The sequence below is a fragment of the Pleurodeles waltl genome, chromosome 12 (genome assembly GCF_031143425.1).
Source record: "Pleurodeles waltl isolate 20211129_DDA chromosome 12, aPleWal1.hap1.20221129, whole genome shotgun sequence".
In the NCBI taxonomy this organism is placed as follows: domain Eukaryota; kingdom Metazoa; phylum Chordata; class Amphibia; order Caudata; family Salamandridae; genus Pleurodeles; species Pleurodeles waltl.
The window spans coordinates 29,425,261-29,713,618 of record NC_090451.1 but is presented as its reverse complement, the minus strand read 5'-3'; positions in this window follow the sequence as shown (position 1 = coordinate 29,713,618).

The window sequence follows — 288,358 nt, the reverse complement described above, 5'->3', positions numbered from 1 at the left end:
AACATTGTATAAACAAAATAAATATTTTTGTAAACACTGGTCTTGAGGTCCTTCTTCAGTGTGTACCTCTTTTAATGACTCCGTGTGTTCAACAAATGCTTAGCACTACCCTCTGATAAGCCAAAGACTACCACAAAAAACAGTCTTTGGGATTATTACAATAACCACTGTAAACCAATAAGGGTCACCTGAACTATCTCCATAGTGTACTCCTACACTAGGTACACCACATAGCTAGCCTGCTCCCTACATTGGTGGTACAGCAGTGGAATAGAAGACTTTGTATTTGCTAATGCCATTCTGTTAATGGCGTTTCCACAAAGAAACTCGCAATTGACTTCAGTGCAAAAATAATTTTCTTATTCTTTCAATTTTTTCTCCAAATTTCAAAATTTGACCTGTTAGGGCCTTGTGTCAAGTCCCCCAGTCCAACGGTGATAGAGATTTTTAAAAATTTATTAGATAGTTAGGCCCTTAAATACTGTTCAGAATTGTTTTCGTAAATTTCTAAGAAGGGCTCAACTACTTTAAACATGTCCGGCTCAGGGGAGAGAGTCCAGGAACTCAGCCTGGCCCCTTACTAGCAACTTAGAGTGCAAAAGCTAAGGAACCTCTATAAGATCAGCAAGATCAAAACTGGCTCAAACCCTACAAAATCACAGTTTCAGGAGCTCCTTGTAGAGTTTGATGCCATCTACATAACAGAGGATCCTGACATAACCCCAGTTGGGGGGGAGAGAGTACAGTGACCATGAAAGTGGGGATAACTCTCCTCAACTCGATAGAGAGGGTGGTGAGGTATCCCTTCACATTTACCCAAGTCTGTACCTGGAGTGCCTCACCCAGCTGGGGGTAGGCCTGGCCACTATAAGCACAGAGAAGAGCTAGAGGATGAATGTGAGGAAGGGCCTCTTTTTGCATGGTTAGCCCCCCACGTTTGCCTGGAAAATGATGTGGTTTCAAACTGTAAATGCCGTGGGCCTCTGCTAAGCAGGTTCCCAGGGCCAGATCTCTTTCGCCAAAACTGTACTATGCATTGGCTTTTCAGACACCCTTGTAAGTCCCTAGTAAATGGTACCCCTGGTACGTACTGCATGGGTAAATGAGGGGGCCCCTTAGAGCTGCAGCACCTATTGTGCCACTCTGAGAAGCCCCACACCAGCCTCAGGCAGACTGCCATTGCAAGTGCATGACCAGGTGTATTTAAAAGTTGCAAACTTGACATGATATTCACCAAGAGTTCCCTGTCCACCAACACTGCATGCACTATAGGTAAGTCACGCCTCTGGCAGGCCTTACAGCCCTAAGGCAGGGTGCACTATAATGCATGTGAGGGCATATGTTTGCATGACCAAATATGCCCCTACGTCGTCACCACAAAACTTAAGGCATAGTAAGTGTACAGAGAAGCCATAGCAAATAGCATATACATGTGATGGACACTGGTATTCACTATGGCCTCTCTGAATACTGTGTTGTTCGGTATCAAACAACTCAGAATAATAAACCCACACTGATGCCAGTGTTGGATTTATTATAACCTACTCAGAGGGCACTTTAGAGGTACCCCATTCAAAAACCTAACAGCCTTGGCATGGTTGTGCCTGCTACCACCAGACACATCTGGATTCCTGGGGTTAGAGCCTCTGCTCTCAGGAGCCAGAACACTAAGGGGGTCATTCTGACCCTGGCGGCCGGTGGCCGCCAGGGCCACCGACCACGGGAGCACCGCCAACAGCCTGGCGGTGCCCCTTAGGGCATTCTGACCGCGGCGCTTTGGCCGCAGTCAGTGCAGGAAAACCGGCGGTCTCCCGCCGGTTTTCCGCTGCCCGTCAGAATCCTCCAAGGCGGCGCAGCATGCTGCGCCGCCTTGGGGATTCTGACACCCCCTACCGCCATCCTGTTCCTGGCGGTTCGCCTGCCAGGAACAGGATGGCGGTAGGGGGTGTTGCGGGGCCCCTGGGGGACCCTGCAGTGCCCATGCCAACGGCATGGGCACTGCAGGGGCCCCCGTAAGAGGGCCCCGCTTGTATTTCACTGTCTGCATAGCAGGCAGTGAAATACGCGACGGGTGCAGTAGCACCCGTCACACCTTCCCACTCCGCCGGCTCGATTACGAGCCGGCTTCATGGTGGGAAGGTCGTTTTCCCCTGGGCTGGTGGGCGGCCTTCTGAAGGCCGCCCGCCAGCCCAGGGGAAAACTCAAAATACCCGCCGCGGTCTTCCGACCGCGGTACGGTATTTTGGCGGCTCCCGCCGGGCGCGCGGTGACCGCGCCCGGCGGGAGTCAGAATGACCCCCTAAGCCTTTCCTAGGTGGAGGCGTTACACCTCTTCACCCAGGCAGGCACCAAGGACCAGTGGTCAGCTTCAAAGGCTTTACCACCTATGAAATCTGGCCTCTGACTCTGCTGCTAGTAGCAGATGGCTGTCCAACTGTGTTTTCCCCACTTCGAGCAGGAAACCAGCAGGAAAACTCAGCCAGAGTAGGAGAAGTGACCACCCTCAACCTGCACCACCCCTCAGGTGTGGCAGGTGAGGTATATTACATTATAAATGTAATATAGAGTACTGAATCTGTTGGGTAGCATGTTACTACAGGTGGAAAATTTGATCTAGAGATCGAGTTACAAGTGTAACAGGCAATGGGATCAGTAAGATTGGAAAAAAAGTATACTCTTTCTCTCATAGGGGATTTCCATGTATTGTCATAAGCTGTGAATATTCCCCGCCCGTCTGCGGGGACCCCAGAGCACTTTTTTCAAGATAACTTCTTAAGTGTCAATGTTCACCTTACTTCAGAAAGGCCTGCCAAGTCACTTAAGAATGTTCATATGCAGCCTAGGAGAAAGGATACAGGGGGTCATTCTTACCTTGGCGGGCGGCGGAGGCCGCCCGCCAAAGTAACCCCGTCAGAACACCGCACCGCAGTCGAAAGACCGCTGCGGTGATTCTGAGATTTGCCCTGGGCTGGCGGGCGGCCGCCAAAAGGCCGCCCGCCAGCACAGGGCAAATCAACCTTCCCACGAGGACGCCGGCTCAGAATTGAGCCGGCGTAGTGGGAAGGTGCGACGGGTGCAGTGGCACCCGTCACGTATTTCAGTGTCTGCATAGCAAACACTGAAATACTTTGCGGGGCCCTCTTACGGGGGCCCCTGCAGTGCCCATGCCATTGGCATGGGCACTGCAGGGGCCCCCAGGGGCCCCGCGGCACCCCCTACCGCCATCCTGTTCATGGCGGGTTTCCCGCCATGAACAGGATGGCGGTAGGGGGTGTCTGAATCCCCATGGCGGCGGAGCGCGCTCCGCCGCCATGGAGGATTCAATAGGGCAGCGGTAAACCGGCGGGAGACCGCCGGTTTACCCTTTCTGACCGCGGCTGAACCGCCGCGGTCAGAATGCCCTTGGGAGCACCGCCAGCCTGTTGGCGGTGCTCCCGTGGTCGGTGACCCTGGCGGTCACCGGCCGCCAGGGTCAGAATGACCCCCACAGTGTCCAAAATTATTTATCCAGTCTATCTTTATAAGGAATACATTTGAGATATCTGCATTTAAATGCTTGAATGAAAAGCAAATTTTGCAGAAAAATTCCTTCACAAACCTTTTATAATGTAAAACCCTGATGAAGAAGTGCAGGGCAATGTAGCCCATAGGCTGCCATAATAATGAAGAAAAAAGGTGATTAGCTCCACTTTATTCGTCTCCCATGCAGATGACGAGATGGCAAGAATGAAGGCTGAGGTGGACACTCTAAAGGCAGTGGGTCTTGAAAAACCCATAGAGCAAAGAAGGCCCTTCTGGCCTTTCCAACGTTGCTATACCACTCAGAGGGTTCAAACGCCTCAATGAGTCCCTGCAAGATCTTACCAACAATACCAACGCTCGTATCAACCTCAGCGTAAGACACAGAGAGGGCGTTCGACCCAGCAGTCCCATCAGGGTTCTCGACAACCTTCAGCTTCAAAACCCTGAAAATCCCCTTCTCCCAACTCCGTTACCCACTCCGGTGGGGGGAAGCATCACCAATTGCTTGGCAGAGTGGCAAAGAATTACAACAGACGCTTGGGTTTTAAACATTGTACAGAATGGATACTGTCTCAGGTTTTCTACTCCGCCCCCAAACATTCCGCCAAAATCTACCACTTCTCAACTCGGCCTTTTAAAGGCAGAGGTTTCCATCCTCCTAGAAAAGAAAGCAATGGAAACTGTTCCCCTCAACCAACGGGGGAAGGGCATTTACTCCAAATACTTTCTCATCCCAAAGAAGGACAAGAGGGAATTTAGACCCATTCTAGACCTCAAAATTGCCAACAAATGGGTCCGAAAGGAAAAGTTCAGGATGCTATCCTTACATCAGATATATCCTCAGATTCAGCAAGGGGCTTTTCTCAGTGAATCTACACGATGCGTATTTTCACATCCCCATTGCGAAGAAGCATCGGAAATTCCGGAGGTTTGTTGTGGGTCAAGATCACTTCCAATACACTGCCCTACCATTCGGTCTCAGATCAGCACCCAGAACCTTTTCCAAGTGCATGGCGGTGGTGGCAGCTCATCTCTGAAAAAATTGGATTTTCATATACCCATATCTGGACGACTGGTTAATCAAAGCATCCACTTATGCAGAAGCCAAACTGCATTTCCAGATGACCTGCGAACTCCTGTATTGGCTAGGCCTTCATGTCAACTTTCACAAGTCAATCGCAGTTCCTGTCCAGAAGTTACACTACTTAGGAGCTACCATAGACACACTGCAGGCAAAAGTGTGTCCTTCGGAGGAACGACGCTTATCCATTCTCCGGAAGTGTCGGGCTCTCCGATCAATGCGTCACCCAACAGTGCGAACAGTCTCCTCACTTCTCGACTCCTTGGCCTCCTGCATCTTTCCGACACCCAACGCTCGCCTCCACATGCGACTGCTTCAGGAATGCCTGGAGGACCAATGGAATCAACTGTCAGGGAACTGGGAAGACCAAATTCGCCTGTCCACCCATGCAATCAGATCTCTAACTTGTTGGTGCTCTCCAGCCAATCTCCTAAAGGGGATGCCATCAGTACACAGCCTTCAACGCAGACTATTGTGATAGATGCCTCTCTCCTCGGATGGGGAGCTCATATGGATCATCTGCAAATACAAGGTCGATGGTCTCCCAAGGAATCATTTTACCACATCAATCTTCTAGAGCTACGGGCGGTACACCTAGCTCTCAAGGCATTTCTCCCCTCAATCACCACTGACAACTTGCTGGTACAGACAGACAATACCACCACTATGTACTGTCTGAACAAGCAAGGGGGCACCAGATCCAGAGTCTTATCTCAAGAGTCCCAGACAATATGGCACTGGCTCCTAGCCAGGAAATTGAGCGTAGTGACAACCCACCTTCCAGGGGTTCAGAATATGCAAGCGGATGCCCTCAGCAGAGTTCTAGAAGAGAACCACGAGTGGGTGCTCAACGAAGATGTTACTCAAGACATTTTCCGTTTGTGGGGCACACCTTCTATCGACCTCTTCGCCACAGAAGAAAACAGGAAATGCCGTGCCTTTGCCGCCAGGTTTTACCACCCAGAATCGCTGGGGAATGCTCTGTGGATAGACTGGTCCAACAAATTTCTGTACGCCTTTCCACCAATTCCGCTGATCCCAGCAGTCCTCCTCAAACTCTTGATGATGTCAGCCACAATGATCCTCATTGCACCAGAGTGGCCGAGACAGTGGTGGTTCCCGGATCTCCTTCACCGATCACTCCGGCCACATCTCAGGCTACCCTGCAGACCGGACCTCCTGACGAAGTTCAGAGGACAAATGAGACATCCCAATCTCTCCTCCTTGAATTTGGCAGCATGGCTCCTGAGTTAGTCCAGTATGGACATCTAAACCTTCCACAGGATTGTATGGAAATCCTAAAGGAGGCGAAGCGTCCATCTACTCCTTTGGCATACTCCTTCAAGTGGAAAATATTCTGCATCTGGTGTTCCTCTAAGGGGATAGACCCTACATCTTGCAAGGAAGATGTCATTCTCCCATACTTGTTACACTTGGCACAATCTGGCCTGCTACTTTCTTCAATAAAAGTTAATTTGCCACCTTTGACTGCTTATAGGAAAACTCCTTCGCAAACCTCTTTCTTTAGGATTCCAGTTATCAAAGATTTCCTAGAGGGGTTAAAGAAGGTCTTTACTCCAGTTAGGCGCCCTTCTCCACCATGGGAACTTAATGTGGTCCTTTCACGTCTAATGCAACATCCATTCGAACCCATACACAAGGCATCTCTCCAACACTTACCTTGGAAGACGGCCTTTCTAGTGGCAATCACTTCAACACGAAGGGTTAGCGAGATCCAGGCCCTCTGTACCCACAAGCCTTACACAGTATTTCACTCCTCTAAAGTAGTCCTGCAAACACATCCTAAATTTTTGCCCAAGGTTATATCTGACTTTCACATCAACCAGTCGATTTCCTTACCTACTTTCTTTCCAAACCCTTCTACCCCAGCAGAGAGAGCTCTCCATTCTCTAGATGTTAAAAGGATGTTAAAATTTTATCTAGATAAGACAAATTTCCTTCGGAGAACTTCACAACTGTTCGTTAATTATGGTTTGGTCCGTACCGGTTTAGCCACCTCCAAACAATCAATATCGAAATGGATAGTCTCCTGTATTTTATTTTGCTATCAACTAGCTAAGAAAACTCTACAGGGTAAACCAAAAACGCATTCCACCAGAAGCAAGTCGGCAACGACTGCTTTATTGAGGAATGTTCCATTAGCAGACATTTGTAGGGCTGCGACTTGGAGATCTGTTCACACCTTTACCAAACATTATTGTCTTGACTCAGATGCTAGGGCAGATGCTCAAGTAGGACAGGCTTCTCTTAGGAACCTCTTTTCTATCTGCTCCTCTGCGTGTTATGGGATGGGCTTGCTATTCTATTCAACGCTTATGACTATACATGGAAATCCCCTATGAGAGAAAGTATTTCCATGATAGTCATAAGCAATCCTCCCACCTCCCCTGGGGAGCAGATAGATTGCTTAATTAGGTTAAGCATTATTATCAGCTAAAAACTGCCTGCAAAAAGAACTGAGGTAATTGCCTCTCTCTAGGCATGATGGGATACTGGAGGACTGGCTGTCCTTAAAGGCATAGGGGGTCATTCTGACCCTGGCGGTCAGTGTTAAAGCGGCGGCCAACCCGCCAACAGGCTGGCGGTCCAAAAAATGGAATTCTGACCCTGGCGGGAACCGCCAACACAGGCCGCCGCTTTAACACTCCGACCGCTACGGCGGCACAAACAAACAGCGCGGCGGTCACCGCCAACAGACAGGCGGCAGACAATGTACCGCCCACCCTATCACAACTCACCAATCCGCCACCTTTTCCGGGGCGGGAGCCCCGCCGATAAAAACACGGCGGAAACAGACATTTCCAATGGAAAACGCTCACCTCGACACACTCCACGCGGAATCGGGACAGCATGGAACCGGAACTCCACATCCTCCCAGCCATTGCCTTCCTGCTCTTCTTCCAGGATCACAAACGTCGCCGCAGACGACAACGGTAAGTACTGCACCTACGACACAGGGGAGGGGGAGGAGGAAAGGTTACGGGCACACACATACGCCACACACCCACCCCCACCCTCACCCCCACCAAAATACCTACACACCAATGCAGATTGAAAAGTCAGAGTGACACCCCCAAACCCCCAAAACAAAAATGCAAAGACAAAAGGCAATGATTGTAAAAATAGAACTATATTACATCAATAATTAAGTATAGCGAACTTACCAATATATAAAGAATGAATACACATCTAGAACTATGGGGGTCATTCTAACTCTGGCGGGCGGCGGAGGCCGCCCGCCAGAGATCCCCCGACAGAAGACCGCTGCGGTGATTCTGTGTTTCCCGCTGGGCTGGCGGGCGACCGCCAGAAGGCTGCCCGCCAGCCCAGCGGGAAACCCCTTCCCACGAGGAAGCCGGTTCCGAATGGAGCCGGCGGAGTGGGAAGGTGCGACGGGTGCAGTTGCACCCGTCGCGAATTTCAGTGTCTGCTAAGCAGACACTGAAATTCTTTGTGGGGCCCTCTTACGGGGGCCCCACAACACCCCATACCGCCATCCTGTTCCTGGCGGGCGAACCGCCAGGAACAGGATGGCGGTATGGGGTGTCGGAATCCGCATGGCGGCGCAGCAAGCTGCGCCGCCATGGAGGATTCCTGAGGGCAGCGGAAAACCGACGGGAGACCGCCGGTTTTCCTGTTCTGACCGCGGCCAAACCGCAGCGGTCAGAATGCCCTGCGGGGCACCGCCAGCCTGTTGGCGGTGCTCCCCCCGACCCCGGCGGTCCTTGACCACCGGGGTCGGAATGACCCCCTATATATATACAAGTAGCAAAAGTCCGGCACAGTTTTGCAAAGTCCAAATGTCCGTGGGCCAATGTGCACCAACACATGGGCAAAGCCCACACACGAGATCGAGTCCATTGGAGAGAACACTGCTGGGGCATCACAAAAATAAAAAACTGGCACCTCAGGGGGAAGGGAAGGGGGGGCACCTCAGCCACATGAGTCCACGACGCCAGATCCACGAAGGGCCTCCATGCCCACTGTGCCATCCTGGGGAGTGCAAAGCCACAGTCTCTCAAGTCTCTACAGTGGGTGGATTGCCCACTGTGCCATCCTGGGGGGTGCAAAGCCACAGTCCATCAGGTGGATTACAGCGGAGCGGTGCTTGACACGAGGGCCCAGCGGAGCGGGGCTTGACAGGAGGGCCCAGCGGAGCGGTGCTTGACAGGAGGGCCCAGCGGAGCGGTGCTTGAGATGAGGGCCCAGCGGAGCGGTGCTTGAGATGAGGGCCCAGCGGAGCGGTGCTTGAGATGAGGGCCCAGCGGAGCGGTGCTTGACAGGAGGGCCCAGCGGAGCGGTGCTTGAGATGAAGGCCCAGCGGAGCGGTGCTTGACAGGAGGGCCCAGCGGAGCGGTGCTTGACAGGAGGGCCCAGCGGAGCGGTGCTTGAGATGAGGGCCCAGCGGAGCGGTGCTTGAGATGAGGGCCCAGCGGAGCGGTGCTTGACAGGAGGGCCCAGCGGAGCGGTGCTTGACAGGAGGGCCCAGCGGAGCGGTGCTTAACAGGAGGGCCCTGTTCAGCGGTGCCTGTCTTGGCGGGGCCTTGTTCAGCGGTGCGTCTCACGGCGGGGCCCTGTTCAGCGGTGCTTCTCGCGGCGGGGCCCTGTTTAGCGGTGCTCCTCACGGCGGGGCCCTGTTCAGCGGTGCTCCTCACGGCGGGGCCCTGTTCAGCGGTGCTTCTCACGGCGGGGCCCTGTTCAGCTGTGCTTCTCACGGCGGGGCCCTGTTCAGCGGTGCTCCTCACGGCGGGGCCCTGTTTAGCGGTGCTCTTCACGGCGGGGCCCTGTTCAGCGGTGCCTGTCCTGTGTTTCGAGTGAACCACACCTGGCCAATACTTCCTGCTCAGTCAGCATCGGACCTTTCCGTTGCGGGGCCCTCCTGTGATGGAGTCCTGGGGCCCTGGGTCACCTCCGATACCCCCCGGAATGGGGCTGGTGGGGCCCTCATGGCCAGGTCGGCTGCTCCCTGCCTTTTGCGCTTTGCTGCCCTTGCCCTCCTTGGCAGACTCTCCGTGGCCCTTGGCTCCCTTACCCGATGTGGCAGGTGACGGTGCAAGGCTACCCTCCTTGGGGGCAGGCGTATCAGGCCTGTCGCGCCTGCCCTTCAGTTTTTTGCTCCTCTTCCCGGGGGGGGCCTGGCTGTGCCTTTGCTGCTGGCCGATGTCCCTGCACAAGGAAAGGGCAGACTCCAAAAACCAGCCACGACGTTCTTGGGAGTTGCTGGGCTGGTGGTGGCTGAGGTGTTTTTGGAACTATTACGAGATGGAGGGGGTGGGTCAGGTGAGGAAAAGAGGTCCAGTTTATAGAGGATTAGTTTTTTAGGAGCCATGGGAAGGGTAGCTGGAGTGGGTATGGGAGTGGAGGAAGAGGATGTGGTTGTAGGAGAGTCAAGTCTGGTGTCTTTGGGTGCAGGTGCTTGGGCTGGAGGCTGACGTGAGGTGGATGGCTGTTGGTTGGGTGCCTGCCTGCGTTTGTGTGGTTTGGAAGCGGGGGTGACAGACACACTGGGAGAGGACACAGGGGATGTGTACATGGCAGTGGGGGTGGTGACTGCACGTGTGCGGACTGGTGTGGAGGGTGTGCTGGTGATGGGTGTACTGGCTGATGGTGGTGTGCATGCAGGTGTGAGTGTAGACGTCACAGGGAGGGAGGAGGGAGACGAGGAGGTGGGGGACACAGAGGAGGTAGTGGCTGTTGGCATGTCTGCATCTGTATGTTGCTTGTGTGAATGCTTGTGTGTTCTGTGGTGCTTATGTCTGGATGAGCTTCCCTTGGGTGTTGAGGTGTGTGCAGGCTGGTCTGTAGGTGTGGATGGGATAGGCAGAGGAACAGGGGAGTAGGACTGGGTGGAGGGAGTTAGAAGAGGGAGGCTGGAGACAGGGACAATCGCTGCCGTCAGTGCTGAGGCCAGAGCGTTGAACGATCGCTGATGGGCAGCCTGACCCGAATGAAGGCCCTCCAGGTATGCATTGCTTTGATGCACCTCCCTCTCCACACCCTGGATGGCATTCAAAAGGGTAGACTGCCCAACAATGATGGTCCTCAGGAGGTCAATGACCTCCTCACTGAGGGCAGCAGGGGTGACTGGGGCAGGGCCTGAGGTGCCTGGGGCGAAGGAGATGGCCGCCTTCCTGGCCGTGCGGGCACGGGCCGAAGGCCGAGGGGCTGCTGGGAGGGCGGAGCTGGTGCGCTGTACCTGTAGTATCGGTGGGCACGGATGTTGCCGCCACCGCAAGGGAGCTTCCATCCGAGGACGTGTCGGTGTCACTGACGTCTGCACGGGTCCCCGTGGTGGAGCCCCCCTCGCCCTCCGTCTTACTGGTCATGTCGGAGTCAGTTGCATGGCCCTCCGGGGCCATGTGAGATGCAGCTCCCTCTTGCGCCGATGCCACTTCTCCTCCGCCTGATGATGCTAATGCACACATTCACCGAAAAACAAAGAAAATGGGGGGGGGGGATGGAGAAATAAAGACAAGTTGAGTGCATGCATTGGGGACACCGCTGGCGGAGAGGACAGACACAGAAGCCCCCTGCACTACGCTGCGCACTTGGGGTACACTACTCATTCCCTGGGACATGCCCTACAAGCCTATGGGCGACAACTGCCCACACAGAATACACAGGTCCATGAATAGCGTTACTAGGCACCCTACAGAGGTGGGGGGCGGGGGCACAGGACCATACCTCACGGAGGGGCCTAGCCTACAGAAATCGCCCTGGCCTAGGGATACCCACAGCCCTCCTCTCCCACCCAGGCACCTCCACTGCACGCAAATTTAGCTGAATGTGCTGGTACTCACCCCCTTGTGTCTGCTGTGATGTCCTCAAGCGCCCATCTAAATCGGGGTAGGCCACCGCCAGGATCCGGGACATCAGGGGGGGTCAAGGTACGACTGGCACCCCTCCTAGGTTGGGAGGCCATCCCCAGCAGAGCCTCGGCGGTCTTCCTGCTCCCGCGGCAGATGTCCTCCCACCTCTTGCGGCAGTGGGTGCCCCGTCTGTTGTGGACCCCCAGGGCCCGGACGTCCTTGGCGATGGCACGCCAAATATCGATCTTTTGATGGGCGTTGACCTATGTGACATGTACAGGGGGGGAAAAGAAACATCATCACTTTTCTGCATGCTCGATGTGAGTGGCCCCCCCTCCCCAAACTTGCCAGGTGGCACATACTCTCATCTGTCGTGCCATGCATTCGTAATTTGCTCCCCTCCCCTCCATCGTACATCCACCCCACTCATCACAGGCATTGCCCACTATGCATTGGCCCCCGTGTACTCACCTGTTGGTCTGGAGGACCGTAGAGTAGCGCATACTGGGGGAGGACCCCGTCCACGAGCTTCTCCAACTCTTCGGAACTGAAGGCGGGGGCCCTTTCCCCAGTCGCAGCAGCCATTGTCACTTCCAGACCGAGGTCACAGCAGCACTTGCAGTATAGGTCCTCTCCTGTGAATGCTCAGGTCTCGTGTGATTAAGCAGAGAGAAAATGGCGGTCACGCCCGCGGCGGTGCGTACCGCGGCGGTGTGTACCGCGACCGCCGGCGCACATCGTCATTGGCTCCTGAAACCCATAGGGTTCAATGTTAACCAATGCTGCTTTGCGCCGCGGTCTTCGACCGCCTACCGCCACGGCGTGCCATGCCAGCGCAATGACCTCACTTCACATTGTCACACTTCACAGGTCAGGCAGCCGCCATTTCAAGGGCCCACATGTCTTAATTCCCACTGCGTCACACATGGCTAGGCCTTGCATCGACACTCATACAAGCTATTCAATCCAGAGGGATTTGTGTACTGTGCAGGCTGTGGGAACTTACCTGTGGGTTGATTGACTCTGTGCTCCATGTTGTCCTTCCTAGGCACCCTCCGCTGGGACTTGCGAGGAGACGGAGGAATGTTCCTGTGTACAGACCGCTGGTGGACCTGTCGACAATGGAAGAACGACATGTCATACTCGCCTACAGACTCAACACTGCCACTATACAGGAACTGTGTGCCCAGCTGGAGCCAGACCTGATGTCACCCATCTGCCAACCCACAGGGATTCCGCCTCTAGTGCAGGTGCTGTCAGTACTCCATTTTTTGGCTAGTGGATCATTTCAAACTACAGTGGACATTTCATCTGGGATGTCTCAGCCTATGTTTTCAAAGGTATTGTCCAGAGTGTTGTCTGCCCTGATGAAATACATGCGGAGCTACATCATATTCCCTGAGGTGGGTGACTTGCCTACAGTGAAGGGTGATTTCTATGCCCTTGGACACATTCCCAATATCATTGGTGCCATTGATGGTACCCATGTGGCTTTGGTCCCCCCCAAAGACAATGAGCAGGTGTACAGGAACCGAAAAAGTTATCATTCGATGAATGTCCAGGTGGTCTGTTTGGCTGACCAGTACATCTCCCATTTAAATGCCAAGTTCCCAGGGTCAGTGCATGACGCGTACGTCATGCGAAATAGCAGCATCCCTTATGTGATGGAACAGCTACAGAGACAGCGTGTGTGGCTAATTGGTGACTCTGGTTACCCCAACCTGCCTTGGCTATTGACCCCAGTGAGGAATCCCAGGACAAGGGCAGAGGAACGGTACAATGAGGCCCATGGGCGTACTAGGAGGGTGATCGAGCGGACCTTCGGCCTCCTGAAGGCCAGGTTTAGGTGCCTGCATATGACAGGTGGATCCCTAATGTAGTCACCAAAGAAGGTGTGTCATATCATCGTGGCCTGCTGCATGCTTCACAACCTGGCTTTGCGACGCCAGGTGCCTTTCCTGCAGGAGGATGGTCCAGATGGTGGTGTTGTGGCCGCTGTGGAGCCTGCGGAGAGTGAAGAGGAGGAAGACGAAAAGGACGACATAGACAACAGGGACAGAGCGATACTGCAGTATTTCCAGTAACACACAGGTAAGAATCTACTCCTGCATTTTATTATATCTGTAACAGTACTGGCTCTCTACTGTCTGACCTTTCACCCCAATGTATGGTAACTTAGTTGTGATTTTGCCTTCCTATTTCAGTGATGTGGTCCCCACGGAGTGCCCTCTGGTTTATTTCCCCATGGACTACCGCTGTGTGACACTGGTATGTTGTCATCACAATGTATTTGGACATTTTTGGTTGGTTATATCGAATACATTTGGTTTAGAAAAATAAATAGCAGACTCCTGATGGTTTTTGTGCAATATTTGTGTTTATTGAAGTGCAAAAATTGGTGTATAGTTCAAAAAGGGTGATGGGTGATGGTGGAGGCATGTCCATGGCAGAGTCCAGACTCACGTTCGCACAGGTGCATTGTCAATATGCCTGTGGAAGGTGGAGCAGGGGCAGTTCAAGGTTGGACAGGGTGAACAAGTGGGACAGTGGGATGACATCCGGGGGGATCCGTGCATGGCGGGGGTCTTGACATCCTACTCTGTCTTCTTCCTCGATCTCAGGCCTTTCTTGCGGGGTGGTTCATGTTCTGCAGGGGGTGGGGTCCGGGTGGGCCGTTGCTGTTGTGTCGGGGCCTCCTGACCACTAGCGCCGGCGGAGGTGGTGGGCTGTTCTTCCTCCATGCTAGTGGCAGGGTCCCTTTGGGGGGCCACATGGTCCCGCAATGTGGTGACAATCTGGTTGAGTGCCACCACGATTGTACCCATTGCGGAACTGATGCTGCACAGTTCTTCCCGGAACCCCATGTACTGGCCCTCCTGCATGGCCTGGATCTCCTGGAACCTGGCCAGGACCGTCGCCATCGTCTCTTGGGAGTGGTGGTACGCTCCCATGATGGTGGTGAGGGCCTCTTGGACAGTGGGTTCCCTAGGCCTGTCCTCCCTCTGTCGCACAGCGGCCCTCCCAGTTCCCCTTTGTTCCTGGGCCTCTGTCCCCTGGACGGTGTGCCCACTACCACTGCCCCCAGGTCCTTGTTGTTGTTGGGGTGGTGGGTTGCCCTGGGTGCCCTGTAGTGGTAGACACACCGCTGCTTGACCTGTCCTGGAGACAGAGGCATGGGCCCGCTGTGTGGGTGCTGTGCTGGGGTTTCCAGAGGGGGGTAGGTCTGCTGTGGCCTGTGGCTGCCTGAGGGGAACCGACTGTCTAGAGGTCCCCGATGGGCCGGGCTGGTCATCAGGTTCTAGGTCGACAGAGCTGCTGTCATCACTGGGGGCCTGTTCTGGGGATGGGATGGACATTTCTGGACCCTCCGGGCCGGTGTCTTGGCGTTCAGGCCCTGCAGGGGTAAAAGAGTATGGTTATTGCTTCTGTGTGTGCCATGGTGTGCAAATTGTGGGTGCCCTTGTCCCCCAGTGCTGGCATTCCCTTGTGGGAGGAGTTGTGAGGGTGGTTTGGGGGGGGTATGGGTATGTGCAGTGGTCATGCTTAGGTGATGGGTGTCCATGGTTTGTGTTGGCATTCAGGGGTTGGTGTTGGTTTGGGTGGGTTGTGGTGGTGAGACATTAGCAGGGAGGATATGTGCTGGGGGGTTGGGGGTGAGGGTGGGGGTGGGGGTTGGCATGCTGGTGGTTGGAGGGGGGGAAGTAGTTGAGATTAGACTTACCAGAGTCCATTCCTCCGCCTACTCCAGCGAGGCCCTCAGGATGCAGGATGTTCAAGACCTCTTGCTCCCATGCTGTGAATTCGGGTGGAGTGGGTGGGGGTCCGCCGCCAGTCTTCTGCACAGCGATGTTGTGTCTTGACACCATCGCCCGCACCTTCCCCCGTAGGTCGTTCCAGCGCTTCCGGATGTCTTCCCGATTTCTGGGATGCTGTCCCACAGCGTTGACCCTGTCGACGATCCTTTGCCATAGCTCCGCCTTCCTGGCTATTGTGGTGTGCTGCACCTGTGTGCCGAAGAGCTGGGGCTCTACCCTGATTATTTCCTCCACCATGACCCTGAGTTCTTGGTCCGAGAACCTGGGGTGTCTTTGGGGTGCCATGGGGTGGTGTGAATGAGGTGTGGGGTGGTGTGGATGAGGTGTGGGGTGGTGGTGTGTGGTGTTTTGTGTGTAGATGTAGTGTGGGGGATGATGTTGGGTTCCTGTGTGTGTTGTGGTTTGCGTTCCCTGTGCTCTCTCTCTGTGTATTGCGCCTTGTCTCTGAATTTCGATTTGTGGGGGTTTGTGGGTAATGTGGGTGTGTGTTTTATATCGTATTGATTGTGTGGGAGTGGTGTTTGTATGTGTATCAGGTGTGTGTATTTTGAATTATCCAATGTGGCTGTGTTTTGTAAAGGTGTGTGTATTTTGAGCGCGGTGGTGTGTACCGCCAATGGGATACCGCGGTTGAAAGACCGACGCGTGGATTGATGGGTCGTAATGGCATGGGCGTATTTCTGTTGGCGTGACGGTGGAGGTTTGGTCATCTCCAGTTTATCGCTGACCGCTGATGTGGCGGCCTTCAGTGGAGGTCGGATTTTTGGCGGTTTGGCAGTTGTGGGTCAGAATGACCCTGGCGGGTTACCGCGGCCGCGGCGGTGTTATGGCGGTCTTCTGACCGGCGGTAACTGCCATTTACCGCCAGGGTCAGAATGACCCCCATAGTCTCCTTTTTCTTCATTACTAATGGCAGCCTATGGGCTACACTGCTCTGCGCTCCTTCATAGGGGTTTTCTGATATAAAAAAGGTTTGTGAAGGAATTTTTCTGAAAAATATATTCATTTGTTCAGGCTTTTAAATGCATTTACTTCAAGGGCAAACTGGATGAAGAAGTTTGAACACTGTAGCCTTTCCTTTAGGCTGCATAGGAACATTCTTAAGTGACTTGGCAGGCCTTTCTGAAGTAAGGCGAACAGGGACTCTTAAGAAGTTATATTGGAAAAGGTGCTCCGGGGTCCCCCAGGCGGGTGGGGAATATTCAACGCTTATGACTATCATGGAAATACCCCTACAAGAGAACTGGAGTTACAGGTAAGAAACTATACCTTATTGTATCTGTGTGTTCCATCTTGTGCAATGGGTGAGTGACCTCTACTCCTGTGCTTGCATTATTGGCTTGGTCCCTTTGTGATTGGTGATTTTGGGGCATGAGTGAGTCTCTGTACTGGACATGCTTTGGTGATGGGTGTCCATGTATTGGTGTTACATGCAGGGCTTAGTTTTGGGATGTATGGTTTGTGTTACTGGGGTATCTGTGGGTTGTTGGGGTGATGGGTGTGAGGGTAAGGGTGGGGGTATGTGATGGCATGCATGTGGGGTGTGGGGGATAGAGTAGTAAAGATATGTCTTACCAGAGTCCAGTCCTCCTGCTACTCCTGCGAGGCCCTCAGGGTGCATAATTGCCAAGACTTGCTCCTCCCATGTTGTTAGTTGTGGGGGAGGAGGTGGGGGTCCACCGCCAGTCCTCTGTACAGCATCTGGTGTCTGGATACCACGGAACGTACCTTTCTCGTAGGTCGTTCCACCTCTTCCTGATGTCATCCTGTGTTCTTGGATGCTGTCCCACTGCGTTAACCCTGTCGACAATTCTGCGCCATAGCTCCATCTTCCTTGCATTGGATGTCTGCTGCACCTGTGATCCGAATAGCTGTGGCTCTACCTGGATGATTTCCTTCACCATGACCCTGAGCTCCTCCTCAGAGAACCTGGGGTGTCTTTGAGGTGCCATGATGTGGTGTGGGTGATGTGTGAGGTGTTAGGGGATGTGTTGGTGTGTGTTGTTTGAGGTGCATGGATGTTGTGTAAGTGATGGTGTTGTGTGTCTGTGGATGCTGGTGTTGTTTTAGGTAGTCTTTCTCTCTGGCCTTCTTTCTAAATTTTGGTAGTAAGGGTTTGTGGGTGATGGAATAGAATACTGTGGTTGAAAGACCGCCGCGTTCATTCGTGGGTCGTGATACTCTGGGCGTATTCCTGTTGGCGTGACGGTGTCGGTTTTGGTATCGCCAGTTTATCACTGACCTTTGGTGTGGTGGACTTGTGTGGGTGTCTGTATTGTGGCGAATTCCGAGCTGTGGGTCGTAATACCTGTAGCGGAATTCCGCGGCCGCAGCGGTATGTTGGTGGTCTTCTGCACGACGGAAAGCGGGATTTACCGCCAGGGTTGTAATGAGGGCTTTGGTGTGTTTACTTACCTCCTATTGGAGGGTTGCCTATCTAGTGTTTTGGTAATGTGTTTACTGTAAGAAAGACCTTTTATTTTTATCTTTGTAACACTGAGTTATTTCTTGCATTTGTGTACGTGCTGTGTGACTACAGTGCTATTGCATGAGCTTTACATGTCTCCTAGATAAGCTTTGGCTCCTCATCCACAGCTACCTCTAGAGAGCCTGGCTTCTAGACACTGTCTACACTACACTAATAGGGGATACCTGGATCTGGTATAAGGTGTAAGTACCTTAGGTACCCACCACACACCAGGCCAGCTTCCTGTATTGGTGGTGCAGTGGTGGGATAGGCACTTGCCAGTGCCTTACCACTCTGTCACTTGGTACTTTCCACAGGAAAGACCACTTACTGACTAGGGGTATACACTGTACTTGGTGTCAGGGAACTAGTCTCTTAAGTTTAGGTAAGCTGGTGGTCTAGGCATAGCCCTTGCTCTAAACTTCTTTTTAGAGACTAGGGTTTATAGTAGTTAGGTACACCTACACCACTCTAACAACACCATGTCTTCAGAGCAGAACACATCTCAGGCCATGGACTCCGAATATGTGGGTGTAGGAGGCTGGCCTGGCTTGTGGTGGGTACCAAGGGGTACTTACACCCTGTACCAGGTCCAGTTATCCCTTATTAGTGGCATCTTAGGCTGATATAAGGTAGCTATAGCAGAGCAGCTTAGGCTGAACTAGGAGACATGCAAAGCTCCTACTATACCACTGGTGTCATATGCACAATATCATAAATAAACACAATACACAGATATACCAAAAATAAAGGTACTTTATTTTTATGACAATATGCCAAAAGTATCTCCGTGAGTACCCTCAGTATGAGGATGCCAAATATACACAAGATATATGTACACAATACCAAATATATGCAGTAATAGCAAAAGGAAGTAATGCAAGCAATGTAAAGTTGCAGTAGGTTGCAATAGGAGCACATAGTTATAGGGGCAACACAAACCATATACTCCAAAAGTGAAATGCGAACCACAAATGGACCCCAAACCTATGTGAGCTTGTAGAGGGTCGCTGGGACTGTAAGAAAACAGTGAGGGTTAGAAAAATAGCCCACCCCAAGACCCTGAAAAGTAGGTGTAAAGTGCACCTATATTCCCCAGAGAGCACAGAAGTCGTGATAGGGGAATTCTGCAAGGAAGACCAACACCAGCAATGCAACCAAAGTGGATTTCCGGACGAGAGTACCTGCGGAACAAGGGGACCAAGTCCAAGAGTCGCGACAAAGTCGAGAGTGGGCAGATGCCCAGGAAATGCCAGCTGAGGGTGCAAAGGAGCTGCCACCGGATGGTAGAAGCTGTGGATTCTGCAAGAACGAAGAGGGCCAGAAACTTCCCCTTTGGAGGACGGATGTCCCACGTCGTGAAGAAGCCCACAGAGGTGTTCCCACGCAGAAAGACCGCAAACAAGCCTTGCTAGCTGCAAGGGTCGCGGTTAGGGTCTTTGGATGCGGCTGTGGCCCAGGAGGGACCAGGATGTCGCCACCTGGATGAGGAGACAGAGGGGGCGCCCAGCAAGTCAGGGAGCCCTCACAGAAGCAGGCAGCATCCGCAGAAGTGCTAGAACAGGCACTACGAAGAGGAGTGAACCGGAGCTCACCCAAAGACACAAAAGGGAGTCCCACGACGCCGGAGGACAACCCAGGAGGTTGTGCACTGCAGGTTAGAGTGTCGGGGACCCAGGCTTGGCCGTGCACAAAGGAAATCCTGGAAGAGTGCACAGGAGCTGGAGCAGCTGCAAATCACGCGGTACCCAGCAATGCAGTCTAGCGTGGGGAGGCAAGGACTTACCTCCACCAAACTTGGACTGAAGAGTCACTGGACTGTGGGAGTCACTTGGACAGAGTTGCTGAGTTCCAGGGACCACGCTCGTCGTGCTGAGAGGGGACCCAGAGGACCGGTGATGCAGTCTTTTGTTGCCTGCGGTTGCAGGGGGAAGATTCCGTCGACCCACGTGAGATTTCTTCAGAGCTCCTAGTGCAGAGAGGAGGCAGGCTACCCCCACAGCATGCACCACCAGGAAAACAGGAGAGAAGGCGGCAGGATCAGCGATACACGGTTGCAGTTGTCATCTTTGCTACTTTGTTGCGGTTTTGCAGGCTTCCAGAGCAGTCAGCGGCCAATACTTTGGTAGAAAGTGAAGAGAGAGATGCAGAGGAACTCTGATGAGCTCTTGCATTCGTTATCTAAAGAATTCCCCAAAGCAGAGACCCTAAATAGCCAGAAAAGGAGGTTTGGCTACCTAGGAAGGAGGATAGGCTAGCAACACAGGTAAGAGCCTATCAGGAGGAGTCTCTGACGTCACCTGCTGGCACTGGCCACTCAGAGCAGTCCAGTGTGCCAGCAGCACCTCTGTTTCCAAGATGGCAGAGGTCTGAAGCACACTGGAGGAGCTCTGGGCACCTCCCCTGGGAGGTGCAGGTCAGGGGAGTGGTCACTCCCCTTTCCTTTGTCCAGTTTCGCGCCAGAGCAGGGCTGGGGGATCCCTGAACCGGTGTAGACTGGCTTATGCAGAGATGGGCACCATCTGTGCCCATCAAAGCATTTCCAGAGGCTGGGGGAGGCTACTCCTCCCCAGCCCTGACACCTTTTTCCAAAGGGAGAGGGTGTAACACCCTCTCTCTGAGGAAGTCCTTTGTTCTGCCTTCCTGGGCCAAGCCTGGCTGGACCCCAGGAGGGCAGAAACCTGTCTGAGGGGTTGGCAGCAGCAGCAGCTGCAGTGAAACCCCGGGAAAGGCAGTTTGGCAGTACCCGGGTCTGTGCTAGAGACTCTGGGGATCATGGAATTGTCTCCCCAATGCCAGAATGGCATTGGGCTGACAATTCCATGATCTTAGACATGTTACATGGCCATGTTCGGAGTTACCATTGTGACGCTATACATAGGTAGTGACCTATGTATAGTGCACGCGTGTAATGGTGTCCCCGCACTCACAAAGTCCGGGGAATTTGCCCTGAACGATGTGTGGGCACCTTGGCTAGTGCCAGGGTGCCCACACACTAAGTAACTTAGCACCCAACCTTTACCAGGTAAAGGTTAGACATATGGGTGACTTATAAGTTACTTAAGCGCAGTGGTAAATGGCTGTGAAATAACGTGGACTTTATTTCACTCAGGCTGCAGTGGCATGCCTGTGTAAGAATTGTCAGTGCTCCCTATGGGTGGCAAAAGAAATGCTGCAGCCCATAGGGATCTCCTGGAACCCCAATACCCTGGGTACCTCAGTACCATATACTAGGGAATTATAAGGGTGTTCCAGTATGCTAATGTGAATTGTTGAAATTGGTCACTAGCCTGTTAGTGACAATTTGGAAAGCAGATAGAGCATAACCACTGAGGTTCTGGTTAGCAGAGCCTCAGTGAGACAGTTAGTCATCACACAGGGAACACATACAGGGCACACTTATGAGCACTGGGGCCCTGGATGGAAGGGTCCCAGTGACACATACACTAAAACAACATATATACAGTGAAATATGGGGGTAACATGCCAGGCAAGATGGTACTTTCCTACAGTGGGCCTCACTTTCCAAGAATGGAGGGAGTTGTGTTCAGAAAAGAATTTGAAGACTGGTAGGAGCCCTAATAAGAGTCTGCTCCTAGGCCTCCTCCTCTAGGATGACTAGGACCATGCTGGTAGCCAGGAGGAGGGGGGTGAGGAAGCAGACTCCATCCCTCCAGTGTTAGAAAGAAAGGATCTTGACACTGAGGAGGGTCAGTGGGGTCCCTCAGAGGATCACATAGTCCCTAATAAACCCTCTAGCCTATATGGGAGCACTTCAGGTAGTGGGAAGAGAAGCTATTATAGTAGGGCCCCTTTGTGCCCAGAGGGTTAGTTGAAAGGGTCACTAGAAATAGGGACAGATCCTCCTCTGCTGACTCATGTCATCTCAATCTCTGAGGGGACACACTGCTCACCTCCAGGGGAAGATTCCCTAGATAGGGAACTCAAGACAGCTGAGACTGGACGAGGCTAAGTTGAGGCTGCAGCAGCAACAGCTAGCCCTAGAAAGGGAGACATTAGCAGTGGAGAGAGGGAGACAGGGTTTGGAGTTAGCATCTTATGGTGGCAGTAGCTTTAGTTTCAGGGAGCCTAGGGTCAGGGCGGACTCTTGATTTCAGAAACCTAAACAAGAGTTTACCCCCCTACAAGGTGGGGGGTGACATTTACAAGGGGTTCACTGCTATGGATAGGGCCTGTAAGGAACAAAGGGTCACTCCGAGACAGTGGGCTGATATCCTGTGGCTCTCCTTGTCTGTCAAGTGGAGAGATAGACTTCTCACTGTCAGGGAAGAAGATGCTGACAGCTATGCTGATCTAAAGTCTGCACTTTCTGATGGATACAACTACCTGTGGATTCCTCACCTTATGAATTCGATCCTTGCGCCAGCATCCGACAGAAAGTCTTCTTCCTAGCTGTCTACGTCGACGAGGACGTCATAATGGCACGGCTCCGCGTGACTCCGTCTGACGTCAGCGTGCCAATAAGAGGTCCCCGTCGGCGTACTAACGTCAGTTTTTCCTTTTTCCATGCATTCAACTCCAACGTTTTTTTCTTCCTGGCCCGTTGGTTACTGTAGCGATCTCTTGAAGTTACAATGTCGCCTCCGAAGAAGTCCGGGTTTAAGCCGTGTAGGGAATGCGGGGGTCGGATGTCAGTGACCATTCGGATTGTATTTGGTGTTTGAGCTCTGAGCATGATGTGGAAGGCTGTTCTTCATGCCAGAGCATGAATTCAGAAGCTCTGAAGGAACGAGAAGCGAAGCTTTTCTTGGCCATGGCAAAGAAGAAGGAACACAAGAAGGTTTCTTCCCATGCTTCTCCCAAAAAACATAAGAAGCGACGTCATCATGACTCGGCGCCGTCATGACTCTCGGCGCCGTTCGGAGCGGAGCCGATCGAGGAGTCGTTCGAGGTCGAGGTCTCGCTCGTCACGGCGCCAGAAGACGTGGGAGATGAGTCCTACGGTCACGCCTCAGCCGGAGAGTCCGGGGTTGTCACCGGTGCCTTCAGTCTATGAGGTCACTCAAGGTAGTCCTCGCTTCTCACCGGCACCGAGGGATCCTGACGTTCCCCAGACGTCTACACAGCAGTACCCGGCGTTCCCGACTCCAGGGACGGATCCGGCCGCATTTTTGAATGCGATGTATGCTGTTTTTCAATCAATGGCCCCTGCTGGTGCACCGGCGGGTCCCACGGGGCCATTGGCATTCAATTTGGGCTCGCCGGCGTCGTACAGGGCTGCTCCATTCATGCCCTTCTCCCCTTCAGAGCCTGGTGGTCCGGCGCCGGGGGTTTCCCCTGGCAGGAGTCCTTCGCCTGGGACCGTGGATCCGTCGGCTTCTTGTCCGACTCCTTCTCCGCGCCATCCGGCGTCATTGGTGGCCTCATCCAGACCGGCTCCATCTCCTTCTGCACATTCGGCGTTGAGGAGGTCATCTGCCGACTTCGGGCCGGCGTCGGCTCCGGCGCCGGTTGAATCCGGGAGCCTTCCGGAACCAATTCAAGGTCTGAGATCATCGGCGTTGATGGAGTCCTTGTCGACGCCGGCTCTGGAAATGCATTTAAGATCTTGAAGGAAGGCGTTGAGGCTTCTGGAGGAAGAGGAATACAGAAGGCTTGAGGAAGGTGAGATAGAGCCTTCTGATGATTTCCAGGGACTTGCCACTGCAAGTGGTTTGGATACTTCCCCAGAGTGGGACATTGCTTCTCCGGGGGAGTTTACTGAGGAGGCCTCCTCTTTCCATGCTGTGGTGAGGAAGGCGGCTGACTATCTGGATTTGCCTTTGTCCTCGGCAGAAGTCAAAACTAACCTGCTCACAGAGGTTCTTCATCCTTCTTCCTCCAGTGCTGACCCCTTGTTGCCTTTTAATGAGGCGTTGACTGAGCCTATTATGGACTGGTGACATCTCCTGCAGTGAACAGGGCAGTGGCGAGAAGGCATAGGAGTGCCCCAGGAGATCCAGTTTTTCTATCTCGTCACCCGACTCCGGAGAGTTTGGTGGTTCAGGCATCATGTTCTGCAAAATCTGCCCCCGGTACATTCCCTGGTGTTCCAACAGACAGAGAATCCAAGAGGATGGAGCAATCCTCGAAGAAAATGTTCTCCTCTTGCAGCATGGCCCTGAAAGCTACCATTTCCACTTGTGTGCTAGGCAGATACATTCATGTCCTAATGGACTCTGCGAAGGAGATGGCAAAAGATCTGCCACAGGAAGTGCGAAAATCTTTTGGGGCCCTTTTCTTGGATGCACAGATTACTCAGTCTGGCCTGGATACTACGGATTCTATAGCCAAGGCCATGGGAACATCGGTGGCTACGAGAAGGCATGCCTGGCTAAGGTCTTCGGGTTTCTCGTCGGATGTACAATCCACTTTAATGGACCTTCCATTTGATGGGGAAAAGCTGTTTGGGGACAAGGCAGACTCTGACCTTGAACGGTTTAAGGACTGTCGGGCTACAGCTAAGTCCCTGGGTTTGCAGACCCCTTCTGCTACATTGTACAGGCCTTTTCGGAGGTTTCGAGGGTTTGATAGAGGTTCTGCCTTTCGTAGGTCTCAATCTTATGCCCAACAACCTGCCAGCCCGCCCTATCGTGCCTTCAGAGGGCGAGGTAGGGGCAGGGCTAGAGGTCCAGCCCAGCAGCTCTCTTCTTCTTCATCCTCCTCTGGTGGACAGCAGCAGAAGCAGCCCTAGTTTTCCCCACTTTATCAGTCACACTTCTCCTGTAGGAGGAAGATTGAGGGGGTCATTCTGACCCTGGCGGTCATTGACCGCCAGGGTCAACGACCACGAGAGCACCGCCAACAGGCTGGCGGTGCTCTCAAGGGCATTCTGACCGCGGCGGTTTGGCCGCGGTCAGAAAGGGAAAACCGGCGGTCTCCCGCCGGTTTTCCGCTGCCCTAAGGAATCCTCCAGCTGCGCCGCCATGGGGATTCCGACACCCCATACCGCCATCCTGTTCCTGGCGGTTCGGCCGCCAGGAACAGGATGGCGGTATGGGGTGTCGTGGGGCCCCCGTAAGAGGGCCCCACAAAGAATTTCAGTGTCTGCTTAGCAGACACTGAAATTCGCGACGGGTGCAACTGCACCCGTCGCACCCTTCCCACTCCGCCGGCTCCATTCGGAGCCGGCTTCCTCATGGGAAGGGGTTTCCCGCTGGGCTGGCGGGCGGCCTTCTGGCGGTCGCCCGCCAGCCCAGCGGGAAAGCCAGAATGGCCTCCGCGGTGAAGCGGCCATATGGCGGTTCCCGCCAGGCGGGCGGCAACTGCCGCCCGCCGGCCTCAGAATGAGGCCCTGAGTCTTTTTCTGCAGCAATGGAGGTCAATTACAACAGACTCGTGGGTGCTAGGAATTGTGGAAAAGGGCTGTGCTCTCCCCTTTCAGGAGTTTCCTCCTCCCTTCCCTCCCCGTCCCTCCTTTTGTTCAGAAGAACATCTTCTGTTGTTGCAACAGGAGGTTGTAGTCATGTTGGCAAAGGTTGCTATAGAGTTGGTACCGTTGCAGGAAAGGGGTCAGGGGTGTTATTCAAGGTATTTCCTGATTCCCAAAGTGGACAGTCGTCTAAGACCGATCCTAGACTTGAGGATTTTGAATTTGTTCCTCAAACAGGAAAAATTCAAAATGCTGACCCTAGCGCAGGTGCTGTTGGCATTGAACGAAGGAGACTGGATGGTGTCTCTCAACTTGCAGGACGCGTACTTTCATGTTCCCATAGTCAAGTCGCACAGGTAGTATCTCCGTTTTGTGGTCGGATCGCAACATTACCAGTTTGTGGTCCTCCCGTTTGGTCTTACTTCAGCACCCCGGGTCTTCACAAAGGTGATGGCGGTTGTTGCAGCACATCTCAGAAAGAGGGGGGTAGCGGTTTTTCCCTACCTGGACGATTGGTTGATCAAAGCCAAGTCTCCAGAGATTGTGTTGTCTCATCTGCGAAAGACAACGCAGTTGTTGTTCGATCTGGGTTTTTCGGTGAACGTACCCAAATCTCACCTGGAGCCCTCTCAACGCCTCCTGTTCATAGGGGCAGTATTGGACACAGCAAAGTTTTGGGCCTACCCCCGCCTCAGCGGGTGCGGGACATTCAGGCACTGATTCCATTGTTTCAAAGAGGAGCGGCAGTTCCAGTCCTCAAAGTCTTACGCCTGCTAGGTCTGTTTGCTTCTTGCATTCTGTTGGTCACTCATGCTCGCTGGCATATGAGAGCTCTTTAGTGGTGTCTCCGCAGGCAGTGGTTACAGCACAAGGGGGATCTCAGGGATTCAATAAAGATCTCCAGGGACGCTGTAGCGGAACTGCATTGGTGGACAGTTGACGGCAACCTTTCCCAATGGAAACCGTTTTCACTACCACCTACGGTGGCCACAGTGATATCGGATGCTTCCACTCTAGGGTGGGGAGCTCATCTGGGGGACCTGGAGATCAAGGGTCGTTGGTCTCCAGCGGAACAGATGTTGCATATCAATCTGTTGGAATTGCGGGCTGTACGTTTGGCGCTCAAGGCCTTCCTCCCTTCCCTTCGCGGTCAGTCGGTTCAGATCCTGACGGACAACACTACCGCAATGTGGTATATAAACAAGCAGGGAGGAGTGGGGTCGTATCTTCTTTGCCGAGAAGCCCTACGACTCTGGTCCTGGGCTCAGGACCATCGGATATGCTTGATGGCAAATCATTTGGCCGGAGTGTTGCCGGAGTGTTGAATGTACGTGCGGACGTTCTCAGTTGTTACTTCTCATTAGATCACGAGTGGCGTCTCCATCCGGATTTAGTCCTCCACATCTTCGAGATGTGGGGTACTCCTCAGGTGGATTTATTTGCCACTCGGGAGAACGCGCATTGCCTGTTATTCGGCAGCCTCCAGTATCCGAAGCAAGGGGCGTTGGGGGACGCGTTTCAGATGTCCTGGAATGGCCAGTTGCTTTACGCGTTTCCCCCCATACCCTTGATTCCTCGGGTTTTGAGGAAGGTTCGTCAAGACCGGGCCCAAGTCATATTGATAGCACCGGACTGGCCGAGAAGGGTATGGTATACAGACCTACTTCAACTCTCTCAGTGCCCTCCGCTCCGTCTCCCGCTCAGGGCAGATCTCCTCTCTCAATCACAGGGGCAGGGTCTACACCCCCACCTCCAGAGCCTGCACCTTCATGCCTGGAGATTGAACGGGGCAACCTGAGTTCTTTTTCTCTCCCACCAGATGTAGTGGATGTTATACTATCGTCCAGGCGACACTCCACTAAGTCTATTTATGCCGGAAGGTGGGCAAAATTTGTGTTGAGGTGTGGAGAGAACTAAAAAGATCCTTTAAAGGCCCATCTTTCAGATGTACTTTTGTTTGTTCTCAGTTTGGCGAAGAAAGGCTGTGCTATAGCTACAGTTAAGGGTTACTTGGCAGCTCTGTCGGCGTTTCTTTGCCTTCCGGATCAGCCATCTTTATTCAAGTCTCCCATTGTACATAGGTTCCTTAAGGGTTTGGTGAATAGCTTTCCTCCTACTCCTTTTCACATGCCTCAGTGGGACTTAAATCTTGTTTTAAAATTTTTAATGGGTTCGCCTTTCGAGCCCATGCATTCTTGTCCATTGAGATATTTAGCCTTCAAGACTGTTTTCTTGATCGCGATTACTTCTGCTAGGAGGATTGGTGAGCTTCAGGCGCCCTCCGTTAAGCCTCCTTTCACTGTGTTTTTCCCTGATAAAGTGGTTCTAAAAACCAGGGCTGCTTTTCTGCCGAAAGTTGTCACCCCTTTTCATTTAGGGCAGAATATCACTGTTCCTGCTTTTTACCCTCCTACCCACCCGTCTAAAGAAGAAGAGAGACTCCATAGGTTGTATCCTAAGAGGGCCCTGAGTTTTTATCTTGAAAGAACTAGAGACTTTCGTTTTGATGAGCAACTGTTTGTTCGGTATGCTGGTCAACAAAGAGGCAGAGCTGTACAGAAAAGGACACTCTCCAGGTGGGTTATCTTGTGTATAAAGATCTGTTACTCTTTGGCAAAAAAGGTCCCTCCTGAAGGTATCAGGGCCCACTCTTCTAGGGCTAAATCTGCATCCTCGGCTTTGGCGAGGGGAGTTCCATTGATAGACATATGTAAAGCGGCAACTTGGGCGTCCCTCCATACTTTCGTGAAACATTACTGTTTAGACTCTGAGATGAGGAGGGACGGTCACTTTGCTCGCTCGGTATTGCAAGATTTCTTAGTGTAATCAGGTGGGCACCCACCTCCGAGTGCGGTACTGCTTGGGACTCTATTCATAAGGTGAGGAATCCACAGGTAGTTGTATCAATCAGAAGAACAAGTTACTTACCTTCGGTAACGCTTTTTCTGGTGGATACACTGACTACCTGTGGATTCCTCACGGTCCCTCCCGCCTCCCCGTTGCCTGCCTGGTTACACTCTTATCTTGCAGTATTTATATTTATATTTATATATATGAAAGCGCATATATATGTATATTTATATGTATATAGTGATATGTCTCTATTTATTTTATATATTTATGTATTCCAGCTCTCAATAAGAATGGATTATTTAAATGATCAAGGTTTTTGTGTGTGTATATCTTTCTATATTATTTATCAATTTTCACGGTCGGTTTACCCCTATTTTCTTTAAAGGCCCGAAAAAAAGTGAGGTGAAACTGACGTTAGTACGCCGACGGGGACCTCTTATTGGCACGCTGAGGTCAGACGGAGTCACGCAGAGCCATGCCATTATGACGTCCTCGTCGACGTAGACAGCTAGGAAGAAGACTTTCCGTCGGATGCTGGCGCTAGGATCTAATTCATAAGGTGAGGAATCCACAGGTAGTCAGTGTATCCACCAGAAAAAGCGTTACCGAAGGTAAGTAACTTGTTCTTTAGATGGATTTGGCCTCACCACTGAGCAATATAGAATTAAATGACACCAGTATTGGAACTTTCATAGCTTCACATGCTTGAATCATTCCGTCGTCGAGATGGGAGTCTCTGGTACCCCGAAAGACAATGGCCCTCAATACAACCCCAGCGGTTGGTGATAAAGCGGTGGTAATACAGCCAATAGGCAGGCGTTAATAAATATGATATTATGACCACGGCGGAAACCGCTCAGACAGACAGCCACTTTAACACACTGACCGCCAGGGCGAAATCAACAGGCACCACAGCAGTAACTGCCAACAGCCAGGCGGAAGACAATGTACCGCCCACAGTAATATGACACACCTATCCGCCACCTTTTCCGGGGCGGTACCAACAATATCTAAAGCCTGGCGGAAACACTGCACAGAAGGGAAACGACTCACCTCTGAAGGCTCAGGAAAGAACCACGCCTCCATGGAGCCTGAGCTGCATGTCTTCCCCATGCTCTTCTACCTTCTGCTCCATTACGAACACCAACGCCGGCGAAGACGACCACGGTGAGTACTGCTGCTTAGAACACAGGGGAGGAGGGGAGGAAAAAGAGAGTGACACACACATGCAACACGCAACAACCCCACCCCCAAATCCACACACACAACCAGATGCAGTAACATTACATATACACCACGTACCTCTCAGGAATAATGCAAGGACAACTACTATAGTGTAAAAAGGCTGTAATAAGATAAATATAGGTGAAATACGTGCATTCAAATAAAAAAGTATATACATATTTACAACGCAGGGGACACTGCCCAGTCCTCAATGTCCATGGGCCACAGGGTCACATCACAAAGTCCAAGGCCCAACCTCACTCCTGCAACAACACGGAGAGAACACTGCAGGGGCATCAGGTCGAAAATAGGCACCTCAGGGGATGGGGAATGGGGAGGCACCTCAGCCTGAAGATGGTACCAAGCCACTGGTCCTGGAGGGGGCAACATGCCCTGTGCTTGGTCCTGGGGAGTGCAAGGCCAGTCTCTCAAGTGGGTGATTTGCCCACTGCCTGGTCCTGGGGAGTGCAAGGTCACAATCTCTCAAGTGGGTGATTTGCCCATTGCTTGGTCCTGGGGAGTGCAAGGCCACAGTCTCTCAAGTGGGTAAATGGCCCACTGCTTGGTCCTGGGGAGTGCAAGGCCATTCTTGTAAGTGGGTGATTTGCCCACTGCTTGGTCCTGGGGAGTGCAAGGCCACAGTCTCTCAAGTGGATGGCTTCTTCCACTGGTTCTGGAGGGGGCATTGTGCCCAGTGAGCTTCATCCTGGGAAGGATGGGGTGAGTGGATGGCTTCTCTACTGGTTCTGGAGGGGGCATTTTGCTCAGTGAGCTTCATCCTGGGAAGGATAGGGTGAGTGGATGGCTTCTCTACTGGTTCTGGAGGGGGCATTGTGCCTAGTGAGCTTCATCCTGGGAAGGATGGTGTGAGTGGATGGCTTCTTCCACTGGTTCTGGAGGGGGCATTGTGCCCTGTGAGCTTCATCCTGGGAAGGATGGGGTGAGTGAATGGCTTCTTCCACTGGTTCTGGAGGAGTCATTGTGCCCAGTGAGCTTCATCCTGGGACACACTGTCCGTTGGCGGTGATGGCTGTTCAGTGGTGGCAGTGGCTGTGCTGGTGGCGGTGCTGGCAGTGGTGGGGAGAGGCCCCAGCCCTTCCCCTGCAGCCTCGGACGGGTGCCCACTGGGGCTGCCGCTGCTGGCAGTGGTGCTGGTGGCGAAGCAGGCAGTGGTGCGGGGAGGCTCCAGCCCTTCCTCTGCAGCCTCGGACGGCGGCCCACTGGGGCTGCTGCTGCTGGCACTGGTGCTCGTGGCGGTGCTGGTAGTGGTGGGGGAAGGCTCCAGCCCATTCCCTGCAGCCTCGGATGGCTGAACCACCATGGTTGGTGGTGGGGGCTCTGACTGAGTCCCAGCACCAGGCCTCTTGTCCTTTTTGCCTTCTGGCGCAGGCCCCTTGCCCTTCCTGCTAGCAGCTGGGGATGGCTCCTTGCTCCTTTTGGCAGCAGCTGGGGACTGCTCCTTGCCCTTCCTCTCAGCAGCCGGTGATTGCTCCCTGCCCTTCATTTTACCAGCTGGGGGTGCCTCCTTGCCCTTCCCTGCAGCAGCTGGGAGTGCCTCCTTGCCCTTCCTTTTTGCAACTGGGGGTGCCTCCTTGCCCTTCCTTGCAGCACTTGGTGCAGGCACCCTATCAGTGTGGCTGCCTGGTGCCCAGGATCCTCTCCCACCTGGTGTAGCTGTGGCCACTTCTGTGCCCCTGGCCTGGGTGGCTGAGGTGCTTGCCTGGGTTTTGACCATCCTGGCCTGACGTGAGGGACAGAGGGGGGCTAGGGAAGAGGTCAGTGTTGGGGAGGAAAAGCTTCTTAGTGACATTGGGGCGGGAAGAGGGAGATGGTTTGGGAGTGGAGGAATAGGGAGTGGTTGTAGGAGGTGTCAGTCTGCTGTGTTTGGCTGCAGGTGCATGGGATGGATGCCGTTGTGAGGTGGATGGCTGTTGGGTGTCTGAGTGCTTGCATTTGTATACTTTGGGAGGAGGGGGCACAGACGCAGTAGGAGAGGACACAGGACGTGTGCATGGAAGTGGGGGTGGTGACTGCCAGTGAGGGGCGTGTGCTGTTAGGTGTGCTTGTGATGGGGGTAGTGGATGAGGATGTAGTGCATGCAGGTGTGAGTGTAGACGCAACTGGGAGGGAGGTGGAGAACGAGGAGGAGGGGGCCACAGTGGAGGCAGTGGATGTTGGTATGTCTGCATCTGGGTGGTGTTTGTGTGAGTGCCTGTGTGTTGAAGTGTGGTGCTTGTGTTTGCCATGTCCACTCTTGTGTGTTTTCCTGGGTGCATACTCGTCTGACTGTGTGCTTGGGATAGGTTGGGGTTCAGAGGAATGGGATTGGGTAGAGGAAGTTGGAGGGGGGAGGCTGGAAACAGGGACAGTGGCTGCCATTAGAGAGGAGGCCGGAGCCTGGATTGATCTAGGTTGGGCCGCCATGCCAGTGTGAATGCCCTCCAGGAATGCATTTGTCTGTTGCATTTGAGCTGCATGGCATTCACAATGGTTGACTGCCCAACAGTGATGGATCGCAGGCGGTCAATAGCCTCCTCAGTCAGGGCAGCAGGGCTAACTGGGGCAGGGCCTGAGGTGCCTGGGGCGAAGGAGATGCCCACCCTCCTAGGTAAGTGGGCACGGGAAACTCGCTGAGGGGCTAGTAGGAGGGTGGTTATGGTACGGGGGTGGCGACTGTACCTGTAGCTCGGGTGGGCACAGAGATGTCCGCCACCACCAGGGAGCTTCCATTGGAGGAGGAATCCGTGTCCAAACTGTTCCCTCCTGTCTCCGCTGTGGTGCTCCCCTCGCCCTCCAACCCACTGGTGCCCTCACCGTCAGTGGTTTTGGCGTCCCGGGTCCTGTGGGATGCAGCTTCCTCCGTCGCCGGTACCTCTGCTCCTCCACCAGATGATGCTAATGCACAAAAGGACAGGGTGACAAAACAAAAACTGGGGGGGAAGAGACAAAGGATACACTTGGTCAATGGCGCCAACAACACCACCGTTGGCGTACACGACACACACACACAGGGAGCAGCACTACGCACTAGGCAATGCACTACCAGTCACAATGCTAGTCACCAGGCCATGGATAGGGACACCTAACACCAATTGCAGCATACCTGAGACCCACAGACCCCTGTCCGGTAGTGGATGCCTACTAGCTTGGTTGGAGGTATTTTACATCAGAACCCTGCCCAACATGGGACCTACTCTTCAATGTCAGGCCTGGCCTAGGGGCACCCACAGGCCCACATCCCCCACCGGATACCACCCCACCAGACGCAAGTTGTATATTGGGGCACTGTACTCACCCCCTTGTGGCTACTGTGATGCCCCCAAGTGCCCATTCAGCTCCAGATAGGCCACCGCCAGTATGCGGGCCATCAGGGCGGGTCAAGGTTTGACGGGCACCCCTTCCTCGTTGGGAGGCCATCCCCAGCTGGGCCTCCACCGTCTTCCATGCCCAACGTCTCAGGTCTTCCCACCATTTGCGACAGTGGGTGCTCCGCCTGCCGTAGACCCCCAGTGTCCGCACATCCTTGGCAATGGCATGCCATATATCCTTTTTCTGACCGCCGCTGACCTGCAGGGAAATTGACACAGGGAAAGGTATTAGTCAGACCGTCCTGCCTGTTACACTCATGGCCCACCATGCCCCCTCCCATCCCCATTAGCACAGACATGGACCACCATACATACTGCATGCTGCCCAGGGCCCATCCACCCTCTCTTACATGAGGCCTTCACACACAGCACTCCATGCATTCACACCCCATGCATTGTTCTCACGGTGTACTCACCTGTTGGTCTGGAGGCCCATACAGCATTCGGTACTGGGGTAGGACACCATCCACCAGTCTCTCCAACTCCTCCGAGTTGAAGGCAGGGGCCCTTTCCTCAGTGACACAAGCCATGGTCAGTTCCAGACACAGGTCACAGCAGCACATGCAGTGTAGGTCCTCTCCTGTTGAAGGTCAGGTTAGCAAGTGAGTGAACAGATAGAAAATGGCGGTGACATCCGCGGCGGCGCATACCGTCACCGCCGGCGTATATCACCATTGGCCATTGTACCCCGTAGGGCCCAATGTTAACCAATGAGAAGTTGCTCAGCGGTTTTCGACCGCCTCCCGCAACGACACACAACGTCAGCAGAATGACCTCATTTCCACCTGTCCCTCCAAACAGGACAGGAGGACGCCATTTCATGGGGTCGTGCAGGCCATGGCTCCTAACTGCATCACAGTACACATATGCACTATTTGGACATCTCCAACAAAACTACTGTTACAATCACAACATGCAGTGTAGTGTTTGGAAATAAGAAATACTGACCAGCTGCTCACCATTTTGCCCCATAGATTTCAACCGCTGTGGATGAACAGGAGATGGAAACATCTCCCCGTGTACAGACCCCTGGTGGACTTGGCAACAATGGAGGAGACATTATCCTCACCTATAGACTGGACAGGGCCACAATCAGAGCTGTGTGCCCAATTGGAGCCTGACCTAATATCTGCTATGCGTCACCCCACCGGGAACCCCCCTCTTGTGCAAGTGCTATCTGTGCTCCATTTCCTGGCAACTGGCTCCTTCCAAGTGACAGTGGACTTGGCAGCTGGAATGTCACAGCCAGTGTTCTCAATAGTGCTGATCAGAGTGTTGTCTGCCCTCATTAAACACATGCGCAACTACATTGTTTTTCCCCAGGTGGAGGATTTGGCCACAGTGAAAGCTGATTTCTATACAATGGGACATATCCCCAACATTATTGGGGCAATTGATGGTACACATATTGCTTTTGTCCCCCCCCCAATCCCCCCTCCCGGTGGAATGAACAGGTGTTCAGAAATCGATAGAGCTTTCACTCCATGAATGTGCAAATGGTGTGCCTGGTGGACTAGTACATCTCCCACGTCAATGCAAAATATCCTGGGTCTGTGTATGCTGCCTTTATCCTGAGAAATAGCAGCATCCCATATGTGATGGCTCAACTTCAGAAGCACAGTGTGTGGCTAATAGGTGAGCCCTGGTTCCCAACCAGTAGATGGTGTATGGGTATGGTATGGGCCCTAAGGGTTGGTGTGTTGCTAACAGATGTCCCTTGATATTTGCAAGTGACTGGTTACCCCAACCTCTCATGGCTACTGACCCGTGTGAGAAATCCCAGGACAAGGGCAGAGGAACGTTACAATGAGGCACATGGGCGAACAAGAAGAATTATAGAGAGGACATTTGGCCTCCTGAAGGCCAGGTTTCATTGCCTCCATCTAACAGGTGGATCCCTGTACTACTCACCCATAAAGGTCTGCCAGATCATCGTGGTATGCTTTATGTTGCAGAACCTTGCCTTACGTCGCCAGGTGCCTTGTCTGCAGGAGGATGAGGCTGGATATGGCCGTGTGGCAGCAGTGGACCCTGTGGACAGTGAAGATGAGGAGGCTGAGGATGAGGACAACCGAAGTGCAATAATCGACAATACTTCCAATGACACACAGGTACGACTGTGTAAATTCACATTTAAATGACAGTTTTGTCTTTGACATTGTCACTGGGAGGCTGATTTTCTCACTTCTGTGGCCACTAACTGTACCCTTTGGCATCTCTGTTTGCAGATATTTGTGCCCGCTATCGCTCCTGGTGTGTTGACTGCAGCCAACTAGAGGTCATTCCTATGTATACCTTACTGTACAGTTCATTTTCAATGTATAAACCTTTTTAAACGAATACATACTTTAATCATTTGACATACTCCATAATTGTATTTTTTCAAAGGGTGTTTATTCAAGTGCTAAGAAGTAGAGGGGGATGTGCAGTGGGCTGGGGTGATGATGGAGGAAAGTCCAGGTTAGAGTCCAGTCTATTTGTATCACAGGTGCATTGTCCAAGGGGGCATAGGAAGGGGAGCAACAGCAGTTTAAGGTGGACAGGGTGACAGAGTGGGACACAAGGGTGACAATCAGGAGAGTCTTATTTCCTGGCAGGGGGCTTGGCAGTAGTCTCTGTCCTCTGTCTGGATCTCAGGGAACATTTGCAGGGTGGTTCTCCTTCTGCAGGGGGAGGGGTGCTGGAGGCCTGTTGGTCCTGTGACGGGGCCTCCTGTCCACTTGTGGCAGCAGAGGTGGAGGGCTGTTCATTGGTTTGGCTAGTGGCAGAGGCCCGTGGGGTGCCACTGCCTCCCTCATAGTGTTGGCCATGTCTGCCAGCACCCCTGTAATGGAGCCGCATGTTCTACTGCAACTTGTCCAGTATCTGGCCCAGCGTATCCTGGGAATGTTGGTATGCTCCCAGGATCGCAGTGAGTGTCTCCTGGAGAGTTGGTTCCCTGGGCCTGTCCTCCCCCTGTCGCACAGCAGTCCTCCTAGCTTCCCTGTTGTCCTGTGCCTCTGTCCCCTGAACCGTGTGCCCACTGCCACTGACCCCAGGTCCCTGATCATCCTGTGTTAGTGGGGTGGCCTGGGCTCCCTGTAGTGGGGGACACATTGCTGACTGACGTGTCCTGGGGACAGAGGTATGGGCCCTCTGGGAGGGTGGTGCGGTGGTGTTTTCTGAGGGGGGAGACTGTGGTGGTGTGTGACTGTGGCTGGGTAACCAACTGTTGGAGGTCCCTGAAGGGCCAGGTTGGTCATCCAGATCCAGGCGAGCAGAGCTGCTGTCATCACTGTGGGCCTCTTCGGGGGGGGGGACTGGATGTTGCTGGCGCCTCTTCTCCGGTGACATTGGCTGGGGGACCTGTGGGGATGTAAATGCAGTGTTATTGTTTCTGCATATGACATCATGTACATGGGTGTGTTGGCCTCTATGGTTGTTGTTGCCCTAGCAGATTTGCCTTTGTGTGAGTTATTTGGTGGGCTAGGTGATTCTCTCCAGTGAGCATGCAGTGGTGATAGGTGTCCATGCAGGTCTGTGAGAGGTGTCAATGCATTGGTGTTGCATGTAGGGGTTGGTATTAGGATGAGTGGGTTGTGATGGTGGGGTATGTGGGAGGTGGTGGAGTGATGGGCGTGAGGGTAAGGGTGGGGTTTGTGATGGCATGCAGGTAGGGGGGTGATAGTAATAGGGATTTGACTTACCAGAGTCCAGTCCTCCTCCTACTCCTGCCAGGCCTCAGGATGCATGATTGCCAAGACTTGCTCCTCCCATGTTATTAGTTGTGGGGAAGGAGGTGGGGGTCCACCGCCAGTCCTCTGTACAGCTAGTTGGTGTCTTGCTGCTGTGGAATGCACCTTCCTCTTGTTCTGGGGTGCTGACATTGAATGTCTGCCATGGTGATTCGTGGGTCATAATGCTGTGGGCGTTGTTCTGTTGGTGTAACAGTGTGGGTTTGGGTACCACCAGTTTATCACTGACCTTTTTGCTGGCGGACTTGCGTGTGTGGCTGTATAGCGACGGATTGGTATGTGTGTGTCATAATATGGTTGGCGGTTATCTGCGGCGGCGGCGTTATGTTGGTGGCAGTTGGCATGGCTGTAACCGGGATTTACCGCCAATGTCATAATGAGGGCCAATGTCCCCAAAGACATAACAGCAATAACCTATAGCTCTATTCTTAAGTAATCTATCCAAATCCTTATGTAAAAAAGGACCAAACTGCAGCATTAACCAATCAGATACCTCCACCCTCTAGAAACCTCCTGAGAGAAGCTCCAGTACCTCAGATTTTCTACCGCACGTTGTGCTAGGGAGTCTCCACTGAGCTCTGCTCATTTTTTCCTGTTGAAGTAGATTTTGCCACTACATCTGGGTTTTTTCTTTATTATTGAGTGTTTCTTGTTCACACTCAAAATATCTGGAGCCTGACATTATCAGCATAATGTCTGACAGAAAGAGAAAAAGTCTCTTCAGAGCCTGCAGTACACGTGGAAAGAAAAGACTCAACTCTGAGGATCCACATAGGGTCTGTAGATATTGCCTCTATCCTGAACATTCTGCTGCTGAATGCAAGGTATGTTGTACTTTTTCCTCAAAAACTTTAACCCCTTCGCTGCCAGGCCTTTTCCCCCTCCTGTGCCAAGCCTTTTTTTGGCTATTTGGGGCAGTTCGCGCTGAGGCCCTCATAACATTTTGTTCACATAAGCTACCCACGCTGAATTTGGATCCTTTTTTTCCAACATCCTAGGGATTCTAGAGGTACCCAGACTTTGTGGGTTCCTGTAGGAGGCTGGACTGGATTGTAGTGGGTACCAAGGGGTACTTACACTTTGCACCAGGCCCAGGTATCCCTTATTAGTGTAGAGGGGTGTCTAGCAGCTTAGGCTGATAGAAAAGGTAGCTTAGCAGAGCAGCTTAGGCTGAACTAGGAGACGAGTGAAGCTCCTACAGTACCACTAGTGTCATATGCACAATATCATAAGAAAACACAATACACAGATATACTAAAAATAAAGGTACTTTATTTTTATGACAATATGCCAAAGTATCTCAGTGAGTACCCTCAGTATGAGGATAGCAAATATACACAAGATATATGTACACAATACCAAAATATGCAGTAATAGCAATAGAAAACAGTGCAAACAATGTATAGTCACAATAGAATGCAATGGGGGCACATAGGGATAGGGGCAACACAAACCAGAAGTGGAATGCAAACCACGAATGGACCCCAAACCTATGTGAGCTTGTAGAGGGTCGCCGGGACTGTAAGAAAACAGTGAGGGTTAGAAAAATAGCCCACCCCAAGACCCTGAAAAGTGGGTGCAAAGTGCACCTAAGTTCCCCAGAGAGCACAGAAGTCGTGATAGGGGAATTCTGCAAGGAAGACCAACACCAGCAATGCAACAACGATGGATTTCCTGACGAGGAACAAGGGGACCAAGTCCAAGAGTCACGATCAAGTCGGGAGTGGGCAGATGGCCAGGAAATGCCAGCTGTGGGTGCAAAGAAGCTGCCACCGGATGGTAGAAGCTGTGGATTCTGCAAGAACGACAAGGGCTAGAAACTTCCCCTTTGGAGGATGGATGTCCCACGTCGTGAAGAGTCGTGCAGAGGTGTTTCCGTGCAGAAAGACCGCAAACAAGCCTTGCTAGCTGCAAAGGTCGCGGTTAGGGTTTTTGGATGCTGCTGTGGCCCAGGAGGGACCAGGATGTCGCCAATTGCGTGAGGAGACAGAGGGGGCGTCCAGCAAGACAAAGAGCCCACTCAGAAGCAAGCAGCACCTGCAGAAGTGCCGGAACAGGCACTACGAAGTGGAGTGAACCGGAGCTCACCCGAAGTCACAAAGGAGGGTCCCACGACGCCGGAGGACAACTCAGGAGGTCGTGCACTGCAGGTTAGAGTACCTGGGGCCCAGGCTTGGCTGTGCACAAAGGAAATCCTGGAAGAGTGCACAGGAGCCGGAGCAGCTGCAAAACATGCGGTTCCCAGCAATGCAGTCTAGCGTGGCGAGGCAAGGACTTACCTCCACCAAACTTGGACTGAAGAGTCACTGGACTGTGGGAGTCACTTGGACAGAGTTGCTGAGTTCAAGGGACCTCGCTCGTCGTGCTGAGAGGAGACCCAGAGGACCGGTGATGCAGTTCTTTGGTGCCTGCAGTTGCAGGGGGAAGATTCCGTCGACCCACTGGAGATTTCTTTGGAGCTTTTAGTGCAGAGAGGAGGCAGACTACCCCCACAGCATGCACCACTAGGAAAACAGTCGAGAAGGCGGCAGGATCAGCGTTACAAGGTCGCAGTAGTCGTCTTTGTTACTTTGTTGCAGTTTTGCAGGCTTCCAGTGCAGTCAGCGGTCGATTCCTTGGCAGAAGGTGAAGAGAGAGATGCAGAGGAACTCTGATGAGCTCTTGCATTCGTTATCTAAAGAATTCCCCAAAGCAGAGACCCTAAATAGCCAGAAAAGGAGGTTTGGCTACCTAGGAGAGAGGATAGGCTAGCAACACCTGGAGGAGCCTATCAGAAGGAGTCTCTGACGTCACCTGCTGGCACTGGCCACTCAGAGCAGTCCAGTGTGCCAGCAGCACCTCTGTTTCCAAGATGGCAGAGGTCTGGAGCACACTGGAGGAGCTCTGGGCACCTCCCAGGGGAGGTGCAGGTCAGGGGAGTGGTCACTCCCCTTTCCTTTGTCCAGTTTCGCGCCAGAGCAGGGCTGGGGGATCCCTGAACCGGTGTAGACTGGCTTATGCAGAAATGGGCACCATCTGTGCCCATGAAAGCATTTCCAGAGGCTGGGGGAGGCTACTCCTCCCCAGCCCTAACACCTTTTTCCAAAGGGAGAGGGTGTAACACCCTCTCTCTGAGGAAGTCCTTTGGTCTGCCTTCCTGGGCCAAGCCTGGCTGGACCCCAGGAGGGCAGAAACCTGTCTGAGGGGTTGGCAGCAGCTGCAGTGAAACCCCGGGAAAGGCAGTTTGGCAGTACCCGGGTCTGTGCTAGAGACTCGGGGATCATGGAATTGTCTCCCCAATGCCAGCATGGCATTGGGGTGACAATTCCATGATCTTAGACATGTTACATGGCCATGTTCGGAGTTACCATTGTGACGCTATTCATATGTCGTGACATATGTATAGTGCACGCGTGTAATGGTGTCCCCGCACTCACAAAGTCCAGGGAATTTGCCCTGAACAATGTGGGAGCACCTTGGCTAGTGCCAGGGTGCCCACACACTAAGTAACTTAGCACCCAACCTTTACCAGGTAAAGGTTAGACATATAGGTGACTTATAAGTTACTTAAGTGCAGTGGTAAATGGCTGTGAAATAACGTGGACGTTATTTCACTCAGGCTGCAAGGGCAGGCCTGTGTAAGAATTGTCAGAGCTCCCTATGGGTGGCAAAAGAAATGCTGCAGCCCATAGGGATCTCCTGGAACCCCAAAACCCTGGGTACCTCAGTACCATATACTAGGGAATTATAAGGGTGTTCCAGTATGCCAATGTAAATTGGTGAAATTGGTCACTAGCCTGTTAGTGACAATTTGGAAAGAAATGAGAGAGCATAACCACTGAGGTTCTGGATAGCAGAGCCTCAGTGAGACAATTAGTCATAACACAGGTAACACATACAGGGCACACTTATGAGCACTGGGGCCCTGGCTGGAAGGGTCTCAGTGACACATACAACTAAAACAACATATATACAGTGAAATATGGGGGTAACATGCCAGGCAAGATGGTACTTAACTACAGTTCCCCAGAAGGAGGACAAGAAATTAGACAAAATATAGTGAAAATTTCGTTTTTTTAAAAAAACAATTGGAAAAAGGGGCTGCAGAAGAAGGCTTGTGTTTTTTTCCCTGAAAATTGCATCAACAAAGGGTTTGCAGTGCTAAAATCACCAGCTTCCCAGCTTTCAGGAACAGGCAGACTTGAATCAGAAAACCCAATTGTTCAACACAATTTTGGCATTTTACTGGGACATACCCCATTATTACGATTTTTTGTGCTTTCAGCCTCCTTCCAGTCAGTAACAGAAATGGGAGTGAAACCAATGCTCGATCCCAGAAACCGAAACATTTCTGAAAAGTAGACAAAATTCTGAATTCATAAAGGGGTAATTTGTGTAGATCCTGCAATGTCAGATTTTTTAAAGCAATATACCGTTACGTCTGCTGGACTCTTCTGGTTGCGGGGATATATAGGACTTGTAGGTTCATCAAGAACTCTAGGTACCCAGAGCCAATAAATGAGCTGCACCCTGCAGTGGGTTTTCATTCTATACCGGGTATACATCAATTCATTTGCTGAAATATAAAGAGTAAAAAATAGCTATCAAGAAAACCTTTGTATTTCCAAAATGGGCACAACATAAGGTGTTGAGGAGCAGTGGTTATTTGCACATCTCTGAATTCCGGGGTGCCCATACTAGCATGTGAATTACAGGGCATTTCTCAAATAGCCGTCTTTTTTACACACTCTCTTGTATTTGGAAGGAAAAAATGTAGAGAAAGACAAGGGGCAATAACACTTGTTTTGCTATTCTATGTTCCCCCAAGTCTCCCGATAAAAATGATACCTCACTTGTGTGGGTAGGCCTAGCGCCTGCGACAGGAAATGCCCCAAAACACAACGTGGACACATCCCATTTTGTGACAGAAAACAGAGGTGTTTTTTGCAAAGTGCCTACCTGTAGATTTTGGCCTCTAGCTCAGCCGGCACCTAGGGAAACCTACCAAACCTGTGCATTTTTTAAAACTAGAGACCTAGGGGAATCCAAGATGGGGTGACTTGTGGGGCTCTGACCAGGTTCTGTTACCCAGAATCCTTTGCAAACCTCAAAATTTGGGTAAGAAAACACATTTTCCTCACATTTCGGTGACAGAATGTTCTGGCATCTGAGAGGAGCCACAAATTTCCTTCCACCCAGCGTTCCCCTAAGTCTCCCGATAAAAATGATACCTCACTTGTGTGGGTAGGCCTAGCGCCCGCGACAGGAAATGCCCCAAAACACAACGTGGACACATCCCATTTTTTGACAGAAAACAGGTGTTTTTTGCAAAGTGCCTACCTGTAGATTTTGTCCTCCAGCTCAGCCGGCACCTAGGGAAACCTACCAAACCTGTGCATTTTTTAAAACTAGAGACCTAGGGGAATCCAAGATGGGGTGACTTGTGGGGCTCTGACCAGTTTCTGTTACCCAGAATCCTTTGCAAACCTCAAAATGTGGCTAAAAAAACACATTTTCCTCACATTTCGGTGACAGAAAGTTCTGGAATCTGAGAGGAGCCACACATTTCCTTCCACCAGCGTTCCCCCAAGTCTCCCGATAAAAATGATACCTCACTTGTGTTGGTAGGCCTAGCGCCCGTGACAGGAAATGCCCCAAAACACAACGTGGACACATCCCATTTTTTGACAGAAAACATAGGTGTTTTTTGCAAAGTGCCTACCTATAGATTTTGGCCTCTAGCTCAGCCGGCATCCAGGGAAACCTACCAAACCTGTGCCTTTTTGAAAGCTAGAGACCTAGGGGAATCCAAGATGGGGTGACTTGTGGGGCTCTGACCAGGTTCTGTTACCCAGAATCCTTTGCAAATCTCAAAATTTGGCTAAAAAAACACATTTTCCTCAAATTTCGGTGACAGAAAGTTCTGGAATCTGAGAGAAGCCACATATTTCCTTCCACCCAGCGTTCCCCCAAGTCTCCCAATAAAAATTATACCTCACTTGTGTGGGTGGGCCAGGTGCCTGCAACAAAATAAGGCCAAAAACTTGTAGAGATAGAGGGGATAGCACAGCGAGTTGATAAGGACATATTCTTCTTTTATACAGCTTTAGGCTGACTCTGCTTTGGGGACCCACACAAGTGAGGTGTCATTTTATTTGGGAGACTGAGGGGAACGTTGGGGAGTAGGAAGTTTGTGCTGGAGCGGTGATCGTACAAACGAAAGTCAGGAAAATATGCTTTTTTAAGCAAAATTTGAGGTTTGCAGAGGAGTCTGGGTAAGAAAATGTTGGGGGATCCACGCAAGCCACACCTCCCTGGACTCCTTGGGGTGTCTAGTTTTAAAAAATGTCTGGATTTGGTAGGTTTCCCTAGATGAAGGCCGCACCCAGGACCAAAAACATAGGTGCCCCCTACCCCCAAACACAGGTAGTTTTGTAATATATCATTTTGATGTGTCCACATACGTCTGTGATGTGGCAAACACTAAAATTGTGAAAAGAAACGCACTTAGGTTATGTGAAAAAGACCCCTCACCCACCAACCAAGTTGGTGGCATGCTTCATCATCGGGGTCCCACCCGAGGCACCTAGTGTGTCACAGGTGTGCTGCGACGCCTGATTACAGCGGAGCAGGTTTTGTTATTTTTACCACACATACTGGTTGGATTTGGCACGACGGTGAGTGATGGTTCAGTGGATCACATTTTATTAACAAGAGATTTCACAAAAATGAAATGCACTGTTAATAACTGAAAGGCCAAAAAACTGAACCAATGACTCACAGCTCATGAGCTGTAAAGCCACGGCAAGGCACCAACCGCTTTACAGTCCATTCACTCAACTTTCATACATGACACGCACAAGACCATTCACGCCGCCAGCCACGGGCCCAGCACATTACAACATTCGCATCGACAGACAGCGCCACTCAAGGGCCCATCACTTACATACACCCACATGCCCGATACAACAATCACACCAGCTGATGGGAGTGTGTGGACTGGTGTTTGGCTGGCAGTGTGTTGCAGTAGCCAACAGCAAGTCAATATGTACACTATGTACACCCTCAGCCAACCCCCACTCCACACACAGTGGCATCACTTTTTTTTTTTTTAAACAAAGAAACCCCTAACTAATTAGAAATAATTACAAAACTACAAACACAAAGCTCTAACTAAGTACATGACAGAAATGCTAACCATGAAACTGAACACATGAAAATACAAAACAGACATGAGTTTACTCTCATGGTTGTTCCCAGTAATTCTTCTGGGTGTGGTAATTCTTAAAACAACCACCCACGCACAGCCCAGGCTTTGAAGGACAATCTGGGCAGTACATTCGAGTCTCCCTCCGGATACCTCTTCGAAAACACACTCTACATTTCTTAGCTGGAAAGTCTTTTTTGGGTGTGGGAGCAAAGTGGCGATCTTTCAATCTAGCCACATCCTCCACCACTGCTTCTCTAGGAACTCTGGCCTGTTCCACCACAATAAGGCTCTCTATCACTGACTCCTGAAATTTCACAAATGTCATCTTTGACTCTGGAGACCTATCCTTAAACACAATAAAAGCATTAAAAGTTGCTAAGTGGAAGAGGTGAATTGCTAACTTCTTATACCAAACGTAAGACTTACGAATAGCAGTATAAGGTTCCAACCTCTGATCAACTCTATCTACACCTCCCATGTGCTTATTATAATCTAAAATGCACACAGGTTTGCGCACTTCAGCAACCTGGCCCCAAACAGTCACGGGAGAAGTACTCTCATCATGGATGGTACTTAGCATGTAGACATCCCTCCTGTCTGAAAACTTCAAAGCTAGCAGCTCATCATTCCGCAAGGCACTGCACTGTTCCCTCTCAAGTTTTTTACAGACAAGCTCCCTTGGATAGCCTTTCCGGTTACAACAAATTGTGCCACAAGCAACAGTGTCCACTCTAAACAATTCCTTGAACAACTGCACTCCAGTGTAAAAGTTATCTACATACAAATGGTGACCTTAGTTGAACAGTCGTCTACCAAGTTCCCACCCAATTTTCTCAGTAACTCCAAAAGTGGGAGGACAACCGGGGGGCCAATACTGGAATCCCTACCAGTGTAGACACGGAAATTATACACATATCCTGTACTACTTTCAGACAGCATATACAATTTAATTCCACACTGTGCCCTCTTGCTAGGAATGTACTGCCTAAAAACCAAACGACCCTTGAAGAGGACCAAAGGCTCGTCCACAGCTATTTCTTTGCCTGGAACATAGACCTCTGAAAACCCATCTACAAAATTATCAAGGACAGGCCTAATCTTAAAAAGACGGTCAGAATCAGTGTGGTCTCGTGGCAAGGCTAATGCATTGTCAATAAAATGCAGCATCCTAGAACTAATTGTTGCAGGAAATATAGCTGTTGCCATCAAGGGGACTAGTAGACCAATAAGAAGCCAGTGACGGCTTCCTTATCAACCCCATCAAAAGAGTCAAACCTAAAAACCTTTTCATCTCCTCCAGATTTGTGGGAATCCACTGGGCAGCTCTAGAGTGCGGCCTAAGTCTAGCAGCGTTGTCCCTCAAATACTGCTCTGCACGCAAATTAGTCTGCTCAACAATCTCTTCCAAAAACACATCATCCAGAAATAACTCAAAGAAATTGACAGGCAAAAAGTTATCAGTATTGACTCTACACCCCTGGAGACCATTAAAGGCAGGCAACTCTGGCTGCTCAATGTTTGGGGCAACCCAGAGTTCAGGTCTTCTAACGGGAAACCTTTCAGCCCCAGGTTGCTGCACTAATGGCACATCAGTGCCCTCCTCTGAGACATGCCCTTCATCTGCACTGAGTGTGGCTTCCTCATCAGAAGATTCCTCTCTGGCAGAAACTTCACTGCCAGAATCCCTCACTTCCTCCTCTGCCTCAGATGCAGAGTCCGTCTCATAATCATGATCAGACAATGACTCAAAAAGCATGCCAACCACCTGCTGAGCGGTCATCCTGCGGCTAGCCATGATCTTTCCTACGAAAATTAACTGGACAAATGCACCACCAACAACCAGCACTGTGTAAGATAAGTAATAAAGTGTAGCTTTATTAGTAAGAGTTATAAACTCAAAAACTATACCGCTCACTTGCCTGAAAAAGCTTGAATCACCAGCAACTACTCTGCACAGACACAGCAATCACCAATGATATCCCACTAAAAAGAAAGAAAGAAAAGCAAATTAGAAATAAGACAATACCAATATCATTGTGCACAAATCTAAGGACAATTTCACACAAACCTGCATTTAGTACACCACCTACAAACATGTCATTCATGCATGGCAACAATACTCCTTTGGAGTAAATTGTTTTTACTTAACTAAAACATGCATCTATGCAAACCGCAGGTCAACCACCGCCAAAACCGCAAGGAGCCACAGCAAAGAAAGCAAAAGCTTTGAACTAGAACAAAAAGGAGGAAACAAATTATCACAAATGCAAATACTTCGTCAGTTGACAAACATCCCACCATCAAGCATTTAGAAATTGGTGCCTAAGTGGATTCTGCCATAGGGGCAGATGGGCCTACTAAAAAATAGGCCTATCTGCCCCAAGGAGGGCAGAAAATACCTTTAGTAGTGTGTCCCCAGGGGGAGCGACCCTTGCCCAAGGGCCCACCCCCAAACAAAAAACAAACCACACACACACACACTATCCCTGGCGCCTACGTGGCTTCTGCCCCACTTGGGGGCAGATGGGCCTAAAAAAAATAGGCCCATCTGCCCCCAAGGGGGGAATAAATGTCCAACAGTTAAATGCCGCCCTTGGGAGGGCGCCCCTTGCCCAAGGGTACGCCCCCCACATAAATAAACATATTTTTAAAAATCCCTGGTGTTCTAGTGGTTTCTGCCCCCCCTTGGGGGCAGATCAGCCTAAAAATAATAGGCTGATCTGTCCCCAAGGGGGGCAGAAATGGCCTTGGTACACGTGCCCCCAGAGGGGGGCGAACCTTGCCCAAGGGGCCGCCCCCCCCCACACTAACACTCACACATGCACACACTATCCCTGGTGTCTAAGTGGCTTCTGCCCCCCTTGGGGGCAGATGGGCCTAAAACAAAATAGGCCCATCTGCCCACAAGGGGGGCAGAAATGGCCAACAGTTCAATGCCCCCCTTGGGGGGGGGGTTCCCCTTGCCCAAGGGGACGCCCCCCCACATAAATAAAGATATAAAAAAAAATCCTTGGCGTTCTAGTGGTTTCTGCCCCCCTTGGGGGCAGATGAGCCTAAAAATAATAGGCAAAATTGCAACAATAAACATGCCCCCAAAAGGGAGCGACCCTTGCCCAAGGGGCCGCTCCCCTACGCTAAAAATGTAAAATGCAAAACAAAAAAAATAAATCCCTGGCGTCTAGTGGCTTCTGCCCCCCCTTGGGGGCAGATCGGCCTAAAAATATTAGGCCGATCTGCCCCCAAGGGGGGCAGAAATGGGCATTCAAACATGCCCCCAAAAGAAAGCGACCCTTGCCCAAGGGGCCTCTCCCGACACACACATCACTCTAAAATAAATAAAAATAAATTCCTGGCGTCTAGTGGCTTAAGGGGGCAGATCAGCCTAAAAATATTAGGCCGATCTGCCCCCAAGGGGGGCAGAAATGGCCATTAAAACATGCCCCCAAATGGGAGCGACCCTTGCCCAAGGGGCTGCTTCCGACAGACACATCACTCTACAGTAAATAAAATAAAATAAAAAATCCCTGGCGTCTAGTGGCTTCTGCCCCCATCGGCCTAAAAATATTAGGAAATGGCCATTTAAACATGCCCCCCAAATGGGAGTGACCCTTGCCCAAGGGGCCGCTCCCCACACACAAACAGCACACTAAAACAAAAAAAAGGAAAATCCCTGGCATCTAGTGGGTATTCCTGCTGCCCGATCGCAATGTGATCGGGCAGCAGGAATGCTCAAAGAGACACCGGGGGAAAGGAAAAGCCTTTCCTTTCCCCCGGTGCCTCTTTGGCCCAAACCCCCCACCCGCCGGAGGAGAAACTCACCTGTTTCTCCTTTCGTCGCACTGGAAACAAATGGCTTCCAGTGCGACCGGCAGTGGGTAATGATGTCGGCGCGCGATCGCGCGCTGACGTCATTACGGGGGGTCAGGGGGGTTGGGGTTGAAGGGGAAGGTCTTCCCCTTCCATCCCCGCCTTGGGGGGGTGGGGGGGAACCCCACGGAGGGAGCGCTAGAGCTCCCTCCGGGCTCCGTGCCGAGGACGTAATGGGTACGTCGTCGGCACAGGAGCACTGTGTCGCGGGAGGTAACCATTACGTCCGCGGCACAGAAGGGGTTAAAGGATAGAGAGGAAAGACTGCTTATATTGCTCCAAAAGCTTAAAACAAGGAAGAACCCTGTCTCAGATTCTGACAGTGATGAATCTTCCTGGTCTTCTAAGAAGTCCCAAAAGAGACAAAGATTCCCTCACTCTGAAAAGAGTTCAGGACAACCCTCAAAAACTTTATAAAAGACCTCACAGGGTTGGTGAAGGCTGCAGTCTGTCAACATCACCTCATGCAAGGAAATCTTCCTCAAAGTCTGAACACCAGCCTTCAACTTTAAAGGAGGTGTCTAAACCTTCTTCAGAGCCTTCCACACCTCCACCGAAAGTTCTTACTACTTTCAGAAAACCTTCTTCAGCCCCGGATGAGAGACCGTCGACAACAACCTTACCGTCGACGAAGTCACCTGTCGATGACGAGAACATATACGGCGGCTGCATCAGCGACGAAAACGTCTACGGTTACCAGCCTATCGACTTTTGCTTTCTGCTCGTCGACGTCTACGTCAACGGTAACTAAATCCAGACCGTTGACGATGAAGATAAGGATGGGCTCCACACTTGAGAAGGTGGGCATTTTCAGCTACCTGGGCATAACATTCACTGACAACATGTCTTGGAAACCACACATAGGGAAACAAGCCCTAAAACTAAAACAAACAACAGGGGTACTACTAAAATAAATTCACCTCTCACACACAAAACCAATTCGCCCAGCATTACAGTTATACGAAGCCCAGGCCGTTTCCTCAGCGCTTTACGGAGCTGAACTATGGGGCTATACCAAAACCCAAGACTTAACCACCGCTGAAAACAACTTCCTAAGAAACCTTGTGTCCCTTCCGCTAAGCACCCCACTGTTCCCCCTTTTCAAGGATCTCGGTATCAAACGCATTGGACACAAAGCCCGCCTGCAACCTCTGCTGTACTGGCGGCGTCTCTGGACCACTCCGGAGCTCGACACCTTCACTGAAGCTCTACAGGTCATCCTAAAAGCTGACCATCTTCACAGAATCCCCTGGCTACGATGCATCAAGGGCTCACTGTACTCACTTGGGCTCGATGATCTCTGGAACTCACCAACCACGTCAGTCTTCCCCTCGAAAAGCGAACTAAAGAAACTATACTGGCAAATGGCAAATTACAAAGACACAAGGGCTGCACTCCACACTACACTATCTTGTGACTTTGTCAACCTAAAAGAGTCATGCAAGTACGAAGCTTTTTGGGACCTAATCACGGCCCCAAGGGAAAGGAAACTGTACTTCCAGCTCCGCATTGGAACACTCCCATTAAGACTTCTCACCAGTAGCTGGCCACACAATGAATCAACCGTATGCCCAGCTTGCAAAGCCCCTGTCGAGAATCTCCCGCACGTCCTTTTTGCCTGCCCCGCGTACACCGCCCCCCGTAGGAAATGGCTGGCCCCGGCATGCAGACTACTGGGAGTCCGCAGCTCTGCTCTAGCCCTCCGAATCCTCAGATCAGACACTAGGCCAACGCTAGTGATCGCCGTCGCCAAATTCCTCTGAGCTAGTTGGCTTGTTAGAGGGAAAACCCTTCTGGATAAAGACTCCAACTAAGACTGTCCCATTGTCCCGTGCAGCGCATTTTATTCCATTTTTATTCCACTTTTTTCCATTTTCTCTTATCTTTTACCCCCTTTTATCATTATATTTACTTGTAATTATCATTATGTGTATTTATTTGTATTTATTACTGCTTGCGCTTTTTTGGCTCCTGTAGCCACAATAAAGCTCCTTTGAATGAATGAATGAAGATAAGGATGTCATCGATCTCAACGATGATTCCGTTGACGACGCCACCATCGTCAATACCGTCAACGATGAAGACTCCGTTGATGACGGCATCGACACCGTCGACTGAGACCAGAGGCAGACCCTCGCAGATGGATACGACTTCGTCGACTACCTCGTCTACGGCACCGTCGTCCACACCGTCGACGAGGAGAAAAATTCAGACCTTGACTGGAAAAGGGGATATAACTCCGCATGCTACATCTCCAAGTAAGGTCACACCTTTACTTCTGGCCCATGTACTAGAGGAGGATTCTGATGATGATGGGCCATTTGGGGCAGCTCATAGTCCTTCCCAGTTCCATGTTAAGTATCAAGAAGACGAAAAGGATTATTACCAGCAGTACAATTCTCCTCAGTGAGACCAATAAGGTGTGCCAGAGGGTATGGTCTGTATCCCAAGTTCCATTATCTCTGATCTGCAGCTTATGTTGTCAGACTACAAGAAAAGGTTTCCGTCGGCACCACAGTCAGAGAAAATCCTAACGGAACCTCCACCGTTGGTACCTGCCACCCCAGTACCACAACCTATCTTGACGCCTAGATCAACGAGGAGTACCACGCAGAGAACCTTCATGCAAGTTACAGACTCCTTGGACAAAGAGTGAAAGGAAGGGGAGCTTCAGGACTCGCATTCTGATTGGGACAACTATATATTACTAACCCCATCATCTCCATCGCCTACTCCGGTGGACTCACCCCCAGGAGACATTGGGGGTTTCCATAATCTGCTTGAAAGAGCAACAAAGCGATTTGCGCTTCCCATGCCATCTAAGCAGATGGACCGCTTTCTATACGATTTCAGAAGCCCTTTCAAAAGAGTATATGCTCCATACCCATAGTAGGTTACATCTGGGAGGAAGGTCTAAAAGTAATGAAAAACCTAGCTACTGTGACAGCGGTCTTACCAAGGTTAGACAAAAAGTATAAGGCTCCAGAAGATGCTCCAAATTGTCTCATTGGGCACCCGAAGCCAGACTCTGTCATAACCCAGGCAGCGCAGAGGTGTTCAAAGAATCCATCAACGCCAATTTCAGCGCCCCCCAGACAAGGAAGGTAGAAGACTGGACAACTTTGGGAAGCGTTTTTCCTCTATGTCAGGGTTTATAGTGAGAGCAGCGACTCTGGTAATTTTGGGCAGATAAGACATGCAACTATGGGCTGATATTGCTCCGTACCTGGACCACCTTACGGAGGATTCAAAGGTGGAAGTGAAAAAAATCCTATTTGAGGGGGAGCGCACCTCGGCTGAGGTTATCAATGGATATTGCTACCACTGCTTTTTGACAGCTAGCAGGTGGGGCGGCGATCTGACGGCAAGGCTGGCTTTAGACAACTTCCTTTCGTCCGGAAGTACAAAATAAAGTATTGGATCTCCCGTTTGATGGGGAGGCTCTTTTCAGCAAACAAGTGGATGAAGCCTTGCAAGCGATAAAAACTGATACAGACACCGCCAGATCATTGGGTACACTACAATTCAAAAAGTTTCCTGTTCGAGCCTCCAGGAGTCGCGGGATCCCATCATATAGAGGGAGTTTTCAAAACTTTTGTTATCCCTCCTACGCGACTCAGCAGTTCGACCGCAATATTCACAGAGACTGCCACCCCAGGCATCCTATTCTAGGCCTCCTCCGAGGGGTAGAGCTCGTCAGAGCAAAGACGCAGTTCGACGCCAATGACAGCTTTCAGGCTCCGGCTACATCCCCACCACCAATTCACAGAATAGGGGGAAGAATATCCCACTTTTTTTAGAAATGGCAAGAAATAACGTCAGACCAGAGGGTATTAAAGATAATTCAATTTGGACACACTGGAGTTCATCCAAATCCCACCTTCACGCCTTCCACATACCTTCTTTCAAAAGCATTTAAAACAACTTCGGCTCGAGGTCATGACCATGCTAAAGAAGGGGGCTATAGAGAGAGTCCCTTCTTCAGAAAAGGGCAGAGGTTTTTACTCCCGTTTCTTTCTAGTACGCAAAAACTGCGAGGGATGGCGTCCCATTCTCGACCACAGGGACTTAAACAAGTACCTCAAACGTCAAACCTTTTGCATGGTCACATTGGAGGACATTCTCCTCCGCATGAATCGCTGAGACTTTTTGGCAACCCTGGATCTACAGGATGCATGCTTTCATATCCTGATTTCACCTGCTCACAGAAAATTTCTGCACTTCAGAGCAGCTGGCAGCCATTTCCAGTTCAGAGTTCTTCCATCTGCCCTGAAATCTGCCCCCAGAATCTTTACAAAGTGTCTGGCTCTGGTAGCAGCTTGGCTGAGAAGGAAAAAACATCAGATTTTTCCATGTTTAGACGATTGGTTAATAAAAGTGCAGTCGTATCAAGAGGCTCACGACTCAACAAAGGCTTGCATGGAATTATTCAACAAACTAGGTCTCACTCTGAATTGGAACAAGTCAAAGATCAATAATAATAGATACGATCAGGGACAGGGCCTTCCCTACAGTGGAGAGACAAACCAAGCTCATATCTCTAACAAACAGAGTTCAAAGAAGAAAGTCTCTTCCAGTACGCAGTTACAAATCCCTTCTGGGGATGATGTCATCTTGCATTCAGCTAGTTCCATTTTGTCGCCTGAGAATGCGCCCCTTGCAAGAGGAACTGGATCTCCAATTGATTCAAAAGGAGGGCTCGTTCAGTGATTCGATCACAGTGACTCCTCGTGTGATCGAAGTGCTCCACTGGTGGTCCGATCAATTGAACATTGCAGTAGGTCTTTTTTTTCTGCCACATTGAGCCCCGTTGGAGATTACCACGGACACCTCTCTGGAGGAATGGGGTGCGTACCTTCAAGATCTTCAGGTCAGCGGAAGGTGGAGCAACTCTTTTTGGAAATATCACATCAATTTCCTAGAGTTGAGAGCAGTTTTTCTGGCCCTGTATGCTTTCCTCCCCAGAATAAATAAATCTGCGGTTCTCATAAGAACGGACCATACGACAGCGATGCATTACCTGATCAAGCAGGGAGGAACAAAGGCCCTCATTACAACCCTGGCAGACGGTGGTAAAGCAGCGATAATACCGCCAACAGGCCGGCGGAAAAAAAATGGAATTACGACTATGGCGGAAACTGCCAACATAGACAGCCACTTTAACACTCCGACCGCCACGGCAGTAGAAACAAACACCGTGGCGGTAACCGCCAACAGACAGGCAGAGGACAAAGTACTGCCCACCATATAATAACAGGCCTATCCGCCACCTTTTCCGGGGCGCAACCAACACTATCAAAAGCACGGCGGAAACAGTACACAGAAGGGAAACCACTCACCTCTCGACACCCAACGAGGAACCAGGACGCCATGGAGCCCGAACTACAGGTCCTGCCCATGCTGGTCTTCCTACTGCTCTATTAGGAGCAGGACAGACGCCGTCGGCGACCACAGTGAGTTCTGCACCTACAACACAGGGGAGGGAGGGAGGGAAAAGAGAGTGGCACACACACGCAACGCGCAATACCCCCACCCCCACCCACAACATACACACGAATACATGCAGCAACATTACATATACACCCTCCCACCCCGTGGAAGAATGCAAGGACAAAATTAGATGATTGTAACAACTGTAATCATGAAAAATCTGATAGTGAAAGTTCAAAATTCAGTATATAAAAATATGTACACCAACTATACAAGTCCGGATAGTGTACCAATCTTTGTCCGTGGACCACTGGGCCCAAAATGCATGGGCGAAGCCCACACAAGATACCTGACTCGAAACGGAGAGAACACTGCTGGGGCATCAGATCGAAAATAAACAGGCACCTCAGGGGGAAGGAAAGGGGGGGGCACCTCAGCCAGATGAACGCACAACACCACTGCTGCACGAGGGGGCTCCATGCCCATTGCTGTATCCTGGGGAGTCCGAAGCCACAGTCTCTCAAGTCTTTACAGTGGGTGGTTTGCCCACTGCTTTATCCTGGGGAGTGCAAAGCCACAGTCTCTCAAGTCTTTCCAGCGGGTGATTTGCCCACTGCTTTATCCTGGGGAGAGCCAAGCCACAGTCTCTCAAGTCTTTCCAGCGGGTGGTTTGCCCACTGCTGTATCCTAGGGAGTGCAAAGCCACAGTTTCTCAAGTCTTTCTAGTGGGTGGTTTCCCCACTGCTTTATCCTGGGGAGTGCAAAGCCACAGTCTCTCAAGTGGATAACAGTCTCCACTGGTTCTGGAGGGGGCCTTGTGCCCAGAGTGCTTCATCCTGCCAAGGACTGAGGTAGTGGATGCCTTTCTCCACTGGTTCTGGAGGGGGCCTTGTGCCCAGAGTGCTTCATCCTGCCAAGGACTGAGGTAGTGGATGCCTTTCCCCACTGGTTCTGGAGGGGGCTTTGTGCCCAGAGTGCTTGATCCTGCCAAGGACTGAGGTAGTGGATGTGATTCTCCACTGGTTCTGGAGGGGGCCTTGTGCCCAGAGTGCTTCATCCTGCCAAGGACTGAGGTAGTGGATGCCTTTCTCCACTGGTTCTGGAGTGGGCATTGTGCCCAGAGTGCTTCATCCTGCCAAGGACTGAGTTAGTGGATGCCTTTCTCCACTGGTTCTGGAGGGGGCATTGTGCCCAGAGTGCTCCACATGCATTGTGGCTGGTCCCATTCCCTCACCTGGGTGTGTGTGCCTTGAGATTGCCTAGGAACAGGTAGCATGATACGCCATGGAGGCAGAGACATACCCCACACTGCTGCTGCTTCACCTTCCACCTGCAGGTGCAAACAGTGATGGAAGTCATGCCTCGTGGAAGCTGGGCAGGGTCCAGGAAGTCTCCTCCAGCCTCGGATGACTGACCACTGGGGATGGTAGCCATGTCAGCGGTGGTGCCACTGTCCGAGCACGTCGCGGGGCTGGTGGCGGTGCCTGCTGCGGTGTCTGTGGCGGCGGTGGTGCATGTGTTAGCACCTGTTGAGGGACACAGCAGGACGTCTCCTGCAGCCTCGGACAGCTGCCCACTGGGGAAGATGCTGGGGACTGTTGCTGAGGCTGCAGACGTGCCAGTGGCGGTGCTGGTGGCGGTGCAGGTGGCGGGGCAGGTTGCGGTGTTCGCCGCCGTACAGGTTGGTGTAGTCGTGGACAGAAGGGGTGACACTAGTCCCTCAGTCGGTGCCATTGTGCTCTGTCCTGACCTGCTCTTCTGCTTTTGTCCCTTCCCCACCTTTGATGGTGCCGCAGGTGTCTTGTCACTGTCCCCTTTTGTTTTGGCGAAGCCTTTGGTGGCTGGTAGGTGCGTCTTCTCCCTCCAGGATGTGGGCACCTTCTTCACCTTGGCAGGTGGCGGAATGTCCTTGCCCTCGCTATGTGGCACACTGGCAGCCCTGATGGGTGGCGCACTCGATGACCCTGCAGTTGCTGGCACCACTGTGCCTGGGGATTTGGTGGCTGAGGATCTTGCCTGGGACCTGGAAATCCTGGTCCTAGGGGAAGGATGTGGGGGGGAAGGTGAACAGAAGAGGTCATAGTTTGCCAGGAAAAGTTTTTTTAGACACACTGGGGTGGGACGATGGAGGGCATTTGGGAGTGGAGGAAGAGGTAGTGGTTGTAGGAGGTGTACGTTTGCTGAATTTGGGTGAATGTGCATGGGCCGGAGGCTGTTGTGAGGTGGATGGCTGCTGGGTGGGTGTGTGCCTACGTTTATGTACTTTGGGAGGAGGGCTCACAGATACACTGGGAGAGGACACTGGGGATATGTGCATGGTAGTGGGGGTGGTGATTGCACGTGAGCGGTGTGTGGTGATGGGCTTGCTGGTGATGGAGGTAGTGGCTGAGGATGTAGTGCATTCAGGTGTGAGTGGAGACGAGACAGGGAGGGAGGAGGAGGGCGTGGAGGAAGGGGACACAGTGGAGGCAGTGGATGTTGCTGTGTCTGCATGGGTATAGTGCTTGTGTGAGTGCTTGTGGGATGTGTGGTGCTTATGTTTGCCATGTCCACTCTTGTGTGTTGATGAGTGTGCATGCTGGTCTGATGGTGTGCTTGGGATAGGCTGAGGTACAGGGGATTGGCTCTGGGTGGAGGAATTTGGAGGGGGGAAGCTGGACATAGGGACAATGGCTGCCATCAGTGCTGAGGCCAGAGCCTGAAATGCTCTCTGTGGGGCCGCCTGCCCAGAATGAATGCCCTCCAGGTATGCATTTGTTTGTTGCAAATGCCTCTCAACACCCTGGATCTCAGGAGGTCAATAGCCTCCTCACTGAGGGCAGCAGGGCTGACTGGGACAGGAGCTGAGGTGCCTGGGGCGATGGAGATGCCCACCCTCTTGGGTGAGCAGGCACGGGACACACGCTGAGGGGCTGCTGGGAGGGCGGTGCTGGTAGGTGAGGTGGCAGCTGTACCTGTTGATGCGGTGGCACAGAGGTGCCCGCCACCGCAAAGGAGCTCCCATCAGAGGCGGAGTCGCTGTCACTGGTATATGCTCCTTTCCCAGTCGTGGAGCTCCCCATGCCCTCCGTCCCACTGGTGGCTTCAGACTCTGTTGCTTCACCCTCCAGGGCCAAGTGGGTTGCAGCTCACTCCTGCTCCGGTGCCACTGCTCCTCCGCCAGATGATGCTATTGCACACAAGAACAGGGAGACAAAACAAAAAGGAGGGGGAAAGACAGAAGAAAAACATGTTCAGTGCATGCAACACCACTACCGTTGGCGGACACAACACACAGGGAGCAGCCCTCTGCACTAAGTCATTCACTAACAGTTCCTAGCAAAATCACATGCCATTGGGGTACGAGGTCTAAGCCCAATTGCTGCACACCTGGAAGTCACAGGAGCCTGACTAGGTGTAGATGGCTATTACCACTAGTGGGGTTGGGGTGCCACAGAGCCTGCCCAACAAGGGGCCTTGCCTACCAAGTTCGCCCTGACCTAGGGGAACCCATAGCCCATCTTCCCCACCCAGACACCTCGTAATGCGCGCAGAGTCAGCTGAATGAGAGTATACTCACCTCCTTGTGGCTGCTGTGATGCCCTCAAGCACCCATCCAACTCCGGATAGGCCACCGCCCGGATCCAGTACATCAGGGGGGTCATGGTGCGACGGGCACCCCTTCCACGTTGGGAGGCCATCCCCAGCTGGGCCTCCGCAGTCTTCTTGCTCCAGCTGCGCAGGTCCTTTCATCTTTTACGGCAGTGGGTGCTCCGTCTATGGTAGACCCCCAGGGTTCTGACGTCCTTGGCGATGGCACGCCAATACCCTTCTTCTGGTGGGGGCTGACCTAGAGGAAAGGTACAGGAGGAAAGGAAATTACTCACCTGTCCGGACCGTCATACTCATTGCCCACCAGTTCCCACCCATGCCCTGACGCACATACACTCACCATCCTCACATGCAGGCCTCAGCCCCCCCCCCACATGTATCTTCCATCCACACCACTCAAAACAGGCATTGCCCACGCAGCATGCTCACAGGGTACTCACCTGTTTGTCTGGAGGACCGTACAGTTGCGTGTACTGGGGGAGGACCCCATTCACCAGTTTCCCCAACTCCTCCGAAGTGAAGGCAGGGGCCCTTTTCCCAGACACTGTAGCCATTGTCGCTTCCAGACACAAGTCACAGCAGCACTTGCAGTGTAGGTCCTCTCCTGTTGAAGGTCAGGTATCAAGTGAGGGAACAGTAAGAAAATGGCAGTCACCTCCGCGGCGGTGCATACCGTCACTACCGGCGTACATCGTCATTGGCTCCTGGGAACCATAGGGCCCAATGTTAACCTATGCTGAATACCTAATTTCCCCTTGTTTCACCTTACAGGTCAGGCAGCTGCCATTTCAGGAGGCCACATGGGATGGATAAAAACTGCGTCACACCTATCTAGGCCTGGAATGCAGACAGATACCGGCACATTGCGATTTACCAACGTTTCAGCAAATAACACAATGTGATACCTCAGTGTTGGATGACCCTCTGCTCGCTGTTCTCCTCCATAGGGCACGTCTGCTGGGGCAGGTGATGAGATGGCGGCATCCTCCGGTGTACAGACCCCTGGTGGACCTGTCGACAATGGAAGAGAGACACATCATAATCACATACAGACTTGATCGTGCAATAATCATGGAACTGTGTGCCCAGTTGGAGCCAGACCTGATTTCAGCTATCCGCCATCCCACAGGAATCCCCCCTCTAGTGCAGGTTCTGTCTGTACTCCATTTCCTGGCCAGTGGGTCTTTTCAAACAACAGTGGCCATGGCATCAGGGAAGTCCCAGCCAATGTTCTCTAACGTGTTGCCCAGAGTGTTATCTGCCCTGCTGAAACACATGTGCAGCTACATTGTTTTCCCTCAAGTGGAGGATTTGCCCACAGTGAAAGGTGACTTCTATGCCCTGGGACATATCCACAACATCATTGGTGCCATTGAAGGTACACATGTGGCATTTGTACCCCCCGCAGGAATGAACAGGTGTACAGAAATTGGAAAAGCTACCATTCGATTAATGTGCAGATGGCGTGTTTGGCAAACCAGTACATCTCCCATGTGAATGCCAAGTATCCTGGCTCAGTGAATGACGCTTACATTTTGAGGAATAGCAGCATCCCTTATGTGATGGGGCAACTCCTGAGGCACCAGGTGTGGCTAATAGGTGAGGCCATGGTCCCAACACAGTTGACATAGGTGTCTGGGTATGGGGTTGTCCCTAAGGGTTAGTGTGTGTCTAACAGTTGTCCCTCGACATTTGCAGGTGATTCTGGTTACCCCAACCTGTCATGGCTACTGACCCCAGTGAGGAATCCCAGGGCAAGGGCAGAGGAACGCTACAATGAGGTACATGGGCATACTTGGAGGATTATGGGACGCACCTTCGGCCTCCTGACGGCCAGATTCCGGTGCCTCCATCTGACAGGTGGCTCCCTATACTACTCACCGAAGAAGGTGTGCCAGATAATCGTGGCCTGCTGTATGCTGCACAACCTAGCTTTGTGACGCCAGGTGCCTTTTCTGCAGGAGGATGGGCCATATGGTGGTCTTGTGGCAGCTGTGGAGCCTGTGGACAGTGAAGAAGAGGAGGCAGAAGAAGATGTCGACAACCAAAACAACATCATCATGCAATGCTTCCAGTGAGACACAGGTAAGAAGATGTAACTGCTTCCCACATCTCATACTATTGTTGGAGGTAGCATAAGTCTGTCATTTTCACTCAGTGTATGGACCCTGACTTGTTACTTTGCCTTTCCATTTCACAGATCTGGGTCCCACTTTGTGCCCCTGCTATGTTTACTGCTGGCCGACAGCTGTGTTATATTGGTATCTGAACAAGTACATTGACATTGCTATATTTAGGAGGTTTTGCAATTACAAATTTGTGAAAGCACAGACAGACTCCAGATTGTTTTGTGATTGAAGTGTGTTTATTTCTGCGCACATAAGTGGACAGGTGTGTGAAATGGGCTGGGCTGATGGTGGAGGAATGTCCATGGTAGAGTCCAGTCTATTTGTTTCACAGGTGAATTGTCCAATGGGACATAGGAAGTGGAGCAATGGCAGTTTAAGGTGGACAGGGTGACAAAGTAGGACAGAAGGGTGACATTCAGGGGGGTCTTATTTCCTGGCGGGGTCTTGGCAATGTTTTCAGTCTTGTTCCTGGATCTCAGGGACCATTTGCGGGGTGGTTCTCCATCTGCAGGTGGTGGGGTGCTGATCCGCCATCCCACAGGGGTGCTGATGGCCTGTTGTTCCTGTGGTGGTGCCTCCTGTCCACTAGCAGCGGCGGAGGTGGATGGCTGTTCATCATCCAGGCTAGTGTCAGGGGCCCCTTGGTGTGCCGCTGTGTCCCTCCTGGTGTTGAGAAGGTCTGCCAATACCCCTGCAATGGTGACCAGGGTGGTGTTGATGGACTTCAAGTCCTCCCTGATCCCCAGGTAGTGTTCCTCCTGCAGCCGCTGGGTCTCCTGAAACTTGGCCAGTACTGTGCCCATAGTCTCCTGGGAATGGTGGTAAGCTCCCATGATGTTTGAGAGTGCCTCGTGGAGAGTGGGTTCCCTGGGCCTTTCCTCCCCCTGTCGCTCAGCAGTCCTCCCAGCTTCCCTGTTTGCCTGTGCCTCTGTCCCCTGAACCGTGTGCCCACTGCCACTGCCCCCAGGTCCCTGATCGTCCTGTGTTAGTGGGGTTGCCTGGGTTCCCTGTAGTGGTGGACACACTGCTGATTGACGTGTCCTGGGGACAGAGGGATGGGCCCGCTGGGTGGGTGCTGTGGCGGTGTTTCCTGAGGGGGGAGGTTCAGTGGTGGTTTGTGACTGTGTCAGGGGTACCGACTGTCCCGAGGTCCCTGATGGGCCGGGCTGGTCATCTTGATCCAGGTGTGCAGAGCTGCTGTCGTCACTGTGGGCCTCTTCTGTGGGGGGACTGGATATGTCTGGCACCTCCTGTCCGGTGACGTTGGGTAGGGGTCCTGTTGGGGTGTAAATGCATAGTTATTGTATCTGTGTGTGCCATATTGTGCAATGGGTGAGTGACCCTCTTCTCCTGTGCTTGCATTATTGCCCTTGTGTGATTGGTGATTTTGGGGCATGAGTGAGTCTCTCTACCGGACATGCTTTGGTGATGGGTGTCCATGCATTGGTGTTACATGCAGGGCTTGATTTCGGGATGTGTGGGTTGTATCAGTGGGCTATCTGTGGGTTGTTGGGGTGATGGGTGTGAGGGTGAGGGTGGGAGTATGTGCATGCAGGTGGGGGGATAAAGCAGTAAAGATTTGCCTTACCAGAGTCCAGTCCTCCTGCTACTCCTGCAAGGCCCTCAGGATGCATGATCGCCAAGACTTGCTCCTCCCATGTTGTTAGTTGTGGGGGAGGAGGTGGGGGTCCACCGCCAGTCCTCTGTACAGCAACCTGGTGTCTGGATACCACGGAATGTACCTTCCCCCGTAGGTCGTTCCACCTCTTTCTGGTGTCATCCCGTGTTCTTGGATGCTGTCCCACTGCGTTAACCCTGTCGACAATTCTGCGCTATAGCTCCATCTTCCTTGCAATGAATGTCTGCTGCACCTGTGATCCGAATAGCTGTGGCTCTACCCGGACGATTTCCTCCACCATGACCCTGAGCTCCTCCTCAGAGAACCTGGGGTGTCTTTGAGGTGCCATGATGTGGTGTGGGTCATGTGTGAGGTGGTGTCTGTTGTGATGTGTGAGGGATGTGTTGGTGTGTGTTTGAGGTGCGTGGATGTTGTATGAGTGATGGTGTTGTGTGTCTGTGGATGCTGGTGTTGTGTTAGGTAGTCTCTCTCTCTGGCCTTCTTTCTGAATTTTTGTTGTAACGGTTTGTGGGTGATGTGGGTGTGTGTTTTATATTGGATTGGGTGTGTGGGTGTGGTGTGTGTATGTGTATCAGGTGTGTATATTTTGAATTGTCCAATGTGGTTGTGTTTTGTAAATGTGTGTGTAGTTTGAGCGCAGCGGTGTGTACCACCAATGGAAGACCGCCGCTTTGATTTGTGGGTCCTGATAGTGTGGGAATATTCCTGTTGGCGTGACAGTGTAGGTTTTGGTATCGCCAGTTTATCACTGACCATTGGTGTGGGGGACTTGTGTGAGTGTCTGTATTGTGGTGGATTCCGAACTGTGAGTCGTAATACCTGTAGCGGAATTCCGCTGCCGCAACGGTATGTTGGAAATCTTCTGCACGGCGGAAAGCAGGATTTACCGCCAGGATTGTAATGAGGGCCAAAGTCTCTTCTCCTATCTCGAGAATCTCAAAATATTTGGAATTGGGCTATTCATAATGGGATCAGTTTATGAGCAGAACACCTACAAGGAAGGCAGAACGAGACAGCAGACACCCACAGTAGACTAACATCCTCCTGTCATAAATGGGAGCTCAACCTGGAGGTGCTCGACCAAGTCTTCAAGAGGTGGGGAAAGCCCAACCTAGATCTCTTCACAGCAAATGACACTTTTATGCAAGTTGGGATCACCATCCGGGCTCATGGGGAATACCTTTTCAATGGCATGGTACGGAATATTTGCCTACGCTTTTCCACCCATTCCCTGATTTCAAGAGTGCTCACAAAAATCGAGAGGGAATGTCGCAGACTGATAGCTCCGTATTGGCCTCCCCAACATTGGTTATCGGAGCTGCTCCTGTTCTCAGAGACAGACCGCATTCCACTGACAGTCTCAATGCAGCTCCTGACAAGTAACAAGGATCAAGTCTTGTATTCGGACCCCAAATCACTAAAGTAATCAGCTTGGCTCCTGAACACAATGAGTTTGCCCATTTAAGCATTCACCCCAAATGTAGGAAAATACTTTCAAAGGCGAGAGCGGATAGCACAAACAAATCATACTCTCTGAAATGGAAAAGGTTTTGTTTATGGTGTCAGAAAGAACAGATGAATCCACTATTGTCGCCGCCAGAGCAGATATTGCCCTATGTCCTCCATCTGGCATCAACGGGCTTAGCTCATGCATCCATCAGAGTGCACTTGGCGGCCATATCTTGCTGCAGACATACGCCAACATCGCCATCTTTACGGTCCTCCAGGTTGGTCAAACAGTTTCTAAAAGGACTCTTTAGAGTTTTTCCGCCAGTAAGACCTCCTCCACCCTCCTGGCAGCTCAACACAGTTCCATCTCAGCTTATGAGACATCCATTTGAACCCATTCACAACCCTGTTGACAATTCTGCGCTGTAGCTCCTTCTTCCTTGCAATGAATGTCTGCAGCACCTGTGATCCGAATAGCTGTGGCTCTACCCGGACGATTTCCTCCACCATGACCCTGAGCTCCTCCTCAGAGAACCTGGGGTGTCTTTGAGGTGCCATGATGTGGTGTGGGTGATGTGTGAGGTGGTGTCTGTTGTGATGTGTGAGGGATGTGTTGGTGTGTGTTTGAGGTGCGTGGATGTTGTATGAGTGATGGTGTTGTGTGTCTGTGGATGCTGGTGTTGTGTTAGGTAGTCTCTCTCTCTGGCCTTCTTTCTGAATTTTTGTTGAAAGGGTTTGTGGGTGATGTGGGTGTGTGTTTTATATTGGATTGGGTGTGTGGGTGTGGTGTGTGTATGTGTATCAGGTGTGTATATTTTGAATTGTCCAATGTGGTTGTGTTTTGTAAATGTGTGTGTAGTTTGAGCGCAGCGGTGTGTACCGCCAAAGGTAGACCGCCACGTTGATTTGTGGGTCGTGATAGTGTGGGAATATTCCTGTTGGCGTGACGGTGTAGGTTTTGGTATCGCTAGTTTATCACTGACCATTGGTGTGGCCGACTTGTGTGAGTGTCTGTATTGTGGTGGATTCCGAGCTGTGAGTCGTATTACCTGTAGCGGAATTCCGCTGCCGCAACGGTATGTTGGCGATCTTCTGCATGGCGGAAAGCAGGATTTACCACCAGGATTGTAATGAGGGCCAAAGTCTCTTCTCCTATCTCGAGAATCTCAAAATATTTGGAATTGGGCTATTCATAATGGGATCAGTTTATGAGCAGAACACCTACAAGGAAGGCAGAACGAGATAGCAGATACCCACAGCAGACTAACATCCTCCTGTCATGAATAGGAGCTGAACCTGGAGGTGCTCGACCAAGTCTTCAAGAGGTGGGGAAAGCCCAACCTAGATCTCTTCACAGCAAATGACGCTTTTATGCAAGTTGGGATCACCATCCGGGCTCGTGGGGAATACCTTTTCATTGGCATGGTACGGAATATTTGCCTACGCTTTTCCACCCATTCCCTGATTTCAAGAGTGCTCACAAAAATCAAGAGGGAATGTCGCAGACTGATAGCTCCGTATTGGCCTCCCCAACATTGGTTATCGGAGCTGCTCCTGTTCTCAGAGACAGACCGCATTCCACTGACAGTCTCAATGCAGCTCCTGACAAGTAACAAGGATCAAGTCTTGTATTCGGACCCCAATTCACTAAAGTAATCAGCTTGGTTCCTGAACACAATGAGTTTGCCCATTTAAGCATTCACCCCAAATGTAGGAAAATACTTTCAAAGGCGAGAGCGGATAGCACAAACAAATCATACTCTCTGAAATGGAAAAGGTTTTGTTTATGGTGTCAGAAAGAACAGATGAATCCACTATTGTCGCCGCCAGAGCAGATATTGCCCTATCTCCTCCATCTGGCATCAACGGGCTTAGCTCATGCATCCATCAGAGTGCACTTGGCGGCCATATCTTGCTTCAGACATATGCCCACATCGCCATCTTTATGGTCCTCCAGGTTAGTCAAACAGTTTCTAAAAGGACTCTTTAGAGTTTTTCCGCCAGTAAGACCTCCTACACCCTCCTGGCAGCTCAACACAGTTCCATCTCAGCTTATGAGACATCCATTTGAACCCATTCACAAAGCGGAATTGAAGTACTTATCATGGAAAGTAGCACTTGTGGTGGCCCATATTTCTACTAGTTGAATCAGCGAAATCCAGACTCTAACCGTTCAAGACCCTTTCCTTCAATTCAAGCATGATAGAATGATACTTCGCACAAACCCAAAATGTGTTCCAAAAGTTCCATCAGACTTTCATATTAAAGAGGCTTTGATCTTGAAGTCTTTCTTTCCCAATATGTCATCTCCAGCAGAAAGAGCTCTTCATTCGTTGGACATCAAAAGGAATATTACATTTTATTTGGAGAGAACCAAGCTTTTTTGCAAGACTATACAGTTATTTGTTGCTTTTAGCGCCCTGTGAAAGGGCCAGGCCCTTTCAAAACAGGGAATAGCAAGATGGATAGTAGCTGCTATAAAGTTTTATCACCAAGCAGCTGGTAAGCCTTTACACTCCTCAGTAAGGGCACATTCCACGAGATCTGTCTCAGCATCGATGGCACTGTTCACAGGTGTGCCCCTACAAGACATTTGCAGAGCGGCCACCTGGAGAAATAACCACACGTTTACAAGACACTACTGTCTGGATGCCATACCTCAAGAAGATGTAGCGGTAGGGCAGGCGGTCCTGCGGCGTCTATTCCAGTAATAGTGAGCTAACTTTACCTCCCTCCATCCTTCTTTTCTAGTACGCACATTGCATATTGTAATTGTTGCGCTTTGTATGTGGATATAGTTGTTTAAGGACATGAATGTTTCTGTTCATCCATAACTGCATTTTTACAGGTTAGAAAACTATTATGCCTTTTCAGTTAAGATAGCTATCTGTCAGTAATTCCAGCGATTTATTGTCAATGAAATGTGCTGTAAATACTGCTTTATAGTCTGATTCAAGCATGTGAATCTATGAAAGTTCCAATACTGGAGTAAGGAAATAAGTTACCTACCTGTAACTATTGTTCTCCAGTATTGGAATCTTTCATAGATTCACATGCAACCCACCCATCCCCCGGGGGAAGGTCACCATTTTTACTTTCTCGATCAACTTTTAGAGTTTGCACTAGTGCTTAGAAAATCTGAGGTACTGAAGCTTCTCTCAGGAGGGTTTTAGAGAGTGGAGTTATCTGATTGGTTAATGCTACAGTTTGGTCCTTTTTTACATAGGGACTTGGATAGATTACTTAAGAATAGAGCTGTAGGTTCTCCAGTATTGGGGTATCTTTCATAGATTCACATGCTTGAACCATTCCCCGTCCTCGAAGTGGGAGTCCCACGGTACATAGAAAGCAATAAATAGAGATTTTTTTTTTTTTTTTTTTTTATTGAAGTCAATAGGAAAAACACATTCAATTGTACAACTATCAGCCTCATTAGAAAAAACCCAAACTTCAGTCAATCAGGCGAGACCACCCCTTTAGAATCCTCAGCACAGAAGCTCAGTCTCTCAGATTTTCTACCGCACGTCGTGTGTAAGGGAGTCTCCCTGAGCTCTGCTCAGTTTTCTTTCTCTTCTAGAGATATTCTTCAATTTTCACTTTTGTTCTTACTGTAGTGTTTTTCCATCATGTCTACAGCAAGAAAAGGTTTGTTTAGACCTTGTGGGACCGGTGGAAAGTTAAGGCTTCACTGTGAGGACCCTCACAAGGAATGCATATACTGTCTCCATCCAGGGCATAAGGTCAAAGACTGTAAGATCTGCAGGACCTTTTCCAACAAGACTCTGAGAGACAGAGAAGCCAGGCTCTTACTTTGGCTTCAGAAAAGAAAGGCCAGAGAAGCTCTTTCTGAGGGGGAGGACAGCGACACATCAGTGGCCTCAAAGAAGAGGAAGAGGTCTGTGGAGAGCTTCTCCCCCAAGAGCAGTAAGTCAGCCAAGAAGCTGCATGCATTTAAAGACAGGCCGGAGGAACAAGCTTCAACATCCAGAGAAATGGGTGGTAAGGTTCGCTCAGAGCCATCTACACCTGCTTCCTCCTCAAAGAAGCTCAAAAGACCTTCGAGTTCCCTGCCACCGTCGACATCCAGGAGATCCACACCGGCGCGTCGACGGCAGGCCTTCCTTCATCGACGACAACAGTGACGGCCACGTTTATGGCTCCATTGTCGCCAATGATCGTTACCTCGTCTCCACTGTCATCTACGACTATAACGTCGGTGAGCTTGAAATATGGTCCATCGTTGGCTCACACCTTGAAGATTACAAAGAAACCGTCAACGGGTAAGAAGATGAAATCTCTACCGTCAGCGCACTCATCGACGGGTAAATTCAGAGGTTCTTCGTCGACGATCTCACCGACGGAAGCAGCGACGGCGACACACCCGTCGACGGCAACCCCGTTGGCGGCAGCCCCGTCGACGGAAACCTTGTTGACATTGGCACCGTCGACGGCAACTTCGTCGACGCTCACATCACCGATAACGGCTCAACTGACGACGACTCCGTCGACGCCTACACCGTCGACGAGAACACCATTGACGAACGCTCCGTCGACGGCTCAATACCCTGATCCGATACCCAAGCATTTTGGAGCATCTCCTTACCTGCCTCAGAGAATTCTACCAATAAAGAGAAAGTCTTCTCTCCTACTTCCATCACATACATCACCCAGTAAAGTCACACCAGTACCTCCGCAACATCTCTTTGCTGACGAGGAGGAAGAAGATGATGTATATTCTGATGATGGTTTCTTCCCGGTGGCACGTAGCCCCTCTGAACTACGGATTAAGTGTCAGGAGGAGGATGAAGAAGAAGATGACTAGCCTTATTCGGATCAGCAGAGACAGAGTCACCTGCAACCTCAAGAGCAGCAGGAGCAGACAGTTCAGATGCCTGTCTCGTTGATAGCTAACCTACAGCAGATGATGCAGGACTATTATTCTAGATTTCCTCCACCTGGCTCCTCTACCCCGGTGCAACCTCCGCATACACCAGTGTCCACCCCTGCTAGACCATCTAAATTTCCTGATCCTACCACAGCTTCTTCATCTGGACAGGATATTGCTCTACCTTCATCTGAGGACGAGGAGGAAGAAGGTGAAATTCAGGACACTGACTCAATCATTCCAGAAAGGGATCAATATCAAATTCAAACACCATCTCCTTCTACGCCTCCGCCAGTAGACTCTCCACCGCAGGATATTGGTGGTTTTCATAGTGTGATGGAAAGAGCTGCAAAAAGATTCCAACTGCCAATAACATCAAAGCAGTCAGACTGTTTTCTTTATGACTTCAAAGAGGATACTAGGAAGTCAGTAAGGGCTATACCCATTGTTGACTTCATTTGGGAGGAGAGCCTTAAGGTCATGCAAACTCCATCCTCCATACCCGCAGTCTTACCGAGACTTGAGAAAAAATATAAAGCACCGGACAATTCTCCAGCATGTCTGGTTAGTCACCCTAAACCAGACTCGGTCATATCGCAGGCAGCTCAGAGAAGGTCCAGAAATCCATCTGCATCTCTGACTGCCCCGCCAGACAAAGAAGGACGTCGGTTGGATTTGATTGGGAAAAAGTTCTCAACAATGGCAGCCACTACAGTTAGAGCAGCAAATTCCCTAGCAATCCTAGGAAGGTACGACCGCCAGATGTGGTCCGATATGTCGCAGTTTATAGACATGTTACCTGAAGATAGTAGAGCAGAAGCGCGCAAGATTCTACAGGAGGGTGAAAAGATCTCGGCTGAGATCATAGACTGCGCCATAGACGTCTCGTCTACAGGTTTCCGCCAGTTAGCCGGAGCGGCCGTACTCAGGCGTCAAGGGTGGCTGAAAGCTACTTCTTTTAGGCCAGAAGTACAATTAAAGATCCTGGACATGCCGTATGATGGCGAACTCTTGTTTGGCAAGCATGTGGATGATGCGTTGCAATCCATTAAAGCAGACACTGAGACAGCCAGATCTCTGGCAACATTGCAATACAAGAGACAGCCCTTTTGGGGAGCGAGAGGGAGAGGGACCCTTTCTTATAGAGGCGGCGCACATCAGTACCGTCAATACTCCTCTTACCAGGGACAGTTTCGTTCCACCTTTGGCCAGCAACAACCACATTCTTTTCGACAACAGTCATCCACGCATTTCAGACAACAAGCGAGAGGAAAGTCGACTTACAAAACCAAAGAGACGGCAAGAAAGCACTGACCTTCGTCGGATGCCTGCACCCAGCCCCTATATCAACACTCTAATGGGGGCAGAATTTCCAAGTTTCTCCACCAGTGGTCCAAAATTACTTCAGACAAATGGGTACTCGATATTGTCAACCAAGGACATACACTAGAATTCAACCAGCCTCCCCCTCATGTACCACCAAGAGGTCCCCCGCCAGCCCATCTCAACGAACTTCTGGCGCAGATTACTATCTTAATGAAGAAGGGAGCAATAGAGATCGTACCAAGGAGCCAGAGGGGAACAGGTTTTTACTCCTGCTTCTTCCTTATATGGAAAAAGACAGGAGACTGGAGACCTATTTTAGATCTTCGTTCTCTCAACAAATACCTCAAGAAGCAATCTTTTCGCATGATCTCCCTTCAAGACGTCCTACGCCTACTCAACCGAGGGGACTTTATGACATCCTTAGATCTCCAGGACGCATATTTCCACATCCCCATTCACCCCAGTCATCTGAAATTCTTACGATTCAGGGTTGCAGGCACTCACTACCAGTTCAGAGTGTTGCCCTTTGGCCTCAGGTCGGCCCCAAGAGTATTCACCAAAGTTTTAGCACCGGTTGCAGCCCACCTCAGGCAACTAGGAATACAGGTGTTCCCGTATTTAGACGACTGGCTAATAAAGGCACGAACAACGTCAAAAGCTGCCAGGGACACGAAGACATGTCTATCTCTTTTCGGAACACTAGGCTTGACAGTCAATTACCCCAAGTCTCATCTAGATCCTTCCCAGAACATCACCTTTCTAGGAGCCGTCTTGGACACAGTCCAAGCAAAAGCCTTTGCTTCACACGACAGACGAAAGAGACTTCGAGATTTAGCAGCACGTCTCAGCAAAAGAAGGTCCGCTTCTGTTCGGACTTACAAGTCTTTTCTGGGGATGCTTTCGTCTTGCATTCCATTGATAGAAAACTGTCATCTGCACATGAGAACACTTCAACAGCAGTTAGACAATCAATGGAAACAAATAGAAGGTTCTTTCGACAATGTAATTCGGATAACCCCATCAGCAAAACAAGCTCTCAAATGGTGGAAGGAATACACCCCTCATCTCAGAAGGTCTTTCATTCCTGAAGGACAAGCCAGTGCACATTATAACAACAGATGCATCCTTAGAGGGATGGGGCGCATATTTGCAGGATCTTTCAGTGAGAGGGAAATGGTCCACTCAGGAGTCGACTCTTCACATAAACGTATTGGAGTTAAGGGCAGTTTCCTTGGCACTCAAGTCCTTCCTCACAAACATCAGGGGTTCTTCAGTCTTGATAAGAACAGACAATACCAGTCATGCATTACCTCAACAAACAGGGGGGCACAAGATCGCAGGCATTATCTCTAGAAACGCAGAAGCTGTGGCATTGGGTGATTCAACATCGGATATCCATCAGAGCAGAACATCTCCCGGGGATCACCAACACCTGGGCAGATGCCTTAAGCAGGACTCGAACCAGCTGCCACGAGTGGGAACTCAATCAGTCAGTTCTCGACCGCCTCTTTCGTCGTTGGGGCAAACCCAGTCTGGATCTGTTTGCGACCAGAGACAACAAGAAATGCCAACACTTCGCAAGCTGGCGACCGCAGAAGGGATCAAAGGGGAATGCGTTTTTGATCAGATGGTCAGGGATTTATGCATACGCTTTTCCCCCACTTCCACTCATCCCGAGACTTCTGCAGAAAATGAAGAGGGAGCCATGCAGACTTCTATTAATTGTTCCCAAATGGCCATGCCAGTTTTGGTTCACAGAACTTCTATTACTCTCGGAGCATCCTCACATTCGACTGAGAACACTACCGGATTTGTTAACAACGAATCAGGGTCAGGTCCGTCATCCCAACCCGACGACTCTTCGTTTATCAGCCTGGCTCCTGAATTCTATGAATATTCCTCCAGATTGCAGGGAGGTACTTGCCTGTGCCAGGGCTCAGTCTACAAACAGGACATATAAGTTCAAGTGGAAGAGATTTTGCATATGGTGTTCAACTTCCAACGTTCATCCTCTAAAGTCCTCTCCTGAACAGATTCTGCCATATCTGTTGCATTTAGCTAAATCAGGCCTTTAGCATTCGTCTATTAGAGTGCACCTTGCTGCTATATCCCATTTCCGACGAACATCTCAGTCACCTTCTTTATGGTCATCCAGAATAATTAAACAATTTCTTAAGGGCTTGTTCAGGATGTTTCCGCCGATTCACCATCCTCCACCTCAGTGGCATTTGAATATTGTGCTCTCCCAGTTAATGAAGCATCCGTTTGAACCCATTCATAAGATAGACCTCAAATTCATTTCTTTTAAAACAGCCCTCCTTCTGGCCTTGACATCAGCGAAGAGGGTTAGCGATATCCAGGCCTTCACAATCTCACCACCTTTCCTCCAATTCAAATCAGAGGTGGTCATTTTGAGAACTAATCCAAAATGTATACCTAAGGTTTCATCTAAATGAGCCGGTGGTTCTGAGAACATTTTTTCCAAATCCGCAAACTGCAGCGGAGCGCGCATTACATTCTCTGGACATTAAAAGATGTTTAAAATTCTATATACAAAGGACTAGCAATTTCCGTAAATCTGAACAACTGTTTATTAGTTATGGACGGATCAATAAAGGCAAGGCCGTTACTAAGCAGACCATAGCGCGCTGGATCTCTTCTGCCATACAGCTATGCCACCAGTTAGCAGGGAAACCGTTATCATCCAGTGTCAGAGCGCACTCCACTAGAGCGGTATCCACTTCGGCAGCTCTATTTGCAGGAGTCCCTCTGAGCCAGATCTGCAGAGCGGCAACGTGGACACGTGCCCACACCTTTACCCAGCACTACTGCCTGGAAGCTACTGACCGAATGGATGCCGCGGTAGGACAAGCAGTGTTACGTAATTTATTGGCATAAGGTGAGCCAATAACCTTTTTACCCTCCATCCTCTACGTATTACCAGACTGATATTTTTCATGTAAATATATCTATGTGTAGATGTATATATTCAAGTATATAATCTTTTAGAAGGTTGATTTGCAAATGTTAATTACCTATATGAGTCCATATAGGATGAATTATGCGCAGGCATGCTTCTGGTGTTTCAGAACTCAACCATCTTTCTTACTGCTGACTACTCTAAGCATGTGAATCTATGAAAGATACCCCAATACTGGAGAAGAAAATAAGTTACTTACCTGTAACTGTGGTTCTCCAGTATTGGTATCTTTCATAGATTCACATGCAACCCACCCTCCTCCCCATAGGGGCTCACCTCTTTTACTTTCCTGTAATCACTAGTGCGGAGAAATCTTAGAGACTGAGCCTCTGTGCTGAGGATTGTAAAGGGGTGGTCTCGCCTGATTGGCTGAAGTTTGGGCTTTTTCTAATGAGGCTGATAGTTGTACAATTGAATGTGTTTTTCCTATTGACTTCAATGAAAAAAAAATAATAATAATAATAATTCTCTATTTATTGCTTTCTATGTACCGTGGGACTCCCACTTCGACGATGGGGAATGATTCAAGCAAGTGAATCTATGAAAGATACCAATACTGGAGAACCACAGTTACAGTTAAGTAACTTATTTTCTTATTGCTGTTATGTTTTTGGGGACATTGTCTTTTTTAAGGTACCGGGGACACCCATCTCGACGACGGGGAATGATTCAAGCATGTGAATCCATGAAAGATTCCAATACTGGAGAACTATAGTTACAGGTAAGTAACTTATTTCCTTCAGGGAGACCAGGAAAGAGTTGTCCCAGGATTGGGTTGATTTTGTGGACTGCTCTGTTAAAGCTTTGGTAGGCTGGTTGCATGGCAGCAAAGTCAGTGATTATGAGGGCTTGTATAGTCTGATTTTGAAAGAGTATATTTTGAACAACTGTGCGTCTGACTTGTTGCACCAATATTTGGTTCACTCAGATCTGACCTCTCCCCAAGAATTGGGAAAGAAGGCAAACAAATGGGTCAGAACTAGGGTGAGCAGAATAGCTCATACAGAAGGTGACAACAAGAAAAAGGAAGCAGGTAAGTGTTTTGCTTTACTGCTGACCGAGCCAAAATACACACACTGAGAGAAGTCAAAAAGATTCTCTGGTATGCACTTCTTAGTCTAAAGAAGACATTTATTATATCTCTTTGCAAGGCTCGTGAAGGAAGGTCAGTATAACCGAAAGTGCACTTTTAAAATGTGCAACAATAAAGTGAGAACATGTACAAGGAATCTTCAATCTATAAACAGCAAATATATACATGCAAAGAAACAAACACCTATATTGATATATATATATATATATATATATATATATATATATATATATGTATTCATACACAATGTAAAGCAAATAATTAATAAAAATGCATCACCGTGGGGCCTATCTGGTGCTGCGTCCTTCTCCTGCCAGCAAGTCATTGACCCTAGTGCGACTGCAACGAGAAAGAGAGAAATTTCCCCTTAAGGGAAATGTATCAGGTATTCGACATCTCAATCTTGATTGTGGTCTCTGAATCCCCCACTGTCGACCTGGGTCTCTTATACTGTATACCTTAAACAAGCGAGGAAGGAGATTTTCTAGAAAAACCCCTCCCGCTCCGCAAGAAGTATTAAAAAATGCTGGCTACTTTAGGTCAGGGTTGAAAGAAACAGGTTGGAACTGGCCAGTTTCCCAAGGTGTCTCTCCCAAGCCTAAGCCATTCCCTGCTGTACCATAAACATTCTAGTACATCCTTATCTTGCTGACTGACTGACTGACTTCTCCACATTATGCCCTAGCCCTTTGGTGAGAAAAGAACAAGCAGACACGTAGAATAGAAAACACGTGGCATAACATGATTTGTACGGAAAGATACTCACATTGGCTTCCAATTGAACAACGCATTATTTTTAAAGCTATGTGTTTTATTCACCGAGCCCTTCGAAACAAGGGTCCAGTCTTCCTCAGACGAATGGTCACTCCCTATACCCCCCGGAGAATACTCAGATCTTCTTCAGCTTTTTTAATTACCTCCTTTTGTGCTAAGAAAGTTAGATGGGGTGGTGGATCCTTCACTTGCAGAGCAGCTAAGATCTGGAACTCCCTCCCCTTGGAAGCTCGTCATTACATGTCAGAATCTTCTTTTTGTAGAAAATTGAAAAGTGTATTGTTCCCTGTTTAGGTCTGTTCCTCTTACCTAGTGATGTTCCTCAGCGTTGAGAGGCCTTCGGGTAGCCATGCGCTCTACAAATCCTCAAAACTAAACTAAACTTTTAAGGTGGCGGTGAAGCTAAGGCTAAGCTGAATACAAAATGGAGTCTGTAACTTGTGACTACTAATGTGAAGGTGGACAGCTAAGCCAAGTGCAAGGTGGTGCAACATGGAGCCGGTGGTCAAAACACAAATATCACTACATTCCACCCTTTGACCAGTGACTCGTGTAGCCTACAGGTTTAAAATCAACTTTTTTTTCGGTCTAAACATTGCAAGCAAATTAGGAATACATTTTACACAGCAACATAATTATATAATAAGAGCTAAAACCACAAAAAGTCCCCCCAACATTTTGCGTAATTGGTCAAAATCAGGTAACCACTGAAACAACCAGTCCCACCATCCCTGATCCATATCCTTTTTTACCCCTTTCACTAATGTATGTAGGGTATCAATGTGGCCTGGATAGATTTAGAGTGGTCAGAAAGGTTAAAACAACACATGCCTTCAAATTCATTACAACAATGATTATGTTTTAGCAAAAGATAGTCTATAGTAGCCCTGTTTTGTAATGTAGCTTTTCTAGTATCACACACATCTAATAAAAATTCAGATAAAGCAATAGAAGTATGGTTAATGTTTTTAACTATTGTACATGCAAACCTATTAATTACCCTAGCTAAACCAGGCAAGCCTACAATAGAAAGACTTAAGCTTAGATACTCTGATTGAGATAATAATTGAATATCTGAATCGCAATCTTTACTTGATTGCATAGTGTCTCTAGGACAACGAGTATGTATAGAGTTGGATGGAAACATCATGAGTCCCAGGCGTGTAAAAGTACACAGCCCTTTTATGTTAGCTGAAATACAGGTAAAAGTAAGGTTTTCACACGAGAACAGCCAGCCAACTGGCAACTTAACATGTTTAATGTGACTGGCAGCAGTCACTAGATGATGATAAGCCATGTGATTTGTCATGTTTTTACAATGTTGGCCTGCTCGGTAAAAGCACAAAACTCAGTGTTCCCACAGTATGTTTTGAGAAGTTGATGTTTTCTTTTCTAAACATAATTTAATGCATTTTCCAATGTCACGAGAATTGCAGGACATGTAGTAGCACACGTCACCAGTAGTAATTCTATATGTAATTATCTGAGTAAGATTGTTCCACTTCTCATCGGTTATTTCCTGACAGTCCCTGCAATACTCATGGCGCCCATGCAAAAGTCAGATCTGTTGAGCACGGTCTGCACCAAATGAATCCAAATATTGTCATTCAGATGCAGTAAAGGTGTTGCGCGACGTGGTCAATCAATCAAGTTGAAGTTGGGGGTGTTAGGTCTTTCCCGACCCCACACGCACACTCCTAAAAGGAGACCACACGGCACACTCACGGCAAAGACAAGCTGTAGTATGATCTGTAAAAGAAACAAGTATGATCATTCTCACAAATAACATCAGCTGGAAGATGTTCCCAGTTTTCCTTTCCTGGTTTCATGATCAGCAGGACATTATTGGGGCCTTTTGCTATAATTTCTGAAGGTTCTGTAGGGCCATTTGGGGATTCCACCCACACTTTAGCACCAGGGTTTTTGTCAGTTGAACCAAAACCTCCCTCCCCACATACAGTAAGAGGGGCTGGGGCAGTCTCCTTCCTCACCAATCCTCCATACACTGGAATTATGACAAGTTGGGCAATTCTGTCTCCAATTTGTATGAATAAATCAGCTTCTCCACTATTCAACAGAATAGCTTTGATTTCTCCTTGGTAGTCTGCATCAGTCACTCCCCCTAAAATCTGAATACCTTTGAGGGCCAACCCAGATCTGGCAGCAATCAATCCGAAATGCTCTGGGAGAATCTGTATTCCAACACCTGTTTCACACAGTGTTATGTTTCGTGGTTTCAGTCCGTGTGCTTGTAAAACTTGTAAAGCTTGTAAGTCAAGACCTGCAGATTCGGGTGTGGCTGCAGGCTCCAGGTTTTATTTCCCAGTACATGATGGTATTAGTGGCCACATGTGATTGTATTTGCAAAGCTGGAGTTAACATTCTCATCAGGGGTGTATGACAGGGCACAAGTAACGGAGGCTGACTTAACGCCGGACCTTGTTTACATCCAGCACGGCCTGACGGGAGCGAAGTGCTGGGAGGAGACACATCCAGACCCGGAAGGAGGTAAGCCAGCAAAGGGAGAGCGAGGAGGAGGATGTGCGTCCTGGAGGAATGGGACCAGACACATCGTGGTGCAGTCGGGCCGGAGAGGGCGAAAGGCAAGCAGGAGGAGGAAGTGACGGAAGGAGGATGCCACACAGCGCAGAGTGCGTTCGTCGAGAGGAGGCCGAGAGGAAGAGTTGCAGAGGAGGAAGCCAGCTACGTTCCTTGAGGAGCGTGGCTTATCCAGGTATGAGGACGGGCAGGTGAAGGTGGTATAATTATTGAAGGGAGGGAGAATGAGACCTGGGAGGGGGTGGGGAACGCACTGGGCACTAATGAACTAAAGAAAAGGAGAAGAGCACACAGGCACAAGGTGATGGAAGAAAGGTGATACACATGTGTGAAAAGAAAACAAAGAAAAGAAAGAATAATAAACAATTCACTGTATATTACTAACATAGAGAATATCAAGAAAATAAAGGAATTAACCAGTGCACAACTCACCCAAAGGGACAAAAAAGGATACAAGAGATCCTTTGGGGAAACGACAAGTATAAAGAAAGTGGTAAATAGCCCCGTACTTACCTACTAAAGGCCTCGTATTTTCTTTTCTCTCTCCCTCCCTTGGTCTGGATGACATTCCGGAGCCGTGGAACAGCAGTACTGGGAAGAAGAACCAAAGGAAGATACGTGAGGGACTTACTAGAAGAAAAGGAATACCCTAAGGACATATATAAAGACTGGAGAATGTCCTGACCTGTAGGGATAAGGAAAGATTGATAAACGTTATAGAGAAAGAAAGAAAGATGAATACCAAAAGACCCTTAACTAGTATCCTGACATTGCCTGTCACAGTGGTGTCAGAAGTAGGATACAATAATCATCTAAAACAGGAAAGTAATATGAAGGACAAAACCAATTTTAGCAGACATGATAGCTCAATTGGCGGAGGGCTAGAGGCACCTACAACTAGTATGGGGAGAACAGATAAAAGAGGCAAGAGAAGATCGGGAGGCTGTACAGACGGCATTAAAAAGCCAGGCAACGATTATAGCAAACAATCAGCTTGTACACAAAACTGCACTAGGAAAACTTACGGAGACAATCGCTACCACCAGAGTCCACCCTACTGTTCCTAGCACTGTATTACAAAAGTATCCAGAGGGAGAGGACCCAGATGCATTTTTTACAAATTGTGAGAGGGTGGCGAGTTCAGCTAACTGGCCACAGGAGCGCTGGGGCCAATATGTTGCCCCTCTGCTTACTGGTCCCTTACAGGCAGCTTATCAAGCGGTAAACCTGTGTGGGATAACCCCATACATTGACATTAGAAAGGTTATGTTAGAACGGGTAGGACTAGATCAGGAAAGCTATAGGGTACGGTTTCGATGCACTAAATGGATAAGCACTGAGAACCCCTGAACTCTCTGTTATCAGGTTCAACATGAAGCATGTAAATGGCTGACTCCTACATAAACCCCAAAGATGAGATGTTCCAAGCCATAGTGCTTGAACAGTACTTAGAAGCCCTACCGACAGCCACTTGTAATCGGACTAGACAACACCCCGACTTGGACAACTCATCGGCCATTGAATTAGCCTGTGCTTATCACAGGGCTCCAGAATCTAGGCAAGAACAGTCCCACCACTTCCTAAACCACCTCCTCAACCATCCCCTACAAAACACATGACAGGACCAAACATGGACAAAAGCTCTCCTTTCTGACTGCCACTGAAGGAACCCATGACCATACCCCAATGTTTTCACTGCCCAGAGTGGGGACATATTGCACGGTATTGCCCACAGAAACGGAACCAGGTAGAACCAATGGAAATAGGGATTGCCAAAGGAAAGGTTTTGTGGGTGGGTAATACCAATACACGGTATACCACGTACCTACTCGTAAACCAACAAGTAAGGCGGACTTTGGTAGGCTCAGGCTGTAGTCAAAGTGTAATAAATCAAAAATACGTACACCCAGAGCAGTGGTTGAAGGGAGAGTATGTTTTTATCACATGTGTACACGGTGATAGCAAAACCTATCCAGTGGCTGACATACAGGTGAGGTGGAGGGGAGAAGAAGAGCAAGTTGTTGTGGGGGTAATACCAAATCTAGTAGAAGAGCTCATCATAGGGACTGATTACGTGGCATTTCAGGATCTTCTAGACAGCCTAAAACTTAATAACAAAACGTAATAACAATGTAGAATCCTGGTGGACCGAAGCCCCCTTCTCTAAAGAAGAAATAGAACAGAATACATCTAGGAAACGATTGACCAAGGCCGAGAAGCGATCGGAGAAGAAAACATATTGAGTGGAGCATAGTGATAAAGAGGGAAGGATCACTAACCTAATGTAGAAAGTACTATCCATCGCTGGAGAATTCAGACAGTGGCAACGGAATGACCCCACCCTTAAACAGGCATGGCATACTGCCCTCACGAATACCAGTCATACGGTAGGTCCATATTTCCTCATCAGAAACAATTTGTTATACCAAGTTATCACCCAACAAGGAAGTGAGAAAACACAGTTGTTAGTCCCCAAGGACTTTCGAGCCCAGGATTCGAACTTAGCACATTGGGAGACTGGGGAAGGGCACCTAGGAAGGGAAAAGACTGAAGAATACATATAGAGATGGTTTTATTGGCCAGGGATATATGGGCACATTCGAAAAAATTGCCAATCATGTCCCAAATGCCTATTGTTAAACCCCTCAACAGAACCCAAGGTTCCTTTTCTCACGTTACCCATTATAGAGACCCCCTTCTCAAGAGTAGGAATGGATTTGGTGGGCCCTCTAATGGAATTGTCTAAAGGTCACAAATATATATCAGTCCTGGTTTATTACGTACCCGATATCCTGAAACTATAACTCTATCTACCATGACAACCAAAAGTGTGCCTGAAGCGATGATAGGATTTTTCTACGATGTCGGATTTCCAAAAGAAATTCTGACAGATCAGGGAACTTCTTTTATGTCGCGTTTAATGACTGAAATATGTCAGAGCTTGGGCGTCACGCAAATCCGGACGTCAGTTTATCATCCACAAACAGATCAGTTCGTAGAACGCTACAACAAAACGATTAAGAACTTATTACGGAAAGCCATAAATGACACCGTTAGGGACTGGGATAAAAAGTTGCCCTTGGTGTTGTATGCTATACGAACACATATACAATCGTCCACTGGATACAGTCCTTTTGAGCTACTGTTTGGAAGACAACCTAGAACCATTTTGCACATGACGGCCGAACAGTGGGAAGAAATGGAGGAAGAGACAAAAGTCATTCTTAACTACACTAGGGAATTGAAAGAGACTTTGCATTCAGTGTGGGAGGACGTACACTCTCAACTGGAAGAGGCCCAAAAGAGACAGAAGGCCCATTATGACTTGGGAACCAAGATACGTGACCTACCCATAGATAAAAAGGTATTAATACTACTACCCACGACCGAGATCAAATTACTAGCCAGATGGCAGGGACCCTATACAGTCATAGAGCAGGTGACCCCGGTGACACACCGGATCGAAATTCCTGCAGGAGCCAATAAGAGTCAGATTTGCCATAACAATTTGTTGAAACCATGGCATGAAAATGAGGACAATAATAGGAACAATGGCTTGAATCTATGTATTACTACAACCCAAAACCTAGATATTCTGGTATTCCCTACTCGTGTCAAACCAGATCAAGTAGTGGAACCTCATTATGGCAGTGAACTAACAACATCCCAACGAAAACATATAGAAGGGGTAATACAGACTCATCAGGAAGTATTTTCTAGACATCCTGGTAGAACACACCTCATAAAACACCACATACGCACCATTGATGGAAAGGTAGCCTGACAACGACCATACTGTATACCTGAAGCTAGAAAACAACTAGTAGAGAAAGAAGTCACAGAAATGTTAAAAGCAGGCGTTATTGAACCGTCTTCTGGTGTTCTCCGGTAGTGCTGGTTCCCAAACCCAATGTATCTATTCGTTTTTTGTATAGACTTTCAACAACTCAATTCCTTATCACATTTTGATACCTATCCTATGCCTCGCAGCGATGACCTAATTGAACGACTAGGGCAAGCCCGATACCTCACCACTTTGGATTTGCCAGTTTCCCAAGGTGTCTCTTCCAAGCCTAAGCCATTCCCTGCTGTACCATAAACATCATTCTATTACATCCTTATCTTGCTGACTGACTGACTGTTCCACGCTATGTCTTAGCCCTTTGGTGAGAAAAGAACAAGCAGACACGTAAAATAGAAAACACACTGCATAACATGTTTTGTACGGAAAGATACTCACACTTTTAACGTGGCGGTGAAGCTAAGGCTAAGCTGAATACAAAATGGAGTCTGTAACTTGTGACTGCTAATGTGACGGTGGACAGCTAAGCCAAGTGCAAAGTGGTGCGACACAGAGTCAGTGGTTGAAACACAAATATCACTACAGTAAGTCTCAGGACAAGGGTGGGGACAAAGATAAAAACAAGGAGTCTCATTAGGCCCGCAAAACTCTTCTGGGGGGTGGGTCTAAAACCTCTTCCTCCCATGTTAAAACGCCTTGGTGCTGTATGTGTAAAAACAAAGCCTGTAGGCCAGGAGATAGCCCGTGCCCTAAGAAAGGCACAAAGCCACCCACCACTACAACCCCCACCTCTACCACTAGTGCCCCTAATAACAGCACTAGGGGTGGGTCAGGTAGCAATAACCAATCCAATGGTGTAGCTGGGCTCACTTTAGGAAATGTAGTAGGGGCTGGTTTAGTCAGAGAGACAAGAGGCTGTTTTAGTCTCTGGTGGGGGCATTGATCTTGCCACCATTGCTGCCTGTTCCCTTAATATGGATAAGTGCAGGCAGCAGCCCTTGATAAATGGTGTTCAGGCAGAGGCCTACAGGGACACAGTGTCAGTGTCACCATGGTGACTGAAAAACTGGTGTCCCCTGAGCAACACCTATTTGGTCACCAGTACCACGTGACTGACACCCATAACAATACTGTGTGCTACCCCATGGTAGTGGTTGATTTCAGCTGGGGGAGGGGGTTACTGGTCCTAAAAAAGTTGTTGTGTCCACAGACCTATCTGGCGGGTTTCTATTAGGGAATGACTTGGAGACTTCAGCTTAGGCTGAAGTAGAATTGGAGGTCCATGCAGTAATGCTGGGCATCCCAGGGCATATTTTGCATTGACTAGGGCACAGGCCAAGAAGCAAAAAGATCAAGGAAACTTGGAGCCTGGAAAAATGGCCCAAGAACTTGCAAAGCCCAATGGTAGAAAGGGCAAAAAATGTAGCCCTCTATCCCACCCTCCAGTGAAGATTCTTCCTTTGAAGAGGAGGAATCTACTCCTGTTGCAGAATCTACACCTGAGGAGCCAGAAGCAGATAATGCTGAGTTCTTAAGTACCGGGGGGGGGCTGCCAGGGAGGAATTCAATATGGCACAGAAAACCTGTCCCACACTGGAGGCCTTGAGGCTGCAAGCTGTCCTTCAAGAAGCAGGGGATGTCATTGGCACCCACAAGATGTACTGGGAAGACAATCTCTTATATTCAGAGCGAAGGAAACCCAAAACTGGTGCCACCAGAATATTGGTAGTACCTCTGCAATATAGAAAAGTTTTGTTGACCCTGGCACATGACATTCCTCTGGCAGGTCACATGGGGCGAAGCAAAACTTGAGAGAGGCTTGTCCCTCACTTTCACTGGTCTCACATGTAGGAGATACTAAGGAGTTTTGTCACTCCTGTGTCGCCTGTCAAGCCTGTGGCAAGACAGGTGGCACCCCAAAGTCCCCCCTAATTCCACTTCCAGTGGTTGGGGTTCCCTTTGACAGGGATATTGTTGGCCCCCTACACCTGCCTACAGCCTCTGGGATCAGGTTCATACTGGTGGTAGAGCTATTCCTCTAAGGACCGCTACAGCTCCTGCAGTGGCAAAAGCCCTCCTGGGAGTTTTCTCTAGAGCAAGCTTTCCTAAATAGGTGGTATGCCTCCTACACATACCTTAAGGCAATGTGGAAGGAATGTGGTGTAACTTACAAGTTCACCACCCCTTGCCACCCCCAAACCAATGGTTTGGTAGAAAGGTTTAACAAGACTCTCAAGGGCATGATCATGGGACTCTCTGAAAAACTCAGAAGGAGATGGGATGTTTTATTGCATGCCTCTTTTTTGCCTACAGGGAAGTTACTCAGAAGGGAATGGGCTACAGCCCCTTTGAACTTTGGTTTGGACACCCTGTTAGGGTCCTCTTGCTCTTGAAAGGGAGGGCTGGGAGCAAGCTCTCACGCCCCCTAAATAGGACATAGTGGACTCAAATCAAATGGTAACTTTATTTTGGCTAAAAGTATAAAAGTAAACAATAGAACACATATCATAATTGAGCAAAATAAATAAGTTATAAGATCACATAGTTATTGAAAACAGTGCAAAACAGCCATTTTTCTTAAAATCTAAAAATCCTAAAATAATAAGTATACAATTATTAGGCCATTATGTCTTAACTCCAAACAGTTAAAACTTTTTGTGTTGAATAAATATAATCTAAGACCAATATGTTAAAACACACAATTATAATAATTCTCTGGTTCTTATAGCCCATGCACTTGGCAGGAATCTTGCAACTGGAAAAACTATTTTGTCATTTGTGTCAGTTATCAAAAAGCGTAATGCTGTATTCCATTCCCTAATCCCCACTGACCTACATAACGGAGCAATCCACTTCTTCCTAGGTACCAAATATCTAGGGCAAAAAAACATAAAATGCGCGAGTGACTCTATTGTCTTTTGACAATAATGACAGAATATAGAGTTACTATCCTCCGCTCTCCATCGTGCTGTAAATGTCTTGAGCGGGAGGATCCCTAATCTGAATTTGATGAAAAGTGTTTTAGTGTAGGGAGGATTTACATTGTCCATATAGGCCTCAAATTTGGGGCTACATTTATGGTCTAGGAACTGTAGGGTCCAACTGCCTTGCTTTTTAGACCAGGTTTGAACCAAAATATTCTCCCAGTAACACCTTTTTACACGCTCTTTTACTTCCTTGGTCAAATTATGAGGAGTACTCCACACCTCCTCCATCTTGAGGAGTTTACACATATCTCTGATGTGTCTAAACCAAGGGATCTTTAATGCACAATCACCTACGAGAAACTCATCTAATGCTACATGGAGGGTAGACAAGTACTCCGAAGTCCAAAGACGAACCCAATACATGAGTGGTCTTAGTGCAATTTCGTTATGGATCTCGTTTAAGGCTAGTTCAAATCTAAGGGGGGTGAGAGGGGTACTCATCGGTAGCCGCAAGAAATTCCGTATGAAACGGTTTTCTACCGTAGTCAAACACCTAGAGTTAGTGTATCCCCAGAGCTCAGCGCCATAGATTGAAGCTGTAACTGCCGCTGCTTTATAGACAGTAATGGCGGGTGATATCTCCCCTTCCAAGGTATGGGCAATTTTCCTCCCTATCGCTGTTGACCTCTGCCTGAGTACTGTCAGACTCTTCCCAATCTGCGCCGACCAGTGTTGGTCATCACTTAGCCTGATCCCCAGATAGTCAAATTGGCTGACTCTCTCCACTGGTTGGCCTGCTATGGTCATTCTCCCACTAAACGATTTATGTGGGTTAAAAGCCATGAACTTTGATTTTGTTGGATTTATTTCAAGACCTCTGGTAAAACAGAAGTTATAAAAAGCATCCAGTTCATGTTGTAAGCCCATGGGTGTTCTCGAGATTAATAAAGTGTCGTCAGCAAACATTAAAATGGGGACAGGGGATCCAGCTAGCCTTGGGGCATCATGCTTGCAGTGTAGCAGCTGGTCCGCCGCATTAATGTAAAGATTAAACAATGTTGGTGCCAAAATGCACCCCTGCCTAACCCCCCTATTGACAGGTATAGCTTCCGTTAGATTGCCACTTTGTGACCAACGTACTTGAGCGTAAGTCCTTTCATGTGGGTACCTAATCAATCTTAGTAATTCTCCGTCAAGTTGGTAGCTCTCCATGACATTCCATAATAGATCCCGAGGTAACATGTCAAAGGCAGCTTTTAAATCAATAAAGGCAACATATAGATGGCTCTTATTAAGTGACAAGCATTTCCAGCAGAGAAGGTTAAACCTGAATACCTGATCTATTGTACTCATTCCTTTTCTAAAACCTGCCTGGAAGTAGGAGAGAATATGAGAATCCTCTATCCAAGCATGTAGTCTGTTCAATACCTCCTTGCTAAATATCTTTTGACTAACATCCATTAGGCTAATAGGCCTATAGTTGGAAGATTGTTCCCTTGGCCCTCTCTTATAAATAGGGACTATGATTGCTCCTTGCCACGTGGTAGGAAGTCCTCCCCCCCTCAGTATCTCGTTACTGAGCGCATTTAGATACAGAGACCAAGTTGTCGGTCGGGGCAAATATAAATCACCTGGGATGCCGTCAAGACCAGGGGCCTTCCCTTTCCGTATTGATCGAAGAGCCAGAGTTGTTTCTTTTAGGGAGAAGAGAGCCAGGTCGAATTTGGGTGATATAACTCTCCCGTCCATAGAAGTATTGGCAAAAGGTTCATTAGGTTTTGAAGAAGGAATAGTGGTGCTACTAGTTTGAGGTTTTCTGTATACATTTTTAAAATACGTCACACAAGTTTCAGGCTGAATTACGGGAAAGTGCTCCACACCTTGAGAACTTTTTTGTCTGCCACTAATTTCCAGAATAATTTAAAATCTTTCTCATAAAGTGCATCAACCATCCTATTCCAATATTTAGTTACCCACTCTTTTTTTGCATTTTTAAGTACCACTTTGTATGCAGCCCTGAATTTTCTGATCTCTCGGCAGTTCCCTGCCTTAAGTGCTCCCAATAGCTGTATTTTAGCCAGGCTGCAGGAGTTAGAGAACCACCTCCATGTTCTAGTCCCAGTCTCTGTTCGCCTCCTTGCTATTTGAAAATGTGGTTTTAGCCGGGTGATCAAGATACTATGCAGATTAATCAAATCCACCAATATCGTATTTATATGCTTCAGTGGGGAGAGCGTTGTTACAACTATTCTATAAATTAATAGCTGGAAGTTTACGTCATTCTCCACCCAATCCCATTTCACATTTGTATAATCATTGGTCATAGTTAAGACACTACTTTGGGCCCATGTTGTCAATGATTTACAACTAAATAGAGTAGTAGAAAAGGTGGTACTCTGAGCTTGATGGTCACTATCATAATGAGGGAGAACAACCATGTCAATAAGAGATTTCCAGAGAGCGTCATCTGCTAAAACATAGTCCAGATGGCTAGAGTATAGACCTCTCTTATATGTAGGGGACGCCGGGGTGTCTGATCTGGTGTTTCCATTTACTATTCTTAATCCCTTTATTTTTATTAAATCTTCAAGTAGGTCTAATGTTCCTCCTTCTTTCTCAGATATAACTTGCACCGGCCCAGATCTATCCCATGGATCTCCTAACTGGATTCCTCTTTGCTGGTTGTCGTCTCTGCAATTCAATTGCATATTAAAATCTCCTGCGACAATTAAACCCCGCCCTCCGGGAAGGCAATTAAGGAAGTCTGTTAGCATACTCATCAGAACAGTCTGCGTCCTTTGGATACCCGGTCTGACATATATATTTACAATTATTATACTAACAGGGCCCCTAGTGGTACTAATTTCAACCTCAACAGCTAGTAGATCCCTTGCAGGGGTTGCTAGTTCCTTCACCTTAGGGAACAAATCATGTTTTAGCCAGATTATCGAACCCCCTGAGGCCCTGCCAGATGGTGATGGAAGCGCGGTCTTTTGGAAGGTCCAATAACCTTCTCTGTTAATTACAGATGAAGCTCATGTCTCCTGCAATAAAATAATATGGTGTTGATCCATAAAACTGCACCAGTCAGGGTTCGCTGTTTTCTGAAGCAGCCCTGCCACGTTCCAAGATAGAAACCTGATCGGTAGTTCAAAACCATCCCCCATATCGGACGGCTTTTCTCTAGTCTCATTTAGACAAGGCATTGCTCCCAGGTCCTTCTCCTTTAGTACATCACTGCAATATACTTTTGACTCCGCTCCCAGGGTGTATGGTATCTGATTACTTAACGTCAAGGGATCGCGACTGGGTATGCCGTCTCTCCCAGCCTTCACCGTGGGGGCTTCACGTCAGTCTATGGCTGAAGTTGGGCTGTTCATTTGATCCCTTCTATGGGTACATATATCCTGAGCCGCTGGGATGTTATTTCTTTCTTGAAAACCCAAATTTGTCAGTGATTGAGGGAGTTTATGGGCAAGTGACACTTGGGATGAGGCACCGGGTCTCACTCTTGCATCAAGTGCCAGAAGGCCCTTAACTAGGCTCTGGCTGGTCAGTTTTAACCCTATAAAATCTGTTGTCAATCCTACTCTTGTATATCTCTGTGCGGTGACTATGTCGTCCCTTATATTAGAGCTGCACTTCTTTGTCCCCCTTATCCAATGGATTACTTTATTTTTAAGAGAATCCCCTTGCTCTTGTTGACCATTACTTAGCTTGGGGACATTTATCATGTATATATCGTAATCACTATGTCTGATCTGACTTGAGGGGGCATTTCTCAAAGGGCATATAGACCTCTTATCTAAGGGTTCATTTTCGTGCACCTCACAGTTGGCCCCCTTATTCAAGATTTTATCGCATTTGTTAGAGGCGCCCACTACAGGAGGTACACTATTGCCCCCGTGAATGTTCCGCACTTCAGCCCTTTTATCCCTACACCTCCCTGTCATAGATGTTTCAGCTAATAAGGTTGGCTTCGCCAGGGAGTTAGAGTCAGATTTTAACGATGACTGCCTTATATCTCCAATTACTGCAGATATGCCATCCAACTTCTCATATATCATATGGCTAAAGGATGTAAGGTACTCCCTAAGACTCAGGATTTCAGCTCTTATCTGTACTAGCTGTAATTCAGCAGGCTGTTCCTTCTGGATAGCTGAGAATGGTATTATCTCCTCTGTTTCCCTTGGCATAATCTTCTCTGATTCAGGTGGCGCCAATAGGGCAAGAGGTGAAAAACAGTTATTACAATTTATAAGGGGGACACACCATCTTGCCGACTGGGCAGGCTTGGCATACGGCTCTCTATTAGATTATGTGAGTTTTCTAACCTATTAGATTCTAAGTTAGAACCCTGAGATATGGATATCTGTGACTCTCTACTCACAGGGGCAAAAAAGGATTTTATGTCATTCGTGGTAGCAGTAACATCTTTCCTACAGGGTTTTCAGGGTTTAGTAGCTAACAAACTCTCCACTTCCTCTATAAGATCGTCAATTTGAGTCAGTGTACAGTTCTCGGCAGCATGTTTGGGTACTTTCTTTGCCCCTCCCTGCTCGGTGGGATCGCTACTGGCTTTCCTCTTTCCCATTTGGTAGGTTGTTGGAATCCTCAGATTTGTTGTCACAAAAGGAAAAAAAAGGGAGAAGAAGGGTATAAGTACCATGACAGATATAATTCAAAGTCCAACCTGGTAACGAAATGCTGCTGATTTAGCTTTTACTTTGTTAAATACTAAAAAGTCAGGTCCCAACACTGGGTGGCGAAGAAGTTATAAAAAAAACACCAACACAGTACCTTCAGGCAGCCACACGCCTATGAGCTGCCTAATCCAGAGTCTTTAGAGGGATATCGGGGCGGGGGCCCTGCCCTGCCTCTTCCTGGCAATGACGGGCAAGGACGGGCCCTCCCTTGGCCCGGGCGTGTCCCGCGCGTAGCCCCTCCTCCTCCAACAAAGGCAGCAGCAGCGTCGCGCGCGTCCCGATATCATCTGCTAAAACATAGTCCAGATGGCTAGAGTATAGACCTCTCTTATATGTAGGGGACGCCGGGGTGTCTGATCTGGTGTTTCCATTTACTATTCTTAATCCCTTTATTTTTATTAAATCTTCAAGTAGGTCTAATGTTCCTCCTTCTTTCTCAGATATAACTTGCACCGGCCCAGATCTATCCCATGGATCTCCTAACTGGATTCCTCTTTGCTGGTTGTCGTCTCTGCAATTCAATTGCATATTAAAATCTCCTGCGACAATTAAACCCCGCCCTCCGGGAAGGCAATTAAGGAAGTCTGTTAGCATACTCATCAGAACAGTCTGCGTCCTTTGGATACCCGGTCTGACATATATATTTACAATTATTATACTAACAGGGCCCCTAGTGGTACTAATTTCAACCTCAACAGCTAGTAGATCCCTTGCAGGGGTTGCTAGTTCCTTCACCTTAGGGAACAAATCATGTTTTAGCCAGATTATCGAACCCCCTGAGGCCCTGCCAGATGGTGATGGAAGCGCGGTCTTTTGGAAGGTCCAATAACCTTCTCTGTTAATTACAGATGAAGCTCATGTCTCCTGCAATAAAATAATATGGTGTTGATCCATAAAACTGCACCAGTCAGGGTTCGCTGTTTTCTGAAGCAGCCCTGCCACGTTCCAAGATAGAAACCTGATCGGTAGTTCAAAACCATCCCCCATATCGGACGGCTTTTCTCTAGTCTCATTTAGACAAGGCATTGCTCCCAGGTCCTTCTCCTTTAGTACATCACTGCAATATACTTTTGACTCCGCTCCCAGGGTGTATGGTATCTGATTACTTAACGTCAAGGGATCGCGACTGGGTATGCCGTCTCTCCCAGCCTTCACCGTGGGGGCTTCACGTCAGTCTATGGCTGAAGTTGGGCTGTTCATTTGATCCCTTCTATGGGTACATATATCCTGAGCCGCTGGGATGTTATTTCTTTCTTGAAAACCCAAATTTGTCAGTGATTGAGGGAGTTTATGGGCAAGTGACACTTGGGATGAGGCACCGGGTCTCACTCTTGCATCAAGTGCCAGAAGGCCCTTAACTAGGCTCTGGCTGGTCAGTTTTAACCCTATAAAATCTGTTGTCAATCCTACTCTTGTATATCTCTGTGCGGTGACTATGTCGTCCCTTATATTAGAGCTGCACTTCTTTGTCCCCCTTATCCAATGGATTACTTTATTTTTAAGAGAATCCCCTTGCTCTTGTTGACCATTACTTAGCTTGGGGACATTTATCATGTATATATCGTAATCACTATGTCTGATCTGACTTGAGGGGGCATTTCTCAAAGGGCATATAGACCTCTTATCTAAGGGTTCATTTTCGTGCACCTCACAGTTGGCCCCCTTATTCAAGATTTTATCGCATTTGTTAGAGGCGCCCACTACAGGAGGTACACTATTGCCCCCGTGAATGTTCCGCACTTCAGCCCTTTTATCCCTACACCTCCCTGTCATAGATGTTTCAGCTAATAAGGTTGGCTTCGCCAGGGAGTTAGAGTCAGATTTTAACGATGACTGCCTTATATCTCCAATTACTGCAGATATGCCATCCAACTTCTCATATATCATATGGCTAAAGGATGTAAGGTACTCCCTAAGACTCAGGATTTCAGCTCTTATCTGTACTAGCTGTAATTCAGCAGGCTGTTCCTTCTGGATAGCTGAGAATGGTATTATCTCCTCTGTTTCCCTTGGCATAATCTTCTCTGATTCAGGTGGCGCCAATAGGGCAAGAGGTGAAAAACAGTTATTACAATTTATAAGGGGGACACACCATCTTGCCGACTGGGCAGGCTTGGCATACGGCTCTCTATTAGATTATGTGAGTTTTCTAACCTATTAGATTCTAAGTTAGAACCCTGAGATATGGATATCTGTGACTCTCTACTCACAGGGGCAAAAAAGGATTTTATGTCATTCGTGGTAGCAGTAACATCTTTCCTACAGGGTTTTCAGGGTTTAGTAGCTAACAAACTCTCCACTTCCTCTATAAGATCGTCAATTTGAGTCAGTGTACAGTTCTCGGCAGCATGTTTGGGTACTTTCTTTGCCCCTCCCTGCTCGGTGGGATCGCTACTGGCTTTCCTCTTTCCCATTTGGTAGGTTGTTGGAATCCTCAGATTTGTTGTCACAAAAGGAAAAAAAAGGGAGAAGAAGGGTATAAGTACCATGACAGATATAATTCAAAGTCCAACCTGGTAACGAAATGCTGCTGATTTAGCTTTTACTTTGTTAAATACTAAAAAGTCAGGTCCCAACACTGGGTGGCGAAGAAGTTATAAAAAAAACACCAACACAGTACCTTCAGGCAGCCACACGCCTATGAGCTGCCTAATCCAGAGTCTTTAGAGGGATATCGGGGCGGGGGCCCTGCCCTGCCTCTTCCTGGCAATGACGGGCAAGGACGGGCCCTCCCTTGGCCCGGGCGTGTCCCGCGCGTAGCCCCTCCTCCTCCAACAAAGGCAGCAGCAGCGTCGCGCGCGTCCCGGGAGCTCAGAACTGAATTTAAAGGGCTCCCGGTCCTGGGGCAGCCCCTCCTCCTCCAACAAAGGCAGCAGCAGCGTCGCGCGCGCCCCGCGAGCGGGAGCGCAGAACTGAATTTAAAGCGCTCCCAGCCCTGGGGCAGCCCCTCCTCCTCCAACAAAGGCAGCAGCAGCGTCGCGCGCGTCCCGCGAGCGGGAGCGCAGAACTGAATTTAAAGGGCTCCCAGCCCTGGGGCAGCCCCTCCTCCTCCAACAAAGGCAGCAGCAGCGTCACGCGCGTCATAGTGGACTCATATCAAGGATAGCAGAGTACATGAAAAAGGCCACTAAAAACCTTCAGACCAGGCAGGAACCGCAGAAGCAGTGGCATGATCGGAAGGCTGTTCCGACTGTTTACCACCCCGCGCAGAAGGTGTGGGTCCTGGAGCCTGTGGCTCCCAGGGCACTCCAAGACAAATGGAGTGGTAGCAAAACAATAGTGGAAAAGAAGCGTGAGGTCACCTGCTTGGTGGACCTAGGCACTCCAAGAAGCTCCATCAGGGTGCTTCACGTGCACCACCTGAAGCCCTACTATGACAGGGCTGACTTGACCCTGCTCATGGCTACTGATGAGAGACAGGAGGAAGAGAGTGACCCACTACCTGACCTATTCTCCAACAATGCAGCTGATGGCTGAGTTGATGGAGTAATCCTGGCAGACTGTCTTTCTGAATCTCAGAAGGAAGACTGCTGGAACCTCCTAAGGCAGTTCTCAGAACTGTTTTCCCTATCACCTGGTCAAACAACATGGTGTGAGCACACCATTGATATAGGGGACATTATGCCCATAAAAAGCAAACTCTATAGGCAATCTGACCATGTTAGAGACTGCATCAAAGCAGAGGTGCAAAAGATCCTAGACCTAGGAGTCATAGAGCACTCTGATAGCCCCTGGGCTAGCCCAGTGGTGCTGGTACCAAAACCTCACTCTCAAAATGGGAAAAGGGAAATCAGGTTCTATGTTGACTACAGAGGGCTGAAAACTGTCACAAAGACAGATGCTCATCCTATCCGTAGGGCAGATGAGCTCATTGGCTCATTAGCACACTGGCATCTGCCAAGTATCTTAGCACTTTTGACCTTACTGCTGGCTATTAGCAGATTAAGTTGTCAGAAGAGGCTAAACCCAAGACAGCATTTTTAACAATTGGAAGGCACTACCAATTCACAGTAATGCCCTTTGGTCTGAAGAATGCACCTGCCACTTTTCAGAGGTTAGTGAACATAGTCCTCCAAGGTCTGGAAGTCTTCAGTGCAGCATATCTTGATGATATAGCTGTCTTTACCTCCACCTGGTTTGACCACCTGATCCACATTTGGAAAGTTCAGGAGGCTCTGCAAAAAGCGAGCATTACTGTCAAGGCCTCTAAATGCCAGATAGGGCAGGGGAAGATTGTATATCTGGGCCACCTGGTAGGTGGAGGTTAGATTCAACCACTACAGGGGAAGATCCAAACTATTTTAGATTGGACTCCCCCTACTACACAAACCCAAGTGATAGCCTTCTTAGGCCTCACTGGGTATTACAGGAGGTTCATTAAGAACTATAGCTCCAGTGTAGCCCCTCTTAATGTCCTCTCCTGAAGGAGAATGCCCAAGAAAGTCTTATGGACAGCTAGCTGTCAGAAAGCTTTTGACGATCTCAAACAGGCCATGTGCTCTACACTTGTTTTGAAGAGCCCCGGCTACTCCAAGTAGTTCATGGTACAAACAGATGCTTCTGAGGTAGGGGTTGGGGCAGTTCTATCTCAACTTAACACTGAGGGCCAGGACCAACCTGTGGCTTTTCTAAGCAGAAGACTGACCCCAGGGAAAAAGGTTGGTCAGCCATAGAAAGGGAGGCCTTTGCTGTGGTCTGGGCCCTGAAGAAGTTGAGGCCATACCTGTTCTCACTTCATTGCTCAGACAGACCACAAGCCCCTTCTATGGTTGCAACAAATGAAAGGAGAAAATCCCAAACTGTTAAGGTGTAGTAAAGTACCCTCTTTCTTGGCATGGTTACCCCCTTTTTCTGCCTGATGTCAGTATACTTGACTGTGTTCAATGGGATCCTGCTAACCAGGACCCCAGTGATTATGCTGTCTCTCCCATAACTCTGTGTTTCATCCACAGTTAGCTCACTGTTGCCCCATTATAAGTCCCCAGTGTATAGTACCTAGGTACCCAGGGCATTGAGCTTCCAGGGGATCCCTATGGGCTGCAGCAGATAGTTTGCCACCCATAGGCAGCCCATGCAAAGGCTTCTACAGGACTGCCATTGCAGCCTGCGTGAAAAGGTGCAAGCACCCTTTCACTGCCATTTTCACTGCACCAGGTCACTTATAAGTCACCCCTATGGTAGGCCTTCTAGCCCAAACTGCAGGGTGCAAGTACCTTTGTGTATGGCCACCCCTGCACCAGCAGAGGTGCCCCCACGAACTCCAGTTCTATTTTCATGGACTTCGTGAGTGCGGGGACGCCATTTTATGCATGTACTAGACATAGGTCACTATCTATGTCCAGCTACATAATGGTAACTCTGAACCTAGGCATGTTTGGTATCAAACATGTCTGAATCATACCCCAATACTGTTGCAAGTATTGGAAGTATGATTCCATGCACTATGGGGGCTCCTTTGGGACCACCAGCATTGCTCCTGCCAGCCTTCGGGGGTTTTCCGGTCAGCCCAAGCTGCTGCCACCCCTCAGACAGGTTTCTGCCATACTGTAGCTTGAACAGCTCAAGCCCAGGAAGGCAAAACAAAGGATTTCCATTGGAGAGGGAGGTAACACCCTCTCCCTTTGGAAATAGATGTTACATGGCTTGGGAGGGGTAGCATCCCCAAACCATTGGTATGCTTTGAAGGGCACATTTGGTGCCCTTCATGCATAAACCAGTCTACACCAGTTCAGGGATCCTCAGTACCTGCTCTGGTGCGAAACTAGACAATGGAAAGGGGAGTGACCACTCCCCTGTCCATCACCACCCCAGGGGTGGTGCCCAGGGCTCCTCCAGAGGGTCCCTGGGTTTTGCCATCGAATCTAAGGTTGGCAGGGACCTCTGGTCTGGGAGCATCTGAGTGGCCAGCTGAGGCATGTGATGTCAGAGCCCCCTCCTGATAGGTGGTCACCTGGCTAGGTAACCAATCCCCCTTTCAGGGCTATTTATGGTCTCTCTCTGGGGAGGGTCCTGAGATTTGGCTCACAAGATTTCAGCAGGAATCCTCTGCAACCTCTGGAACTGCGACTAGACCCTGCAGGGGCCGACAATCTGCATCCACAACAAAGACTCTACTTGCAACATTGTTTGCACGGCTCCTTCCAGCTTCTGCAACATTTCCCCAGCTGTGCATCCTTTGAGGGAGGCAAGTCTTCAGTCTGCATGAGAAGGTTGAAGGAATTTTCCTTGGAGTGAAGGAGTCACTCCCCTGTAACCGCGGGCACTAACTGTAACAACGACTGGCCGTGTGGATCTCCTCTCATCCTGAGCTATGTGGATCTTCCATCACGGGTCATGATCTGGAGTAGTCCTCTTGGTCCTCCCTGTCAGCTATCCAACTTTGGTGGAGGTAAGCCCTTGCCGTGCCATGCAAGACAGTATCCCCATGCACTGTGTCTCTTGCAGCTGCCAAGGCTTCTTTGCATCTCCTCCAAGGGACCTTCAGGCTCCGTGTAGCCCCAGCACTCCTTGTGACGCACAGCCCTCTGCATGCCCTCTGCATGCCTCTTCCTCACCTCTCCTCACCGCTTCCTTTGTCAATTTCCCTGCCAGTGCGCCCCCTGCGGCCCCTCCCACCTCCCCCCTCCTCCGCACCGCTTCCTTTGTCAATTTCCCTGCCGGTGCGGCCCCTCCCGCCTCCCCCCTCCTCCTCACCGCTTCCTTTGTCAATTTCCCTGCCGCTGCGTCCCCTGCGGCCCCAACCCCCAGCTCTCTCATTGGACAGGCCCTCTCGCCTCCCAGCTGCCACTCCCACCTTCCCCTCCTCTTATGGCAGCTGCTGCGCGGCCGTGCCGAAGGCGCGCCAAAGGCAAGCCCGTCTGCGCCCATCCGTGCCTGGACCGTGCCCAGCGCCAGAACCCCTGGCCCTCTCAGACACACCTACTCCCCCCTCACCCTCCACTCTCTCAACCCAGGCCCCCGCCCTACATGCACCACATCTAGCCCCACACACACTCATGACCCCTTCACCTGCCACACCTGCCACTTCTCCTGCTCATCATCCCTCACACCACACACCAACCATAGCGACCCCCCCTTCAACAAACACAACACCCCCAACACAAGACACACCCACCCTGCCCCCACCAACCAACCCCGCAGCACACCAGCCCACAACCAGAACACGCCCCGCAACAACATCCTCACGCACCACACCAACGCCACCCACCACAACCACCTTAACTGCCTGCTCCTCAACATCCGCTCCCTTCACAAACATGCCATAGAACTCTGGGACCTCATCACATCACACTCACCTGACATCGCCTTCCTCACAGAAACCTGGACCAACCCCTCCTCAGAACCCAACATAGCCATAGCCACCCCCAAGGGATACAAACTCCAACACAAAGACCACCTCAACAGGCCAGGCGGTGGCATTGCCATCCTACGGACACCATCAAAGTCACCACCAGCTCCAAAGACACTATCGACAACACTGAACACATCCACATTAACAACAACTCCACCCTCAGCGGCACACTAATCTACAGACCACGCCTGCCTTCTGCGACACCATTGCCGACAGCATCAGCTCGCACGCCCTCACCTCCACAGACTACATCATCCTCAGTAATTTCAACTTTCACTTAGAAAACCCACAAGACCACAACACTACCTCCCTCATAGACAACCTCACCAACCTCGGACTCAAACAACTGGTCACTGCACCCACCCACTCAGCAGGACACACGCTCGACGCAATTTTTACCTCAAGCCAACACATAGCCTACCCCCACACCACCGAACTCCTCTGGACTGACCACCACTGCGTCCACTTCTCCTTCACCAAACCCCCCCACACACTACCATCAACACACCACACCCTACCGCATGTGGGTCAAGATCCCCACAGAACGACTAAACTCCCAACTGGCCAATAACCCCCCCCACACCAACGACCCCAACACAGGAGCACACAACCTCTCCAAATGGATCACTACCTGCGCAGACACACTAGCCCCCCTCAGAAAACACATCGTCACCTGCAACATCAAGAACGCCCCATGGTTCACCTCTGAACTCCAAGACTCCAATCGCAAATGCCGCCAAGCTGAGAAAATATGGAGACTAGAACCTTCCACAACCAACTTCTCCACCCTCAAAACCACCATTCGCACCCATCACCAAATCATACGCACTGCCAAAAGAGATCACTACAAGACACGCCTTGACAACAACTCTCACAACAGCAAAGAACTCTTCACCATCATCAATGAACTTGCCAAACCCAAAGCCAGCAACATAGACCCCACACACACACACAGCCCCTATGTGACGCCCTTTCCAACCACTTCCTCCACAAAATCCTGGACATCCACAACAGTTTCATACCACACTCACCTACCACACATACCCCTCACTCACCCAACCCAACTCCCACTCAGGACCCCCCACCACACTCTCCACATGGACCCCCACCACACACGAAGAAACCGAAAAAAACATGAACTCCATCCACTCCGGCTCCCCATCCGACCCCTGTCCACACCGCATCTACAACAAAGCTAGCCCTACCAACGCCCCCATACTCTACAACATAATCAACTCCTCTTTCGACTCAGCCACCTACCCAGACTCCTGGAAGCAAGCGGAAATCACTGCTCTCCTAAAAAAAAAAAAAAAAAAAGCCGACCCAGAGACCCTCTCCAACTACCGCCACATCTCCCTCCTCCCTTTCCCCGCCAAGGTTGCAGAGAAATAAGTCAACACCCACCCATCCCACTTCCTCGAAGCAAACAACACTCTTGACCCCTCACAATCTGGGTTCCGCAAGAACCACAGCACAGAAACCGCCCTCATCGCATGCAGTGACGACATCAGGACCAAAGTCGACAAAGGCGAGACCGTCGCACTCATCCTCCTAGACCTCTCCACAGCGTTTGACACCGTCTGCCACCACACACTCCGCACATGCCTCCACAACATAGGAATTCGCCACAAAGCCTTAGACTGGCTCACCTCCTTCCTCACCGACCCGACCCAGACAGTCTGCCTTCCGCCCTTCCACACCAACACTACCAAGATCACCTGTGGAGTCCCCAAAGGGTCCTCCCTCAGCCCCACACTCTTCAACATCTTCATGATCCCCCTAGCCAACATCCTCCGAGCACACAGAATCACTATCTTCTCCTATGCAGATGACACCCAACTCATCCTCACCCGCAACCCCACCACCGCCAAAAACAACCTACACGCCGCTCTCCTCGACACCGCCAACTGGATGACCACTAACCACCTCAAGCTCAACTCAAACAAAACCGAGATCATCATCTTCAGCCCCAACAAAACCACATGGGACGACTCCTGGTGGCCCACTGCCCTAGGCCCTGCACCCACACCCGCAACCCACACACGCAACCTCAGCATCATCCTCGACCCCTCCCTCTCCATGACACAGCAAATCAATGCTCTAACCTCCTCCTGCTTTCACACACTCCGCACTCTAAAAAAATCCTTCATATGGATTCCCCCAGAAACCAGAAATACAGTCACCCACGCACTCATCAGCAGCAGACTGGACTACGGTAACGCCCTCTACGCCGGCGCCACACTCCAACTCAAACTCCAGAGAATCCAGATCACAGCCGCACGCCTCGTCCTTGGCCTCCCCCGTCACGAACGAATCTCACCACACCTCAAAACCCTTCACTGGCTCCCCATAGACAAGAGAATCCCATTCAAGATCCTCATCCACGCACACAAATCCCTCCACAACACCGGCCCAACCTACCTCAATGAAAGAGTTAACTTCCACACTCCCACACGCAACCTCCGATCAGCCGACCTCGCCCTAGCCACAGTCCCCCTCATCCAACGCACCACCACAGGAGGCAGGTCTTTCTCCTACCTCGCCCCCAAAACCTGGAACTCCCTCCGCACCGACCTTCGCAAAACCAAAGACCTACTGGTCTTCAGAAAGAACCTCAAGACATGGTTGTTCGATCAGTGATCCTCACTGCCCCCCCCATTTCCCCTCCCCCAGCACCTTGAGACCCTCACCGGTGAGTAGCGCATTCTACAAATTTTTTGATTGATTGATTGATTCTGCAGTGTGGGACCCTTCTCCAGTAGTACTGCATAGGCTGCTCTGTAACTCTTGGTTCCTTGTCCAGTGAGTCTCTCTTGTGGCCTACCTCTTCTTTGCACTCTCTACCTTGCTGAGGGTCCCCCGAGGACTCCTCCCATGGGTTGAGTCCTCGGCAGCTCCACTTTTGCTTCACCGCAACTTCTGCCTTTGCCAAGGCTTGTTGGTGGCTTTTTGTCACCACTGACTGACTGTAATTATCCATTCAGCATGGGACATCGACTGCACCCTCCAGGAACTCTTAACCTGCTCCAGGGCTGCATTCCAGCATCCACAGCTGGGTGGGTAGTAGCTCCTACTCCTCCTGTACTCTTCTGTGACTTCTGGACTTGGTCCCCTTCTTCCACAGGTCTTCCTCTTCAGGAATCCACTGCTGGTTTCTTGCAGTCTTGTCTGGGTGTTGCATTTCCTTATTTTGTTTCTTTTTGGGTGGTTGGGGAAAAACAGTAACTTACTCCTTTCTTTCTGGTCGCCAGGGGGCACTGTGGTACTTACCTTTGGGGTTTCCTTGTACCCCCAGCTCCCCTCCACACATTCCACTTACCTAGTTGGTTGTCCTGTGTTCACATTCCATTTTTTTAAGATATGGTTTGGTCTCCCCCTAGGGTCACTGTTGTCTAACTGCATTTGCACTGTTTTCTATAATTTTCTATGCCCATTTCTGATAACTAGTGTACATATTTAGTGTGTTTACTTACCTCCTATTGGAAGGTTGCCTATCTAGTGTTTTTAGTACCGTATAACTGCAACAGGACCTTTTATTTTTGTAACACTGAGGGCCTCATTCTGACTTTGGCGGGCAGCGGAGGCCGTCCGCCAAAGTACCGCCGTCAGAATACAGCTGCGCGGTCAAAAGAGCGCCGCGGTAATTCTGAGTTTCCCGCTGGGCTGGCGGGCGACCGCCAGAAGGCCGCCCGCCAGCCCAGCGGGAAACCCCCTTCCATGAGGATGCCGGCTCCGAATGGAGCCGGCGGAGTGGAAGGGGTGCGACGGGTGCAGTTGCACCCGTCACGATTTTCAGTGTCTGCTTGGCAGACACTGAAAATCTTGGTGGGGCCCTGTTAGGGGGCCCCTGCAGTGCCCATGCCAGTGGCATGGGCAATGCAGGGGCCCCCAGGGGCCCCGCGACACCCGTTACCGCCAGCCAGGTTCTGGCGGTCAAAACCGCCAGAGCCAGGCTGGCGGTAAGGGGGTCGGAATCCCCATGGCGGCGCTGCCTGCAGCGCCGCCATGGAGGATTCCCCAGGGCAGCGGGAAACCGCTGGTTTTCCGTTTCTGACCGCGGCGGTACCGCCGCGGTCAGAATGCCCATGGATGCACCGCCAGCCTGTTGGCGGTGCATCCGCGGTCGTTGGCCTGGCGGTAGTCGACCGCCAGGGTCAGAATGACCCCCTGAGTGTTTTCTTTCATGTGTGTAAGTGCTGTGGAACTACAGTGGTATTACATGAGCTTTGCATGTCTCCTAGATAAGCCTTGGCTGCTCATCCATAGCTACCTCTAGAGAGCCTGGCTTAAAGACACTGCATACAATACACTAATAGGGGATACCTGGTATTGGGTGTAAGCACTTTAGGTACCCACCACACACCAGGCAAGCTTCGTACAGTTTGGCCCTCCCCTAGGGCCATCACTATTTGCTATTGCTTTTACCACTTCGTATTGCTTTCTATGCTATTTACTAATTCTAATGTCTATATGTAGGAGGCTGGCCATCTATGTTGTTTGCAAAACTAGGCACATTATGCAGGGGGTCCAGGCAACCATACCTTGGTTTCCAGAGGTAAAAATTAGACCACCTAATCCTCCATTTTTTATGGTAGCTGGTCGAGCAGTTAGGCTAATCCAGGAGATGTGCTAAGTATTTGCTGTACTCACAAATCCAATCATGCACCACACACACTCAATGAATAACTCAAGACCAGAATTTATAAACATACTTCAGACTTTTATATACATTTTAAGACCAAGATCATTAAGATACGTTAAGTACTTTTTGAGAGATGACTTTTAAAAGTTTTGATAAAGTTAGTCTTTCTGTGCATAATTACACACCATAGAAATCAATAGGAAGTCACTTTTAAAAATGCATAAAAAATCGTACTGTTGGGTTACAAGTCTCTTCTTTTGCAGGATGGTCGCAGCAGTCTGTGGGCACCTAGTGCCAGCTGGAGAGCCTCGGGCGGCACCTGGTTCCGGCGAGAGTAGCATTGGAAAGTCTCTTGGCATAGGCCCACCTGGAGGGGCCACTTGGATTGAAGACTTAAAGGATCTAACCCCCAAGATTTAACCCCCTTGGGCTGTTAAGGCCGCAAGGGGTTGAGGACCCGGGGCACACAGCAGATCCCATGATGCAAGGCTCAGGGAGGCAAGGTGCAGGGCGTTTTGGAGATCTTGGCTGGTGTGTGCAAAGGGACCCTTTAGAGCTGGAGGTAAGTCTTCTTCTTGGGGTCTTGCAAGATGCTGTGGGCGCTCTGATGGGGGGGGCAGGTGTCACTGAAGTACTCGACTGGGGCTTCCTCCTAGTCCAGTTTCAGCTATGGGAGAGCAGTTTTCAGTGATGTCCGATGTCACTGGTCAGTACCTTGGGTTTTGGCACAACTCGGCCACAGAACGCGTTGTGCCACCAAACTTGGCACACTTGCAGGGCTCATCCGGACTGTTGTTGGTGTGCCATTGGGTCTGGCTGTGACCTCCGGTTGTAGAGATATCGTCCGGTCAATGAAGTGTCCCTCACCGGTTTGCAGGTTCCTTTGGTTTCTTGAGTGGTGCCTCCACTCAGGAGGGAGATTTCGGGCTATTTGTGAAGCCTGGAAGTCCTCGGGGACTTTTGAGGTCGGTCCAGTGGTCAACTCCTCTGCAGCGGCTATTGTCGGGACTCTGGTGCAGCAAGCAGGGTTCTTGCAGCCTCTTCTGGCGCAGCAGGTCTTCTGTTCTCATCCTGTCGGGTTCTTTGGTGCTGTCTTCTTTTCTTCCAAATTAATCTAATTTCTTGGTCTAGGGGAGCCCACTAAATACTGAATTTAGTGGGCGTTTTAAGGGGAACCTGGTAGTGTCCAATGGGACACTTACCCTTGTACCTTTACCCTTACCCTTATACCTACTGCAGTGACCACTTCCTATGGGAAGGGTCACCTTCCTAAACCTTATTGACTTTTTCCTGCCATCCAGCATGGAGGAAAATAAAATGGAGGGTCCACTTCGCCTGCAAGCCCCTAGGAGTGGTCCATGCTCAGTGAGGCCACTCCTCCTACCCTTTGTGTGGTTTCCCGCCTTTGTTCTTACCGGGGGAGGGGGGGCATTTGCTGCTAGCAGCAGTCCTAGGGCTTGAATTTCAAGGGCGTGATCCATTTGAAGCTCACTGCCAGGGTAGTGCACTTTCCGGAGGTGGCAGGCTGGATGGAACAAGTCAGCAACTATGCCAGGATAGTTAGCTTCTGCAGGGGGCATCTCTATGGTGACCATTGGGTATATTTGGGGATAAATCCAATACTGGTACCAGTTTTGATTTATCATTCTCTGTTGTTTGATACCAAACAACCCAGGGTTCAGAGTGGCCATTGTGTAGCTGGTAAACTCATGTTGACCAGTGTCCAGCACATGTATTAAAATGGGTGTTCTGTTCTCTCGCTATGTCCCAGGTTTAGCAAGGACACAGTGGGGGGCATATTGCTCATGCAGCTATGCCCTCACATATAATATGGTGGGCCGTACCTTAGGGCTGGAAGGCCTGCCAGAGGGGTGTTTTATCCATAGTGTATGCGGTGTATGATGGACAGGGCACACAGGTAGTGTGCCAAGTCGACTTTGTGTTTTAGGTTTGCACCAGGGCACCCAGCCTGCAATGGCAGCCCTGGGTGTATCTGGATGCATGGCCCCAGAAGGTGGCACAATCAGTGCTGCTGCCCGCAGAGGCCTACCCTTAGTACCCCATGCCCTGGGTACCTAAGTACATTTAACTAAGGACTTATAGTGGTAGCTAAAGGTGCATCCATTACCTTTACAATGTTTTAGGGAAAGAACACTGGCACTGGGAACTTGATTAGCAGGATCCCAGTGCCCTCCAGTCCAAGCTGCACCCTCCCAACTCATGTAACACCTATTTCGAGGAGGAGAGGGTGTTGCCTCCCTCTTCCACAGGAAATCCTTTGTTCTGCTTTCCTCTGCCTGAGCTGGTCAAGCAGCAGGAGGGCAGAAAACTGTCTGAGGGGTGGTAGCAGCGTGGGCTGGCCAGAAAATCCCAGAAGACTGGTAGGAGCAATGCTGGAAGTCCTCTAATGAGCCCCCAGAGTGCATGAAATCTTGCAACCAATACTGGCAACAGTATTGGGGTATGATTCTGACATGTTTGATACCAAACATGCCCAGGTTCGTATTTACCATTGTGTAGCTGGACACAGGTAGTGTGTCCAGTACACGTGTAAAATGGGGTCCCTGCACTTATAAAGTCCAGGAAAATGGAGCTGGAGTTTGTAGGGGCACTTCTGCTCATCCAGCTGTGCCCTCACACACAGGTACCTGCACTCTGCCCTCTGGGCTAGGAAGGCCTTCCTGGTGCAGTGGCCTAAAGTGAAAGGATGCATGCACCTTTTATGCAGGCTGCAATGGCAGGTCTGCAGACACATTTTACATGGGCTCCCATGGTTGGCATAATACGTGCTACAGCCTATGGGGAACCCCTGTTACCCCAATGCCCTGGGTACCAGGGTACCATATACTAGGGACTTAGATGGGGGCACCAGTATGCCAAATGTCGGGTGTGTGAAGTGCTAAGCAACCAGATTTAGAGGGAGTGAGCACAGTCATTGGGGTCCTGATTAGCAGGATCTCAGTGAACACAGTCAAAACACACTGACAGCAGGCAAAAGTGGGGGTAACTATGCCAAAAAGAGGCTACTTTACTACAGACTTGTTAAAGGATTATCAAACCAGGTACCCTGCTGTACCAGACAGTGCCAGGTCAAGTATCTGCATCAACACCTCAACTGACGTCAACTCCGGAACGTCTTCCTCCGCCTATTAATTACACCGATAATCTCACCAGGGTCTAACATCGCTGCCCCTCTTAGAGGCGATCCTTTTTCATCTAGCGATGAACAGGAGGATGGAGAAATTCCAGACACTAGGTCTCACATTGAGTTGGATGAATACCTTTTACCGACACCATCGCCACCACCCTACTACCCGAAAGACTCTCCGCCAGAGGATATTGGCGGTTTTCATTCGATAATGGAAAGAGCTGCAGACAGATTTCATCTCCCTATGTCAGTGAAGCAGATGGACTGCTTCTTGTACTATTTTAAAGAGCCTCAAAGAAAATCAGTAAGATCGATAGCCATAATTGATTATATATGGCAAGAAGGAGCAAAGATTATGCAGAATCCGCCTACAGTGCCTCCGGTATTGCCAAGGATAGAAAAGAAATATAAGGCCCCTGATGATGATGCACCAGCCTGTTTAGTGGGTCACCTGAAGGCACATTCTGTAATCACTCAAGCAGCACAACGACGTTCCAAAAATCCATCAACACCTATTTCGACATCCCCTGATAAGAAAAGCAGACGCCTAGATAACAGGGAAGAGGTTCACCACAATGTCTGCAGTTACTGTAAAAGCAGAAAACGCTCTAGCTATCCTTGCTCGTTATGTTCGGCAAATATGGTCTGATATTGGAGACTATACAGATCTCATTCTGGAAGGAAAAAGACCAGAAGCAAGGAAATTATTACAAGAAGGAGAGAGAACATCCTCCGAAATTATTGATTGCGCTATGGATATAGTGTCAACTGGATTCTGACAGCTGGTAGGGGCTCTGGTCTTACGAAGTGAAGGATGGGCAAAAAGCACATATTTTAGAATGGAAGTCCTGACAAAGATACTTGATATGGTCCTTGACGGACAGCGTTGTTTGGGAAACACATTGATGAAGCGCTGCAAACAATAAAAGCGGACACTGAAACAGCCTGGTCATTGGGAACCTTACAGTTCAGAAAAGCTCCCTTCAGAGAAGCAAGAGGAAGAGGCCTCTCCTCATTTACAGGTAGATATCAAAATTCCAGCAGCCTTACCAATACTACAGACTTTATTTCTGGCCGCAAACATATAGACAACCACCTTCAGCTGCTTATCACAAGCAAGGTCCTCACAAAAAGCAAGTCTCTCACGGAAAGGACTCCAGCAGAACAAAGTGACCTTTATCGAGTGTCGGCTCCACCACTTCCAAACTGAACCTGGGTGCGAATATCTCCAACTACTGTTACCATTGGCAAAGCATAACATCAGACAAGTGGGTTGTAGACCTTGTTACCCACAAGAATACTCTGGAATTCATCCAGCGACTGCCAACTCCATCAGGTGTGTGCCCACCTCACCTTTACTTACTGTGTCAAGAAGCTTGCATCATGCTATAGAAAGGAGCAATAGAAATATTTCCTGCATCTCAAAAGGGGAAGGGTTCTTATTCCCGTTTTTTCCTAAGCAAGAAGAAATCAGGGGAATGGAGACCCACACTAGACTTCCAAAAACTGAACAAATTCTTAAAGAAACAATCTTCCCATATGATCTCTCTTTCAGATGTTCCCAAACTCTTGAACCACAACATTTATCTGACCACCCTGGATCTGCAAGATGCGTACTTTCATATCCCTATACACCTCAAACACTGCAAATTCCTCAGGTTCACAGTAGCCAACACTCACTACCAATTCAGAATTCTTCCTTTTGGTCTACAGAGTGCCTAGCCCTGGTGGCTGCCACGTTGAGAAGCTCAGGACACCAAATATTCCAGTATGTCGACAACTGGTTGATCAAGGCACCGTCAGCAATGCAGGCAACGGAGAACACCTCAGCCTGCCTAACACTCTTCAAACATCTGGATCTGACGGTCAACCACCTACAATCCTCCACCATTCCAACAACACGAATCCTATTTCCAGGGACAATTCTAGTTACCCAATAAGATAAAGCATACTTGTCACAGGACAGACAACAGAGACTACAGTGTCTAGCACTTAAAATACAAACAAGAAAGTGCATTTCAGTACGCATTTACAAGTCACTTTTGGGGATGGTATCATTTTCTATAGATCTTAGCGTTAGCTTGGTGGACAGTGGTGACAATCTAGTGAAAGGTCTCTCATTCCTGCCTCTGTTCCCTGATTACGTTATTCCCATGGAAGAATGGGGAGGATATTTGCAAGAACTTCAAGTCCAAGGAAAGTGGACAGCAGGTCAGAAAGCTCTTCGCATCAACCACCTGGAACTTCAAGCAATTTACCTCAGTCTTCGAGCCTTTCTTCTGAGAATTAAGAACACCTCAGTCCTCTTGCGCACAGACATCAAAACAAGCATGTTTCACATAAACAAGCAGGGAAGTACCAGATCATTACCCCTATCATCAGAAGCACAGAAGATTTGGAAGTGGACAATGAAGCACAGCATCACTCTCAGAGCAGAGCATGTCCCGGCTCAGAAACACTTTGGCGGAGAGTCAAAGCAGAATGACATCAACCTGTCACAAATGGGAGCTAGATCAGACCACTCTGGACCACGTATTCTCTGGGTGGGTCAAACCAACACTGGACCTATTTGCGACACCACAGAGCAACATATGCCAGTACTTTTCAAGCTGGCATCCCCAGCCAGGATCGTGGGGGAATGCATTTTTTATTAGATGGTCCGGCATCTCTGCCTACCCTTTTCCTCCGATTCCTGTGATCCTGAAGGTTCTCAGAACAATCAAATTAGAGAGGTGTCGGATCATACTGTTAACTCCCAGGTGGCCCAGGCAATACTGGTTTACAAAACTTCTCCTGTTATCTGAGGTTACTATATCCACCTTGAGCCAGTACCTCACCTATTATCGATGAACAATGACCAAGTACATCTTCTGGACCCAACATCTCTCTACTTATGTGCATGGCTCCTGAATTCAATGAATTCAAGGACCTCGACATCTCACAGGAGTGTCGAGAGATTCTATCTGAGGTGTGAGCAGATTCAACCTTGAAAACGAAAATTTTCTGCATCTGGTGCCAGAAGTCCGGCTTACATCCTCTTCAGATATCACTGGAACAACTCTTGCCTTACCTGCTTTCTCTGGCTCAGTTTGGGCTGGCTCATTCCTCAATGAAAGTGCATCTGGCTGCAATCTCCAGATATGTCTGTTCTCATGGCTCTACTTCCCTATGTTTCAGCAGAATCATTGAACAATTTCTTAAAGGCCTCTTTAGAGATTTTCCTCCAGTGAGGATTCCACCACCTGAGTGGCATCTAAACATAGTGTTGGCACAATTAATGAAGCCACTGTTTGAGCCCATTCATAAAGCTGATCTCAAATTTGTCACCTCAAAAGTCTCCTTGCTTTTAGCTCTTACAAACACCAGAAGAGTAAGTAAAATCTAGGCCTTCACCACACAGGAGCCTTTACTCCAGTATTGGAACTTTCATAGATTCACATGCTTGAATCATTCCCACTTCGTTGAGATATGAGTCCCCTATACCTTAGAAAAGACAATGTCCCAAAGACATAACAGCTATAACATAAAAATTCTCTTCATTTTAGCAACCTATCCAAGTCCTTATGTAAAAAGGACTAAACTTGAACCTCAGCCAATCAGAGTGTACCACCCTTTAGAACCCTTCTGAGAGAAGCTCCAGCACCTCAGATTTTTTAAGCATAAAAGGTGAGCTTCCCAAGGGAGGTGGGTGGGTCCCTTGTGAATCTATGAAAGATTCCAATACTGGAGAACTATAGTTACAGGTAAGTAACTTATTTTCTTACTCCAGTATTGGAACTTTGATAGATTCACATGCTTGAATCAGACTATAAAGCAGTATTAAGAGCACATTGCATTAATCGTACATCCTCCCACTCAATCAGAGATTGCCGAGCTGTTCTTAATAGCATGAAAACATTATGCTCCATACATATAATATCATTAATTTTCACAGACACGTATATGTTATGATATAAGGAATATATACAAATAAAACATAGCAAACTTAAACCATGCAATGTGCGAAGTAGAAAAAAAGGATGCAGGGAGGCAATGTGAGCTCACCGTTACTGGGACAGATGTCACATCCAGAAAATAGAAATGGCATCCAGAAAATAGTGCCTCTGAAACGTGTGAGTAGTCTTCCAGGTGGCTGCTCTGCAAATGTCCTGCAGGGGTACACCTGAAAACAGTGCCATGGACGCTGATACAGTTCTCATAGAATGTGCCCTTACAGAGGATAATAAAGGCTTTCCAGCTGCTTGGTGGCAAAAGTTTATAGCCGCTATTATCCACCTGGCTATACTTCTCTTGGAAAGGGCCTGTCCCTTCCTAGGGACACTATGGGGGTCATTCTGACCCCGGCGGTCTTAGACCGCCGGGGCCAGGGTCGGCGGGAGCACCGCCGACAGGCCGGCGGTGCTCCAATGGGCATTCCGACCGCGGCGGTAAAGCCGCGGTCGGACCGGCAACACTGGCGGGCTCCCGCCAGTGTACCGCCGCCCATTGGAATCCTCCAAGGCGGCGCAGCTAGCTGCGCCGCCGAGGGGATTCCGACCCCCCCTACCGCCATCCAGTTCCCGGCGGTTCTCCCGCCGGGAACCGGATGGCGGTAGGGGGGGTCGTGGGGCCCCTGGGGGCCCCTGCAGTGCCCATGCCACTGGCATGGGCACTGCAGGGGCCCCCGTAAGAGGGCAACTGCACCCGTCGCACAGCTTCCACTCCACCGGCTCGATTCCAAGCCGGCTTCATCGTGGATGCCTCTTTCCCGCTGGGCTGGCGGGCGGCCTGAAGGCGGCCGCCCGCCAGCCCAGCGGGAAAGTCAGAATTACCGCCGCGGTCTTTCGACCGCGGAACGGTAACCTGACGGCGGGACTTTGGCGGGCGGCCTCCGCCGCCCGCCAAGGTCCGAATGAGGGCCTATATGCCAAAAATAATTGAGTAATCTCTCTAAAATTCTTGGTTCTTTCCAAGTAAAACTTGAGGTTTCTTTTGATGTCCAACAAGTGCAGAGCTCTCCGTGCCGGAGACGTTGGGTTCGGAAAGAAAGATTTCAGAACCAGCGGTTGGTTAATATGAAAGTCTTATGGCACCTTTGGTACAAACTTGGGGTTCGTACAAAGTATGACTTTATCCTGTTTAAATTGGAGGAAAGGCTCCTGAATAGTCAACGCCTGGATCTCACTGACCTGTCTAGAAGAAGTAAGGGCTAGAAGCAGAGCCACTTTCCACGATAAATGCTTCAGATCCGCTCTGTGTATCAGTTCAAATGGGTGTTTCGTAAGCTGAGAGAAAACTGTGTTGAGTTGCCAAGACGGTGGAGGAGGCCTTACCGGCGGAAAAACTCGAAAGAGCCCTTTGAGAAACTGTTTGAATAATCTAGACGACCACAGAGGTGGAGACGTTGGCGAACAGCTGTAGCGAGACTGTAGATGCCAGATGAAGGAGATAGGGCAGTATTCATTCCGGCGGTGATAATAGTGGATCAATGTGCTCCTTCTGACACCACAAACAAAATCTCTTCCATTTGAAAGAGTACGATTCGTTGGTACTCTCTGCTCTGGCCTTTGCCAAAATATCCCGACACTCAGGGCAAATATCTAAATGGGTGAACTCATTGTGTTCAGGAGCCAGGCCGATAACTTGAGTGACCTGGGGTCTGGGTGTAAAATCTGGCCCTCGTTCCTTGTGAAGAGCTGTGGTGAAACTTTCAGCGGAATGTGATCCGCCTCCAAGAACAGGAGGAGTTCTGAGAACCAATGTTGGCGGGGCCAAAACTGAGCTATCAGGATGAGCCTGCAATGCTCCTGTTTGATCTTTGCAAGTACTCTTGAGATTAGAGGAATGGGTGGAAAAGCGTAGGCAAATACTCTGCATCATGCCATCGAAAACGCATTCCCCCAAGAGCCCGGATGGTGAACCCAACTTGCATAATAGCGGCATTTCGTGTTGTGTGGGGTTGCAAACAGATCCAGTTTGGGTCTCCCCCACCTTCTGAAGACCTGGTCGAGCACCTCCTGATCCAGCTCCCATTCGTGACAGGAGGACGTCAGTCTGCTGAGAGTGTCTGGTGTCTTGTTCTGCCTTACTGGTAGATGTTCTGCTCGTAGACTGATGCATTGCGAATGGCCCAATCCCAAATCGTCTGCGATTCCCGAGACATGAGGAGAGATTTTGTTACCCCTTGTTTGTTCAAATAATGCATCACTGCAGTATTGTCCGTCCTTTTGAGAACTGTTTTGTGTTTTATTCTCGGGAGGAAAGCCTGTAGGGCCAGGGAGATCGCTCTCAACTCCAGAAAGTTGATATGATACTTTTGGAAGGAGTTGCTCCACTTTCCACTGATTTGAAGATCTTCAAACCACCCCTCTAGGGAAGCATCCGTGGTGATGACCAATGAGGCGGTAGGAAGGGAAGTCCTACTGTGATGTTTTGCTGGTCTTTCCACCAGTGTAGCACCTGAACCATCCGAGGAGTTACTGTGATTAGATCGTCAAACGAGTTCTCTTTCTGTATCCACTGAAGATCTAATTCCTCCTGCAGGGGACACATTCTTAGGCAACAAAAAGGGACTAAATGTATGCAAGAAGACATCATTCCCCGAAGTGATTTGTAGGTGCGTACAGAAAGAGACTTTTTTCTTTGTACTCTGCTTGCTAAGCAAACGAGTTTCGCTTGTCTCTCCATCGACGGGAAAGCTCTGTCTTTGATGTGTCGATTTATGCTCCTAAGAAGGTTGTTACTTTTGTAGGCACGATGTTGGACTTGTTCCAATTCAGAGTGAGATCCAGCTCGTCGAATAATGCTATGCAAGCCGTCGTTAAGTCGTGAGCTGCTTGAGACAACCGCACCTTTATTAACCAATCGTCTAAGTAGGGAAAAATTAGCATTTTCTTCTTTCTCAAGAAAGCCGCTACCGGAGCTAGGCACTTTGTAAAGATCCTGGGGGTGGACTTCAGGCTGAATGGAAAAACTTTGAATTGGAAATGGCTGCCGGCTACCACGAAACGGAGATATTTTCTGTGGGCAGGTGAAATCGGAATATGAAAGTAAGCATCCTGTAGATCCAGCAACATCATATAATCCCCGTGGTTCATGCGGAGAAGAATATCTTGCAATGTGGCCATGCAAAAGGTTTGGCGCTTAAGGTACTTGTTTAGGTCCCTGAGATCTAGAATGGGGCACCAAGATTCCCAGTTTTTGTGTACCAGAAAGAAACGGGAGGAAAAACCTTTGCCTTTCTCCGAAGAAGGAACTCTCTCTATCGCTCCCATTCTGAGCATGGTCACGACCTCCAGCCAGAGTTGTTTCAGATGCTTCTGCAAGAAGGTATGAGGAGGACAAGAAGGTGGGCATTGAACAAATTCTAAAGTATGGCCAAATCGAACAATGTTTAAAACCCACTGATCTGATGTAATTTGTTCCCACTTCTTGTAGAAGTGTGATATCCTTCCTTCTATCTTCTGGCTCTGTGGCAAGGTTGTAGCCGAAGCCTGAAACTTGTCATTGATGTCTGGCTGCCTCTTTGCCCTGATGCGGTCTCCCCCGAGGAGGGGGGTCTGGAGTAGGACGCCTAAGGTGGTTGCCTTTGGGTATATTGAGGCCGAAACTGCTGTGTAGTATAGGAGGGGTAACGAAAACTCTGGTACCCCCCTCGATATGTCGAAGCTCTCCGACCTCTGGAAGCACAAAAAGGCATTCTCTTAAATTGAAGTGTCCCTAAGGATTTTGCTGTGTCTGTATCCGATTTGATAGCCTGCAAGGCTTCATCCACATGCTTGCCGAACAACGCCTCTCCATCAAAGGGAGGTCCAACACCTTGTTCTGAACCTCTGGGCGAAAGGAAGTTGCCCGTAGCCAGCCCTGACTCCACAGCACTGCTCCGCCAGCTAGCTGTCGAAAAACTGTTGTTGCAATATCCATAACACAGTCAATCACCTCAGCCAAGGTACGCTCACCCTCCAAGAGGATCTTTCTTTCTTCCGCCTTAGAGTCTTCCGAGAGGTTATCCAGATACAGGGCAATTTTAGCCCTTAGCTGTCTGTCATACCTCCCCAGGATTGCCAATGAATTTGCTGCCCTGACTATTAGGGCAGACATGGAAAGGAAAAGCTTCCCAATGTTGTCTAGTCTTCTCCCCTCTTTATCTGGAGGAGCTGAAAGTGGCTTCGATGGGTTTTTAGAACGTCTCTGTGCTGCCTGGGTTATAACAGAGTCTGGCTTCGGGTGACTAACAAGACACGCCGGGGCGTCCTCTGGGGCCTTATACTTTTTGTCCAACCTAGGCAAGAAAGCCGTCACTGTAGCTGGATTTTCAATTACTTTGAGACCTTCTGCCCAGATATAGCCTACTATCGGTATGGAGCGGACACTCTTTTGATACAGCTCCTTGATACGTATAAAAAACAATCCATCTGTTTGGATGGCATGGGTATCGCAAATCTCTTTGTCGCCCTCTCAAGCAAATTATGGAAACCCCCAATATCTCCTGGGGGAGAATCCACAGGGGTAGGCGATGATGAAGAGGGTGTCAGCAATATATAATTGTCCCAATCCGAGTTGTCCTACAATTCTCCTTCTCTCTCTCTTCATCCGAAGAGTCAGTCACCTGTATGAAAGACCTTTGCGGGGTATTTCTGACCGATCTCGGAGATGATCTAGGTTGTGGCACTGGAGTGGCAGGCATCAATGGAGGAGGTGCTGTCTGAATGTCTGGTTGTAGTGCTGACGGAAATCTCCTCTTGTAATCTGACAACATAAACTGTAGATCAGATATAAGGGAGCTCAGAACACACACCATGTACTTATCTGGTACATAAGTCTGCTGTCGCTGAGGAGAATAATACTGCTGATAATATTCCTCTTCACCTCTTCATCCTCTTGGCACTTAACTTGAAGTTGTGAAGGGCTATGGGCTGCCCCGAGTGTCCCACCATCATCCGAATCTTCCTCCAGAAGATGAGTCTGGATCAATGGAGTAACCTTGCTTGGTCCTTTTTACATAAGGACTTGGATAGGTTGCTAAAATGAAGAGAATTTTTATGTTATAGCTGTTATGTCTTTGGGACATTGTCTTTTCTAAGGTACCGGGGACTCCCATCTCGACAACGGGGAATGATTCAAGCATGTGAATCTATGAAAGATTCCAATACTGGTGAACTATAGTTACAGGTAAGTAACTTATTTTCTTCTTGCACTTCACAAATGATGCGTCATACTTTGAATTAACCTTAGATTAATTCCTATGGTGCCTTGTGATTTCCATCTTAATGAGCCTATAGTTCTAAGAATGTTCTTTCCGAACCCAAGTTCTTCAACAAAAGATACTTGCATGCCTTGGACCTTAAGAGGTGCCTCAAATTCTATTTGCACCATACAAAAACTTTCAGGAAGTCTACTCAGTTATTGGTATCCTACAGTCAAATGTGAATGGGAAATCCAGTAACTAAAGCAACAATTGCCAGATGGATTTCAACTGCTGTACAATACTGTCATTGTAAAGCTGGTCGACCTTTGTTGAACAAGGTCAGAGCGCACTCAACCAGTGCAGTCTCTACAACTGTAGTTCTGCTTGCTGGTGTGGCATTGTTGTGCGGCAACATGGAAAAGTGTGCATTCATTCACACAGCACTATTGCCTAGAATCGGCTGAACGCACTGATGCTGCAGTTGGTCAAGCCGTGCTATGTTATCTCTTTCTATAAGGTGAGCATCTATTAATTATCCTTTACGATCTATGTACTGGAATTGCTTTTCATTTGTTGATTAATGCTATTATTATCATTAAACGACTAATCTGATTCAAGCATGTGAATCTATGAAAGGTCCAATACTGGAGAAGAAAATTAGTTATTTACCTGTAACTTCAGTTCTCCAATATTGGTATCTTTCCTAGGTTCACATGCAATCCACCCTTCTCCACTGAGAGGCTCCCCTTATGTCTAGGGATAAAAATCTGAGGGAATCAGCCTCTCTTGGGAGTGTTCTAGAGGTTGCTGACACCTGATTTATTATAAATCAACTTCGGTCCTTTTTAAGAAAAGGACATAGATATGTTATTAAACAGAATGTTCATTGCCATTATGACCTATGGTAATGATGTATACTGCTATGTCAATGTACCGTAGGACTCCCACTTCAACGACGGGGATGATTCAAGTATGTTAATCTATGAAAGATACCAAAAGTGGAGAACTGGAGTTACAGGTAAGTGACTCATTTTCTTCTCCCTTTTCAAACACGGCTCCAGTTTTTGCACAAATTGCTTCTGGATATTTTGCCGACGTCAATAACTCTTTCACCGACTCTTCTGCTTCTGCAAGAAGACTGTCAAGAGCACGTGTTCTGATAAATTGGCTCAGAATTAACTATTTTATTCGTCCATGGAACTATCTGTATCTCTTATTAACTGTACTTGTCTTCCTTCTTTGGATTGGGTTTTTTATCATCTTTTCCTGATTAATACATGGTCATTACCTTCCTGAACACTCTGCAGTTGAACTGGTGGATAAGGAATTAAAAACACATTTTTCCTCCCGTAAGGTCTCTCGATTTTTGTCCGTAGTGAACATTTCAGCCATATCAATTCCTGATGGGATTGTTTGGGATAAATTATCTTTTGATATATATAGCCCAATGGAGGTTATTCAAATTCCATATGTATTTAAACTTTTAATGAATTATGTAATAAGACCTGGAGTTGTTTCTGATGATTGGGTTATGAATACAGTTGTTGTCTGAACTAGAATAATTTACTGTATTTGAAAGTGAAGATGTTTATCAATCAAAAGAACATTACAGAGATATGTTCTGTTACAATTATTATGGACATCATTTCATTCATAGAGCAAGTACCCCAAGGGCTATTTTTAATTACACACTATGATATGGGAACATTCTCCAACACTGCCAGTAGGGAGTTCTAAAACATACTTTGAAAAGTTTGCATATTTTTCTGGGCACTGTTAAAAATGCTGAGTCATATTTTTTTTAATTGCCTATAATGGAAATGCACAATATTTTATTGACTGATAAACAATTGATTCATTCTGATTCCTTTGTTTCCCAGTTGGCTATAGAAGGTTACGAATATTGGCTGAAGTTGATTGACTTAAAGAGTGTATTGGGAACTAACAATTGGCAAATAAGGGGAAAGGAGGATTATTTAGAGCATACCTGACACCTGTTCAAATAATTTTTTTAAATGAAACTGTACAAAAGACAATTTGTGTAGGCTTGGCAAAAATTAAGGAATTGAATGCGCCCAGTGTCCCTGCTCCTACTAATTTCTACAAATTGCAAAAATACATTAATGCACCTGAAGATCAGCTCGATAGGTGAGTCCAAAATGGAACATTTAACACATTACTTTCACGTCTTGGGGGGTGGGTATTGTGGCCAGACCAGATCCCCGCTATGTGGAATCAGAACATTCGGGTATAGTAACAACATACTGTGTAGGAAAATGATGCCAGCAGTGGTTAAAAAGTTAATCACTAGATGCTGATAATGACCACCTCGGTCTTGCAGAATTTCCTGGTAGGACCCAGAAGACAGCGTAAAAAGCGATTCTTATATGCAGTTTATAATGAAATTTGGAAACTTTACAGAAAGCATTAGCCGTTGTAGATAATGAGATTAATACCTTGCCCAACTGCATATATACTTTAAACAACATAATTTCATCTGCAATAGACATTATACAGAGTGACATGTCATTTCTACAACAGGAACAGAGCCCGCTAGGTCCATTATGCAGTTAGGGTGGACACTACAAACATTGAAATTTGGTCGCGTTCCCTGGCAACATGTTAGCGCAAGGGATATTTTTTCAGCATTTAATGCGATGCAACAGCAACAAATACTGGCTAAGAAGGAATTGACTTATGTTATGCTAAACATCGAAAAGTTAGAAATGTTGCCTTTTACTGTGGCTGAAATACCATCTGCTGAATGGTTTATACATTAAGTTATCAATCTGCCTATTTAAGCACTGCAATTCACAACCTGCATAAAACACATTCCTGTGAGCATGTATGAAAGGCTAGGAGACAGTTACATCGATGAGATGTGGGAACTACCCCTTTTGCACAAATTTCTCAATGGCATGAAAGAGGTCTTTCTTAGTGGCAGTGAATGCGAGACTTCTGTGAGCCATTCGATGGTTTGTAAGCAGCTGTTCTTGCATGGGCGTGCAGCGTTTCAGCAGCTAATTTAGCTTGCTATCTGAAGAGAGTTCCAGTCCCGTGATTAGATCAGCTTTCCAGGTGCTCTCTAATGGACGTTATGTGCTTCTTAATAGTGAGAGCTGTTGTGGAATGTGAGCCAGAATTGCTTATGTAGTTTCGGTTTCCAAAATTGTCACATGTTGCAGTAACGTTCTTTATCCCCCCACGCAACATACGAAAGTACCAGATATTTGGCCTCACATTGCTACTTCAAATGTGAATGTTGTCAAGTTAAGCAGACTAAAAGCTTTATTGTTCCAAAAACATGTGGCGCTGACATCTGCATGCGGGACCTATGTGGCGAGGTCATCTGCAGAGATACAGTCCCTTTTAAATACAAATTCTCCGAAACACTTTGGTGAACTCATGGGACGAATTTTTAATATATCCAGTACTACAGTGATTGTACATTTCTTTAAGGCTGTTGGTACTGGTTTTGTCTGCACTTTCTCCTCTGTAGTTGGCATAATACCTTCAGCCATACAATTGATATTTTTGAATATTTTGGGGGGATTTTAAGTTACTTTGGCTATATTAGGAGGCATCTTGCTGTTGCTGTTTTTTTGTTCACAATGGCTGTCCCATCACAACAAGGAGGACTGATGGCACATCCACCTGCACAACTGTGTCATGAACGCATGATGCAGTATTTCGGAGCACCTCTCCTGGAAAAACTTGAGTGTAACTGGTCTCTTTCATTCAGATCGGTTTTGGATTGCTTGCAGCCTGTGTTTCAATGCCTCTGGTGCCTTTTCGAATGTGCACTTAAAGTTTGCCTTTCTATGAAGTGCTTATTTTCATTGGATTCTGATCAGTTGATGTTCTTACTGAAGGCTTTTACCAGACATGCCCATTGAGGGTGCATTTACTATGGGTAACTATTCATGAGCTGCCCTTTGTGGATCATGCAGCTCTAGCCTCGACATCTGGCATAACATGGAATACTGCTGCCTTAGCTGGAGCTTTGGCTTTGGATCATGAGTGCTCTTTGGGTTTACTTAACACCAAATTTATCACATAACCACCTGCCGAAGAGGAACATTTCCTTGAGTCAATTGTCTCGGCTGTAATTGTAAATTTTCAAAATGACAATGACTTTTAAATTGAGCTTCATTGGTGCCCCTATTAAGATTTTAAATTGTCCATTTCAATTTTATTAATATACCTGCTCAAGTATGTTTTGACTTGTCACAGTTGACATATATGTATATATGTTTTAAAGTGCTACACTTCAGTTGCTTTTAATTTAGGGACTAAACTGCTCTACCGCTTCTAAACGAACAAGGGGAGGGTGTTGTGGAGCCATTTTAGTGATATCTGTGGGGATGTTATTTTAGCAAGTAGGCCTGCTGATTGTGCCCTTTAGCCTAGTAACATTTCATTTATTTTAATTTTATTCTTTTAGAAACAGTCACATGTGTGCTGATGTTTTATTTTCCTGTATCTTGATTTCCTTTCACCTGGGAAAGCATTTATATTTCTTAGCACAACATTCTTTCATTCTGTACTTTCTTCAAGGCTGCAGCGGGATAGGATTGCCGACACAAGTGGTACACCACAAGTAAGGGAATGCCTCCTTGGCATGGTTACACCCTAACTTCTTTGCTGATGCCAAATTTGGATTGAAAGTGTGCTGAGACCCTGCTAACCAGGTCCCAGCACCAGTGTTCTTTCCCTAAACTGTATCTTTGCTTCCACAATTGGCACAGCCCTGGCACTCAGATAAGTCCCTTGTAACTGGTACCCCTGGTACCCAGGGCCCTGATGCCAGGGAAGGTCTCTAAGGGCTGCAGCATGTCTTATGCCACCCTGGGGACCCCTCACTCAGCACATACACACTGCCTCACAGCTTGTGTGTGCTGGTGGGGAGAAAAAAGACTAAGGGGGTCATTCCGACCCCGGCGGTCAAGGACCGCCGGGGCCGGGGTCGGCGGGAGCACTGCCAACAGGCTGGCGGTGCTCCGCAGGGCATTCTGGCCGCGGCGGTTTGGCCGCGGTCAGAACAGGAAAACCGGCGGTCTCCCGCCGGTTTTCCGCTGCCCTCAGGAATCCTCCATGGCGGCGCAGCTTGCTGCGCCGCCATGGGGATTCCGACACCCCATACCGCCATCCTGTTCCTGGCGGTTCGCCCGCCAGGAACAGGATGGCGGTATGGGGTGTCGTGGGGGCCCCTGCAGTGCCCATGCCAATGGCATGGGCACTGCAGGGGCCCCCGTAAGAGGGCCCCACAAAGAATTTCAGTGTCTGCTTAGCAGACACTGAAATTCGCGACGGGTGCAACTGCACCCGTCGCACCTTCCCACTCCGCCGGCTCCATTCGGAGCCGGCTTCCTCGTGGGAAGGGGTTTCCCGCTGGGCTGGCGGGCGGCCTTCTCCCGCCAGCCCAGCAGGAAACACAGAATCACCGCGGAGCGGTGTTCTGTCGGGGGAACTCTGGCGGGCGGCCTCCGCCGCCCGCCAGAGTTAGAATGACCCCCTAAGTCGACATGGCACTCCCCTCAGACTGCCATGCCAACCTCACACTGCCTGTGGCATAGGTAAGTCTCCCCTCTAGCAGGCCTTACAGCCCTAAGGCAGGGTGAACTATACCACAGGTGAGGGCATAGGTGCATAAGCACTATGCCCCTACAGTGTCTAAGCAAAACCTTAGACATTGTAAGTGCAGGGTAGCCATAAGAGTATATGGTCTGGGAATTTGTCAAACACGAACTCCACAGTTCCATAATGGCTACACTGAAATCTGGGAAGTTTGGTATCAAACTTCTCAGCACAATAAATGCACACTGTGCAATTTATTGTAACATACACCCAGAGGGCATCTTAGAGATGCCCCCTGAATACCAATCCGACTTCTAGTATAGGCTGACCCGTTTCTGCCAGCCTGCCACACACCAGACATGTTGCTAGCCAAATGGGGAGGGTCCCTTTGTCACTCTGTGGCCAGGAACAAAGCCTGTACTGGGTGGAGGTGCTTCTCACTCCCCCCCCCCCCCTTGCAGGAACTGTAACACCTGGTGGTGAGCCTCAAAGGCTCACCCCTTTTGTTACAGCGCCCCAGGCCATCCCAGCTAGTGGAGATGCCTTCACTTTTGGCGGCAAGGCTGGAGGAGATAATGAAAAAACAAGGAGGAGTCACCCACTAGTCAGGACAGCCCCTAAGGTGCCCTGAGCTGAGGTGACCCCTGCCTTTAGGAATCCTCCATCTTGAGTTTGAAGGATTCCCCCAATAGGAGGGTGTAGCCACCCTCAAGGACAGTAGCCATTGGCTACTGCCCTCCCATACCTAAACACACCTCTAAAATCAGTATTTAGGGGCACCCCAGAACCTAGGAAACTAGATTCCTGCAACCTGAAGAAACAAGAAGGACTGCTGACCTACAAGCCTGCAGAGGAGACGGATGACGACAACTGCTTTGGCCCCAGCCCTACCGGCCTGTCTTCAACTTCGAAAACCTGCAACCAGCGACGCATCTGACAGGGACCAGCGACCCCTGAAGCCTCAGAGGACTGCCCTCTCTGCACCCGACGCCCCCGGCTCAAGATCCAGAGAACAAACCACAGGGAGGACTCGCAGGCGACTGGAAGCCCGTGAGTAGCCCGATACGACCCCCCTGAACCCACACAGCAAAGCCTGCAGAGAGATTCCAGAGGCTCCCCCTTACCGCGACTGCCTGTAACAAGGGACCCGACGCCTGGAACCAGCACTGCACCTGCAGCCCCCAGGACCTGAGGGAACCGAACCTCAGTGCAGGAGTGACCCCCAGGTGACCCTCTGCCTAGCCCAGGTGGTGGCTATCCCGAGAATCCCCTGTGCCTGCCTGCACCGCTAGAGTTACCCCCGGGTCCCTCCATTGAAATCAGTACTAAACACGACGTCTGCTTTGCACACTGCACCTTGCTGCCGGCCACCGGTGTAGGCGAGGCACTGCTGACTAGCCGGAAATGGATTAGGCTGACCGTTGTCACATGGTGTGGGATTGGACTCAGTTCCCCACAATTCAGGTGATGCTGCCGCCCAAGTTTAACAGCCTCATTGGTGCAATGAGAGCCAACGTGACACCCCTATCATCAGAGGGTTCAAACGCTTCACTGGGTCCCAAGGCACCAATAAGAACAGTTCAGACCCCAATACCAGCCCATAAAACAACGAGGGAATGCGGTACTACTCAAGAGGCTACACCTCGTCCCAAGACAACAGGCAAGCAATGAGATGTTGCTTCCCCCAGATCGTCATCCACTCCGGTGGGGGGAAGTATCACCTATCACTCTCTCTATTGCTCTATAACTAGTGACATCTGGATATTGAATATTGTAGAAAGTGGATGTTCACTACTTTTCAAGTCTCCTCCCCTTTCGATTCCACCTTCCAAAGCATCTTCCCATCAACAGATGCTCCTGCAAAACAAAGTGTCTGCACTACTTTGAAAAACAGATATCAAAGAAGTCCCATTCTCTCAAAGGGGAAGAGGGGTGTGCTCTCGCTATTTCAGTGTCAAGAAAATAAGTCCAAAGGAAGACTTCAGACCAATACTAGACCTAAGGCTACTAAACAAACATATATGCAAAGAAAAATTCAGGATGATTGCTCTCCATCAGATTTATCTCGAGCTCCATCAGGGGGGCTGGGTGTGTTCCATCAGCCTGCAAGATGCATACTTCCACATCCCAGTAGCACGGAAACACTGGACGTTTCTGCGTTTCACAGTAGCCTCCACACACTACCAGTACAAAGTGCTGCCCTTCGGCCTGAAGTCAGCTCCTCACACGGTTTCGAAGTGGATGGCTGTATTGCCAGCACATTTACAAGGAAAAAGATATTTGTCTACCCGTACCTCGACAACTGGCTAGTAAAAAGCTCCACTCCAACTCATGCCGCACAGCATTACCAAACTTGTCTAGAGACCCTCAAATATCTCTGTCCACAAATCAATATGAGCAAATCCATTCACACCTCAACCCAAAGGATTCACTACTTGGGTGCAACCCTGGATATAAATCTATCAAAAGTGTATCCTTTAGAGGAGAGAATATTCTCAATATCATAGAAGTGTCATAATCTCCTACACACTGCATCTGACTGCCAGACAAATAGCTTCACTTTTGTGTTCCATGGCCTTGTACATTTACATTGTCCCTGATGCCAGGCTACATATGAGACCTCTCCAAGAAAATGTGGAGGATCAGTGGGACCAATTCACAGACAAGTGGGAGTACAAGTTGACCCTCTCACCAGCGTCAAAACTTCCACTACAATGGTGGGCTCATCGTCACAATCTTTTATCAGGTGTCCCTTTTCATCAGGACATTCCTGCACAAACTCTGGTAACAGATGCAGCTTTTCAGGGATTGGGGGCTCACATGGGTCCTCTCCAGACTCGGGGCCTGTGGCCGGACAGGAAAACCCTACATCCATCCATTCAAACCATCTCTCTCCTCGTCCAAACGGACAATACAACCACAATGTATTACCTGAACAAGCAGAGGGACACTCGATCTTGCCCCCTATCTTGAGAAGCACAGACCATCTGGAACTGGATAATAGCGAGGAAGTTGTCGATCACAGCAATTCACCTCCCAGGAGTCCGTCACACACAAGCGGACTTCCTCAGTTGAAGCTTCACAGACTCGCTCAACTGGATTCTGCAAGACATTTTTCAAGAGTGGCGGTATCCTAAAAAAAAACAGTTTGTCAACAAAAACAACAAATGTGGCAGAGACTTTGCAGCCAGGTTCTACCGACCAGGGACAAAAGGGAATGCCCTGTTGATAGACTGCTCATAGACATTTCTGTATGCTTTTCCACCCATTTCCCTGAAACCGACAGTCATCAACAAATTCTACAGAGCCAGGACCAGAATGATCCTTCTAGCCCCAGAATGGTACCAGCAATGGTGGTGCATGAACCTTCTACATCTCTCGGGAAGGCCACACAGGAGACTACTGTGTAGACTGGATCTCCTTCACAAGATCAAGGGGAAGATATTCCATCCCAACTTTCCCTCGCTAAGCTTGACAGCATGGCTCCTACATTTCTGCAATGTGGTCATCTAGGTCTTTCGGGGGAATGCATAAACATTCTCGAGGAGTCAAAAATGACCACCTACAAGGCTTTTTCTATTCATTTAAATAGAAAAGATTTTATGTGTGGTGTATCCAGAATGGCTTTCATCCAATTCTGGGTCAGGAGGATGTCATAGTACCATACCTCCTTCACCGAGCAAAATCAGGTTTGCAGTTGTCATCAATTAAGGTACATCTGGCAGCTAAAATTACGTATCGAAAATCATCTTCTCAGACATAATTTTCTTGAATGCCTGTGGTTAAAAATGTTCTAGAGGGCTTAAGAAAGGTTTTCCCTCCTGTTCGTTCACCTTCTCCTCATTGGGAGCTGAATGTGGTACTTTCAAAATTCATCGGTCCTCCTTTTGAACCTATACATATGGCCTCTCTACAACATCTTACATGGAAGACAGCCTTTCTTGTCGCTATCATTTCAGCACGCAGATTGAGCGAAATTCAGGCCCTCGGTGCCAAAGAGCCTTACCTAGTGTTACATAATAATTGGTTGTAATGAGAACCCACCCTAGTTTCCTTCCCAAAGTTGTATCTGATTTCCATATTAACCAAACAATCTCACTTACTACATTCTTTCCCAAGCCATCCACACCAGTGGAAAGAGCTTCCCACTCTTTAGATCTGAAAAGAGTACTAAAGTTTTAGCTAGCTAAAACAAAAGACATCAGGCAGTCTGATCATTTGTTTGTGAACTATTGTGCTACAAGAACAGGCATTGCTGCCTCTAAACAAACTATTTTCAGATGGATGGTTTCTTGCATTGTATTTACCTACCATTATCTGACAAGCAATTGACTACCAGGCCTAAAGCCCACTCTACAAGGGGCAAGATGGCAACAACAGCCCTTCTGAAAAATGCCCCCATATCCAAAATCTGCAAAGCTGTGGCGTGGAGATCGGTACTTTTACAAGGTATTACTGTCTAGATTCAGATACTAAGAGAGGTACCCAAGTGTGACAGGTATCCTTATGAAATGTATTTAAAGTAACAGACCAACTACTTTTGCTTACTCTTCCTTCATCCCGAGGGGTGTGGGATGAGCTTGTGTATGAGGCTGGCCTGGTTTGTAGTGGGTACCTATGGTATTTACACTTTATACCAGGTCTAGTTATCCCTTATTAGTTAAATGTAGGCGGTATTTAGAAGCCAGGCTCTTGAGGGTTTGCTGTAGCGAAACAGCCAAGACTTATCTAGGAGACAAACAAAGCTCATGCAATACCACTGTAGTCACACAGTACTCACACACATGAAAGAAAATACTCAGTGTTCAAAAATAAAGGTACTTTATTTTGGTGGCACAAATGCCCAAAATACCATAGAGACTATACCCCCTTAGGAGGTAGGTAATACACAAAGTAAATACACTAGTATGCAGAAATAGCTGTAAAAACAGTTAGAAAACAGTGCAAATAGTGAAAACACAATAGTTAGAAATGGGCTTGGGGGAACAGAAACCATATACTAAGAAAGTGGAATGCAAATGTCGGTTTCCCACCTAGGCAAGTGCAGTGTGTAGAAAGGCACTGGGAGTTTTAGAAGACTCCAAAGGTAAGTAATAGAACCCGCCCCAGAGCCCAGGAAAACAGGGGTAAATCACAGAAACTTTCCTAGAACACACAAGAACACAAAAAAGAAGATAACGCAAGAACCACAAGAGACTGCAAGACACCATCAGTTGATTCCTGGACTTGAAGGCCTGTGGAAGAATGGGACCAAGTTGAAAAAGCACTGAAGAGTCAAGGGAGAACAGGAGCCTCTGCTAACCCGGATGAAGGTGCAAAAGAAGAACCACCGGTGAAGAACAACAGTCAGTACTGTCCCAAGAAGACGGATGCGGGTTCCTGGTTGGTGTAGGTGATGTCCCACGTGGATGGAAGATTGCAGTCTTCTTTGCATCGCTCGATTCCACCAACAAACCATGGCACATGCAAAGCTCGCAGTTAGCGGAAAACGGCGCAGCCCCGGACCAGGAGGGACCTGGTGGACTCTACCCAGGAGGAGAAGTCAGAGGGGGCTTTCAGCAACTCAGAGCACACAGAAGGCCAGGCAGCAAGCACAGGAGTTCCACCGCACGGGTACAAAGAAGGTGGAAAAGGAGGCCCATGCAATACTACAACAAAGGGTCCCACAACGCCGGAGAACCACGCAGGAAGCTGTGCATTGTAGGATAGAGTGGTGGGGTCCGGAGCTGCACAGTGCACGAAGAATTTCATGGAAAGATGCCAACAAGCCTTGGCAACTGTAAAACATGCGGTGCATGGGGATACTGTCTTGCGTGGGAAGGCAAGCTCTTACCTCCACCAAAGTTGGACAGTAGGATGTCAGGACTGTTAGAACCACTTCAGTCCACCCACGCCGCCGGTCATCGTTGCAGAGAGGTGCCTGCTGAAGCAGGGGAGTGACTCTTTCACTCCAAGGAAGATTCCCTCATTCTTCTGGTGCAGGCTGAAGACAGGCTGTCCTCGGAGGATGCATGCACGACTGGGAAATAGGTGCAGTTGCTGGCAGGAGCTGAAGATACAATGTTGCAGAAGTCTTCTTTGCTTCTTTGTTGCAGTTTGTAGAGTTCCTGGAGGGTCCAGATGCAGTTTCTCTAGTGAGAAGGTGAAGTAAAGGATGCAGAGGATTCCTGCTGGAGTCTTGCAATCCAAATCTGAAGATTCGGCAGACCCTGACGGCAGACCCCGATGCAGAGATCTGGCCTTGGACCAGGGTTCAATTCCCGCCTCGGCGGGTCTTGGGCTCAATTCCCTTGGACCAGATAACTCTCGCCTCGGTGCCTAATCTAATTAATGGGTCCCACTCTGTAACTCTGGACAATAGCTTGCTTAATCTCCACAACGGCCCTCACAGCGCTTGGATGCCTGGGTTCACCCTGGGGGTGCCTAGGAGTGGGTGCCTCACAGGGAAAAGCCAGGAGGGGTTCCACAGCGGTATGCGTACAGCGCCTTGAGACCCTAACGGGTTAGTAGTGCGCTATACAAATGCAAAGTTTAACCACCCAAGAGAGACACCCTATATAGCCCTGAAAGGGGGATTGGTCAGCTAAACAGGTAAACACATATCAGGGGAGGGCTCTGACATCACCTGCTGGCACTGGCCACTCAGATGCTCCCAGAGTTCCCTGCTAACTTGGAAACCAAGATGGCAAAACCCAGGGACCCTGTGGAGGAGCTCTGAGCACCACCACTGGGGTGGTGATGGACAGGGGAGTGCTCACTCTCCTTTCTTTTGTCCAGTTTCGTGCCAGAGCATGGACTGGGGGTCCCTGAACCGGTGTAGATTGGATTATGCAAGGATGGCACCAAATGTGCCCTTCAAGGCATTTCCAGTGGTTTGGGGAGGCTACCTCTCCCAACCCTGTCACACCTATTTCCAAAGGGAGAGGGTATAACGCCCTTTTCCCAAAGGAATTCCTTTGTTCTGCCTTCCTGGGCTTGAGCTTCTCAAGCAATAGGGGAAAGAATCCTGTCTGAGAGGTGGCAACAGCTGGGGCTTCCTGGAAAACCTCAGAAGGCTGGAATGGCAATACTGTGGGTCCTCCAAGGAGCCCCCAGAGTGCATGGAATCATTCAACCAATGCTTGCAAAAGCCTTGGGGTATGATTCCAACATGTTTGATACCAAAAATGCCTATGTTTCGAGTTACCATTATGTAGATGGACAAAGGTAGTGACCTATGTCCAGTACACATGTAAAGTGGCGTGTCCGCACTCACGAAGTCCAGGAAAATGGTCCTGGAGGTCGTGGGGGCACCTCTGCCAGTGCAGGTAGCCCTCACACACAGGTACTCTGCACCCTACCCTCAAGACTGAAGGGCCTGCTAAAGGGGTGAATTATAAGTGTAAATGGCAGTGAAAGTGTGCATGCACCTTTTCACACAGGCTGCAATGGCAGTCCTGTAGAAGCCTTTGCATGGGCTCCCTATGGGTGGCAAAAGATATGCTGCAGCCCATAGGGATCCCCTGGAACCCCAATGCCCTGGGTACCTAAGTACCATATACAAGGGACTTATAAGGGGACACCAATATGCCAATTTAGGGTGAAATACTGGGTTATCAGTATGCAACAACCATAATTTAACGGAGAGAGCATAACTACTGGGGCCCTGATTAGCAGGATCCCAGTAGACAAAGTCAAACACACTGACAAACAGGCCTAAAGTGGGGGTAACCAAGCTAGAAAGAGGCTACTTTCATACAGCTTGCTACTCTATTCAGTGCTTATGACTATTGATGAGGATCCCCTGGAAGAGAAGGATAAGTTCTCTTCCAGGGGATCCTCATCAATAGTCATAAACATTGAATATTCCCGCCCTTGTGCGGGGACCCCGGAGCATATATATATAAAATACATACATATTATCATGTGTTAAACAGCAATGCAGGCTATATTCATAAATAGGCTAAAATGCTTTATTTCTATGCAAGTTTTTTTTTTTTTTTTATATTATAAAATCACAATAGATCATAAATATCTACCTAAGCCCCAAAAACTGGACTTAGGGAAGTAAACAGCAGTAAATAACAGAGAAAAATAGAAAAAAACACATTGAAAAACAATGAAGCATTCTTAGCCAATAGGCTGCATGCAGGTTAACACAGGAGAACCATAAAAACTTTGGCACCGTGCCTTTAAGACCCTGAGCACCTCCAGTATCCCACAATGCCTCAGGGGTGAAGGGAAGGTGACAGTTGGTTCACAGTTAGGTCAGTTCTTTTTTCCGGCTTCTTCTGAGAGGATCCTGGAGCATTGAGCTCTCAGTTTTTCTGAGTTTTTCTTCAGAAAAATCCCTAAAAATAGTGTTTTTCCTGTTTACTCGACAGATAACATCTTTTGTCTGAGTTTGTCAGTCTTTTCTGACAGAAAATGCCATCTCTTTTTGTAAAATGTCCTTCTTGTGGGAAGAAGAAAGCCCAGTCAGACCCACACTCTCTGTGTATTGTCTGCCTGCCACAGAGTCACTGTCCTGACACCTGCAAGTATTGTAAGAAGATGTCAAGGAGGACTCTCAAAGACAGAGAGAAAATCAGGCTGCATGGGCTTCAGGAGAGGAAAAAGTCAACATCCTCTTCACTTCCCAGGCCTCCAACAGAAGGAATGGCCAGATCGACGTCGACAGGTAGGATTGTGCCTGTTTGTTCTCCATCGACGTCATCGTTGCCACCGTCTCACCGGCATAGATCGCCGTCGACGGTGTCCAGACCGACGTCGAGGGACAAAGCGTCGAAGCATGGACAGCACAGGGGTACATCTCCGTCGACGGCAGGCCGCCGTTCGGCGTCGAGCCATCTCCGGCGCTCCCGTTCGCCGTCGAGAACGTCTCACCCCTTGGCGTCGAAGGACAAGACGTCAAAATCGCCACGACGGCATGAACATCCGCCGTCGACCACTCGCCACTCAACGTCGAGACACACGACGGCGAGTAGGTCCAGATCCCGCGATCGACGCTCGGCGTCGAGACATTCAACGTCAAGGCTTTCGACATCAAGACCTTCGACGTCGAGAACAGCTGAGCCATCGCGGGTCGAGGATGCAATCGACGTCGACACAACCTTCAGCTGTGTCACAGGCAGTAGAGCCAGCAGATAAAGCTCCCTCACCGGTGGTCTCTATACGGAGTGCATCATCCCATTCCAGAGCGGGCTCATCGGGGCATGTTTCTCCCATCACTCTATCACCTAGATGGTTAGAGAACCTCAATAGACCGGCAGCATCCCCGGATTCCCAATACTCTAGGATGTATTCTCCTACTGCCTCATTACCTAGAACGCCATCGCCTACAGCTAGAGCAGGACGGGCTCGTTCTGCTCCTCGTCAGCCGACCACAAGACCTGCACACTCTGCTACAGCTTCTCGTAGCAGGTCTCGTTCCCGAAGGAGAACCAGGTCGCGAACACCACACAGAAGATCACCCTCTTGGTCTTCTTCAGGATCGTCTGTTGGGCGCTACTCCCCCACACTGACAGATTCTCCACCTGCTAGGATCTCACCAGTGGATGATATCACCACTTTTAATGAGGTTCTTTTAAGGGGAGCGCAGAAACTAAATATTGAGGTACCGGAGCCGGCCACCTCATCCTCAGTTATCTTTGAGACTCTACAACACAGATCAGTCTCGAGAAAACTGCTGCCACTAGTACCGGGTTTGCTGCAACCTACTATGGACACCTTTCTGACTCCAGCCACTCTCAAGTCTGCCCCGGCTAGGATTCAAAAGAAGTACAAAGCTCCGGAGCAAGATCCTTTATTCCTGCGGAAGGATCCGCCACCGGACTCTGTTATCTTAGCCGCAGCCAGAAAAACACACTCTGTGGCATCATCTTCCACAGCCCCCCCGGATAAGGAGAGCAGACACCTAGACTCCCTGGGGAGAAAGATGGGCGGTACGGCGGCATCTGCTATGAAGGTCTCCAGCGCCTCAGCACTTCTGGGCAGATATGACCGCTCTCTGTGGGACTCACTCCACAGATTTACAGAGAAGTTGCCCAGGGAAGATAGACAGGACTTCCAGGAAATCCTGCAGGAAGGGGGCCTAGTATCTAACCAGGTCATCAGCGCGGCGGCGGACGGGGCGGATTTGGCTGCGCATGGGTATGCGCACGGAATCTGCGCTAGGAGGTCTTCCTGGCTACGGCTCACTGGTCTGAAACAGGAAGCACAACAACGTATTTTAAACCTCCCATTCAGCGGGAATTCGTTGTTCGGTACCCACGCGGATGAAGAGATGGCCCGAATGAAAACAGAGGTGGACACTATGAGGGCAGTGGGCCTGGAACGTAAGAAAGACTTCAGGCGGAGGTACAGGCCGTACGACAGACGCCCATTCCAGCAGAGGGTTCAAACCCCTCCCTGGTCTCAGAGGCCACAGCAACGACAGGGGCGTCCCCTGTTTCAGGCGCGTAGACCCACAAGAGACCGAGGGGCAAGTAGACCTCAACAGTCTACAGCAAAGACACCAACAAAGCAATGAAGCATTGCTTCCCTCAGCACTGTACACCACTCCGGTGGGGGGAAGTATTACGCATCATCTTCACGAGTGGCACTCCATCACAAAAGACAAATGGGTGCTCAATATTGTCGAACATGGCTATTCTCTTCTTTTCAAAAAACCTCCTCCACACTTGCCACCAGCAAGATGTTTTCCTTCTCATCTCAGCCTGCTACGCAAGGAAGTTCTTGCACTCCTACAAAAGAAAGCTGTAGAAAAGGTTCCACCGGCACAAAGAGGAAAAGGGGTGTACTCCCGTTACTTTCTGGTGGCGAAAAAGGGTCAACAGGGCATCTTCAAGCCAATTCTGGACTTACGGCTCCTGAACAAGTACATAAGAAAACAGAAGTTCAGGATGCTAGCCCTTCACCAGATTGTTCCGCAACTGCATCAGGGAGACTGGATGTGCTCCATCGACCTACAGGATGCATATTTTCACATCCCAATAGCATCCAAACATCGGAAATTCTTACGTTTCCAAATAGCGTCACAGCACTACCAATTCAGAGTCCTACCATTCGGCCTGAAGTCTGCACCCCGAGTCTTTTCAAAATGTGTAGCAGTGGTAGCGGCACATCTTCGAAGACAAAAAATATTCGTCTACCCCTACCTGGACGACTGGTTATTGAAGGCTTCCTCTCCGGATCAGGCGAGAAAACATCGAGACATTGTACTAAGAACTTTCGAGTCTCTAGGTCTTCAAATCAACCACAACAAGTCAACCTTGATTCCAACACAAAACCTCCACTACCTGGGAGCTATACTAAACACAGAGCTCCAAAGAGTGTATCCTTCGGAGGAACGACTTTTATCGATCCACAGGAAGTGTCAACAACTATTAAAAGCCGATGCACCTACTGCTCGTCAGGTGACATCGCTTCTGGGTTCCATGGCTTCATGCATCTTCATTGTCCCGAACGCCAGGCTGCACATGAGGCCCCTCCAGGAGGCATTAGAGAACAACTGGAGCCAAAAGACTGGTCGCTGGGACGACAGTACGACTACCAGCAGCGGCTTTTCAATCACTACAATGGTGGATGCACAGACCTCACCTGTCGATAGGTTCTCCGTTTCACCAGACAATTCCAGCCGACACTCTGGTAACGGATGCGTCTCTTCAGGGTTGGGGTGCTCATCTGGGTTCCTTCCAAACTCAGGGTCTGTGGTCCGACAAGGAAAAGAACTATCACATAAATCTACTGGAGCTCAGAGCGGTCCATCTGGCTCTCAAATCTTTCTCTCCATTGGTTCAGGGGAAATCTCTCCTAATTCAGACAGACAATACAACCACAATGTATTATCTGAACAAACAGGGGGGAACAAGATCACTACCTCTATCTCGAGAGTCCCAAACGATATGGCATTGGCTCCTGGCCAGGGGAATGTCTATCACAGCGGTACACCTGCCAGGTCAGCAAAACGTAGAGGCAGATTTCCTGAGCAGACATCTAGAAGACGCGCACGACTGGGTCCTACACGACGAAGTCGCCGAGGACATCTTCGGTCAATGGGGTCGACCCCAGTTGGATCTCTTTGCAGACGAAGTAAACAAAAAATGCCCAGACTTCGCATCCAGGTTCTGCCGTCCGGGATCTCAAGGGAATGCCCTGTTGATCAACTGGTCAGGGATATTTCTCTACGCCTTTCCACCGATTCCCCTCATACCGGCAGTAATCAACAAACTTTACAACTCCAGAACCAGAATGATTCTGATAGCGCCACAATGGCCCCGCCAGTTCTGGTACACGGATCTACTCAACTTATCGGAAAAACCTCACAGGAGGTTGCTGTGCAGACCGGATCTCCTGAGCAGAATGGAAGGCAGAATCCTACATCCCAACCTTCCCTCTCTGAGCTTGACAGCATGGCTCCTGAATTCCTGCAGTATGGGCACCTAGGGCTCTCACAGGAGTGCATGAACATCTTGAAAGAGTCAAAACGACCTTCCACGCGGCGTTCTTACGCTTTTAAGTGGAAGAGATTTTACATCTGGTGCACTCAACAAGGTATAAACCCCATACGAGCTCAGGAGGATGTCATACTGTCCTATTTGCTTCATCTGGCGAAGTCTGGTCTGCAGGTATCATCTATTAAGGTACATTTGTCGGCAATTACAGCTTATCGTAAGTCGCCTTCTCAGGAATCCTTCTTTACGATACCTGTAGTCAAGGATTTCTTAGAAGGCCTGAAAAAGGTTTTTCCTCCCATTCGGAGACCTTCTCCTCCATGGGAACTGAATGTAGTCCTGTCAAAACTTATGGGCCCTCCCTTTGAACCTATCCACAAGGCCTCTTTACAGCACCTTACGTGGAAGACGGCTTTTTTGGTGGCCATTACTTCAGCGAGGAGGGTCAGCGAAATTCAGGCTCTGTCTTGCAGAGAACCGTACACGGTTTTTCACGATAATAGAGTGGTTCTGCGAACTCACCCATCTTTCCTTCCGAAGGTGGTGTCAGAATTCCATATCAATCAGACTATATCTTTACCGACTTTCTTTCCCAATCCGGAGACTCCGGCTGAGAAAGCATTGCATTCTTTAGACTTGAAAAGAGTACTGAAATTCTATTTGGACAAAACAAAACCGATTAGACATTCTAACCATTTGTTTCTGAATTATGGTCATTTAAGAACAGGAGAGGCAGCGTCTAAACGAACGATATCAAGATGGATTGTGTCTTGTATTGTTAACACTTACCAGCTGGCTAATAAACAATTACTGGCTAGGCCAAAAGCGCATTCCACAAGGGGAAAAGCGGCTACTGCTGCCCTCCTTAACAATGTACCAATTTCCGAGATTTGTAAGGCTGCTACATGGAAGTCTGTGCATACCTTTACTAAGCATTACTGTTTAGACTCGGATGCAAGAGCGGATGCCCAGGTGGGGCAGGCCTCTCTTAGAAAACTATTTGCATGAATATGTATTCTTTCCTGCACTTCTTTCAGACAGTCCGCAGAGTCTAGGGATGGGCTTGCTAATCTATTCAATGTTTATGACTATTGATGAGGATCCCCTGGAAGAGAAGGATAAGTTACTTACCTGTAAATCCTAGTTCTCTTCCAGGGGTATCCTCATCAAAGTCATAAACAACCCACCCTCCTCCCCGGACTCAAGTCTCCTAGAAGTGCAGGACAGATTATCTTTCTGATCAGTTACACAGATTGTCACCGTAAAAAAGTACTGACCTAACTGTGAACCAACTGTCACCTTCCCTTCACCCCTGAGGCATGGTGGGATACTGGAGGTGCTCAGGGTCTTAAAGGCACGGTGCCAAAGTTTTTATGGTTCTCCTGTGTTAACCTGCATGCAGCCTATTGGCTAAGAATGCTTCATTGTTTTTCAATGTGGTTTTTTCTATTTTTCTCTGTTATTTACTGCTGTTTACTTCCCTAAGTCCAGTTTTTGGGGCTTAGGTAGATATTTATGATCTATTGTGATTTTATAATATAAAAAAAAAAAAAAAAAAAAAAAACTTGCATAGAAATAAAGCATTTTAGCCTATTTATGAATATAGCCTGCATTGCTGTTTTACACATGATAATATGTATGTATTTTATATATATATGCTCCGGGGTCCCCGCACAAGGGCGGGAATATTCAATGTTTATGACTTTGATGAGGATACCCCTGGAAGAGAACTAGGATTTACAGGTAAGTAACTTATCCTTACTTACCTGTAAGCCTAGTTCTCTTCCGGGTGAATCGTCAACAAAGTCATATACAACCCTCCTACCTCCCATTTTGCATACAGCAATTAATACTTGGTGCTGTTCTGCTCTTCATACCACCGTAAAAAAGGACTGACCTTACTGTCACCAAACTGTCGCCTCACTCTCGCCTCTTGGGCATGGTGGAATACTGGAGGTCTTAAAGGTATGGTGCCAGTTTTTATTTGCCTTGCTATGTTCATTTGGATGCAGCCCATTGGCTAACAATGCCTTTGCATTTCATTCCAGATTCTCTTCAATAAAGGATGCTTTTGCACTTATGCAACCTTTTTTATGATTTACAGAAATACTTGCATCTGGTTTGATATTTATTAATGAAAAATGTAACGAAAATTGGGCATTTGTAGCCTTTGATATAGGCTGCCTAGATATGTAAACACATGTATGTATATGTGTATATATATATATATAAAAAAATTCTAGATACAATTGTATGCTCCACATATACTTTTATGTATGTATATTTATTTATGTATATATATATATATATAAAACTAGGATTACAGGTAAATAACGTATCCGTCTCCACCGTTGATGAGAATATCGTCATCACCACGGTCAATGAGGAAGACTTTTACTGTGGCATCGACGACCACTACAACCACCACCATCTCTACATGGACAACAGCATCTACATTCTTGACGAGGACTTCATTGACGAGTCAATCTCCTAGACCGTTGATGCTAAAAATAACATCCCTCTCATTGAAGACATTTATGACAATGCTTCTGTTTGTCAACAACAGTCCGGTTGACGATGACACCCTTATCAACAACAGAACTCGCGTCGACGAAAACAACTTTACTCCTGTCTCCAGCAAAACCTTCAGCAGCGTCAAGCAAGCCCCCGTCTACAGCACCCTCGTTGATGGCCTCGACAACGACTTCGTCAATGACAGGGAGTATTTCTGAAAAACATAGACAAGAAAAATCCAAGCATCTAACAGCGGCTTAAACTTCTCCAAGCAAGTTGTTGCCATCACTACCTACACATCTCTTGGAAGAAGAGGACTCTGATGATGGCGGTCCCTTCTGAGTGGCTCATAGCCCATCAGAGTTACATGTAAAGTGCCAGGTAGAACACTATGATGAGGAAGAATATTATGAACAGGACTATTATGCCCCTCAGGAGCAATGTCATCAACAATACCAACAGGATGTTGTATGCCTTCCCTCTTCTTTGGTGTCAGATCTTCAGTTTATACGGTTTGACTACAGAAGGCGCTTTCCAACAACATCGCTGTGATGGGGTTAGGGTGCATTATTTCTGGGTGATGGGCTCTGTGTGGGGATTAGACAGGACAGACTTGTAGGAACGTACCTTCTTTTTGGCATGGTTACCCCCACTTTTTGCCTGCTGTCATATTACTTTGACGTTTTCACTAGGATCTTGCTAACCAGGACCCCAGTGATTGTGCTCTCTCCCTTTAAATTTGGTTGCACACCCCAAAATTGGCATACTGGCGCCCCCTTGTAAGTCCCTAGTACATGGTACTCAGGTACCCAGGGCATTGGAGCACCAGGGGTTCCCCATGGGCTGCAGCATGTATTGTGCCACCCATGTGAGCCCATGCAAAATGTGGCTGCAGGCCTGCCATCGCAGCCTGCATGAAAAGGTGCATGTACCCTTTCACTACAGGTCACTGCACCAGGCCACTGTAAATCACCCCTATGGTAGGGCCTCCTAGCCGAGAGGGCAGGGTGCAAGTACCTGTGTGTGAGGGCACCCTTGCATGAGCAGAGGTACCCCTATGAACTCCAACTCCATTTCACTGGACTTCATACGTGCGGGGAAGCCATTTTACCCATGTACTAGACACAGGTCACTCATTACCTGTGTCGAGGTACATAATGGTAACTCCGAACCTTGGTATCAAACGTGTCAGAATCATACCCCAATACTGTTGCCAGTATTGGTTGTATGATTCCATGCTCTCTGGGGGCTCCTTAGAGGACCCCCAGCACTGCTCCCACCAGTCTTCTGGGATTTCCAGGGCAGCCCGTGTGGCTGCCACCCCTCAGAGAGGTGTCTGCCCTCCTGCTGCTTGTCCAGCTCAAGCAGATGAAGGCAGAACAAAGTATTTCCCCTGGGAGAGGGAGGTAACACCCTCTCCTTGGAAACCGGTGTTAAACGGCTTGGGAGGGGTAGCCTCCCCAAGCTATTGACATGCTTTGAAGGGCATGGTGCCCTCCTTGCATAAACCAGTTTGCCGCAGTCCAGAGGCCCCCAGTCCCTGCTCTGGTGTGAAACTGGACAAAGGAAAAGGGAGTGCCCAGTTCCCTGTGCATCACCACTCCAGGTGTGGTGCCCAGAGCTCCAGCAAGTGACTACTTAATTCTGCCATCTTCAGTCCAAGGTGGGCAGGGCCTCTGGGTGCATCTGAGTGACCAGGTCAGGTAGGTGATGTCACAGTCATCTCCTGATAGGTGGTCACCCTACTAGGTGACCAATTCCCCTTCCTGGGCTATTTAGGGACTCCCTTTTGGGTGGGTCCTCAGATTCGATGTGAAAGATTTCAGCAGGACTCCTCTGCATTGTTTACTTCATCTTCTGGCCACTGGGACTGCAAATGGGCCCTTCAGGATCATATAATCTGCAACTACAGTGACAACTCTGCTCTGCACCATTGTTTTTCTGGCTCCTTCCAGCAACTGCAACATTTCCCCAGCTGTGCATCCTCTGAGGGTGGCAAGTCTCCAGCCTGCACAAGAAGTAAGAGAATCTCCCTTGGAGTGAAGGAGGCACTGGCCTGCATCTGCAGGCACCAAGTGCAATGACGACTGGATGCGTGGATCTGCTCTCCTCCTGAACTGCGTGGTCCTACATCACAGGTGGTGGTATGGAGTGGTCCCCTTGGTCCTCTCTACCAGCTGTCCAACTTGCAAGGCAGTAAGCCCTTGCCTCTCCTTGCAGGATAGTACCCCTATGCACCGCGACTTTTGAAGCTACCAAGGCATATTTGCTTCTCCTTTGAGGTTTCTTCAGGCTCCATGTAGTCCCGGCCCCCAGCACTCATTCCGGCAAAGCACACTCTACTGTCTGCTGCTCCAGCAACGTGGGTCTCCTTTTCAGGTGTGCTGTGTGGGCCTTACTGTGCCTGCTGCCAGTGGGATGCCTGTGGGGGCTGCCTCCTCTTCCTGTGACTCTCCCGACTGCTGAGGATCACCCCGGACTCCCCTCCTTGGATCGAGGCCCCTGGGCCTTGCTGGTCTTCTTCAGCCTTGCAAAACTTCTTCTCCGTCTCTTGCATTTGCCACGGCTTGTTGGTGATTTTCCAGAACCACTGACTGACTGCATCTCGACCGCCGCATCACTCCTGGGACTTCTCTTCATCTCCGGTACTGCACTGCTGGCCTTCTTCATCCACCGTTGACCTGGTCCTACAGCCACAGAAGGGTGGGTAGTGGCTCCTGCCCCAACCGAACACTCCAACATGAACTGGAATTGGTCCCCTTTCTTTGCAGGTCCTCTTCTGTCAGGATCCACCCTTGAGTTCTTCCAGTCTTGGTTGGGTATTGCATAATCCTTTTCCAAAGTCCTCCTGTTGGTTTGAGGGAAAACTAAGTACTTACCTCTGCTCTCCTGGTCACTGGTGGTCACTCTGGTACTCTCCTCTTGGGGTTCCTAGTTCCTCCAGCTCCCGCATTCCACTTTTTTAGTAAATGTTTTGGCCCTCCCCTAGGGCCCTCACTATTTAACTATACTTTTGCTAATGCTTATTGATTTCTATACTCTTTACTGATTGCTAATGTGTATATATTAGTGTGTTTACTTACCTCCAGATGGGGGATTGCCTATTTAGTATTCTAGTATTTGTGTCACCATAATAAAGTACCTTTATTTTTGTAACACTGTGGTTCTTTCATATGTGATAGTGCTGTGTGACTATAGTTGTATTACACAAGCTTTGCATGTCTCCTAGATAATCTCTGGCTTCTTAGACACTGCCTACACTTCACTAATAGGGCTTACCTGGACCTGATATAAGGTGATAATACCATAGGTAATCACCACACACCAGGCCAGCTTCCTGCAAGACTCAGGTAAATCTTACACAGTTTTATTATGTCTCATATACTGTCTTCCAATGTATACAGTTGCTATGTCTGGTGTTTACTTCACACCACATTTTAATCTTCTTTTTATTCTCCTATTATTCCTTTAGGGGTGGACCTTTGATCATTCTGTACTTCCTCTCAATTGGGGTGCCTCAGAGGAAATAAAAGAATACAGGGACTCAGATAAGTCTTTTTGCATGCTTTCCAGGGGAAGAGGGTGGGGTGTGTGCTTGTGAGGGAACATTAAGGGGACACCAAAACTGCGTGGCCTTCCATTAGTTCAGCCTTCACCATCTCTGTATAAGTATGGTGTATTTTCCCATGCTGCAGGGCTGCCCCAGGCTGCAGCATGCAAAAGGGCCAAGCAAGTCTTGGTTGCACCAAGCGCTGTGTTCTCTCCTACCCGTCTCACTCACCCCGTCTTCCAACCATCCACAATGCCCGCATATGCAATCCCATACATATGACAGCCGTGTTCCTCCAGGAACGTGGCAGGACGTCTGGTTTCCTGGGTGGCCTTCAGGAGTGGTGATTTCGGCAGCTTCACTGTTCCACACCTCCCCTCCTCCGGCTGCTGTTCTCCGTCTCCCCCTATCTGTTTTCTCTTGGTCGGCTCGAGGGAAGCCCTCTCCTTCTGCTCCAGCTGCGTCTTCCTTCTTCGGTTCTCCGTGTGCCGTCCTGATTGACTCGCTCCCTCTATGAGCGGTCGCTGTTTATGGAAGGCATGGTTTTAGGAGTGGCGCGAACGCCACAGAGTTTCTCTTTCGTGCCCCTGGGGCACCCCTGTAGGACTTCTTCAGTCTCTGTGGCATCTACTTCCTTGTTCCCCATGTCTTCCCCGTCACAATCGTCTTCCACTGCTCACACCTCCCTGCAGGCAAAATCTCTACAGGTGCAGCAGTTCTCTCTACAGGCTTCAACTCAGCCAATGATATCTCCATCATCAAGACAGTCTTTACAGACTGCTCTTGTCCAAGATCCTGCGTCTTCTGATGACGACAGGGAGGAAAGTAAACTTCAGGAGTTCAATCGAAGTAGGATGGCTATATATTGCTGATACCATCATCACCATTACCTACCCCTGTGGTTTCTCCTTTGGAAGACATTGGGGGATCCACAATTTGCTGAAGCAGCAAGGCCTTTTGAACTGCCTAAGCCAGCAAAGCAAATGGACTGCTTCTTATGCGACTGCAAGGAGTCATTTAAAAAAAAGTGTCAGGGGTATGTCCATTATCGATTATAGATGGGATGAGGGCATCAAAGTAACGAAGAACCCTGCTACCGTCGCCCCAGTACTACTGCGACTAGATATAAAAATATAACGCTTCAAAGAATGCCACCTTCCCATCATACTGGAAGCCTGCCAAGATCAACCGCAAACTCAAGAAACCCACCGCCGACCCGGAGAAGCTGATTAAATACAGACCCATCTCTCTGCTCCTTTTCCCAGCCAAAGTAACAGAGAAGGCCGTCAACCAGCAACTCACCTAATTCCTCGAGACACCCCAAATCATAGACGCATCCCAATCTGGATTCAGGAGCAACCACAGCACCAAAACAGCACTTCTAGCAGCCACTGACAACATACATGCCATTCTAGACCACAGAGGCACGGCCGCACTCATCCTCCTCGACCTCTCTGCTGCATTCAACACTGTCCCCCATTCCACCCTCAGTTTCAGACTCTACGACACCGGCATCCGCAATGAAGCACTGGAATGGATCAGGTACTTCCTCACCGGAAGGACACATGATGTCAGACTACTGCCATTCACATCAGATCCCTAAGAAACATGCTGCAAAGTGCTCCAAGGATCATCACTCAGCCCAACGCTTTTCAACATCTAGATGGCCCCACTAGCCAAGATCATCAAACAACATGGGCTAAACATTGTCTCCTATATCGGCGATACCAAATTGATCCTCTCTCTGTCCGACAGGCCTGTAAAGGCCAAGAGAAATTTCCACAATGGGATGAGAGCGTTGCCACCTGGATGGAAGCCAGCTGCCTTAAACTCAACCCGGATAAGACAGAGATCCTCATAATTGGCTCCACCCCTTCCACCTGGAACGACTCCTGGTGGCCTACCGCACTGGGAAACACCCATGGACCACGCACACAATATGGGCATTATCCTGGACTCCTCTCTTTCCATGACCCACCAAGTCAACGCCATCTCATCGTTCATGTTTCCACACCATCCGACTCCTTTGAAAAATCTTCAAGTGGATCCCTTCTGACACGAGAAAGATAGTCACCCACATACTTGTCTCTAGCAAACTGGACTACAGCAATGCACTGTAAGCCGGCATCACCAAGAACCTGCAATCAGGACTACAAAGAATCCACAATGCAGCAGCCAGGCTCATTCTGGACATCCCCCGACACAGCCACATCTCCTCCCACCTCAGAGACCTACACTGGCTCCCAGTCAACAAGCGCATCACATACAAACTTCTGATCCACACCTACAAGGCACTACACAACATAAAACCGACATAGCTCAACCACTGCCTCATCTTCTACATACCCAAATGACAACTCCGTTTTTCCCTGCTCACCCCCGCAGCCGTTCCCAAGATCGGCAAAAGGACAGCAGGAGAAAGATCCTTCTCCTACCTCAGAGCCTGGACCTCGAACACGCTTCCCCTCAAGACAGACAGCATCACTGAAGAATTTCAGGAAGGACCGCAAAACCTGGATTTTCGGTTTGTGGAGCATGGCTGCAAAAAGCGCTTTGAGACCCTATGGGTGATTAGCTGTGCTTTAGACATTTTGATTGATTGGTTGATTGGTTGATTGATTGAATACTCCTGTATGCCTCATTGGGCATCCCAAACCAGATTTGGTGATCATGCAGGCAGGCAGCGCAGTGCAGATCCAGAAACCCGATCTCAGCACCTCTGGAGAAGCAAGGTAAGAAGCTTGACAACATAGGCAAAAGGTTTTTATCTATGTCAGCACTTACCATGGGAGTAGCAAACTCTTTGGCTATTATCGGGCGATACAATCGGCAAATGTAGTCTAATATCATGCCACTTATAGACTAGCTTCCTGAAGGTGCTAAGGCCGAAGCTAGAAAGATCTTGCAAGAGAGTGAATGTGCATCAACTGATGTTATTGATTGTGCCATGGATATCGCTATGACTGCTTTTCGACAACTTGCAGGACCAGCAGTATTAAGGAGACAAAGCTGGCTTAATGCTACCTCTTTTAGACCAAAGGTCCAAAATAAAATCCGGGGCATGGCTTTTGATGGGGAAGCTCTCTTTGGCAAACATATTGATGACGCCCTACAAACAATTAAGACGGACTTGTATACTGCAAAGTCGTTGGGGACTCTTCAAAAGTGCCTTTTTGAGGTGCTGGAGGAAGAGGTCTTCCATCATACAGGGGTGCTTACACCTTCACCTCACACCAATTTCGTCTACAGGATCAGCAGCGACAACTGCCACAAGCTGCATATAATAGACCCCAGCCAAAAGGAAAATCTGGACACCAGGGTAAGGACCTAGGTCACCGTCAGTGACCAGTTTACAGGCTCCGGCTACTCCCCCTATTTCGCCACCAGGCCTAGGCGAAAAGATATCCAATCTCTTTCGGCGCTGGCAACAAATTACACCAGATCAATGGGTTTTAGACCTGGTTCAATTCTGCCATTCGTTAGAGTTTATCCAACCACCACCTCTAACCCTGCCTCAGCCATCAATCGCAAAACATCTGTGACTTCTCTAGTTGGAGGTCAAAACCATGCTGAAAAAAGGAGGTATTGAGAAAGTTGCTGCAGCACACAGAGGAAAAGGTTTCTATTCCTGTTTCTTTTTAATCTGCAAAAAGTTAAGGGAATGGCAACCAATTATGGATCTGAGAAACCTTATCACCTATCTCAGGAAACAATCTTTCTGCATGGTATCTCTGCAGGACACATATTTCCATGTTCCAATTCACTCAAAACACTGGAAATATATGTGATTTACAGTAGATGGCAGCAATTACCATTTAAAGGTTCTTCTCTGTGGCCTGAAATCTGGCCCTCGCATCTTCTCAAAATGTGTGGCACCAATGGCGGCTTTCCTGAGTCAATACGGACATTAGATGTTTTCTTATTTTTATGACTGCTTAGTCAAAGCACCTTATAATCAGTCAACTCAGGACTCAACAACAGACTGCTTACGCCTATTCACAGAGCTGGGTCTCACTCACGCCGAGCAAGTCAGTTTTATGTCCATTACAAACAACTACATTCTTAGGTGCCAGCACCGACACCTGGCAACTCAGCAAGGCCTACCCCACAACAGAGAGGCAGTTGAAGTTATTCACACTAGCAAAGTCTTTAAAAAGAAAAAAGTAACTTTCAGTTCACCTCTACAAATCCCTCCTAGGGATGATGTCATCCTGCTAGTTCCATTCTGCTGCTTGCGGATGCATCGACTGCAAGAAGAGTTGAGCAACCAATGGATCTAAGTCACAGGATCTTTCGATGACCTAATCAGAGTCACACCGGGCATCATCAGCACCCTATCCTGGTAGACGAGACAAGAAATCCTATCAATTGGCCTGTCTTTCCTGTCTCAGTCTTCTCCATTAGTCATCACAACTTACACTTCCCTAGAGGAATGGGGACCCTACCTGTAGGAGGCTGGCTCTCTATGTAGTGTACAAAGCTGGGCACACTGTGCAGGGGGTCCAGGCAACCACACGTTGGATTACATGGGTAAAAACTAGATCACCTAATGCTCTGTTTTTTAAGGAAGCTTGGTCGAGCAGTTAGGCCAATCTTGGAGAAGTGCAAAGCATTTGTTGTACTCACAGTATCAATCATGCAACTCACACACTCAAAGGAATAACCCGAGACCAATTTATAAAACTACTTAAGATTTTCATGTAATTTTTTAGACCAAGTTTATCAAAATTGGTTAAGTACTTTTTAAGATATGACTTTTTGACTTTTTGACTTTTAATAAAAATAGTCTTTTTGTGCATAATTAAGCACCTTAGAAATCATTGGAAAGTCACATTTAAAAGTACATATAAAATCGTACAGTTGGTTTACCAAGTTCTTCTTTTGCAGGTTGGTTGAGGTCGTTGGGGGCATGCTGTGCCAGCTGGAGAAGTTTGGCTGGCTCCCACTTCCAGCAGGAGCAGCAATTAAAGGTGTCTGGAGCTCGTGCAAGGACACTGCGAGGGACTACTTGGAAGAGCACTGCACAGATATGTTTAGAGGTGGTTCCTTGGGGTCCCCTTGGACTGTTGAAGTCGCAAGGGGTGGGGGACCCTTAGGACACAGCAGGTTCCTTGTTGCAGGGCTCTGGACGACCGGGTGCAGAATGAAACAGTGTGCTAGGAGCTGTGAGGAAAGGTGCCCTTTGGAGCTGGAGGTAAGTTGGTTCAAGGGTAATTTGCAGGACAACAGGGGCACTCAGGCGGGAGGTCCAGGGTGTTCCTGAAGTCTCTCGACTGGGGTTTCCTCCTGGTCCTTATTCAGCACTGGGCGGGCTGTTTTTCTGGGTGTCCGATATTAGCTGACCAAAACCCAGGGTATTGATATAGTTCGACCACTGGAGGGTGCAGTGCCACCAAACTTAGCACACTTGCAGGGTTTGTCCTCATGGTCTTTGGTGTTTTTTTGGGTACAGCTGCGACTTTAGGTTCAGGAGTTAGCGGCTGGTTCGTGAAGTGACCCTCACTGGTTGGCCGTATTCTGCTTATTGCAGAGTGGTACCTCCACTCTGGAGGGAGTTCTTGGGTGATTTTCACAGCTTGGAGGTCCTCTGGGGTTCTTTAGAGTTTTGCCAGTGTCCAGCAACTCCTCAGCAGTGATTGTTGGGTCCTGGGTGCAGCTGACAGGGTTTGGTGCCTTTTCTTTGCTGCAGCAAGTCCACAGTTCTCATGCCTTGGATCTTCTTGATGATGGATGACTTTTGTCTGTCGAATCTTATTACCTGGTCTTGGGGTGCCTACTAAATACTGAATTTAGTGGGCGTTTTAGGGGGAACCTGGCAGTGTCCAATGGGACACCTACCTTTGGGTGGCTAAACCCACTATACTGACCACTTCCTGTGGGAAGGGTCACTTCCCTATCCCTGATTGGCTATTTTCCTTCCATCTAAGGTTGAGGAAAATGAAATGGAGTGTCCACCTCGCAAACAACACCTTAGGGGTGGTGCATGCCAGGTGGGGCCACTCCTTCTACCCTTTGTGTAGTTTCCCATCTTTGCTCCTGCCAAAAGTGGGGGTTCGAAAAGGGGTTGACCATCTGCTGCTAGCAGCAGGCCTGGGGTTTGAGTTTCAAAGGCGGTAAGCCCTTTGAAGCTTGCCTCCAGGGCAGTGCACATTCCTAAGGGAGGGGGTGTTAGTACCTCCACTCAGGAAGAGCATTGTTCTACAAACCAGCGAGATGGATCTCTCCCCCGAGGTTTGTAGATTGGGTGCCTTGAGGTGGCAGGCTGGATAGGACCAGTCAGCAACCATGCCAGGGTAGATAGCTTTTGCAGGGGGTACCTCTAAGGTGGTCCCTGTATACATTTAGGGATACATCCAATACTGTACCAGTTTGAATTTATCATTCTGAGTTTTTTTATACCAAACAACCCAGGGTTCAGAGTGGCCATCATGTAGCTGGGAAACTCGTGTTGACCAGTGTCCAGCACATGTATTTACATGGCTGCTCTGTTGGAAGGCCTGCCAGAGGGGTGTTTATCCATAGTGTATGCAGTGTGTGATGGACAGGGCACATAAGCAGAGTGCCATGTCGAGATTGGGTTTTAGGTTTGCACCAGGACACTGAGCCTGTAATGGCAGAGCTGGGTGCATCTGGATGCATGGCCCGAGAGGGTGGCACAATCAGTGCTGCTGCCCTCAAGGGCCTACCCTTAGTACCCCATGCCCTGGGTACCTAAGTACCTTTTACTAGGGACTTATGGAGGTAGCTAAAGGTGTATCCAATTGCCTTTGCAAATTTTAGGGAAAGAACACTGGCACTGGGAACCTGGTTAGCAGGATCGCAGTGCGTTCCAGCCCAAGTTGCATCCAGAAGCCAGGCAAAAAGTGGATGGGTACTGCAACCAAGTGCCAGTTTCCCACACTACCGACAAGACCTTCAAGTTAGTGGAAAATAGCAGTCCTCTCATCTTTACTTGTACATCAATGTAGTATGAATTAAAAGCTATGCATCTTCCTTTACAGGCATTCCTACCCATAATTCGCAATTCGGTAGTGCTCATCTGCACAGACAATACAACTATGATGCACTGCATCAACAAACAAGGTGGCACATGGTCTTGTACTATTCCACAAAGCACCACAAATCTGGGAATATGTAATCTGCTACAAAGTGCTTCTATGAGCAGAATATGTTCCCAGAACACAGAATGCTATACACACTCAGCAGACTGAAGACATCTTGTTGTGAGTGGGAGCTCAACCAGGGGATTCTGGACAATATCTTTCTCCACTGGGACAAACCAAATCTGGATCTCTTTGCGCCTCCTAGAACCAGAAATGCCAGTTCTTTGCAAGTTGACATCCCCATCTGAGGTCTTGGGGTTATGCCTTTTCGATTGCATGGTCCAGAATATTTGCCTATGCCTTTTCCTTTGTCCTCGCCTCTCGAAGGTCATCAGAAAGATCAAGAATGAGCCATACAAGATCATACTCATAGCTCCAAAGTGGACATGCCAACATTGGTTCACATAACTACTACTCTCACAGGAGTATCATATTCAGCTAACTCTGATTCCATTTCTGCTGACAGTGAGTCAGGGACTAATTCTGCATCCCAATTCCAAGTGTCTTCGGTTATCATCCTGGCCTCTGAGGTCCATGAATTTTGGCATCTCAACATTTCAACAGACTGCAGAGATATTCTAGCCAAAGGTCTTGAAGACAGCAGTAATAAAACGTATCGTCTTAAATGGAAAAAATTTCTCGTATGGTACCAAGCTGTTAACGTTCATCCTATTTCCTCTTCACCAGAAGAGATTCTTCCCTACCTTCTATGCCTAGCTTGTTTAGGGCTGGCTCATGCTTCCATTAAAGTAAATTTATCTGCAATTTTCCGTTTTCGTCGATCCTCCAAAACAACATTGATATAGGGGGTCATTACAACATTGGCGGTAAAAGCCGCTTACCCCCGTGCAGAAGACCGACAATACACCGCGGCGGCGGCGGGAGGCCGCCACAGCTATTATGACACACATCACGGAATCCGCCGCAATTCAGACACCCACACAATACCGCCACACCAAAGGTCAACGATAAACCTGCGGAAACAAATCCTCCACCTCCACGCCAACAGAAACACGCCCATGCTATTAGACCCACAAATCCACGCGGCGGTCTTTCAACCGCGGTATTCCATTGGCGGTACACACCGCCGCTCTCAAAATACACACACAGCTCCAAAACACTGCCACATTGGACAAACCCAAATACACACACCTGATACACTTACAAACAACACTCCCACACATCCAACACAATATAAAACACACACCCACATCACCCACAAACCCCTACGACCCAAAATTAGAGAGAAGGCCATAGAGAGACAGCACAGAATAGAGAACCCCATCACACAGAGGCACACTACACCATCACCCACACAACATCCACGCACAAAACACCACATACCACTACACTCACCACACTCATCAACACATACACCACCCCACACCTCACCCACACCACCCCATGTCACGCCAAAGACACCCCCGCTTCTCTGAGGAGGAGCTCAGGGTCATGGTGGAGGAAATCCTACGGGTAGAGCCACAGCTATTTGGCTCACAGGTACAGCACACATCCATAGCCAGGAAGATGGAGCTATGGCAAAGAATAGTTGACAGGGTCAACGCTGTGGGACAGCACCCAAGAAATAGGGAGGACATCAGGAAGAGGTATCCAGGCACCACATCGCGGTACAGCGGACTGGTGGCGGACCCCCACCTCCTCCCCCACAACTAATAACATGGGAGGAGCAAGTCTTGTCCATCTTGCATCCTGAGGGCCTCGGAGGAGTCGTTGGAGGAACGGACACTGGTAAGTCAAATCTTAACTATCATATCCCCCACCCTACCTGCATGCTATCACACACCCCCACCCTCACACCCTCCCCTAACACCCTAACTCCTCACTAATGTACCCATAACACCAACCACCCATCCCAACCCCAAGACCTGCATGACACAACTAAGCATGGATACCCATCACTAAAGCATGCCCACTGCACAGACCCAGAACACCGCCCAACCATCAGTACACAAGCCCCCACACAGGAATGCTAGCACTGGTGTACACGCACACCCAACCATTGCACACCATGAAACACACACATGCAATAATCATGTACTTTCTGATGGATACAACTACCTGTGGATTCCTCACCTAATGAATACTCCCATGGCGCCAGCATTCGACGGAAATCTTCTTCCTAGTCTCTGCACGTCGACGAGGACGTCACTCTAGCCCACGCGACGCCGTCTGACGTCATACAGGCAATAAGAGGTCCTCGACGACGTGCCGATGTCAGTTCCCTTTTTTCCGTGCATTCGAAATGGTTATCTTCGAGGGAGCTACTGTTACTTTAGTGGTTACAGTGTGTTTTCTGCTGCGTAGTTCTTCTCTGCGGTAACAATGTCTCAGAGAAAGTCGGGTTTCAAGCCCTGTCGAGAGTGTGGGGGCAAGATGTCCGTTACAGATCCTCACTCCGACTGTCTCTGGTGCTTGAGCTCCGATCACGACGTTGTGACTTGCGATTCATGTCAGCACATGAATCCGAAGGCCCTCAAGGAACGTGAGGCCAAATTATTCCTGGCGAAGTCGAAGAGAAAGGAAAAACATCACAAGAAGTCTTCCTCGCCAAGGTCTCATAGGCGTCATCGAGGCTCCCGGCGCCGTAGAGATTCACGGCGTCATTCAAGCAAGACTCGTTCGAGGTCTCCTTCGGCTCGACGTCGGAGGACTTGGGAGGTCAGTCCCACGGTCACGCCGCATCCATCGACGCCGTTGCCCTCTCCGGCGTCACCGACTTCGCCTGGACAAGCGTCTGTGGTTGAGGTGATGCAGCCTCTTGTGATGTCTCCGGCGTCGCGGACGTCGAGGCCGGCGTCGGGGTCGCCTTCGATCCAGGCACCCCAGTATCCGGCTTTTCCAGCCCCTGGAGCCGATAGTACCGCATTTCTGAATGCGATGTATACCATCTTTCAGCAGATGGCTCCAGGAGGTGCTCCGGCTGGTCCTTCGGGGCCTTTGGCCTTTTCATTGGGTGATCCTGCGCCTCTTCGGCCGGCACCCTTTATGCCCTTTCTCCCTTTTGGGAATGTGGGCTCGGCGCCGGTATCGGCGCCGGTGGCCGCTCCGGTGGCCGCTCCGGTGGCTTCAGAGGGATTGGCTCCGGATGTTTCCATCCCGTCGACGTCGGGATTTCGTCCTGTGACTCCGGTGGGTCCAGCGGCTCCAAGATCCCTTTGTCCTGTTCCTTCATCGGCGCCGAAGCTGTCTGCGGCGCCAGATGCGGCGTCGGATGCTTCTGGAGATCGGCGCCGATCTTCGACTTCGGCAGAGGCCATGTCGACTCCGCGCATTGAGCAGAGGCTATATTCAAGGAGGCGTGCTCTCCGTCTGTTGGAAGAGCAGGAGTACCAGCGAGTCCTGGAGGAAGGAGAGGTTGAGGACTCGGGTGATGGACTGCATGGTCTGCATACGGCCAGTGGGCTGGATACTTCCCCTGAGTGGGACCTTTCATCTCCAGGGGAGTATACGGAGGAGGCTGCTACCTTTCACGCGGTGGTGAGGAAGGCGGCTAATTTTCTGGGCCTGCCTTTGCCGGTGGCAGAGGCGATGCAGAATTTATTGACGGAGGTGCTGCATCCGGCCTCTGCTGCAGCGGAGCCTCTCTTGCCGTTTAATGAGGCTTTGCTTGATCCGGTGTTGGAGGTGTGGAAGAAGCCTGTATCTTCCTCTGCAGTTCATAGGGCTGTGGCCAGGTGATATCGGACTGCACCATCTGACCCTGGCTTTCTTTCAAGACACCCTACGCCGGAGAGCTTGGTGGTACAAGCCTCCTGTTCTTCAAAATCAGCGCCTGGATCCTTCCCGACGGTGCCAGGAGACAGGGACTCCAAAAAACTGGATGCGCAATCCAAGAAAATATTTTCTTCTTGCAGTTTGGCGTTGAAGGCCACCAACGCAACTTGCATTCTGGGGAGATATGTCCATGCTCTTATGGATGATATTTCATCTTCTTTTACGGAGCTTCCCCAGGGACTCTAGGATTTTGTCTCAGACGCCCAGGCTGCCGCAACCCAGATTATCCAGTCTGGACTGGACACGACCGACTCGGTGGCTAGGGCGATGGGCACGGCTGTGGTGGCAAGGAGACAGGCCTGGCTCCGTAATTCAGGGTTTTCTGCGGATGTACAGTCGACCCTATTAGACCTCCCGTTTGATGGGGACAAACTGTTTGGAGCAAAGGCAGATTCGGCCTTGGAGCGATTTAAAGAGAGCAGGGCCACAGCCAAATCGTTAGGGCTGCAAGCTCCTTCTTCCTCTGCCTCTTCCAGATTTTTCAGGAGGTTTCGTGGATTTGGGCGTGGCTCTTCCTTTCGGGGGAGGTTCCAGCAAGCCGCCTCTTCTCACCCCTATAGATCATTTAGAGGGAGAGGTAGGGCCCGCACCAGAGGAGCCTCTCAACAGCACTCTGCCTCTTCCTCGTCCTCTGGAGGGGTGCAGCAGGGAAAGCAGCCATAGGCTTCCACCATTTCCCACTCACTCCTCTCCTGTAGGGGGAAGATTACGGCATTTTCTCCACAAGTGGGAGACTATTACAACGGACACTTGGGTTATCAGTATTGTGGAGAAAGGCTACACCCTTCCCTTTCGGGAGTTTCCACCCCCCCTCCCGCCCCGCCCATCTTATTGTTCAGAAGAACACCTCCTGTTGCTAGAACAGGAAGTTCAAGTCCTCCTTTCAAAGGGCGCGGTGGAGTTGGTTCCAGAGCAGGAAAGGGGTCAAGGTTGTTACTCAAGGTACTTCCTGATTCCCAAGAAAGATGGTCGGTTGAGACCGATCCTGGATCTGAGGATCTTGAATTGGTTCCTCAATCAGGAAAAGTTCAAGATGCTGACCCTAGCACAGGTGCTTTTGGCGTTGAACAAAGAAGATTGGATGGTGTCTGTCGACTTGCAGGATGCTTATTTTCATATCCCGGTACTCAAGTCGCACAGGAAGTATCTCCGGTTTGTGGTAGGGTTGCAGCACTATCAGTTTGCGGTCCTCCCACTTGGTCTTACTTCAGCACCTCGAGTCTTCACGAAGGTGATGTCAGTGGTTGCGGCAGAGCTCAGAAGGAAGGGGATAGCAGTATTCCCTTACTTGGACGACTGGTTGATCAAAGCCAAGTCCCCGGAGCTTGTGTCGTATCATCTGCAGTCAACAACCCAGTTGTTGTTCGACCTGGGCTTTTCGGTGAACGTGCCCAAATCTCACCTGGAGCCCTCTCAGCGCCTCCTGTTCATAGGGGCAGTACTGGATACAACATTGAATCGAGCCTTTCCTCCGCCTCAGCGGGTTCAAGATATTCAGGAATTGGTTCCAATATTTCGAAATGGAGCGGTAGTTCCAGTCCTCAAGGTCCTTCGTCTGCTCGGTCTGTTTGCCTCCTGCATACTGTTGGTCACGCATGCTCGCTGGCACATGAGGGCTCTTCAGTGGTGCCTCCGAAGGCAGTGGTCTCAACACAAGGGAGATCTAGAAGGTGCGGTCAAGATCTCCAGAGATGCTGCTGTGGACTTGAAGTGGTGGATTGCGTGCAACAATCTTTCGCAAGGAAAGCCGTTCGCGCAGTCGCCACCAGTGGCCACGGTCATAACGGATGCTTCCACTCTAGGGTGGGGAGCTCATCTGGGGGATCTGGAGATCAAAGGACTTTGGTCTCCAGAGGAACAGAGGTTTCATATCAATCTGTTAGAGTTACGGGCTGTACGTCTGGCTCTCAAGGCCTTCCTCCCTTCTGTTCGTGGTCAGTCGGTACAGGTCCTGACGGACAATACTGCCACGATGTGGTACATAAACAAACAGGGAGGAGTAGGGTCGTACCTTCTCTGCAGAGAAGCTCTTCAACTATGGTCCTGGGCAAAGGACCATCAGATTTGCTTGGTAGCAAATCATCTGGCCGGGGTCTTGAATGTACGTGCGGACAGTCTCAGTCGCCAATTCTCGGCCGACCACGAGTGGCGTCTCCATCCAGATCAAGTCCTTTTAATCTTCCAGATGTGGGGGTTTCCTCGGATAGATCTGTTTGCCACTCGGGAGAACGCGCATTGTCCGTTATTCTGCAGCCTCCAGTATCCGGTGCAGGGAGCATTGGGGGACGCGTTTCTGATAACCTGGTGCGGCCAGTTGCTTTACGCGTTTCCCCCCATACCCTTGATTCCTCGAGTGTTGAGGAAGATTCGCCAAGACCGGGCCCAAGTCATCTTAATAGCTCCGGATTGGCCAAGGAGGGTGTGGTACTCTGACCTTCTCCAACTCTCGCTGTGCCCTCCGCTCCGTCTCCCTCTCAGGGCAGACCTCCTCTCGCAGTTGCAGGGGCAGGTTTTACACCCCAACCTCCAGAGTCTACACCTACATGCCTGGAGATTGAACGGGGCAACCTGAGTTCCTTCTCTCTCCCGCCTGATGTAGTGGATTTTATATTAGCGGCCAGGCGACACTCCACTAAATCTATCTACGCTAATAGGTGGTCTAAATTTGTTATCTGGTGTGGAGAGAGACAGATTGTTCCCTTACATGCTCATCTGTCAGATGTTTTGTCTTTTGCTCTGTCTCTAGCGCAGAAAGGTTGTGCAGTGGCTACCATTAAAGGTTATTTGTCTGCCCTGTCAGCCTTCATTTGTCTTCCAGATCAACCATCGTTATTTAAATCCCCTATTGTTCTCAGATTCTTGAAAGGTCTTCTAAATAAATATCCTCCAAAACCATTTGTGATGCCTCAATGGGATTTGTACTTGGTCCTCACTTTCCTTATGGGGTCCCCTTTTGAGCCTATGCATTCTTGCCCCTTGAGGTATTTGGTTATTAAAACAGTCTTCCTGGTGGCTATTACATCTGCAAGGAGAGTGAGTGAGTTACAGGCCTTATCGGTAAAACCCCCTTATACAACTTTTTATGGGGATAAGGTGGTGTTGAGGACCAAGGCTGCTTTCCTCCCTGAAGGTTGTTTCACCCTTCCATTTGGCCCAGACAATTACTTTGTCCACGTTCTATCCTCCGCCTCATCCTTCAAAGGAGTAAGAGAGACTACATCGATTGGACCCAAAGAGGGCGTTAAGCTTCTACATTGATAGAACGAAGGACTTCAGGCTGGAGGATCAGCTGTTCATCGGATACGTGGGCAAGAGGAGAGGAAAGGCAGTCCCCAAGAGAACACTCTCCAGGTGGGTTGTTCTTTGCATCAAAATCTGTTACTCTTTGGCAAAGAAGGATCCTCCTGATGGCATTAGAGCTCATTCCACCAGAGCTAAGTCGGCCACTACGGCCTTGGCCAGAGGTGTTCCTGTGGTCGACATCTGCAAGGCCGCAACTTGGTCGTCCCTTCACACTTTTGCGAAACATTACTGTTTGGACTCTGAGGTCAGAAGGGACGGCCATTTTGCACGGTCAGTGCTGCAGGATTTCTTGGTTTTACCATACAGGCACCCTCCACCGGGAGTGGTACTGCTTTGGGACTCTATTCATTAGGTGAGGAATCCACAGGTAGTTGTATCCATCAGAAGAACGAGTTACTTACCTTCGGTAACTACTTTTCTGGTGGATACAATAAAACTGGAGTCAGTCTATGATTTTGAACTTTGTATTGTCAATTACAGTGTCAAAAAGGGTTACCCATTGGAAGGCCAACATACCAATGTCACACATCACAAACCCTTCAAGGGTGCAAGCTGTTGACACGTAGGTTACCACATTTGTGAAACTGAAATGGAAGGGGACAACTCAGTTAACAAATAGTGAGTGAAATGTAGGTACAGGATAGAGGTAGACGTGTGAAAGTTAATGTAATGTGAAACCTGAAAATGTTCTAACCTGTGTTTCACTGGAAATATTGCTGTATGACTGACTCCCTGTTGTCGTTTTCTTCTTCCTCAGATTCATCCTCATCACTGTCCACAGGCTCCACAGGCTCTACTGCTGCTACAACACCGTCATCTGGATCATCCTCCTGCAGAAAAGGCACCTGGCGTTGCAAAGCCAAATTATGGAGCATGGAGCTGGCGATGATGATGTTGCACACCTTCTTCGGTGAGTATAATAGGGACCCACCTGTCATATGTAGGCACCTGAACCTGGCCTTCAGGAGGCCGAAGGTGCGTCCGATCACCCTCCTAGTCCGCCCATGGGCATCATTGTACCGTTCCTCTGCCCTGGTCCTGGGATTCCTCACTGGGGTCAATAGCCAGGAAAGGTTGGGGTAACCAGAGTCCCCTAATAGCCATACACGGTGCCTCTGGAGTTGACCCATCATATCAGGGATGCTGCTATTCCGCAGGATGTAGGTGTCATGCACAGAGCCAGGGAACATAGCATTTACCTGCGAGATGTACTGGTCTGCCAAACAGACCATCTGGACATTCATCGAATGATAACTCTTCCTGTTCCTGTACACCTGTTCACTCCTGCGGGGGGGGGACCAGAGCTACATGGGTCCCATCAATGGCACCTAGGACGTTGGGGATATGTCCAAGGGCATAGAAGTCACCTTTCACTGTAGGCAAATCCTCCACCTCAGGGAAAGTATCTCCTTACGTGTTTCAGCAGGGCAGACAACACTCTGGACAAAACGTTGGAAAACATAGGCTGGGACATCCCTGATGCCATGGCCACAGTAGTCTGAAATGACCCACTTGCAAGGAAATGGAGCACTGACAGCACCTGAACGTCAGGGGGGATTCAAGTCGGATGGCGGATTTGTGACATCAGGTCTGGCTCCAACTGGGTACATAGTTGCTGGATTGTGGCACGGTCAAACCGGTAGGTCACGATCAAATGTCTCTCTTCCATTGTCAACAGGTCCACCAGCGGTCGGTACACCGGCGGATTCCGACATCTTCCCATATGTCCCAACTGACGGTGCCTAAGAAGGACAACAGCGAAGAACCAGTCACCATTCCTCCGGGTATGTACCCACAGTCATACACAAGACTACAACAGACAATTAACCCTTCCGGGATATGTTTTGAGTGTAGGCCTCGGTATGTGTGACGCAGTAGTAAATGAAGCCATGTGGGCCCCTGAAATGGCGGCTGCCTGACCTCTAAAGTGCGACAATGGAATTGTGGGGTAACTGCGCTGGCGTTGGACACCGTCGCGGTAGGCGGTCGTAGACCGTGGCGCAATGCTGCATTGGTTAACATTGGACCCTATGGGTCCCAGGAGCCAATGAACAGGTGTGCCGGCGGTGATGATGCGCCCCGCCGCGGACGTCACCGCCGCGGACGTCACTGCCATTTTCTATCTGTTCAATCACTGGATACCTGACCTTCGACAGGAGAGGACCTACACTGCCAGTGCTGCTGTGACCTCGGTCTGGAAGCGACTATGGCTGCTGCGTTTGGGGAAAGGGCCCCTGCCTTCACTGCACAGAAGTTGGAGAAACTTGTGGATGGGGTCCTCCCCCAGTACATGCTACTCTACGGTCCTCCAGACCAACAGGTCAGTACACAGGGAGCACGTTGGATGGGCTAGGCCTGGGTGGACAGGGCTGGGTGGGAGAGGGAAGGGGACAGAGTTCTAAGAACAGAAATGCATGGGGATGAATGGGCCACATGCCCAGAGATGGGAGGGGGTCACTCACATTGACGATGCAGTAGGTAATGACTGTTCCTCTTTCCTTGTGCACGTCATGTAGGTCAGCGCTCACCAGAAGAGGGACATTTGGCGTGCCATCGCCAAGGAAGTCCGGACCCTGGGGGCCCACCAGAGACGGGGCACCCACTGCCGGAAGAGATGGGAGGACATTCGCCGCTGCAGCAAGAAGATGGCGGAGGCTCAGCTGGGGATGGCCTCCCAACGTGGGAGGGGTGCCTGTCGCACCATGACCCCCCTGATGTTCCGGATCCTGGCGGTGGCCTACCCGGAGTTGGATAGGCGCTTAAGAAATTCACAGCAGACACAAGGGGGTGAGTACAACCTCATTCTGTGGACTTTGCGTGCAGTGGAGGTGTCTGGGTGGGGGAGGTGGGCTGTGGGTGTCCCTAGGCCAGGGCAAGTTAGGTAGGCAAGGCCCCTCCGTAATGTAGGCCATGTGGGCCTCTACCCCAGCTCAGAACAGTGGCAAGTTGAGGTATAGTTGCCCTTTTGCCATCCATGTGCGCAGATTTCTACCATTGCCATGTAGGCCATATCCCAGAAATTGCATGTGTAGGGGCCAGGAGCACGGCGTAATGCATGGGGCTGCTGCGTCTGCCTTGTCCGCCAACGGTAGCGGTATGCCATGCACTAAAACTCTCTTTCTTCTGTCTCCCCCCCTTTTCCTGCTCTCCCTGTCCTTTTGTACATCAGCATCATCAGGCGGAGGTACAGTGGCACCGGAGCACGAGAGAGCTGCATCTCACATGGCCATGGAGGGCCACACCACAGACTCTGAATGCACCAGTGGGACGGAGGGCGAGGGGAGCTTCACGTCGGCCACAGGATCACCAACCAGCGACACTGACTCGTACGCCGATGTGAGCTCGCCTGTGGTGGCGGCACCATCTGTGCGCCCCACTTCTACAGGTACAGCCGCCACCTCCCCTGCCAGCGCCGCCCTCCCAGCAGCCCCTCAGCGTTCGCCCCGTGTCCGCTCACCCAGGAGGGTGGGCATCACCTTCGCCCCAGGCACCTCAGGCCCTGCCCCAGTCACCCCTGCTGCCCTCAGTGAGGAGGCCATTGACCTCCTCAGGTCACTCACTGTTGGGCAGTCTACCATTGTGAATGCCATCCAGGGTGTAGAACGAGAGTTGAAACACGGTAATGCATTCCTGGAAGGCATTCATTCTGGTCAGGCTGTCCTTCAGCGAACCCTGCAAACTCTGGCCTCAGCACTGATGGCAGCCATTGTCCCTGTGTCCAGCCTCCCCCCTCCAACTTCCTCCACCCAGACCCAATCCCCTATACCCCAGCCCATCCCAAGCACACCTACAGACCAGCATGCACACAAGTCAACACCCAAAAGTAGCTCAAGCAAACATAGGCACCACACACACCACAGGCACTCACGCAAGCATCACACCCATACAGACACAGCAACATCCACTGTCTCCACTGTGTCCCCCTCCTCCTCTTCTCCCTCCTCCCTCCCAGTGTCGTCTACACACACACACCTGCATGCACCACATCTACAGGCACTAGGACTCGCACCAGGACACCCAGCACCACAAGCCGCTCACCTGCACTCACCACCTCCACTGCCATTTACACGTCCCCTGTGTCCTCTCCCAGTGTGTCTGTGACGCCCCCTCCCAAAGTACACAAACGCCGGCAATCACTCACCCAACAGCCATCCACCTCAGACAGCCTCCAGTACCTGCACCCAAAACACCTCCTACAACCACCTCCTCTTCTCCACTCCCAGACCCCCTCCAGCTACCCATCCCAGTGTCCGTCAGAAACAGTCCCTATGTCAAATTGACCTTTTTGCACCCACCCCCCCTCCAATTCATCAGTCCCGTCGTAGCGCCTCAGCCAAAAAGCCTCCAGTACCAGTGGTGCGTGTTCCAGGTTTTTTGAGTGCACCGTCCACCAGGGCAGGCAGTAGGACCCGGAGCCAAGGCACTGTCAGCCCACCCCCTGTAAAGGCTCTGAAATTGGAGAGTGGACGACAGGACCGTGTCAAGACTCCTGGTGGGACAACAACTGAAATGGGATCCAAGGCGATTGGTGAGTCAGCTGTAACTCCAAAGAAGGTGGGGAAGGTCCCGAGGAAGTCTCCCCAACCTGTTGTGAGTGTCACGGCGGAGAAGTGCGCCATCATTTCCGGCGGTCCAGACACAACCGCCAGCACCGTCGTTACTGGTCAGGAGACCACCGCCAGAGTCACAGCCCAGGAGGGCCCAAGTATCGTTACTGGTCAGGAGACCACCGCCGGAGTCACAGCCCAGGAGGGCTCAAGTATCTTTACTGGTCAGGAGACCACCGCCGGAGTCACATCCCAGGAGGGCTCAAGTATCGTTACTGGTCAGGAGACCACCACCGGAGTCACAGCCCAGGAGGGCTCAAGTATCTTTACTGGTCAGGAGACCACCGCCGGAGTCACAGCCCAGGAGGGCTCAAGTATCGTTACTGGTCAGGAGACCACTGCCGGAGTCACAGCCCAGGAGGGACCAGGATCCCACAGCCCCGCTGGCCAATGATGGAACGTCAAGCCACACACCAATGTCCAGTGTGGAGTTCGTCATGCCACACACCAATGTCCAGTGTGGAGTTCGTCATGCCACACACCAATGTCCAGTGTGGAGTTCGTCATGCCACACACCAATGTCCAGTATGGAGATCGTCATGCCACACACCAATGTCAGTATCCGAACCGCCATGTCAGAGCACCGCTGAACAGGCCAAAGACCGCCATGGTGAAGACCGCTGAACAGTCCATAGAGCGGCATGGCAAAGCACGGCTGAACAGGGCAAAGACCGCCATGGTGAAGACCGCTGAACAGGGCAAAGACTGCCATGGTGAAGACCGCTGAACAGGGCAAATACTGCCATGGCCATGGTGAAGACCGCTGAACAGGGCAAAGACTGCCATGGTGAAGACCGCTGAACAGGGCAAAGACCGCCATGGTGAAGACCGCTGAACAGGGCAAAGACCGCCATGGCAAAGCACCGCTGAACAGGGCAAAGACCGCCATGGCAAAGCACCGCTGAACAGGGAAAAGACCGCCATGGCAAAGCACCGCTGAACAGGGCAAAGACCGCCATGGCAAAGCACCGCTGAACAGGGCAAAGACTGCCATGGTGAAGACCGCTGAACAGGGCAAAGACCGCCATGGCAAAGCACCGCTGAACAGGGCAAAGACCGCCATGGCAAAGCACCGCTGAACAGGGCAAAGACCGCCATGGCAAAGCACCGCTGAACAGGGCAAAGACCGCCATGGTGAAGACCGCTGAACAGGGCAAAGACTGCCATGGTGAAGACCGCTGAACAGGGCAAAGACCGCCATGGTGAAGACCGCTGAACAGGGCAAACACTGTGTGGGTATGAATAGGCCGCCACATCAGGCATCCTTCTCCCATGTGCAGCTGGGACAGTGACAGGACATGAACTTTCACGGGGAGACTCATCCAGTCTGGGCACCAGTCCCACCCAGTACCAGTAGAGAACTGCATCTACTTGCGAAAATGTGGCTTTGCATTCCCCAGGATGGCACAGTGGGCAAACCACCCACTGTAAAGACTTGTGAGACTGTGGCTTTGCACTCCCCAGGATGGCACAGTGGGCAAACCACCCACTGTAAAGACTTGTGAGACTGTGGCATTGCACTCCCCAGGATGGCACAGTGGGCAAACCACCCACTGTAAAGACTTGTGAGACTGTGGCTTTGCACTCCCCAGGATACATCAATGGGCATGGAGCCCCGTCGTGGATCTGGCTTCGCATTCATGTGGCTGAGGTGCCCCCCCTTCCCTTACTCCTGAGGTGCCTGTAGTGTTTCTATCTGATGCCCCGGCAGTGTTCTCTCCGATTTTGGGCAGGTATCTATTGTGGGCCTCGCCCATGCATTTTTGGACTGTTGGTGCACGGACATTGTTGTGTACATATCTGCACTACTTCTTGTATTGTATATTTAATTATGACAGATTTCGAGATATATATCAGTATATTTTTGTATGACATGTATATTGGCACATTACAATGTTTGACCGCAATTCGCTTTGTCTTTGCATTCTTCCGGGGGGATTGTGGGTTGTTCATGTGATATTTTTGACTGCATTGGTGTGTATGTTGTAATATGCGAGGGTGGGGGTGTTTGGTGGGTGTCCCCCTAACTTTTGCCTCCTCCCTCCCCCGTGTCGTAGATGCAGTACTCACCGGTATCTTCTGCGCTTACGTCGCTGTTGGTCGTAGAGGAGCAGAAAGACAAGGGCAGGTAGGATTTGGAGTTCCGGCTCCATGGAGTTGTCGTTCCTCGTGGAGTGTGTAGAGGTGAGCGTTTTCCCATAGCAAAAGCTGTTTCCGCCGTGTTTTTATCCACGGAGAATCCGCCCCGGAAAAGGTGGCGGATTGGTGTGTTGTGATACTGTGTGCGGTACATTGTCTCCCGCCTGTCTGTTGGCGGTGACCGCCGTGCTGTTTGTCTGTACCGCCGTGGCGGGCGGTGTGTTAAAGTGGCTGTCTTTGTTGGCGGTTTCCGCCAGGGTCGTAATTCCATTTTTTTGTCTGCCGGCCTGTTTGCGGTATTTGCGCAGATTTAACACCGTCCGCCAGGGTTGTAATGACCACCATAGTCTTTTAGACTCATTAAACAATTACTCAAAGGATTATTTAGAGCTTTCCCACTGGTTTAACCTCCTCCTCCGCTTTCACAACTCAATACTGTACTGTCACAGTTAATGAAGCCTTCATTTGTCCCATCAGACCTTCACATTAATGAACCTGTAGTTCTAAAATCCTTTTCACCAGATCCCCAAACACCAACAGAAAAGGCACTTCACTCTTTGGACACCAAAAGGAGCTTGGAGTTCTATTTGGATAGAACTAGGAACTTCCACAATTCTAATATACTCCTTGTAGGCTAAAGGCTCCAAGGAAACATTTTTGAAACAAAGCATCTCTAGATGGATATCCAACACCATTCAATACTGCCACCAGAAGGCCAGGAGACCATTGAGCATTACTGTACATGCTCACTCAACAAGGTCTGTGTCTACTTCCATGGCATTTTTTGCTGGTGTGTCACTCCCAGATATCTGCCGAGCAGCAACCTGGAAAAACAGACACACCTTTACCCAGCACTACTTCTTAAAGTCAGCAGTTCTTAAGGATGTGGCAGTGGGGCAAGCAGTTTTACAACATATTTTTCAGTGAAGGTGAGCCTTCCTTTTCTTCCCTCCATCCTTTTACCTGTTACATATTTTAACATATTTAATAGCTCAGCTGGGGATGGCCTCCCAATGGCCTCCCAACGTGGGAGGGGTGCCTGTCGCACCATGACCCCCCTGATGTTCCGGATCCTGGCGGTGGCCTACCCGGAGTTGGATGGGCGCTTAAGAAATTCACAGCAGACACAAGGGGGTGAGTACAACCTCATTCTGTGGACTTTGCGTGCAGTGGAGGTGTCTGGGTGGGGGAGGTGGGCTGTGGGTGTCCCTAGGCCAGGGCAAGTTAGGTAGGCAAGGCCCCTCCGTAATGTAGGCCATGTGGGCCTCTACCCCAGCTCAGAACAGTGGCAAGTTGAGGTATAGTTGCCCTTTTGCCATCCATGTGCGCAGATTTCTACCATTGCCATGTAGGCCATATCCCAGAAATTGCATGTGTAGGGGCCAGGAGCACGGCGTAATGCATGGGGCTGCTGCGTCTGCCTTGTCCGCCAACGGTAGCGGTATGCCATGCACTAAAACTCTCTTTCTTCTGTCTCCCCCCCTTTTCCTGCTCTCCCTGTCCTTTTGCACATCAGCATCATCAGGCGGAGGTACAGTGGCACCGGAGCACGAGAGAGCTGCATCTCACATGGCCATGGAGGGCCACACCACAGACTCTGAATGCACCAGTGGGACGGAGGGCGAGGGGAGCTTCACGTCGGCCACAGGATCACCAACCAGCGACACTGACTCGTACGCCGATGTGAGCTCGCCTGTGGTGGCGGCACCATCTGTGCGCCCCACTTCTACAGGTACAGCCGCCACCTCCCCTGCCAGCGCCGCCCTCCCAGCAGCCCCTCAGCGTTCGCCCCGTGTCCGCTCACCCAGGAGGGTGGGCATCACCTTCGCCCCAGGCACCTCAGGCCCTGCCCCAGTCACCCCTGCTGCCCTCAGTGAGGAGGCCATTGACCTCCTCAGGTCACTCACTGTTGGGCAGTCTACCATTGTGAATGCCATCCAGGGTGTAGAACGAGAGTTGAAACACGGTAATGCATTCCTGGAAGGCATTCATTCTGGTCAGGCTGTCCTTCAGCGAACCCTGCAAACTCTGGCCTCAGCACTGATGGCAGCCATTGTCCCTGTGTCCAGCCTCCCCCCTCCAACTTCCTCCACCCAGACCCAATCCCCTATACCCCAGCCCATCCCAAGCACACCTACAGACCAGCATGCACACAAGTCAACACCCAAAAGTAGCTCAAGCAAACATAGGCACCACACACACCACAGGCACTCACGCAAGCATCACACCCATACAGACACAGCAACATCCACTGTCTCCACTGTGTCCCCCTCCTCCTCTTCTCCCTCCTCCCTCCCAGTGTCGTCTACACACACACACCTGCATGCACCACATCTACAGGCACTAGGACTCGCACCAGGACACCCAGCACCACAAGCCGCTCACCTGCACTCACCACCTCCACTGCCATTTACACGTCCCCTGTGTCCTCTCCCAGTGTGTCTGTGACGCCCCCTCCCAAAGTACACAAACGCCGGCAATCACTCACCCAACAGCCATCCACCTCAGACAGCCTCCAGTACCTGCACCCAAAACACCTCCTACAACCACCTCCTCTTCTCCACTCCCAGACCCCCTCCAGCTACCCATCCCAGTGTCCGTCAGAAACAGTCCCTATGTCAAATTGACCTTTTTGCACCCACCCCCCCTCCAATTCATCAGTCCCGTCGTAGCGCCTCAGCCAAAAAGCCTCCAGTACCAGTGGTGCGTGTTCCAGGTTTTTGGAGTGCACCGTCCACCAGGGCAGGCAGTAGGACCCGGAGCCAAGGCACTGTCAGCCCACCCCCTGTAAAGGCTCTGAAATTGGAGAGTGGACGACAGGACCGTGTCAAGACTCCTGGTGGGACAACAACTGAAATGGGATCCAAGGCGATTGGTGAGTCAGCTGTAACTCCAAAGAAGGTGGGGAAGGTCCCGAGGAAGTCTCCCCAACCTGTTGTGAGTGTCACGGCGGAGAAGTGCGCCATCATTTCCGGCGGTCCAGACACAACCGCCAGCACCGTCGTTACTGGTCAGGAGACCACCGCCAGAGTCACAGCCCAGGAGGGCCCAAGTATCGTTACTGGTCAGGAGACCACCGCCGGAGTCACAGCCCAGGAGGGCTCAAGTATCTTTACTGGTCAGGAGACCACCGCCGGAGTCACATCCCAGGAGGGCTCAAGTATCGTTACTGGTCAGGAGACCACCACCGGAGTCACAGCCCAGGAGGGCTCAAGTATCTTTACTGGTCAGGAGACCACCGCCGGAGTCACAGCCCAGGAGGGCTCAAGTATCGTTACTGGTCAGGAGACCACTGCCAGAGTCACAGCCCAGGAGGGACCAGGATCCCACAGCCCCGCTGGCCAATGATGGAACGTCAAGCCACACACCAATGTCCAGTGTGGAGTTCGTCATGCCACACACCAATGTCCAGTGTGGAGTTCGTCATGCCACACACCAATGTCCAGTGTGGAGTTCGTCATGCCACACACCAATGTCCAGTATGGAGATCGTCATGCCACACACCAATGTCAGTATCCGAACCGCCATGTCAGAGCACCGCTGAACAGGCCAAAGACCGCCATGGTGAAGACCGCTGAACAGTCCATAGAGCGGCATGGCAAAGCACGGCTGAACAGGGCAAAGACCGCCATGGTGAAGACCGCTGAACAGGGCAAAGACTGCCATGGTGAAGACCGCTGAACAGGGCAAATACTGCCATGGCCATGGTGAAGACCGCTGAACAGGGCAAAGACTGCCATGGTGAAGACCGCTGAACAGGGCAAAGACCGCCATGGTGAAGACCGCTGAACAGGGCAAAGACCGCCATGGCAAAGCACCGCTGAACAGGGCAAAGACCGCCATGGCAAAGCACCGCTGAACAGGGAAAAGACCGCCATGGCAAAGCACCGCTGAACAGGGCAAAGACCGCCATGGCAAAGCACCGCTGAACAGGGCAAAGACTGCCATGGTGAAGACCGCTGAACAGGGCAAAGACCGCCATGGCAAAGCACCGCTGAACAGGGCAAAGACCGCCATGGCAAAGCACCGCTGAACAGGGCAAAGACCGCCATGGCAAAGCACCGCTGAACAGGGCAAAGACCGCCATGGTGAAGACCGCTGAACAGGGCAAAGACTGCCATGGTGAAGACCGCTGAACAGGGCAAAGACCGCCATGGTGAAGACCGCTGAACAGGGCAAACACTGTGTGGGTATGAATAGGCCGCCACATCAGGCATCCTTCTCCCATGTGCAGCTGGGACAGTGACAGGACATGAACTTTCACGGGGAGACTCATCCAGTCTGGGCACCAGTCCCACCCAGTACCAGTAGAGAACTGCATCTACTTGCGAAAATGTGGCTTTGCATTCCCCAGGATGGCACAGTGGGCAAACCACCCACTGTAAAGACTTGTGAGACTGTGGCTTTGCACTCCCCAGGATGGCACAGTGGGCAAACCACCCACTGTAAAGACTTGTGAGACTGTGGCATTGCACTCCCCAGGATGGCACAGTGGGCAAACCACCCACTGTAAAGACTTGTGAGACTGTGGCTTTGCACTCCCCAGGATACATCAATGGGCATGGAGCCCCGTCGTGGATCTGGCTTCGCATTCATGTGGCTGAGGTGCCCCCCCTTCCCTTACTCCTGAGGTGCCTGTAGTGTTTCTATCTGATGCCCCGGCAGTGTTCTCTCCGATTTTGGGCAGGTATCTATTGTGGGCCTCGCCCATGCATTTTTGGACTGTTGGTGCACGGACATTGTTGTGTACATATCTGCACTACTTCTTGTATTGTATATTTAATTATGACAGATTTCGAGATATATATCAGTATATTTTTGTATGACATGTATATTGGCACATTACAATGTTTGACCGCAATTCGCTTTGTCTTTGCATTCTTCCGGGGGGATTGTGGGTTGTTCATGTGATATTTTTGACTGCATTGGTGTGTATGTTGTAATATGCGAGGGTGGGGGTGTTTGGTGGGTGTCCCCCTAACTTTTGCCTCCTCCCTCCCCCGTGTCGTAGATGCAGTACTCACCGGTATCTTCTGCGCTTACGTCGCTGTTGGTCGTAGAGGAGCAGAAAGACAAGGGCAGGTAGGATTTGGAGTTCCGGCTCCATGGAGTTGTCGTTCCTCGTGGAGTGTGTAGAGGTGAGCGTTTTCCCATAGCAAAAGCTGTTTCCGCCGTGTTTTTATCCACGGAGAATCCGCCCCGGAAAAGGTGGCGGATTGGTGTGTTGTGATACTGTGTGCGGTACATTGTCTCCCGCCTGTCTGTTGGCGGTGACCGCCGTGCTGTTTGTCTGTACCGCCGTGGCGGGCGGTGTGTTAAAGTGGCTGTCTTTGTTGGCGGTTTCCGCCAGGGTCGTAATTCCATTTTTTTGTCTGCCGGCCTGTTTGCGGTATTTGCGCAGATTTAACACCGTCCGCCAGGGTTGTAATGACCACCATAGTCTTTTAGACTCATTAAACAATTACTCAAAGGATTATTTAGAGCTTTCCCACTGGTTTAACCTCCTCCTCCGCTTTCACAACTCAATACTGTACTGTCACAGTTAATGAAGCCTTCATTTGTCCCATCAGACCTTCACATTAATGAACCTGTAGTTCTAAAATCCTTTTCACCAGATCCCCAAACACCAACAGAAAAGGCACTTCACTCTTTGGACACCAAAAGGAGCTTGGAGTTCTATTTGGATAGAACTAGGAACTTCCACAATTCTAATATACTCTTTGTAGGCTAAAGGCTCCAAGGAAACATTTTTGAAACAAAGCATCTCTAGATGGATATCCAACACCATTCAATACTGCCACCAGAAGGCCAGGAGACCATTGAGCATTACTGTACATGCTCACTCAACAAGGTCTGTGTCTACTTCCATGGCATTTTTTGCTAGTGTGTCACTCCCAGATATCTGCCGAGCAGCAACCTGGAAAAACAGACACACCTTTACCCAGCACTACTTCTTAAAGTCAGCAGTTCTTAAGGATGTGGCAGTGGGGCAAGCAGTTTTACAACATATTTTTCAGTGAAGGTGAGCCTTCCTTTTCTTCCCTCCATCCTTTTACCTGTTACATATTTTAATTGTTACTTATATGTAATTAAATATATATTTATACATACATATACATGTGTGTGTGTGTGTGTTTGTGTGTGTGTGTGTATGTGTGTGTGTGTGTGTTTAAGTTTCAAAGGAGATTAACTAATTCTACTCAAAAAGGTGTGTTTTCACTGCTTTTCAGTCTGATTCAAGCATGTGAATCTATAGAAGTTCCAATACTGGAATAAGAAAATAAGGGCCACATGTATCAAACTTGTTTGCATTCGCAAACAGTGCGAATCGCAAAATTTGGTTGTTTGCGAATGGAAAAATGCCTTTCAAGATGTATGAAAGTCATTCGCAGTGCAATTTTAAGGAATTGCTAAAATAGCGATTCCTTAAAATTGCGATCCCATTTAGAGATTCGCAAATTGTAATTCTCTAAATAGGAAATTGCAAATAGGGAATTCCTATTTGCGATTTCCAAAGCACATGTATCAAGCATTTCCTAAATGCGAATTTTGCATTAAGGAAATGCAATTACCACCAAATCCAATTTGGTGGTAACCATGTGCAATTTTTACAAATGCATTACAAATGCATTTTTTAAAATGGCATGTAGCGCACACATGCCCCTAGGGCATGTGTGTGCTTCACATGTCTGCAACTATTTTTTTGGGGTGCATCAGAGGGGGCCTTAGGCCCCCACCACCCTGGGGTTTGTATTACCCAATTTTCGAATTCCTAACTGAAATTCGCAAATTGGGAAATGCAAAACCATTTTCACCTATGGGCTGACAGGCCCATAGGGATGAATGGAGTCCCATTCTCTAATTGCGATTTGGTAATAGGGCTGACAGGCCCATAGGGATGAATGGAGTCCCATTCTCTAATTGCGATTTGGTAATAGCGATTGTGAATTTTAAGAAATCACTATTACCGAATCACAAATTTCATACATCCCATGTTGCATTTCTTAAATAGCAATTTCTTAAAGTTCGCTATTTAAGAAATGCAAAACGGAGCTTTCATACATCTGGCCCTAAGTTACTTACTTGTAACTGAAGTTCTCCAGTATTGGAATATTTCATAGATTCACATGCAACCCACCCTCCTCCCCTGGGATACCTTCTGTTTCTAAGAATATATCTATATATGTACACATGTGCTCTAAAATTTGAGAGACTGGAGCTTCTCACAGCTTCAACAGGGTAGTGCAAACTGATTGGTTAAGCCTTAGGTTTTTTCCTTTTTAAGTAATGACTGAAATGTTACTAAATTTAAAGGCTTAGAGCCTTTCAACTCTAGAACTATTATTGCATTGCTTTCTAAGGTACCGGGTACTCCCATCTCGGGATTCCAATACTGGAGAACTACAGTTACAGGTAAATTATTTTCTTCCATGGCACTTGCACCCCATGCATTAGGTCCGCACTACCAGCCCGATGCACACTTCACAGCGTAGGTAGCTTCATCTTTCCAGGGCACTCGCACCCCGCGGATTGGGCTCGCACCAGCCGGCCGCGATTGACACTTCATACCGTGAGGAGCTTTGTCTTTCCAGGGCACTTGCACCCTGCAGATTAGGTCTGTGCCAGACGCTTTGGCTTTCCAGTGCACTTGCACCCTGCAGATTAGGGCTGCGCAAGCCGGCCATGATGCACATGGTACAAGGTTGGCAAGTTTGGCTTTCTATGGCACTTGCACGGCACAGATTACATTTGCACAAGTCAGCTATAATGTACATTTTACAGTGTGAGTAGGTAGTGCAGCTTCGCGTGCTCCTATGCTAGATAAAGACTTGCAGGACATAGAATGGGACACATCATTGGACCTTCTTCCTGCACGCTCTGGCATTCCTGGGTCTAAGGAGAGAACGAATGATGTCAAGAATGTATGTTTCGTACCAGCACCTGCTGTCTATAATCTTAACAGAAATTTAGGGCCAGATGTTTGACCTTTTGTTTTGTGACTCACAATTTGCGATCAGTTTGAGAATTGCGAGTTGCAAAACTAAATGTACAACGGTGTGAAGTACATTGTTTGTGATTCCCAATGGGGTCGCAAATTACCTACCTCATCAATATTCATGAGGTAGGTCGCAATTTTCAACCCCATTAGAAATTGTCGCACTCCCAGGGATGGTGGCCTGCTGGAGACAGCAGACCACTAGGTCTGTGACTGCTTTTTAAATAAAGCATTTTTTTTCTTTGAAATGCGCCATTTTTATTTAAAAGAAAACAGGATGCATTTCAAAGAAAAAAATGAAGGTTTTTTTCCCCATTTTGTCAGAGTAGGCGGTGGTCCATGGGACCACTATCTGCTCTGAAAAAAACTTGCAGTTAGGAAGGGACACATTTGGAACGCCCCTTCTTAACTGCGACTCCAAACCCTTTTTGCGATTCAGTGAATGATTACCAAATCGCAAAATTGGATTTGTAAATTGCAAAATGCTTTTTTCTTGTAGCAAAAGGTCCGATTTTTCGAATCGGGCCTTTTGCGACAAGAAAAAAACTTTGTACGTGTGGCCTGTAGTGACTTGCACAAGCCTAGGAAAGGAGGGTGTAGCGACTAGAGACGCTCGTAGCCACATGGGGGCGCTCGCAGTCTGTGAAGGAGAGCGTTAAAGGCGTGCAGCAGCGTAGATGGTATGGGAGCACCTCTGTTGAGACAGAGCATGGAATGCGGCCGCCTAATCCGGCTTTGAGATTTAAGAAACCATCATTGAAGTCTGGACAGCGGCACCCATGAGAGACTGGTGGTACCTCTGCACCCGGAAGAATGGGCACATGCCACCTCAGACACTTCAGTTACGTCCTCCGCTTTTACAAATTGATTTAAATAAGAGAAAATAAACCTGAGTTCACACTTCAGCAACTGAATTGTGCGTTTTTGCAGGTTTTAGAAGTGTCCTTTTACATTTCACAATTAGACTGCCTCAAAGATTGGCAACATGTATTCGTCTGCGTGGTAAAGTGCGTACTTCGATCCAGCCAGTGCTTAAGTTGTAAATGGGTAAGTGCCGATACCCGACGTTTCGTTCAGAAGCCTGCAGCCAGCACTATCAGATGTGGGGGTGCCTTAAAGCAAGGCAGCCCAGTCGTAATTCCAGCCCATGCCTCTCATCCAACACCGCACACTTCTTGCCCCTTTATACCATTCTTGCAGGTTCCTGCTTTATCTTTGCTGCCGTCTTCCCGTGCCTCCTTCTTTTCTCCTTTTAGCTCTAGGCCAAAGTCTGTGGAGGAAAAAGAAGGGGTGTCCCCGAAAATGAATGCAGGTGGCCCCCACCTGCTCACATTAGTACTGGGCCAAACCCCAGCGGGGAGGGGGGGCACCTGGCTCACCGTCCCTGTCTCCTCGGACTGCTGGACGGAGCCTCCTCCCGTTCCCTGCCGATAGAGGTCGCTCTGGCTCTTCACTTGCAGGGCTGGGGATGTTCACCAACTTTTTCCCACTTTTCTCTCTCGCGCCCTTTTTATCTTCTCTTCTCTTTCCCTCCTTCCACATATCCCAGTTTCTCTCTCTCTCACACACAGAAAGGTGCACAGTGTAACATGCGAGTCTTTAGCATTATTAAGTGTCGGAAGAGGCGACGACTCATGCGAAATTTCGAGTGGGTCGTGACGCCCTTCCCATTCCTTATGAACGATAAAAAAAACAATGAACTTCATGCTATTTTGATATTAAGCAGGGATTTGGCCCTTACACTGCAGTAGTAAATGTCTCAATGGGTATTAATTAGTGCAGTGACTCTGAATAATGGTGTATATATATATATATATATGTGTATTTACTGCCAGTGTGGAGAGAGGGAAGGGGTACAGACACATTCTCGCGCCCTCTCCTGCGTGCTCCCGTCCCCTTTTCTCTCTCCTCCCACCTCTTCGGTTGACTCCGTCTATGTCTCACTTGCTCGCTCCTGTCTACTCCCATCACTAACTCCATCTCTGTTTGTTTTTATTTGTACCTCTTGCCCTTTCTCGCCCCTCTCCTTCATTTTCTTCTGTCTCCTCCTTCTCTTCCAAATCTCTTTTACCCTTCTCCTCTCCTATCTTTTCTTTTTCCTTCCTCTTCTTTTCCTTTCTGTTTCTTTCAGTCTTCTCCCTTCGTTCCCTGTCTTCACATCTCGCCCATCCCGCTTTCTCTCTTACTCATTCTACCTCGCTCTCTTTCTTTAGCTATTAACTTCTGTCTCCCTTCTCTTTTTATCTTTTCGTATTTTCCCTTAGTGAGAAGGCCCCCTGTAGCTCTGTCTCTGTCCTCATTTGACTTCAGTCTGCTTTCTCTTTACTTTTCTTTGTCGGTCTCTCTCTCAACCACACTCGCCCTACTGCTACTATTTTCTGTGTTTCATTATCTTCCTTTGTCTCTCGCCACTTTCTGCCTTCTATCACATACTTCTGCTTCTCTTCTTCCTATTGTCTACCTCTGTCGCTCTCTATGGGGCATATTTATACTTTTTGATGCAAAACTGCACTAACGCCATTCCTGAGCGCCAGCTGGGTGCCATATTTACAGAATGGTGCAAGCTGGTGCAAAGGGTGGGCTAGTGTAATAAAAAAAAATGACGTTAGCTGGGTGGGGGTATGAGAGAAGGGGGATTTGCACCAAAAAAAGGCATTAGGCTGGCAAGATGTGAAAAAAAATGCCTCTAAACCAGACTAGTGTCATTTTCTGACGCAAAACCATCCATACCACATGACTCCTGTCTTAGAAAAGACAGGAGTCATGCACACGACCCCAATGGCCAGCACAGGGGACCAGTGTCCCCTGGGCATGGCCATTGTACTCTGTGCCATGCAGGGGGTCTCAGGTTGGGCCCCTGATGGCACTTTAATTTAAAAACAAAAACAAAAAACTTACATTACTTACCTGGGATGGGGTCCCCCATCCTCTGGTGTCCCTCTGGTGGGAGTGATTCTGAGGCTTGAGGAGGGCACCTGTAAACCCATTCCATGGTGTTTAACCATGGAAATGGGTCCACAGGTCCCCTAACGACTGGTCTGACCCAGGCATCAAATAATGGTGCAAAGCAAGCTTTGCCCCATTATTTAGCCATTCCCCCCACCCGTGCATCATTTTTGCACAGGGGGGAAAATATGGTCCTATGGGGACAGCACCATTTTTTAGATGGGAATGCCTAACTTGCACCTCATTGATGCAAGGTAGGTTCACACATCTAAAAAATGGTGCAAACTCCAATATTTTCAAGTTAGATGTGTCTAACGTCAAAGTATAAATATGGAGTTAGTTTTGCGCTGAATTTGTGTAAAACAAATGCAAATTTGGCGCAAATGGAGTATAAATATGCCCTGATGTCTCTCCCCTGCTTTACCTATCTATCCCTTTAGCTCCTATCCCTCTTTCTTCCATGTCTAGTCCTTCAACCCTCTTTCTCTCCCCCCCCAGGGTTCCGCCTCTTCTCTCAATTCCTTTTGTTCCTTCTCTTTGTTCTCAGTCTCCAGCCCCTGCTTCACACCTCTCAGATCACACCCTGCATCACCCTTGAGCCCCTTCCGGCTTGGCGGAGAGCAGCCTCTCTGCTGGAACAGACACGCACTTCCGACCAGGCTCTGTCTGACGGCCAACTGCAAAGGTCTCTGTTGTTAGAGGTCCTTGACAGGAATCCACACCCGGCCCACTCGTGCCCACGTGAGGGATGGCTTTACACTCCAGGGGGAAGCTCAGTTTATAATCCGAGGGCATGAGATCACCATGAAGCACTGAGGAAGAGGGACAGTTCCTTAAAAACAGGAAGACCACCACATCCCTGCTAAGTACCACGCATCTGGCGTTAGACTAACGCATTTTAGTGCTGGTATCTCCATTACCGCACTAAAATGCATTAGTCACGCATTATAGCACCCCTCATCACCTCCATGAGCTGCATTCTTCAAGGAGTTGCTTTTAAGCAGGAAGCGAGCTGGCGGTGAGGTTATTGTGCTGGACAGACGAGAATTTGCTCTGACTCAAAACACGTTGGACTCGCTCCTGTTTACTTTATGCAGTCTTCACACATCATCAACTTGAACGCGCCGGGGCAGGCCCTCGGTGCTTCATTATCACACATCAAGCCGAACCCGCCTCTGTGAGTGAGTGTACCGTAATGTCTTCAAACAGTTCCTGCCTCGGGGGCGGCACCTTTATTTGTCTGTCCTCGAGTGTGTATCCTGCTGCGCATTGTTGGGCCACTACCTTACGTGCAGTTTTAAAAATAGCGCCAACTCGGCCCGGAGGTATTGCAGCGTTGCTTTGTGTGGAGGTAAGGCACTTGTAATGTGCCTCACTGAAGGGTCCATTGAGTTTCATTTCGATGTTGCAGCTACTTCCTGGAAGCCGGACTGATAACAAAGACGCCGCTCCTCTTCCCCAGCTTCATATCGGAAGCTTTCTTCAAGGTGGGCATCCGTGGTCAGACCGCCGCCCTCCGAGGGAAGGGTGGTCGTGAGGACGGCGCTGCTTGGCCTCCTTCACCCTGTACCCCATTACCTGCTCTCGAAGCCAGTAAACAGCTTGGTAAAATAATTACAGTGACGAGTGGTGCATATTTTGCTTGCTCGCCCCTCCAAAACAGTACGTGATAGATGGTGCAACAGATCTTCGACTGAACAATAAGCGTTTCAAAACAAACCCGAAGAAGGGTGGTAGCGCCGATTTGCAAAATGACAATTAGAATAGGGCAAGCATTAGCAAGGCCCTTAAGTTTGCCTTTTTAATGAAAGGTGTTTTCATTGATTGGCGAGTTTGTGCACGTGAGTGTCTTTCGGGGAATGTGTGAATGTTTGTGACAATCTATTAATGAGTCTGCATTGATGTATATACCAGCACTCCATTCACGGATGGTGGAATGTATAGTTAAATGTGTGGAAGAGTAGATGAGTTACGAGTGTGTATGAATGAATGAACGAGTGACCGAGTGCATGGATGAGTGAGTGAATATAAATGAGCGTTACTTGGATATATAAGTGGACGAATAGAAGAATGAATTGACCATGGAACGAGTGAATGCACGGGGTGATAACTATGTGCATGAGCAGATCAATGAAATGAATGAGGTAATGGGACTGCATGGATGGACAAATGAGTGAGCAAGTACACGAGAGAGTGGAGTTAGTGAGTGCATGGGGAGGTAACTAAGTGAATTTAAGTCACTCGCACCTGCACTCATAAAACCACCAACCCACTTACACCAATCTGCCAAATGCCTCAGTAACCTTCCTCGCACTTGCGACGGAAACTGCAAAGTAATCTCATTTGCACCTCACTCACACAACTGGACTTGGGAACTAACACCAGTAAGGTCACTCTCACCTCACTCACACCTTCACTGTTACTTGTACCAGGACCTGTATCACCACTTTAACTCTCACGTGCATTCACTCCTGGGCTGGCGTCATTAATCTCTCTTACAACAGCACTGACATCTGCTCTGACACTAGCATTCCCCCTGCACTCTGACTTGCACTCACAGCTATTCTTCCACTTCCACCAGTAACAGCTGGTCATTACTAGATTATTTGAATAAGATTAATTGGTGACTTCATGCACCGCCTCAGTCTCTCACAGCCTCACTCACGGCAGAGTAAGGGAGGACGGTGATTCCTAATCCCCAAGGAGCAGAGATATCTCTATGGAGACTCCTGGTAACGGATGGTGAGCATTCAGACTGCTGGAGTATAAATTGGTGAGCAGAAGTAGTTGTTTTATTCTGATTGCGAAGTGTATGCATGAAGGCAAATAGAAGATTTGGGGCAGATGGGTGCGTGCTTGTGTAGCTTACAGTTGGGAACAGAACATGTATCAAAACAGGAGCATTGGGGAAACTTTCATTCCACTGACTACCATTGTCTTGCAATTTAATTTAAGAATTACAAGGACTGAATAACACCAGCCCTGCCAAGTACCACGCATCAGGTGTTACAGTGCCTGAGCTGAGCTCTGCATTGCGGTCACTGTCTGCAGTTTGCACAAAGTTGAGTTCAATGTCAATGAGGCTGGCTCAGGCTTTGTGCTGGGACCTCTCTCACGTCCTAGTGCTCTTCCATGTCTGGTGCTTTGTAGCAGTTTTAAGATCTCAAATGGGTTTACTTTCTGATATGTATGTTTCCTCTTCATTGCTTGATTTTGCTTGCAAGAAGGTGTCACTCATAGTCGTAGAATGTCACTCATAATTACACTGAAATTATGAAAATGTCACACACAAGAAATCTGAAAGCTTGGCAGCTATACTACTGAGGTCCTTGTTCTAATCAGATGAGAGCTCTCTGTGAGATCAGAGCCCTCTCTTCAGTTGATGATTATATCAGGATCCCAGAGTGAGTTTAGTGGTGAGTCCTCAGTGTCAGATGAGAGCCTGTAGTGTTGTCTCCTTTGGATGACAAGAAGTTTAGGTCTAGTTATGGGTGAACCATATGTATTGTCCACTCCTTATTGCAGGGCCAATTTGAATGGCCGTGCATTATGTCGGAAAGGGGGGGGGGGTAAAAAGGAATGACCCAGAGCAGGGGGGGTCTTTTCTAGGAGCACAGCATGGTAAAATAAAGGATATATGCAGAACATGACTGTGTCACGACCTACTTGTTGTCTGTGTCTGTGGCCCACTGGAAATGTGGCGAGGTTCTTGTTCTTATAGGTTCTGCCTTGGCCCAAATAGGGGCACCCCTTTCTGGTAGCCATGTTGCTGCTGACGGAGGGAACACCAAAAGCAGTCCGTGCCCCCCAGGAGGAGTCCCCAAGGGAAAAAAAAACATAAGGGGAAAAACCTCAAAAAGGAACTCCTGAAACAAAAAACTAAAGGTAAAAATAAATCGGAACAAAAAGGCAAAAGTGACAAAGAAAACACTGATACAGGCTCAGAAAATCAAATATCTGACGCAGAAGAACAGGAGCGAAGATCACCACCCAAAGGAAGTGTTGCAGCGCAAATAGGACAGGAATCACACACCTTATATACCCAAAGAACAGGAAGTGACCGGCAGGAAGTAAAAGATACCATATTGGATTGGGAACATATCATAGAATTCCATAGGAAAGGCACGACATTAAGTAAGGTTCCAAGGCATGCAGGGAAAGGGAAGGCATGCTGGGAAGGCGAAGGGAATCATGGGTAGGAAAGAAAGGCATAAAGTCAGGAAGAAATGAGGAAGACAGAAAAGAAGGAAAAAGAAACAGAAGGTAAGTGGGGAGAAAAGGGAGAGTGGGGAGAGGCAGGAACTAATGGGGCGGGCCGCGTCAATTCAGTAGCGAGGCCCCATGCCCAATTTGGGGCCTCAACAAAGATAAGAGAGTGCAAGGGCGCGGCGCGTGGTCATTCGCCAGGCTGATTCTACAGTACATTCGCCTCTCAGTGTCAGATTAGAGCCCTCCCTTTAGTGGAAGTTTATAACCTGGCCCCCAGTGTGAAGTCACAGACCAGTCCTCAGTGTTAGATCAGAACCCGCCCCCCCAGTGTGAGATTATAATCTGGCCCCTAGTGTGAGGTCAGAGACCAGTCTTCAGTGTTATATCCGAGCCTGCCCCCCAGTGTGAGATTATAACCTGGCCCAGGTCGGAGGCAGTGTTAAATAAGAACTCGCCCCACAGTGTGAGATTTAACCTGGACCTCAGTGTGAGGTCAGAGACCAGTCTGCAGTGTTAGATCAGAACCCGTCCCCCCACTGTGAGGTTATAACCTGGCCCCTAGTGTGAGGTCAGAGACCAGTCTTCAGTGTTAGATCAGAAATGGCCACTCAGTGTGAGATTATGACCTGGCCCCCAGTGTGAGGTCAGCGACCAGTCCTCATTGTTAGATAAGAGCCCTCTCCTCAGTGTGAGATTAGCTCTTTAGTGTAAGATTATAACCTGGCCCCCAGTGTGAGGTCAGAGACCAGTCCTCAGTGTTAGATCAGAACCTGCCCCTCAGTGTGAGATTATAACCTGGACCCCAGTGTGAGGTCAGAGACCAGTCCACAGTGTTAGATCAGAACCCGCCCCCCAGTGTGAGTTTATAACCTGGCCCCCACTGTGAGGTCAGAGACCAGGCACAGTGTTAAATCAGAACCCGCCCCCCAGTGTGAGATTATAACCTGGCCCCTAGTGTGAGGTCAGAGACCAGTCTTCAGTGTTAGATGAGAACCTGTCCCCCCAGTGTGAGATTATAACCTGGCCCCACGTGTCTGGTGTAGGAGGCTGGCCTGGCTTGTAGTGGGTACCAAGGGGTACTTACACTCTGTACCAGGTCCAGTTATCCCTTATTAGTGTAGAAGAGGTGTTTCTGGCAGCTTAGGCTGATAGAAGTAAGCTATAGCAGAGCAGCTTAGGCTGAACTAGGAGACATGCAAAGCTCCTACTATACTACTGGTGCCATATGCACAATATCATAAGAAAACACAATACACAGATATACTAAAAATAAAGGTACTTTATTTTTATGACAATATGCCAAAGGTATCTCAGTGGGTACCCTCAGTATGAGGATGCCAAATATACACAAGATGTATGTACACAATACCAAAAATATGCAGTAATAGCAAAAGGAAGTAATGCAAGCAATGTAAAGTTACAGTAGATTGCAATAGGAGCACATAGGTATAGGGGCAACACAAACCATATACTCCAAAAGTGGAATGCGAACCACGACTGGACCTCAAACCTATGTGAGCTTGTAGAGGGTCACTGGGACTGTAAGAAAACAGTGAGGGTTAGAAAAATAGCCCACCCCAAGACCCTGTAACGTAGGTGTAAACTGCACCTACAACCCCCAGAGAGCACAGAAGTCGTGATAGGGGGATTCTGCAAAGAAAACCAACACCAGCAATGCAACAACAATGGATTTCCGGACCTGAGTACCTGTAAAACAAGGGGACCAAGTCCAAGAGTCGCGACAGTGTCGAGAGTGGGCAGATGCCCAGCAAATGCCAGCTGAGGGTGCAAGGAAGCTGCCACCCGATTGAAGAAGCTTGGTGTTTTGCAAGAACGAAAAGGACTAGGAACTTCCCCTTTGGAGGATGGATGTCCCACGTCGTGAAGAAGCTTGCAGAGGTGTTCCCACGCAGAAATACCGCAAACAAGCCTTGCTAGCTGCAAGGGTCGCTCTTAGGGTTTTTGGATGCTGCTGTAGCCCAGGAGGGACCAGGATGTCGCCACTTGGATGAGGAGACAGAGGGGGCGCCCAGCAAGTCAGGGAGCCCTCACAGAAGCAGGCAGCACCCGCAGAAGTACCGGAACAGGCACTTAGAAGAGGAGTGAACCGGAGTCCACGCAAAGTCACAAAAGAGAGTCCCACGACGCCGGAGGACAACTCAGAAGGTTGTGCACTGCAGGTTAGAGTGTCGGGGACCCAGGCTTGGCTGTGCACAAAGGAAATCCTGGAGGAGTGCACAGGAGCCTGAGCAGCTGCAAATCATGCGGTACCCAGCAATGCAGTCTAGCGTGGGGAGGCAAGGACTTACCTCCATCAAACTTGGACTGAAGAGTCACTGGACTGTGGGAGTCACTTGGACAGAGTTGCTGAGTTCCAGGGACCATGCTCGTCGTGCTGAGAGGGGACCCAGAGGACCGGTGATGCAGTCTTTTGTTGCCTGCGGTTGCAGGTGGAAGATTCCGTCGACCCACAGGAGATTTCTTCAGAGCTCCTGGTGCAAGAAGGAGGCAGGCTACCCCCAGAGCATGCACCACCAGGAAACAGACGAGAAAGCCGGCAGGATGAAGCGATACAAGGTTGCAGTAGTCATCTTTGCTACTTTGTTGCAGTTTTGCAGGCGTCCTGAGCAGTCAGCGGCCGATCCTTTGGCAGAAGGTGAAGAGGGAGATGCAGAGGAACTCCGGTGAGCTCTTGCATTCGGTATCTGAAGAATTCACCAAAGCAGAGACCTTAAATAGCCAGAAAAGGAGGTTTGGCTACCTAGGAAGGAGGATAGGCTAGTAAGAAAGGTAAGAGCCTATCAGAAGGAGTCTCTGACGTCACCTGCTGGCCCTGGCCACTCAGAGCAGTCCAGTGTGCCAGCACACCTGAATCCAAGATGGCAGAGGTCTGGGGCACGCTGGAGGAGCTCTGGGCACCTCCCCTGGGAGGTGCAGGTCAGGGGAGTGGTCACTACCCTTTCCTTTGACCAGTTTCGCGCCAGAGCAGGGCTGGGGCATCCCTGAACTGGTGTAGACTGGCTTATGCAGAGATGGGCACCATCTGTGCCCATCAAAGCATTTCCAGAGGCTTGGGGAGGCTACTCCTCCCCAGCCCTGACACCTATTTCCAAAGGGAGAGGGTGTAACACCCTCTCTCAGAGGACGTCCTTTGTTCTGCCTTCCTGGGCCAGGCCTTCCTGGACCCCAGGAGGGCAGAAACCTGTCTGAGGGGTTGGCAGCAGCAGCTGCAGTGGAGACCCCGGAAAGGCAGTTTGCAGTACCCAGGTTCTGTGCTAGAGACCCAGGGGATCATGGAATTGTCTCCCCAATGCCAGAATGGCATTGGGGTGACAATTCCATGATCTTAGATACGTTACATGGCCATGTTCGGAGTTACCATTGTGACGCTATACATAGGTAGTGACCTATGTATAGTGCGCGTGTGAAATGATGTCCCCGCACTCACAAAGTCCGGGGAATTTGCCCTGAACAATGTGGGGGCACTTTGGCTAGTGCCAGGGTGCCCACACACTAAGTAACTTTGCACCCAACCTTCCCCAGGTGAAAGTTAGACATATAGGTGACTTATAAATTACTTAATTGCAGTGGTAAATGGCTGTGAAATAACGTGGACGTTATTTCACTCAGGCTGCACTGGCAGGCCTGTGTAAGAATTGTCAGATCTCCCTATGGGTGGCAAAAAAAATGCTGCAGCCCATAGGGACCTCCTGGAACCCCAAAACCTTGGGTACCTCAGTACCATATACTAGGGAATTATAAGGGTGTTCCAGTATGCCAATGTTAATTGGTGAAATTGGTCACTAGCCTGTTAGTGACAATTTGGAAAGCAGAGAGAGCATAACCACTGAGGGTCTGGTTAGCAGAGCCTCAGTGAGACAGTTAGTCATCACACAGGGAACACATACAGGGCACACTTATGAGCACTGGGGCCCTGGCTGGCAGGGTCCCAGTGACACATACACTAAAACAACATATATACAGTGAAATATGGGGGTAACATACCATGCAAGATGGTACTTTCCTACATCTGATCAGAGACCAGACAACAGTGTTAGATCATAACCTGCCCGCAGTGTGAGATTATAACCTGGCCCCTGGTGTGAGGTCAGAGACCAGTCTTCAGTGTTAGATCAGAACCCGTCCCCCAGTGTGAGATTATAACCTGGCCCCCCAGTGTGAGGTCAGAGACCAGTCTTCAGTGTTGGATTACAACCCTCTACTCAGTGTGAGATTAGAGCCATTTATTTAGTGGAAGATTATACCTTGGCCCCCAGTGTGAGGTCAGAGACCAGTCCACAGTGTTACATCAGATCCCGCCCCCAGTGTGAGATTATAACCTGGGCCCCAGTGTGAGGTCAGAGACCAGTCCTCCGTGTTAGATCAGATCCCGCCTCCCAGTATGAGATATAACCTGGCCCTTGGTGTGAGGTCAGAGACCAGTCTTCAGTGTTAGATCAGAACCCACCCCCCAGTGTGAGATTATAACCTGACCCCATTGTGAGGTCAAAGACCAGTCTTCACTGTTATATTAGAACCCTCTTCTCAGTGTGAGATTAGAGCCCTCTCTTTAGTGGAAGATTATAACGTGGCCCCCAGTGTGAGGTCAGAGATCAGTCCTCAGTGTTAGATCAGAACCCACCCCCCAGTGTGAAATATAACCTGGCCCCCAGTGTGAGGTCAGAGACCAGTCCTCAGTGTTAGATTAGAACTCTCTCCTCAGTGTGAGGTTAGAGCCCTCTCTTTAGTTGAAGTTTATAACCTGGCGGCCCCCAGTGTGAGGTCATAAACCAGTCCACAGTGTTAGATCAGAACCCGCCCCCCAGTGGGAGATTGTAACCTTGCCCCCAGTGTGAAGTCAGAGACCAGTTCTCAGTGTTAGATCAGAACCCGCACCCCAGTGTGAGATTATAACCTGGCCCCAAGTGTCAGGTCAGAGACCAGACAACGGTGTTAGATCAGAACCCGCCCCACAGTGTGAGATTCTAACCCGGCTCCCAATGTGAGGTCAGAGACCAGTCTTCAGTGTTAGATCAGAACCCGCCCCCCAGTGTGAGATTATAACCTGGCCCCCAGTGTGAGCTCAGAGACCAGTGTTCAGTGTTAGATTACAACCCTCTCCTCAGTGTGAGATTAGAACCATTTCTTTAGTGGAAGTTTATAACCTGGCCCCAAGTGTGAGGTCAGAGACCAGTCCACAGTGTTAGATCAGAACCCGACCCCCAGTGTGAGATTATAACCTGGTCCCCAGTGTGAGGTCAGAGACCAGTCTTCAGTGTTAGATTAGAACCCGTCCCCCCAGTGTGAGATTATAACCTGGCCCCCAGTGTGAGGTCAGAGACCAGACAACAGTGTTAGATCATAACCTGCCCGCAGTGTGAGATTATAACCTGGCCCCCTGTGTGAGGTCAGAGACCAGTCTTCAGTATTAGATCAGAACCCGCTCCGAGTGTGAGATTATAACCTGGCCCACAGTGTGAGTTCAGAGACCAGTCTTCAGTGTTAGATTACAACCCTCTCCTCAGTGTGAGATTAGAGCCATTTCTTTAGTGGAAGATTATAACTTGGCCCCCAGTGTGAGGTCAGAGACCAGTCCACAGTGTGAGTCTGAGATTAAAGCCTTCTTTTTAGTGGAAGGTTACAACTCGGCCCCCAGTGTCAGGTCAGAGACCAGTCCACAGTGTTAGATCAGAACCCGCCCCCCAGTGTGAGATTATAACCTGGCCCCCAGTGTGAGGTCATAGACCAGTCCTCGGTGTTACATCAGAACCCCCACCCCAGTATGAGATATAACCCGGCCCCCAGTCTGAGGTCAGAGACCAGTCCTCAGTGTTAGATCAGAACCTGCCCTACCAGTGTTAGATTATAACCTGGCCCCTAGTGTGAGGTCAGAGACCAGTCTTCATTGTTAGATCAGAACCTGCCCCCCCAGTGTGAGATTATGACCTGGCCCTCAGTGTGAGGTCAGAGACCAGTCCTCCGTGTTAGATTAGCACCCTCTTCTCAGTGTGAGATTAGAGCGCTCTCTTTAGTGGAAGATTATAACCTGGCCCCCAGTGTGAGGTCAGAGACTAGCCCTCAGTGTTAGATCAGAACCCATCTCCCAGTGTGAGATTATAACCTGGCTCCCAGTGTGAGGTCAGAGACCAGTCTTCTATGTTAGACCAGAACCCCCTCCCCCAGTGTGAGATTATAACCTGACCCCCAGTGTGAGGTCAGAGACCAGTCCTCAGTGTTCGCTTAGAACCCTCTCCTCAGTGTGAGATTAGAGCCCTCTCTTTAGTGGAAGTTTATAACCTGGCCCCCAGTGTAAGGTCAGAGACCAGTCCACAGTGTTAGATCATAACCCGCCCAGCAGTGTGAGATTATAACCTGGCCCCTGGTGTGAGGTCAGAGACCAGTCTTGAGTGTTAGATCAGAACCCACCCCCCAGTGTGAGATTATAACCTGGCCCCTAGTGTGAGGTCAAAGACCAGTCTTCAGTGATAGATTACAACCCTCTCTTCAGTGTGAGATTAGAGCCATTTCTTTAGTGGAAGATTATAACTTGGTCCCCAGTGTGAGGTCAGAGACCAGTCCTCAGTATTAGATCAGAACCCGTCCCCCCAGTGTGAGATTATAACCTGGCCCTCAGTTTGAGGTCAGAGACCAGTCCACAGTGTTAGATCAGAATCCACCCCCCCACCCACCCCAGTTTGAGATTCCAGCCTGCCCCAGTGTGAGTCTGAGATTAAAGCCTTCTTTTTAGTCGAAGTTTACAACCTGGCCCCCAGTGTCAGGACAGAGACCAGTCCACAGTGTTCGCTTAGAACCCTCTCCTCAGTGTGAGATTAGAGCCCTCTCTTTAGTGGAAGTTTATAACCTGGCCCCCAGTGTGAGGTCAGAGACCAGTCCACAGTGTTAGATCATAACCCGCCCAGCAGTGTGAGATTATAACCTGGCCCCTGGTGTGAGGTCAGAGACCAGTCTTGAGTGTTAGATCAGAACCCGCCCCCCAGTGTGAGATTATAACCTGGCCCCCAGTGTGAGGTCAAAGACCAGTCTTCAGTGATAGATTACAACCCTCTCTTCAGTGTGAGATTAGAGCCATTTCTTTAGTGGAAGATTATAACTTGGTCCCCAGTGTGAGGTCAGAGACCAGTCCTCAGTATTAGATCAGAACCCGTCCCCCCAGTGGGAGATTGTAACCTGGCCCCCAGTGTGAAGTCAGAGACCAGTCCTCAGTGTTAGATCAGAACCCGCCCCCCAGTGTGAGATTATAACCTTGCCCCCAGTGTGAGGTCAGCAACCAGTACACAGTGTTAGATCAGAACCCGCACCCCCTCTAGTGTGGGATAATAAACTGGCCCCTAGTGTGAGGTCAGAGACCAGTCTTCAGTGTTAGATCAGATCCCGCCCCACAGTGGGAGATATAACCTGGCCCCCAGTATGAGGTCAGAGAGCAGTCCTCAGTGTTATATTAGAACCCTTTTCTCAGTGTGTGATTAGAGCCCTCTCTTTAGTGGAAGATTATAACATGGCCCCCAGTGTGAGGTCAGAGACCCACCCCCTAGTGTGAGATTATGACCTTGCCCCCAGTGTGAGGTCAGAGACCAGTCCTCAGTGTTAGATTAGAACCCTCTTCTCAGTGTGAGATTAGAGACCTCTCCTTATTGGAAGATTATAACATGGCCCCCAGTGTGAGGTCAGAGACCAGTCCTCAGTGTTAGATCAGAACCCACCCCCCAGTGTGAGACATAACCTGGTCCCCGTTGTGAGGTCATAGACCAGTACTCAGTGTTAAATCAGAACCCGCCCCCGGGTGTGAGATTACAACCTGGCCCCCAGTGTGAGGTCAGAGACCAGTCTTCTATGTTAGATCAGAACCCGCTCCCCCAGTGTGAGATTATAACCTGGCCCCCACTGTGAGGTCAGAGACCAGTCCTCAGTGTTAGATTAGAACTCTTTCCTCAGTGTGAGATTAGAGCCCTCTCTTTAGTTGAAATTTATAACCTGGCGGGCCCAGTGTGAGGTCAGAGACCAGTCTTCAGTGTTAGATCATATCCCGCCCCCCAGTTTGAGATTATAACCTTGCCCCCAGTATGAGGTCAGGGACCTGTCCTCAGTGTTAGATCAGAATACCACCCCCAGTGTGAGATTATAACCTGGCCCCCAGTGTGAGGTCAGAGACCAGTCCTCAGTGTTATATTAGAACCCTCTTCTCAGTGTGAGATTAGAGCCCTCTCTTTAGTGGAAGATTATAACGTGGCCCCCAGTGTGAGGTCAGAGACCAGTCCTCAGTGTTAGATCAGAACCCACCCCCCAGTGTGAGATATAACCTGGCCCCCAGTGTGAGGTCAGAGACCAGTCATCAGTGTTAGATTAGAACTCTCTCCTCAGTGTGAGATTAGAGCCCTCTCTTTAGTTGAAGTTTATAACCTGGCGGCCCCCAGTGTGAGGTCATAGACCAGTCCACAGTGTTAGATCAGAACCCTCTTCTCAGTGTGAGATTAGAGCCCTCTCTTTAGTGGAAGATTATAACGTGGCCCCCAGTGTGAGGTCAGAGACCAATCCTCAGTGTTAGATCAGAACCCACCCCCCAGTGTGAGATATAACCTGGCCCCCAGTGTGAGGTCAGGGACCAGTCCTCAGTGTTAGATCAGAACCCCCCCCCCCCCAGTGTGAGATTATAACCTGACCCCCATTGTAAGGTCAAAAACCAATCTTCACTGTTATATTAGAACCCTCTCCTCAGTGTGAGATTAGAGCCCTTTCTTTAGTGGAAGTTTATAACCTGGTCCCCAGTGTGAGGTCAGAGACCAGTCTTCAGTGTTAGATCAGAACCCACTCCCCAGTGTGAGATTATAACCTGGCCCCCGGTGTGAGGTCAGAGACCAGTCTTCTGTGTTAGAAGAGAGCCCTTGCCTAAGTGGGTTATTATAACCAGGGCCACTGGAATTATGCGGGAGGGAAGGGCTAAATTATGCGGCAGAGTTTAATAAATTATGCGCCAAGAAAAGCCAAATGTGCAGCATAAAGCGGCACATTTTGTAATATCGAGGTATGTGTATTTAAATTATTGATTGCTTTTTATCATGTTTTTAATGTTTGTCTGTAAATGTATTACTGTTTCATTCTAATTGTAAAGGATTTTATCATCTGTATAATAAACTATATTACTGGTATTCATTTTGTGATAGTATTATCATTATTTTGTGATTTTTAAGTTTGTAAACACTGGGCATTGGTTGCACCTCGTTAGTACTTGTTTAACACCCATATAGAGCAATAAGCAACAAAAAAGGGGACCAGTTCAGTTTTCCAATTTGCCTTCCACTGCACGGCAACACATGTTGCTGCATATTTAGTAACTTTTGAACAGTTTAAGCTAGAAACACATTTTTTTGTTAAAATCTGCAGGTTATGAGGCAGATGATATATTATGTGGCAAGTGGGCAGATCTACAATCATGCGAAATCACAGAGACTACACAATCACTTAATTCCAGTGTCCCTGATTATAACGTGGCCCCCAGGGTGAAATTAGAGACCAGTCCCCAGTTTTAGATTTGAACCCACTCCCCGGTGTGTAAAAGATCCGAGCTCGGTCCTCAGTGTTGCATTAGAGGATGCTGTGCAGTGTGAGATTAGAGCCCTCTCCTCAGAGTGAGATTATAACCTGGCTCCAAGTATGACATTGGAGAACAGTCCTTATTGTTACATTAGAGCGCTCTCCCCAGTGTGAGATTAGAGCCCTCTCCTCAGTGGGACATTATCATTTACCCCTCAGTGCGATGTTAAAGTCAAGTCCTGAGTGTTAGATTAGGACCTGCTCTCTGGTGTGAGATTACAAACCAGTATTCAGTGTTAGTTTAGAGCCTGGACCTAGGTGTGAAATTAGAACCCAGTCTGTAAATGCCTTATTTCTGCTTATCACTGTTCATATAGAAAAACAAAACAGAAGCAGGAAAAACATGTTTTTTTATACTGCAGCATAAACCCCTTAGCTGCTGGGCCTTTTCCCCTGAAGTGCTGAACCCTTTTTTGGCTAATTGGGGTAGTTCGCGCTTAGGCCTTTTTGTCCACATAAGATATCCAAATTTGCGTCCTATTTTTCCAACATCCTGGGTATTCTAAAGGTACCCAGAGTTTGTTGGTTCCCCTTGAGAAGACCAAAAAATTAGCCAAAATACAGCTAAAATTTGTTTTTTTTGAAAAAATGGGAAAAAGTGCCTCAGAAGAAAGCATCTGTGTTTTTTCCCCTGCAAAAGGTATCAACAAAGGGTTTGTGGTGCTATAATCACCACCTTCCCAGCTTTCAGGAACAGGCAGACTTGAATCAGAAAACCAAAATGTTCAACACACTTTTGTCATTTTACTGGAACATACCCCATTTTTACTATTGTTTGTGCTTTCAGCCTCCTTCCAGTTAGTGACAGCAATGGGTGTGAAACTGTAGGAGGCTGGACTGGCTTGTAGTGAGTACCAAGGGGTACTTGCACCTTGCACCAGGCCCAGTTATCCCTTATTAGTGTATAGGGTGTCTAGCAGCTTAGGCTGATAGATAATGGTAGCTTAGCAGAGCAGCTTAGGCTGAACTAGGAGACGTGTGAAGCTACTACAGTACCACTTAGTGTCATATGCACAATATCATAAGAAAACACAATACACAGTTATACTAAAAATAAAGGTACTTTATTTTTATGACAATATGCCAAAGTATCTCAGAGTGTATCCTCAGTGAGAGGATAGGAAATATACACAAGATATATATACACAATAGCAAAAATATGCAGTATAGTCTTAGAAAACAGTGCAAACAATGTATAGTTACAATAGGATGCAATGGGGAAACATAGGGATAGGGGCAACACAAACCATATACTCCAAAAGTGGAATGCGAATCACGAATGGACCCCAAACCTATGTGACCTTGTAGAGGGTCGCTGGGACTATTAGAAAATAGTGAGAGTTAGAAAAATAACCCTCCCCAAGACCCTGAAAAGTGAGCGCAAAGTGCACTAAAGTTCCCCTAAGGACAAAAAAGTCGTGTTAGAGGAATAATGCAGGAAAGACACAAACCAACAATGCAACAACTGTGGATTTCCAATCTAGGGTACCTGTGGAACAAGAGGACCAAGTCCAAAAGTCACAAGCAAGTCGGAGATGGGCAGATGCCCAGGAAATGCCAGCTGCGGGTGCAAAGAAGCTTATACTGGACAGAAGAAGCTGAGGTTTCTGCAGGAACGAAAAGGGCTATAGACTTCCCCTTTGGTGGACGGATCCCTCTCGCTGTGGAGAGTCGTGCAGAAGTGTTTTCCCGCCAAAAGAACGCCAACAAGCCTTGCTAGCTGCAAATCGTGCGGTTAGCGTTTTTGGACGCTGCTGTGGCCCTGGAGGAACCAGGAGGTCGCAAATTGGACCAGGAGAGAGAGGGGACGTCGAGCAAGACAAGGAGCCCTCTCAGCAGCAGGTAGCACCCGGAGAAGTGCCAGAAACAGGCACTACGAGGATGCGTGAAACGGTGCTCACCCGAAGTCGCACAAAGAAGTCCCACGTCGCCGGAGAACAACTTAGGAGGTCGTGCAATGCAGGTTAGAGTGCCGTGGACCCAGGCTGGACTGTTCACAAAGAATTTCCGCCGGAAGTGCACGGAGGCCGGAGTAGCTGCAAAAGTCGCGGTTCCCAGCAATGCAGTCTAGCGAGGTAAGGCAAGGACTTACCTCCACCAAACTTGGACTGAAGAGTCACTGGACTGTGGGGGCCACTTGGACAGAGTTGTGGATTCGAGGGACCTCGCTCGTCGTGCTGAGAGGAGACCCAAGGGACCGGTAATGCAGCTTTTTGGTGCCTGCGGTTGCAGGGGGAAGATTCCGTCGACCCACGGGAGATTTCTTCGGAGCTTCTAGTGCAGAGAGGAGGCAGACTACCCCCACAGCATGCACCACCAGGAAAACAGTCGAGAAGGCGGCAGGATCAGCGTTACAGAGTTGCAGTAGTCGTCTTTGCTACTATGTTGCAATTTTGCAGGCTTCCAGCGCGGTCAGCAGTCGATTCCTTGGCAGAAGGTGAAGAGAGAGATGCAGAGGAACTCGGCTGAGCTCTTGCATTCGTTATCTAAAGTTTCCCCAGAGACAGAGACCCTAAATAGCCAGAAAAGAGTGTTTGGCTACTTAGGAGAGAGGATAGGCTAGCAACACCTGAAGGAGCCTATCACAAGGAGTCTCTGACGTCACCTGGTGGCACTGGCCACTCAGAGCAGTCCAGTGTGCCAGCAGCACCTCTGTTTCCAAGATGGCAGAGGTCTGGAGCACACTGGAGGAGCTCTGGACACCTCCCAGGGGAGGTGCAGGTCAGGGGAGTGGTCACTCCCCTTTCCTTTGTCCAGTTTCGCGCCAGGGCTAAGGGGTCCCCTGAACCGGTGTAGACTGGCTTATGCAGAATTGGTCACATCTGTGCCCAAGAAAGCATTTCCAGAGGCTGGGGGAGGCTACTCCTCCCCTGCCTTCACACCATTTTCCAAAGGGAGAGGGTGTAACACCCTCTCTCAGAGGAAGTTCTTTGTTCTGCCATCCTGGGCCAGGCCTGGCTGGACCCCAGGAGGGCAGATGCCTGTCTGAGGGGTTGGCAGCAGCAGCAGCTGCAGTGAAACCCCAGGAAAGGCAGTTTGGCAGTACCAGGGTCTGTGCTACAGACCACTGGGATCATGGGATTGTGCCAACTATGCCAGGATGGCATAGAGGGGGCAATTCCATGATCATAGACATGTTACATGGCCATATTCGGAGTTACCATTGTGAAGCTACATATAGGTAGTGACCTATATGTAGTGCACGCGTGTAATGGTGTCCCCGCACTCACAAAGTCCGGGGAATTTGCCCTGAACAATGTGGGGGCACCTTGGCTAGTGCCAGGGTGCCCTCACACTAAGTAACTTAGCACCCAACCTTTACCAGGTAAAGGTTAGACATATAGGTGACTTATAAGTTACTTAAGTGCAGTGTAAAATGGCTGTGAAATAACGTGGACGTTATTTCACTCAGGCTGCAGTGGCAGGCCTGTGTAAGATTTGTCAGAGCTCCCTATGGGTGGCAAAAGAAATGCTGCAGCCCATAGGGATCTCCTGGAACCCCAATACCCTGGGTACCTCAGTACCATATACTAGGGAATTATAAGGGTATTCCAGTAAGCCAATGTAAATTGGTAAAATTGGTCACTAGCCTGTTAGTGACAATTTGAAAGAAATGAGAGAGCATAACCACTGAGGTTCTGGTTAGCAGAGCCTCAGTGAGACAGTTAGGCACCACACAGGGAACACATACATATAGGCCACAAACTTATGAGCACTGGGGTCCTGACTAGCAGGGTCCCAGTGACACATAACAAACATACTGAAAACATGGGGTTTTCACTATGAGCACTGGGCCCTGGCTAGCAGGATCCCAGTGAGACAGTGAAAATACCCTGACATACACTCACAAACAGGCCAAAAGTGGGGGTAACAAGGCTAGAAAGAGGCTACTTTCTCACAGAAACCAATGGTGGATCTCAGGCAGCTAAACATTTCTGAAACGAAGATAAAATTCTGAATTCAGCAAGGGGTCATTTGTGTAGATCCTTCAAGATTTTCCTACAGAAAGTAACAGCTGAAATAAAAACATAATGAAATTGAGTTGAAAAAAACAGCCATTTCTGTCTACGTTTTCTTCTCTAATTTTTTCCAGCTATTGCAGATTTTTAAAAGTAATATACAGTTACGCCTGCTGGACCCTTTTGGTTGTGGGGACATATAGGGCTTGTAGGTTCATCAACAATCCAAGATACTCAGAGCCAATAAATGAGCTGCACCTTGCAATGGTTTTTCATTGTATATCTGGTATACGGCAATTCATTTGGCAAAATATAAAGGGCCGTATTTATACTCCGTTTGCGCCGAATTTGCGTCGTTTTTTTCGACGCAAATTCGACGCTAAACTAACGCCAACTAACGCCATATTTATACTATGGCGTTAGAGGCGAATTGCGCCAAAGTTCCCGGAATGTGCGTCATTTTTTAGCGTGAACCCCTTCCTTGCGTTAATGATATGCAAGGGAGGCGTTCCCGTCTAAAAAATGACTCCCAGGCCTTTACGTGGTATTTATACTCCCGGGCAAAAGAGACGCCCGGGAGTGGGCGTGGCTAAAAACGGCGCATTTGCGCCGCTTTTTAACGCCTGGGTCAGGCATGGCGTTAAGGGACAAGTGGGCTCAAAATGAGCCCAGAGTGCCCTCCCCTGCCCCCAGGGACCCCCCCTGCCACCCTTGCCCACCCCAGGAGGACACCCAAGGCTGGAGGGACCCACCCAGGGACATTCAGGTAAGTATTTTTTTTTTTTTTTGTAATAATTTTTTTTGGCATAGGGGGGCCTTATTTGTGCCCCCCTACATGCCACTATGCCCAATGACCATGCCCAGGGGACAGAAGTCCCCTGGGCATGGCCATTGGGCAAGGGGGCATGACTCCTATCTTTACAATGATAGGAGTCATGTTGATGGGGGATGGGCGTCGAAAATAAATGGCGCAAGTCGGGTTACGACGATTTTTTCGACGTAACCTGACTTGCCCCATTTTAAGACGCCCATGCGCCATTTTCCCCCTACGCCGGCGCTGCCTGGTGTACGTGGTTTTTCTCGCGCACACCAGGCAGCGCCGGTCTGCTTGCGCCGGCTAACGCCATTCAATAAATACGGCGCCCGCATGGCGCTTCAGAATGGCGTTAGCCGGCGCAAAACTTTTTGACGCTAAACTGCGTTAGCGCAGTTTAGCGTCAAAAAGTATAAATATGGGCCAAAGAGTGAAAAATAGGTATCAAGGAAACCTATGTATTTCCGAAATGGGCATAAGATATGAAGTTTAGAAGCAGTGGTTATTTGCACATCTCTGAAATTGGGGGTAACAGTACTAGCATGTGAATTACAGGGCATTTCTCAAAATGACTTCTTTCTTGCACATTGTCTTACATTTGGAAGGCACAAATGTAGAGAAAAGACAATTGACAATAAGACTTGTTCTTCTATTCTGTGTTCCCCCAAGACTCCCGATACAAATGGTACCTCACTTGTGTGGGTAGGCCTAGTGCCCAGGACAGGAAACGCCCCAAAACACAACATGGACACATCACATTTTTCAAATGCAAATGGATGCGTTTTTTGGAAAGTGCCTAGCTGTGGATTTTGGCCTCTAGCTCAGCTGGCACATAGGGAATCCTAGCAAACCTATTCATTTCTGAAAACTAGACACCTAGGGAAATCCAGAACGGGGTGACTTGTGGTACTCTCACCAGATTCTGTCAAACCTTAAGTTTTGGCTAAAAAACATATTTTCCTCATATCTCAGCAATGCAAAGTTCTGGAATCTAAGGGGAGCCACAAACTTCCTTCCACCCAGCATTCTGCCAAGACCTCCGATAAAAATGGTACCTCACTTGTGTGGGTAGGCCAAGTGCCTGCAACAGGAAAGGGCCCAAAAAGTACTGTGGCAATAATGATAATAAAGGTGAGCGTACTAATTAGTCCTGGGATCTTGAACCACTTAGGGAAAGCTACTAAACCTAGACTTTTCTAAAAAAATAAAAAAAATAGACACCCAGAGGAGTCCACGGAGGTGTGGCTTGTGTGGATTCCCCAAAGTCACCCTGCAAAGGTGAAACATTGAATAAAAACAGTATTTTCCTTGCTTTTCTGTGAAGTAAAGAACAGGAATATGCATGGATCAACAAACATCTTACCACCTAGCGTTCCCCAACTTGTCCCAATAAAAACGCTGTCCCACTGGTGTGCCTGGGCCTAGGAGAAAGGAGCTGCAAAATGCGGTAATTGTAGCACTACACAGAAGGATCCCACGCTGCCGGAGAACAACTCCGAGAGCTGAGCGTCACAGGATAGAGTGCTGGGGACCTGGGCTATGCTGTGCATGAAGAACTTTTGGAAGAAGTGCAAAGAAGCCCAAAGGGCTGCAGAGAACGCGATGCTGTCTGGCACGGGGAGGCAAGCCCTTACCTTCACCAAATTTGGACAGCTGGACCTTTGGACAGTCAGGATCACTTCGGTCCACCACCTGTGTTCCAGGGATCACGCTCATGGACAGGAGAGGAGTCCCAGAGTACTGGTCGTCATTGCAGAGAGGTGCCTGCTGAAGCAGGGAAGTGACTCCGGCACTCCAAGGGAGATTCATTCGGCTCTTCTGGTGCAGTGTGAAGACAGGCAGTCCTTAGAGCATGGACAACCTGGAAACTATTGCAGTTGCTGGCTGGAGCTGAAGTTGCAGAGTCACAGTAGCCTTCTTGGATACTTTGTTGCAGTTACAGCGGTTCCTGGAGCAGTCTGCAGTTGATCTGACGGTCAGAGGCTGAAGTAGAGGATGCAGAGGAGTCCTGGTGGAGTCTTGCAAACCAAATTTAGCAAACAGATCATCGATTGTAAAATGTAAACACAAAAGATGGATAGATCATGTAGCTAGTATGTGGCAGGTAATCGTAAAAAATCCTTTAATTGAAATAAACACTTTGGAGGAGCTCTGGGCAGCACCCCTGTGGTGGTGATGGACAGGGGAGTGGTCACTCCCCTTTCCTTTGTCCAGTTTTGTGCCAGTGTAGGGACTGGGGGTCCCTGAACCAGTGTAGACTGGATTATGCAAGGAGGGCACCGTTTGTGCCCTTCAAAGCATTTCCAGAGGTTCTGGGAGGATACCCCTCCCATGCCTGTAACACCTATTTCCAATGGGAGAGGGTGTAACACCCCTCTCCTAAAGGAAATGTATTGTTCTGCCTGCCTGGTATTGAGCAGGTCAATCCCCAGGAGGGCAGCAACCTGTCAGTGAGGTGGCAACAGCTGGGGCTGCAGTGGAAACCTCAGAGAGCTGGTTTGGCAGTACTGGGGGTGCATGGTGGAGACCCCAGGGTGTATAGAAGTGCCCCCCCATACCAGATTTGGATTGAGGGTTCAATTTCACAATCTTAGACACCTCACATGGCCATATTTGGAGTTTCCATTGTGAAGCTACATGTATGTATTGACATATATGTAGTGCACATTTATAATGGTGTCCTTGCACTCACGAAGTCTGGGGAATTGGCCCTGGACACCGTGGAGGCACCTTTGCTAGTGCAGGGGTGCCCTCACACACAGTAACTTTGCAACTAGCCTTCAGAAACAGAAGGTTAGACATTTAGGGCCAGATGTAGCAAACGGTTTGCGAGTCGCAAACAGCGAAAATCGCAGTTTGCGAGTCGCAAACCTGAGTTTGCTATGCAGAAATGCATTTTGCGAGTCGGGACCGACTCGCAAAATGCATTTCAGAGTCGCAAATAGGAAGGGGTGTTCCCTTCCTATTTGCGACTCGCAATGCTATGCAATTTCATTTGCGACCACGAAAGCGGTCACAAATGAAATCGCAGTTACCATCCACTTGAAGTGGATGGTAACCCAGTCGCAAACGGGAAGGGGTCCCCATGGGACCCCTTCCCCTTTGTGAATGGAAAAATAAATAATTTTTCAGAGCAGGTAGTGGTCCTATGGACCACTGCCTGCTCTGAAAAATACCGAAACAAAAGGTTTCGTTTTTTTTTCTAAGTGCAGCTCGTTTTCCTTTAAGGAAAACGGGCTGCAGATATAAAAAAAAAAACTGCTTTATTAAAAAGCAGTCACGGACATGGTGGTCTGCTGTCTCCAGCAGGCCACCATCCCCGTGAGTACCCATACTTGCAATGGGGTCGCAAACTGCGACCCACCTCATTAATATTAATGAGGTGGGTCTTTGCAACCCCATTGCGAGTTGCAGGTGTCTGAGACACCTTTCTGCATAGCAAATTGCGACTTGCAATTTGCGAGTTGCACGGACTCGCAAATTGCAAGTCGCAATTTGCTATTTTGCTACATCTGGCCCTTAGTGTGTGCACTATGTCACTCAGGCTGCAGTGGCAGTCCTGAATGAGTGTTTGTATGAGCTCCTTATGGGTGGCAAAAGTAATGCTGCAGCCCATAAGGATCTCCTTGCCCTGGGTACCGAGGTACCATATACTAGGGACTTGTAAGGGGAGACCAGTGTGCCAAATAGAATTGGTATATGAAGTCACTAAACTATAGTGATAAATTTGGTATACAGAGAGAGCATAAGCACTGGAGTTCTGGTTAGCAGAACTCCAGTGACACAGTCAAGCATACTGACAACACATAGGCCACAAACTCTGAGCACTGGGGTCCTGGCTAGCAGGATCCCAGTGAGACAGTAAAAACATGCTGACAAACACTGACAAACAGGCTAAAATGGGGGTACCCATGCTAGAAAGAGGCTACTTTCTCACAGTCGTTCAGTGCCAGGGTGGCACCAATGGGTCTGAATCCAGAGGTGTAGATGATGTGCATCTTTACTACCTTTACTATCTGCCTACTACCTGTGCAATATCCTGGGAAAGCACATCTACCATAAGCTTTCCTTACCCGTTCATGTCTCTGTCCTCATCAGAGTCCTGGCTCATCCTGTATAATGGCCAAGAGAACATATACTAATGCCTTCCGCCATTAGCTACTTGAAGCTCAAGAAAATATGTATTTCATGCACCATCAGTGCACTTACTGTGCTGAATCCAACTCCTTTCAGTTTGTGGATGCAAGTTGGGGGTGTCCGAGTATGCCTTGTGAGGCCTATACCTCGAATTTGAGTGAGTATATCTACAGTTGAAACTAAGGCAGACATGATGGTGAATACTACCTGCAGCTCCATCATTCGATTTCCCAGAACTTTGCTTTAGTATGATACAATGTAAAGCAAGTAGGGGAACAGAGGCCTGACTTTTTGGGTGTTTTAGGAATGCGATCAAGTGTTGCTCCTTCAGCCTTGCCACATCCTCCAGAACATATGAGGTGGAGGCTGCTGCTTCTGTAGCAGCAGTGAGGCTTTCAATTACAGACAACTGGAAGTCAAGGAAAGATATGAGTCTTCCTGTGGTTGTCTGACAATAAACAACATATGCATTGTATGTTGCCATCTGGATCAGGTGGGTAAACAGTTTCTTGTACCAAGTACGAGTTTTATGACAGCCATTGTATGGTTGAAGAATCTGTCCGTTCGTGTTTGCTCTGCCCATGTACTTATTGTAATCAAGTATGCATGTAGGCTTCTGGACTTCGGCCATCTGACCCCCAAACTGTGATGGGGAAAGCGTTCTCATCATGAATTGTAGTGAGCACATATACATCATGCCTATCCGAGAACTTGACACTTGACTGTGAGCAGTTTGTTGGAATGCAATGTAGTACTCTGGGATTTCTTGCAAACAAGCTCCTGTGGGAATCCTTTGTGGTTGCAACAAACTGTACCGCAGGCCGCAGTGCTAGCTTTGTAGCACTCACTGAACAGCTTTACTCCTGTAAAGAAATTGTCCACATAAGGGTTATAACCATTGTGAAGGAGTGGCTGGACAAGTTCCCATACATTCCTACCTGTGACCCCTAACGCGGGAGGGCAACCTATAGGGTTTAGGGTGGAGTCCTTCTCTGTATACACTCTCAAGCTGCACACATAGCCAGAAGAGCTCTCACACAGCATGTACAGATTGATGCCATAGTGAGGTCTTTTGATTGCAATGTACTGTCTGAACACCAGCTGCCCTTTGTACAGAAGAAGGACTCATTGACTGCTATATTCTTTCCAGGAGTATAGATCTCTAGAAACCTGGCAGACAAATTTTCCACGACAGGCTGAATTGTGAACAACCTGTCATGGTCTGGGTGGTCCCAGGGCAGTGCAGCAGAATTGTCATTTAAATGCAGCCTGCTCTGCAATAGCAAAAAACGGTCTCTGCTCATGCACAGTGCGAATATGGGGTTACCCAAACCATGCGAGTCATTCAGTAGGACTGCAGGTGGGTTTCGGCACTACCCCCATTTTAAGTGTAAGGCCCAAAAATATCTTTAACTCCTCTAGCTAAGTGGGAGTCCACTGGCGTGCACTAGAACAGGGCCCTAGAGTGCCCTCCCTCAGAAATTGTTCTGCACACAAATTTGTTTGCTGCACAATTTGCTGAAGGAAGTCAACATCCAAAAAAAGATGGACATAGTCGAATGGCAAAAAGTTGGCCGTATCGAATTTACTTTCAGCATCACCAATAAAAGGTGTAATTTGGGGCTGAACTAAATTGGGGGGTGGTGTCAAGAGAGCACTCTGTCTGTGCTTGCCACTGCACCCCCCCTGCTCTCTGGGTTGGGCTAACGCGCTATTGTCCTGCTGCACAGACTGTGCTTGCGAAGGGACAGCACGACTGTCCTTATCATCTCCCTCAGAATCACTGGAAGAGGTGTCGTTGGATGGGACTCTGCCGACTGAAAAATCCCTCCCAGATTCTGCTCCTTTGTCCTTTCCCTCAGATGCTGTCTCAGTATCTGCTGTCTCAGTCTCTGATCCTGCCTCAGGGCTGTCTGCCATACCTCGAGTTACGGCTTCAGCAGCAATCATCCAACAAGACGCCATCTCTGCTACTGGCTAAAACACTAGTCTATGTAGAAGGCAGATATGTTGTCAGCAAAATTGCTGGTGGTTGTGTGTGAGTGTGTGTGATGTGTGCAACAATAAATGTCAGTCACCTTACAATCGGTTCTTCATTCAACCAGCAGGTTCTCTAAAGACACTATAAAAAACAAATAAGACACACTATTACTTTACCTTGCCACGTTCCCATCATCACAGCCTTTAGTGCTAGTGGCGCCCACTGAAACAATCATTTTTGGCACTCCCATCCAATGACCTGCTCCTTGTATTTCCTCACTACCACCCCGCAAAAGTGCCCTTCATCTCTCCATAGCCCCCCCTCGCACATACATTTCATTTGTTTTAAAGCGCAGGTAACAGCTGGCTTTGCTAATCCACTCAACTAGTCACATAAAATACAGATCTGGTCTTTGCAGCAGGCATACTACTACTTCTTTATGGTACCAAAACTGCCACTGGACAAAAGTACGTCTGATCTCTTTCTCTAGCAGGAACATTATCACAAGAGTTATCTTGACATTTTTATTGCTGCCTGACAGCTGTCTGTACCTGAAATAAATATATATATATATAAATATATATATATATATATATATGTAGATAGATAAAAATTCCCCTCACGATGTATATATGTATATATATATATATATATAACTTTTTTGTATATATGTGTGGTTTCCCTGTGGGCTGATCGCTGCTCCAAGGAAAACCACACATTTATAAAACAAATATATATATATATATATATATATATATATATATATATATATATATACAGGCCTTGAAAATTCTACTCACTATGGAGAGTCATATTTTATCAGGTCGAGCTATTTTTAGGACTTACTGACGAGTTGACATAAAACAGATCAGAACACTTTACTTGGTGATGTGCAAAGAATACACATGTTTTCTGAAATCAGATTTTCACAGATTTGGTAATACATGATATAGTTTTATCAGTAGGGCTGCAATTTAGTTGGAAGGATTTTTTACATTTCTTGGAAAATTTCTGTCTGTAAATGAAAGTGTGTGACCACATCATGCTTTAGTAATATATTTATTAAAAGTGAGCGTTTAAGCATAAACCCTCCTGCCCTGGTACCAATGCTATTAGTAAACTAAGATGCAAGTAATGGATCATGTGTCTCCCATATGTGGGCTTGATTATTTTTGTACATGGTGCAAACGTTTAGCCTATTTAATGAAACATAGACTTGTTTTGTACAGCGGAAGTGCTGTGTTCACATATTTGAAGGTACACTCATATGTGAGAATGAAGAAAAAGGTGACTCTGTAAACTAAAATATTCACCTAGGATCACACAATTTGAGACTCGTTCATGGGTCAAGTACATTACAGTTATGGTCGAGTAGATTATTCAAGTTACTCGACATGCCAGTCTAGTAACATTATTATGATTTTTTGAGGCCTGATATATATATATATATGATAATATAGATATATAGATATAGATATAGATATACAGATATATATGTGTGTGTATATATATATAAAGAGAGAGAGAGAGCGAGAGAGAGAGAGAGAGAGAGTCAGGCTCTCTGTCTCTATCACTTTTTTTTTTTTTATACCTGATCGTGACCCCAAGTGAAACCACATGTATAAAAAAATATATATAAAATTATACTGCAATAGGCAGTCGGCCAGTGCCAGGAGGGACAACTGCCATTTTATATTTATTTTATTATTTTGTAAAAAAAAAATTGTATCCCCTAGGGGTGTGTGATCGCCCCCCAGGGGAAAAACCCTTATTTTTTATTTAAAATATTGCTCCCATGGGGGGGTCGGAGGGGGCATCCCACTTACATGGGGGCCGACCCCCCAAACAAGAACACTGGCGCTGTTTCCTGGCCATGGCTCTCAGCCATGCTGCGATCCATGGCCTGGAAACGGTGCTAGGAAGGCATCGATGGAAAGGGGAGACTCTCCCCTTTCCATCGATGCCTCCCTGGCTTCTGGAGAGGTCTTGTGGCCTTTTTTTCCTCACCGGAGTGGGGACAGGTCGCTCACATGCTCCTAGATCCTCCAGTGGAGAAAAACTGTGACGTCACCGATGGGCGGGGGAGACGCAGAAGCTCTTCTGCATCTCCTGAGGGTATTAAAAAGAAATTAAAAAGCACCAGAGGGTTTTTTAAAGCCCTTCCTTGTGTCAGCCAATGGTCGTGGCCCACACGAGGCAGGGTGTGCATGTGTCAGCCGTTAGCCGACATGCACCAATTGGGTTAATTGTGCTCCCTGTTTTGCCTTTCTCCTTGTCTGTTGACTTGAGCACTATGATGTCTGAACGGTTGCATGACAGAATATTGAGAACAACAATATTGAAAAATATGAAAAATATTGTCTACAAAACTATTGAGTGTACATATGTTTAATGTAAGCTACCAAACTATTGTGCCGCAAATATCATGAAAGAGAATATTGCCAAAAAGTTAGGAATATTTTTTTACATACAAATCACATTAGAAGTAATGTATTTAAAATATTTAAGTAGTAAATAATCTTATTAAAAAATAGTTATAATAAGTAAAATAGTAATATATATACATACATGTAACGTATTATATACACATAAAATAAAATATATATATTCTTTAAAAATATAAAAACAATAGATACATAATTTTGTAGTACATTATGTTTGAAATAATAAACAATGTAAAAGTAAAAATGAAGAAATCTATTTAAAACCAGTAGACAAATGTAATCTAATTTGAATATTAAAAATCATATATAAAAATAGTCTACCTAAAACTGTAAAGTATATGTATATGTACAGAAACACACACACACACTTTACAAGAAGATTAAATTAAAAACATTTGCAATTAAAATACATTAATAATATTAACAGTAGATAAAAAAGTACATAAGAAAGTGACAATAAACATTGGTAAAATGCAAACTTCTTAAAAAAATTAAAATAAACAACAGTAGGAAAAAATAAATAATGTAACTCTGGTTTAAACAAAAGTAGGAAAATATGTATACTTGACAGGGATACTATTCCCTCTCCAACCTATGCAACAGCAGGGAAAGTGGTGGATTTATATTGGGTTAGATTTACTATTTGACTGACATAAACAAAATTAGGGAAATTGTTGAACTTCAGAGAGTTAAATGTACTATTCTGTTCCCAACGTATGCAAAATCAGGAAAAATGGTAGAATTTGTAATGGTTACCTATACCATTCAATTCCTAATCATTTTAAAAAAAAACTAATTAAATACTCAACAACATAAAATTAATATAACATTACAAAATAAAAAATATATACTACATTCATTTAAATATGTATATATTGTTTATCAAAATAGTATAATACCAAAATAGGTTATAAAAAAACATTTGTTCCAGCCTACCCAAATGACAACAAACACCGCAAAAAATTAAACTAAAGCAGCAGTTTCCAGCCTGTGGTCCGCAGACCTCCAGGGGTCCATGACACATTGCAAGAGGTCTGCAGGCATGGGCCGGGAGGAGGCACTTCTCCTGCTGGGGCCTCTGAAAAACACATGCATGTTTTTATATTTATTACTTCCTTTGTGCAGCACTTTTAAAAGCACTGCAAAGTTCCTTGTACATCCAGAAGCTTTCAGGCAAACATAAGAGCATCACGATAACTCTAGTGATAAATGTACCTACTAGAAAGAGAAGGGAGTTTTGTCCAGTGGCAGTTTTGACTCAAAAGCTAGCTCAGATGGTTAATATGCCTGCTGCAAAGAACATGTATCATTCAAAGAACAGTATTTTATGTGCAAAGCACAGTTGGTCATTGCTTTTGTCACAGAGATTCTTTTTTTTACTGTGCAGTTCATAAGTTACAATCGTAATCTTGCACAGTGAGCTATGAACTGCCATTATAGAGCTGCATGCTACAAATTAGGAAGTTTTTTTCCCTAGTCTTTCATTTTCCCTATGTTGCTATAAAAGGTTTGCTTGCATAGAAATACATTCTTATTATTAGAGTCAATGCTAACTACTGTGTTGTGTTCTGAATCCTGATTTTGTGCTTAGCCAGGCCAAGTACTCTTAGAAAATGCCTACCAGTGTGAATGACGTGAATCCTACACCTTCCAGTCTCCTGTAAAGTGCTCTCACACCCTACTCTGGTATGAGAGGTGCTATAAAACAAATTAATTACATGTGACAGGAAGGCTGTAGAGAGATGAGAGACCCTTCTGGTTTTACTTCCTTTCCCGACCACATATTTATGTGAAAAAGCTTTCTCAGATCTTATCTACCTAAAAAATTAAAACAGAAATCGCTTGGGAAATGTAGATTCCGACCTGAGGATTCAATTTTACTAAATAAAACTAAACAATAAAAAGTTAGTCGTTGAGATGCAGTGCCAACCTTCCCATTAAAATGTTTCGATCTTTGCATATTTTTTCAATATAAAATGATTATGGCCCTCATTACAACCCTGGCGGACGGTGTTAAAGCGGCGGTAAGACCGCCAACAGGCTGGCGGTAAAATATTTGCAATTACGACCGTGGCGGAAACCGCCAACAAAGACAGCCACTTTAACACTCAGACCGCCACGGCGGTACAAACAAACAGCAGGGCGGTCACCGCCAACAGACAGGCGGGAGACAATGTACCGCCCACACTATTATGACAGGCCAATCCGCCACCTTTTCCGGGGCGGATTCACCGCGGATAAAAACACAGCGGAAACAGGAATTTCGAAGGGAAAACGCTCACCTCATCACACTCCACGAGGAACGAGGACACCATGGAACCAGAACTCCAAATTCTACCTGCGATAGTCTTCCTGCTCCTGTACCAGGAGCACGAACGCCGGCGGCGAAGACCACGGAGAGTACTGCACCTACGACACAGGGGAGGGGGGAGGGAAAAAACAGGGACACACACACAACACCCCCACCCTCACCCACTACAACACACACACTAATACATGTTGATACATAACAGTTACACCCCCCAAGCCCCCCCGGAAGAATGCAAAGACAAAAGAAAATGATTGTAACCATTGTAATCTATTAAAATACAGTACTTCAAAATATATATACACTATAAACAAATATATACACCAATAATACAAGTCCAGGTATTGCACCATTTATAGTCCGTGGACCGCTGGGCCCAAAATGCATGGGCGAGGCCCACACTCGATACCAGATCAAAACAGAGAGAACACTGCAGGGGCATCAGATAGAAATACAACAGACACCTCAGGGGGAAGGGAAGGGGGGGCACCTCAGCCGGATGAGTGCACGATGCCAGATCCACGAGGGGGCTGAATGCCCACTGTTCAATCCTGGGGAGTGCAAAGCCACAGTCTCTCAAGTCTCTACAGTGGGTGGGTTGCCCACTGTTCAATCCTGGGGAGTGCAAAGCCACAGTCTCTCAAGTCTCTCCAGTGGGTGGTTTGCCCACTGTTCAATCCTGGGGAGTGCAAAGCCACAGTCTCTCAAGTGGATAACAGTCTCCACTGGTTCTGGAGGGGGACTGGTGCCCAGAGTGCTTCATCCTGTGAAGGACAGAGGTAGTGGATGGATGTCTCCACTGGTTCTGGAGGGGGACTGGTGCCCAGAGTGCTTCATCCTGTGAAGGACAGAGGTAGTGGATGGATGTCTCCACTGGTTCTGGAGGGGGACCGGTGCCCAGAGTGCATCACTCACCCCGTGACGGACCCAGTTGCGTCAGTGCCCCTGACGCTCATGGGCTAGCGGTGCTTGAGTTGGCGGTGCCCTGTTCAGCGGTGCTTGATTTGGCGGTGCCCTGTTCAGCGGTGCTTGATTTGGCGGTGCCCTGTTCAACGGTGCTTGAGTTAGCGGTGCCCTGTTCAGCAGTGCTTGAGTTGGCGGTGCCCTGTTCAGCGGTGCTTGTGCTGGCGGTCCTTCATGGCCCAGCGGGGCTTGAGTTGGCGATGCGCTGTTCAGCGGTGCTTGAGTTGGCGGTGCCCTATTCAGTGTTGCTTGATTTGGCGGTGCCCTGTTCAGCGGTGCTTGAGTTGGCGGTGCCCTGTTCAGCGGTGCTTGATTTGGCGGTGCCCTGTTCAGCGGTGCTTGTGCTGGTGGTCCTTCATGGCCCAGCGGGGCTTGTGCTGGTGGTCCTTCATGGCCCAGCGGGGCTTGAGTTGGCGGTGCCCTGTTCAGCGGTGTTTGTGCTGGCAGTCCTTCATGGCCCAGCGGGGCTTGTGCTGGCGGTCCTTCATGGCCCAGCGGGGCTTGAGTTGGCGGTGCCCTGTTCAGCGGTGCTTGATTTGGCGGTGCCCTGTTCAGCGGTGCTTGTGCTGGCGGTCCTTCATGGCCCAGCGGGCTTGTGCTGGGGGTACTTCATGGCCCAGCGGGGCTTGAGTTGGCGTGCCCTGTTCAGCGGTGCTTTTGCTGGCGGTCCTTCATGGCCCAGCGGGGCTTGTGCTGGCGGTCCTTCATGGCCCAGCGGGGCTTGAGTTGGCAGTGCCCTGTTCATCGGTGCTTAAGTTGGCGGTGCCCTGTTCAGCAGTGCTTGTGCTGGCGGTCCTTCATGGCCCAGCGGGGCTTGTGCTGGCGGTGTCCTCCTGAGCAGCTGGGCTTGTGCTGGCGGGGCCCTCCTGGGCAGCTGGGCTGGGGCTGGCGGGGCCCTCCTGGGCAGCTGGGCTGGGGCTGTGGGCTGGGGCTGGCAGGGCCCTCCTGGGCAGCTGGGCTGGGGCTGGCGGGGCCCTCCTGGGCAGCTGGGATGGGGCTGGCGGTGGCCTCCCGGGCAGCTGGGATGGGGCTGGCGGTCGCCTCCTGGGCAGCAGGGATGATGGCGGTCTTCTCCGCCGTGCTGCTCTTCCCACACTTGCCGGGTTTCTTGTGGCCCTTCCCCAGCTTGGGAGGTGTAACAGCTGACTCCACACTCCCAACGGGACCCCTGGGAGCAGCTTTGGTGGCTGGAGTCTTCCCCCTCTCCCGCCGGGCACTGGCCAACTTCTGATGCTTCACAGGGGGGGGGACTGGCTGTGCTGTGGCTCCGTGCCACACTGGCTGTCCTGGTGGCCGGTGCACTCCACATACCTGTGACTACAGGCACCACTGGTCCCGGAGGTGTTGTGGCTGAGGTGCTACTTCGGGACCTATGAGATGGACGGGGTGGGGGAGGTGTGGGAAAAAGGTCAAGGCTGGACAGGAAAATTCTTTTGGACACACTGCGACGGGTAGCTGGAGGGGGTTTGGGAGTGGAGGAAGAGGTGGTGATAGTAGGAGGTGTACGATTGGTGAGTTTGGGTGCAGGTGCATGCGCTGGAGGCTGTCATGAGGTGGATGGCTGTTGGGTGGGTGTGTGCCTGCGTTTGTGTATCTTCGGAGGGGGCGTCACAGACACACTGGGAGAGGACACAGAGGACGTGTGAATGGTAGTGGGGGTGGTGACTGCACGTGAGCGGGGTGTGCTGGTGGGTGTGCTGGTGAGGGACGTAGTGGCTGTAGAGGCAGTGCATGCAGGTATGTGTGTAGACGAGACTGGGAGGGAGGAGGGAGACGACGAGGAGGGGAATGCAGTGGAGGCAGTGGATGTTAGTGTGTCTGCATGTGTGTGATGCTTGCGTGAGTGCCTGTGGGATGTGTGGTGCTTATGTTTGCCTGAGCTTCCCTTGTGTGGTGAGGTGTGTGCAGGCTGGTCTGATGGTGTGTTTGGGATAGGCAGAGGTACAGGGGATTGGGTCTGGGTGGAGGAAGTTGGAGGGGGGAGGCTAGACACAGGGACAATGGCTGCCATCAGTGCTGAGGCCAGAGTTTGAAAAGCTCGGTGAAGGGCCGCCTGACCAGAATGAATGCCCTCCAGGAATGCATTAGTTTGTTGCAACTGCCTTTCTACACCCTGGATGGCATTCAAAATGGTAGACTGCCCAACAGTGAGTGACCTGAGGAGGTCAATGGCCTCCTCACTGAGGACAGCAGGGTTGACTGGGGCAGGGCCTGAGGTGCCTGGGGCGAAGGTGATGCCCACCCTCCTGAGTGAGCGGGCACGGGGCGAAGGCTGAGGGGCTGCTGGGGGGGCAGTGCTGGTAGGGGGGGTGGCGGCTGTACCTGTAGATGCAGGGGGCACAGATGTTGCCGCCACCACAAGGGAGCTCCCATCAGAGGACGAGTCCGTGTCGCTGGTCTAAGCTCCTGTCCCCGCCGTGGAGCTCACCTCGCCCTCCGTCCCACTGGTGAATTCAGAGTCCGTAGTGGCCCTCCATGGCCATGTGGGATGCAGCTCCCTCGTGCTCCGGTGCCACTGCTCCTCCGCCTGATGATGCTAATGCACACAAGAACAGGTAGACCACAAAAAGGGGGGGAGACAGAATAAAGACATGTTGAGTGCATGGATTACCGCTACCGTTGGCGGACAAGACAGACACAGAAGCTCCCTGCACTACGCCGCGCTCTTGGGCTCTACAGTGCAATTCCTGGGAAATGGCCTACAAGGCTATGGATGACATCTGCACACATAGATGACACAGGGGCATGAATAGCCGTACTTGGCACTCTACAGAGGTGGAGTGGGGGGCCACAGGGCCATGCCTTACGGAGGGGCCTAGCCTACGGAACTCACCCTGGCCTAGGGATACCCACAGCCCTCCTCCCCCACCCAGACAACTCCACTGTGCGCAAAGTCAGCTGAATGATGTTGTACTCACCCCCTTGTGTCTGCTGTGATGCCCTCAAGCGCCCATCCAACTCCGGGTAGGCCACCGCCAGGATCCTGAACATCAGGGGGGTCATGGTTCGACGGGCACCCCTCCCACGTTGGGAGGCCATCCCCAGCTGAGCCTCCGCCGTCTTCTTGCTCCAGCGGCGAATGTCCTCCCATCTTTTCCGGCAGTGGGTGCTCCGTCTGTGGTAGACCCCCAGGGTCCGGACGTCCTTGGCAATGGCACGCCAAATATCTTTCATCTGGTGGGCGCTGACCTACATGAAATGTACAGGGGAAGAAGAGAAGTCATTACCAACTGCACCGTCAAAGTGAGTGGCCCCCATCCCTACCCTTGCCATGTGGCACATGCACCCACCGTCTTTCATGCATGCAGCACTCTGCCCCCTTCCTTCTTACATCCAGCCCTCTCCACACAGGCATAGCCCATACAACATGCTCCCTGTGTACTTACCTGTTTGTCTGGAGGACCATAGAGTAGCGTGTACTGGGGGAGGACCCCATCAATGAGCTTCTCCAACTCCTCCGATGTGAAGGCAGGGGCCCTTTCCCCAGACGCACGAGCCATTGTCTCTTCCAGACTGAGGTCACAGCAGCACTTGCAGTGTAGGTCCTCTCCTGTCGAAGATCAGGTATTGAGTGATTGAACAGATAGAAAATGGCGGTCACGTCCGCGGTGGTGCGTACCATCACCGTCGGCGTACATCGTCATTGGCTCCTGGGACCCATAGGGTCCAATGTTAACCAATGCAGCATTGCGCTGCGGTCTCCGACCGCCTACCGTGACGGTGTACAACGCCAGCGCAGTTACCTCACATCCCATTGTCCCACTTTAGAGGTCAGGCAGCCGCCATTTCAGGGGCCCACATGGCCTCATTTTATACTGTGTCACACATACCTAGGCTTAGTCTCAACACACATACAGGCCACCTTTTGTGTACGATTAGTGTTCTGTGTAAACTGTGGGTACGTACCTCTGAGTTGTTTGACTCTGTGGTCGCTGTTTTCCTTCATAGGCACCGTCCACTGGGACATGTGAGGAGATGGCGGCACCCTCCGTTGTACTGACCGTTGGTGGACCTGTCGACAATGGAGGAGCGACATTTGATAATCACCTACAGGTTTGACCGTGCCACAATCCAGGAACTGTGTACCCAGTTGGAGCCAGACCTGATGTCAGCAATCCGCATCCCACAGGAATCCCCCCTCAAATGCAGGTGCGGTCAGTGCTCCATTTCCTTGCAAGTGGGTCTTTTCAAACAACTGTGGCCATGGCATCAGGGATGTCCCAGCCTATGTTCTCCAACGTATTGTCCAGAGTGTTGTCTGCCCTTCTGAAACAAATGCGGAGCTACATCGTTTTCCCTCAGGTGGAGGATTTGCCTACAGTGAAAGGTGATTTCTATGCCCTGGGACATATCCCCAACATCATAGGTGCCATTGATGGGACCCATGTGGCTTTGGTCCCCCCCACAGGAGTGAACAGGTGTACATAAACCGGAAGAGTTATCATTCTATGAATGTACAGATGGTATGTTTGGCAGACCAGTACATCTCCCATGTGAATGCCATGTTCCCAGGCTCAGTGCATGACGCCTACATCCTGCAGAATAGCAGCATCCCTTATGTGATGGGTCAACTCCAGAGGCACCGTGTGTGGCTATTAGGTGAGCCCCTGGAAGCAAGACAGTGGGAATGGTTGTCTGGGGTTATCCCTAAAGGTTAGTGTGTGTCTAACAGTTGTCCCTCGCCATTTGCAGGTGACTCTGGATACCCCAACCTGTCATGGCTACTGACCCCAGTGAGGAATCCCAGGACCAGGGCAGAGGAACGCTACAATGAGGCCCATGGGCGAACTAGGAGGGTGATCGAGCGGACCTTCGGCCTCCTGAAGGCCAGGTTCAGGTGCCTGCATATGACAGGTGGATCCCTATTCTACTCGCCAAAGAAGGTGTGCCAGATCATCGTGGCCTGCTGTATGCTTCACAACTTGGCTTTGTGACGACAGGTGCCTTTTCTGCAGGAGGATGGTCCAGATGGCGGTGTTGTGGCAGCTGTGGAGCCTGTGGACAGTGATGAGGATGAAGCAGAGGAAGAAGACATGCAGAACAGGGACTCAGTGATCCAGCAATATTTCCAGTGAAACACAGGTGAGAATACATTCCTGCCTACTACATGTACTTTTACACTACTACCTCTATCCTGTCTGTCGTTTTCACCCACTGTATGGTCACTGAGTTGTCACTTTCCCTTACGGTTTCACAGATGTGGGTCCCAACGTGTGTCATCTGCTTACATTCCTCATGGACAAGAGCTGTGTGACATAGGTATGTTGACATTACTATTTCAAGAACATTTTGTCACTGTAATTGCAAATACACTATTTCGAAATCACAGACAGACTCCAGATAATTTTGTGCTTTAGGTGTGTTTATTTAAATGCAAACTATTGGAGGGGGAAGTGAAATGGTGAGGGGTGATGGCGGAGGAGTGTCCATGGCAGAGTCCAGTCTATTAGTCTCACAGGTGCATTGCCCATATGGGCATAGGAAGTGGAGCTGGGGCAGTTTAATTATGGACAGGGTGACAAAGTGGGACAGTGGGATGACAATCAGGGTGGTCTCATTTCTTGGCGGGGGTCTTGGCATCGTGCTCTGTCTTGTTCCTAGATCTCAGGGACCGTTTGAGGGGTGGTTCTCCCTCAGCAGGGGGTGGGGTGCTGGTGTGGTGGTCCTGTGGTGGGGCGTCCTGTCCACTAGCGCTGGCGGAGGTGGTGGGCAGTTCATCGTCCATGCTAGTGTCAGGGGCCCCTTGGAGTGCCACAGTGTCCCTCCTGGTGTTGAGTACTTCCTTCAGCACCCCTACGATGGTGCCCAGGGTGGAGCTGATGGTTCTGAATTCCTCCCTGAAGCCCATATACTGTTCCTCCTGCATGCGCTGGGTCTCCTGAAACTTGGCCAGTACCGTTGCCATTGTCTCCTGGGACTGGTGGTATGCTCCCATGATGGAGGAGAGGGCCTTGTGGAGAGTGGGTTCCCTTGGCCTGTCCACCCCCTGTCGCACGGCAGCCCTCCCAGTTCCCCTGTGTTTCTGGGCCTCCGTCCCCTGGACCGTGTGCCCACTGCCACTGCCCCCAGGTCCCTGTTGTTGTTGGGGTGGTGGGTTATCCTGGGTTCCCTGTAGTGGTGGACACACAGCTGATTGACGTGTCCTGGGGACGGAGGTATGGGCCTGCTGGGTGGGTGCTGTGCTGGTGTTTCCAGAGGGGGGAAGGTCTGTGGTGGCCTGTGCCTGTGTGAGGGGAACCGACTGTCCCGAGGCCCCCGATGGGCCGGGCTGGTCATCTAGATCCAGTTGGACAGAGGTGCTGTCATCACTGTGGGCCTCTTCTGTGGGTGGAGTGGACATGTCTGGACCCTCCTGTCTGGTGACGTTGGGTAGGGGTCCTGCAGGGGTGGAAAGGCATGATTATTGCATCTGTGTGTGGCATGGTGTGCAATGGGTGGGTGACCGTGTACCCCAGTGCTGGCATTCCTTTGTGGGAGCTTGTGTGATGATGGTTTAGGGGGGTGTAGGTGTATGGCTATGTGCAGTGTGCATGCTTTGGTGATGGGTGTCCATGCTTTGTTGTTTCATGCAGGGCTTGGTGTTGGGATGGCTGGTTTGTGATATTGGTACATTTGTGAGGAGTTGGAGTGATAGGGTTGAGGGCGAGGGTGGGGGTATGTGATAGCATGCAGATAGGGTGGGGGATGTAATAGTTAAGATTTGACTTACCAGAGTCCATTCCTCCAGCTACTCCTGCGAGGCCCTCAGGATGCAGAATCGCCAAGACCTGCTCCTCCCATGTTGTTAGTTGTAGGGGAGGAGGTGGGGGTCCGCCGCCAGTCCGCTGAACCGCCAGTTGGTGTCTTGAGACCACGGAACGCACCTTCCCCCGTAGGTCGTTCCACCTTTTCCTGATGTCCTCATGATTTCTTGGGTGCTGTCCCACTGCGTTGACCCTGTCCACTATTCTTCGCCATAGCTCCATCTTCCTTGCAATTGAGGTGTGCTGCACCTGTGATCCAAATAGCTGTGGCTCTACCTGGACGATTTCCTCCACTATGACCCTGAGCTCCTCCTCCGAGAACCTGGGGTGTCTTTGCCGTGCCATGGGGTGGTGTAGGTGATGTGTGGGGTGGTGTGTGTGGTGATTAGTGTGGTGATATGTAGTGGTGTGTTGTGTGAGGTGCGTGGAAGTTGTGTGAATGATGGTGTTATGTGCATGTGGATGCTGTTGTACTTGCTGGTGGTGCCTGTCTCTGTGCTTCGTTCTCAATTTTTGTTGTAGGGGTTTGTGGGTGATGTGGGTGTGTGTTTTATATTGTATTGGGAGTGGTGTGTGTATGTGTCTCAGGTGTGTGTATTTCGAATTTTCCAATGTGGTTGTGTTTTGTAAATGTGTGTGTATTTTGAGCGCGGCGGTGTGTACCGCCAATGGAATACCGCGGTTGAAAGACCGCCGCGTGGATTCGTGTGTCGTGATAGTGTGGGCGTATTTCTGTTGGCGTGACGTGGAGGTTTTGTTTTCGCCAGTTTATCACTGACCTTTGGTGTGGCGGACTTGTGTGGGTGTCTGAATTTTGGCGGGTTCTGAGATGTGGGTCATAATAGCTGTGGCGGAATTCCGCAGCCGCGGTGGTGTGTTGGCGGTCTTCTACACGGCGGTAAGCGGCTTTTACCGCCAATGTTGTAACGACCCCCTATATCTTTAGTAATTTGAGTATTTGTTTGGTGTGTACTTGTTTGTATATTTTTTGCGAATTACTGTTTTAATGTTTGAAATTTAGATTGCAAAAATTGCTTCCCGGCTTCCAGTAATGATTCAATGGGGGTTCTCAGGGTCAAAAGACTGGGAACCACTTAACTAAAGTATAAAAAAAATAAAGATTGAAATAGTACTTAAATGTAACAAATCAATGTAAAAAAATAAATAAATGTAAAATATATTTTACAAAATATATATTTAAGTAGATTTATCAAAATATTTTAAATATAATAATTTAAATGACTTCCCATTTTATTTCCCTACAACCCCAACAACCCACTACTAAAACATAAATTAATCTGTTATTTAAAATTCATAAATATAAACATTCAAATATTTAGTAAACATAAAACAATTGCAATTAAAAAATGAATAAATAACTTCCTACCCTATTCTCCTACAAACCCAACAACCTGATACTAAATTATAAAGTACAAATAAAATCTGAAAACGTTTTCATTACACATTTAAAATTGTAAACTATACTTAAAAAGTATAACAATTATATTATTAATGCTATCAATACCAAGTCCCTCTGATTGGCCTGAAATCAGCCCCCAGAACCTTCTCCAAATGCATGGCTGCACATCTCGGGAGGCACAGATTTTTCATCTATCCCTCTATAGATGATTGGCTGAACAAAGCTTTGACCTCACAAGAAGCCCAGTACAACTGGACTTGCGAAGTACTACAGCAGTTGGGTCTACACATCAATCACAGCAAGTCGAGCTCCAAACCAGTGCAAACTCTGCAACACTTAGGAGCTACTCTCAACACTATAGAGGCAAAAGTGTCTCCTTCGGAGGACAGACTTAAATCGATCTGTTGGAAATGTCAAACTCTAATGAAAGCCTCTTATCCCATGGTGAGGTCAGTTCCTCTCTCCTCGCTCCATGGCCTCATATATCTTCCTCACTCCGAATGCATGCTTTCACATGTGTCCCTGTAGGAAAGTCACCCTTTTTGGCATGGTTACCCCCATTATTGCCTGTTGTCAGTGTGCTTAGACTGTTTTCATTGGAATCCTGCTAACCAGGACCATAGTGATTGTGCTCTCTCCTCTAAATCTGGTTGCCTTGGTACCCTTTGTAGGAATCTGGCCTGGTGTGTGGTGAGCACCTATGGTGATATCACCTTATGCCAGGGCCAGGTATCCCCTATTAGTGAAGTGTAGGCAGTGTCTTGGAAGGCAGGCTCTCTAGAGGTAACTGTGGATGAGCAGCCAAGACTTATCTAGGAGACATGCAAAGCTTATGCAATACCACTATAGTCACACACCACTATCACACATGAAAGAACCACACAGTGTTACAAAAACAAAGGTACTTTATTATTGTAACACAAATACTAGAATACTAAATAGGCAGTCCCCCTACTGGAGGTAAGTAAACACACTATTATATACAGCAGGAGGCTGGCCTGGGTGGTAGTGGGTACCTAAGGTACTTACACCTTATATCAGGTCAAGTTATCCCTTATTAGTGAAATGTAGTCAGTGTCTAGCAGCTAGGCTGTCTAGAGGTAGCTATAGCAGAGCAGCCAAGTCTGAACTAGGAGACATGCAAAGCTCCTGCAATACCACTGTAGTCACAACATACACAAACACCGCCCCCCGCCAAGCTCAACCCTCCACCTGACCGCTGGTGCCACCAGGACACCGCCGGCCCTATTCCAACTTCACAGCAGGGCCGGTGGGCGAAAACAGTGTTTCCGCCTGCCGGCCCTGCAGTGAAGAGGGCCTTAACATTGACGCTGGCTCGGAATGGAGGCAGCACCAATGTGACAGTGCAGCGGGTGCAGCAGCAACCATCACTCATTTCACTGCCCTAAACTCGGGCAGTGAAATATGCGATGGGGCTGTGCATGGGGAACCCTGCACTGCCTATGCCAAGGGCCTGGGCAGTACAGGGGGCCCCAGGCATCCCCATTCTGGCAGATTTTCCACAGTGGTGGTGTCAGCTGTATGACAACGGTGGTTCAGCTGAGGTCGGACTGTGGCAGATCGGAATGCCACTACTGCGGCGGTCCGATACCCACCCCGAGTCTGGCGGTCTCAAGACTGCCAGACTCGGAATTACCCCCTCAGTGTTACAAAATAGATACTTTATTTTGCTGACACAAATGCCAAAAATACCTTAGAGACTCTACTCCCTTAGGAGGTAATTAATATACACAATATATACACTAGTATCCAAAAACAGGTAAGTACACAGTAGAAAACAGTGCAAAATGTGAAAATCACAATAGGTTGCAATGGGCCTAGGGGGAACACAAACCATATACTAAAATAGTGGAATGCAAAAGTCGGTTACCCACCTAGGCTAATGTAGTGTGTAGAGGGGTGCTGGAAGTGTAAGAAAATACCAAAGGTAAGTAATAGACCTCAACCCAGAGCCCATGAAAATAGGAGTAAATCACAGTAAGTTTCCTGAAACACAAAAAGTTGTGATAAAAGATTATGCAAGAACCAGAAGAGACTGCAAGACACCAATGATGGATTCCTGGACCTGAAGACCTGTGGAAGAAGGGTAACAAGTCCAAGAAGCACTGAAGAGTCCAGGGAGAACAAGAGCCCCTGCTAACCTGGATGAAGGTGCAAAAGAAGAACCACCGGTGAGGAGACAAAGTCAGCCATGCACCCAAGAAGACAGATGCGGGTTCTTGGTTGGTGCAGAAGATGTCCCACGCTGGATGGATGATTGCAGTCTGGTTTGCGTCGCTGGATTCTGCCAACAAGCCTTGGCACACACAAAGCTCACAGTTAGCGGAAAATGGCGCTGCCCAGGACCAGAGGGGGAGATAGACGGGGTTCTCAGCAACTCAGAGAGTCCTCAGAAGACCAGGCAGTGTGCACAGGAGTCCCACAGCATGAGACAAAGAAGGTGCAAATAGAGGCCCATGCAGCATGGCACAAAGTGACCCCACGCCACCGGAGAGCCACTCAGGAAGCTGTGTGTCACTGGATGGAGTGCTGGGGGCCTAGGCTGTGCTATGCACAAACAACTTTTTGGAAGGTCGTACACAAGCCTTGGCAACTGCAAATCACGCAGTGCACGGGGGTACTGTCTAGTGTGGGGAGGCAAGCTCTTACCTCCACCAGAGTTGGACAGCTGGACCTTAAGACTGTCGGGGTCACTTTAGTCCACCACCCGTGTTGCTGGATCCACGCTCGTCATCTGGAGAGGGGACCCACGCCACCCGTCGTCGCTGCAGAGAGGTGCCTGCTGAAGTAGGGAAGTGACTCCGTCACTCCACGGGAGATTCCTTTGGTTCTTGTGGTGCAGGCTGAAGACAGGATGCACGACCTCTAAACTGTTGCAGTTGCTGGGAGGAGCTGAAGTTACAATGTTGCAGAAGTCGTCTTTGCTTCTTTGTTGCAGTTTGTAGAGTTCCTGGAGGGTTCAGCTTCGGTTCCATCGGAAGAAGATGAAGTAAAGGATGTAGAGGATTTCTGCTGGAGTCTTGCAATCCGAATCTGAAGAAACACTCAGAGAGACCCTAAATAGCCCTGAAAGGGGAATTGGTCATCTAACCAGGTAGGCACCTATCAGGGGAGGGCTCTGATGTCACCTGCTGGCACTGGTCACTCAGAAGCTCCCAGATTGTCCCGCCACCTTGGAATCCAAGATGGTAAAACCCAGGGACACTCTGGAGAAGCTCTGGGCTGCACCCCTGGGGTGGTGATGGGCAAGGGAGTGGTCGCTCCCCTTTCATTTGTCCAGTTTCGCGCCAGAGCAGGGACTGGGGGTCCCTGAACCGATGTAGACTGGATTATGCAAGGAGGGCACCATCTATGCCCTTCAAAGCAATTCCAGAGGATCTGGTAGGCTACCCTCCCCATGCCTGTAACACCTATTTCCAAAGGGTGAGGGTGTAACACCCCTCTCGCAAAGGAAATTATTTGTTCTGCCTTCCTGGGCTTGAGCTACTCAAGCAACAGGAGGACAGAAACCTGTCTGTGAGGTGGCAGCAGCTGTGGCTGCCTGGAAAACCTCAGAAGGATGGTATGGCGGTACTAGGGGTCCACTGTGGAGCCTCCAGAGTGCATGGGAATACTGGAAACAGTACTGGGTACAATTCCAAGTTGTTAGACACCTTATATGGCCATATTCTGGGTCACTATCGTGAAGCTGGACATAGGTCCAGTGCACACGTAAAATGGCATCCCCGCACTCACGAAGTTCGGGAAAATGGTCCTGGAAGACATGGGGGCACCTCTGCTAGTGCAGGCTTGCCCTCACACACAGGTACTTTGGACCCAGCCATCAGGGTTGGAAGGCCTGACATATAGGTAACTTATAAGTGACCTGGTGCAGTGTAAATTGCTGTGAAGTGGTTTCTACACCTACCCCAGTTTCTATGATGCACTCAAAAGTGAACCCAAACAACCCCTTTAGTTTGACTATTGCTAGTAGTCCCACCACTATTACTACTACTACTAGGGGCACTAGAAGTTGAAGTGGATGTATTAGTGGTAGTAGGATCAGGAGCTTTACCTGGGCAGGACTTATTGTAGGAAGCTGGCCTGGCTTATAGTGGGTATCTAATGGTACTTACACCTTGTGCCAGGTCCAGTTATCCCTTATTAGTAGATTAGTAGTGTTCTAGAAGCTTAGGCTGATAGAGGTAGCTATAGCAGAGCAGATTAGGCTGAACTAGGAGATATGCAAAGCTCCTACTATACCACTTATATCATATAGCACTATGTCATAAGAATCACAATACTCAGAGTTACTAAAAATAAAGGTATTTTATTTTAGTGACAATGCGCCAAAAGTATCTCAGAAGATATACTCCCTTAGGAGGTAAGTAACATACACAAAATATACACACAAACCAAAATCAGGTAAGTAAACAGTTAGAAAAGTAGTGCAAACACTGTAGAATACAATAGGATGCAATAGGCCTAGGGGCAACACAAACCATATACTAAGAAAGTGGAATGCAAACCAGTTAGGGACCCCAGGCCTAGTGTAGTGTGAAGAGGGTCGCTGGGAGTGTAAGAAAACATTAAGGGTGTCCAAGATACCCCACCCCAAGACTCTGAAAAGTAGGAGTAAAGTTACCCTACTTCCCCAGAAACACACTAAAGTCGTGATAGGAGATTCTGCAAAGACCACAACAGACTGTAAAGCACTGAAGACTGATTCCTGGACCTGAGGACCTGCAAAGGAAGGGGACCAAGTCCAAGAGTCACAAAAGTGTCCGGGGGGCAGGAGCCCACTAAACCCCGGATGAAGGTGCAAAATGGCTGCCTCCGGGTGGAAGAAGCTGAAGATTCTGCAACAACGAAAGATGCCAGGAACTTCTCCGTTGCACAGAAGATGTCCCAAGGCATGCTGGAGGATGTTTCCATGCAGAAAGACCACAAACAAGCCTTGCTAGCTGCAAACGTCACAGTTGAAGAAAATGGGTGCTGGCCAGGCCCAGGAAGGACCAGGAGGCTGCCCCTGGGAGGAGGAGAAAGAGGGGGCGCTCAGCAACACAGAGAGCCCACACAGAAGCAGGCAGCACCCGCAGAAGTATTTGAACATGGGTTCAGGAAAACTGAGCACAGCGGTCGTCTCAACACTACAAAGGAGGGTCCCACGAAGCCGGTGGTCAACTCAGCGAGTTGAGCAATGCAGGACGGGGTGCTGGGGACCTGGGCTGTGCTGTGCACAAAGAGTTCCTTGCAAAAGTGCACAGAAGCCCTAGCAGCTGTAGTTCACGCAGTACACAGGATTACTGTCTGGCGTGGGGAGGCAAGGACTTACCTCCACCAAATTTGGACAGATGGACCACTGGATTGTCGGGGTCACTTGGATCCAGCTCCTGTGTTCCAGGGACCACGCTCGTCAAGATGAGAGGGGACCCAGAGGACCAATGAAGCAGAAGTTTGGTGCCTGCTGTAGCAGGGGGAAGATTCCGTCAACCCACAGGAGATTTCTTCTTGGCTTCCAGTGCAGGGTGAAGGCAGACAGCCCCCAGAGCATGCACCACCAGGAAACAGTCGAGAATGCCGGCAGGATTAGGCGCTACAATGTCGCTGGTAGTCTTCTTGCTACTTTGTTGCAGTTTTGCAGGCATCCTGGAGCAGTCAGTGGTCGATCCGTGGCAGAAGTCGAAGGGGGAGATGCAGAGGAACTCTGGTGAGCTCCTCCATTCGTTATCTGACGAGAAGCCCACAGGAGAGACCCTAAATAGCCCTCAGAGGAGGATTGGCCACCTAGTCAGGTAAGCACCTATCAGGAGGGGTCTCTGACGTCACCTGCTGGCACTGGCCACTCAGCGGCCTCCATTGTGCCTCACACCTCTGCATTCAAGATGGCAGAGGTCTGGGACACACTGGAGGAGCTCTGGGCACCACCCCTGGGGTGGTGATGGACAGGGGAGTGGTCACTCCCCTTTCCTTTGTCCAGTTTTGCGCCAGTGCAGGGGCTAGGGGATCCCTGGACCGGTGTAGACCGGCTTATGCTAGGAGGGCACCTTCTGTGCCCTTCAAAGCATTTCCAGAGGTTGGGGAGACTACTCCTCCCCAGCCCTTAACACCTATTTCCAAAAGGAGAGGGTGTAACACCCTCTCTCAGAGGAAATCCTTTGTTCTGCCTTCCTGGGACTGGGCTGCCCAGACCCCAGGAGGGCAGAAGCCTGTCTGTGGGTTGGCAGCAGCGGTAGCTGCAGTGAAAACCCCACAGAGCTATTTTGGCAGCACCCGGGGTCCATGCTGGAGCCCCGGGGATGCATGGGATTGCCACCCCATTACCAGATTTGGCATGGGGGTACAATTCCATGATCTTAGACGTGTTACATGGCCATATTCAGAGTTACCATTGTGAAGCTACATATAGGCATTGACCTATATGTAGTGCACGCATGTAATGGTGTCCCCGCACTGACAAAGTGGAAATTGCCCTGAACTATGTGGGGGCACCTTGGCTCGTACCAGGGTGCCTTCACACTTAGTAACTTTGCACCTAACCTTCACTAAGTGAGAGTTAGACATATATGTGACTTATAAGTTACTTAAGTGCAGTGTAAAATGGCTGTGGAATAACGTGGATGTTATTTCACTCAGGCTGCAGTGGCAGTCCTGTGTAAGAATTGTCTGAGCTCCCTATGGGTGGCAAAAGAAATGCTGCAGCCCATAGGGATCTCCTGGAACCCCAATACCCTGGGTCCCTAGGTACCATATACTAGGGAATTATACGCGTGTTCCAGTGTGCCAATCAGAATTGGTAAAAATGGTCACTAGCCTGCAGTGACAATTTTAAAGACAGAGAGAACATAAGCACTGAGGTTCTGGTTAGCAGAGCCACGGTGACACAGTTAGGCACCACACAGGGAACACATTCAGGCCACAAACTTTGAGCACTGGGGTCCTGGCTAGCAGGATCCCAGTGAGACAGGCAAAAACAAACTGACACACAAGTAAAAATGGGGGTAACATGCCAGGCAAGATGGTACTTTCCTACACTTATCCCCTGGCCTATGACCTTTATCTCTGCACACATAGCACCACAGCATTTAATTGTGTGTAAAAGAGGAGGAAGAAGAAGTTTCATGCCCACCCTCAGAGGAGTGTTGTGGACCTGAAGAGGAATCTTTATGTTTATATTTGTCCCCATGCTTCTCCTGAGATTTTTCACCATCTTTCTTCTTTTCTTTATCACCCCCTGTATGAGCTTTTCTGCTCACGCTTGTTCTGACTCATTTGTCTTCCTTCTTTCCCAGTTCTTGGGGAGAGGTCAGATCTGAGTCTACCAAGTATTGGTGTAACAAATCAGACACACAACTATTTAAAATATGCTTTCTCAAAATCAGATTATATAGACCCTCATAGTCAGACACTTTGCTGCCATGTAACCAACCTTCTACAACTTTGACAGAACAGTCTACAAAGTCAACCCAATCAGGCGAGGATGATTCTTTCTTGGTTTCCCTTAACTTGATTCTGTATTGCTCTGTGGTGATCACAAAACCATCAATGAGTGCATTTTTAAGAACATCATAATTTTCTGAATCCTCCTCCCTAACAGTGAGGAGTCTGTCCCTCCCGTTATCAGAGAAGGACAGCCAAAGGATAGCAGCCCACTTCCTATGAGGGACCCTCTGAACTTTACAACCTTCTCAAGTGCAGCAAACCACTTTTGGATACCACCCCCCACCTTGAATGGGGGAACAATTTTGTGTACGTTTCTTGAGTCAATGGTGTCCTCCCTGACCGCATAACTTCTGAAAACTGCTGTTGCTGCTGCCACCACGAGGAACTAACCTCAACCCCTGCCTTTCCCTTTCCACAGCTAAGGCCTCCCTATCTAGGGCCTGCTGTTGCTGCTGCAGCCTCAGCCTGGCCTCCTCCAACTCAGCTTTCTGAGTTCCCTGTCTAGGGAGTCATCCCCTGGATTGGATGTGTGAGACCCCTCAGAGACTGAGGTGACATGGCAATGGACAGAGGCAGATCTTTCCCTAGCTTTGGTAACCCTAGTGACCTGACCTGTAGGTGTGAAGGGATGTCTACCTGTATGTGAACCCCTTCCACTGCCAGCTACACTAGATGGTTTGCTAGGGGGAAGATTTTGCGAAGGACCCTCCCCTGAATCCTCAGGCTGCTCCCCTGATTCTAAAGGGTTAGAATCCCCCTCCCTCTCCTCCTCCTTGTTACCAGACTGCTCCTGGTCATCCTGGAGAAGGAAACTTAAAAGGGACATTTTGTTAGGGTTCTTCCCTACCTCTAGGCTTCTCTCTGAGCAAAGCCCCTTAAGACTTTGAAATTTAGGTTCTCATAGGGAGTTCCCATGACTCCAGGGGCGGCCTCAGAGGAAAACATAGGGGCTCATTATAAACACAGCAGGATTCCCTGCCGTATTCATGCTGGCGGTCTAAAAATAGACCGCCAGCACCTAGAAGACCCCGCTGGCTCTATAATATGCATTCCACTGGGCCGGCGGGCAGAAACAGTGTTTCTGCCAGCCGGCCAAGCGGAATGCTGGGCCAGGACATTGCCGACGTCTCCACATGGAGCTGTTGTCAATGCTGCAGTGCAGCGGGTGCAGCAGAGTAGTGAGTTAGAGTAAAGTGCAAGGAAATAAAAAGACCTACTTTACCTACCTTTTAGTCTTTTAGAAAGCAAGTGAAAAGACTAGGGGGGTCATTAGGAACATGGCAGGATTCCCCACCGTGTTCATGCTGGCGGTCTAAACATCCCTCTTGAGACCCCGCCGGCCGTATAAACAGCATTCCTACGGGCCGGCGGGCGGAAACTGTGTTTCCGCCAGCCGGCCCAGTAAAATGCTGGGCCAGGACATTGCTGATGGCTCCACATGGAGCCATCCTCAATGCCGCAGCACCCGTAATCGGGCAGTGACCTGCGTGACGGGGCTGTGTACGGGGGCCCCGGAGCACCCCTTCCGACAGCCTTTCCCTGGTGGGGAAAACCGCCAGGGAAAGGCTGAAGGAACAAGGGTTCTCTATCCAGAGGGCGGCGCTGCTTGCAGCTCTGCCCTGTCGGATAGAGAAATCCACCATCGTCAGGCTGCCTGTCGGCAGAAGCTTGGCGGTGGCAGAGGGCCGCCTGTGGTGGTCTTCCCTTGTTTATATGGCGGTCCAGACCGCCATGCTGGTGGCGGTAATTTCCGCTGATGCCGGCATGGCAGTCTGGACCGCCATGTTCATAATGAGGCCCTAGGTATACTTTTGTATAGCTCTAGGTATAGAGTACACTTTCCTGTGGAAAGCACCGGTGACAGAGTGATAAGGCAATTCCAAGTACTTATCCCACCACTGCATCACCAATGTAGGAAGCTGGCCTGATTTGTAGTGGGTACCAAAGGTACATATATCTTATACCATGTCCAGTTATCCCATATTAGTGAAATGTAGTCAGTGTCTAGCAGCTAGGCTATCTAGAGGTAGCTTGTAGCAGAGCAGCCAAGGCTGAACTAGGAGAAATGCACAGCTCTTGCAATACCACTGTAGTCGCACAGTACTCATACACATGAAAGACAATACTCAGTGTTACAAAAATAAAGGTACTTTATTTTGGTGACACAAATGCTAAAAATACCTTAGAGACTATACTCCCTTAGGAGGTAAGTAATTGTAGGAAAGTACCCTCTTGGTGGCATGTTACCCCTAATTTCTGCCTGATGTCAGTGTGTTTTTGACTGTGTCACTGGGATCCTGCCAGACAGAACCCCAGTGCTTATGGTATATGGCCTGCTGGTCAGTGTGTTTTACTGTTTTCTACATTTTCACTGAAGTCCTGCTAACCAGAACTCCAGTGCTCATGCTCTCTTTGTTTCTAAATTTGTCACTACAGTTTAGTGACTCCATATTTCACTCCAAATTGGCACATTTGTCCCCCCTTATGAGTTCCTAGTATATGGTACAAAGGAACCCAGGGCATTGGGGTTCCAGGGGATCCTTATGGGCTGAAGCAGCCTGTATGAAATGGTGCATGCACTATTTCACAGCCATAGACACTGCACCAGGACACTTATAAGTCACCTATATATCAGGTCTTCCAACCCTGAAGGCTGGGTGCTAAGTACCTGTGTGTGAGGGCACCCCTGCACTAGCAGAGGTGCCCCCACATTTTCCCGGACTTCATGAGTGCGGGGACACCATTTTACCCGTGCACTACATACAGGTCAATACCTATATGTAGCTTCACAATGGTAACCCCGAATATGGCCATGAAAGGTGTCTAACAACAGGGAATTGTACCCCAATACTGATTCCAGTATTGGTATTACAATCCCATGCTCTATGGGGGCTCTACCATGGACCCCCAGTACTGCCAAACCAGCCTTCTGAGGTTTTCAGTGCAGCCCCAGCTGCTGCCACCTCACAGACAGGCTTCTGCCCTCCTGGGGCTTGAGTAGTATCCTCCCAGAGCCTCTGGAAATGCTTTGAAGGGCACAGATGGTGCCCTCCTTGCATAATCCAGTCTACACCAGTTGAGGGACTCCCAATCCCTGCTCTGGCGCAAAACTGGACAAAGGAAAGGGAAGTGACCACACCCCTGTCCATCACCACCCCAGGGGTAGTGCCCAGAGCTTCTCCTGAGTGTCCCTGGGTTTTGCCATCTTGGATACCAAGGTGGTGGGGCACTCTGGGAGCATCTGAGTGGCCAGTGCCAGCAGGTGACGTCAGAGCCCTCCCCTGATAGGTGCTTACCTGGTTAGGTGACCAATCCCCCTCTCAGGGCTATTTAGGGTCTCTCCTCTGGGTGTTTCTTCAGATTCGGATTGCAAGACTCCAGCAAGAATCCTCTGCATCATTTACTTATCTTCTTCCGACGGAACCCAGCTGAACCCTCCAGGAACTCTACAAACTGCAACAAAGAAGCAAAGACGACTTCTGCAACATTGCAACCCCAGCTCCCAGCAACTGCAACAGTTTACAGGTCGTGCATCCTCCGATGGCTGCCTGTCTTCAGCCTGCACCAGAAGAGTGAAGGAATCTCCTGTGGAGTGACAGAGTCATTTCTCTGCAACGACGACCGGTACTCTGGGTCCCCTCTCCTGACAATAAGTATGGATCCTCTTCTGTGCGCTTTTCCAAGAATTTCTTTGTGCACAGCCTGGCCCAGGTCCCCAGCATTCTAACCTGCAACGCTCAGCTCCCTGAGTTATTCTCTGGCAGCATGGGATCCCTTTGTATAGTGCTGTGACGACCGCCATTTGCAACTCCTTTGCCCCCATGCTGTGGGACTCCTGTGCATGCTGCCTGGTTGTCTGAGGTCTCTCTGAGCTGCTGAGAGCCCCCTCTGTCTCCCCCTCCTGGTCCCGGGCAGCACCATTTTCCACTAACCATGAGCTTTGCGTTTACCAAGGCTTGTTGGTGGAATCCAGCGACACAAACCGGACTGCATTCATCCATCCGGCATGGGACATCTTCTGCACCAACCAGGAACCCGCATCTGTCTTCTTTGGTGCAATACTGACTTTGTCTTCTCACCGGTGGTTCCACTTTTGCACCTTCATCCAGGTCAGCAGGGGCTCCTGTTCTTACTGGACACTTCAGTGCTTCTTGGAGTTGGTCCCCTTCTTCCACAGGTCTTCAGGTCCAGGAATCCATAGTCTCTTCTGGTTCTTGCATTATCTTCTATCACGACTTCTAGTGTGGACCAGTATGCCAATTTGGATTGAAATACTAGGTTACCAGTATGTAGTGACAAATCTGGGAACAGAGAGAGCATAAGCACTGGGGTCCTGGTTAGCAGGACTCCAGCGACACAGTCAAGTATACTTATAAAAACAGTGAAACATACTGACAAGCAGGCCACAAACCGTAAGCACTGGGGTCCTGACTAGCAGGATCCCGGTGACACAGTCAAACACACTGACAAACAGGCCAAAAATGGGGGTAACCGTGCTAGAAAGAGGCTACTTTCTCTCATATGCACATTAGCAATCAGTAAAGAGCATAAAAAGCAATAACCATTGGCAAAAAATTAGGTAAACAGTGAGGGCCCCAGGGGAGGACTAAACCACATACTAAGAAAATGGGATGTGAAAGGCAATCCCCCACCCAAGGATGTGCAATTGGTAGAGGGGAGTTGGAGGAACTGGGACCCCCAAGAGGTGAGTACCGGAGTGACCCCCAGCGACCAGGAGAGCAGAGTACCTGGTTTTCCCCGAACCCAACAGGAAGACTTTGGAAAAGGATTGTGCAAGACCCAAACAAGACTGGAAGAACCCAGAGGTGGATTCTGGTAGAAGAGGACCTGCAAAGGAAGGGGACCAAGTCCAGTTCGTGATGGAGCGTCCGGTTGTGGCAGGAGCCACTACCCACCCTTCTGTGGATGCAAGACCAGGTCGACGAGGGACGAAGAAGACCAGCTGTGCAGCACAGGAGATGAAGAGGAGTTCCTGAAGTGATGCAGATGGTGCCCCACGTCGTCTGTCGGGTTGCAGTCAGTCAGTGGTGCTGGAGAACCACCAACAAGCCTTGGCAAATGCAAAAGGAGAAGTAGAGGAGTTGCAAGGTTGAAGAGGACCAGCAAGGCCCAGGGGACTCAACCCAAGGAGGGGAGTCTGGGATGACCCTTAGCAGTCAGGAGAATCACAAGAAGAGAAGACAGCCCCCACAGGCACCCTACTGGCAGCAGGCACAGCAGTCACAGTGAGGCCCATTCAGCACTCCTGAAGAGGAGTCCCATGTCCTTGGAGCAGCAGAGAGGAGACTGTGCTTGGCAGGAAGAAATGCTGGGGGCTGGAGCTGCACGAGGCCTGAAGATCCCTTGGAGGAGGAGCAAACAAGCCTTGGTAGCTGCAAGAGTCGCAGTGCACAGGGGTACTTTGGTGCAAGGAGAGACAAGGGCTTACAATTTCCTAAGTTGAACAGCTGGCAGAGAGGACCAAGGGGACCACTCCAGACTACCACCTGTGATGCAGAATTTAAGCAGTTCCCAAAGAGAGCAGATCCATGCAGCCAGCCGCCATTGCAGTTGATGCCTGTGGATGCAGGGGAGTGACTCCTTCGCTCCAAGGGATATTCCTTCTTGCTTTTTGTGCAGGCTGAAGACTCATCAGCCTTTAGAGGATGCACAGCTGGGGAAATGTTTCAGTTGCTGGAAGGAGCCGGAGAAGCAATATTGCAGAGCAGAGTTGTCTCTGAAGTTGCACATTGTCAGTTCCTGGAGGATCCATCTGCAGTTCCAGTGGCCAGAAGATGAAGTAAACAATGCAGAAGAGTCCTGCTGGAATCTTGCATGTCGAATCTGAGGAACCATCCAAGAGGGAGACCCTAAATAGACCAGGAAGGGGGACTGGTGTCCTAGCAGGGTGACCACCTATCAGGAGGGGGCTGTGATGTCACCTACCTGACCTGGCCACTCAGTTGCTCCCAGGGGCCTCTGCACATCTTGGATTCAAGATGGCAGAGCCATGTGGCCACTTGGAGGCACTCTGGGCACCACCCCTGGGGTAGTGATGGACAGGGGAGTGGTCACTCCACTTTCCTTTGTCCAGTTTCACACCATAGTAGGGACCAGAGGTCTGTGGGATTGTGAGAACCATTTTATGTAAGGAGGGCACCAAATGTGCCCTTCAAAGCATACCAGTGGCTTGGGGAGGCTACCCCCCCCAAAGCCATATAACACCTATTTCCAAGGGGAGAGGGTGTTGCCTCCCTCTCCCACAGGAAATCCTTTGATCTGCCTTGCCCTGCTTGAGGTGGTCAAGCAGCAGGAGGGCAGAACCCTGTCCGGAGGGTGGCAGCAGCAAGGGCTGCTTGCAAAGCCCTGAAAGACTAGTAGGGGCAATACTGGGGAGTACTCTAAGGAGCCCCCAGAGTGCATGGAATCATACAATCAATACTGGCAACAGTATTGGGGTATTATTCTGACATGTTTGATACCAAACATTCCCAGGTTCGGAGTTACCATTATGTAGCTGAACAAGGGTAGTGGCCTGTGTCGAGTACACAGATAAAATGGTTTCCCCACACTTAAGAAGTCCAGTGCAATGGAGCTGGAGTTCGTAGGGGTACCTCTGCTCATGCAGGGGTGCCCTCACACACAGGTACCTACACCCTGCCCTCCAGGCTAGGAGGGCCTACCATAGGGGTGACTTACAGTGACCTAGTGCAGTGACCCGTAGTGAAAGTGCGCATGCACCTTTTCACTGAGGTTGCAATGGCAGGCCTGCAGACACATTTTGCATGGCCTCCCATGGGTGGCACAATACATGCTGCAGCCCATGGGGAAACCCTGGTGCCCCAATGCCCTGGGTACCTAAGTACCATATAATAGGGACTTATATGGGGACACCAGTATACCAATTGTGGGGTGTGTAAAGTCGTAGGCAACCAAATTTAGAGGGAAAGAGAACAATCACTGGGTTCCTGGTTAGAAGGATGCCAGTGAAAACAGTCAAAACATACTGAAAGTAGGCAAAAAGTGGGGGTAGCCATGCCAAAAGGAGGGTACTTTCCTACACCCTTTACACCCCACAATTAGCACTGGTGTACTTTGTAAGTCTCTAGTGTATGGTACTTAGGTACCCAGGGTGTAGGAAACCCCATTGCTAGTCTTCGTCAGCCTTGCAAAAACTTCTTCTCCAACTCTTGCATTTGCCAAGGCTTGTTGGTAGTTTTCCAACACCACTGACTGCATCAAGACTGCTGACGTGGGACATCACTTTCAACACTTCTGGAACTCCTCTTCTGCTCCTATGCTGCACTGCTGACTTTCTTCATCCACCGTTGACCTGGTCCATACAGGACCCCCCTAGCATTGTCCCATCCAGTCTCCCAGGGTCTGGGAGCAGCCCACGCTGCGGAAGCCCCCAGACAAGATTCTGCCCTTCTGCTGCTTGACCAGCTCAAGATGGGAAGGCAGAACAAAGGATTTCCTATAGGAGAGGGGTGCAACCTCCTCTCCCTTGGAAATAGGTGTTTCTGATGGATACGACTACCTGTGGATTCCGCACCTTATGATGCCTCCCAATGCGCCAGCACTCGACGGAAACTTTCTTCCCAGCTCTTCACGTCGACGAGGACGTCACAATTGCACGGCTCCGCACGTGACTCCATTTGACGTCATCGTGGCAATAAGAGGTCCTCGCCGGCGTGCTGACATCAGTTCCCTTTTTTCCGTGCCTTCGACGCTAATGTTTTTTTCCTAGCTCTCGAACAGCTACTGTTTTGAAGGTGTCTTGTTGTACTTGGTACAATGTCTCTGCCTAAGAAATCAGGTTTTAAGCCTTGTGGTGAGTGTGGGGGTCGTATGTCAGTCACGGACCCTCATGAAGACTGTGGTGTCAGATTTCGGACCACGACGTGGGAGGGTGCGTGTCTTGCCACAGGATGAATCCAAAGGCGTTAAAAGAAAGAGAGGCTAAGCTTTTCTTAGCAAAAGCTAAGAGAGGACACAAGAGTCATCAGAGACTCTTCATCCCATAGGTCCTCGAGATCGCACAAGAAGCAGCACCTGCATGATTCTCGACGCCGTTCTTCTAGGGATCAATCTCTATCTCGGTCCCCTTCGAAACAACGTCATACGGAATGGGAGGTCACTCTGACTGTTACTCCCCGACCTCAGAGTCCTCAGGCTTCTCCGGCGCCATCACTGATCGAGGGGGTCGAGTCTCCGGTGAGTCCTCCGACTCACTTTTCACCTATGTTGGTTCAGGAGCCGGTGGCGCAGGTTTCGGATCTGACCCAAGCGCCGGAAGACGAACAGAGGTTTCCTGCCTTCCTGACTCTGGAAGTGGATCAGGCGGCTTTTCTAAATGCTATGTTCAGCATTTTTTATAAAGCTATGGCCCCTACTGGTGCACTGGCTGGTCCCACAGGTCCATTAGCGTTCTCCTTGGCTCCGTTTGTGCCCTTCTATCAGGCTGAAGGTGCTGGTTTGGCACCGATGACGTTATTGCCTCAAATGATGCTGACGGCGCCAATGGAGTCAATACCGGCGCCGGATGGGTCCCGGTGGGGACGTAGTGTATCTCCATCATCTCCTATGTCATGTCCATCTGTCTTGAAGCCGACGTCGTCAATGTCGGCTAACTCTCTGTCGATGCCGAGATCAGAGGACAGACTGAGATCGAGGAGGAGAGCATTGAGGCTCTTGGAAGAGCAGGAGTACCAGCGACAGTTATTAGAGGAAGGAGAGATTTCTGAGCCTTTGGGAGAGTTTCAGGGTCTGGACTCAGCTAGTGGACTGGATACCTCCCCTGAGTGGGATCTTTCATTCCCGGGTGAATTTACAGAGGAGGCAGCATCCTATCACACTGTCATAAGGAAGGCTGCAGAATTTTTGGAGCTTCCATTGCCATCTTTGGAAGTAAAGACAAACATTTTGACAGAGGTATTGCCTCCTCCTCCACTTCTGCGGAGCCCCTGCTCCCTTTCAATGATGCTCTTACTGAGCCTATTTTGGAAATTTGGAAAAAGCCTGTTACGTCTCCAATGGTGTCCAGGACTGTAGCAAGGAGGTACAGGGTTGTTCCTGGGGATCCTGGATTTTTATCCCAACATAAGACGCCTGAGAGCTTGGTGGTCCAGGCTTCTTGTTCTGCTCGTTCTGTGCCTGGTTCCTTTCCTCCTACTCCATCGGACAGGAAGTCCAAGAGAATGAAGCAAGCAGCCAAGAAGAGTTTCTCCTCTTGTAGTGTGGCCCTAAAATCAGTCAGTGCTACCTATGTGCTGGGTAGGTATGTTCATGCCCTGGTGGACACGGCTAGAGCTGTGGTGCCTTACTTGCCTCAGGCAATACAGGGGCAGTTTAATGATTTCTTTTTGGGCACCCAAGCGGCGGCCAAGCAGATCATTCAGTCTGGTCTGGAGACAGCGGACTCAGTAGCCAGGGCAATGGGTACTTCAGTGGCATGCGTGGCTAAGGTCTTCTGGATTTTCAACAGACGTTCAAGCAACTTTATTGGACCTCCTGTTTGATGGCGAAAAGTTGTTTGGGTCCAAGGCAGACGCTGCTTTAGAATATTTCAAAGACAGCAGGGCCACTGTGAGATCTTTGGGGCTACAGGCATCTGCATCTACTCCCTTCAGATCCTTTTGGAGATTTAGGGGGTTTAGCCGTGGATCCGCTTATCTTGGAAGGCCTCAGTCCAGCACTCAACAGCCTGCCCAACCCTCTCTATAGATCTTTTAGAGGGCAGGGGAGGGTTAGGACACGAGGAGCCACCCAGCAGCACCCTGCCTCATCCTCTTCCTCTGGAGGAACACAACAAGGAAAGCAGCCCTAGTTTCCCATCCTTCTTAAGTCATGACTCTCCCAAAGGGGGTAGGATATTTCATTTTCTCCACGAGTGGGAGTTAGTCACATTGGACTCTTGGGTACTAAGTATTGTGGGGAAAGGTTATGCCCTTCCTTTTCGGGAGTTTCCACCCTCCCATCCCTCCCCGTCATTCGGTGTGTTCAGAAGATCATCTCCTGTTGCTGCAACAGGAGGTTAAAGTCCTTTTATCAAAAGGTGCAGTGGAGTTGGTTGCAGAGCAGGAAAGGGGTCAGGGGTGCTATTCAAGATATTTCCTGATTCCCAAGAAGGATGGTAGATTGAGACCTATCCTGGACCTGAGGATTTTGAATTGGTTCCTCAAACAGGAGAAATTCAAAATGCTGACTCTGGTGCAGGTGCCTCTGGCATTAAACAAGGAAGATTGGATGGTGTCCGTCGACTTACAGGATGCTTATTTTCATATCCCTATTCTGAAGTCGCACAGGAAGTATCTCCGGTTTGTGGTTGGGTCGCAACACTACCAGTTTGCAGTCCTTCCTTTTGGTCTTACTTCTGCACCTCGAGTCTTCATGAAGGTGATGGCGGTGGTTGCAGCAGACCTCAGAAGGAAGGGTGTATCTGTATTCTCTTACCTGGACGATTGGCTGATCAAAGCTGGGTCCCCAGAGCTTGTGCTGCATCACTTGCAATTGACAACACAGTTGTTGTTCAACCTGGCCTTTACGGTAAACATGCCCAAATCTCACCTGGAGCCCTCTCAGTGCCTCCTGTTCATAGGGCTAGTACTGGATACCATACTGAATCGGGCCTATCTTCCGCCTCAGTGGATTCAGGACTTTCAGGCGTTGATTCCAATGTTTCAAAAGGGAGCGGCTGTTCCACTCCTCAAGGTCCTACATCTGCTCTGCCTGTTGCTTCTTGCATCCTGTTGGTTACTCATGCACGTTGGCACATGAGGGCTCTCCAGTGGTGTCTCTGCAAGCAGTGGTTTCAACAGAAAGGGGATCTGGAGGAGTCGATTACGATCTCCAGAGACGCTATAGTGGATCTACGATGGTGGGCTGTGGACATCAACCTTTCTCAAGGAAGGCCGTTTTGCCTCCCACCTCTGGTGGCCACGGTCATAACGGATGCTTCCACTCTAGGGTAGGGAGCATGCCTGGGGGACCTGGAGATCAAAGGCCATTGGTCTCCAGTAGAACAGATGTTTCACATCAATCTGTTAGAACTGCGGGCAACACGTCTGGCTCCCGTCCATTCGCGGTCAGTCAGTACAAGTCTTGACGGACAACACTACTGCAATATGGTACATCAGCAAGCAGGGTGGAGTAGGGTCATATCTTTTCTCTAGAGAGGCTCTGCTGCTCTGGTCCTGGGGTCAGGATCATCGGATTTTCTTAGTAGCAAACCATCTGGCCGGGGTTCTCAACATACGTGCGTACACTATCAGTCGGCATTTCTTGGCAGATCACGAGTGGAGTCTCCATCCAAACCTGGTCCTTCATATCTTCCGGATATGGGGTTTTTCACAGATAGACCTGTCTGCCACTCAGGAGAATGCGCACTGCCTGGTGTCTGCAACCTCTAGTATCCGGTGCAAGGAGCATTAGGGAACGTGTTTCAGATGTCTTGGTGCGGCCAGTTGCTTTATGCGTTTTCCCCATACCCTTGATTCCTCGGGTTCTGAGGAAGATTCGCCAAGACCGGGCTCAGGTCATTTTAATAGCTCTGGATTGGCCAAGAAGGGTGTGATACTCAGACCTTCTCCAACTCGCATTGTGCCCTCTGCTCCATCTCACTCACAGGGCAGACCTCCTCTTGCAGTCACAGGGGCAGGTTCTACACCCCCACCTCCAGAGCCTGCACCTTCATGCCTGGAGATTGAATGGGGCAATCTGAGTTCTTTTTCTCTCCCTCTAGAAGTAGTGGATGTCATCTTATCGACCAGGCGACACTCTACCAAAACTGTCTATGCCAACAGATGGGCGAAATTTGTTACTTGGTGTGGAGAGAGGCAAATTGATCCCTTAAAAGCCCATTTATCTGATGTTTTGCTTTTTGCCCTTTCCTTAGCACAGAAGGGTTGTGCAGTTGCAACTGTGAAGGGTTACTTATCGGCGCTTTCGGCCTTTCTGTGCCTTCCTGATCAACCTTCCTTGTTTAAATCTCCTATAGTAGTCAGGTTCTTGAGAAGCCTGACTTACAAGTTTCTTCCCACTCTGTTTCTCATGCCTCAGTGGAATTTGAATTTGGTTCTTACTTTTATAATGGGTTCACCATTTGAGCCTATTTATTCTTGTTCATTGAGACTGTTAGTCTTGAAAACAGTCTTCCTCATAGCTATCACGTCTGCTAGGCGTGTGAGTGAGCTCCAGGCTCTTAGTGTCAAACCTCCCTTTACATCCTTTCATGCTGACAAGGTGGTGTTGAGAACCAGGGCGGCTTTCCTTCCTAAGGTTGTCACTCCCTTCCATATGGGGCACTCTATTACTCCTTCATCCTTCTACCCTTCTCCCCACCCTTCAAAGGAGGAAGAAAGACTTCAACGCCTAGCCCCAAGAAGAGCTCTGAGTTGTTATATTGAAAGGACAAAATACTTTTGTGTTGATGACCAGCTCTTCGTTGGACATGTGGGCAAGATGAAGGGCAAAGCCATCCACAAGAGAACCATATCCAGGTGGGTCATTCTTTGCATAAAGATTTGTTATTCACTGGCAAAGAAGGTTCCTCCTGAGGGTATTAGAGCCCATTCCACCAGGGCTAAGTCTGCCACTTCGGCCTTGGCTAGAGGTGTACCAGTTATGGATATTTGTAAGGCAGCAACTAGGGCTTCCCTCCACACTTTCGCAAAGTATTATTGCTTGGATTCGGAAGTTAGGAGGGACGGCCATTTTGCGCGTTCTGTGTTGCAGGATTTCTTGGTGTGACTGGTCAGGCACCCACCTCCGAGTGCGGTAATGCTTTGGGATTCTATTCCTAAGGTGAGAAATCCATAGGTAGTTGTATCCATCAGATGAAGAAGTTACTTACCTTCGGTAACGCTTTTTCTGGTGGATACAGTAGCTACTTGTGGATTCCTCACAAACTTCTTTTGCTAGATATATATATATGTTTTTGGTGTTTTTATATAAATAAATATTGTGTTTATATTGTATTTGGATTGATATATATATATATACATATATATATATATATATATATATATATATATATATATATATATATATATATATATATATGTTGTTTTTGTGGGGTCGGTTTTCACCTGTTCGTCTCAAAGGCACGTAAAAAATGGTGAAACTGATATCAGCACGTCGGTGAGGACCTCTTATTGCCACAATGACATCAGACAGAGTCGTGTGCAGAGCCGTGCAAATGTGACGTTCTCGTCGACGTGAAAAGTTGGGAACAAAGTTTCAGTCGAATGCTGGCGCATTGGGAGAATTCATAAGGGGAGAAATCCACAGGTAGCTACTGTATCCACCAGAAAAAGCATTACCGAAGGTAAGTAACTTGTTTTACAAGGCCAGGGAGGGCTAGCCTCCCCACTGTACCGGCTTGCTGTGAAGCGTACATTTGGTGTCGTCCTTGCATAATCCAATTTGCACCAGTTCAGGTGGCCCCGGTCCCTGCTCTGAAGCGAAACTACACAAAGGAAAGGGGAGTGACCACTCCCCTGTCCATCACCACCTCAGAGATGGTGCCCAGAGCTTCTGTGGGTGGCCACTTGATTCTGCAAAAACAACAAGTGATGGACGGAATGCTGAACATTGTCAAACACTCACCCCCAGTCACAGATCTGGGTTTAATCCATCGTTTTTTTGCTCACCATGCCACCCCAGTTTGGACCCAGCCATATGCAAATCAGTCTTGACCCTGTTCCTCATGGGAACAGTCCAGCCCAAACTGCCAAGCCAGGTCCTCACTGGACCGGAAACAAGCATCCTGGGACCGGTTTCGGGGTTTCACCCCTCATCAGCCAGGCTAGCTTGAATCTAGTGGCATGGGAAGCACGGGACCCACGTCTGGGCATACCCTTCCCACTTAGGGCGACAAAGCAAAAACAACAAGTGATGGACGGAATGCTGAACATTGTCAAACACTCACCCCCAGTCACAGATCTGGGTTTAATCCATCGTTTTTTTGCTCACCATGCCACCCCAGTTTGGACCCAGCCATATGCAAATCAGTCTTGACCCTGTTCCTCATGGGAACAGTCCAGCCCAAACTGCCAAGCCAGGTCCTCACTGGACCGGAAACAAGCATCCTGGGACCGGTTTCGGGGTTTCACCCCTCATCAGCCAGGCTAGCTTGAATCTAGTGGCATGGGAAGCACGGGACCCACGTCTGGGCATACCCTTCCCACTTAGGGCGACAAAGCAAAAACAACAAGTGATGGACGGAATGCTGAACATTGTCAAACACTGATTCTACCATCTTGAAACCAAGATGGGCAGAGACCCCTGCGAGCATCTGAGTGGTCAGGTTAGGCAGGTCATGTCAGTGACCCCTCTGATAGGTAGTCACCTTGCAAAGTGACCAAGCCCCTTTTTGGGCTATTTAGGGCCTGCCTTGCGGGTGGGCCCCAGATTAGGCATGCAAGACTCCCCCATGGCTCCTCTGCAATGACCTGTTCTGCTCTTGGCCACCAGAACTGCTGGTGGACTTCACAGGAACCAAATAAGACTGCAACACCGAGACAACCTCTCCCTGGAACTTTGTTTCTGCTGCTCCTGTCAGCACTTTTCAACATTTCCATAGCTGTTCATCATCTGGGATCAGCAGGACTTCAGCTGCACCAAAGAAGCAAGAAGGAATCTCCCTTGGAGTGAAGGAGTCACTCCCATGCATCTGCAGGCACCGAAGGGAATGACGTCTAGCTGCTGAAGGAGAGGGAAAGACAGAATTTGGGGTTGATACCCCATGTGACAGCAACAGCTTTAGAGAAACCAGGGTCAGGGAGGACTCATATGACTCCAGGGTCAGGGAGGACTCAATAGCCCCACCTTACAAGGCTGGGGATGATATCCACAAGTGGGCCTGTAGAGCATAGAAGGTTCCTCAAAGACAGTGGGCAGCCATCTTGTGGCTTTGCTTTAGTGACAAGGCTAGGGACAAACTCCTCACCATCAGGGTGAAAGATACAGACAACTATCAGGCACTTAAGGATGTTCTTGTTGAAGGGTTTGGGTTAACCACAGAAGAATACGGAATACAATTCAGGGTGACCAGGAAGGAGTCCTCCCAGGATTGGGTAGATTTTGTGGACAGCTCTGTCAAGGCCTTGGAAGGCTGGCTACATGGCAGTAAACTGCATGACTGTCAGGGCGTATGCAATCTTCTTATAAGAGAGCACATTCTTAACAATTGCATATCTGATAAACTGCATCAGCATCTGAGTGACTCAAATCTGATCACTCCCCAGGATTTGGGTAAGATGGCAGACAGATGGGTTTGCACCAGAGTGGATAGAAAAGCTCACACTGACAGTGACTAGAAGAAGGATTCTTCCAAGAATCAGGAAAAGGTAGGGACAAATCTAAAGAAAAGAAAGAGTCTTTATCAGGCCCAAAAAGTCTTCTGGGGAGTGAGTCTAAAACCTCTTCCTCCTCCTACAAGAAACCTTGGTGCTACATCTGCAGACACAAAGTCCACAGGGCAGGTGACAGCACCTGTCCTAAAAAGAGAACCTAGCCTGCTACTACCACTACTACTCTTCTGCCCCTAGTGCCCCTAGCAATAGCACAGGTAGTAGCAGTCAATCCAAGGGTGTAGCTGGGTTCACCTTGGGACTGCAGTGGGCTCTGGAGTAGTCAGGGAGACCACTGAGGCAGTGTTGGTCTCTGAGGGTGGTATTGATCTTGCCATCCTAGCTTCTTGTCCCCTCGATATGGGTAAGTACAGGCAACATCCTCTTATAAATGGTGTTGAGGCTGAGGCCTACAGGGACACAGGTGCCAGTGTCACAAAAGTGACTGAAAAGATGCTGTCACCTGAACAACAAAGAAAGTTGTAGCCTCTGATCTGCCTGTAGAGTGTTTACTGGGCAATGATTTAGAGACTTCAGCTTGGGCTGAAGGGGAGTTGGAAGCCCATGCATCAATGCTTAATTCCGCTACCAGTTGTTGGGGTACCCTTTCAGAGGGAAAGGATAGACATTGTTGGCTCCGTAGACCCTCCAACTGCATCTCGGAACAGATTTATACTGGTGGTGGTGGACTATGCCACCAGGTACACAGAAGCAATTCCCCTTAGGACCACTACAGCCTCTGCAGTGGCCAAGACCCTCCTGGGAATTTTTTTCAGGATGGGTTTTCCTAAAGAGACGTTGTCAGACAGAGCTACAAACTTCATGTCTGCATACTTGAAAGCTATGTGGAAGGAGCATGGGGTTACATAAAAATACAAATTCACTACCCCTTCCCATTCACAAACAAATGGTTTAGTTGAAAGATTCAACAAAACCTTAAAAGGCATGATAATGGGACTCACTGAAAACTCAGGAGATGAGATGTCCTATTGCCTTGCCTCTCTCTTTGCCTACAGGGAAGTTCCACAGAAGGGAGTGGGCTACAGTCCATTTGAGCTACTGTTTGGGCACCCGGTTAAGGGTCTACTTGCTCTGGAAAAAGAGGGTTGGGAGTAATTGTAGGAAACTGGCCCTCCATGTAGTGTGCAAAGCTAGTCACATTATGCAGGGGGTCGAGGCAACCATACAGTGGTTTACAGAGGTAAAAACTAGATCCTCTAATGCTCTAATTTATTTGGTAGCTTGGTCGAGCTGTTAGGCCAATCTTGGAGAAGTGCAAAGCATCAATCATGCAACTCACACCTTCGAAGGAATAACTTGAGACCAATTTATAAGAATACTTCACAGTTTTATATAAATTTTAAGAACAAGATTTTCAAAATTGGTACTTTTGGAGATATGGATTTTTGAAGTTTAAAGTAAATAGTCTTTTTGTGCGTAATTACGCACCATAGGAATCAATGGAAAGTCACCTTTAAAAATACATATATAATCACACAGTTGCTTTACCAAGTTCTTCTTTTGCAGGTTGGTTGAGGTCATTGGTGGGTACACTGTGCCACCTAGAGAATTTCGGGCGGCTCCCGGTAACAACAGAAGCAGCAGGGAAAAGTCTCTGGAGCTGGTGCAGGGTCACTGCGGGGGCCACTTGGAAAAGGTCTGTGCCGGTAAGCTTAGAGGTGGTTGCTCGGGGTCCCCTGGGAGTGTCGAGGTTGCAAGTAATGAGGGACCCTTAGGGCACAGCAGGTCCTTCTTTGCAGGGCACAGGGCAGCCGGGTGCAAAGCGAATCGGTGAGCAAGGAGCTGTGCGCGAAGATGCCCTATGGATTTGGAGGTAAGCCACTACAAGGGTCGCTTACAGGAAAACGCGGGCACTCTGGCGGGAGGTACAGGGTGTTCCTGAAGTCCCTCAACTGGGGCTTACTCCTGGTCCTTTTTCAGCCCCGGGTGGGCTGGTTTTCCTGGTGTCTGACATCAGCTGACCAGTACCCGGGGTATTGGTACTGTTCGGCCACTGGAGGGCGCAGCACCACCAACCTTGGCACACTTGCAGGTTTGTCCTAGTGGTGTGTCGTAGGGTCTGGCTGCGACTTTCCGGTTTGGGAGTTAGCGGTCGGTCAGTGAAATGACCCTCACTGGGTTGCTGGTTCCTTCTTTGTTACAGAGTGGTACCTCCACTCTGGATGAAGTTCTTGGGCGACTGGCGAAGCCTGGAGGCCCTCTGGGTTTCTTGAGGTCAGTCCAGTTGTTGAGCAGCTCCTCAGCGACAATTGCCATGTCCTGGGTGCAGCAGGCAGGGTTTGGCGCCTTTTCTGTGTGCAGCAGGTCCATGACTCTCGTGCCTTGGATCTTTTTTGTGCTGCTTTGGTTTGTGTTCCTCGAATCTGATTTCTTGGTCTAGGGATGCTCACTAAATACTGAATTTAGTGGGCGTTTTAGGGGGAACCAGGTAGTGTCCAAGGGGACACCTACCTTTGGGTGGCTACACCCACTACAGTGACCACTTCCTGTAGGAAGGGTCACTTCCCTATCCCTGATTGGCTATTTTCCCTCCATCTAAGATGGAAAAAAATGAAACGGAGGGTCCACTTCGCAGGCAACACCTTTATGTGTGGTGCATGCCAGGTGGGGCTACTCCTCCTACCCTTTGTGCGGTTTCCCGCCTTTGCTGCCGCCAAAAGTGGGGGTTTGCAAAGGGGTTGACCACCTGCTGCTAGCAGCAGGCCTGGGGGTCGAGTTTCAAAGGCGGTAAGCCCTTTGGACGTACTCCCCCAGGGCAGTGCACATTCCTGAGGGAGAGGGTGTTAGCACCTCTACCCAGGAAGGGCATTGTTTTATAAACCAGAGAGACAGGGGCTCTAACAAAAAAAAGGTTTGTAAATTGGTGTCTGGATGTGGCAGGCTGGATAGAACAAGTCAGCAACCATGCCAGGAAAGCTTAGCTTTTGCAGGGGACACCTCTAAGGTGGTCCCTGTGTACATTTAGGGATAAATCCAATACTGCTACCAGTTTAGATTTATCATTCTGATACTAAAGAATCCAGGGTTCCGAGTGGTCATCATGTAGTTGGGAAACTCGTGTTCACCAGTGTCCAGCATACATATTACAATGGCTGCTCTGTTCACTCATCATGTCCCAGGTTTGGCAAGGACACAACAAAGGCATGTGACTCATGCAGTTATGCCTTCATATATAGTATGGTGCTCCCTGCCTTAGGGCTGTAAAGCCTGCCAGAGGGGTGTTCTACCCATAGTAGATGCAGTGTATGGTGGACAGGGCACACAGGCAGTGTGCCATGTCGAGTTTGTGTTTTAGGTTTGCACCAGAACACCCAGCCTGCAATAGCAGTACTGGGTCCATCTGGATGCATGGCCCTAGAGGGTGGCACAATCAGTGCTGCTGCCCTCAGAGGCCTACCCAAAGTACCTCATGCCCTGGGCACCGAAGTACCCTTTTACTAGGGACTTATAGTGGTAGCTAGGGTGTATCCAATTGTGCCAATGCATCACACCAGTTTTAGGAAATGATAAATGGCCGAGGGAACCTGGTTAGCAGGGGCCCTGGGCACTAAAACCTCTAGGTTACATCAAAGATCAGGCAAAAATTGGGGGCTAACTATGTAAAAAAGATGCCTTTTGTCACAGTAATCTATCAAACCCCTCAAACAAGACATAGTAGATTATGTACTAGGCCTAAAATCCAGAATGGCAGAGTACACGAAGAGGGCAACCAAAACCTTGAGGCCGGCCAAGAACTGCAGAAGCTGTGGCATGACCAAAAGGCAGTGCTGGCTGTTTATCAGCCAGGACAGAAAGTGTGGTTCCAGGAGCCTGTACCTCCCAGGGCACTCCAAGTTAAGGGCAGTGGTCCTCACACCATTGTGGAGAAGAAAGGTGAGGTCACCTATTTGGTGGACCTGGGCACTCCTAGAAGCCCCCACAGGTTGCTTCATGTGAATCGCCTGAAGCCGTACTACGACAGGACTGACATGACTTTGCTCATGGTCTCTGATGAAGGTCAGGAAGAAGAGAGTGACCCTCTCCCTGACCTCTTTTCCCACTACTCAGTTGATGGTTCAATGGAGGGAGTAGTCTTTGCTGACTGCCTCTCTGACCAGCAACAACCTGACTACAGAAATCTCCTCAGTAGGTTCTCCCAACTCTTCCCTTTGACACCAGGACAAACCACTTGGTTTGAACATGAAATTGACACATGTGACAGTCTTCCTGTAAAAAGCGAAGTATATAGGCAGCCTGGCTATGTTAGAGAATGCACTAAAGCAGAAGTGCAAAAGATGCTTGAGTTGAGAGTCGTTGAGCCTTCAGACAGCCCTTGGGCTAGTCCTGTAGTCTTGGTACCCAAGCATTACTCCCAGAATGGAAAAATAGAAACAAGGTTTTGTGTGGATTACAGAGGCCTCAATGCAGTTACTAGGACTGGTGCCCATCCAATTCCAAGGGCAGATGAACCGATAGATGCTTTAGCTGCAGCCAAATTTCTCGGTACATTTGACTTGACTGCTGGATATTGGCAGATCAAGGTATCTGAAAATGCAAAAGCCAAAACAGCATTCTCAACATCTAGTGGGCATTATCACTTCACAGTGATGCCCTTTGGGTTCAAGAATTCCCCTGCAACGTTCCAAAGGTTGGTGAACAAAGTTCTCCAAGGCTTGGAACGTTTCAGTACTGCTTAGCTTAGCTAGATGATATAGCTGTCTTTAGCTCCACCTGGGAGGATCACCTGGTTCACCTTGGGACTGTGCTAGAGGCCTTAGAAAAGGCAGGCCTCACTGTCAAGGCATCTAAATGCCAGATAGGGCAGGGAATTTTTTTTTATTTGGGCCACCCGGTAGGTGAAGGCCAAATTCAGCCACTACGGGGAAGATCCAAACCTTCATGTATTGAATTGCCCCTACCACTCAAACCCAAGCCAGAGCATTCCCTGGCCTGACTGGGTACTACAGGAGGTTCATCAACGGGTATGGCTCAATTGTAGCCCCCTTAAATTACCTCACATCCAAATGCCCAAGAAAGTATTATAGACAGCTAGCTGCCAGAAACCCTTGGATGACCTGAAACAGGCCATGTGCTCTGCTCCCGTTCTATGAAGCCCTGACTATTCAAAACAAGTAATTGTCAAGACAGACGCTTCTGAGATAGGGACAGGGGCAGTACTTCCACAACTTAATGAAGGGGGCCAGGATCCACCTGTTGCTTTTAAAAGCAGAAGGTTGACCCCCAGAGAAAAGTGTTGGTCAGCCATTGAGGGGGAGGCTTTGCTGTTACCTACCTGTTTGGCACTCACTTCCTTGTTCAAACAGACCACACGCCCCTCCTGTGGCTTAAGCAGATGAAAGGTGAAAATCCCAAATTTCTGAGGTGGTCCATCTCTCTAGAGGGAATGGACTATACAGAGGAACATAGACCTGGGAGTAACCACACCAATGCAGATGGACTCTCCAATTATTTCCACTTAGACAACAAAGACTCAACTGGGCAAGGTTAGTCTTATTGCCCTTCGTTTGTCGGGGGGTTGTGTCGGAAAGTCACTCTTTTTGGCATGGTTACCCCCACTTTTTGCCTGTTTTCAGTGTGCTTAGACTGTTTTCACTGGGATCCTGCTAACCAGAACCCCAGTGATTATGCTCTCTCCTCTAAATTTGGTTGCCTTGGTACCCTTTACATCCCACAATTGGCATACTGGTGTACCCCTGTAAGTCTCTAGTATATGGTACATAGGTACCCAGGGTATTGGTACACCAGGGGTCCCCCCATGGGCTGCAGCATGGATTATGCCACCCACAGAAGCCCATGCAAACTGCGTCTGCAGACCTGTCATTTGCAGCCTGTGTGAAATGGTGCATGCACCCTTTCACTGCTGGTCACTGCACCAGGTCACTGTAAGTCACCCCTATGGTAGGCCCTTCCAGTCCTAAGGTCAGGGTGCAGGTCCCTGTGTGTGTGGGCACCCCTGCAAGAGTAGAGGTGCCCCTTCAAACTCCATTTCCAATTCCCTGGACTTGTAAATGTGGGGCAGCCGTTTGAGCTATGTACTGGCCATAGGTCACTACCTATGGTCCAGCTACATAATGGTAACTCCGTACCTAGGCATGTTTGGTATCAAACATGTCAGAATCATACCCCAATATTGATTCCAGTATTTATGGCATGATTGCATACACTCTGGGGGCTCCTTAGAGGACTTCTTCAGTATTGCTCCTTCCAGTCTTCCAGGGTCTGCGAGCAGCCCACGCTGCTGCAGCTCCACAGGCAGGATTCTGCCCTCCTGCTGTTTGACCAGCTCAAGCAGGGGAAGGCAGAACAAAGGATTTGCTGTGGGAGAGGGGTGTAACTTACTCTGTCTCGTGGGCTCTCATTATCCTAATGAGGCTGCTGGACTTTGGTGGCAGTATTGCCTGAATTGTAGGTGGGGAACTAACTCCAATCCCACACATTGTGAGAACTGTTGGCCTAATCCATTTCCGACCAACTAGCAGCACCTCACCTTCGCCTAATAGCAGAAATGATTTTGTGGCAACCAGGGGCATGAGAAGAATGACTTATCAGGAAAATCATGGTGGATCGGATCCCATCCTTTTCTCTCAGTTACATTAGTCTCACACATGCAAAGTCAAACAGAGGCAGAAAATGGTTCAATAAGATTTATTGAAGCAGCTACATCTGAGATACAATGGCATGAATTGCAATAATTAGAATGCTGCAACACGCTGGAAGCAAAATGGTGACAAGAAAAGTGAAACGTAGGAAAAGTCCCACCATACTGTCACTATGTGTAGTATATGTGGTTCCTGCCTAAGTTATGTTAGAGCACAGCATGGTAAGCCCTAATCTGCCTTTCAGGTTTCCCCCCTGGTAAGACATTATCCCCCATACCTAAGCAAGGAAGCCTGTTGTCTAGAGCGACACCATCCACATGTAGGCCAGGGAACTGGTAGTCTCAGCAAGCATCTGTAGCAGAAGTCAATCAGCATGCGGTCGTGGTCATCTGGCTGGAATCTCCCTCTAACATGCATGGGACAGAGAAGTGTTTTTATAATAAAACAGCTGATGTTTTGAGAAAATGTCCCCACATAAGGATGTGTGTGTTTCTGTGAATTTTGGAGACGCAGTGTACCACTTTGCTGGCAACCCTAACTCGCTGCAGCCTTGAGGAAAGGACAAAGTGAAAAGAATGTCTTGCTAGAAACGCAATGCTTTCCTAGGCAAAAGAACAACTAGATAAAAAAATAAAAACAGCACCACAAATTTGGATAATTCTGAAATACAAAAAATTATGCAGAATAGAACGTAACTAGGCTAAATGGGACAAGCGGCAGGCCTAGTTGCTAAAATAACGTGCCTAGAAACATTACTAAAATGGCTATACAACACCTCTCCCTTGGAAATAGGTGTTACAAGGCTGGGGAGGTGTAGTTTTCCCATGCCACCAGCTTGCTTTGAAGGGTACATTTGGTGCCCTCCTTGCATAATCCGGTTTGCACCAGTCCAGGGTCCCCCATTCCCTGCTCTGGCGTGAAACTAAACAAAGGAAAGGGGAGTGACAACTTCCTTGTCCATCACCACCCCAGTAATGGTGCCCAGAGCTCCTCCAGGTGGCCACTTGATTCTGCCATCTTGAAACCAAGATGGGCAGAGGCCCCTGGGCGCATCTGAGTGGTCAGGTTACGTTAGTGACCCCCCCTCTGATAGGTGGTCACCTTGCAAAGTGACCAAGCCCCTTTTTGGGCTATTTAGGGCCTCCCTTGCGGGTGGGTCTTCAGATTCGGCATGCAAGCCTCTACCAGGACTCCTCTGCAATGACCTCTTCTACTCCTGGCCACCGGAACCGCTGCTGGACTTCACAGAAACCGAACAAGACTGCAGCAACGAGGCAACCTTGCCATGCAACATTTTCAGTGAACTGCTCTGTATCCTCGTAGCTCCACCACCAACTCTGACCTCTGTCAGGAGTTCGAGGCCCTCCTCCACCCACAGACTTCTGCCTGCGCCTCATCACTGGTGTCTAGAGGGAGAGCTCTGCTCTTCTACTAGGCTGCCCTCTGCCTCCCTTCTCCTCTTCTGCCTCTGTTTCACTCTTTGTGTGCCTTTCCTTCCGTGTTCTGTCCCTTTTGTGTTCCTTTTGTCTTTTGCTTTCTGTGTTTCACTCTCTCCTCCCCATTTCTTTCTCCTCTCACTCCGCTCTCTCTCTCTCACTGTCACTCTCCCCCTTTCTCCCCCCGCCACTGCTGTCCTGCGGCCCGGTCCCTTTTATTCATGCTGTTTTCCGCCCCTGGTCCCGCCTTCCATCTGTCCTCTCCTTCCCCCTCCCTACTTAATGGCAGCAACTGCACAGTAGGATGAGCAACGTCATTCACCTAGTCAGTGAACTGCTCTGCCTCCTCGTAGCTCCACCGGCAAGTAGAGCCCTTCGTTCCTCTGAACTCTGACATCTGTCAGGAGTTCCAGGCCCTCCTCCACCTGCAGGCTTCTGCCTGTGCCTCATCCCTGGTGTCTAGTGGGAGAGCTCTGCTCTTCTACTAGGCTGCCCTCTGCATCTCTTCTCCTTTTTTTCTCTTTTGCCTCTGTTTCACTCTTTGTGTGCTTTTCCTTCCGTGTTCTGTCCCTTTTGTGTGCTTTTTGTCTTTTGCTTTCTGCGTTTCACTCTCTCCTCCCGTTTCTTTCTCCTCTCACACCGTTCTCTCTCTCTCTCACTGTCGCTCTCCCCCTCTCTCGCTCCCCGCCGCTGCTGTCCCTGCGGCCCCGCCCCCTCTTCTCTCTCGTGCTATATCCCGCCCCTGCTGGCCCTGCCCCCCTTTCTTCGCAACATTTTCTGCCCCCTCCCTCCTCCCAGCTGTCGCCTCCTCCCCACCTGCCTACTTAATGGCGGCAGCTCTGCAGCCGCGCAGCGGGCGTGCCTACAGCAAGCCCATCTGCACCTGGACCGTGCCCAGCGCCAGAACCCCTGGTTCTCCCTCCCCCCCACCGTCGTGACGCCGCTACGACGCCATCACCCTCCACTCACTCAACGCCGGCTGCTCATCCACCTGCCACCAGGCCACCCCGAGGCTCACTCGCGGACACTTCTTCTGCCGTAGCTGCATCTTCACCAGCCTCCATGCCAGCGACCCGCCCGCTAGGGCAGGATGCAACCATCTCAGATGCATCCTACTCAACACCCGCTCCGTCCACAAACTCGCCATCGAACTCTGGAACCTACTCAACTCAGCCTCCCCAGACGTCGTCTTCCTGACCGAGACCTGGATGAACCCTTCCTCAGTGCCTGACATTGCCATAGCCATCCAGGATGGCTACAAGATCACCCATAGAAACTGTACCAACAGACCAGGAGAAGGCATTGCCATTGTCCACAGGACTACCCTCAAAATCATGACCAGCACCGAAGACACCCTCAGCGCCGCCAAACACCTACACTTCCAGATCCACACCAATCCAAACACCACCCCAGGGACCCTTGTCTACAGACCCCCTCCCCCTCCAGACCCCGACAGCTGTTCAGCATCTCCATCAACGACGTCGTCACGCACACCCTCGCCTCCACGGAGTACATACTCCTTGGGGACCTGAACTTCCACCTCGAGAACACCAACAACAACAACTCCACCACCCTGCTCGACTACCTCCGACTCAAGCAGCTTGTCACGATACCCACCCACTCCGCAGGACACACGCTCGACCCCATCTTCCCCGCCAGCATACACGTCTCCTTCAGCCACATCACCAAACTCCACTGGACCAACCACCGCTGCATCCACTTCACCTACGAGAAACCCACAAAGCACCACCACCTGCAGCGGATTGCCCACTGGAGCTGGAACAAGGTAACCGAAGACCAGCTGATCACCACCCTCTCCGGGAATCCACCAATCGACACCACTGACACCGACACAGACGCCCGCAACCTCAAGCAATGGATCGATGACTGTGCCAAAACTCTCACTCCGATCAAGTAACCTTCAAATAGACGCACCAACAGAAAGGCCATCTGGTTCACCGCCGACCTCCAAGAATCCAAGCAAACATGCCGAAGACTCGAGAAGAAGTGGCGCCAAGAACAGACACTGGACAACCACACAGCCCTCAAGAACGCCATCCGCAGACACCACCAACTCATCTAAACTGCCAAAAGAACCTCCTTCAAAGAATGCATCGACAACAACGCACACAGCTATAAGAAGCTCTTCAACATCGTGAAGGAACTCTCCAACCCTGGTTCCAATGCCAACGACATCCTGCCATCGCAAGACCTCTGTGACTCCCTAGCCACCTTCTTCTACCGCAAGATCCCAAACATCCATGACAGCTTCAATACCCAGACCCCAGTCAACTACTGACACCACAGACTCACCGCCCCCAGCCACACCAACCTCCTGCTCTCCTGGACCCACGTCAACGATGACGACACCATCAAAATCATGAACACCATCCACTCCGGCTCACCATCCAACCCCTACCCTCACCACATCTTCAACAAAGCGAGCTCCGTCATCGCACCTCAACTCCGGAAGATCATCAACAGCTCCTTTGAGACTGCCACCTTCCCTGAGAGGTGGAAACACGCCGAGATCAATGCCCTCCTCAAGAAACCCAAGGTGGACTCAAAAGACCTCAAGAACTTCTGGCCCATCTCTCTGCTCCCCTTCCCAACAAAAGTAATTGAGAAGATTGTCAACAGACAACACCCACTTCCTCGAGGAGAACAACACTCTGGACTCGTCCCAATCCGGATTCCGCAGCAACCACAGCACCGAAACCGCCCTCATCGTCGCCACCAACGACATCAGGACCCTACTTGACAATCGCAAAACCGCGGCCCTCGTCCTCCTGGACCCCTCGGCCACCTTCGACACGTCTGCCATCACACCCTACGCACACGCCTCAGCAATGCAGGGATCCACGACAGCCCTGGACTGGATCACCTCCTTCCTCACTGGCAGAACCCAGAGAGTCCGCCTCCCTCCATTCTGCCCTGAAGCCACCAAGATCATCTGCGGCGTACCCCAAGGGTCATCCCTCAGCCCGACCCTCTTTAATGTTTACATGACACCACTCGCAAACATCGTCCGATCACACGACCTCAACATTGTCTCATACACCGATGATACTCAGCTGATCCTCTCCCTCACCAAGGACCACGCCACTGCCAAAACTAACCTCCACGAAGGAATGAAGGCCATGGCCGAATGGATGAAGAACAGCTGCCTGAAACTGAACTCTGACAAGACTGAGGTCCTCATCCTCAGCTCCACCCCCTCCACCTGGGACGACTCCTGGTGGCCTGCCACTGGGAACCGCACCAACACCCACCGACCACGCACGCAACCTGGGGTTCATCCTGGACTCATCGCTATCAATGACCCAGCAACTGAACGCCGTCTCTTCCTCCTACTTCAATACCCTCCACATACTTCGGAAGATCTACTGATGGATCCCCACCGGAACCAGAAGGATGGTCACCCAAGCCCTCGTAAGCAGCAGACTGGACTAGGGCAATGCCCTCTACGCAGGAACCACAGCCAAGCTCCAGAAAAGACTGCAACGCACACAGAACACCTCTGCATGCCTCATCCTGGACATCCCCGCCACAGCCACATCACAGCTCACCTGAGAGACCTGCACTGGCTCCCCGTCAACAAGAGAATCACGTTCAAGCTCCTCACCCAGACTCACAAAGCACTGCACAACGTCGGACCAGAATACCTCAACAAACGACTCACCTTCTACATCCCGACCCTCCAGCTTTGAGCGCTGACCTTGCCCTCGCCACCGCTCCACACATCCATAGAACAACCGCCTGTGGCATATCGTTCTCCCACCTCTCCGCCAAGATGTGGAACACCCTTCCTATCCACCTGCGACAGACACAGGAACTGCTAACCTTCAGTAGACACCTCAAGACCTGGCTGTTCAAGCATAAGCAGCACCCCCCACCCCCTCAGCGCTGTGAGACCCTCACAGGTGAATAGTGCGCATTACAAATGCTATGATTTCTGCGGCTCTTGTCAGCACTTTGCAACATTTCAATGGCTGTGCATCCTGTGGGGTCAGCAAGACTTCAGCTGCACCAAAGAAGCAAGAAGGAATCTCCCTTGGAGTGAAGTAGTCACTCCCCTGCATCTGCAGGCATCCAAGGCAACGTCGTCCGGCTGCTGAGATCTGTTGTCCTGTGGATCTGCGAAGATTCTCCAACACAGGTAGTGGTTCTGAGAGGTCCGCTGGTCCTCTTTGCCTTCTGTCCAACTTGGGAAACAGTGAGCCCTTGCCTCTTCCTCCAGGACGGAATTCCAGTGCACTGCGACTGTTGCAGCAACCAAGGCTTGTTGATGCCTGCTCTGAGGGATCTTCAGGCTACAAGTAGTCCTGGCCCCCTGCACTCTACCTCTGTGAGGATAGTCTCCTCTCTGCTGCTCCAGCGACGTGGGATTCCTCTTCAGATGTGCTGCCTGGGCCTCACTGCGACTTACTGTGCCTGCTGCCAGTGGGTTGATCGTGGGGGCGCCGACTGCTTCTGCGGATAAGCCGAGACTCCCCTCCAAGGGTCATGTCCCCAGGACCTTGCTGGTTGTCTCCAGCACTGCGAATCTTGTTCAACTCCAACTTGCATTTGCTTGTGCTTGTTGGTATTCCTCCTGAACACTGACCCATCTGCATTCTAGCGACCATCGAGGGACAGCTCCTGGATGACTTCAGGGACTCCTCTGCAGCTCCTGGACTGCACAGCTTGCCTTCACCCATCACCGTCGTCCTAGATCTTCACCCACAGAAGGGTGGGCATTGCCTCCTGCCCCGCCTGGACACTCCTGCATGGACTGGACTCTGTCCCCTTCTTTCACAGGTCCTCTTCATCCGGAATCCACTGTTGGATTCCACCGATCTGGTCCTGTTCTTGCATTACTCCAATTCTAAGTCCCCATGTTAGCCTATGGGACGACCACATAACTTACCTCTGCTCTCCTGGTTGCTAGGGGTCTTCTACATACTCAACTCTTGGGGTTCCATACTCTCCCAGCCCTTGTTTAACTACTCCATATCCTCTGGTGGGGGACTCATTCTCGCATTCCACCATTTTAGTATATGGCTTGGGCCTCCCTATAGGGCCTCCCTGTAGGGCCCTTGCTATTTCTTGTTATTTCTAATGTTTGTATGCTAATTCCTAGTACTTACCTGTGTATATTTTTCCAGTGGTTAGTTATTTGTTTTGTGCCCTCATATTTTACCACTTAAATCCACAGCGGGTGGCCTCTGGCAGACATTATAGGCTACGAGCGCAGGGCGTTCAGTCCTCCTGCCCTGAATGTACATTTAGCACTGTGCACCTCCTGTTTTTTTCTCAGATTAGTGAGGCAGCAGAGCTCTCTATTGATTTTTGTATTTTTTATATTTGGAGAAGGATCTTCCTTTGTATCACCCCAACGCCCACCTGGGGTTGCGGGATCTTTGTTCTGTCTTTGAATGGCTCTTTCCACAAAGATTTTACAGGTCGCTGGATTTGCATTAATAGTCCTTATTTCCAGGAAACACCAAAGTACAGTAGTGGTATCTAGGAGTTCTTTGTGCGGATCCACAGAAAAAACAACCTATTTTGAACAGTTTTCAGGGCAGCGTTTGCCCCTTTGAAATGTCCTGCTTTGTCCCCAGAGTCATGCTTTGCTTTCATTACTCAGTAAAGCCACAACTTACTTTTACTGCACTTGTGATCACTTAAAATGTACCTTTCACTCACGTCTCGTAACAGCTACTGCAACGATATTTTCACAGTTTGTTCAGCCAAACAGATAACTTGGATTCGCAGATCCAGCCCAGATCCACGGATCCTGCAGTGGTCGAAAGGGGAAAAAATGTTCTCTTCCAGGGGATATTCATCAAAGTTATAAGCATTGAATATTCCCGTCTGCATGTGGGGACCCCGGAGCACACAACACACATACGTGTGTATATATATATATATTTATCCGCAATGTGTATGTAGTACATAAAATTGTTTCTATATTTTTTTTAAAAAACACGCATGATGAAAGACATACATGCAGCCTATATTAAAAGGGCACAAACTTGTCTAATTTTCTTTGTTTTCCTAAGTTCCAAAGAACTCCAGTATTTCTGCAAATCAGAAAAAAGGAGACATTGAGAGCAATGCTATGTTTTATTGAAGAGTAAATTGTAATGAAAAACAAAGACATTTTTAGCCAATAGGCTGCATCCAGATTAACGATGACAACACCATCAAAATCATGAACACCATCCACTCCGGCTCACCATCCAACCCCTACCCTCACCACATCTTCAACAAAGCGAGCTCCGTCATCGCACCTCAACTCCGGAAGATCATCAACAGCTCCTTTGAGACTGCCACCTTCCCTGAGAGGTGGAAACACGCCGAGATCAATGCCCTCCTCAAGAAACCCAAGGTGGACTCAAAAGACCTCAAGAACTTCTGGCCCATCTCTCTGCTCCCCTTCCCAACAAAAGTAATTGAGAAGATTGTCAACAGACAACACCCACTTCCTCGAGGAGAACAACACTCTGGACTCGTCCCAATCCGGATTCCGCAGCAACCACAGCACCGAAACCGCCCTCATCGTCGCCACCAACGACATCAGGACCCTACTTGACAATCGCAAAACCGCGGCCCTCGTCCTCCTGGACCCCTCGGCCACCTTCGACACGTCTGCCATCACACCCTACGCACACGCCTCAGCAATGCAGGGATCCACGACAGCCCTGGACTGGATCACCTCCTTCCTCACTGGCAGAACCCAGAGAGTCCGCCTCCCTCCATTCTGCCCTGAAGCCACCAAGATCATCTGCGGCGTACCCCAAGGGTCATCCCTCAGCCCGACCCTCTTTAATGTTTACATGACACCACTCGCAAACATCGTCCGATCACACGACCTCAACATTGTCTCATACACCGATGATACTCAGCTGATCCTCTCCCTCACCAAGGACCACGCCACTGCCAAAACTAACCTCCACGAAGGAATGAAGGCCATGGCCGAATGGATGAAGAACAGCTGCCTGAAACTGAACTCTGACAAGACTGAGGTCCTCATCCTCAGCTCCACCCCCTCCACCTGGGACGACTCCTGGTGGCCTGCCACTGGGAACCGCACCAACACCCACCGACCACGCACGCAACCTGGGGTTCATCCTGGACTCATCGCTATCAATGACCCAGCAACTGAACGCCGTCTCTTCCTCCTACTTCAATACCCTCCACATACTTCGGAAGATCTACTGATGGATCCCCACCGGAACCAGAAGGATGGTCACCCAAGCCCTCGTAAGCAGCAGACTGGACTAGGGCAATGCCCTCTACGCAGGAACCACAGCCAAGCTCCAGAAAAGACTGCAACGCACACAGAACACCTCTGCATGCCTCATCCTGGACATCCCCGCCACAGCCACATCACAGCTCACCTGAGAGACCTGCACTGGCTCCCCGTCAACAAGAGAATCACGTTCAAGCTCCTCACCCAGACTCACAAAGCACTGCACAACGTCGGACCAGAATACCTCAACAAACGACTCACCTTCTACATCCCGACCCTCCAGCTTTGCTGCGCTGACCTTGCCCTCGCCACCGCTCCACACATCCATAGAACAACCGCCTGTGGCATATCGTTCTCCCACCTCTCCGCCAAGATGTGGAACACCCTTCCTATCCACCTGCGACAGACACAGGAACTGCTAACCTTCAGTAGACACCTCAAGACCTGGCTGTTCAAGCATAAGCAGCACCCCCCACCCCCTCAGCGCTGTGAGACCCTCACAGGTGAATAGTGCGCATTACAAATGCTATGATTTCTGCGGCTCTTGTCAGCACTTTGCAACATTTCAATGGCTGTGCATCCTGTGGGGTCAGCAAGACTTCAGCTGCACCAAAGAAGCAAGAAGGAATCTCCCTTGGAGTGAAGTAGTCACTCCCCTGCATCTGCAGGCATCCAAGGCAACGTCGTCCGGCTGCTGAGATCTGTTGTCCTGTGGATCTGCGAAGATTCTCCAACACAGGTAGTGGTTCTGAGAGGTCCGCTGGTCCTCTTTGCCTTCTGTCCAACTTGGGAAACAGTGAGCCCTTGCCTCTTCCTCCAGGACGGAATTCCAGTGCACTGCGACTGTTGCAGCAACCAAGGCTTGTTGATGCCTGCTCTGAGGGATCTTCAGGCTACAAGTAGTCCTGGCCCCCTGCACTCTACCTCTGTGAGGATAGTCTCCTCTCTGCTGCTCCAGCGACGTGGGATTCCTCTTCAGATGTGCTGCCTGGGCCTCACTGCGACTTACTGTGCCTGCTGCCAGTGGGTTGATCGTGGGGGTGCCGACTGCTTCTGCGGATAAGCCGAGACTCCCCTCCAAGGGTCATGTCCCCAGGACCTTGCTGGTTGTCTCCAGCACTGCGAATCTTGTTCAACTCCAACTTGCATTTGCTTGTGCTTGTTGGTATTCCTCCTGAACACTGACCCATCTGCATTCTAGCGACCATCGAGGGACAGCTCCTGGATGACTTCAGGGACTCCTCTGCAGCTCCTGGACTGCACAGCTTGCCTTCACCCATCACCGTCGTCCTAGATCTTCACCCACAGAAGGGTGGGCATTGCCTCCTGCCCCGCCTGGACACTCCTGCATGGACTGGACTCTGTCCCCTTCTTTCACAGGTCCTCTTCATCCGGAATCCACTGTTGGATTCCACCGGTCTGGTCCTGTTCTTGCATTACTCCAATTCTAAGTCCCCATGTTAGCCTATGGGACGACCACATAACTTACCTCTGCTCTCCTGGTTGCTAGGGGTCTTCTACATACTCAACTCTTGGGGTTCCATACTCTCCCAGCCCTTGTTTAACTACTCCATATCCTCTGGTGGGGGACTCATTCTCGCATTCCACCATTTTAGTATATGACTTGGGCCTCCCTATAGGGCCTCCCTGTAGGGCCCTTGCTATTTCTTGTTATTTCTAATGTTTGTATGCTAATTCCTAGTACTTACCTGTGTATATTTTGTGTGTACTTACCTCCAGAGAGGGGGCATTGCCTATAGTATTCAAGTTCAGTGTTACTATAACAAAGTATCTTTATTTTTGCAACACTGTGTGGTTCCTTTCTTGTGTGATAAGTTACTGAGTGACTACTCTGGTGCTTTAATCTCCTCCTAGATAAGTCTGGGCTGCTCACCACAACTACCACTAGAGACCTCTGGCATTGTACACACTGTATCACTTATTAATAAGGGTTGCCTTGACCTGGTATAAGGTGCCAACACCATAGGTGTCCACCACACACCAGGCCAGCTTCCAACAGTCCCTTTCAGGAATGTCTCGAGAATCAGTGGGATCAAGCAACTGGAAGCTGGGAGGACAAGATATCTCTCCCCTCACATGTGAAACAGTGTCTGACCTGGTGGTCCTCTGAAACCAACCTTCTTCACAGAGTACCTTTCCACCAGTAGCCACCTTCCCACATAATAGTAACGGACGCATCGCTACTGGGCTGGGGAGCTCACATGGATCATCTCCAAATACGAGGCAAATGGTCCTTGAGGAAAATGACGTACTTTATCAACCTCCTCGAGCTCAGGGCAGTCCAGCTGGCACTCAAAGCATTTTACCCGTCCTTCAGGACCCAATCCCTGCTTGTTCAGACAGACAACTTAACCACCATGTACTACCTCAACAAGCAGGGAGCAGTGAGGTCCAGACCCTTGTCCCACAAAGCCCACCAATTCGGAAATGGCTCATAGCCAGAAACCTGCGTATTGCGGCAACACACCTCCCAGGTGTGCAAAATATGCAGGCAAATGCCCTAACTAGGGTCTTGCAAGAAAACTATGAGTGGTTCCTTCATGACGATGTCATCAAAGGCATCTTAAGGCTATGGGCCTTGCCGCACATCGACTTGTTCTCAACCCCAGAAAACAAAAAATGCCAAGGCTTCACCTCTAGGTACTTCCAACCAGGGACTCTGGGTAATGTCCTATAGATTGACTTGTCGGGCAACTTTCTCTACGCCTTTCCTCCAATCCCTCTGATGCCTGCAGTTTTCCTCAAGCTGTCCCACTCTAGAGCCAGACTCATCCTGATAGCCTCAGAGTGGCCACGTCAGCAGTGGTTCACGGACCTCTTTCACCAGTCCCAGCGTCCACATCGCAAGCTGCAATGCCGTCCGAACCTACTAACGAAGTTTGGAGGCCAGATGGTCCATCGCAATCTCTCCTCTTTGAATTTGGCAACATGGCTCCTGAGCTAGTGCAGTATCTGCCACATCTGCCACAAGACTGCATGAATTTTCTTAAAGAAGCTAAACGGCTGTCAACCCGTACTGCTCACACCTTCAAGTGGAAGAGGTGCTGCATTTGGTGTTCTTTCTAGAACAGAGACCCCACATTTTGCCAAGAGAAAGCCATCCTCCCCTAACTCCTCTGTCTGGCAAAATCTGGCTTACAGTTCTCATCCATAAAAGTGCATTTGGCGTCTCTTACTGCCGACCGTAAATGTCCTTCACAAACATCCTGGGAACTAACATAGTCCTTTCTCGACCAATGCAAGAAATTTTTGAACCTATTAATAAGGCATGACTACAGCATCTAGGAAAGCAGCTTTCATAGTAGCTATTACATCAGCTCATAGATTTAGCAAAATCCAGGCATTGTGTGCTAATAAACCCTGTAGCGTTTTCCATTCTAATAAGATAGTTCTCAGAACCCATCTGAAATTTCTTCCCAAAGTTATTTCGGAATCTCACATCAATCAAACAATTTCTTTACCCACTTTTTTCAGCATCTTTCTACTCCAGCAGAGCAAACCCTTCACTCCCTGGATGTAAGGAGGGTCTTGAAGTTTTACCTAGACAAGACGCGCAACCTGCGCAGATCAGACCAGCTTTTTGTAAACTATGATCCGGTCCGCACAGGTTTGGCCACTTCCAACCAGTCAATCTCACGCTGGATAGTATCCTGCATACTTTTCTTTTACCAAAACACCAACAAGCCTTTGTTGGCGAAACCTAAGGCACATTCTACAAGAGGCAAAGCATCTACAACAGCTTTGATGAGGAATGTCCCTATTGCTGAAATGTGTAAGGCAGCTACATGGAGGTCTGTTCACACCTTCACCAGAAACTACTGTTTGGACTCCGATGCTAGGGCAGATGCTCAAGTAGGACGAGCTTCCCTCAGGAATTTATTCGCCTAGTCCGATCTTCTCTCCTCTGTTCTTTCCACCATGTTTATTGGGGATGGGCTTTTCATTCTAGTTAAATGCTAATGACTGTCAACGGAGATCCTGTACGAGAGAAGGAATAGTTTCTTACCTGTAACTCCAGTTCTCTCGTAGGGGAATCTCCTTTGAAGTCATAAGCAACCCTCCCTCCTCCCCGGTGGACGGAACAGAGGATAGTATTGCACTTACCTATCACTGCTGCTTAGCATCAAAAAGAACTGAGGCAACTGCCACCTGCTTAGCATGGTGGGATGCTGGTGGTCTCTGCAGCCTTAACGGCAGAGTCACTTTTCCACTCACATAATAGCAGCCTATGGGGATACACTGCCTTTCTACTCTTCACTTCTTACTTTGTCAGAAAGGGTTTTTTTTTAAGGAGATTCGAGGTCTGGTGTAAACATTTAAGTATAATCTGAAGAATTACACCACTGCATATTATGTTCTTTCTTAAGTGTCTCTCCAGGCCTTACTGAAGCAAGGCGATGACTGTTGCCTCTAATGCGAGGTTGTGTTGGGTGATGAGTTAAGTGTGTTCTGCATGTCTGTGTGGCGTGCCTGGGTGGCAAATGCTGATTGGAGCAGCTTGGTTGTTGACTCTGTGACCAGGTTGTGTTGGACGCGTGATGGATTCTCTTTAGTGTGTTGTGCATGTGCGTGTGCTGTGTATCTTGGCAGCAACTGCATCTGTGTCCAGGTTGTGTCGTGCGTGAGAGCGGCTTTGGGAACGGTGGGCTTGGAAACACGTGAGCTCTAGTGGAGGGGGCTCTTTCTGAGGGGCGGCAGCGGAATGTCACATGCAGATGGGGAGATCACAGGCAGACCCCGTCAGCCGGAGACCCCCCGTTTCTCAGCAGTTGTCTTGTCGTCTCTTGTTAGCTGCTGATAGAAGACCCGGCTCCCGCAGAGAGTCACTTTTAATTAGGACTTCGCCTAGCATGGGGCGGGCTCCTACAGACTAAGCTGGCAATTATCGGATGGCAAGACCCCCGAGCCCTCTATGCCACCCCCACCTCGTTTCCGCAGGAGAGGATGGGCCGCCAAAGCCAGGCGGCTTGCGCGGCGGTGGCTGATATAACGCATTAACGCCACCCCTGCAGGAAAGCACATCTCCCATTGGACGGAACCTCTGCGTCTTATCGTAGGCACCCCGCATCAGGAACACCCCCACACCTTCCATCCTCAAACCTTAATTCACAGAGGCCCCTGAACAGCCTTTAAACATCTTTTTAACCTGAGGTTCACTTGGAAGAATTCGTTTTTGTGCAAAATCCAATTAGCAAGGTTTTAGTCGCGGGGCGTCAGTCAAACTGGTGGAGATTTTAGAAAACGCCATTGCCTGTAACAAGCGTCTGAGTCTTTCATCACTGAAATGTGCCAAGGTCAGACCAGAGGAGAGGCGGAGATGCTTTGATGATGTAGGGTAAAAAAAGATTGTCTGAAGCAACCATGGGAGATGTGGGGGGGGGGAGTTCCACCATGATTCTTTAAAGGACCTCCAAAGTAAGCTATGACGGTGGACTGAGAAGCTGTCATTAGCGCACTGTCCAAAGAGGGCCATCAAAGTGGGTGTGTCAATTTACAGTGACGTAGCTGTGAGATCCTACGGCCCATATTTATACTTTTTTTGCGCAGCATTTGCGTCGTTTTTTTGACGCAAAATCGGCGCAAACTTACAAAATACAATTGTTTTGCGCTGCTTTTACGTCACAAAATGACGCAAATGCGGCGCTAAAAAAGCATAAATATGGGCCTACGTGTCTACGGTGAGACCAATCAAGGCATGTCCGTGTACCGTGTGAGTAGCTGTGCTTTGTACCCTTTGTGGTGAGATCCATCATAACAAGGCTTTCCTTTTACTGTGTGAATAGCTGTGATTTGTAAAACTGCGCTGAACGGAAACGGTGGCCTTCAGTGAATTGCAAGGTTTTTAAAATAATGCATGTTGTTTTTGTTTTAAGTTAAAAATAACTTTAAAAACATTTTTCCAGTGGTTAGTTATTTGTTTTGTGCCCTCATATTTTACCACTTAAATCCACAGCGGGTGGCCTCTGGCAGACATTATAGGCTACGAGCGCAGGGCGTTCAGTCCTCCTGCCCTGAATGTACATTTAGCACTGTGCACCTCCTGTTTTTTTCTCAGATTAGTGAGGCAGCAGAGCTCTCTATTGATTTTTGTATTTTTTATATTTGGAGAAGGATCTTCCTTTGTATCCCCCCAACGCCCACCTGGGGTTGCGGGATCTTTGTTCTGTCTTTGAATGGCTCTTTCCACAAAGATTTTACAGGTCGCTGGATTTGCATTAATAGTCCTTATTTCCAGGAAACACCAAAGTACAGTAGTGGTATCTAGGAGTTCTTTGTGCGGATCCACAGAAAAAACAACCTATTTTGAACAGTTTTCAGGGCAGCGTTTGCCCCTTTGAAATGTCCTGCTTTGTCCCCAGAGTCATGCTTTGCTTTCATTACTCAGTAAAGCCACAACTTACTTTTACTGCACTTGTGATCACTTAAAATGTACCTTTCACTCACGTCTCGTAACAGCTACTGCAACGATATTTTCACAGTTTGTTCAGCCAAACAGATAACTTGGATTCGCAGATCCAGCCCAGATCCACGGATCCTGCAGTGGTCGAAAGGGGAAAAAATGTTCTCTTCCAGGGGATATTCATCAAAGTTATAAGCATTGAATATTCCCGTCTGCATGTGGGGACCCCGGAGCACACAACACACATACGTGTGTATATATATATATATTTATCCGCAATGTGTATGTAGTACATAAAATTGTTTCTATATTTTTTTTAAAAAACACACATGATGAAAGACATACATGCAGCCTATATTAAAAGGGCACAAACATGTCTAATTTTCTTTGTTTTCCTAAGTTCCAAAGAACTCCAGTATTTCTGCAAATAAGAAAAAAGGAGACATTGAGAGCAATGCTATGTTTTATTGAAGAGTAAATTGTAATGAAAAACAAAGACATTTTTAGCCAATAGGCTGCATCCAGATTAACATGGTAAACCAAATAAATGACACTGTACCTTTAAGGCCTCAAGGACCTCCAGTATCCCACCATGCCTCAGAGGTCAGAGAAAAGTGATAGTTAGGTCAGTTCTTTTTTCCGGCTCCTTCAGAACGGATCCCACAAAACTAGCTCCTGAGTTTTTTTATTGAAAATATCTCCAACAATCCAAAAGATTTGACTTAATTCGACTTTATACTTATAAACATTTTTTCTGACTGCAATATAATTTTAATTAAAAATATGCCATCTCCTTTTAATAAATGCCCCTCTTGTGGGAGGAAGATAGCAATTTGTGACCCACACTCTGTCTGCATTGCATGTTTACCAGTTTCTCATAATCCAGAGTCATGTGACCACTGTGAAAACCTTTCAAAAAGGACTCTCAGAGACAGAGAAAAGAACAGACTTCATATGCTCCAAGAGAGAGTAAAGGTAAGACCTTCAAGTGGCCTTGGGGGGACAAATTCCTCCTTTACAGAGCCCTCCTCTGAGCTCTTCTCTCTGAGACATCGAGGAAGGTCAAGAGAAAAATTACATTCCTTGCAACAGTCAACAGGTAGCACGAAGGAAATATCTATCTGTTTCCTGTTGGCACCGTGCTCAACGTCAAGAGTGCCAGTCCGACAGTGCTTAATTTGTGCATGTTGTTTCCGGTACTGTGCACCGGCCCTTATTTTTGAAGGCTGGGGCTTATTCTTCGGCCTCAAGCATTTGCTGCGAGCGAAAGACACATATGAGAAAACTCGAATGAAGGCTTCATGATTATGCCTCCTCAGTATTCCATGTTCACACATTTAATTGAAGCAGAAGCGTGTTAATGAGGTGGGCTTTGGGCACCGGCACCTTTTTATTTACAAATTAAGCACTGCAGTCCAACCGCCGTCGATGTCAGAGAAGTCACCATCGAGGAATGGTCAATCGACATGGAGGCAAGCTAGATCGTCGTCGGCAGGTTCACCGTCAACAAATCAAATGCAACATGAGATTCAACGGCACAAAATTCAATGTCACGGCCTATCCACCATCGTTAGACATTGACATCGCTTAAGAATGGTCCAATATCGACGTCGAGAGACAGTCGACGTTGAGCACTATTGATGTCAGGTCAGCTATGATGTCAACAGAACAGACCCAGATCGACGTCGCATCCAAGATTCTCGACTTCGAGAAGTAGATCTCTTTCCTCAGAGATCATTTCCATACAGAAGAGACAGCGCTGGGGCAGATAAGTCTGCAATACCATCTCCACATCTCCCTCGACGACATCTGACTCCAGATTTGGACTTTAAACAAACCTATTCACCATCCAGACATACACCTATGCCTTTGCGTACACCATTGCCTGTCCCTAGGACACCACGCAGATCTAGAAGTCCACACAGGCAGAGAACACCAATTAAGGAACGACGACCTCACAAATCACCATCTAGACCTACGCATTGAGGATCTCATTCCAGATCACGTCACTATTACCATTCCAGTTCTCGACGAAGGAATAGATCTGTTGTAGTTGGACTTTTGCTCTAGGCAAGGCTGCTGGTTTTGGGATGACAGCACTTCTGTTTGTATAGGCGACTAGACCAATCCTACAACACGTCCCAACTGTCGGCCCAACCCTCCAAGCTCACAAGCAGTAACTCACCAAAAACCCAAACAGTAAAAGGATATTTGTGGCAGCCTTTACGCATGGACTCAAGCGTGAGACATCTCAGGGAGGTCGTGGTTAAACGGAGATTACCCTTGTCATACATGAGCAACATGTCTCAGTCATACACAGGCATTGAAAGAGATGCAGTAAAGTTTTCAATAAGGTTTATTAACAAGACTGCAATCTACTATAAATTGCATGGGCTGCAATCATTAGGATAATGAACAATGCAAAAAACAGAATATTAAAAACGTGAATCATGAATACAAAAACCCCATCATCTTCCAACAACATAAGATGTGGAATAGATATGAGATAAACCCTAATACCCTAGTATGAGGAACCTAACCTCTAACCTAAAGAGAGCTAGGTGTGTTAAACCTAATCTGCCAGTACTATGTCCATGAGAAGAGCCCCCCCAACCCTCGTTACCTAGGAATGAAGTCTCTAGATCAGACTCCGTGGGGACACGAAGGCTGGGTCTGCAACAAGGTGACGTATAGTATAGTTAGCGTTGATGACATCTGGTAAAAATCCCTCTGATTAGCTTGTCTGTGTGAGATGTATTCATACAGATCTTGTAGGACCCCTGACGCAGGTATGTTCCCAAACAATAGATAAGCAGGCATGCTTGAAAAGACAGTTATATAAACAATTCCCTGAAAAGGTACATTATGTTACTGTCACACGAAAGTGGGAAAGTACATGATGTAAATACCTATGCATCTCATTTATCTTTGACGCTGCTAGTGACGCCTTTACAGAGTGGCACTGATAACGTGAAAATAAAACATCTTCCTAACCTAAACATGGTAGCCATCTTGAAAGAAATAATTAAATAAATGTGCTAAAACAGAGCAAGCTAAGTAGGTTAAAAGTCAGTAGGTGACGGGGCACAGGCCTGCAAGCCAAAAGTCTAAGCTAAACTCCTGATTCCCATTAAAGCTAAATAGGATCCATTACACCCTCCCCATTGCCGGAACAAGTATGACGCCATAATGATGATGCCAGAGAAAGTGAATGAACCAAAGCTAAAATTGCTCTGGACTAAAACAAGCTGAAATCATATTAAAATATAACTGAAGTCTCATTTAAAAAGTGTTAAAATATCTAAAACATACAAAGAGACACAATGTCGACCATGACAAGCACAGCAGGTGTTAAAGTTAAAGGCAAAGTTGGCAGTAGTCGTGATCTTGAAGAATGTCTTCAAAGCCATCAAAAGGAAGGGCATTCAGGAAAGAAGCCACATTGTCAGATCGATTACATGATTGACAGATGGATCCATGGAGCAGTAGTACGCAGTAGGCTCAGGACCTCCTGCAAAAACAGCACCATCCAAAGTGCCCAAAGGAGACAAACAGTCCACCAAGGGTGGCTCGTAAGTTGCCTCGCAAATCAGCCTCAGTCTAATGGGGCACAACCGTGTATGAACCCTCATCGGAAACATCAGCAGTTCTTTGTCTACAGGAGGCACTGGTGGAACAGCAAGGCACACCGAATGTAGATGTTCGGAGAGGCACCAGATGCAATGAAAGGCTAGTTGACCACACCATAGGACTGGTCGGAATGACAATGACCAATCATGCTCCAATTCTTCCAGCAATGGAGCACCAAAGAACTGTACCATGCATTCACAGCACAGCTGGGCTAGTGGTAGTAACTCAATCACTCAGTTTAGCTGGAAAAGCACAACTACTGCGTATCAGGAACAACAGCAGCAGTATTCCGCCGATCAATGCCAAAGTCACAGGGAAGCCGTCAAACACACTGGAAAAGAGTGAATGGATGTCTGAGTCTGGAAGATGGACACAAATCCAGACCCTACAGCCTTAAAGAAATGCACAATCCCCGTAGTGCTCGAAGTGTTGAATATTCTGCATACCATCTCTCTAAAATGCTTAGGGAAGTTGGTATTTAATAGGATTGTATCTCAGCTGATGATCTAGCTATCTGGAGAGCATACGTCTCTCTATTTGATGTCAACGCAACTTGTTTCTGGAACAGTAGCGCCTTTTATCTGATCAACTTGTCATAATTTGCATTAGTAGTATCAATGTGAGGCCACATTTTTGTTACTCTTATCTCTTGTGTGGGGGGAGGGAATAAAACAAGTCAGCAACACGTTATGATCTTTGAGACTGAAATTGCGTAGGCAGTTCCTGGTCGCATACCGCACAGCTTTGGTTGTTCAGAATCACATAACTTCCATTCGAAAGTACATGAAATGCTGGACGAATCAAAGGGACGGGAGTACCCTTCAGAAAACAGGCCAAGTTCGCAACCCCTGCATTGTAAAGGCCATGAAGGGACACCTGTTTGCAAATCCTTGAATGACTAACAGTAGTCTCACATTCACTTCTGCTAAGAAAGACCTCAGTTTCGCCGTTCAGACATTTATATTCAAAGGGCAACTCCCACTCTTCTTTAATATAGCTATTGCATAGCTGCTTGTATCTGCCCACAGCAAGATGTTTCAAGCATTTTGAAAAACGAAACGTGGAAATGGGCAGATTTATAATGCCAAGTACGAGCCAAACTGTTGATGGACTTTCTGCAACTGTAAAAGCAACATTTCTATGTGAAGCATGGTGAAACTTGTATCCCTTTGAGCAATTGTCTGTTGCTCCATGGATAAATTAAAAGCAACAAACAAGTCACTACTGTTAATATAATTCCATGGAACGCAGCTGTTTTTCAGAATCTGTAGTGTCCAACCTAACTGCACTATGGAACGCAGCTGACTTTGCCCATGGTGTAAAAAGGACGTGCCATTCTGACTGATGTCTATCGCAGATGACACCATGTTATTAAGGGAGTAAATCCTGTTGGACAGAGTGTTCATGACATTATCAACAACAGCTGAAGCCTTTTCCAACTTCCCTTTATCTATCTGTCTTAAACGCGCAGCAGCTTCTATTTGAGAAAGCTTCCCGATCTCATTGTATATGGCATGGATGAATCTTTTAGAGCGTGGCTTCCTTGGACCTAACAAGAAGTCCTGTAAGTCTGTATCTTCAGAAAGAGTATTGAGATGTCCCTTAACTGCTGCTCAGGTGTTAGTCTGTAACCATTAGTTGCACAGTTTACCCACACTGTATGTAGTAACTGTACCCGAGTGTTGACCCGAGACAAAGTGAGTCTCCGGCCGGCTAATCTTGAAACCCCCTGACAAATTCACATAACGCGACTGACACCTATTTGCGTCTACTGGCCACAATAACCACTCGCCATGGCTGGAAAGTGAAGAATTATAGGTACCATCCTGAACCTTTGCATTCTTCCTCGGTGACGCTGAGGAAGCACTGCCAATTGATGAATTTTGCCGCTGTGTATATACTGGGCACATTCATTTCCTTTATTTTTGTTAACCCTAGACAGGATGTATGTTGAATTGTGTCATTTAAAAAGATCATTTGCACAGGAATAAGGCACGCTCTAAATAAAGGTTCCCTACCCTGAATTTGCCAATCTTGTGTTCCCCATACACTCTTTACATCATTAGTGTTTTTTCAGTGTTTGTAGCCTTCAGCTGCAAGTCGGGAAACAAAGGAATCTGAATAAATAAATTTTGTGTTTGTTAGCAAAATTTTCCTAATTTTACAGTATAAGGTGGTAACTTGAAGTAGTATGACTCTGCATTCTTAATGTCATGCCCAGAAAAATGTGAATTTATCTGAATAATGTTTTGGGCTTCCCATAGGTGGAGTTGAACAGTGTTCCCACTGTGTGTAATTAACTACTGATCTGTATCCAATTGCACAGTGCAGGCAGTAATGTCCCCAGTTATAACAGAACATTTCCCCATAATTCTTTGTGTTAGTGTACACATCATCACTTTCAAATACAGTGTAATCCTTCAATTCAGCTAGCATAGAATCAACTGTTTGGACATCCCAGTCATCAGATACAACCCCAGGTGCAATTACATCAGTCATTGAAATCTTAAACACATGTCATTTGAATGACCTCAGTAGGCCCGTATATATCAAATGGAACTTTATCCCACACAGTCCCATCAGGAATCTGTACAGCTGAAATGTTCACAAGGGACAAGTCTCTTTGGACCTTACGCGAGGAAAGATATGGAGTCACAAAACCAATCCATAATACAAATGCAAGCTACATCAGAAATATCCAGATAGTTCCATGGATAAATTAAATAGTTATTCTTAAGCCATAGGTACAGCTTACATGTCTTTGGAATAGTTTCAGTAGCAGGTGTAGATGAAGTCGAGAAAAAGTAATCAAGATCAATGAAATAACCAGAAGCAGTCTCTGCAAACACAGGAGCCAGTGCATTACTGGTGGATGGATCAACTTCGCGTGGAGGCTCATAGTAGACAATCTTGGACAGGTGTTGTCATTGAAGTGGTACAGGAACCAGCAAAGCTAATTTTCCACCCTCCCCAAGCTCGAGGAGGCATTTGTAGCATCTTTGTACAAGCTGCTGTATTCAGAAGAGTTGTTGTTTCTTCTTTGAAGACGTATGTCCTGTTGGGTTGTGAGAGGGGACCGGGAACTGCCCAAGGGACCTCTAGGTCTACTGTGCAGAATCGACCACATGATGGAATTTGATGTTGTCAATGGAGACAAATCTGTTTGCTTTTGAACTAGGCAGTAGTGGTAGAATGACAGTTCTGGTACCTTGTATTCTCAGGACTTTCACCAGTGCCCTGTAGGATGGGCCAAATTCCTTCTTCACAGCAATCTTCCCACAAATCAGATCCCCAACTCTAGGAATCCAGCCAGTGGAAGTTGTTGGCAAATCCCTTATTTCTAAGGTGGCAGCACTGGCGGATGACTTATCATCACAAAATCACTGAAGCTCCTGTAAGACAGTGAGATGTTCATTTATGTCAAAAGGTGTATCTGCTGCCACCAAACCAGAGCCATCTAGATCTGGGACATACATAGGTATCCCAAAGAGAACCTCATAAGGAGTGCATCCTCCCAAGGACCTTCTTGGCAGTTTATTCAGTGCTCTCTGGACCCCATATAGGTGACCTGAACCTAATACTCTAGCTCTTAGGGACTGCTTTAGATCTTGATTCCTCCTTTCCACAACCGAATTTCCCTTGGGATGGTAGGGTGAGGAGTAATGGTGTTCTACACCTATCGTCCTCATGGTGTCCCTGAATGCTTTAGAGGTAAAGGCAGGGCCGTGGTCTAAATGAAATGCTGCAACCGCATATGTACCGATAAAGATCAGCAAGTCTTTTATAACAGTTCGAGCATCAGCCGACCGCTGAGGCCTTACCCACTGGAATCTAGAACAAGAATCTACAGCAACTAAGATGTATTTGTATGCACCATCAGGTTGTAGGGGACCACAATGGTCCAGGTACACACACTGTAGCGGCCTGTTGAACACTAAGAGGGATGTCTGCAGAGAGCAATTGATGTATGAGCCCATTATCTACTGGCAAATGTCACAGCAAAGGACATATTGCTTGGTCTGCTTGTATAGACCTGGCTACCAGAAGCATTTCTGTAAGAGTGTTATTATGCCCGCAATACCAGCATGTACAGAGGCAACACCGTCATGCGCTGCTTTGATTAGATCTAATCTCTGGTCTTGTTTGGGGATCACTCGAACTCCAACCCCAGGAAGCATTGCATAGGCAACATTTTGTGCACTGATGTGGTAAGAGTATTTTGTAGGGTATGCTTTTGGGAGAGGGTTTCCTTCAGCCAAAGCTTTCACGGCAGTCAGAATTTCATTATCCAATCTTGTTGGGGAACGAGTCACTGCAGCCACAGAAGCCGTAGCTACTGCAGATTTGCCACTTCGTCAGCCAAAGATTTGCCAATAACGTGTACTCTTACACGTTGATGGCCCAACGTATGGACTACGTGAGCACTCAGTACCTTATCCTTCAGATCAGCCACTCTCCCCCACAGAGTTCTGTGTTTTATGGTGTTCCCTTTGGAGTCTGAACCCGCTCAATCGCCAATGATTAAGGCAATCATTGTAGGACTGGACGCAGTAGTATGAGTCACAGACAATCAAAGTGAGTTGTCCTGGGTCCGTATGTTCTAGCGTTAGGATAAGTGCTTTAAGTTCAGCCAGCTGAGCTATGCAGTCCCCCAGGGTCTGCGTGCAGGTATTGTGAGGGTGGAATACACCATCCTTTATAACTCCGCTCACGTCTGCGCAAGCGGCCGAGCATTGATGTTCGTACCTATGTCGTAGCTTGGACTCTTGCTCTGAGCAAGACTGCTGGTTTCAGGATAACAGTACTTTTGTTTGTAGGCGACTGAGTCTTTCCTACCACAAGTCGCAACTGTTGTCCCAACCTTACCGGCTCACTAGCAGTACCTCACCAGAAACACAATAGTAAAAGGTGATTTATGGCAGTCGCTTACGCATGGATTCAAAGTAAGATATCTCAGGGTATGTCGTGGTTAAACGGAGATTACCCTTTTCTCACAGATATATTATGTCTCATACAAACACAGGCAATGACACAGATGCAGTAAAGTTATAATAGCTTTTTATTTAACATAACTGCAATTTGCGATAAGTTGCATGGACTGCAATGATTAGGATAATGAATATAGCAAGTAACAGTATTGTGAAGAAGAGAGTCATTGTTATGAAGACCCCACCATTTTGCAGTACATGAAAAAAGATATATGAGATGGTATATGCCCTATTACCCTCATGTGAATAGGCCTAACCTCCTACCTAAAGGAGAGCTGGGTTCGCTAAACCTAATCTGCCAATGCCGTGTCCATGAGAGGAGCCCCCAACCCTCGTTACCTTGGAATGAGGTCTCTATCTCAAACTCCGGAGGTACACGATGACTGGGTCAGCGTCAAGATGACTGCAGCATCGGTATCAGCGATGGTGGCAATGCCCTCTGGTCGGAATCCCTCTGATTATCTATCTAAAGTGTGATGTATTTATACAGATCTACAAGGTCCCCTGACGTAGGTGTATTCCAAAACAATAGATAACAGGCATGCTTGGGACAGCAATTAATATCAACAATCCCTCGAAAGTATAGAGAGGGAAAATCCTTAAGTGTGAACACCTACTGTTTGTTTGTCTTTGGTGCTTGATCTTGACGCCTTGGCATGGTGACACTGATAATGTAACTCATAACAAGTGGCCTAACTATAAACAATGCAGCCATCTTAGAAGAAATAAACAATTAAATGGGCTAAGACAGAGCAAGCTAAGTAGGTTAAAAGTCACTAGGTGACGGGGGCACGAGTCTACAAGCCAGCGGCTAAGCTAACTCCTGCTATCCCATTAAAACGAACTAGGATTCACTACACCCTCCCCATTGCCGTAACAGGTATGATGAAGGTACAGGAACCCAAAAGCTAAAAAAGTGCTCCCGAACTAAAAGCTAAATGCTAAAACAAGGCAAAAAAGCATTTGCATGTGTTAAAAATATGTTAAAACAAATCTGTCTAAAAATACATACAGAGATGTTAATATCAACTATGACAAGTACAGCGTGCAACAGCAAATGTCTATTAAATTGCATAATTTGGAATCGGGAATGGCAAGTCAATTCTTCAAATTATGTGTTATACGCATGATCTTGAAGAATGTCATCGAAGTCACCAGTCAAGGACCTCAAAAATGAGTCAACATCGTCCGAAGTGAAGTCTAGTGCTGGGCGGACAAACGGATCCACAGAGCAGAAGTGAGACGCATTTCCTGGTGCATCAATACTTGCTGCAGTGTCCTCATCCATGGTAGATCTCATAACGGAAGGCTCATAGGTGGCCTCGCGGAGCAACCTCAGTCTCAAGGGGCATGACTGTGTATGAACCCTCATCGGGGACATCAGCAGTTCGTGGTCCACAGGAGATGTTGGTGCAACAGCAAGACAGACCATAGGCAGATGTTCAAAGAGACACCATATGCAGCGGAAGACTGGTTGTACACACCAGAGAAATGGCCGGAATGACAACGACCAGTCAAGCTCCAGTTCCATCAGCAAAGGTGCACCGAAGATCCGAACCATGCGCTCACGGCACAGTGGAGTTGGGGGGAGCGGCTCCATTGCTCTGTGTTGCTGGAAAGAAACAACCACCGCAAATCAGAAGAAATAGCAGTAGTAGTCTGCCAATTAAAGCCAAAATAATTGGAAAGCCACCAAACACATTTGAAAAGAGAGAATGGATGGCTGTTGGGATGACTCCGAAGACAGTCTGGAAGATAGACACAAAACCAGACCCGACAGCCTTAAAGAAATGCACAATCCCAGTGGTGCTTGAAGCATTGAATATTCTGGATACCAGCTCTCCAAAGTGTTTGGGGAAATCGGTATTTAAAAGGGATTGTATCTCGGCTGATGATCTCGCAATCTGGAGAGCATACGTCTCTTTTGCGGATGTCAAGGTGATCTGTTTCTGAAACAATAGCGCCTTTAGCCTACTCAACTTGTCATAGTTCACATTAATAGTATCTATGTGGGGCCACATGTCAGATACTTTTATCTCTCGTGTGGGGGGAACAAAACATGTCCACAACACGTAACGACCTTCGTGACCGAGATTGCGTAGGCAATTCCAGGTCGCAAGCTGCAACAGCTTTGATCGTTCAGTACCACATAACTGCCATTGTAAAGTACATGAAATACTGGACGAATCAAGGGGACGGGAGTACCCTTCAGAAAACAGGCCAAATTTGCGACCCCCGCATTGCAAAGACCGTGAAGAGACACCTGTTTGCATATCATAGAATGACGAACAGCAGTCTCACATTCACTTCCGCTAAGAAAGACCTCCTGTTCACCGTTCAGACATCTATAGTCAAAGGGCAACTCCCACTCTTCCTTAATAAAGCTATCTCCTAGCTGCTCATATCGTCCCACTGCAATATGTTTCAGGCAGCTCGAGAAACGAAACGTTGAAATCTGTAAATTAATAATGCCGTTCAAGAGCCAGATAGTTGAAGGACTCTCTGCTACTGTGAAGGGCAACTTATCTAACTTTTCTACTTGAAGCAGGGTGAAACTAGCCTCCCTTTTAGCCATTGTCTCTTGTTCCCTGGAAAAATTAAAAGCAGTGAATAATTCACTCCCATTAATGTACCTCCATGGAATGTGGCCACTTTTCAGTGTCTGTAATGTCCAACCCAGCTGCATGATGGAACGTAGCTGTGTTTGCCCATGATATAACCGGGACAAGTCTGTCTGAGTGATATCAATAGCAGACAACACTATATTTGATAGTGAATAAATCCTGTTGGACAGCGTGTTCATGCCATTATCGACAACAGCTAATGTTTTTTCCAAATTCTCTTTATCTAGTTGCCTTAAACGTGCAGCAGCCTCAATCTGGGAAAGTTTCCAAATTTCATTGTACATAGCATTTAAAAACCGTTACGAGCGCTGTTTTCTAGGACCTAACAGGAAATCCTGTAAGTCTATACTGTCAGAAAGAGTGTTCAGGTGTTTTTTAACCACTGTTAACGTGTTTGTCTGCACCCATTGCTGGCACAGCTTACCCACACTGTATGTTGTAATTATACCTGTATGTTGACCTGATAGAAAGCGAGGGTCAGGCCTGTTAATTGAAAAAAACCCTGAAGAGTTCAAGAAACGCTTTTGACACTTATCAGTGTCGGGGGGCCATACCAACCACCCGCCGGGACGGGAAAGTGAAGAATAATAGGTACCAGCCTTAACCATTGCATCTAGCCTGTCTTCTGAGACATTAAGAAAGTGTTGCCAATCTCTAAATTTTGTCGGAGTGGGGATACTGGGCGTGTTCAGGTCTTTATTTTTTGCTAACCCAAGACAGGATGTCTGCTCAATAGTGTCATTTAAGAAAATCATTTGCACAGGAATCAGGCATGCCCGAAACAAAGCCTCCTTACCCTGTATCTGCCAATCTTGTGTTCCCCATACACTTTTCAAATCAATAGTGTTTTTCCAATATTCGTAACCCTCAATCGAGAGCCGGGAAACTAAGGGATCTGAATAAATCAGTTTTGTATCTGTTAGCAAAAGTTTTCTAATTTGTGCCGGAGGTATTTTAAAATAATACGACTCTGCTTTTCTTGTATCATGCCCGGAAAAGTATGTAAATGTATCGCTGTAATACTTTGGACTCCCCTCCTGTGGTGTCGAACAGTGTTCCCACTGTGTGTAGTTCAAGAGAGGCCTATATCTAGTGGCACGGTGTAGGTAGTGATGTCCCCAATTGTTATAGCAGAACATTTCCCCATAATTCATTGTATAATCATATACATCATCACTTCCAAAAGCGGAATAGTCCTTCATTTCAGCTAGCATGGAATCAACTGTTTGGACATCCCAATCATCAGAGACAACATTAGGTGTAATAACATCAGACATTGAAATTTTGAACACGTATGGTATCTGAATAATCTCTGTAGGTCCGTATATATCGAATGGAACTTTGTCCCACAAAATCCCATCAGTAATCGGTATAGCTGTAATATTTACAGGGGACAAATCTCGTCGGACCTTATGTGAAGAATGATGTGGTGTTAAAATTTCATCAACAGGCTCCACAGAGGAGCGATCAGGAATATAGTGACCATTAATCAGCAAAAAGAAAACAGTCACAAAACCAATCCATAAACATAATGCAATAAATGTCAAACAGAACCATAGATAGTTCCATGGGTAGATCAAATAGTTATTTTTAAGCCATCGATACAGCTTACTACTTTTTGTAAGTTTGTCAGACACAGTTGAGGATGAATCCAAAGAAAAACCATCAATGTCAATGAAATAGCCAGAGGAAGTCTCTGCAAACACAGGACCCGCTGAATTCTGATCCACCGCTCGTGGAGGTTCTTGATAGACAACATCATTAGTTGTGGAAGTGTTCGTGTAAAATACAGCCAAATCTTGAAGCGGGGTGGTCACCGAAGATGTGACTGGAACCAACAAAAGTTCATTTTCCGCCCTCCCCATGGTCGAGGAAGTGTCTGGAACAGCAGTTGACATGGTTGCATAGTCAGTAGCAGTGATGTTCATCCTACTATGTAGATGGATGTCCTGTTGGGTAGTGAGAGGGGATCGGGAACCACCCAAGGGACCTCCTGGTCTACTGTGAAGAATCGGCCACATGGTGTAATTTGATGTCATCAATGGAGATGAATCTATTCGATTTAGAACCGGACAATGGTGGTAGGATGACAGTCCTGGTGCCTTTTATTCCCAAGACCGGTACAGGTGCTCTGTATGATGGACCAAACTCCTTTTTCACAGCGATCTTCTCACGAACCAGATCCCCAACGTTAGGAATCCAGCCAGTCGAAGTTTTCGCCAATTCCCTTATTCCTAAGGTGGCAGTACTTGCAGATGATTTATCATCACAAAATTGTTGAAGCTCCTGTAAAACAGTGAGAAGTTCTTTTATGTCAAATGGTGTTTCTGCTGCCACCATACCAGGGGCATCAAGATCGGGGACATACATAGGTATCCCAAAGAGAACCTCATATGGAGACTTTCCCCCCAAGGACCGTCTTGGCAGATTATTCAGTGCTCTCTGGACCCCATAGAGGTGATGTAACCAACTGCGGCCTGAACCGAATACTCGAGCTGTTAAGGACTGCTTTAGATCACGATTCCGCCTCTCCACGACCGAATTTCCCTCGGGATGGTATGGTGAGGAGTAATGGAGTTCAACACCAATCGTCCCCATGGTGTCCCTGAATGCTTTAGAGGCAAATGCAGGGCCCTGGTCCGAAAGGAATGCTGCAACCGCATATGTACCAATAAAGATCAGCAAATCTTTTATAACAGTCCGGGCGTCAGCCGACCGCTGTGGCCATACCCACAGGAATCTAGAACAGGAATCCACAGCCACTAAGATGTATTTGTACCAGCGACCACAATGGTCTAGGTACACACACTGAAGTGGCTTGTCTGACACTAAGAGGGATGTCTGCGGAGGGCGTTTGATATTAGAGCCCTTAATCTGCTGGCAAATGTCATAGCAAAGGACATACTGTTTAGTTTGTCTGCATAGACCAGGCCACCAGTATCGTTACTGTAGAATTGTTATCGTGGCCTGTATACCAGCATGTGCAGAAGCGACACCCTCATGTGCGGCTGTAATCAGCTCTAATCTCTGGTCTTCATTGGGGATCACTCGATCCCCAACCCCAGGAATTGTTGTATAAGCAACATTCTGTGCACTGATATGGTAAGTATAGTTTGTAGGGTAACCTTTCGGAAGGGTCTTGCCTGCAGCCGAAGCTTTAACGGCAATCAGTATTTCATTATCCAACCTCGTCCGAGAACGAGTCACTGCAGCCACAGAAGCCGTAGCTACTGATGCTTTGGCCGCTTCATCAGCCAATGTATTGCCGGCAACATGTATCCCTACACGTTGGTGTCCTAATGTATGAACTACATGGACACATGGTAGCTTATCCTTAAGATCAGCCACCCTCCCCCACAAAATTTTGTGTTTAATGGTGTTCCCTTTAGAATCCCTAAACCCGTTCAGTTTCCAATGATTGAGATATTCATTGTATGACTGGACGCAGTAATATGAATCACAGACTATCAAAGTCTGGCTTCCTGCCTCAGTATGTTCGAGCACCAGAAGAAGAGCCTTAAGCTCAGCCAACTGGGCTGTGCAGTCCCCTAAGGTCTGCGTGTAGGTATTGTGAGGGTGGAAAACTCCATCTTCCATCACTCCGCACACAGCTGCGCAAGCTGCCGAGTATTGATGTTTAGTACCTACAGCCAGTTGTGCTGATCCGTCAGTATAAATGATAGTATTATAACTGCCTAGTGGCAAGATATTTAGAGGAGCGGGGTACTCCTGTTCATACTAGAGAAATTCTTGTGTCTGAAGCCTTGGATCGAATACATAGTCGACATCAGTGGCGGTCAGAGACATTGCCCATTGAATCCAGCGTGGGTGTAATGCCTTAGCGTTCGGAACGCTCGCTTTAGTGACAGCCTCTAAGGCCGGCACTGGGGAGACAACAATAATGCGTTTCCCCTGGGCTAGTGGCCTCTCTTTTATGACGGCCATCTGAACTGCTGTCAGAATCTTTTCTGTAGGTGCAAAACGTTTTTCAGCATTTGAATATAAATGTGATTTATATGCTATCGGCATTGTGTCATCCTCATTAAAAGTGACATAAGTAAATCCAAGGGCACCAGCAATTATTCTGATGACCAAATTTGTTTTATTGTCACATATGTGTAAATGTTTAGCTTCTAGCATGTCCCGTTGCATGTCCTTAAGGATGTGTGTGTGTTCAATCGTCCATCGTCTGCTAGAAAAATTGGGCTGAATTAACTCATAAAGTGGCTTGATGCGTTCTGCATAATCTGGAATGTATGTTCTGCCAAAATTGAAGAAATCCAGCAATGACTGTAATTTCTTAAGTGTGTTCGGAGGCTGTAGTTGAGCACACTTTTCTAGGAAGTGCGGGGCCAGGCTCTTCCCCTCGTTTGATAGCTCATATCCCAGGAACAATACACTAAGAAAGGCTATCTTGCTTTTCTTAAAATAAAATTTATAACCATGGTCTGCAAATCCAAAATTATCCGATTGACCCTCGCAAGATGAATGTCGAGGGCGTCGTCAGTGAGATAGATATCATCCACATAGGACAATGCATCGGAATCAAGCTTGTACGAAATTGATGTTACACGGGCTGAAAACAGGCCTGGGCTATTTTTATAGCCTTGAGGTAAACAACAAAAGCGTTTCTGAGAGCCAAATGAAAATGCACTTAGGTCCCTACTTTCATGTGCTAAATTCTGGCAGAAAAATCCATTAGATATATCCAAGGTATTTTTATATTTCTTACGCACTATATTGTTTATCAGTGCTGTGCTGTGTGAATTTTGTATAGCATATGTGCGTGTATGACTATTTAAGTGTCTATAATCAACCACTATTCTATATGAATGATCTGGCTTTGCAACGGGGAATAGTGGATTATTAATTGTTGATGTACAGGGCTCAATTACTCCCTGGTACTCAAGTTGTGATAGTATCTCCTTCACTGGAGCTTTCACCTCATGTTTAACAGGGTATTGAGGCTGTGGTTGGGGTGTAGACCTAACGGGAATAACATGACAAGGAGAGTCCTTGTCCCAACCTACATGATTACGGTATAGTGCAGGTGCCTGCGCTAAAGCCCATTCAGCAGCATAGGCTTCTTTGGCTGCTTCTGGAACAAGATCAGAGAAAGAAGGCAAAATGACATCTTCCCCATGCGGGAGCTTGCGGACGTGTTCAGGTGGCCAGTCTCTCTCGGCCAATAGGATATCACTAGTAAGTTCATCCCAAAATATTACACTAATAATGCGTTCCACGTCTCCCTCTATCTGAATTGTTAAATCATAAACCCTATCGGGTGGGAGAACGCGGCCATCCGCTGTCTCAACCGCGATGTAATCGCTAGTTGCTGTCGCATCCAGATGATCTTTCAGACTCTGGTGACATATCGTGACCTCTGCCGCGCTGTCCAACAGAGTCACGGCCCACTTCTTGTTCCTCAACAGTGTTCTCAATACTACTGGCATTTTTAACTGTCAGTGCTGCCACCTTCTTCTTTTTAAACTGTGGCTTTTGCTGAGGAGTCTTTTCTTCTTTTTTAATGGTAGACTGTGGTGAGTCTTTCTTCTCTTTCACGTATTCCGGAAGTCGATCTTGACGGCCCCCTCTCTCGCTACGTTTATCCGGTGCGTCCTGAAAGGAACGAGAGGGACGTGAATCAGTATATCTGTCTGGAGGTCTAATGTGCTCCCTATTTCTGAGATTATACCTCCTTTCGGAGTACTTCGGATGTGGAGAATCAGCTCTCTTATTCCTTCTTTCTTTGAAATCTTTTTGTTTGTCCCAGCGCTTCTTAGAGCCCTCTTGTGCCTGCTTCGTACCCTCCTTATGGGTGGTACTTTGTAACTTAATTTTTTTAGGTTTGGCTCCCAAACTATCCCGTCCTATACTAGTATAGGTATCGGAAATTATTTTCGGTAGCTGTCTCTCTTGTTCCACATTTGGAGTTTCCCGGAGACGCTGGCGTATTGCCAGTGCCACCGATTCCCCTTTAATATTACTCAGTATTATCGAGGAGACGGCGTCAAAGTTACACATCAATTTCATCCCCAGATCCAGGGCCGGTGCAGCCCCATATTCATTTTGTATTTGTTTTAACACTTCCGGTAAATTGGCAAGTGTTGGGGTACCATGTGTGGTAGTATACACGGCAGCGAAGCCTGTACCCCATGTGGCACAGTCATCCACCGATGGAACCATCCCAAACGGCAAGCACATAGTGAGCAATCTATGTTTTTCCTGTGGTCCCGTATGGGGAAACACAGCTTCCAGCTGATTAGTTTTCTGGGCTATCCAGAACGGTATTTTTTCCCGCTCCGTGGGCTCTTTACCCATAATAGTATGCACTGTTTGTGGATTAATCCCAGTAGCCAATTGATAACCCCCAGCTACTGGCGGTGCTGGACGCGCTGGTGTTGTGTTCAATGTTCGCATTACGTACTGAATCATTCGTCTTTATATATTAACGTTCGCAATTTCATATGTGTGAAATGTGTGCATTCTTTGGTCAGCCTCAGGAAAGGTGACCCAACAGTAAAATGTTTCTGTTTGGTATGCTTCAGTTGCCTCTATTATCAGAGTAACATCCCCGCCCTCTTCTGTAAGGCCATGTGCTAATAAATGTTGTGTAAGTGCATGTCTAGCATTTGCAGGAATGTCTATGGTATTAGCCATAGTTGTTTAGAGAAACGGAACACCAAATACAGGAAGTTTTTCCTTTTTATGAGTTCGAGCTTGAACAACCTACAGCTTAATTAGGTGTTACCTGTTCAGCTGAGGAGGATTCTCCCAAAGACCACGGACGTCTCCGTATAACAGTACTTAGGGTACCTGTTGTCTGTGAGACAGTGATAGTCAGGGTCTCTGTAAATTAGTGCCTAAACACCATCGTTGGTGGCGCCATGTCGTAGTTTGGACTCTTGCTCTGAGCAAGACTGCTGGTCTCAGGATGACAGTACTTTTGTTTGTAGGCGACTGAGTCTTTCCTACCACAAGTCGCAACTGTTGTCCCAACCTTACCGGCTCACTAGCAGAACCTCACCAGAAACACAATAGTAAAAGGTGATTTATGGCAGTCGCTTACGCATGGACTCAAAGTAAGATATCTCAGGGTATGTCGTGGTTAAACGGAGATTACCCTTTTCTCACAGATATATTATGTCTCATACAAACACAGGCAATGACACAGATGCGGTAAAGTTATAATAGCTTTTTATTTAACATAACTGCAATTTGCGATAAGTTGCATGGACTGCAATGATTAGGATAATGAATATAGCAAGTAACAGTATTGTGAAGAAGAGAGTCATTGTTATGAAGGCCCCCACCATTTTGCAATACATGAAAAAAGATATATGAGATGGTATATGCCCTATTAACCTCATGTGAATAGGCCTAACCTCCTACCTAAAGGAGAGCTGGGTTCGCTAAACCTAATCTGCCAAAGTCGTGTCCATGAGAGGAGCCCCCAACCCTCGTTACCTTGGAATGAGGTCTCTATCTCAGACTCCGTAGGGACACGAAGACTGGGTCAGCGTCATGACGACTGCAGCATCGGTATCAGCGATGGTGGCGATGCCCTCTGGTCGGAATCCCTCTGATCATCTGTCTAAAGTGTGATGTATTTATACAGATCTACAAGGTCCCCTGACGTAGGTGTATTCCAAAACAATAGATAACAGGCATGCTTGGGACGGCAATTAATATCAACAATCCCTCGAAAGTATAGAGAGGGAAAATCCCTAAGTGTGAACACCTACTGTTTGTTTGTCTTTGGTGCTTGATCTTGACGCCTTGGCACGGTGACACTGATAATGTAACTCATAACAAGTGGCCTAACTATAAACAAGGCAGCCATCTTAGAAGAAATAAATAATTTAGGGTCAGATGTAGGTAGGAAAAAATTTGCGAGTCGGAAATTGCGAGTCGGTGCAACTCGCAATTTCCGACTCGCTAAACAACGCGACTTCAATTTGCGACTCGCAACTGAAGTCGCACTGCAGATAGCGAGCCCACTGTTTGCGAGGTCGCTTTTTGCGACCTCGCAAAAAACGGACACGCAAATTGCGAGTGGGTATCGCAAATTGCGATTTTGCTGCAAATTGAATGCAGGTGCTGCAGAACACTCTGGAAAACACTTCCTGGCACATGATGATGACATCACAGCCAGGAAGTTTACAAATACACCTGGGAGGAGGGAGGACCACACCCATTTCAACAGCAGAACTGCAAACTGAAAGAACAGCAGCTACCATGGCAGAGACACCAAGGAAGCAAAAACTTAAATTTGCAGAAAAAGAGCTGGAGGTGCTGACAGAGGAGTGCTGCCAGCACCATGACAAACTTTTTGGAAGGGCAGCCCTCACCGTGCCAGAGGTGGAGAAAAGACGAATATGGATGGACATCCAAGAGAAAGTGAACTCCCTGGGTGTCAGCCACCGGAGCATAGAAGAAGTAAAAAAAAGGTGGTATGACCTGCGCTCCCGGACCAAGGAGAGGGTGGCAGAGCGACTCCGGGAGATGAGGGGCACTGGAGGGGGACCGTCCACAATACCACCACCCACAACCCTGGAGGAAAGAGTAGAGGAGACCCTTGAGCCAGAGGCAGTGTGCGTGATGGGAGAGCTGGATACATCTAAGCCAGGACCATCAACCGGTGAGTACCATGAGACATGCATGTACCCTCATTAATGCCATACCCCCTCCCACCCTGTACACAGTAGCATGCACAACCAAAATAGCTCCATTTGAGAGTAGCAAGCACCAGAATGGTGCATTATGGGCAATGTAGTCAAGTAGGCAGTTGATAGGCAACAGTTTATTAGGAAGTTGATAACAGATAGTAGATATTGACAGTGTGTCCCCTATGTCCCACAGGTATCCCACAAGACACCCCCACCAGCCAAAGCAACCAGGGGCCACAGGTCAGCCAGCAGCCAACAGAGGAATCAGGACCAGCCACCACTGAGACCTGCACCACCAACACCCAGTCCCCTCATGATACACCAGTTGGCATACTGGTGTGTGATCCAGCACCTGGTCCCAGCCACAGTGCCACGTTAGAAGACACAGAGCCTCCACTGCGATGCAGGCGACGTGGAAATGTACCATCACAGCGGCAGGCAGAGTCTGGGGATGCCTCCATGTCACGTGCTGAGGCCTCACTCCTACGGGGTCAGCGCCTGCAAACACAGGAGATGAGGAGGATTACAGGGGCATTGCGGCGCATTGAGCGAAATCAAGGCAGTAGCATGCAGCTTGTGCATACAGAGTTGCAACAAATAAACACACACATTGGCGACCTTGCACTCTCCATGCGACAACTTGTGGTTGGACTCCTAACGCAGACAGAGGGTGCAAGGCGTCGTGACAGGCAACTACTGAACCGGCTCGACCGCATGTCTGCATCCATAGTCAGGCTGGCGGTCAACACTACTGGCCTTTCTAGGCGCACGGTCAGCCTCCAAGTTGACATGGGCCACTTTGCCAGTGACGTGGCATGTGGACTGGGACGTCTCAGCCACGCTGTTGATATAATGGAGACAGGTGGCCAGGGGCGCAGGCGACACGCCGCAAGATAGCGAGGAGGGCTCCACCGTCAGCAGTGTCTCTGCCACTGACACCAGGGTGTTGCGCAGTGGAAGCGCAAGGCAGGGCACTGCTGAAATCCCAGGTACCAGCCATGCTGGCAGAGGCCAGCGTAGGGTTTGAGCTCCTCACTGTCCTGGGGTTGGGGCACATGAAGTCAATGTGTCCCATGCCAGGTGGACTTTTACAGCCCCTGAACTGTTGACAATGTACATAGTTTTTTTGTTTGCACAAATTAAATCACTTGTTCTTTCCACTTAACACCTGGATTCTTTGTGTGTGACATTAGTGAGTGTGGTGACAGTTAGCACGTACCTTCAAAGTATTGGTTTGCAATGTGTTCCCGTCTCAGTCTGCCTTGATTTGCGATGCTTCTATCCCCATGATAGCGATGTGGTGGCTCTTGCTCTTCATCCTCCGAATCAGGGTCTTCAGGGGTGAGAGGTAGCCCACGTCTGGTGGCAATGTTGTGCAGTATAGCGCATGCGACTACAATCTTGAAAGCTGTTATTGGGGTATACTGGAGGGCACCTCCACTTCTGTGGAGGCATCTGAATCTTGCTTTCAGCAGTCCAAAGGTCCGTTCAATGATATTTCTGGTCCTCTTATGTGCAGAGTTGTATCGCCTCTCTGTCTCATTGCTGGGTGTTAAGTATGGGGTAAGTATCCATGGTCGAAGTGCAAATGCACTGTCATCTGTTTGGCAAAAATGTACAATGTTAGCTGGGCAGAGATGGATTCCACAATGACCTGTGTGTATGTCTGTAAGGTGTATTCAGCTATACCTAGGAGGTATCCGTCTCCAAACTCCCCACGTTCTAGGCGTTGGTGTATCCGACTGTGCCTAAAAATGTAGGAGTCATGGGTACTCCCTGGAAATTTAGCAACCATGTCAGTGATAACATAATGGGCGTCACATACCACCTGGATGTTGAGTGAGTGGGTACACTTCCTATTGCGGAACAGATATTCCAGATTTGCAGGAGGGCATATTTGTATATGTGTCCCATCTACACACCCTATGACATGGGGGAAGTTGGCAATCCTGTAGAATTCCAACTTGGTGTTGTTGATTTCTGCCTCATTTCTGGGTAGGTATATGTATCTGGACATGTGTGTGAGTATGGCATCTAGGAATGCCCTAAAGAACCGTGAGGGTGAACTTTGGGATTCCCCACCTGCCACGGCAATGACCCCCTGATAGCTACCCGAGGCCAAGAGGTGCAGTGAGCAAAGCACTTGCACATGCGTAGGAATGGCGCAGCCGCGCACAGTCTGGCGTTGTAGCTGTGGTTTGAGTAATTCTATTAAATCTAGTATAGCTGCACTGCTGAGTCTAAATTTATCATAAATCTCCTCCTCAGTTTGTTGGAAAAGTGTCTGCCTGGGTCTCCTTTTATACTTTGGTAATGGTTACCACCTGCTCTGAGTTAGTGGTAATTTGGAAGAGCAAAATGGGGTTTTTGCGACTAGTCGCAATTTGTGAGTGGCTATTGCATTTGGGTTGCGACTCGCAAATTGCGACTTGCTATTTGCGAGTCGCAAAATGGGGTCGCTATTTTAGCGAGTCGGTAATGGCTCGCGACGCATTTTGCGAGTCGGAAATGGGATTTTTACATCCCATTTCCGATTTTGCGGGTCGCAAATTGCGATTCAGGCCATTTGCGACTCGCAAACCTTTCCTACATCTGGCCCTAAATGGGCTAAGACAGAGTAAGCTAAGTAGGTTAAAAGTCACTAGGTGACGGGGGCACAAGTCTACAAGCCAGCGGCTAAGCTAACTCCTGCTATCCCATTAAAACGAACTAGGATTCACTACAGCTGGTTGTGCTGAACCATTGGTGTAAATGACAGTGTAGTATCCATCAAGCGGCAGTATGTCTAGTGGTGCGGGGTACTCCTGTTCATAGTGGAGAAATTCTTGTATTTGCAGTTAAGGATCAAAGATGTAATCAACGTCGGTGGCAGTCAGGGAATTTGCCCATTGAATCCAATGTGAATGTAATGCTTTAGCATTCGTAACGCTTACTTTGGTGACAGCCTCTAAGGCTGGCACCGGGGTAACGACAATAATGCGTTTCCCTTGTGCAACTGGTTTGTCCTTGATGACAGCTATTTGTACAGCAGTCAGATTTTTTTCGGTGGGTGCAAAGCATTGTTCTGCATTGGAGTATAAATGTGAATTATATGCTATGGATACTGTGCTGCCGTCATTAAAAGTGACATAGGTGAACACAATGGCATCAGCAATTATTCTGATGACCAAATTTGTTTTGTTGTCACAGGTGTGTAAATGTTTTGCTTCTAGCATGTCCTGTTGCAGTCCCCTAAGGTGTTTTCTACTGTCCAGTGTCTGCAAAAGAAATCAGGGCATATTAAGTCAGAGTGGCTTGATACATTGTACATATTCAGGAATGTAAGTTCTGCCAAAATTAAAGAAACCAAGTAAAGACTGCAGTTTCTTGATTGTATTTGGTGGCTGTAGTTGAGCACATTTCTCTAAAAAGTGCGGGCCAGGCTCTTGGCCTCGTTTGATAGCACGTATCCCAGGAACAATACAATGAGAAAGGCTATTTAGTTTTCCTAAAATTAAAATTGTAACCAAGGGCGGCGAATCCTAGAATGATCCGATCGATCCTGGCAAGATGAATGTTGAGGTCGTCATCCGTGAGACAGATGTCATCCACATAAGGCAGCACCTCGGGATCAATATCATGTAATATTGATGTTACGCGGGCTGAGAACAGCCTTGGGGCGAACAGCAGAAGTATTTATGTGAGTCAAATGAGAATGCCCTCATGCCCTGACTTTTGTGTGCTAAGTTCTGGCAGGAAAAAACATTGGCAATATCCAATGTTGTTTTGTATTTTTTACGCACTATGTTGTTAATGATGCTGTGCGGTGTGACTTTTGTTTGCATATGTCCATGTATGACTATTTAGGTGTCTGTAATCTAAGACTATTCTGTAAGAATGGTTGGGTTTTGCAACTGGGAATAACGGGTTTATTCATTGCAGAGACACAGGGCTCAATTATTCCCTTGGTACTAGAGCTGAGTGAGGATCTCTCTCACTGGAGCTTTAGCTTCGTGTTTATCAGGATATTGTGGCTGAGGCTGGGGTGTAGACCTGATAGGTATTACATGGCAAGGAGAATCCTTGTCCCAACCTACATGGTTGAGGTATAGTGCAGGGTGCCTGCGCTAAAGTCCAGTTGACAGCGTAGGGTTCTTTTACCGCCTCTTGAAAAAGGACAAATGACTTCTTCCCCATGTGGAAGCTTACGGATGTGTTCGGGTGGCCAGTCCCTTTTGGCCAGCAGGATATCACAACCAAGGGCCAGATGTAGGTAGGTCCGATTTTGCGAATCGGAAATTGCGAATCGGTGCGACTCACAATTTCCGATTCGCAAAATCGGATGCAGAACGGTATCTCAGACACCATCTGCAATTCGCTATGGGGTCGCAAAGACCCACCTCATTAATGTTAATGAGGTGGGTCGCATTTTGCGACCCCACAGCGAGTCCCTGCACTCACAGGGATGGTGGCCTGCTGAAGACAGCAGACCTCCATGTCTGTGACTGCTTTTTAAATAAAGCAGTTTTTTATTTTATTTTGCAGCCCGTTTTCCTTAAAGGAAAACAAGTTGCAAAAAAATTACGAAACCATTTGGTTTCGGTTTTTCAGAGTAGGCAGTGGTCCATTGGACCACTGCCAGCTCTGGAAAACCCTTTTTGGCAACATTCACAAAGGGGAAGGGGTCCCATGGCGACCCCATCCCTTTTGCGAATGGGTTACCACCAGTGTGACACTGGTGGTAACTGCGAATTGCTTTGCGACCGCATTCGCGGTCACAAAGCAATTTAGCATAGCGACGCGAGTCGCAAATAGGAAGGGGACACCCCTTCCTATTTGCGAGTCGCATTCACAAATCGCAGATTGTGAATGAGCATTGCGATCGGCATTTTGCATGGCGCAAACTGCGATTTTCGCAGTTTGCACTATGCAAAATGCTTCCTACATCTGGCCCCAAGTTCTGTAGGAGGCTGGCCTGGCTTATAGTGGGTACCAATGGTACTTACACCTTGTGCCAGGTCCAGTTAGCCCTTATTAGTAGAGTAGTAGTGCTCTAGCAGCTTAGCCTGATAGAGGTAGCTATAGCAGAGCAGCCAAGGCTGAACTAGGAGACATGCAAAGCTCATGCAATACCACTTGTTGAGTCGCGAAAATGTCCAGGGAGGGCAGGAGCCCACCAAATCCCGGATGAAGGTGCAAAATGGCTGCCTCCGGTTGGAAGAAGCTGAAGATTCTGCAACAACAAAAGGAGGTAGGAAGTTCTTCTTTGTGCAGAAGATGTCCCACGGCGTGCTGGAGGAGGCAGAAGTGTTTCCTTGGCAAAATACCGCAAACAAGCCTTGCTAGCTGCAAGAGTCGCAGTTGGAGAAAAAGGGTGCTGCCCGGGCCCAGGAAGGACTAGGATGTCGCACTTGGGAGAGGAGACAGAGGGGGCCCTCAGCATTTTAGAGACCCCACGCACAAGCAGGAAGCACCCACAGAAGTCCTTGAACATGGGTTCAAGAATTCTGAACACAGTGGTCGTCTCAACACTGCAAAAGGAGGTCCCACGACACCGGAGATCAACTCAGGGAGCTGAGCATCGCAGGACAGAGTGCTTGGCTTGGTTGCGCATGTAGGATTTCTTGGTTGTGCACAGAAGCCCTTGTAGCTGCAGTTCATGCGGTGCACAGGATTACTGTCTGGAGAGGGGAGGCAAGGACTTACCTCCTCCAAATTTGGACAGTTGGACCACTGGACAGTCTGGGTCACTTGGGTACACCACCTGTGTTCCAGGGGCCACGTTCGTCAGGATGAGAGGGGTCCCAGAGTACCTGTGAAGCTGAAGTTTGGTGCCTGCTGAAGCAGGGGGAAGACTTTGAGCAATGGGGTTCTGGCTAGCAGGATCCCAGTGAGACAGGCAAAACATACTGACATATAGGTTTTTATCTATGAGCACTGGGGTCCTGGCTAGCAGGATCCCAGTGACACAGTAAAAACACACTGAAACACACTCACAAACAGGCCAAAAGTGGGGGTAACCATGCTAGAAAGAGGCTACTTTCTCACAAGTTCATCCCAGAATATCACACTAATGGTGCGCTCTCTGTCTCCCTCAATTTGGATATTTGAATCATAAACCCTGTCGGGTGGGAGAACGCACCCGTCCGCAGTCTTGACTGTAATAAAGTCGCTAGTTGCTGTCGTGTCATGATGATCTTTCAGACTCTGGCGACGTATCGCGACCTCTGCCGCGCTATCTAGCAGTGTCACTGCCCACGTCTTGTTCTTCAGCAATGTTCTCAAGTGTACTGGCATTTTTAATTGACAGTGCTGCCACCTTTTTCTTCTTAAACTGTGGCTTTTGTTGTGGGGACTTATCTTCTTTTTTGTCTGAAGACTGTGGTGAGTCTTTCTTCTGTTTCACGTAGTCAGGATGCCGCTCTGACCGGCCCCCTCTCTCGCTACGTCTATCAGGTGTGTCCTGAAAGGAACGAGAGGGATGTGAATCAGTATATCTGTCAGGAGCTTTTATATTCTCTCTATTTCTGAGTTCTCCGGGTGCGGAGAATCTGTTCTCTGACTTTGTGTTTAATTTGCTCTTGTTGATCCCAGCACTTTTTAGAACCCTCTTGTGCTTGTTTAGTACCTTTCTTAGGGGTTGTACTTAGTATTTCAGGCTTTTTCAGCCTGGATCCCAAACTATCCCGTCTTATACTGGTATAGGTGTCGGAAATTATTTTCGATAGCTGTTTCTCCTGATTCAAATGTGGAATCTCCTAGAGACGCTGGCGTATAGCCAATGCTACCGCTTCCCCTTCAATGTTACTGAGTGTGATTGAGAAGACTGCGTCAAAGTTACGCATTAATTTCATCCCCAAGTCTAGGGCTGGTGCAGCCACGTGCTCGTTCTGAATTTGTTTTAACACTTTCAGTAGATTGGCAAGTGTCAGGGTACCATGTGTGGTGCAGTCATCCGCTGAGGGAACCATCCCGAAAGGCAAGCACATTGTGAGAATTCTATGCTTTTCCTGTGGTCCCGTATGGGGAAACACAGCTTCCTGCTGATTAGTTTTCTGGGCTACTCAGAATGGGATTTTCTCTCGTTCTGTGGGTACTTACCCATGATAGAATGTACTGCTTGTGGATTTATCCCAGTAGTAGCCAATTGGTATCCAGCAGGTGCTGGTGGTTCCAGACATGCTGGTGTAGTGTTAAGAGTTCGCATTACAAACTGAACAAGTTGTTTGTATAGTGTAACTAGCTCAATGTATAGATTGTGCAGATCAGCTGCCTACATGTTTTGTACAATGAGATGAGATGTATATAGGCCACGCTGGTCTTTCATTACCTAAGGGACCTAATCTCACGGGTTGCATTACGTGTGGTAGGGTACCATTAAACCAGTTGTGATGTTCTTAATAAGTAATCTGAATTTCAAGATACTGGTATGCCTGGTACTGTTGTGGTACGTTTGCAATTCTGTATGTGTGGAACGTGTATGATCTTTGGTATTCCTGAGGAAAGGTGACCCAGGAGTAGAATGTTTGTTTGGTAAGCTTCATTAGCTTCTATGATGAATGAGACATCCCCGCCTTCGTCTGTTAAGCCATGCGCTACTAGGTGTAGTGTTAATGCCTGCCTGGCATTCTCAGGAATGTCTATGGCATTAGCCATATTGTGTAATGGGTAAAGAGATGGAACACCAAGTGGGGAGAAAGTACTTTTAATAGTTTGAGCTCGAACAAACGTACAGCCTAATTAGGTGCTCCCTGTTTAGCTGAGGAGGATCTTTCCTAAGACCACGGATGTCTCTGTCTAATGGTACTTAGGGTACCTTTTGTGTGTGAGACAGTGATAATCAGGGTGTCCGTAAATTAGTGCCTAAACACCATCGTTGGTGGCGCCATGTTGTAGTTGGACTCTTGCTCTAGGCAAGACTGCTGGTTTAGGGATGACAGCACTTATGTTTGTAGGCGACTAGGCCAATCCTACAACAAGTTGCAGCTGTCGACCCAGCCCTCCCAGCTCACAAGCAGTACCTCACCAAAAACCCAAACAGTTAAAGGTGATTTGTGACAGCCTTTACGCATGGACTAAAGAGTGCGACATCTCAGGGAGGGAGCAACATCTCAGGGAGGGCGTGGCTAAAAGAGAGAGAGAGATGCAGTAAGGTTTTCAATAGGTTTTATTAACAAAACTGCAATCTACTATAAATTGCATGGGCTGCAATCATTATGATAGTGAACAATGCAAGAAACAAAATCTGGCAACAACATAAGATGTGGAATAGATATGATATGAACCCTAATACCCTAGCATGATGAACCTAGTCTCTAACCTAAAGAGAGCTAGGTGTGTTAAACCTAATCTACCAGTACTATGTCCATGAGAAGAGCCCTCCAACACTCGTTACCTTGCAAAGAGGTCTCTAGATCAGACTCCGCAGGAACATGAAGGATTGTTACCTTGGAAGAAGTCTCTATATCAGACTCTGTTGGGACACGAAGGCTGGGTCTGCATCAAGGCGATGTGTAATATAAATAGCGTTGATGACATCTGATAGGAATCCCTCTGATTATCTTGTCTGTGTGAGATGTATTTGTACAGATCTTGTAGGACCCCTGACGCAGGTATGTTCCCAAACAATAGATAAGAAGGCATGCTTGGGGCGGCAATTATATAAACAATTCCCTGAAAAGCTACATTATATTACTGTCACACGAAAGTGGGAAAGTACATGATGTAAATACCTACGTATCTCATTTATCTTTGACGCTGATAGTGACGCCTTTACAGAGTGGCACTGATAACGTGAAAATAAAACATCTTCCTAACTATAAACATGGTAGCCATCTTGGAAGAAATGATTAAGTAAATATGCTAAAACAGAGCAAGCTAAGTAGGTTAAAAGTCACTAGGTGACGGGGCACAGGCCTGCAAGCCAAAAGGCTAAGCTAAACTCCTGATTCCCATTAAACCTAAATAGGATCCACTACAGATCACCTTCTTGGACTTTAACTCCTCGTTACTCCATAAGGGACTATTCACCACCGCTGTCCGACTCCCCTCCAGCTAGAGTCTCCCCTGCGGATGACCTGGTTACAATCAATAATGTGCTGATCAGGGGAGCGACAAAGTTAAACATGGACATTGGATTCAGTGATTGTGGCAGCTGCAAAAAAGACACATGCCACTGCTTCATCCTCAACAGCACCACCGGATAAAGACAGTAAGCAATTTGATTCGATGGGGAAGAAAATGCGTGACACCTCTGCATCATACATGAAGGTCTCCTGTGCAACTGCATTACTTGGCAGGTACTATAGGTCATTGTGGGACTTGTAGAAGGTTGGCCCTCTATGTAGTGTGCAAAACTAGGCACACTGTGCAGGGGGTCCAGGCAACCACACGTTGGTTTCCAGAGGTAAAAATTAGATCACCTGATGCTCTAATTTTTATGGTAGCTTGGTCGAACAATTAGGCCAAACTTGGAGACGTGCAAATCATTTGGTATACACACAATATTAATCAGGCAACTCGCACATTAGAAGGAATAATTTGAGACCAATTCATACAAATACTTCAGATTTTTATATACATTTTGAGACCAAGATTATCAAAATTGGTTAAGTCTTTTTGGAGAAATGGATTTTTGAAGTTTAATAAAAATAGTATTTTTGTGCGTAATTACGCACTATAGAAATCAATGGAAAGTCTCCTTTAAAAATACATATAAAATCATACAGTTGAATTACTAAGGTCTTCTTTTGCAGGTTGGTCGATGTCATCAGTGGGCACACTGTGTCAGCTAGAGAAGTTTAGGCGGCTCCTGGTTCCAGCGGGAGCAGCGATGGAAAGTCTCTGGAGCTGGTGCAGGGCTACTGTGAGGGACCACTTGGAAAAGCACTGCACAGGTACGTTTAGAGATGGTTCCTTCGGGCCCCTTGGAGTGTTGAGGTTGCAAGGGTTGAGGCACCCTCAGGGCACAGTAGGTTCTTCGTTCCAGGGCACAGGGCGGCTGGGTGCAGAACCAATTGGTGAGCCAGGAGCTTGGGATCTGGAGGTAAGTCATTTTAAGGGTTGCTTACAGGTCAACTGGGGCAGTGTGGCAGGAGGTCCTCAGTGTTCATGAAGTCCCTTGACTGGGGCTTCCTCCTGGTTCTTTTTCAGCCCCGGGTGGGCTGGTTTTCCTGGTGTCCAGCGTCAGCTGACTAGTATCCAGGGTGTTGGTACGGTTTGGCCACTGGAGGGTCAGGGCCACCAAACTTGGCACACATGCAGGTTTTGTCCTCGTGGTCATCATTGTGTCCTCGGGTCTGACTGCAACTTCCCCCATGGAGTTAGTGGCTGGTCAGTGAAGTGACCCTCACTGGGTTGCTGTTTCCTTCTTTGCTGCAGATGGTACCTCTACTCGGGAGAGAGTTCTTGGGCGATTGGGTCTTGAGGTCAGTCCAGTGGCCAGCTCCTCCGGAGCGGCTATTGTTGGGTCTTGGATGCACCAGACAAAGTTTTGCGCCTTTTCTTTGTGCAGCAGGTCCACAGTTCTCGCGCCTTGGATCTTCTTTGTGCTTGTCTTCTTTGTGTCCTTCAAATCTGATTTCTTGGTCAAGGGATGCCCACTGAATACTGAATTTAGTGGGTGTTTAGGGGGTACCTGGTAGTGTCCAATGGGACACTTGCCTTTGGGTGGCTACACCCACTATAGTGACCACTTCCTATGAGAAAGGTCACTTCCCTAACCCTGATTGGCTACTTTCCTTCCATCTAAGATGGAGGAAAATTAAATGGAGTTTACACCTCGCAGGCAACACCTTAGTAGTTAGCTTTTGAGGGAGGCACCTCTAAGATGACCCCTGCATTTAGGGATAAGTCCAATACTGTTACCCATTTGGGATTATCATTCTCACTTGTTTGATAACAAAGGGACCATCATGTAGCTGGGAAACTCGTGTTGACCAGTGGCCAGCACAGGTATTAAAATGGCTGCTCTTTTCACTCACTATGTCCCAGGTTTGGCAAGGACACAGTGGGGACTTATTGCTCATGCTATTATGCCCTCAAATATAATATGGTGCACCCTGCCTTAGGGCTGTAAGGCCTGCCAGAGGGGTGTCTCACCCATAGTATATACAGTGTATGGTGGACAGGGCACAAAGGCAGTGTGCCATGTCGAGTTTATGTTTTAGGTTTGCACCTGTGCCTGCACTCCGCCTGCAGTGGCAGTGCTGGGTACATCTGGGTGTATGGCCCTACAGGGTGGCACAATCAGTGATGCTGCCCTCAGGAACCTGCCTATAGTACCCCATGCCCTGGGTACCTAGGTATCCATTTACTGTGGAGGTATAGTTGTAGTTAAGGGTGTATCCAATTGTGCCCATACATCACAACAGTTTTAGGGAAAGAACTCTTGCTCAGGGAACCTGGTTAGTAATGGCCCTGGGCACTATAACGTCTAGAGGCAAACCAAATCATCAGCGCTGCAGTTGATGCCTCCGATCTCTCCGCTCCTGGCTATTCTCATGGCATCACTACAATGCTTTTTTCATAGCTAAGACAAACAGGATTAAGGCCTGAAGCACAACAAAGACTGAGAAGTGAAAAGAAGTCAGACATGAACTGACACCATGCTCAACAGAGGGTCCGAACCCCTCACTGGGTACCACAACAGCAACAACATAGCCAGCTGCATCACTATCCTCAACGTCCAGGAAGAGGAATGAGTACTTCCCAATCATCCTTATCCTCGTCCAAAGGACAGTCAAAGCAATGGATCATGGCTTCCCTCTTCTCTGTCTCCCTCTCCGGTGGGGGGGAAGCATCACCAAGCACTTAAAAAAGTTCTACACTATAACAGCTTATAGATGGGTTTTGAACATTGTTCCAAATGGTTACTCAATCCAGTTCAAATCTCCTCCACCGGAAGTACCACCAAAAGCAACATCCAACATTCAAACAAGTCTTATTGCGAAAGGAAGTTGACATGTTTCTTCAAAAAGATAGAATAGAGGAAGTTTCACTCTTGCAATGGGGGACAGGAATTTATTCACGCTATTTCCTCATCCAGAAAAAAGGCTCGACTCAAGAATACAGATCGATTCTAGACCTGCGGGTCCTGAACAAATTAATCCGAAAAGAAACATTCCGGATGCTTGTCCATCGTCAAATTTACTCCCAACTCCATCAGGGGGACCAGATGTGCTCCATAGATCCTCATGATGCCTACTTCCATATTCCAATTGCAACAAAACATCTAAAGGCTCTGCGCTTCAGGGTAGCATCCAAGTACTACCAGTGCATAGTTTTACCGTTCAGCCTAAAATCAGCTCCTTGAACATTTTCAAAATGCATGGCAGTGGTTGCTGTATATCTGAGGAGGAATCAAATCTTCATCTATCCATTCCTTGATGACTGGCTGATCAAGAGTACCCCCCCCAGTACTAGCACAATAGCATTATCAGATTTGCCTCCAAACTCTGCAAACTCTGCAAGCTCTTGGACTACAGATCAACATAAAAAAATCTACACAAATACCAACTCAAAGTATTCATTATCTAGGAGCAACACTGTATACAAACAATGCAAAAGCGTATCCTTCAGAGGAAAGGCTATACTCAATCAACATAAAAAAGGCCCTCATTACAACCCAGGCGGTAAATGCCGCTTACCGCCGTGCTGACGGCCGCCAACATACTGTGACCGCGGAGGTATTCCACTACGGGTATTATGACCCACACTGAGAAATTCGCCACTATACAGACACCCACACAAGTCCGACAGACCAAAGGTCAGTGATAAATTGGCGGTACCAAAACCCACACCGTTACGCCAGCAGGAATAAGCCCACAGTATCAGGACCCATGAATCACCGCAGCGGTCTGTCAACTGTGGTAAACCATTGGTGGTACACACTGCCATGCTCAAGATACACACACATTTACAAAACACCACCACATTGGACAATTCAAACTACACACACCTGACACAAATACACACACCACACCCACACACTCCGACCACTATAAAACACACACCCACATTACCCACAACCCTTTCAACGAAACAAAAGATTGCCAACACAGAGAGACACAAGCCAGGAGCACCCACTCAATCTGAGCCACAGAACACCATCACCCATACACCATCCACGCACCTCACAGCACACACCACAACACATCACCCCACACATCACCCCACACACCCTCACACATATCACTCACACCACATCCATGGCACCCCAAAGACACCTCAGGTTTTCAGAGGAGGAGCTTAGGGTCATGGTGGAGGAAATCATCCGGGTAGAGCCACAGCTATTCAAATCACAGGTGCAGCAGACGTCCATTGCTAGGAAGATGGAGCTATGGCGGAGAATCGTGGACAGGGTCAACACCGTGGGACAGCACCCCAGAACAAGGGATGACATCAGGAAGAGGTGGAACGACCTACGGGGGAAGGTGCGTTCTGTGGTTGCAAGACACCAGGTAGCTGTACAGAGGACTGGCAGTGGACCCCCACCTCCTCCCCAACAACCAACAACATGGGAGGAGCAAGTCTTGGCAATAATGCATCCTGAGGGCCTCGCAGGAGTAGCAGGAGGACTGGACTCTGGTAAGTCAAATCTTTACTACTATATCCCCCACCCTACCTGCATGTCTTCACAAACTCCTACCCCTACCCTCACCCCCATCACTCCACCACCTCACATATACCCCACTATCACAACCCAGCCATCCCAAAACCAAGCCCTGCATGTAACACCAATCCATGGACCCCCATCGCAGACTTGCATTGACACCCATCACCACAGCATGCCCATTAGAGAGAATCACCTAGCCCACAAAATCACCATGCACACAAGGCAAAGCTGATAGGGCAATCACAACCATACAGGGAAACACACCCATGCACAAGATGGCACACACATATACAATAACACTGCATTTACATCCCCACAAGTCCCCCACCCAACGTCATCGGTGAGGAGGTGCCAGCAACATCCAGTCCCTCCCCAGAGGAGTCCCACAGTGATGACAGCAGCTCTGCACGCCTGGATCGCGATGACCAACCTGGCCCATCAGGGACCTCTGGACAGTCGGTTACCCTGCCACAGTCCCAACCCACCACAGAGCCTCCCCCCTCAGGAAACACCAGCACAGCACCCACCCAGCGGGCCCATGCCACTGTGCCCAGGACACATCAATCAGCAGTGTGTCCACCACTACAGGGACCCCGGGCAACCCCACATACACAGGACGATCAGGGACCTGGGGTCAGTGGCAGTGGGCATATGGTTCAGGGGACTGAGGCACAGGACAACAGGGAATCTGGGAGGACTGCTGTGTGAGAGGGGAAGGACAGGCCCAGGAAACCGACTCTCCAGGAGGCCCTCACCAACATCCTGGGAGCATACCACCATTCCCAGGAGACCATGGGCCAGATACTGTACAAGTTGCAGGAGACCCAGCGGCTGCAGGAGAGACAGTACCTGGGGATCAGGGAGTACCTCAAAAACATCTACACCATCCTGGTCACCTTTGCAGGGGTGCTGGCTGACAAGGGCAAGACCATGAGGGAGGCAGTGGCACAACAACGGGCCCCTGACACTAGCCACACCGAAGAACAGCCCTCCACCTCCGCCGGCGCTAGTGGACAGGGGGCCCCAACACAGGACCAACAGGCCACCAGCACCCCACCCCCTGCAGAAGGAGAACCACCCCGCAAACGGTCCCTGCGATCCAGCAAAAGCCAGAGAACATTGCCAAGACCCTCACCAGGAAATAGGACTCTCCTGATAGTTACCCTTCTGTCCCAACCTGTCACCCTGTCCACCTTGAACTGCCATTTCCCCCCTTCCTATGCCCCACTGGACAATGCACCTGTGATACCAAGAGACTGGACTCTACCATGGGCTTTCCTCCACCATCAGCCCAGCCCATTGCACATCCCCCTCTACTTATTAGCACTTAGATAAACACCCTTGCAACAAATACAAATCTTGAGTCTGTCAAATGATTGAAATATGTATTAGTACAACAGTCTGAAAACATTGCAAGTCATATGTACAGTTATATATACATTGGTATGACCTTTAGTGGGCAGCAGTAAACATACCAGGAGCCAGAGTGGGCCACAGAGATCTGAAAATAGAGATGCCAAAGGGTACAGTAAGTGGCCATAGACATAGGGAAATCAGGCTGCCTTGTACAATGTCCAACAGAAAACTGAAATGTAAAGTGAAGTTACAGTGTCTTACCTGTGTGTCACTGGAAGTACTGCTGTATTATATTACTTCTGTTGTCCACATCTTCTTCATCTGCCTCCTCTTCCTCACTGTCCACAGGCTCCACCGCTGCCAAAAGACTATCTCCAGGCTCATCCTCCTGCAGAAAAGGCACCTAGCGTCTCAAGGCCAGGTTGTGCAATATGCAACATGCAACGATGATCTGGCACACCTTCTTGGGTGAGTAGTACAGGGATCCACCTGTCAGATGGAGGCACGGGAACCTGGCCTTCAGGAGGCCAAAGGTTCTTTCAATTATCCTCCTTGGTCACCCATGTGCCTCATTGTAACGTTCCTCTGCCCTTGTCCTTGGATTTCTCACTGGGGTCTGTAGCCATGAGAGGTTGGGGTAATCAGAGTCACCTGAAAATATCGAGGGATACCTGTTAGACACACACTAACCCTTATAGACAACCCCATACCCAGACACCAACTTATACTTGGTGGGGACCTTGGGCTCACCTATTAGCCACACCCGGTGCCTCTGGAGTTGGCCCATCACATATGGGATGCTGCTATTCCTCAAGATAAAGGCGTCATGCACAGAGCCAGGAAACTTGGCATTCACATGGGAGAGGTACTGGTCCGCCAAACGCACATTCATAGAGTGATAGCTTTTTCTATTCCTGAGCACTTGTTCTTTTCTCCGGGGGGTGGGGGGTACAAATGCTACATTTGTAGATGGGTACCATCAATGGCACCAATGATGTTGGGGATATGTCCCAGGGCATAAAAGTCAGCTTTCACTGTGGCCAAATCCTCCACCTGGGGGAATACGATGTAGCTGCGCATGTGTTTCAGCAGGGCTGACAACACTCTGGTCAGCACGTTGGAGAATATTGGCTGAGACATCCCTGATGCCATGGCCACTGTTGTTTGGAAGGAACCGATTGCCAGGAAATGGAGCACTGACAGGACCTGCACTAGAGGGGGAATACCTGTGGGCTGACGGATAGCTGACATCAGGTCTGGCTTCAATAGGGCACACAGTTCTTGGATTGTGGCCCGATCAAGTCTGTATGTTAGTATAATGTGTCTGTCCTCCATTGTCGCAAGGTCCACCAGGGGTCTGTACACTGGAGGATGTCGCCATCTCATATTCATCCTCAGCGGTTGAAGCCTATGGAGAAACGGTGAGCAGAGGGTCATATTCACACATCAATTGAAATAATAATGCATCTTTTCCTTTACAGAACCTGTATGTGAATCCGAGAGTCAGTTGCTGTGCCAATGTCTGCTGTGACGCAGTTAGGTGCCATGGCCTGTGCCCCCCTGAAATGGTGGCTGCCTGACCTGTGAGGAGGGACAAGTGGAAATGAGGTAATTCCGCTGGCATTGTGCGCCGTTGCAGTAGGCGGTCGATGACCGCCGCACAACTTCGCATTGGTTATCTTTGGCCCTCTGGGTTCCAGGAGCCAATGTACGCCGGCGGTGACAGTACACACCGACGCAGACGTGAACGTCATTTTCTATCTATTCACTCACTTGCTACCTGACCTTCAACAGGAGAGGACCTACACTGCAAGTGCTGCTCTGACCTGTGTCTGGAAGCGACAATGGCTCATGTGTCTGGGGAAAGGTCCCATGCCTTCACTGCGGAGGAGTTGGAGAAACTGGTGGCTGGGGTCCTACGCCAGTACACGTTACTCTACGGTCCTCCAGACAAACAGGTGAGTACACTGTGAGCATGATGCGTGGGCTATGAATGTATGGATTGCTGTGTGTGTAAGCCACATGTAGGGGGGGCTGAGGCATCCTGCCCAGAGTGCTGCATGTATGGTGGTCAATGTATGTGTGTTAGGGAGTGGGAGGGATCTGGTGGGCCATGAGTGTGATGGTCTGGACGGTTAACCAATTCCCTTTTCTGCTGTCTTTTTCATGCAGGTCAGCGCCCATAAAAAAAACGGTATTTGGCGTGCCAGCGCCAAGGAGGTGCAGACCATGGGGGTCTTTGACAGGCAGAGCACCCACTGCCGCAAATGGTGGGAGGACCTGTGCCGCTGGGCAAGGAAGATGGAGGAGGCCCAGCTGTGGGTGGCCTCCCAACGAGGAAGGGGTGCCTTGACCCCCCTGATGTTCCGCATCCTGGCGGTAGCCTATCTGGAGTTGGATGGGCGCTTGAAGGCATCACAGCAGCCACAAGGGGGTGAGTACAGATTCTAAATCGTGACTGTGCGCGCATTAAGGTTTACCTGGGTGGGGGATGTGGGCTGTGGGTGCCCCTAGGCCAGGGCGAACATGGCAGGGTAGGTCCCTTGTTGGGCAGGCTCTGAAGCACTCTAACCCCAGTAGTGTTAGTGGGCATCTACTACTGGGCAGGGTGCTGTGGGTTCCAGGTGTGCAGCTAATGGAGTTAGGCATTGTACCCCATGGGCTGGTGACTATCTTAGTAACTGGTAGTGCATGGCCTAGTGCATAGGGCTGCTCCCTGTGTGTTGTGCACGCCAACAGTGGTGGTGTTGCTGTTATTGACCAAGTGTATCCTCTGTCTCCCCCCCTTTTTGTTTTTTCACCCTGTCCTTGTGTGCAGTAGCATCATCTGGCGGAGGGAGCAGCATCCCACATGGACCAGGAGACCGAATCCACCGACGATGAGGGCACCAGTGGGACGGAGGGCGAGGGGAGAACCACGATGGGGACTGGAGGGGACACCACAGACAGCGACTCCTCCTCCGATGAAAGGTCCCTGGCGGTGGCGGACACCTCTGTGCCAACCCTAACAACAGGTACAGCCGCCACCCCCCTACCAGCAATGCCCTCCCAGCAGCCCCTCAGTGTGTTTCCCTTGCCCGCTCACCCAGGAGGGTGGGCAACTCCTTTGCCCCAGGCACCTCAGTCCCTGCCCTAGTCAGCCCTGCTGCCCTCAGTGAGGAGGCTATTGATCTTCTGAGATCCCTCACTGTTGGGCAGTCAACCATTCTGAGTGCAATCCAGGGTGTAGAGAGGCATTTGCACAAACAAATGCATACCTGGAGGGCATTCACTCTGGCGTGGCGGCCCAACAGAGAGCATTTCAGGCTCCGGCCTCCGCACTGATGGCAGCCATTGTCCCTGTCTCCAGCCTCACCCCTCCAACTTCCTCTACCCAGTCCCAATCCCCTCAACCCCAGCCTATCCCAAGCACACCTTCAGACCAGCATTCTCCCAAATCAACACACAAAAGTGGCTCAGGCAAACACAAGCACCACACTTCATCTCACAGGTACTCACACAAGCACCATCCCCATGC